The sequence below is a fragment of the Stegodyphus dumicola genome, chromosome 5, assembly GCF_044657685.1.
Source record: "Stegodyphus dumicola isolate Sdum_Otavi_A_Nest chromosome 5, ASM4465768v1".
Lineage (NCBI taxonomy): Eukaryota > Metazoa > Arthropoda > Arachnida > Araneae > Eresidae > Stegodyphus > Stegodyphus dumicola.
This window is the reverse complement of record NC_140772.1, coordinates 205,300,275-205,588,632: the sequence shown is the minus strand read 5'-3', so window position 1 is coordinate 205,588,632 and position 288,358 is coordinate 205,300,275. Positions and strand designations below refer to the sequence as shown.

The following is a 288,358-nucleotide window of genomic DNA, read 5'->3' as shown; positions in this document are numbered from 1 at the left end:
GTGACCTTTTGACTGAGCACGCTACTGACAATGGATTTTCAACGACCCTAAGCCACGTGCATCCAAGGCATTCTGAAGAACTGACTAAAAATAACAACGAATATGGACATTAAACGTATGCTACGACGTACCCCTTCAATTATTTCTAGAAGTATTGATATATATTGCTTGTGTTTTCTCAAAGCCGTGCATATCATCGCAAGGAGCTTCAGCAAATCATCAATGTGATCTGTTCCGTTCCGCTGACTTCGCCAGTCGTGCAATAATTCTTCGATCATTCAACTTTTGTGACAAGTGTGATACAATAGTGATTTTCGCTAAATGTGCTACATCAGTAATTTTTCTGCAACGTGCTACGGCAAAATTCTTCCCTCAGTGTTCGAAAGTAGTGAATTTTTTTCCCATGTGCTACAGGAGTGATTTCCTTTTTTCCTTCGAAAGTGCCTTAGCAGTGTGAAGTGGTGATTTTGTGTGTGCGCAATACAAAACGAACGCATCATTTTTTTCTAAAATAGGGGTTTCTTTTCAAATGCATTTCGGTAAAATATTATTTGTGTGTGTAATTGCTGACCCTGTCTTATTTGTGTGTGTATCGTTACGTAAATTTTTCTGCATGGTTAAAATATTTATTGTTATCATGGCAAAATATCAATAGTGTATTCTCATGCTACAATATTTGTGCTGTTAAGCGTTTATTAATTAAAGTGAAAATTATGTATCAGTATGCCCGACGATATTCCACCAGAGCCACAAATCACACGCATTGCGGTGAAGCCACCGCCTTTCTGGAAAAATAATCCTTCATTGTGGTTCGCTCAGATCGAAGCACAATTTTCTATCGCTCGCATTAGTGAGGATTCTACAAAATTCAACCATGTAGTTGCAGCAACTGAGTCTGATATTCTGAATTCAGTGCATGACTTAATTCTCAAACCACCTGATTGTGATAAATACTCCAAACTGAAACAGCGGCTCATTGAAATCTATTCAGAAAGTGAATCTTCAAAAATACGTACTTTACTACAAGGACTTGAACTTGGAGATCAGCGACCTTCATACGTGCTGTCACGAATGCGTGATCTGGCAGGAAGCCATTTTAGTGACGACTTGTTGAAGTCACTGTGGCTTTCGCGTCTCCCTAATAACATACAAATAATTCTTGCTGCTTCCAATGAAGATCTAACCCGTTTAGCAGCAATGGCTGACAAAATTAATGAACTTGTTACTCCAGCTTATGTCAGTGCTGCTAATGCTGCACCTTCCAGTTCATCCCTCGAACAACAAGTGGCTGAATTGACCAAAAAAGTATCTGAACTCTCTACAAGTCTTCATGCTTCACGGAGATACAATCGATCAAATCAGGGCCCACGTAATAAATTTCGTGCCCGAAGCAGGAGTCAATCTCGTCGCAATACTCGAACGCAGTACAAAGAACCCACAAGTGGCATATGTTTTTATAATACGAATTTTGGCTCTCAAGCTTGCAAGTGTGCCCCTCCGTGCACTTTTGTACAAGCGGGAAACTAAATGGGCGGTCTTCTGCTGGCCAACAGAATGTCCGCCACATCGACAGAATAGTACTGGCTGATCGTTCAACTCAGTTATGTTTTCTAGTAGCTGGAGCTGACATATCAGTGCTCCCAAGAACTAAAACAAATGCTCACCAACTTAATAAACTTGTACTGTATGCAGCCAATGGTACCCAAATTGCAACCTACGGAACCAAACTATTGACACTTGATTTAAACTTGCGCCGGACTTTCAACTGGCCTTTTATTATTGCGGATGTAACTCAAGAAATTATTGGTGTCGACTTCTTGACACATTTCCACCTTCTAGTGGATGTCAAGAATAATTGCTTAATTGATGCTACAACTCAGCTGACATCACAGGGCCAAGCTTCTCACATATCGAACGTACCTACCAACATAAGTGTTGTATCGGGCAGCACACGGTTTCATCGGTTATTAGCAGAATTCCCTGACATTTTAAACCCATCCAAATCAGGTCAGCATACTCATCAGCCAGAAGTGTATCATCACATTGAAACACATGGCCCACCTGTATTTTCCAAGCCTCGTCGTCTTTCTCCAGAGATGCTAAAAGCTGCTCGCAAAGAATTTGAATTCATGCTAGCACAAGGAACTATTCGCCCATCTAAAAGTCCATGGGCCAGTCCACTTCACATGGTTAAAAAGTCTAATGATGACTGGCGGCCTTGTGGAGATTATTGTCGACTTAATGCCGTCACAGTCCCTGACAGATATCCAGTCCCACATATCCAAGACTGTACCCATCTTTTTCATGGAACAAACATATTTTCTACCCTCGATCTTGCCAGAGCATATCATCAGATCCCAGTGCATGCTGAAGATGTGCCCAAGACCTCGGTGACTACACCGTTTGGTCTCTTTGAGTACTTATATATGCCATTTGGCCTTCGCAATGCTGGCCAAACATTTCAGCGTTTCATACACCAAGTACTGTATGGCCTCGATTTCTGCATCCCATATTTTGATGATATCCTGGTTGCATCTACAGATACGGAAGAACATTTTCAACATCTGCGTCAGATTTTCACTCGCCTTAAAGATCATGGATTAAAACTAAATCCATCCAAATGTGTACTTGGTCAACCCTCAGTTTCCTTTCTTGGATGTCTTATCACCCAGAATGGAGTCAAACCTTTACCGGAAAGAGTCAAAGCAATTAACAACCTACCTCAGCCCAAAACCATCTCTGAACTGAAGCGTTTTCTAGCAATGTTAAATTTCTACCGACGCTTTCCGCCAAATGCCGCAAAAACACAAGCCTGCCTACATGAGTTTCTGAAGAATAGCAAAAAAAAAAAAACGATCAACGAGCTGTCCCTTGGACTGAATCTGCATCTGCAGCATTCGTGCAATGCAAATACGATCTGGCAAATGCAGCCACACTTTCTTATCACTCACCTAGTGATCAGCTCTCTATAATGGTAGATGCATCTTACACGACCATAGGAGCAGTGCTTCAAGCCCATACCACTGAAGGACTTTCCCCAATGGCATTCTTCTCCAGAAAACTTGCTACTGCAGAAAGGAAATACAGCACATATGACAGGGAGCTACTTGCTGTGTACTGTGCTGTTAAATACTTCCGGCACAACTTGGAAGGACACGACTTCATCATTTTCACCGATCATCGACCATTAACCTTCGCTTTTAGAAAAAACTCTGACTCATGTTCTCCTCGTCACCTTCGACATGTGGATTTCATCGCCCAGTTTAGTACAGATATCACAAATGTCTCTGGTACTGATAATTGTGTCGCTGATGCCTTGTCTCGGGTAAACAATATCAACCTCACTACCCCAGATTTCTCTGAAATTGCAAAAGCTCAATTGGATGATGAGGAACTCAAGAACTTAATCTCAAATCCACAAACCTCCCTTCAGTTACAACCGCTGCACATTGATCTAACGCTTAAAATTTACTGTGACATAGAGAACAATAGAATACGTCCCTATATTCCTGTCAATTTTAGACGTGAAGTGTTTAATGCCTTGCACAACTTGGCACATCCTGGAATCCGTGCCACCAAAAGGCTCATCGAAGACAGATTTGTCTGGCCAGCGATGAATCAAGACATCACAGAATGGACTCGTTCATGTATTAGATGGCAACGGTGTAAAGTATCCCGTCACACTCACAGTCCCATTCAACAATTTAACCTTCCAGCAAGACGCTTTGATCATGTGCACTTAGACTTGGTTGGCTCATTGCCTCCTTCAAATGGTTACACTTACCTCCTCACTTGTATTGAACGGTACACAAGATGGCCTGAAGCCATTCCTATTGAAAATATATCCGCTGAAACTGTAGCTCGAGCATTCATCTCCTAGTGGCTTTCAAGATTTGGCATGCCTACCACCATCACTACTGACCAAGGCCGACAATTTCAATGTCACTTGTTCGCATCCCTCACCTCTCTTCTTGGCATTCGCCATATTCGCACAACACCATACCATCCATCTGGAAATGGGATGGTGGAACGCTTTCACCGATCTCTCAAACAACGTCTGAAGTGCCACAGTAGCACACACTGGACAGAAGCCTTACCCCTAGTCTTGCTTGGGCTTCGCACAGCATTCAAAGAAGACATTGGTAGCACTTGTGCTGAACTGTTATATGGTGCAACCCTCCGTCTGCCAGGTGAATTCTTTCACCCTGAATCTACTCCAGTTATCGGCCCTCCAACATTCCTTCAACGTTTACGTGAGACCATGAGCAATATCTCGCCAACCCCAGCATCTTCGCTTAACCAGCCAAGCTATTTTGTACATCCTGCGCTTGAGACATCTTCGCACGTATTCGTGCGCAACGATGCAATTAAGCCAACTTTAACACTTTCATATGATGGTCCATTCAAAGTTGTCAAACGAACACCGAAACATTTCACCATAATCTGCATTGGCAAACAATCAGTGATTGGAATCGATCGTCTCAAACCAGCATTTCTAATGCAAGATCCAACAACTTCCTCATCAACATCACTCCCGGAAGAAAGCTTACATCCCATTAAAGAGCAACCTAAAACTACCAGATCTGGAAGAAAGGTTAAATTTAACCCAAAGTACTTATAACGTACCGATGGTACTTGGGGGGAGTACTGTGGCGTTCCGACAGATACTTCAACTTCTACTCATGAGATGGCGCCACGTGTAAAATCCAGTTCTTAATCGGAGCAGCAAAGCGACATCTTTACACACTGAGACTTCTCGCAAAACAACTGTACGCGACGGTAGCATGAACTGTGTTCCGAGCTCTGCGTTGATCTCTGCAATGTAATTTAAATTGTAATTTAGTACTTAATATATTCTTTTGTTATAGGAGATTGTCTACTCTTATTTTCTTTAATTATATCATGCATTAAGCACACACGACCACCAAAAGTGGTGACCTTTTGACTGAGCACGCTACTGACAATGGATTTTCAACGACCCTAAGCCACGTGCATCCAAGGCATTCTGAAGAACTGACTAAAAATAACAACGAATATGGACATTAAACGTATGCTACGACGTACCCCTTCAATTATTTCTAGAAGTATTATATATATTGCTTGTGTTTTCTCAAAGCCGTGCATATCATCGCAAGGAGCTTCAGCAAATCATCAATGTGATCTGTTCCGTTCCGCTGACTTCGCCAGTCGTGCAATAATTCTTCGATCATTCAACTTTTGTGACAAGTGTGATACAATAGTGATTTTCGCTAAATGTGCTACATCAGTAATTTTTCTGCAACGTGCTACGGCAAAATTCTTCCCTCAGTGTTCGAAAGTAGTGAATTTTTTTTCCCATGTGCTACAGGAGTGATTTCCTTTTTTCCTTCGAAAGTGCCTTAGCAGTGTGAAGTGGTGATTTTGTGTGTGCGCAATACAAAACGAACGCATCATTTTTTTCTAAAATAGGGGTTTCTTTTCAAATGCATTTCGGTAAAATATTATTTGTGTGTGTAATTGCTGACCCTGTCTTATTTGTGTGTGTATCGTTACGTAAATTTTTCTGCATGGTTAAAATATTTATTGTTATCATGGCAAAATATCAATAGTGTATCCTCATGCTACAATATTTGTGCTGTTAAGCGTTTATTAATTAAAGTGAAAATTATGTATCAGTATGCCCGACGATATTCCACCAGAGCCACAAATCACACGCATTGCGGTGAAGCCACCGCCTTTCTGGAAAAATAATCCTTCATTGTGGTTCGCTCAGATCGAAGCACAATTTTCTATCGCTCGCATTAGTGAGGATTCTACAAAATTCAACCATGTAGTTGCAGCAACTGAGTCTGATATTCTGAATTCAGTGCATGACTTAATTCTCAAACCACCTGATTGTGATAAATACTCCAAACTGAAACAGCGGCTCATTGAAATCTATTCAGAAAGTGAATCTTCAAAAATACGTACTTTACTACAAGGACTTGAACTTGGAGATCAGCGACCTTCATACGTGCTGTCACGAATGCGTGATCTGGCAGGAAGCCATTTTAGTGACGACTTGTTGAAGTCACTGTGGCTTTCGCGTCTCCCTAATAACATACAAATAATTCTTGCTGCTTCCAATGAAGATCTAACCCGTTTAGCAGCAATGGCTGACAAAATTAATGAACTTGTTACTCCAGCTTATGTCAGTGCTGCTAATGCTGCACCTTCCAGTTCATCCCTCGAACAACAAGTGGCTGAATTGACCAAAAAAGTATCTGAACTCTCTACAAGTCTTCATGCTTCACGGAGATACAATCGATCAAATCAGGGCCCACGTAATAAATTTCGTGCCCGAAGCAGGAGTCAATCTCGTCGCAATACTCGAACGCAGTACAAAGAACCCACAAGTGGCATATGTTTTTATAATACGAATTTTGGCTCTCAAGCTTGCAAGTGTGCCCCTCCGTGCACTTTTGTACAAGCGGGAAACTAAATGGGCGGTCTTCTGCTGGCCAACAGAATGTCCGCCACATCGACAGAATAGTACTGGCTGATCGTTCAACTCAGTTATGTTTTCTAGTAGCTGGAGCTGACATATCAGTGCTCCCAAGAACTGAAACAAATGCTCACCAACTTAATAAACTTGTACTGTATGCAGCCAATGGTACCCAAATTGCAACCTACGGAACCAAACTATTGACACTTGATTTAAACTTGCGCCGGACTTTCAACTGGCCTTTTATTATTGCGGATGTAACTCAAGAAATTATTGGTGTCGACTTCTTGACACATTTCCACCTTCTAGTGGATGTCAAGAATAATTGCTTAATTGATGCTACAACTCAGCTGACATCACAGGGCCAAGCTTCTCACATATCGAACGTACCTACCAACATAAGTGTTGTATCGGGCAGCACACGGTTTCATCGGTTATTAGCAGAATTCCCTGACATTTTAAACCCATCCAAATCAGGTCAGCATACTCATCAGCCAGAAGTGTATCATCACATTGAAACACATGGCCCACCTGTATTTTCCAAGCCTCGTCGTCTTTCTCCAGAGATGCTAAAAGCTGCTCGCAAAGAATTTGAATTCATGCTAGCACAAGGAACTATTCGCCCATCTAAAAGTCCATGGGCCAGTCCACTTCACATGGTTAAAAAGTCTAATGGTGACTGGCGGCCTTGTGGAGACTATCGTCGACTTAATGCCGTCACAGTCCCTGACAGATATCCAGTCCCACATATCCAAGACTGTACCCATCTTTTTCATGGAAGAAACATATTTTCTACCCTCGATCTTGCCAGAGCATATCATCAGATCCCAGTGCATGCTGAAGATGTGCCCAAGACCTCGGTGACTACACCGTTTGGTCTCTTTGAGTACTTATATATGCCATTTGGCCTTCGCAATGCTGGCCAAACATTTCAGCGTTTCATACACCAAGTACTGTATGGCCTCGATTTCTGCATCCCATATTTTGATGATATCCTGGTTGCATCTACAGATACGGAAGAACATTTTCAACATCTGCGTCAGATTTTCATTCGCCTTAAAGATCATGGATTAAAACTAAATCCATCCAAATGTGTACTTGGTCAACCCTCAGTTTCCTTTCTTGGATGTCTTATCACCCAGAATGGAGTCAAACCTTTACCGGAAAGAGTCAAAGCAATTAACGACCTACCTCAGCCCAAAACCATCTCTGAACTGAAGCGTTTTCTAGCAATGTTAAATTTCTACCGACGCTTTCTGCCAAATGCCGCAAAAACACAAGCCTGCCTACATGAGTTTCTGAAGAATAGCAAAAAAAACGATCAACGAGCTGTCTCTTGGACTGAATCTGCATCTGCAGCATTCGTGCAATGCAAATACGATCTGGCAAATGCAGCCACACTTTCTTATCACTCACCTAGTGATCAGCTCTCTATAATGGTAGATGCATCTTACACGGCCATAGGAGCAGTGCTTCAAGCCCATACCACTAAAGGACTTTCCCCAATGGCATTCTTCTCCAGAAAACTTGCTACTGCAGAAAGGAAATACAGCACATATGACAGGGAGCTACTTGCTGTGTACTGTGCTGTTAAATACTTCCGGCACAACTTGGAAGGACACGACTTCATCATTTTCACCGATCATCGACCATTAACCTTCGCTTTTAGAAAAAACTCTGACTCATGTTCTCCTCGTCACCTTCGACATCTGGATTTCATCGCCCAGTTTAGTACAGATATCACATATGTCTCTGGTACTGATAATTGTGTCGCTGATGCCTTGTCTCGGGTAAACAATATCAACCTCACTACCCCAGATTTCTCTGAAATTGCAAAAGCTCAATTGGATGATGAGGAACTCAAGAACTTAATCTCAAATCCACAAACCTCCCTTCAGTTACAACCGCTGCACATTGATCCAACGCTTAAAATTTACTGTGACATAGAGAATAATAGAATACGTCCCTATATTCCTGTCAATTTTAGACGTGAAGTGTTTAATGCCTTGCACAACTTGGCACATCCTGGAATCCGTGCCACCAAAAAGCTCATCGAAGACAGATTTGTCTGGCCAGCGATGAATCAAGACATCACAGAATGGACTCGTTCATGTATTAGATGTCAACGGTGTAAAGTATCCCGTCACACTCACAGTCCCATTCAACAATTTAACCTTCCAGCAAGACGCTTTGATCATGTGCACTTAGACTTGGTTGGCTCATTGCCTCCTTCAAATGGTAACACTTACCTCCTAACTTGTATTGATCGGTACACAAGATGGCCTGAAGCCATTCCTATTGAAAATATATCCGCTGAAACTGTAGCTCGAGCATTCATCTCCCAGTGGCTTTCAAGATTTGGCATGCCTACCACCATCACTACTGACCAAGGCCGACAATTTCAATGTCACTTGTTCGCATCCCTCACCTCTCTTCTTGGCATTCGCCATATTCGCACAACACCATACCATCCATCTGGAAATGGGATGGTGGAACGCTTTCACCGATCTCTCAAACAACGTCTGAAGTGCCACAGTAGCACACACTGGACAGAAGCCTTACCCCTAGTCTTGCTTGGGCTTCGCACAGCATTCAAAGAAGACATTGGTAGCACTTGTGCTGAACTGTTATATGGTGCAACCCTCCGTCTGCCAGGTGAATTCTTTCACCCTGAATCTACTCCAGTTATCGACCCTCCAACATTCCTTCAACGTTTACGTGAGACCATGAGCAATATCTCGCCAACCCCAGCATCTTCGCTTAACCAGCCAAGCTATTTTGTACATCCTGCGCTTGAGACATCTTCGCACGTATTCGTGCGCAACGATGCAATTAAGCCAACTTTAACACCTTCATATGATGGTCCATTCAAAGTTGTCAAACGAACACCGAAACATTTCACCATAATCTGCATTGGCAAACAATCAGTGATTGGAATCGATCGTCTCAAACCAGCATTTCTAATGCAAGATCCAACAACTTCCTCATCAACATCACTCCCGGAAGAAAGCTTACATCCCATTAAAGAGCAACCTAAAACTACCAGATCTGGAAGAAAGGTTAAATTTAACCCAAAGTACTTATAACGTACCGATGGTACTTGGGGGGGGAGTACTGTGGCGTTCGGACAGATACTTCAACTTCTACTCATGAGATGGCGCCACGTGTAAAATCCAGTTCTTAATCGGAGCAGCAATACGACATCTTTACACACTGAGACTTCTCGCAAAACAACTGTACGCGACGGTAGCATGAACTGTGTTCCGAGCTCTGCGTTGATCTCTGCAATGTAATTTAAATTGTAATTTAGTACTTAATATATTCTTTTGTTATAGGAGATTGTCTACTCTTATTTTCTTTAATTATATCATGCATTAAGCACACACGACCACCAAAAGTGGTGACCTTTTGACTGAGCACGCTACTGACAATGGATTTTCAACGACCCTAAGCCACGTGCATCCAAGGCATTCTGAAGAACTGACTAAAAATAACAACGAATATGGACATTAAACGTATGCTACGACGTACCCCTTCAATTATTTCTAGAAGTATTGATATATATTGCTTGTGTTTTCTCAAAGCCGTGCATATCATCGCAAGGAGCTTCAGCAAATCATCAATGTGATCTGTTCCGTTCCGCTGACTTCGCCAGTCGTGCAATAATTCTTCGATCATTCAACTTTTGTGACAAGTGTGATACAATAGTGATTTTCGCTAAATGTGCTACATCAGTAATTTTTCTGCAACGTGCTACGGCAAAATTCTTCCCTCAGTGTTCGAAAGTAGTGAATTTTTTTCCCATGTGCTACAGGAGTGATTTCCTTTTTTCCTTCGAAAGTGCCTTAGCAGTGTGAAGTGGTGATTTTGTGTGTGCGCAATACAAAACGAACGCATCATTTTTTTCAAAAATAGGGGTTTCTTTTCAAATGCATTTCGGTAAAATATTATTTGTGTGTGTAATTGCTGACCCTGTCTTATTTGTGTGTGTATCGTTACGTAAATTTTTCTGCATGGTTAAAATATTTATTGTTATCATGGCAAAATATCAATAGTGTATCCTCATGCTACAATATTTGTGCTGTTAAGCGTTTATTAATTAAAGTGAAAATTATGTATCAGTATGCCCGACGATATTCCACCAGAGCCACAAATCACACGCATTGCGGTGAAGCCACCGCCTTTCTGGAAAAATAATCCTTCATTGTGGTTCGCTCAGATCGAAGCACAATTTTCTATCGCTCGCATTAGTGAGGATTCTACAAAATTCAACCATGTAGTTGCAGCAACTGAGTCTGATATTCTGAATTCAGTGCATGACTTAATTCTCAAACCACCTGATTGTGATAAATACTCCAAACTGAAACAGCGGCTCATTGAAATCTATTCAGAAATTGAATCTTCAAAAATACGTACTTTACTACAAGGACTTGAACTTGGAGATCAGCGACCTTCATACGTGCTGTCGCGAATGCGTGATCTGGCAGGAAGCCATTTTAGTGACGACTTGTTGAAGTCACTGTGGCTTTCGCGTCTCCCTAATAACATACAAATAATTCTTGCTGCTTCCAATGAAGATCTAACCCGTTTAGCAGCAATGGCTGACAAAATTAATGAACTTGTTACTCCAGCTTATGTCAGTGCTGCTAATGCTGCACCTTCCAGTTCATCCCTCGAACAACAAGTGGCTGAATTGACCAAAAAAGTATCTGAACTCTCTACAAGTCTTCATGCTTCACGGAGATACAATCGATCAAATCAGGGCCCACGTAATAAATTTCGTGCCCGAAGCAGGAGTCAATCTCGTCGCACTACTCGAACGCAGTACAAAGAACCCACAAGTGGCATATGTTTTTATAATACGAATTTTGGCTCTCAAGCTCGCAAGTGTGCCCCTCCGTGCACTTTTGTACAAGCGGGAAACTAAATGGGCGGTCTTCTGCTGGCCAACAGAATGTCCGCCACATCGACAGAATAGTACTGGCTGATCGTTCAACTCAGTTATGTTTTCTAGTAGCTGGAGCTGACATATCAGTGCTCCCAAGAACTAAAACAAATGCTCACCAACTTAATAAACTTGTACTGTATGCAGCCAATGGTACCCAAATTGCAACCTACGGAACCAAACTATTGACACTTGATTTAAACTTGCGCCGGACTTTCAACTGGCCTTTTATTATTGCGGATGTAACTCAAGAAATTATTGGTGTCGACTTCTTGACACATTTCCACCTTCTAGTGGATGTCAAGAATAATTGCTTAATTGATGCTACAACTCAGCTGACATCACAGGGCCAAGCTTCTCACATATCGAACGTACCTACCAACATAAGTGTTGTATCGGGCAGCACACGGTTTCATCGGTTATTAGCAGAATTCCCTGACATTTTAAACCCATCCAAATCAGGTCAGCATACTCATCAGCCAGAAGTGTATCATCACATTGAAACACATGGCCCATGTATTTTCCAAGCCTCGTCGTCTTTCTCCAGAGATGCTAAAAGCTGCTCGCAAAGAATTTGAATTCATGCTAGCACAAGGAACTATTCGCCCATCTAAAAGTCCATGGGCCAGTCCACTTCACATGGTTAAAAAGTCTAATGGTGACTGGCGGCCTTGTGGAGATTATCGTCGACTTAATGCCGTCACAGTCCCTGACAGATATCCAGTCCCACATATCCAAGACTGTACCCATCTTTTTCATGGAACAAACATATTTTCTACCCTCGATCTTGCCAGAGCATATCATCAGATCCCAGTGCATGCTGAAGATGTGCCCAAGACCTCGGTGACTACACCGTTTGGTCTCTTTGAGTACTTATATATGCCATTTGGCCTTCGCAATGCTGGCCAAACATTTCAGCGTTTCATACACCAAGTACTGTATGGCCTCGATTTCTGCATCCCATATTTTGATGATATCCTGGTTGCATCTACAGATACGGAAGAACATTTTCAACATCTGCGTCAGATTTTCACTCGCCTTAAAGATCATGGATTAAAACTAAATCCATCCAAATGTGTACTTGGTCAACCCTCAGTTTCTTTCTTGGATGTCTTATCACCCAGAATGGAGTCAAACCTTTACCGGAAAGAGTCAAAGCAATTAACGACCTACCTCAGCCCAAAACCATCTCTGAACTGAAGCGTTTTCTAGCAATGTTAAATTTCTACCGACGCTTTCTGCCAAATGCCGCAAAAACACAAGCCTGCCTACATGAGTTTCTGAAGAATAGCAAAAAAAAAAACGATCAACGAGCTGTCCCTTGGACTGAATCTGCATCTGCAGCATTCGTGCAATGCAAATACGATCTGGCAAATGCAGCCACACTTTCTTATCACTCACCTAGTGATCAGCTCTCTATAATGGTAGATGCATCTTACACGGCCATAGGAGCAGTGCTTCAAGCCCATACCACTGAAGGACTTTCCCCAATGGCATTCTTCTCCAGAAAACTTGCTACTGCAGAAAGGAAATACAGCACATATGACAGGGAGCTACTTGCTGTGTACTGTGCTGTTAAATACTTCCGGCACAACTTGGAAGGACACGACTTCATCATTTTCACCGATCATCGACCATTAACCTTCGCTTTTAGAAAAAACTCTGACTCATGTTCTCCTCGTCAGCTTCGACATCTGGATTTCATCGCCCAGTTTAGTACAGATATCACATATGTCTCTGGTACTGATAATTGTGTCGCTGATGCCTTGTCTCGGGTAAACAATATCAACCTCACTACCCCAGATTTCTCTGAAATTGCAAAAGCTCAATTGGATGATGAGGAACTCAAGAACTTAATCTCAAATCCACAAACCTCCCTTCAGTTACAACCGCTGCACATTGATCCAACGCTTAAAATTTACTGTGACATAGAGAACAATAGAATACGTCCCTATATTCCTGTCAATTTTAGACGTGAAGTGTTTAATGCCTTGCACAACTTGGCACATCCTGGAATCCGTGCCACCAAAAAGCTCATCGAAGACAGATTTGTCTGGCCAGCGATGAATCAAGACATCACAGAATGGACTCGTTCATGTATTAGATGTCAACGGTGTAAAGTATCCCGTCACACTCACAGTCCCATTCAACAATTTAACCTTCCAGCAAGACGCTTTGATCATGTGCACTTAGACTTGGTTGGCTCATTGCCTCCTTCAAATGGTTACACTTACCTCCTCACTTGTATTGATCGGTACACAAGATGGCCTGAAGCCATTCCTATTGAAAATATATCCGCTGAAACTGTAGCTCGAGCATTCATCTCCCAGTGGCTTTCAAGATTTGGCATGCCTACCACCATCACTACTGACCAAGGCCGACAATTTCAATGTCACTTGTTCGCATCCCTCACCTCTCTTCTTGGCATTCGCCATATTCGCACAACACCATACCATCCATCTGGAAATGGGATGGTGGAACGCTTTCACCGATCTCTCAAACAACGTCTGAAGTGCCACACTAGCACACACTGGACAGAAGCCTTACCCCTAGTCTTGCTTGGGCTTCGCACAGCATTCAAAGAAGACATTGGTAGCACTTGTGCTGAACTGTTATATGGTGCAACCCTCCGTCTGCCAGGTGAATTCTTTCACCCAGAATCTACTCCAGTTATCGACCCTCCAACATTCCTTCAACGTTTACGTGAGACCATGAGCAATATCTCGCCAACCCCAGCATCTTCGCTTAACCAGCCAAGCTATTTTGTACATCCTGCGCTTGAGACATCTTCGCACGTATTCGTGCGCAACGATGCAATTAAGCCAACTTTAACACCTTCATATGATGGTCCATTCAAAGTTGTCAAACGAAGACCGAAACATTTCACCATAATCTGCATTGGCAAACAATCAGTGATTGGAATCGATCGTCTCAAACCAGCATTTCTAATGCAAGATCCAACAACTTCCTCATCAACATCACTCCCGGAAGAAAGCTTACATCCCATTAAAGAGCAACCTAAAACTACCAGATCTGGAAGAAAGGTTAAATTTAACCCAAAGTACTTATAACGTACCGATGGTACTTGGGGGGAGTACTGTGGCGTTCCGACAGATACTTCAACTTCTACTCATGAGATGGCGCCACGTGTAAAATCCAGTTCTTAATCGGAGCAGCAAAGCGACATCTTTACACACTGAGACTTCTCGCAAAACAACTGTACGCGACGGTAGCATGAACTGTGTTCCGAGCTCTGCGTTGATCTCTGCAATGTAATTTAAATTGTAATTTAGTACTTAATATATTCTTTTGTTATAGGAGATTGTCTACTCTTATTTTCTTTAATTATATCATGCATTAAGCACACACGACCACCAAAAGTGGTGACCTTTTGACTGAGCACGCTACTGACAATGGATTTTCAACGACCCTAAGCCACGTGCATCCAAGGCATTCTGAAGAACTGACTAAAAATAACAACGAATATGGACATTAAACGTATGCTACGACGTACCCCTTCAATTATTTCTAGAAGTATTGATATATATTGCTTGTGTTTTCTCAAAGCCGTGCATATCATCGCAAGGAGCTTCAGCAAATCATCAATGTGATCTGTTCCGTTCCGCTGACTTCGCCAGTCGTGCAATAATTCTTCGATCATTCAACTTTTGTGACAAGTGTGATACAATAGTGATTTTCGCTAAATGTGCTACATCAGTAATTTTTCTGCAACGTGCTACGGCAAAATTCTTCCCTCAGTGTTCGAAAGTAGTGAATTTTTTTCCCATGTGCTACAGGAGTGATTTCCTTTTTTCCTTCGAAAGTGCCTTAGCAGTGTGAAGTGGTGATTTTGTGTGTGCGCAATACAAAACGAACGCATCATTTTTTTCTAAAATAGGGGTTTCTTTTCAAATGCATTTCGGTAAAATATTATTTGTGTGTGTAATTGCTGACCCTGTCTTATTTGTGTGTGTATCGTTACGTAAATTTTTCTGCATGGTTAAAATATTTATTGTTATCATGGCAAAATATCAATAGTGTATCCTCATGCTACAATATTTGTGCTGTTAAGCGTTTATTAATTAAAGTGAAAATTATGTATCAGTATGCCCGACGATATTCCACCAGAGCCACAAATCACACGCATTGCGGTGAAGCCACCGCCTTTCTGGAAAAATAATCCTTCATTGTGGTTCGCTCAGATCGAAGCACAATTTTCTATCGCTCGCATTAGTGAGGATTCTACAAAATTCAACCATGTAGTTGCAGCAACTGAGTCTGATATTCTGAATTCAGTGCATGACTTAATTCTCAAACCACCTGATTGCGATAAATACTCCAAACTGAAACAGCGGCTCATTGAAATCTATTCAGAAATTGAATCTTCAAAAATACGTACTTTACTACAAGGACTTGAACTTGGAGATCAGCGACCTTCATACGTGCTGTCGCGAATGCGTGATCTGGCAGGAAGCCATTTTAGTGACGACTTGTTGAAGTCACTGTGGCTTTCGCGTCTCCCTAATAACATACAAATAATTCTTGCTGCTTCCAATGAAGATCTAACCCGTTTAGCAGCAATGGCTGACAAAATTAATGAACTTGTTACTCCAGCTTATGTCAGTGCTGCTAATGCTGCACCTTCCAGTTCATCCCTCGAACAACAAGTGGCTGAATTGACCAAAAAAGTATCTGAACTCTCTACAAGTCTTCATGCTTCACGGAGATACAATCGATCAAATCAGGGCCCACGTAATAAATTTCGTGCCCGAAGCAGGAGTCAATCTCGTCGCACTACTCGAACGCAGTACAAAGAACCCACAAGTGGCATATGTTTTTATAATACGAATTTTGGCTCTCAAGCTCGCAGGTGTGCCCCTCCGTGCACTTTTGTACAAGCGGGAAACTAAATGGGCGGTCTTCTGCTGGCCAACAGAATGTCCGCCACATCGACAGAATAGTACTGGCTGATCGTTCAACTCAGTTATGTTTTCTAGTAGCTGGAGCTGACATATCAGTGCTCCCAAGAACTAAAACAAATGCTCACCAACTTAATAAACTTGTACTGTATGCAGCCAATGGTACCCAAATTGCAACCTACGGAACCAAACTATTGACACTTGATTTAAACTTGCGCCGGACTTTCAACTGGCCTTTTATTATTGCGGATGTAACTCAAGAAATTATTGGTGTCGACTTCTTGACACATTTCCACCTTCTAGTGGATGTCAAGAATAATTGCTTAATTGATGCTACAACTCAGCTGACATCACAGGGCCAAGCTTCTCACATATCGAACGTACCTACCAACATAAGTGTTGTATCGGGCAGCACACGGTTTCATCGGTTATTAGCAGAATTCCCTGACATTTTAAACCCATCCAAATCAGGTCAGCATACTCATCAGCCAGAAGTGTATCATCACATTGAAACACATGGCCCATGTATTTTCCAAGCCTCGTCGTCTTTCTCCAGAGATGCTAAAAGCTGCTCGCAAAGAATTTGAATTCATGCTAGCACAAGGAACTATTCGCCCATCTAAAAGTCCATGGGCCAGTCCACTTCACATGGTTAAAAAGTCTAATGGTGACTATCGGCCTTGTGGAGATTATCGTCGACTTAATGCCGTCACAGTCCCTGACAGATATCCAGTCCCACATATCCAAGACTGTACCCATCTTTTTCATGGAACAAACATATTTTCTACCCTCGATCTTGCCAGAGCATATCATCAGATCCCAGTGCATGCTGAAGATGTGCCTAAGACCTCGGTGACTACACCGTTTGGTCTCTTTGAGTACTTATATATGCCATTTGGCCTTCGCAATGCTGGCCAAACATTTCAGCGTTTCATACACCAAGTACTGTATAGCCTCGATTTCTGCATCCCATATTTTGATGATATCCTGGTTGCATCTACAGATACGGAAGAACATTTTCAACATCTGCGTCAGATTTTCACTCGCCTTAAAGATCATGGATTAAAACTAAATCCATCCAAATGTGTACTTGGTCAACCCTCAGTTTCCTTTCTTGGATGTCTTATCACCCAGAATGGAGTCAAACCTTTACCGGAAAGAGTCAAAGCAATTAACGACCTACCTCAGCCCAAAACCATCTCTGAACTGAAGCGTTTTCTAGCAATGTTAAATTTCTACCGACGCTTTCTGCCAAATGCCGCAAAAACACAAGCCTGCCTACATGAGTTTCTGAAGAATAGCAAAAAAAAAAAAAAACGATCAACGAGCTGTCCCTTGGACTGAATCTGCATCTGCAGCATTCGTGCAATGCAAATACGATCTGGCAAATGCAGCCACACTTTCTTATCACTCACCTAGTGATCAGCTCTCTATAATGGTAGATGCATCTTACACGGCCATAGGAGCAGTGCTTCAAGCCCATACCACTAAAGGACTTTCCCCAATGGCATTCTTCTCCAGAAAACTTGCTACTGCAGAAAGGAAATACAGCACATATGACAGGGAGCTACTTGCTGTGTACTGTGCTGTTAAATACTTCCGGCACAACTTGGAAGGACACGACTTCATCATTTTCACCGATCATCGACCATTAACCTTCGCTTTTAGAAAAAACTCTGACTCATGTTCTCCTCGTCAGCTTCGACATCTGGATTTCATCGCCCAGTTTAGTACAGATATCACATATGTCTCTGGTACTGATAATTGTGTCGCTGATGCCTTGTCTCGGGTAAACAATATCAACCTCACTACCCCAGATTTCTCTGAAATTGCAAAAGCTCAATTGGATGATGAGGAACTCAAGAACTTAATCTCAAATCCACAAACCTCCCTTCAGTTACAACCGCTGCACATTGATCCAACGCTTAAAATTTACTGTGACATAGAGAACAATAGAATACGTCCCTATATTCCTGTCAATTTTAGACGTGAAGTGTTTAATGCCTTGCACAACTTGGCACATCCTGGAATCCGTGCCACCAAAAAGCTCATCGAAGACAGATTTGTCTGGCCAGCGATGAATCAAGACATCACAGAATGGACTCGTTCATGTATTAGATGTCAACGGTGTAAAGTATCCCGTCACACTCACAGTCCCATTCAACAATTTAACCTTCCAGCAAGACGCTTTGATCATGTGCACTTAGACTTGGTTGGCTCATTGCCTCCTTCAAATGGTTACACTTACCTCCTCACTTGTATTGATCGGTACACAAGATGGCCTGAAGCCATTCCTATTGAAAATATATCCGCTGAAACTGTAGCTCGAGCATTCATCTCCCAGTGGCTTTCAAGATTTGGCATGCCTACCACCATCACTACTGACCAAGGCCGACAATTTCAATGTCACTTGTTCGCATCCCTCACCTCTCTTCTTGGCATTCGCCATATTCGCACAACACCATACCATCCATCTGGAAATGGGATGGTGGAACGCTTTCACCGATCTCTCAAACAACGTCTGAAGTGCCACAGTAGCACACACTGGACAGAAGCCTTACCCCTAGTCTTGCTTGGGCTTCGCACAGCATTCAAAGAAGACATTGGTAGCACTTGTGCTGAACTGTTATATGGTGCAACCCTCCGTCTGCCAGGTGAATTCTTTCACCCTGAATCTACTCCAGTTATCGACCCTCCAACATTCCTTCAACGTTTACGTGAGACCATGAGCAATATCTCGCCAACCCCAGCATCTTCGCTTAACCAGCCAAGCTATTTTGTACATCCTGCGCTTGAGACATCTTCGCACGTATTCGTGCGCAACGATGCAATTAAGCCAACTTTTACACCTTCATATGATGGTCCATTCAAAGTTGTCAAACGAACACCGAAACATTTCACCATAATCTGCATTGGCAAACAATCAGTGATTGGAATCGATCGTCTCAAACCAGCATTTCTAATGCAAGATCCAACAACTTCCTCATCAACATCACTCCCGGAAGAAAGCTTACATCCCATTAAAGAGCAACCTAAAACTACCAGATCTGGAAGAAAGGTTAAATTTAACCCAAAGTACTTATAACGTACCGATGGTACTTGGGGGGGGAGTACTGTGGCGTTCCGACAGATACTTCAACTTCTACTCATGAGATGGCGCCACGTGTAAAATCCAGTTCTTAATCGGAGCAGCAAAGCGACATCTTTACACACTCAGACTTCTCGCAAAACAACTGTACGCGACGGTAGCATGAACTGTGTTCCGAGCTCTGCGTTGATCTCTGCAATGTAATTTAAATTGTAATTTAGTACTTAATATATTCTTTTGTTATAGGAGATTGTCTACTCTTATTTTCTTTAATTATATCATGCATTAAGCACACACGACCACCAAAAGTGGTGACCTTTTGACTGAGCACGCTACTGACAATGGATTTTCAACGACCCTAAGCCACGTGCATCCAAGGCATTCTGAAGAACTGACTAAAAATAACAACGAATATGGACATTAAACGTATGCTACGACGTACCCCTTCAATTATTTCTAGAAGTATTGATATATATTGCTTGTGTTTTTTCAAAGCCGTGCATATCATCGCAAGGAGCTTCAGCAAATCATCAATGTGATCTGTTCCGTTCCGCTGACTTCGCCAGTCGTGCAATAATTCTTCGATCATTCAACTTTTGTGACAAGTGTGATACAATAGTGATTTTCGCTAAATGTGCTACATCAGTAATTTTTCTGCAACGTGCTACGGCAAAATTCTTCCCTCAGTGTTCGAAAGTAGTGAATTTTTTTCCCATGTGCTACAGGAGTGATTTCCTTTTTTCCTTCGAAAGTGCCTTAGCAGTGAGAAGTGGTGATTTTGTGTGTGCGCAATACAAAATGAACGCATCATTTTTTTCTAAAATAGGGGTTTCTTTTCAAATGCATTTCGGTAAAATATTATTTGTGTGTGTAATTGCTGACCCTGTCTTATTTGTGTGTGTATCGTTACGTAAATTTTTCTGCATGGTTAAAATATTTATTGTTATCATGGCAAAATATCAATAGTGTATCCTCATGCTACAATATTTGTGCTGTTAAGCGTTTATTAATTAAAGTGAAAATTATGTATCAGTATGCCCGACGATATTCCACCAGAGCCACAAATCACACGCATTGCGGTGAAGCCACCGCCTTTCTGGAAAAATAATCCTTCATTGTGGTTCGCTCAGATCGAAGCACAATTTTCTATCGCTCGCATTAGTGAGGATTCTACAAAATTCAACCATGTAGTTGCAGCAACTGAGTCTGATATTCTGAATTCAGTGCATGACTTAATTCTCAAACCACCTGATTGTGATAAATACTCCAAACTGAAACAGCGGCTCATTGAAATCTATTCAGAAAGTGAATCTTCAAAAATACGTACTTTACTACAAGGACTTCAACTTGGAGATCAGCGACCTTCATACGTGCTGTCACGAATGCGTGATCTGGCAGGAAGCCATTTTAGTGACGACTTGTTGAAGTCACTGTGGCTTTCGCGTCTCCCTAATAACATACAAATAATTCTTGCTGCTTCCAATGAAGATCTAACCCGTTTAGCAGCAATGGCTGACAAAATTAATGAACTTGTTACTCCAGCTTATGTCAGTGCTGCTAATGCTGCACCATCCAGTTCATCCCCCGAACAACAAGTGGCTGACTTGACCAAAAAAGTATCTGAACTCTCTACAAGTCTTCATGCTTCACGGAGATACAATCGATCAAATCAGGGCCCACGTAATAAATTTCGTGCCCGAAGCAGGAGTCAATCTCGTCGCACTACTCGAACGCAGTACAAAGAACCCACAAGTGGCATATGTTTTTATAATACGAATTTTGGCTCTCAAGCTTACAAGTGTGCCCCTCCGTGCACTTTTGTACAAGCGGGAAACTAAATGGGCGGTCTTCTGCTGGCCAACAGAATGTCCGCCACATCGACAGAATAGTACTGGCTGATCGTTCAACTCAGTTATGTTTTCTAGTAGCTGGAGCTGACATATCAGTGCTCCCAAGAACTAAAACAAATGCTCACCAACTTAATAAACTTGTACTGTATGCAGCCAATGGTACCCAAATTGCAACCTACGGAACCAAACTATTGACACTTGATTTAAACTTGCGCCGGACTTTCAACTGGCCTTTTATTATTGCGGATGTAACTCAAGAAATTATTGGTGTCGACTTCTTGACACATTTCCACCTTCTAGTGGATGTCAAGAATAATTGCTTAATTGATGCTACAACTCAGCTGACATCACAGGGCCAAGCTTCTCACATATCGAACGTACCTACCAACATAAGTGTTGTATCGGGCAGCACACGGTTTCATCGGTTATTAGCAGAATTCCCTGACATTTTAAACCCATCCAAATCAGGTCAGCATACTCATCAGCCAGAAGTGTATCATCACATTGAAACACATGGCCCACCTGTATTTTCCAAGCCTCGTCGTCTTTCTCCAGAGATGCTAAAAGCTGCTCGCAAAGAATTTGAATTCATGCTAGCACAAGGAACTATTCGCCCATCTAAAAGTCCATGGGCCAGTCCACTTCACATGGTTAAAAAGTCTAATGGTGACTGGCGGCCTTGTGGAGATTATCGTCGACTTAATGCCGTCACAGTCCCTGACAGATATCCAGTCCCACATATCCAAGACTGTACCCATCTTTTTCATGGAACAAACATATTTTCTACCCTCGATCTTGCCAGAGCATATCATCAGATCCCAGTGCATGCTGAAGATGTGCCCAAGACCTCAGTGACTACACCGTTTGGTCTCTTTGAGTACTTATATATGCCATTTGGCCTTCGCAATGCTGGCCAAACATTTCAGCGTTTCATACACCAATTACTGTATGGCCTCGATTTCTGCATCCCATATTTTGATGATATCCTGGTTGCATCTACAGATACGGAAGAACATTTTCAACATCTGCGTCAGATTTTCATTCGCCTTAAAGATCATGGATTAAAACTAAATCCATCCAAATGTGTACTTGGTCAACCCTCAGTTTCCTTTCTTGGATGTCTTATCACCCAGAATGGAGTCAAACCTTTACCGGAAAGAGTCAAAGCAATTAACGACCTACCTCAGCCCAAAACCATCTCTGAACTGAAGCGTTTTCTAGCAATGTTAAATTTCTACCGACGCTTTCTGCCAAATGCCGCAAAAACACAAGCCTGCCTACATGAGTTTCTGAAGAATAGCAAAAAAAAACGATCAACGAGCTGTCCCTTGGACTGAATCTGCATCTGCAGCATTCGTGCAATGCAAATACGATCTGGCAAATGCAGCCACACTTTCTTATCACTCACCTAGTGATCAGCTCTCTATAATGGTAGATGCATCTTACACGGCCATAGGAGCAGTGCTTCAAGCCCATACCACTAAAGGACTTTCCCCAATGGCATTCTTCTCCAGAAAACTTGCTACTGCAGAAAGGAAATACAGCACATATGACAGGGAGCTACTTGCTGTGTACTGTGCTGTTAAATACTTCCGGCACAACTTGGAAGGACACGACTTCATCATTTTCACCGATCATCGACCATTAACCTTCGCTTTTAGAAAAAACTCTGACTCATGTTCTCCTCGTCAGCTTCGACATCTGGATTTCATCGCCCAGTTTAGTACAGATATCACATATGTCTCTGGTACTGATAATTGTGTCGCTGATGCCTTGTCTCGGGTAAACAATATCAACCTCACTACCCCAGATTTCTCTGAAATTGCAAAAGCTCAATTGGATGATGAGGAACTCAAGAACTTAATCTCAAATCCACAAACCTCCCTTCAGTTACAACCGCTGCACATTGATCCAACGCTTAAAATTTACTGTGACATAGAGAATAATAGAATACGTCCCTATATTCCTGTCAATTTTAGACGTGAAGTGTTTAATGCCTTGCACAACTTGGCACATCCTGGAATCCGTGCCACCAAAAAGCTCATCGAAGACAGATTTGTCTGGCTAGCGATGAATCAAGACATCACAGAATGGACTCGTTCATGTATTAGATGTCAACGGTGTAAAGTATCCCGTCACACTCACAGTCCCATTCAACAATTTAACCTTCCAGCAAGACGCTTTGATCATGTGCACTTAGACTTGGTCTGCTCATTGCCTCCTTCAAATGGTTACACTTACCTCCTAACTTGTATTGATCGGTACACAAGATGGCCTGAAGCCATTCCTATTGAAAATATATCCGCTGAAACTGTAGCTCGAGCATTCATCTCCCAGTGGCTTTCAAGATTTGGCATGCCTACCACGATCACTACTGACCAAGGCCGACAATTTCAATGTCACTTGTTCGCATCCCTCACCTCTCTTCTTGGCATTCGCCATATTCGCACAACACCATACCATCCATCTGGAAATGGGATGGTGGAAGGCTTTCACCGATCTCTCAAACAACGTCTGAAGGGCCACAGTAGCACACACTGGACAGAAGCCTTACCCCTAGTCTTGCTTGGGCTTCGCACAGCATTCAAAGAAGACATTGGTAGCACTTGTGCTGAACTGTTATATGGTGCAACCCTCCGTCTGCCAGGTGAATTCTTTCACCCTGAATCTACTCCAGTTATCGGCCCTCCAACATTCCTTCAACGTTTACGTGAGACCATGAGCAATATCTCGCCAACCCCAGCATCTTCGCTTAACCAGCCAAGCTATTTTGTACATCCTGCGCTTGAGACATCTTCGCACGTATTCGTGCGCAACGATGCAATTAAGCCAACTTTAACACCTTCATATGATGGTCCATTCAAAGTTGTCAAACGAACACCGAAACATTTCACCATAATCTGCATTGGCAAACAATCAGTGATTGGAATCGATCGTCTCAAACCAGCATTTCTAATGCAAGATCCAACAACTTCCTCATCAACATCACTCCCGGAAGAAAGCTTACATCCCATTAAAGAGCAACCTAAAACTACCAGATCTGGAAGAAAGGTTAAATTTAACCCAAAGTACTTATAACGTACCGATGGTACTTGGGGGGGGGAGTACTGTGGCGTTCCGACAGATACTTCAACTTCTACTCATGAGATGGCGCCACGTGTAAAATCCAGTTCTTAATCGGAGCAGCAAAGCGACATCTTTACACACTCAGACTTCTCGCAAAACAACTGTACGCGACGGTAGCATGAACTGTGTTCCGAGCTCTGCGTTGATCTCTGCAATGTAATTTAAATTGTAATTTAGTACTTAATATATTCTTTTGTTATAGGAGATTGTCTACTCTTATTTTCTTTAATTATATCATGCATTAAGCACACACGACCACCAAAAGTGGTGACCTTTTGACTGAGCACGCTACTGACAATGGATTTTCAACGACCCTAAGCCACGTGCATCCAAGGCATTCTGAAGAACTGACTAAAAATAACAACGAATATGGACATTAAACGTATGCTACGACGTACCCCTTCAATTATTTCTAGAAGTATTGATATATATTGCTTGTGTTTTTTCAAAGCCGTGCATATCATCGCAAGGAGCTTCAGCAAATCATCAATGTGATCTGTTCCGTTCCGCTGACTTCGCCAGTCGTGCAATAATTCTTCGATCATTCAACTTTTGTGACAAGTGTGATACAATAGTGATTTTCGCTAAATGTGCTACATCAGTAATTTTTCTGCAACGTGCTACGGCAAAATTCTTCCCTCAGTGTTCGAAAGTAGTGAATTTTTTTCCCATGTGCTACAGGAGTGATTTCCTTTTTTCCTTCGAAAGTGCCTTAGCAGTGTGAAGTGGTGATTTTGTGTGTGCGCAATACAAAATGAACGCATCATTTTTTTCTAAAATAGGGGTTTCTTTTCAAATGCATTTCGGTAAAATATTATTTGTGTGTGTAATTGCTGACCCTGTCTTATTTGTGTGTGTATCGTTACGTAAATTTTTCTGCATGGTTAAAATATTTATTGTTATCATGGCAAAATATCAATAGTGTATCCTCATGCTACAATATTTGTGCTGTTAAGCGTTTATTAATTAAAGTGAAAATTATGTATCAGTATGCCCGACGATATTCCACCAGAGCCACAAATCACACGCATTGCGGTGAAGCCACCGCCTTTCTGGAAAAATAATCCTTCATTGTGGTTCGCTCAGATCGAAGCACAATTTTCTATCGCTCGCATTAGTGAGGATTCTACAAAATTCAACCATGTAGTTGCAGCAACTGAGTCTGATATTCTGAATTCAGTGCATGACTTAATTCTCAAACCACCTGATTGTGATAAATACTCCAAACTGAAACAGCGGCACATTGAAATCTATTCAGAAAGTGAATCTTCAAAAATACGTACTTTACTACAAGGACTTGAACTTGGAGATCAGCGACCTTCATACGTGCTGTCGCGAATGCGTGATCTGGCAGGAAGCCATTTTAGTGACGACTTGTTGAATTCACTGTGGCTTTCGCGTCTCCCTAATAACATACAAATAATTCTTGCTGCTTCCAATGAAGATCTAACCCGTTTAGCAGCAATGGCTGACAAAATTAATGAACTTGTTACTCCAGCTTATGTCAGTGCTGCTAATGCTGCACCTTCCAGTTCATCCCTCGAACAACAAGTGGCTGAATTGACCAAAAAAGTATCTGAACTCTCTACAAGTCTTCATGCTTCACGGAGATACAATCGATCAAATCAGGGCCCACGTAATAAATTTCGTGCCCGAAGCAGGAGTCAATCTCGTCGCACTACTCGAACGCAGTACAAAGAACCCACAAGTGGCATATGTTTTTATAATACGAATTTTGGCTCTCAAGCTCGCAAGTGTGCCCCTCCGTGCACTTTTGTACAAGCGGGAAACTAAATGGGCGGTCTTCTGCTGGCCAACAGAATGTCCGCCACATCGACAGAATAGTACTGGCTGATCGTTCAACTCAGTTATGTTTTCTAGTAGCTGGAGCTGACATATCAGTGCTCCCAAGAACTGAAACAAATGCTCACCAACTTAATAAACTTGTACTGTATGCAGCCAATGGTACCCAAATTGCAACCTACGGAACCAAACTATTGACACTTGATTTAAACTTGCGCCGGACTTTCAACTGGCCTTTTATTATTGCGGATGTAACTCAAGAAATTATTGGTGTCGACTTCTTGACACATTTCCACCTTCTAGTGGATGTCAAGAATAATTGCTTAATTGATGCTACAACTCAGCTGACATCACAGGGCCAAGCTTCTCACATATCGAACGTACCTACCAACATAAGTGTTGTATCGGGCAGCACACGGTTTCATCGGTTATTAGCAGAATTCCCTGACATTTTAAACCCATCCAAATCAGGTCAGCATACTCATCAGCCAGAAGTGTATCATCACATTGAAACACATGGCCCACCTGTATTTTCCAAGCCTCGTCGTCTTTCTCCAGAGATGCTAAAAGCTGCTCGCAAAGAATTTGAATTCATGCTAGCACAAGGAACTATTCGCCCATCTAAAAGTCCATGGGCCAGTCCACTTCACATGGTTAAAAAGTCTAATGGTGACTGGCGGCCTTGTGGAGATTATCGTCGACTTAATGCCGTCACAGTCCCTGACAGATATCCAGTCCCACATATCCAAGACTGTACCCATCTTTTTCATGGAACAAACATATTTTCTACCCTCGATCTTGCCAGAGCATATCATCAGATCCCAGTGCATGCTGAAGATGTGCCCAAGACCTCAGTGACTACACCGTTTGGTCTCTTTGAGTACTTATATATGCCATTTGGCCTTCGCAATGCTGGCCAAACATTTCAGCGTTTCATACACCAAGTACTGTATGGCCTCGATTTCTGCATCCCATATTTTGATGATATCCTGGTTGCATCTACAGATACGGAAGAACATTTTCAACATCTGCGTCAGATTTTCACTCGCCTTAAAGATCATGGATTAAAACTAAATCCATCCAAATGTGTACTTGGTCAACCCTCAGTTTCCTTTCTTGGATGTCTTATCACCCAGAATGGAGTCAAACCTTTACCGGAAAGAGTCAAAGCAATTAACGACCTACCTCAGCCCAAAACCATCTCTGAACTGAAGCGTTTTCTAGCAATGTTAAATTTCTACCGACGCTTTCTGCCAAATGCCGCAAAAACACAAGCCTGCCTACATGAGTTTCTGAAGAATAGCAAAAAAAAAAACGATCAACGAGCTGTCCCTTGGACTGAATCTGCATCTGCAGCATTCGTGCAATGCAAATACGATCTGGCAAATGCAGCCACACTTTCTTATCACTCACCTAGTGATCAGCTCTCTATAATGGTAGATGCATCTTACACGGCCATAGGAGCAGTGCTTCAAGCCCATACCACTAAAGGACTTTCCCCAATGGCATTCTTCTCCAGAAAACTTGCTACTGCAGAAAGGAAATACAGCACATATGACAGGGAGCTACTTGCTGTGTACTGTGCTGTTAAATACTTCCGGCACAACTTGGAAGGACACGACTTCATCATTTTCACCGATCATCGACCATTAACCTTCGCTTTTAGAAAAAACTCTGACTCATGTTCTCCTCGTCAGCTTCGACATCTGGATTTCATCGCCCAGTTTAGTACAGATATCACATATGTCTCTGGTACTGATAATTGTGTCGCTGATGCCTTGTCTCGGGTAAACAATATCAACCTCACTACCCCAGATTTCTCTGAAATTGCAAAAGCTCAATTGGATGATGAGGAACTCAAGAACTTAATCTCAAATCCACAAACCTCCCTTCAGTTACAACCGCTGCACATTGATCCAACGCTTAAAATTTACTGTGACATAGAGAACAATAGAATACGTCCCTATATTCCTGTCAATTTTAGACGTGAAGTGTTTAATGCCTTGCACAACTTGGCACATCCTGGAATCCGTGCCACCAAAAAGCTCATCGAAGACAGATTTGTCTGGCCAGCGATGAATCAAGACATCACAGAATGGACTCGTTCATGTATTAGATGTCAACGGTGTAAAGTATCCCGTCACACTCACAGTCCCATTCAACAATTTAACCTTCCAGCAAGACGCTTTGATCATGTGCACTTAGACTTGGTTGGCTCATTGCCTCCTTCAAATGGTTACACTTACCTCCTCACTTGTATTGATCGGTACACAAGATGGCCTGAAGCCATTCCTATTGAAAATATATCCGCTGAAACTGTAGCTCGAGCATTCATCTCCCAGTGGCTTTCAAGATTTGGCATGCCTACCACCATCACTACTGACCAAGGCCGACAATTTCAATGTCACTTGTTCGCATCCCTCACCTCTCTTCTTGGCATTCGCCATATTCGCACAACACCATACCATCCATCTGGAAATGGGATGGTGGAACGCTTTCACCGATCTCTCAAACAACGTCTGAAGTGCCACAGTAGCACACACTGGACAGAAGCCTTACCCCTAGTCTTGCTTGGGCTTCGCACAGCATTCAAAGAAGACATTGGTAGCACTTGTGCTGAACTGTTATATGGTGCAACCCTCCGTCTGCCAGGTGAATTCTTTCACCCAGAATCTACTCCAGTTATCGACCCTCCAACATTCCTTCAACGTTTACGTGAGACCATGAGCAATATCTCGCCAACCCCAGCATCTTCGCTTAACCAGCCAAGCTATTTTGTACATCCTGCGCTTGAGACATCTTCGCACGTATTCGTGCGCAACGATGCAATTAAGCCAACTTTAACACCTTCATATGATGGTCCATTCAAAGTTGTCAAACGAACACCGAAACATTTCACCATAATCTGCATTGGCAAACAATCAGTGATTGGAATCGATCGTCTCAAACCAGCATTTCTAATGCAAGATCCAACAACTTCCTCATCAACATCACTCCCGGAAGAAAGCTTACATCCCATTAAAGAGCAACCTAAAACTACCAGATCTGGAAAAAAGTTTAAATTTAACCCAAAGTACTTATAACGTACCGATGGTACTTGGGGGGGGGAGTACTGTGGCGTTCCGACAGATACTTCAACTTCTACTCATGAGATGGCGCCACGTGTAAAATCCAGTTCTTAATCGGAGCAGCAAAGCGACATCTTTACACACTCAGACTTCTCGCAAAACAACTGTACGCGACGGTAGCATGAACTGTGTTCCGAGCTCTGCGTTGATCTGTGCAATGTAATTTAAATTGTAATTTAGTACTTAATATATTCTTTTGTTATAGGAGATTGTCTACTCTTATTTTCTTTAATTATATCATGCATTAAGCACACACGACCACCAAAAGTGGTGACCTTTTGACTGAGCACGCTACTGACAATGGATATTCAACGACCCTAAGCCACGTGCATCCAAGGCATTCTGAAGAACTGACTAAAAATAACAACGAATATGGACATTAAACGTATGCTACGACGTACCCCTTCAATTATTTCTAGAAGTATTGATATATATTGCTTGTGTTTTTTCAAAGCCGTGCATATCATCGCAAGGAGCTTCAGCAAATCATCAGTGTGATCTGTTCCGTTCCGATGACTTCGCCAGTCGTGCAATAATTCTTCGATCATTCAACTTTTGTGACAAGTGTGATACAATAGTGATTTTCGCTAAATGTGCTACATCAGTAATTTTTCTGCAACGTGCTACGGCAAAATTCTTCCCTCAGTGTTCGAAAGTAGTGAATTTTTTTCCCATGTGCTACAGGAGTGATTTCCTTTTTTCCTTCGAAAGTGCCTTAGCAGTGAGAAGTGGTGATTTTGTGTGTGCGCAATACAAAATGAACGCATCATTTTTTTCTAAAATAGGGGTTTCTTTTCAAATGCATTTCGGTAAAATATTATTTGTGTGTGTAATTGCTGACCCTGTCTTATTTGTGTGTGTATCGTTACGTAAATTTTTCTGCATGGTTAAAATATTTATTGTTATCATGGCAAAATATCAATAGTGTATCCTCATGCTACAATATTTGTGCTGTTAAGCGTTTATTAATTAAAGTGAAAATTATGTATCAGTATGCCCGACGATATTCCACCAGAGCCACAAATCACACGCATTGCGGTGAAGCCACCGCCTTTCTGGAAAAATAATCCTTCATTGTGGTTCGCTCAGATCGAAGCACAATTTTCTATCGCTCGCATTAGTGAGGATTCTACAAAATTCAACCATGTAGTTGCAGCAACTGAGTCTGATATTCTGAATTCAGTGCATGACTTAATTCTCAAACCACCTGATTGTGATAAATACTCCAAACTGAAACAGCGGCTCATTGAAATCTATTCAGAAAGTGAATCTTCAAAAATACGTACTTTACTACAAGGACTTCAACTTGGAGATCAGCGACCTTCATACGTGCTGTCACGAATGCGTGATCTGGCAGGAAGCCATTTTAGTGACGACTTGTTGAAGTCACTGTGGCTTTCGCGTCTCCCTAATAACATACAAATAATTCTTGCTGCTTCCAATGAAGATCTAACCCGTTTAGCAGCAATGGCTGACAAAATTAATGAACTTGTTACTCCAGCTTATGTCAGTGCTGCTAATGCTGCACCATCCAGTTCATCCCCCGAACAACAAGTGGCTGACTTGACCAAAAAAGTATCTGAACTCTCTACAAGTCTTCATGCTTCACGGAGATACAATCGATCAAATCAGGGCCCACGTAATAAATTTCGTGCCCGAAGCAGGAGTCAATCTCGTCGCAATACTCGAACGCAGTACAAAGAACCCACAAGTGGCATATGTTTTTATAATACGAATTTTGGCTCTCAAGCTTACAAGTGTGCCCCTCCGTGCACTTTTGTACAAGCGGGAAACTAAATGGGCGGTCTTCTGCTGGCCAACAGAATGTCCGCCACATCGACAGAATAGTACTGGCTGATCGTTCAACTCAGTTATGTTTTCTAGTAGCTGGAGCTGACATATCAGTGCTCCCAAGAACTAAAACAAATGCTCACCAACTTAATAAACTTGTACTGTATGCAGCCAATGGTACCCAAATTGCAACCTACGGAACCAAACTATTGACACTTGATTTAAACTTGCGCCGGACTTTCAACTGGCCTTTTATTATTGCGGATGTAACTCAAGAAATTATTGGTGTCGACTTCTTGACACATTTCCACCTTCTAGTGGATGTCAAGAATAATTGCTTAATTGATGCTACAACTCAGCTGACATCACAGGGCCAAGCTTCTCACATATCGAACGTACCTACCAACATAAGTGTTGTATCGGGCAGCACACGGTTTCATCGGTTATTAGCAGAATTCCCTGACATTTTAAACCCATCCAAATCAGGTCAGCATACTCATCAGCCAGAAGTGTATCATCACATTGAAACACATGGCCCACCTGTATTTTCCAAGCCTCGTCGTCTTTCTCCAGAGATGCTAAAAGCTGCTCGCAAAGAATTTGAATTCATGCTAGCACAAGGAACTATTCGCCCATCTAAAAGTCCATGGGCCAGTCCACTTCACATGGTTAAAAAGTCTAATGGTGACTGGCGGCCTTGTGGAGATTATCGTCGACTTAATGCCGTCACAGTCCCTGACAGATATCCAGTCCCACATATCCAAGACTGTACCCATCTTTTTCATGGAACAAACATATTTTCTACCCTCGATCTTGCCAGAGCATATCATCAGATCCCAGTGCATGCTGAAGATGTGCCCAAGACCTCAGTGACTACACCGTTTGGTCTCTTTGAGTACTTATATATGCCATTTGGCCTTCGCAATGCTGGCCAAACATTTCAGCGTTTCATACACCAAGTACTGTATGGCCTCGATTTCTGCATCCCATATTTTGATGATATCCTGGTTGCATCTACAGATACGGAAGAACATTTTCAACATCTGCGTCAGATTTTCATTCGCCTTAAAGATCATGGATTAAAACTAAATCCATCCAAATGTGTACTTGGTCAACCCTCAGTTTCCTTTCTTGGATGTCTTATCACCCAGAATGGAGTCAAACCTTTACCGGAAAGAGTCAAAGCAATTAACGACCTACCTCAGCCCAAAACCATCTCTGAACTGAAGCGTTTTCTAGCAATGTTAAATTTCTACCGACGCTTTCTGCCAAATGCCGCAAAAACACAAGCCTGCCTACATGAGTTTCTGAAGAATAGCAAAAAAAAACGATCAACGAGCTGTCCCTTGGACTGAATCTGCATCTGCAGCATTCGTGCAATGCAAATACGATCTGGCAAATGCAGCCACACTTTCTTATCACTCACCTAGTGATCAGCTCTCTATAATGGTAGATGCATCTTACACGGCCATAGGAGCAGTGCTTCAAGCCCATACCACTAAAGGACTTTCCCCAATGGCATTCTTCTCCAGAAAACTTGCTACTGCAGAAAGGAAATACAGCACATATGACAGGGAGCTACTTGCTGTGTACTGTGCTGTTAAATACTTCCGGCACAACTTGGAAGGACACGACTTCATCATTTTCACCGATCATCGACCATTAACCTTCGCTTTTAGAAAAAACTCTGACTCATGTTCTCCTCGTCAGCTTCGACATCTGGATTTCATCGCCCAGTTTAGTACAGATATCACATATGTCTCTGGTACTGATAATTGTGTCGCTGATGCCTTGTCTCGGGTAAACAATATCAACCTCACTACCCCAGATTTCTCTGAAATTGCAAAAGCTCAATTGGATGATGAGGAACTCAAGAACTTAATCTCAAATCCACAAACCTCCCTTCAGTTACAACCGCTGCACATTGATCCAACGCTTAAAATTTACTGTGACATAGAGAATAATAGAATACGTCCCTATATTCCTGTCAATTTTAGACGTGAAGTGTTTAATGCCTTGCACAACTTGGCACATCCTGGAATCCGTGCCACCAAAAAGCTCATCGAAGACAGATTTGTCTGGCTAGCGATGAATCAAGACATCACAGAATGGACTCGTTCATGTATTAGATGTCAACGGTGTAAAGTATCCCGTCACACTCACAGTCCCATTCAACAATTTAACCTTCCAGCAAGACGCTTTGATCATGTGCACTTAGACTTGGTCTGCTCATTGCCTCCTTCAAATGGTTACACTTACCTCCTAACTTGTATTGATCGGTACACAAGATGGCCTGAAGCCATTCCTATTGAAAATATATCCGCTGAAACTGTAGCTCGAGCATTCATCTCCCAGTGGCTTTCAAGATTTGGCATGCCTACCACGATCACTACTGACCAAGGCCGACAATTTCAATGTCACTTGTTCGCATCCCTCACCTCTCTTCTTGGCATTCGCCATATTCGCACAACACCATACCATCCATCTGGAAATGGGATGGTGGAAGGCTTTCACCGATCTCTCAAACAACGTCTGAAGGGCCACAGTAGCACACACTGGACAGAAGCCTTACCCCTAGTCTTGCTTGGGCTTCGCACAGCATTCAAAGAAGACATTGGTAGCACTTGTGCTGAACTGTTATATGGTGCAACCCTCCGTCTGCCAGGTGAATTCTTTCACCCTGAATCTACTCCAGTTATCGGCCCTCCAACATTCCTTCAACGTTTACGTGAGACCATGAGCAATATCTCGCCAACCCCAGCATCTTCGCTTAACCAGCCAAGCTATTTTGTACATCCTGCGCTTGAGACATCTTCGCACGTATTCGTGCGCAACGATGCAATTAAGCCAACTTCATATGATGGTCCATTCAAAGTTGTCAAACGAACACCGAAACATTTCACCATAATCTGCATTGGCAAACAATCAGTGATTGGAATCGATCGTCTCAAACCAGCATTTCTAATGCAAGATCCAACAACTTCCTCATCAACATCACTCCCGGAAGAAAGCTTACATCCCATTAAAGAGCAACCTAAAACTACCAGATCTGGAAGAAAGGTTAAATTTAACCCAAAGTACTTATAACGTACCGATGGTACTTGGGGGGGGGAGTACTGTGGCGTTCCGACAGATACTTCAACTTCTACTCATGAGATGGCGCCACGTGTAAAATCCAGTTCTTAATCGGAGCAGCAAAGCGACATCTTTACACACTGAGACTTCTCGCAAAACAACTGTACGCGACGGTAGCATGAACTGTGTTCCGAGCTCTGCGTTGATCTCTGCAATGTAATTTAAATTGTAATTTAGTACTTAATATATTCTTTTGTTATAGGAGATTGTCTACTCTTATTTTCTTTAATTATATCATGCATTAAGCACACACGACCACCAAAAGTGGTGACCTTTTGACTGAGCACGCTACTGACAATGGATTTTCAACGACCCTAAGCCACGTGCATCCAAGGCATTCTGAAGAACTGACTAAAAATAACAACGAATATGGACATTAAACGTATGCTACGACGTACCCCTTCAATTATTTCTAGAAGTATTGATATATATTGCTTGTGTTTTCTCAAAGCCGTGCATATCATCGCAAGGAGCTTCAGCAAATCATCAATGTGATCTGTTCCGTTCCGCTGACTTCGCCAGTCGTGCAATAATTCTTCGATCATTCAACTTTTGTGACAAGTGTGATACAATAGTGATTTTCGCTAAATGTGCTACATCAGTAATTTTTCTGCAACGTGCTACGGCAAAATTCTTCCCTCAGTGTTCGAAAGTAGTGAATTTTTTTCCCATGTGCTACAGGAGTGATTTCCTTTTTTCCTTCGAAAGTGCCTTAGCAGTGTGAAGTGGTGATTTTGTGTGTGCGCAATACAAAACGAACGCATCATTTTTTTCTAAAATAGGGGTTTCTTTTCAAATGCATTTCGGTAAAATATTATTTGTGTGTGTAATTGCTGACCCTGTCTTATTTGTGTGTGTATCGTTACGTAAATATTTCTGCATGGTTAAAATATTTATTGTTATCATGGCAAAATATCAATAGTGTATCCTCATGCTACAATATTTGTGCTGTTAAGCGTTTATTAATTAAAGTGAAAATTATGCATCAGTATGCCCGACGATATTCCACCAGAGCCACAAATCACACGCATTGCGGTGAAGCCACCGCCTTTCTGGAAAAATAATCCTTCATTGTGGTTCGCTCAGATCGAAGCACAATTTTCTATCGCTCGCATTAGTGAGGATTCTACAAAATTCAACCATGTAGTTGCAGCAACTGAGTCTGATATTCTGAATTCAGTGCATGACTTAATTCTCAAACCACCTGATTGTGATAAATACTCCAAACTGAAACAGCGGCTCATTGAAATCTATTCAGAAAGTGAATCTTCAAAAATACGTACTTTACTACAAGGACTTGGACTTGGAGATCAGCGACCTTCATACGTGCTGTCACGAATGCGTGATCTGGCAGGAAGCCATTTTAGTGACGACTTGTTGAAGTCACTGTGGCTTTCGCGTCTCCCTAATAACATACAAATAATTCTTGCTGCTTCCAATGAAGATCTAACCCGTTTAGCAGCAATGGCTGACAAAATTAATGAACTTGTTACTCCAGCTTATGTCAGTGCTGCTAATGCTGCACCTTCCAGTTCATCCCTCGAACAACAAGTGGCTGACTTGACCAAAAAAGTATCTGAACTCTCTACAAGTCTTCATGCTTCACGGAGATACAATCGATCAAATCAGGGCCCACGTAATAAATTTCATGCCCGAAGCAGGAGTCAATCTCGTCGCAATACTCGAACGCAGTACAAAGAACCCACAAGTGGCATATGTTTTTATAATACGAATTTTGGCTCTCAAGCTCGCAAGTGTGCCCCTCCGTGCACTTTTGTACAAGCGGGAAACTAAATGGGCGGTCTTCTGCTGGCCAACAGAATGTCCGCCACATCGACAGAATAGTACTGGCTGATCGTTCAACTCAGTTATGTTTTCTAGTAGCTGGAGCTGACATATCAGTGCTCCCAAGAACTAAAACAAATGCTCACCAACTTAATAAACTTGTACTGTATGCAGCCAATGGTACCCAAATTGCAACCTACGGAACCAAACTATTGACACTTGATTTAAACTTGCGCCCCACTTTCAACTGGCCTTTTATTATTGCGGATGTAACTCAAGAAATTATTGGTGTCGACTTCTTGACACATTTCCACCTTCTAGTGGATGTCAAGAATAATTGCTTAATTGATGCTACAACTCAGCTGACATCACAGGGCCAAGCTTCTCACATATCGAACGTACCTACCAACATAAGTGTTGTATCGGGCAGCACACGGTTTCATCGGTTATTAGCAGAATTCCCTGACATTTTAAACCCATCCAAATCAGGTCAGCATACTCATCAGCCAGAAGTGTATCATCACATTGAAACACATGGCCCACCTGTATTTTCCAAGCCTCGTCGTCTTTCTCTAGAGATGCTAAAAGCTGCTCGCAAAGAATTTGAATTCATGCTAGCACAAGGAACTATTCGCCCATCTAAAAGTCCATGGGCCAGTCCACTTCACATGGTTAAAAAGTCTAATGATGACTGGCGGCCTTGTGGAGATTATCGTCGACTTAATGCCGTCACAGTCCCTGACAGATATCCAGTCCCACATATCCAAGACTGTACCCATCTTTTTCATGGAACAAACATATTTTCTACCCTCGATCTTGCCAGAGCATATCATCAGATCCCAGTGCATGCTGAAGATGTGCCCAAGACCTCGGTGACTACACCGTTTGGTCTCTTTGAGTACTTATATATGCCATTTAGCCTTCGCAATGCTGGCCAAACATTTCAGCGTTTCATACACCAAGTACTGTATGGCCTCGATTTCTGCATCCCATATTTTGATGATATCCTGGTTGCATCTACAGATACGGAAGAACATTTTCAACATCTGCGTCAGATTTTCACTCGCCTTAAAGATCATGGATTAAAACTAAACCCATCCAAATGTGTACTTGGTCAACCCTCAGTTTCCTTTCTTGGATGTCTTATCACCCAGAATGGAGTCAAACCTTTACCGGAAAGAGTCAAAGCAATTAACGACCTACCTCAGCCCAAAACCATCTCTGAACTGAAGCGTTTTCTAGCAATGTTAAATTTCTACCGACGCTTTCTGCCAAATGCCGCAAAAACACAAGCCTGCCTACATGAGTTTCTGAAGAATAGCAAAAAAAAAAACGATCAACGAGCTGTCCCTTGGCCTGAATCTGCATCTGCAGCATTCGTGCAATGCAAATACGATCTGGCAAATGCAGCCACACTTTCTTATCACTCACCTAGTGATCAGCTCTCTATAATGGTAGATGCATCTTACACGGCCATAGGAGCAGTGCTTCAAGCCCATACCACTGAAGGACTTTCCCCAATGGCATTCTTCTCCAGAAAACTTGCTACTGCAGAAAGGAAATACAGCACATATGACAGGGAGCTACTTGCTGTGTACTGTGCTGTTAAATACTTCCGGCACAACTTGGAAGGACACGACTTCATCATTTTCACCGATCATCGACCATTAACCTTCGCTTTTAGAAAAAACTCTGACTCATGTTCTCCTCGTCAGCTTCGACATCTGGATTTCATCGCCCAGTTTAGTACAGATATCACATATGTCTCTGGTACTGATAATTGTGTCGCTGATGCCTTGTCTAGGGTAAACAATATCAACCTCACTACCCCAGATTTCTCTGAAATTGCAAAAGCTCAATTGGATGATGAGGAACTCAAGAACTTAATCTCAAATCCACAAACATCCCTTCAGTTACAACCGCTGCACATTGATCCAACGCTTAAAATTTACTGTGACATAGAGAACAATAGAATACGTCCCTATATTCCTGTCAATTTTAGACGTGAAGTGTTTAATGCCTTGCACAACTTGGCACATCCTGGAATCCGTGCCACCAAAGAGCTCATCGAAGACAGATTTGTCTGGCCAGCGATGAATCAAGACATCACAGAATGGACTCGTTCATGTATTAGATGTCAACGGTGTAAAGTATCCCGTCACACTCACAGTCCCATTCAACAATTTATCCTTCCAGCAAGACGCTTCGATCATGTGCACTTAGACTTGGTTGGCTCATTGCCTCCTTCAAATGGTTACACTTACCTCCTCACTTGTATTGATCGGTACCCAAGATGGCCTGAAGCCATTCCTATTGAAAATATATCCGCTGAAACTGTAGCTCGAGCATTCATCTCCCAGTGGCTTTCAAGATTTGGCATGCCTACCACCATCACTACTGACCAAGGCCGACAATTTCAATGTCACTTGTTCGCATCCCTCACCTCTCTTCTTGGCATTCGCCATATTCGCACAACACCATACCATCCATCTGGAAATGGGATGGTGGAACGCTTTCACCGATCTCTCAAACAACGTCTGAAGTGCCACAGTAGCACACACTGGACAGAAGCCTTACCCTTAGTCTTGCTTGGTCTTCGCACAGCATTCAAAGAAGACATTGGTAGCACTTGTGCTGAACTGTTATATGGTGCAACCCTCCGTCTGCCAGGTGAATTCTTTCACCCAGAATCTACTCCAGTTATCGACCCTCCAACATTCCTTCAACGTTTACGTGAGACCATGAGCAATATCTCGCCAACCCCAGCATCTTCGCTTAACCAGCCAAGCTATTTTGTACATCCTGCGCTTGAGACATCTTCGCACGTATTCGTGCGCAACGATGCAATTAAGCCAACTTTAACACCTTCATATGATGGTCCATTCAAAGTTGTCAAACGAACACCGAAACATTTCACCATAATCTGCATTGGCAAACAATCAGTGATTGGAATCGATCGTCTCAAACCAGCATTTCTAATGCAAGATCCAACAACTTCCTCATCAACATCACTCCCGGAAGAAAGCTTACATCCCATTAAAGAGCAACCTAAAACTACCAGATCTGGAAGAAAGGTTAAATTTAACCCAAAGTACTTATAACGTACCGATGGTACTTGGGGGGGGAGTACTGTGGCGTTCCGACAGATACTTCAACTTCTACTCATGAGATGGCGCCACGTGTAAAATCCAGTTCTTAATCGGAGCAGCAAAGCGACATCTTTACTCACTCAGACTTCTCGCAAAACAACTGTACGCGACGGTAGCATGAACTGTGTTCCGAGCTCTGCGTTGATCTCTGCAATGTAATTTAAATTGTAATTTAGTACTTAATATATTCTTTTGTTATAGGAGATTGTCTACTCTTATTTTCTTTAATTATATCATGCATTAAGCACACACGACCACCAAAAGTGGTGACCTTTTGACTGAGCACGCTACTGACAATGGATTTTCAACGACCCTAAGCCACGTGCATCCAAGGCATTCTGAAGAACTGACTAAAAATAACAACGAATATGGACATTAAACGTATGCTACGACGTACCCCTTCAATTATTTCTAGAAGTATTGATATATATTGCTTGTGTTTTCTCAAAGCCGTGCATATCATCGCAAGGAGCTTCAGCAAATCATCAATGTGATCTGTTCCGTTCCGCTGACTTCGCCAGTCGTGCAATAATTCTTCGATCATTCAACTTTTGTGACAAGTGTGATACAATAGTGATTTTCGCTAAATGTGCTACATCAGTAATTTTTCTGCAACGTGCTACGGCAAAATTCTTCCCTCAGTGTTCGAAAGTAGTGAATTTTTTTCCCATGTGCTACAGGAGTGATTTCCTTTTTTCCTTCGAAAGTGCCTTAGCAGTGTGAAGTGGTGATTTTGTGTGTGCGCAATACAAAACGAACGCATCATTTTTTTCTAAAATAGGGGTTTCTTTTCAAATGCATTTCGGTAAAATATTATTTGTGTGTGTAATTGCTGACCCTGTCTTATTTGTGTGTGTATCGTTACATAAATTTTTCTGCATGGTTAAAATATTTATTGTTATCATGGCAAAATATCAATAGTGTATCCTCATGCTACAATAATTGTGCTGTTAAGCGTTTATTAATTAAAGTGAAAATTATGTATCAGTATGCCCGACGATATTCCACCAGAGCCACAAATCACACGCATTGCGGTGAAGCCACCGCCTTTCTGGAAAAATAATCCTTCATTGTGGTTCGCTCAGATCGAAGCACAATTTTCTATCGCTCGCATTAGTGAGGATTCTACAAAATTCAACCATGTAGTTGCAGCAACTGAGTCTGATATTCTGAATTCAGTGCATGACTTAATTCTCAAACCACCTGATTGTGATAAATACTCCAAACTGAAACAGCGGCTCATTGAAATCTATTCAGAAAGTGAATCTTCAAAAATACGTACTTTACTACAAGGACTTGAACTTGGAGATCAGCGACCTTCATACGTGCTGTCACGAATGCGTGATCTGGCAGGAAGCCATTTTAGTGACGACTTGTTGAAGTCACTGTGGCTTTCGCGTCTCCCTAATAACATACAAATAATTCTTGCTGCTTCCAATGAAGATCTAACCCGTTTAGCAGCAATGGCTGACAAAATTAATGAACTTGTTACTCCAGCTTATGTCAGTGCTGCTAATGCTGCACCTTCCAGTTCATCCCTCGAACAACAAGTAGCTGACTTGACCAAAAAAGTATCTGAACTCTCTACAAGTCTTCATGCTTCACGGAGATACAATCGATCAAATCAGGGCCCACGTAATAAATTTCGTGCCCGAAGCAGGAGTCAATCTCGTCGCAATACTCGAACGCAGTACAAAGAACCCACAAGTGGCATATGTTTTTATAATACGAATTTTGGCTCTCAAGCTCGCAAGTGTGCCCCTCCGTGCACTTTTGTACAAGCGGGAAACTAAATGGGCGGTCTTCTGCTGGCCAACAGAATGTCCGCCACATCGACAGAATAGTACTGGCTGATCGTTCAACTCAGTTATGTTTTCTAGTAGCTGGAGCTGACATATCAGTGCTCCCAAGAACTAAAACAAATGCTCACCAACTTAATAAACTTGTACTGTATGCAGCCAATGGTACCCAAATTGCAACCTACGGAACCAAACTATTGACACTTGATTTAAACTTGCGCCGGACTTTCAACTGGCCTTTCATTATTGCGGATGTAACTCAAGAAATTATTGGTGTCGACTTCTTGACACATTTCCACCTTCTAGTGGATGTCAAGAATAATTGCTTAATTGATGCTACAACTCAGCTGACATCACAGGGCCAAGCTTCTCACATATCGAACGTACCTACCAACATAAGTGTTGTATCGGGCAGCACACGGTTTCATCGGTTATTAGCAGAATTCCCTGACATTTTAAACCCATCCAAATCAGGTCAGCATACTCATCAGCCAGAAGTGTATCATCACATTGAAACACATGGCCCACCTGTATTTTCCAAGCCTCGTCGTCTTTCTCCAGAGATGCTAAAAGCTGCTCGCAAAGAATTTGAATTCATGCTAGCACAAGGAACTATTCGCCCATCTAAAAGTCCATGGGCCAGTCCACTTCACATGGTTAAAAAGTCTAATGATGACTGGCGGCCTTGTGGAGATTATCGTCGACTTAATGCCGTCACAGTCCCTGACAGATATCCAGTCCCACATATCCAAGACTGTACCCATCTTTTTCATGGAACAAACATATTTTCTACCCTCGATCTTGCCAGAGCATATCATCAGATCCCAGTGCATGCTGAAGATGTGCCCAAGACCTTGGTGACTACACCGTTTGGTCTCTTTGAGTACTTATATATGCCATTTGGCCTTCGCAATGCTGGCCAAACATTTCAGCGTTTCATACACCAAGTACTGTATGGCCTCGATTTCTGCATCCCATATTTTGATGATATCCTGGTTGCATCTACAGATACGGAAGAACATTTTCAACATCTGCGTCAGATTTTCACTCGCCTTAAAGATCATGGATTAAAACTAAATCCATCCAAATGTGTACTTGGTCAACCCTCAGTTTCCTTTCTTGGATGTCTTATCACCCAGAATGGAGTCAAACCTTTACCGGAAAGAGTCAAAGCAATTAACGACCTACCTCAGCCCAAAACCATCTCTGAACTGAAGCGTTTTCTAGCAATGTTAAATTTCTACCGACGCTTTCTGCCAAATGCCGCAAAAACACAAGCCTGCCTACATGAGTTTCTGAAGAATAGCAAAAAAAAAACGATCAACGAGCTGTCCCTTGGACTGAATCTGCATCTGCAGCATTCGTGCAATGCAAATACGATCTGGCAAATGCAGCCACACTTTCTTATCACTCACCTAGTGATCAGCTCTCTATAATGGTAGATGCATCTTACACGGCCATAGGAGCAGTGCTTCAAGCCCATACCACTGAAGGACTTTCCCCAATGGCATTCTTCTCCAGAAAACTTGCTACTGCAGAAAGGAAATACAGCACATATGACAGGGAGCTACTTGCTGTGTACTGTGCTGTTAAATACTTCCGGCACAACTTGGAAGGACACGACTTCATCATTTTCACCGATCATCGACCATTAACCTTCGCTTTTAGAAAAAACTCTGACTCATGTTCTCCTCGTCAGCTTCGACATCTGGATTTCATCGCCCAGTTTAGTACAGATATCACATATGTCTCTGGTACTGATAATTGTGTCGCTGATGCCTTGTCTCGGGTAAACAATATCAACCTCACTACCCCAGATTTCTCTGAAATTGCAAAAGCTCAATTGGATGATGAGGAACTCAAGAACTTAATCTCAAATCCACAAACCTCCCTTCAGTTACAACCGCTGCACATTGATCCAACGCTTAAAATCTACTGTGACATAGAGAACAATAGAATACGTCCCTATATTCCTGTCAATTTTAGACGTGAAGTGTTTAATGCCTTGCACAACTTGGCACATCCTGGAATCCGTGCCACCAAAAAGCTCATCGAAGACAGATTTGTCTGGCCAGCGATGAATCAAGACATCACAGAATGGACTCGTTCATGTATTAGATGTCAACGGTGTAAAGTATCCCGTCACACTCACAGTCCCATTCAAAAATTTAACCTTTCAGCAAGACGCTTTGATCATGTGCACTTAGACTTGGTTGGCTCATTGCCTCCTTCAAATGGTTACACTTACCTCCTAACTTGTATTGATCGGTACACAAGATGGCCTGAAGCCATTCCTATTGAAAATATATCCGCTGAAACTGTAGCTCGAGCATTCATCTCCCAGTGGCTTTCAAGATTTGGCATGCCTACCACCATCACTACTGACCAAGGCCGACAATTTCAATGTCACTTGTTCGCATCCCTCACCTCTCTTCTTGGCATTCGCCATATTCGCACAACACCATACCATCCATCTGGAAATGGGATGGTGGAACGCTTTCACCGATCTCTCAAACAACGTCTGAAGTGCCACAGTAGCACACACTGGACAGAAGCCTTACCCCTAGTCTTGCTTGGGCTTCGCACAGCATTCAAAGAAGACATTGGTAGCACTTGTGCTGAACTGTTATATGGTGCAACCCTCCGTCTGCCAGGTGAATTCTTTCACCCTGAATCTACTCCAGTTATCGGCCCTCCAACATTCCTTCAACGTTTACGTGAGACCATGAGCAATATCTCGCCAACCCCAGCATCTTCGCTTAAACAGCCAAGCTATTTTGTACATCCTGCGCTTGAGACATCTTCGCACGTATTCGTGCGCAACGATGCAATTAAGCCAACTTTAACACCTTCATATGATGGTCCATTCAAAGTTGTCAAACGAACACCGAAACATTTCACCATAATCTGCATTGGCAAACAATCAGTGATTGGAATCGATCGTCTCAAACCAGCATTTCTAATGCAAGATCCAACAACTTCCTCATCAACATCACTCCCGGAAGAAAGCTTACATCCCATTAAAGAGCAACCTAAAACTACCAGATCTGGAAGAAAGGTTAAATTTAACCCAAAGTACTTATAACGTACCGATGGTACTTGGGGGGGGGAGTACTGTGGCGTTCCGACAGATACTTCAACTTCTACTCATGAGATGGCGCCACGTGTAAAATCCAGTTCTTAATCGGAGCAGCAAAGCGACATCTTTACACACTCAGACTTCTCGCAAAACAACTGTACGCGACGGTAGCATGAACTGTGTTCCGAGCTCTGCGTTGATCTCTGCAGTGTAATTTAAATTGTAATTTAGTACTTAATATATTCTTTTGTTATAGGAGATTGTCTACTCTTATTTTCTTTAATTATATCATGCATTAAGCACACACGACCACCAAAAGTGGTGACCTTTTGACTGAGCACGCTACTGACAATGGATTTTCAACGACCCTAAGCCACGTGCATCCAAGGCATTCTGAAGAACTGACTAAAAATAACAACGAATATGGACATTAAACGTATGCTACGACGTACCCCTTCAATTATTTCTAGAAGTATTGATATATATTGCTTGTGTTTTTTCAAAGCCGTGCATATCATCGCAAGGAGCTTCAGCAAATCATCAATGTGATCTGTTCCGTTCCGCTGACTTCGCCAGTCGTGCAATAATTCTTCGATCATTCAACTTTTGTGACAAGTGTGATACAATAGTGATTTTCGCTAAATGTGCTACATCAGTAATTTTTCTGCAACGTGCTACGGCAAAATTCTTCCCTCAGTGTTCGAAAGTAGTGAATTTTTTTCCCATGTGCTACAGGAGTGATTTTCTTTTTTCCTTCGAAAGTGCCTTAGCAGTGTGAAGTGGTGATTTTGTGTGTGCGCAATACAAAATGAACGCATCATTTTTTTCTAAAATAGGGGTTTCTTTTCAAATGCATTTCGGTAAAATATTATTTGTGTGTGTAATTGCTGACCCTGTCTTATTTGTGTGTGTATCGTTACGTAAATTTTTCTGCATGGTTAAAATATTTATTGTTATCATGGCAAAATATCAATAGTGTATCCTCATGCTACAATATTTGTGCTGTTAAGCGTTTATTAATTAAAGTGAAAATTATGTATCAGTATGCCCGACGATATTCCACCAGAGCCACAAATCACACGCATTGCGGTGAAGCCACCGCCTTTCTGGAAAAATAATCCTTCATTGTGGTTCGCTCAGATCGAAGCACAATTTTCTATCGCTCGCATTAGTGAGGATTCTACAAAATTCAACCATGTAGTTGCAGCAACTGAGTCTGATATTCTGAATTCAGTGCATGACTTAATTCTCAAACCACCTGATTGCGATAAATACTCCAAACTGAAACAGCGGCTCATTGAAATCTATTCAGAAAGTGAATCTTCAAAAATACGTACTTTACTACAAGGACTTGAACTTGGAGATCAGCGACCTTCATACGTGCTGTCACGAATGCGTGATCTGGCAGGAAGCTATTTTAGTGACGACTTGTTGAAGTCACTGTGGCTTTAGCGTCTCCCTAATAACATACAAATAATTCTTGCTGCTTCCAATGAAGATCTAACCCGTTTAGCAGCAATGGCTGACAAAATTAATGAACTTGTTACTCCAGCTTATGTCAGTGCTGCTAATGCTGCACCTTCCAGTTCATCCCTCGAACAACAAGTGGCTGACTTGACCAAAAAAGTATCTGAACTCTCTACAAGTCTTCATGCTTCACGGAGATACAATCGATCAAATCAGGACCCACGTAATAAATTTCGTGCCCGAAGCAGGAGTCAATCTCGTCGCAATACTCGAACGCAGTACAAAGAACCCACAAGTGGCATATGTTTTTATAATACGAATTTTGGCTCTCAAGCTCGCAAGTGTGCCCCTCCGTGCACTTTTGTACAAGCGGGAAACTAAATGGGCGGTCTTCTGCTGGCCAACAGAATGTCCGCCACATCGACAGAATAGTACTGGCTGATCGTTCAACTCAGTTATGTTTTCTAGTAGCTGGAGCTGACATATCAGTGCTCCCAAGAACTGAAACAAATGCTCACCAACTTAATAAACTTGTACTGTATGCAGCCAATGGTACCCAAATTGCAACCTACGGAACCAAACTATTGACACTTGATTTAAACTTGCGCCGGACTTTCAACTGGCCTTTTATTATTGCGGATGTAACTCAAGAAATTATTGGTGTCGACTTCTTGACACATTTCCACCTTCTAGTGGATGTCAAGAATAATTGCTTAATTGATGCTACAACTCAGCTGACATCACAGGGCCAAGCTTCTCACATATCGAACGTACCTACCAACATAAGTGTTGTATCGGGCAGCACACGGTTTCATCGGTTATTAGCAGAATTCCCTGACATTTTAAACCCATCCAAATCAGGTCAGCATACTCATCAGCCAGAAGTGTATCATCACATTGAAACACATGGCCCACCTGTATTTTCCAAGCCTCGTCGTCTTTCTCCAGAGATGCTAAAAGCTGCTCGCAAAGAATTTGAATTCATGCTAGCACAAGGAACTATTCGCCCATCTAAAAGTCCATGGGCCAGTCCACTTCACATGGTTAAAAAGTCTAATGGTGACTGGCGGCCTTGTGGAGATTATCGTCGACTTAATGCCGTCACAGTCCCTGACAGATATCCAGTCCCACATATCCAAGACTGTACCCATCTTTTTCATGGAACAAACATATTTTCTACCCTCGATCTTGCCAGAGCATATCATCAGATCCCAGTGCATGCTGAAGATGTGCCCAAGACCTCAGTGACTACACCGTTTGGTCTCTTTGAGTACTTATATATGCCATTTGGCCTTCGCAATGCTGGCCAAACATTTCAGCGTTTCATACACCAAGTACTGTATGGCCTCGATTTCTGCATCCCATATTTTGATGATATCCTGGTTGCATCTACAGATACGGAAGAACATTTTCAACATCTGCGTCAGATTTTCACTCGCCTTAAAGATCATGGATTAAAACTAAATCCATCCAAATGTGTACTTGGTCAACCCTCAGTTTCCTTTCTTGGATGTCTTATCACCCAGAATGGAGTCAAACCTTTACCGGAAAGAGTCAAAGCAATTAACGACCTACCTCAGCCCAAAACCATCTCTGAACTGAAGCGTTTTCTAGCAATGTTAAATTTCTACCGACGCTTTCTGCCAAATGCCGCAAAAACACAAGCCTGCCTACATGAGTTTCTGAAGAATAGCAAAAAAAAAAAACGATCAACGAGCTGTCCCTTGGACTGAATCTGCATCTGCAGCATTCGTGCAATGCAAATACGATCTGGCAAATGCAGCCACACTTTCTTATCACTCACCTAGTGATCAGCTCTCTATAATGGTAGATGCATCTTACACGGCCATAGGAGCAGTGCTTCAAGCCCATACCACTAAAGGACTTTCCCCAATGGCATTCTTCTCCAGAAAACTTGCTACTGCAGAAAGGAAATACAGCACATATGACAGGGAGCTACTTGCTGTGTACTGTGCTGTTAAATACTTCCGGCACAACTTGGAAGGACACGACTTCATCATTTTCACCGATCATCGACCATTAACCTTCGCTTTTAGAAAAAACTCTGACTCATGTTCTCCTCGTCAGCTTCGACATCTGGATTTCATCGCCCAGTTTAGTACAGATATCACATATGTCTCTGGTACTGATAATTGTGTCGCTGATGCCTTGTCTCGGGTAAACAATATCAACCTCACTACCCCAGATTTCTCTGAAATTGCAAAAGCTCAATTGGATGATGAGGAACTCAAGAACTTAATCTCAAATCCACAAACCTCCCTTCAGTTACAACCGCTGCACATTGATCCAACGCTTAAAATTTACTGTGACATAGAGAACAATAGAATACGTCCCTATATTCCTGTCAATTTTAGACGTGAAGTGTTTAATGCCTTGCACAACTTGGCACATCCTGGAATCCGTGCCACCAAAAAGCTCATCGAAGACAGATTTGTCTCGCCAGCGATGAATCAAGACATCACAGAATGGACTCGTTCATGTATTAGATGTCAACAGTGTAAAGTATCCCGTCACACTCACAGTCCCATTCAACAATTTAACCTTCCAGCAAGACGCTTCGATCATCTGCACTTAGACTTGGTTGGCTCATTGCCTCCTTCAAATGGTTACACTTACCTCCTCACTTGTATTGATCGGTACCCAAGATGGCCTGAAGCCATTCCTATTGAAAATATATCCGCTGAAACTGTAGCTCGAGCATTCATCTCCCAGTGGCTTTCAAGATTTGGCATGCCTACCACCATCACTACTGACCAAGGCCGACAATTTCAATGTCACTTGTTCGCATCCCTCACCTCTCTTCTTGGCATTCGCCATATTCGCACAACACCATACCATCCATCTGGAAATGGGATGGTGGAACGCTTTCACCGATCTTTCAAACAACGTCTGAAGTGCCACAGTAGCACACACTGGACAGAAGCCTTACCCCTAGTCTTGCTTGGGCTTCGCACAGCATTCAAAGAAGACATTGGTAGCACTTGTGCTGAACTGTTATATGGTGCAACCCTCCGTCTGCCAGGTGAATTCTTTCACCCAGAATCTACTCCAGTTATCAACCCTCCAACATTCCTTCAACGTTTACGTGAGACCATGAGCAATATCTCGCCAACCCCAGCATCTTCGCTTAACCAGCCAAGCTATTTTGTACATCCTGCGCTTGAGACATCTTCGCACGTATTCGTGCGCAACGATGCAATTAAGCCAACTTTAACACCTTCATATGATGGTCCATTCAAAGTTGTCAAACGAACACCGAAACATTTCACCATAATCTGCATTGGCAAACAATCAGTGATTGGAATCGATCGTCTCAAACCAGCATTTCTAATGCAAGATCCAACAACTTCCTCATCAACATCACTCCCGGAAGAAAGCTTACATCCCATTAAAGAGCAACCTAAAACTACCAGATCTGGAAGAAAGGTTAAATTTAACCCAAAGTACTTATAACGTACCGATGGTACTTGGGGGGGAATACTGTGGCGTTCCGGCAGATACTTCAACTTCTATTCATGATATGGCGCCACGTGTAAAATCCAGTTCTTAATCGGACAGCAAAGCGACATCTTTACTCACTCAGACTTCTCGCAAAACAACTGCGCGACGGTAGCATGAACTGTGTTCCGAGCTCTGCGTTGATATCTGCAATGTAATTTAAATTGTAATTTAGTACTTAATATATTCTTTTGTTATAGGAGATTGTCTACTCTTATTTTCTTTAATTATATCATGCATTAAGGACACACTGTAAGGATCTTAAGTTTTACTAACGTTTATTTTATTTTAAATCTTTACTATCACTTCTTATTTTCTACTTCCGGCCAGAATTATAAGCGTGAAGGAGTTTATGCAAAGTTGTCTGGCGAACGCCAAGTATTTAAGTGTGGCCTTTTTGCCAAGCAGAAGAGAGGAAGCCGTGAGTTCGAAGCAGGCCGCTTACCTTAGAAGTTACGCAGTTGCTACTTTGCCTTCCAGGCCAGAGGTTTTAATCCTCTTGATAAATTAAACGTATTGTAGTGTTCACAGTCTCTGTGCTACATACGCTTTCTGTTATTATAAGGCCAATCTTATTCTAAAGTTAAATTAGAGTTTAGTTTTATTTTGATATCTTTTAAGTTAGACCCCGAGTGGAGGGTCATTGTATTCCGAAGTACGGAAATCATTGTATATAAAGAAAAAATAAAGGGTTTTGTATACCCTTCGTCTGTATCCTGTCTACTTACTACAATTAGTGAACATAGCTTTAGTAAGCTCTCTGTTCTAGTCAGGTCATTGTATGTTTCCGAAGAAGGTTAGAAGAAACATTGAACCTGAAAATGGCGCCCGACGAAGAATAACCATGGCCGAGTTTCAAGAAGAACCTGTGCTGCCTGCAGAAACAGCTCAGAATCCAGAAATGCCAGCTGCCGCCCTGGAAGGATTTGGGTATATTGTCCAGACCATGCGCGCTTCGATGAAACCAGAAGCAACGTTTAATGGAAACTCACAGGTAACCAGTTTTTTGGGAAAATTGGATGACCACTTCATGCTCTACCCCGTGCACGAGTTTCAAAAAGTTACCTTAGCTACCAGCGCTTTGAGGGGCCAAGCGCTTAACTGGTTCAAATGTATCGGCAGAAGTGTCTTGGGTCAAGCAGGAAGTCCCACCTATACCTACGAAAATTTCAAGACTGCCCTACTAAAAGCCTTCCCTGTTGTAAGGGATCGTGCGAAATTAGAAACAGAACTTTTCAGTATATATCAACAAAGAATGGAAAACATCTCGAGTTTTATTTTAAGAAAAATTCACGTTTTCAAGCTCTTGTATGGAAACCGTCCGGATCCTGAAATAATTCAAGTGATTTTGCTGAGGTTACTACCCCAAGTGCAAGACTTTATTGAATTGAGAAATCCGACTACACTGGAAAAATTATTTGAGCTAGCAATCCAGTTTGAAAGTAGAAGAACGGCGGACGTCGAAAGAAGACGCCAATATCAACAGCGAAACCAATTTGGTACGCCAAGACTACAGCAAACTCAAGCACATGGCTACGGAGAAAAAGCGAATCAGTGGGCAAGGAAACCCGAGCATTCAAAAACAGCCGGCGAACGTCGACAGTTCAATAGCAACCCAGGAAAAAAGTCTCAAGCCCAGTGGAGAAAGAAGGAAAGCACCGAAAGGAAAAATAATTTAAACTAAAACGGATTTCTGCTGACGAGAGGGTGCGGAAATCCGAAGGCCACGAAAACCCCTCTTCCTACAAGTTAAATACAGTAATGGTGAAAAATTTAACTCTTCCGAAGATTGAAGTCTTGGTAAATAATATCCCGGCCACCGCACTCCTGGATACCGGCGCGCAGTGTTCCTGTGTGGCAGAAGTCTTTTTTAGAAAGTATTTTCGCAAATACCGCATATATAATGCGGATAATACAACAGTATTAGCGCCGCAAGGAGAACAATGTAAGTGCGTAGGTAAAGTACCTTTGTACATCCGTATCAAGGACGAACAAGTAAAAGTGATGTTTTTTATAGTAAAGAATTTGCAAGCACACTTAATACTAGGAATAGACTTTCTTTCAGACGCACAAGCTACACTGGATTTTAATGAAGCGTCTCTTAAGCTGACGATGAAACCAGTGCGTGTAGAAAAGGTTGAACCGCCAAGGTTAAATCTCGACCACCTGCCTAATGACGAGCAAGATAGAATCCGACAAGTGGTAAGTGAATTTGCTTCCTTATTTAGTGATATTCCAGGATTTACCCAGGTTACTAACCATAGTATTGACACCGGAGATGCATTGCCGGTTCGTCAAAAACCATACCGGTATGATAAGAATAAGGAAAAAATTATAGAATGGCATATTACCGATATGCTACGTAAAAAGATCGTAACGCCTATCTCAAGTAGTTATGCTAGTCCGGTGGTTTTATGTAAGAAAAATAATGATTATCCTTTGGAGCATCCAAAAAGGTGGAGATTCGCTATTGATTACCGTAAATTAAATTCCATAACGAAATATCCGGTATATCCGTTACCGATTATAGAAGAAATTTTAAGGAACATAAAATCAACCAAATTTATGACAACTTTAGACTTAACGAATGGTTATTTTCAAATAGGGATCCGGCCTGAGGACGTGCCTAAGACTGCTTTTATAACCAAGTCTGGCACTTATGCATTTTTGCGAATGCCGTTTGGCCTTTCAGGCGCCCCAGCAACATTTCAGCGATGCATGGACATTGTGTTAAGACCTGTTCTCGGAAAGTCCACATTTATCTATTTAGACGATATCATTATTACTAGTGATAATCTAGACCAACATGTACAGGATTTAAGACAGGTGTTTTCTTTATTAAATGAGGCCGGTCTGAAAGTTAATGTCGAAAAATGCAAATTTGCAGCCCCTGAATTAAAATATTTAGGTTACAAAATATCGCAAAAAGGGATCGAGACAGATGAATCAAAAATAATCGCTGTACAAAAGTATCCGACTCCAAACACGGCAAAGAAGCTCTCTTCTTTTCTAGGACTTTGTTCATATTATAGGTCCTTTATAAAAGATTTTGCGGCTATCGCTGAGCCATTGTTAAAATTAAAAAGGAAACAGGCAAGATTCTCGTGGACGGCCGAAGCCAATAGTGCTTTCGAAAAATTAAAACAAGCATTAACGCAAGCCCCTGTGTTGAAATTTCCTGAAAAGGATGAAAATTTAGAAATTTCAGCGGATGCTTCGGATTATGCGGTAGGAGCGGTACTTTCGCAAAATCAGCAGCCAGTGGCATTTTTTAGCCGAACTTTAAATCAAACACAAAGAAACTATTCCGCGACCGAGAGAGAGGCACTTGCAGTTCTGTTAGCAGTGCAAAAGTTCCGAGTCTATTTTGGAAAGGCGCCGATAACAGTATATTCTGATCATGCGGCGGTAACTAGATTGTACTCTGGAAAAAATTTATCCCCAAGGTTAATAAGATGGGCACTCAAGCTGCAAGAATATAATCTGGTAATCAAGCATACCCCCGGAAAGGAAAATATCGTAGCAGATGCCCTGTCACGAATTAAATTAGACGAACAGGGTAATACCGTAAAAGTTGCAATGCTGACAGCGTGTACAATAAATTCCCGAGAAACTGTAATAACCGAACTGGGTAAGGATCCTGAGTTTGGAAGTATTTATGAGTATTTGAAGGATCCTGAAAATTTTAGCCACCAAGATATTGTGGCGATAAGAAATAGGGCGGCCCATTACGAACTAATAGATGGTCTATTATTTTATACAAAAACTACGAATTCCAACAACGAATTTCGACCTGTTATCCCAGCTAGTATTAGATTAAATATCCTGCAAGAGCTCCATGACAGCCCTTTAGCTTCTCATGCTGGTATTCGAAAAACTACTCAACGCGTACGCGAGGCAGTCTACTTTCCTGAACTGCAAAAGTTAACAAGGGCGTATGTCCAGTCCTGCCCAACATGTCAAGCCGTTAATTATATTAATTTCCGCCCGGCCGGGTTTCTAAATAGTATTAAATCCGAATTTCCAAATGAAATAATCGGCATCGATTTATTGGGCCCTTTCCCAAAAAGTCAGTTAAACAAAAGTCGCTATCTCCTTGTTATAGTTGATCATTTTAGTAAATGGACCGAAATTGTTCCCTTAAAACGAGCCTCCGCGAAATTAGTTACCGATTCTATTTTAAATAAATATATTTTAAAATACGGGGCGCCCCTAAAAGTTATATCGGATAATGGTCCTCAATTTGTAAGTAATATATTTGAAGACATGTGCCAAAAACTGGGCATACGTCATTTAAAAATGGTCCCGTATCGGCCGCAATCAAATATAGCGGAACGGGTCAACAGAAATATAGTGAAAATTATCCGTAGTTATGTTAAAAATTTTCATAAAAGCTGGGATAACTATGTCAATGAATTTGCTTTCGCCCTTAGGACCGCAAAACATGATACAACGGGCAAAACTCCTGCTGAGTTATTTCTAGGCAGAAAGGTTATAACACCGTTAGATAAACTATTTTATGTGCAACAAAGAGCCCCAGAATTTAAAATGGGTGATATAGAAAAACTAATAAAAGAAGCAAAAAAGAATACGGAAGTAGCACAAAGAAAACAAAAATTGTATTATGACTTGAAACGACGGGGAGTAACTTATAAAGTAGGGGATGAAGTACTAAAAATTAAGCATTCACTTTCTTCAGCACCAGAAGATAAAACTGCCAAATTTTTTCCACGCTTTGAAGGACCATATGTCATAGAAATAATAACTCACGCTGTTGTAGTGTTAAAGGCAAGAAATGGTGAAACCTGTTCCGCAAACATTGACCAGATAAAACCATTCTATGACCGTAATAAAATGCAAATCTTTTCAGATCTTTTGCAGGATCCGGTACGGCAGACACCGCAGGTACAAGTTCCAGAGGTGGGAAAACGACAAGTACAAGGGCAAGCCAATGAGAGACAGAAGCAAGTGAAAAGAAAATTGCCCCGCGGAAAAATTGAAGGTACAAAGAAAAAGAAGCCGTTCCACCGTCCAAAAAACAGAGTTCACGAACACCCCCAGAATGAAGAAGGGAGAAGGACGACGTATGTGGAAAAGACCGGGAGAAAGGACGGCAACTATAACCCGGCTGTGAAACGGAAGATTGATTCATCCGACAGAACTCTCCGCAGCAAAAGTCGCCGAACTGCGGAAGGGCCATCAGCGGCAGAGGAAAAAGTACAAGAAAAATTTGAACGGCCAACAACGAGGTCCAAGCAGGATCACGACAGAAGTTTCCCGGTTCCACCAAGACCAGCTGCCTTCAAACGGCCAAGACCACAAGCAGAGGACAGAAGGAAGATGTTCAAGGGTGGCCGTAGTGGTGAAAAACGGAAGCTTCCAGAGGAAAGCACTGAAGGGCGAGCCCGTACAAGAAGGAGGATCAACCAAGCTACGGTCTGCAGCACCTTTAAAGACTGGGCCCAGAAAAGGATGTCTGAATATTACAAAGATAAGTAAAATTTTATGTTACTTTACAAACTTAAGTTAATCTTTCATTCTTACTGCAAGTGGCAGATTTCAAGAAGTTTTACCTCATGCGAGGTCTACCTTTATCGCCAAAAGGGCGAGAAATGAGTTGTGACCGATTTTCTTATTATGTTTTTCAATTACTCGCGCGTAAAACTAAAGTTGATGTATAATAGCGTTGTATAAAGACTTAAATATTGTAAAAAGTTATTGTATAAATTTTATTTAAAACATTCTAACAAGAAAGAAGTTTTAGTCTGAAAGACTTTTTGAAATGTAGTATTATTTCAATGTAGAAAGAATTGGCACTTGCTTTGAAAAGAATAGAAGTTAACAATGTACTACTAATGTATGTTTTCAAATGTGTAAAATTAACGGCATCTTGATATGTTCTTGTATACATGTGAACTGTTATTTTGAATGTTCAGAAATAACGTGATATGGTAAAAGTGAAAGTAATGTTAAAAAATTTGTTATTCGTGTGACAGTAAAGATTAAATCATGGTGAATATGTGTTAAAGGTTGAATGATGTAGTTAGGCTCTCTGACGCTACACTTTAGAGTTAGCCACTTTCAGAATAGTACCTCAGGGTCTAGAGTTGAAATTAGGGTGTGTTAAGAGGTCTCGTATGTTGAATTTTAACACATTAGTGTTTTGATTGTAGGAGGAAGTGTTGAACACATAGACAGAAACACATTCGTGTTTGGTGTTTTTACAACACATGTCAGAGAGCACGGGGAGAGATAATTAAAATAGTCATGAATGAAATAAGAATGTTAAGAAAAGTATATTCTATATGTTATTTGCAATGTCATTCTGTAACATTTCATTAAACTAGTTTTCCTTCCAGATCTCTGGAAGGAACCAGAATTGAATAAAGCTCCTGTTTTGATGCAGTACAGATGAAAAAGAAAAAAGATTGTTGTATATTCCGGGAGCTGCTATTGTAACAAATTTCTTTCTTTTAAAATTTTCTAGTTTCTAGCTAAGTTATGATTGTAAAAGTTTGGCCTCGCGTTAGTTTCTAGAGCTAAAAGTTTTCAACAAGGTCGTTTTAGACCTCAGTTTCAAACTAATTAACTCTGGCGGGAAGTATGTAAGGATCTTAAGTTTTACTAACGTTTATTTTATTTTAAATCTTTACTATCACTTCTTATTTTCTACTTCCGGCCAGAATTATAAGCGTGAAGGAGTTTATGCAAAGTTGTCTGGCGAACGCCAAGTATTTAAGTGTGGCCTTTTTGCCAAGCAGAAGAGAGGAAGCCGTGAGTTCGAAGCAGGCCGCTTACCTTAGAAGTTACGCAGTTGCTACTTTGCCTTCCGGGCCAGAGGTTTTAATCCTCTTGATAAATTAAACGTATTGTAGTGTTCACAGTCTCTGTGCTACATACGCTTTCTGTTATTATAAGGCCAATCTTATTCTAAAGTTAAATTAGAGTTTAGTTTTATTTTGATATCTTTTAAGTTAGACCCCGAGTGGAGGGTCATTGTATTCCGAAGTACGGAAGTCATTGTATATAAAGAAAAAATAAAGGGTTTTGTATACCCTTCGTCTGTATCCTGTCTACTTACTACAATTAGTGAACATAGCTTTAGTAAGCTCTCTGTTCTAGTCAGGTCATTGTATGTTTCCGAAGAAGGTTAGAAGAAACATTGAACCTGATAACACGACCACCAAATACAATGTATTAACAATCATACCAACCATGTAATATTTGTTTTTTGTAAATAGTTTTTTTTTGTTATTTGCTCCAGGGAGAAAAAATCGCTAATTTTTTTTAATAATATCAAATATACAGCATCTTTTTTTGCTATTTACCTTTTGTTTAATAAATAGCTTTACAAATAAGTCAAATTTGTTTTGCTTATAACTCTTCCTTTGCCTGATTTTCCATTATCCTTAATTTATGGACATGAGTGTAAATGCTGAACTCATCAGTGCATTCAAAGCAAGAATAGCTAAATCATTTTCAGTAAAATTTGTCTTACTAACAATGAATCTAACCCACTTCATGGACTATAATATTACAGATGTTCTCAATAGAAACGGCCCGATGCAGTATTACTGCACTTTAGGTAACATTTTTATTAAGAATTTATCTTATCCGAATTACAAACTTCATTTGTTTTTGGACCACAGCTACGAAAGTAACGAAGTTTTGAGTGTAATGGTGAAAAGAATATAAAAATGCAGTGAATGAAAAACGCGATACGATATATAAAGTGAGAATGAAAGACAATCAACAAATAAAATAGAAATCAGATCAGATATCAGAAAATAGAAATTAAACAATTAAAATAGAAATCAGATGTGCGAAATTTGTACTAAACATCATAAAAAGCAAAAAATATAATATTAAATATTCTAGAATAAATAAATGCTAAGTGGGAAATAAGTATATGCGGTAGATACAAGACAGCAAATAAAAGCAGAAATCAGTTATGCACAAAAAATACAGAAACGTGACACAAAACAAAAAATGAAACACTGAAAATTCTAGATGAAATAAATATGTAGATACGAGAACCTTTTTATGCAGTTCAGTGAAAATAAACTTCCAGAGTAACTTACAAACGTAGTGAAGGTGGTGACCTAGAAAATTGCAGGACAAAGTAAACATTGCGTGCAAGCTAGGGAGTCATGATACAGAAAAGATACAAAATTTTCACAAACCTTGTGATTAAATAGATACAACATTCGGATAAATTAGAAGATTAAATAATAATTCTAGAATAAATATTTGAAACAGGTACAGAAACAATTTGTTGAATAAATATTTGAACACAATAGGAGAAAAAACAATTGAACCAAAATTTTACAATACGTTACATGAAAATATAAAAATGGTGCAAAACTATGCAGAATTGGGATGAGAAATCAGGTTACAAGGGGTAAAATAAATGATGTGAAATGTGCAATGAGGGAAAAGAGCAAAGTGTGAGGCCCAAATTTCTCATCCTCTGATATGTAGACTGGCGTTGTAGCCGTCGAGCTGTCATTTTTGAAGATAGCAGGAGAAAAAAAAATCCGAACTAGTGTAAGTTACTTAAGGCAAAGTGGTAATTAAATTAGCCATTCTTAAAAAGATGACAGGCGTAAGGATGCGCACTAATTCTGCTTCATGGATTTCATACCAAAAACCTACTTCGCAAGTGTCATATAAGCATTCTGCACCGCGCCACGCACATAAGAAAATGTCGCTCCTCATGACTTTATTGTGGTTTCCGATAACATCATTTCCTCTACACATAGGAACGCCTTGACTTTGCTTGGGCTCGACGGTACGGCCTTGGAGCACTTCCATACCGTTTGTTTACATTTTGATAGCAGTATCGAAAGGATTATTACTTGCGTTGTATTTTTGTTGCTACGAGATTACACTTCTTACAACATTGTCGTGTGTTTAATTTAATATAAAAAATATAGTGGGATTTTTTTTCTAGAGAGAGAAAGTATTTCTTCTTGTGCTAACTCCGTAAATGTGTATTAAGTGCAGAGATTTTTAATAAATGTTTTCTTAATTAAAAACCCTTCATATTAAAGGTGTTGTGAGTATTAATCCATTATTTCATGTTCATTAGATATCCGTTCTCTGCACATGCAATCTTCAAAAGCATGAGACAAGCCAGTTTTCGGAAATAGCAAAAACGACATTGGAAATTACAGTAAATTTACTGAAAAAGGAAAATTTATTTTTGAAATCCGACTAATATGGATTTGGAATACAGAAATTGAGATAAGCATTTTAAATTGAATAATATTACTTTAGGAATATTTCTCATTTAACATCACCTATTGTGTAACATCTTTTGTACCTTTGCATAAAAATAGTGTTTGTCAGAGAACAAAATTTCTTTTCTTATACTCTTGTATTAAATTCAGCGACAATATTGAATGCACTTTTTTCTTTCATTTAAGGCAACAGATATATCAGAATGACACGGAAATAACATAACATTTGCAAAGGAAATATATTCTGCAATCTTAAAGAAACAGAATGAAACAAAATTGCAATAATATAATATACTTGACGTGCGTTGCATAAAATCTAAAGTATTATTAATGCACTATAAAGAACGAACTTCTTTAAACAATTTTATTAACGAGAAAACAGAATTAGAACAAATATCAAGTGATCTTCTTAAAACGAAACTCCAATGAATGGATTAACAGTCTCTTTGTGATGTCATTTTACGAAAATTAAAAGTATAGAAATTAAAGATAAGAGGTAACATAGAGAACGATACATACGGTATTAGCACACAGTGCCTTTACAGTTGGATCAAGATTGTCGTGTTTTGGTTTTTGCACTAAATTCATGAATTCATATATTTATATAATCAGCTTAAAAGATTGCTTAAGCAACAGATTAAGATTAGAATCTTTGAAAGATTTTATAATTTTATTATTCCATGAAACAGTAAACTTTTTTGTTTCAAAGTAAGCAAACGATAATTTTCACTTCCATGTCACTTTTGCGGTCATTCAACGAAAACAAAACAGCCTAAATATCATTAAGCTAAGAGAAAATGATGTCATCTTAAAGTATGTCTAGTCACAAGTATGGATTTTTCTCTAAGCGCGTGGCGCGGTATTGAATGCTTATATGCACCACGTATTAGGGTATCAGTGTAAATATCGATTCCATATTTCGAAAAGAGGGAAATTTCCTCTTTCCAGACGACATCTGGTCTTTGGAAAATGACTTGAGAGAATCATTTCTTCATTTTATCAGGCACAAGAGCTAGAATTCTGCAACCTCTGTCTTTTCAGCATCGTCCTAAGGAATGATGGTAGCGAAGCAGGTTGTCATGAGGGATACTGATAGGGAACTATCAGGTGCTTTTTTTTATTACTCCTCGTTAGAGCGCTCCATAATTCCACAGAAGTACATCGGCGGCGGACAGTCAAAAATCTTTTACCACGAACAAATTTCTATTCGCTCTCTTCAATGTTACGGAGTTCTTTGGCTTCTTCATCGGTGAGGTTCCGTTTTTTTTTTTTTTTTGCGTTTTCACAAATTCATTTTTTCGCGTCACTATTTCAGTGTCAGAAAATTATATTTCTGGTAATTCAGCATGTATTGAATCCGCGACTTTATTAGAATTCATTATTAATTCCAGAAAATGCGGTCATCATATAAATAAAAGTCTTTGGAGAGAGCGACATCTGCTAAAAAACAGGTTAACTAAAATGCTTCGTTAGGTTTACGTCTATTTAAAACAAAATGTGACGGTCATAAATATTGTTGTCATGTCAACTGAAGCATGCTTGAATTTGAAGTTTTGTTTTGATTAACAAAATAGTGTGTTTGAATCTGATTAGTTTATGTTTATATTTTAAACTAAACTAATGGATGAATCAGATAGGACTACTTGTAGGAATGTAACCGTGTTTCTTAACAGCGTTTTTTGCGTGATCTGTATTTAAGGAAATAAATGACCTGTTTCAGACAGTGAGTGACTTGACAGATTTATTGCAGATATAGTTTATTTTGTATTTCCTTGCAAGATATATGTATTAAATTGCAAATCACATATTCATCTGCGAATGGTAAGTAATCTTTTCGGTTAGTATGTATTTGCTTTTCAAATTTCCTGTTAATTTCAAAATATATCTCCAAGCAAAGAAAAATTTAAAATTTTCATATTATTTAAATTATTGCGCATAATTTTACTCGATAGAAATTCAGTAGTTACATGTGATATATAGTAACATATATGATTAAAAACAATGATTTGCACTTCTTCACAGTTTGACCAATGGCTAACATTTTTTTAACAGTAACTCCGATAACATCCGGTTTTAATACTTCTTAAATCATATCACTTTCCCACTGTAAAATTTATACGAAATGTCTAACTCAATTGCATTTCATATGGCGAGAAACCGTTTATTTTGGCCACTGTAGACGTATAGTTTTTTTTTATATAATCAGTAAAGTGCTCGAATGGCAAAGTACATCTTTTTGATTCAGAAAGTAATTTCCTAACCAATGAATATCAAGCATATGGCACAGAATATTCCGCAAAGAAATTATTTAAGGTAAGTTACAGTGGCTCACATTTGTTCTTGATGTTTTTCAACTTGCTTTGCAAATATCAGCCATTAAATATTACATAAATGACCTTTTCAGGTGTACTATTGATCATCCTTTTTAAAATCTACTTATTTTGAATAAATGTTTTTGATGGAAAAAAAAAATAGTTTATTCAAGAAGTTCTGAAACTGAACTTGTTTCTCACTTTAAACACACAATTTATATATAATTAAAACATGAAATCACGGGACTTTCAATACTTCATTGGATATCCTTTAGCTAAAATTGCACTTTTTATTTGCTGTGACATGGATTTAACTAAATGTTTTATGTAAGAATGTTCTATTATGTTCCATTCCTCCATAATAATTGCTTTTAGTGGAACATTTGAAGAAATGTCATATTTTCTTATTCTTTTATCTAACTCACTGTTTGAAAGAATTTAAGTCTAAAGAATATAGAATAATTTAAGTAACTTTAGGGTAGTTGTATGGGGTTATTCATAATTCTCTCCAGAGTTTTAGAAGTCTGGAGGTACACAAGTGGAAGAATGGCTGGTACACAAATGAGGAGGAGGTTGCACAGAATACATTAACTTGAATCATGACAGTGTTCCATTACTGCATGAGGATTTTCTATGTCCCAAATGCATAAGTTATCATACTTTACCTTGTGGGGCAAATTAAAAAACCAAGACGAATCCAGGAGAAAAGAACATTGCACTAAGTACAGAAGCAGTCGAATTTACAGCCCTTACAGGTGTTCTAATGTATGGACCCTCAGTCACACGGCATACATCAGTATGATAGTTCAGTTTCTGCCAGACTCTATTAATATTGACAGCACATGTGAACCTTTTATGCAGTTTTGGTAAATCACATGGCAAAGGTGATAAGAAAACAAGGTCTTTTATATACCCTCTCAAGGAAAAGTCACACAGAGTTAAATTAGATGAGCATGGGGCCATGGCAGAAGAGATACATCATCTTTGGAATCTTACCCAATTCAACACAAATGGTACTTGCACACATTTTCTATGTCCCAAATGCATAAGTTGTGGCGATTTACCTTGCAGGATAAGTAAAAGGTGGACTCGTAAATAAAAATAATTTTTTACAGCAGTGAATCATCAGCTTCGATACTCAAAAGTTCAAATTTAACTATTTAAAAGAATATCCTCCTTATATATATATATATATATATGTCATATTAAAAGCAAAGGAAATGACGGAACACTGTAGATGCGTGATTAGACCCATATTGAGGAAGAATTTTGATTGCGTAGTATTTAAAGAACTTGGCAGTCGAGGCAGTTTTAATTCCATTTTTATTTCCAATTGATATTTGTGGCCACAATCACTTGGCACTCTAGTCGTGCCTTTCCACAGAAGATTTACATTTTTGATATTGTTGAGATAGAAAGCAAGCCAGCGAAATTACATCTTAGCAGAGTAGAGGGCAAAAGCTGAAGTGCGTAGTTATGAAAGATGGAAGCACGCGAAGAGAAAAGTTTTGGTTTACAATTCTGTGATTGGTTGTCAAGAGGCATCTGGTATTAACGGTTACGTAAGATCGCATGATTAATCTGAATGACGCAATGCAGATAAGTTATTACGATTTTAGAATAGAGAGGAAGAATTAATGTTTTATAGTTTAATCTATAATTTTGATTCATACATTTATCTTACATATATATATATATATATATATATATATATGCATAGTTTTGCAACAGAATTAACCCAAATATTTCTTTTGATTAAGTAATAGAAATGTCTTTGAAAATATGCAATTAAAACTCCTCTCAGTTAGCATAATATCAAAAAATGTTAAATTTATGAGTAATATTTGTTATGTATGTGCATTATTTTTTAAGCATAAGTAACCTGAAGTTCTATCTTTCTGTTGCAGGTGTGTATGTATGTATATGTGTGTGTATGTATATATATGTGCAAGATAAAAAAATGTGTAAAAGGTAATTTAAATTAGCAATAACCTCTTAATGCTTAAATTAAATTTATTTCCACTCTTTGGTCTAAAAAGAGTTATCTCTTTCTACACTGCCTTATCTCGAGACAAATCTATGGCATATGACTCTTACATAATACTGAGGATATGAATGGAACTAAAATTCAAACAGCAAATAGTAATTTTACAGCAATATTAATTATTCAATCAAAATGCATTAAGAAACAAAACTAACTCAATCTGAATTCCTGAACACGACACATTTGCTTAGTACACATCTGCCTAACCAGACTGTTGCCTTCTGCTCTCTTCTTACTGCAGATATAAAAAATATAAATATTTTGGGTTGATCTTTGGATTATGGTAACTTGGCGATTTTTTGGCGAAAATTTGGCGACCAACTCTGCTACAGCAACTTTCTATTTTTTTTTTCGCCGCCATTTTGTCTTCACGAAGTAAAGACATGTTTCTTTTCTTTTTATTTACTCAACACTTTTTCCAACAATCTACTAGCCAAATTACACTGATGCTAGAAATTTTATGTAACAAAACTGCTTAATCATGACAAATATTAACTGCAAAATTGGGAAAAAGTGCAGAATCGCAAGCTCCTTGTGCATTTTTCAGAATAGCACATACACATAAACCATTTACACGTCGACTCATTTTTACTTAAAAAAGCATCCCAGAATAGCACAAAAATGGCATTGCACACACTCTTAACTTCATCCATCTACACTGCTAATTTCTCATAAATTACAAAAATTTGCACGAAAATGCAGGAAAATTTTCTTAATCTTTAAACTCGATAAAAAGCACATATATGAAATAACCTGATCGTGAAAAAGTACATACCCTTTCCAAGGATGAACATTTCCACGTATAAAATAAATAAAATATCCAAAAACTTTTACCTCTAAATTATCTATTATACTATAAACGTCAGCAACAAATTTATATGCAAACATTAAAAATAGTTACAAATACTTAGTGTCAAATATTTAAATTATTTCCATACACGTTTACTTCAATTGAAACGTATACCAAATTCCTACAAACATAAAATTCACAAAATAACTATCATTTAATTAAAATATCACTAAACCATGTACACGTCGACTTATTTTTACTTAAAAAAACATCCCTAGAATTGCACAAAAATGGCATTGCGCACACTCTTCACTATATCCATGTACACACCCTTTTTCTCATAAATTAGAAAAATTTCACGAAAATGCATGAAAATACTCAACGTATACTACTCAAACGTATTCCAAAATACTACAAATATATAACTCACAAAATCATGATCATTAAATTAAAATATAATTAAATTAAAAACACTACTTAAAATATAAATAAGCACATACATTAAATTAATAAAAATTAGATTACAATCCTAATTACTTTAAACTAAATCATTGCTAATAACAATTTTCCAATAATACCACATTAATTTATTTACTCCTTACATTTAGAACAATGCATAAAAATAATATCCTCAAATGATTAAAAATACCTACCTAATCTTCTTCACAATCTTCATTACGTGGCTGCAGTACTACTGATAATTTCTAAATCCTAAATCCAGTAGTCAACTGGAAGTCTATTCACCAAGTAATAAGAAATTAATAAAATTTCACCTATACTCAAACTACTTTCAGCAAACCACGTACCCTTTCTTACACTCCTTTTCACAAAATGTCCATTTTCACCATATTTCTTGCACCGCCATTTAAACTTAACTGTAATATCCTTCCTTTCACACAATCTCAACTTATTATTTATATCAGATAAAGGCATTAAAAATTTAGAATTCACTTTACATAGCGCCATGCAATCCGAAAATTAATCAACACTATTTCACACAACACACAATGAAGCTTTTCCAAATTAACCCCCTTTTCCGATTAAAGAACTGTAATTCGTCCATTAATGTCACGTTTCACACAACACAGAATAAAGCTAAATACGAAATTTCCAGATTTCCCCCCTTTTCCAATTAAACAACTGTAATTCGTCCATTAATGTCACATGACATATCTCATGATCTCTCATTTCCCTCACACAAAATAATGCGTAATCAGAACTGAGTGCTTCTCACATTATTACCAAAGTCCTAGGTAGTACTTAGGTAGTCCTAGGTAGTCCTTTATCGCCTCCAAAATGTTGCCAAACTACCAGTTACCATATTCCAAAGATCAGCCACATTTTGAAATAGAAACAAGTAGTGTGCCAAATTGTTTGTGGTCACACTATGTTTACCGAAGTGAAAAGGAAGATCTAATCTGTCTTGGCTGCCAGTTTCCTATTCATTATGGATCAACATTCTCCATTCTGTGCTATTTATATTTTTGCACTATCAATATTGTGAAATCTTTTTTTATGACATATATTATAGGGGTTAATCTTTGGAATATGGTAACAGGTAGTTCGGCGACATTTTGTTAAGGCGATAAAGTTACTAACTAGGACAGTGTACATGGATAAAGTGAAGAGTAAATGCCATTTTTTGTGCAATTCTGGGATTTTTTTTTTAAGTGAAAATAGATCGACGTGTACATGGACACCGTGTATGTGGAATTCTTAAAAACGCGGCAAGCAGTTTGCGATTCTGCACTTTCTCCCAATCTCGCACCTAATCTTCGTCATGATTAAGCATTTTTGTTCCATAAAAATTCTAGTATAAGCGTAATTCGGTTAGTAGATTGTTAGAAAAAATGTTGAGGGGGGGGAAAAAAAAACAACAAAACATGCCTTTACTTCGTGAAAACAAAATGGCGTTTAAAACAAAACTAGCAGGTTGCTGTAGCAGGGTTGGTCGCCAAATTTTCGCCAAAAAATCGCCAAGTTACCATAATCCAAAGATTAACCATTATAGGGTTTCCCTTAGTTCAGTTAACCTGTAATTCAAATTTTTGTTATCTTTCCTGAACTCCTCAACTCCCCCTCGCATTTCCTGACCAGGATGTAAATTTGAAGTTAAAGGAAGTGAGTATCTAAACAGGTGAATCCTGAAGTTCATTCAGAGCGTGTTTCACTGGCCAGTGCACATTTCGTTTCTGATCTTGCTATTACCCGGAGTTACTGTTATGCCTTTTGGCCATTTGAATAATTATCACACCTGGTAGGTTTTTGAGTCAGCCTAGTTAGCCATAACCTAAAAGTGCTAATCCAACACTGTTCGTTTTAGACTTGAATTGATTTGTATAATAATGCTTAAGTTCTACTGCAAGTTGTCAGTGTTATTGTAAAGCACAAAGTGTGTGTCCTTTTGTTCATAGTTGAAAATAAAAAAGGGTTATTTTCACCCTTCTTCTCTGCTGGTATTATTTCACACATGTGCAAGAAGTTGCCGGGTTCATTAATAGGACCTAGATTAATTTATGTGGCCGAAGAGAGTTAGATCCTGTAGCATGTTGGAAGTATTTCTGTCCAATGTTATATTAGCAGTCGAGCAGTGAAGTTCGGGATAGGTGCATGGACATTTTCATGGATTTCCTAATGTTTAACATGTATATAAGCCAGTTTTCCATGAAAAGTCTTCAACAAAGGCATCCCTTCCCTTTTGCAGTTAATCCTCGAGTGCTTTGCCATAATCAAACAAGCCCAAACCTGTGCTACTTTATTAAAGCATTAAGCATACTGGTAATTGCAAAGAAAACTATCAGGATCATAAGTGGCTGTAATCAAAAATATTATTTCTGAAAAAAATTTTTGGGGCATTTACATACTATCTTATCGACCTTGAACATCGGCTACCATCAAACCATGAAAGTTGGTGGAGAACACATTCATTCCGACTTGATATGCATTTCAAATAACATTATTTTATTTAACAATGAACTCTTTGAGAAAAATCTGACATTAAATTTATCATGCCTATCACAATTAGCAAATAAAATCATACCTAAACATTATACATAACAGGCAATATTGATCCAACATAGTATGTAACTTAAAATTTTTTAACACATTTTAGTTTGACTTAATCTTATAAAGACCACACTTTCAAAGAAGCATTATTGTAATGAACACTGGAGCCAAACAATTCTTCAAAAGTGTATGACATTTAATTTATCATGACAGTCATGCAGAATAAATATGTAACATACTTGCTCTTTTAACAAGCTTTATTTTCTTAAGAAGGAAAGGATAGTGGAGATGTATAGAATGAGTGTTTGCAATCGCTCGGTGCTGATGTATCTCATTTTCCATACATTGATCAAAATGCACATGTACACTAAAGTTGGCTAAATAAATTCAAATGCAGGTATTCAAACAAGAATATTTCACAAATTCAAGAAAGATTGGAATGCTATGGTGCTAATTGAAAATAATAGAAAAGCATGTAAAGGACCAAGAAAAGATGCATGAAAGAATTTCTAAGGAAAATTTGCTTTATTCTACACAGGAATTTTAATCTTCATTTTAGTTATTCACTTTCAAGTAAAAACTTAAAATAATTTCTATGTACCTAAAGGTTTTGTGCGCAATAGTTCTTAATGTAGATTATTAGAACAGTCCCAGATATATAAGAGAAGAAAGCAATATTCTTAGAAAAATTTTCCCAAGCCAAACAGCAATAGTGAAATATAAAATGGAAGAAGAAAGTCTGATTTCCAACAATATGTAAGTATCTGAATATGCAAAACATGAAGAAGAATAGAATATTTTTCCTGCAAATGTTCCGAATGCGACACTAAAGATGTAAAGTCTGTACTTTACATCTTAGCCGAACTATGCATGAAAAATAGTTAAATGTTTCATGTTATTTTTGTCTATAACACATTATTTATTCTAAAATTTTCTGTTTTGGTGACTGTATTCTATACTTAAACACAAGTTGATAAATCAGAGTGATTTTGTTTTCTGAAGCTCCGAGTTCAGAAATATTACAACTGAAAAGCAAAAAGGTTTTCAAACGCTACGGTATATACTGTAACCAAGCAAAGGTGATAAATTATTTTTTCTCTGTTTTTATGAATTCGCAAGTAAGTAGCAAAATTATGATAAACTATGAACTTTTTAAAAATTTATTACAATTATTGTTTTCGCATTGCGTAAACTTTTTAGGGAACATTTCGTGTTAATATATCATATTTCATAAGAAATATATTTATATATATTTTTTTAATTTTAGCATATTTTTAATTTGCAATATTGGAAGAAGAGAAAAACTTTATTTTTAAAAAAAATTTCCAATTTTGACTCAAACATTACTTTTCTATTATCTTTGAAGTAACTGATTGAAAATATAGTTACTTTGTATTGCTTTAACAGCCACTAATCTAACTCTTAATTTTTATTACATATCATGCAAGTACCTTTTTTTTGTTGTATATTTTGCTCCTGATGAAGGGAGACCCGTTTTGCCCCCGAAATCGATTGGGATTTTACAAAATCTACGCCGAATACAAAATTGTCGATTTGCCTGTTTTATGACTGAACTAGTTAAATCTATACTCGACAGATGGCACCACATTACAGCGACTTTTCATGATGTCTTGCTTTGCTCCACCCTGTTTGGTTTGTGACCCCTCCTTCTACAGCTTCCTCCTATTTCTCAAAGTTAAGAAATGGCATGCCAGGAAACTTTTACCGTCATGCGCCTTTTAGGCTTCATTCTCATTGAGCCGGCAAAATTACATTTTTGTGTAATAGTTCCGGCGATATGTTTATAAGTGGAGTTGAAGTCATATTTTACTCTAGCTAGAGAATTTGACTAATACTTTTATTAGTAAACAGAAACTCTATTGCATTTTCAGTGAAATTTGACCGAATTTAGTGTTCTATTACTAATCTGAGTTTGTATTCAAAACAAATACACTCCAGCATTATAGGCAAAATGGATATATTTCCAAATTTCGGTCATTTCGAATTATATCATTTTCAGTGAAATTGGTACTTTTTCTTTATCTGCTTGCAAATCTGGCAATCGTATCTCATTATGTTTTGGCAGCCATTTTTATTCTCAAAGCTGTGTTTTTAACTCTCGTGTTCTTTGGTCTTTCCATGAGACTCTTTGAATTACCGTGCACTGAAAAACATTCGTCAGAATATTTCCTGCAATCTGGAGTTTTGACAAGTAATCGAAAATGCTCAAATCTTCATGATATGATTCTTGATATTGCGGCAATCAATTTCCACGTGAAATAAACACTTAATTGACACGAGCTACGCCACTTCTATCCTTTTTATAGTTAAATTTATTTTTCTCATTGTCTTATTATTAATTATTATATCAGATTATTTGTTCTTGCGATATTGCGGGCAGATAAAGGAACAGTATCGTGAAATTTGATTCTTTGCCAAATAGTGAAAAGTGTACTAGTTTTTGTTTTCGAATGCATTTTTACTTCCTTGTACGAAGTAAAAAGGAAGTATTGTAATCGGGAAAAGTTTCAGGCAGCATATTTCAACGAAAATATCCCATTTTGACCTCTTTCAAATGCAATTTAACGATGTATTTCCGTGACATATGTACGTAAGGACAGAATAAAACACTCTTTTCATCCAAAAAAATTATAAAACTGCTTTAAAATGAATTCTGAAGAGAATTTTTCCTGGCGTCTGTACGAACGTATGTACGTACGTATCTCGCATAACTCAAAAACGAGTAGCCTCAGAATGTTGAAATTTTGTATATAGGACTGGCTATAACATGTAGATGTGCACCTCGTATTTTGGTTGCAATCGACAGCGCCAAACGTATTTAAATATATTTATATATATATCCACTCTGTTATTCGGCTCAGTGATCTCAGTTTCTTTACTCTTATATGTTTGTAAATTGTACATTTTTTGCTTTAAAAATGATTGAATTATGTTGTTCTTATCTTCCGGTTAAGGGTTTTATGCCTTTAGTAAATCTGTATGCGATATTTTTAGATTTATCAAGAATTTTAAAATTGCTTAAGTGCCGCTAAGCCTAATAATGTTTTTGATGGCGGTCATTGCTCTTATTTACATTTGAAAAAGCAGGATAACGGATTTGTTGCCAATCTAGAGAAACTTAACTTCGCAACAACAAAGATAACGCCTTCATTTATTATTTAAATCATGCTTAATCCTTTCTGGAATTTTTTCGAGGAAATAAGCGTTTAAGATTTACTTCGTAATTTTTAATACAGATATTTTGAGTTTTTATGTATTTCTGCCTTGTCGCGATGTGAAAACTGAATTAATTGAATGAGAAATACTCAATCGTCTGTGAAAACTGTTTCTTTTTTGTTTTGCTTGCTTAATTTCTTTTATACATCGTTCTAGCTTTATTATAGTATGTGAATAGAACATGTGGCAACGATTAGATAATTCTATTCTTTAAATGATATAAATTTTGTGCATTATGAGTTATAATATGAACGAAATATATAAGTTAACTGTTATATAATTATTGGATTATATAACAGTTAACTTAGTTTCCATTATATAATTATAAGTTAACTGTTATATAATTACTAATACTGTTAAGTGAATCTAGCGCCAGAGTGTCGCTATGGTAAGCAAATACTAGAATGAATTTTAAAGAATGCATTTATTCTATTGTGGTTTATACGCTGTCGGCGAAGTAGATTTAATTCAATCCAATAAGTTTAAATGAAATGCAAGAAAAAATGCGTATAATTTAATATTCCGTACAAGGAAGTCATGTGGTGTACACATCAGATTTTATAAATTATATTCATTATAACTGGGAAGGGAAGGGACATTATTTTAGTATGCTACTGTGTTAGATAAAATTTTTTGACACTTACGTATTCATGTGTAGGTAACAGAAATTTTAAAAATTTTTCATAATAGACTTTGAATATTTCCTCCAGGTTATCACAATCACTGTCTTATATTACCATGGACTTAAAAAAAAAACTTTTTATACTAATTTCATAAGATGCATCTAAGGAAATATCAGTATCACATCGTCATGCGAAACATCGACTTTTAGAATGCTTTAATTTAAATTACTAGGAGAATAAAAATCATTGTTTTGTAAAATGTCTCTGTTTGACTTAAAAATTACTGCTTTATCACATTCGAAACGAAAATTACCTACCGTATTTTCCGGCGTATAACGCGCATCTACAATTTCAAGCTACATTTGTTAATTTTTAGATATATTCTCCGTATAACGTGCACCCAATTTTTCACGAAGGAACTTACACGATACACGTGCAGTGCTCTTATTTTTTGTGGTCACTTATTCGAACATTGTCCTTCGAGCTAAGGTATACCAGATTGACAAGCAATAAGGAAAAAATATGTGTGTAGACTAAATGCTTGAGGGAATAAATATTCCTGCAAAGAGGGTGGATTGTATTCAATGCAGCTTTCCAAAAAGAATGCTATTGTAGAGTTTCCAGAAAAGGGGGGGGTTATAATTTGGAATAAGAATGCACTTCCAACCTGAATGAATTCGTGGAATTAGGAGTTAGATGCTTTCTTTTTCTTTAGTAATTTGGATCCATGGTAATGAAGTGAAAATCGAATGCTTTAATAAATCGCATTTGCTTTAGTTGAAACACAGTTGATCTAGCGTTCCTTTTAGTAGCAAATATAGCTCCCGCGAAAAGAAAGTCGTGCTGGTTTCAAATGCAAAGCCACTCATTTTGTCAAAGAAAATGGAAACTGTACTGCAACAAGAATGTTTCGTGTTGGTGAAAGCTTCATATGCGAGTGGAAAAAATGAAATCACAATAATTAAATATGCTTTCCATAAAGGATTAACGAAATGGCTTTTCCTAGAAGAAAGTGTTGCAAACTGGGTGCTAGAAAATCGTCAGGATGGATTAACTTTAACAAGAAACAGTATAAGTTTATTTGCCTTAAAGCTGGCCAAAAAGAACGCGAATGAAAGTGAAAACTTTAAAGCAACTTTGAGTTGGTGTAGTAGAGTTATGGTACGGGATAATTTAGTTCTATGAGAAAAAACAAAAGTTCGAAAAAACAAAAGTCTTCCGAAAGATTTGGATAATAAATTGATTAGTTTCCAGAAGTATATTATTGACTTACGAAGGAAAAAAAAAAAGTGTTTACTGTCGCATGTTGGAAATAAGGATAAAACTCCAGTAAAGTTTGATATGATAGGAAATAAAACAATTGATGTGAAGGGAACAAAAACGGTTTACATAAAAGCAAATAGTCACGAAAGATTCTCACTTCACCGTAGTGCTTTCCTGCTTAGCAGGTGGTTCAAAATTAAGACCCATAGTTATTTTAAAAAGAAAGACGATGACAAAATGTAATTTCCAAATAGTGTTTTCATTTATGTTCACGAGATGGATGGACGAAAAGACGGCGTTAAATTATGGGTAAGAAATGTTTGGCAAAAGCGCGCAGTAATAAGAAAAGGACTGGAATGCGAGTAGCTATAATTAGGAGTTAGCTGTAGATATATAAGTGTGTATACGAGTGATGATATATTTTGTATATATAATAAAAGTATTATGTAGTTCAAAAGAGTGTATCTTGTGAAATATACTGGTTATCATAAATTAAGAAAAAATCACGATTACTGAAAAAGTTACATGTAGAATTTTATGAAACTTACCCACAATATATGACACATAGTAAGGTATCAAATAACATAAAAAGAAATTACCAGACAATTATGGTAGTATAGCACATGTATAAAATAAACAAATCGAAGCTGTCAGTTTGCTATAGTAAAAGTACCTTCAACATGGAATATAATCACCTCTAGAAGTAATACAGCACATTCAGTGATGTGTGATGCTTTCAATTATGCGGTCTATCAGTTCCATAGGAAGCAGTTGCAAGCGCGGCAAGGGTCTAAGGGGGGATTGAGAGCAGCTAGATGTCTCTCTAAAGCATCCCAAACGTGCTCGATAGGATTCTTCAAGTCCGGGGATCGAGCTTGACCACTCCATGCTCATAATTGTTTCCTGTAATCATATACGATCCGAGCCCTGTGTGGTCTTGCATTGTCGTCCTGTAACAGGAAAACATCACCTATTGCCCCGGCATATGGTGCACATAAGCATCAAGGATGCCACCTCTATAAACATGAGCATTCACGGTTCCCCTTGGAAATACATAGAGGTTTGTGCGTCCACCCAACGAGATGCCACCCCAAATACAGACACTGCCTTTTCCGTATGCATCTCTTTCACGGATGTTTGACGGATAATAACGGGTTCCAGGTTCTCTCCATATCAAATAACGCCTACTATCGCGTTCTAGACTAAACCTGGACTCATCCGTAAAGAGAATAGCCCTCCATTGCTCAGGCGTCCAGTGGACATGTTGTCGTGTCCACTGCAAACGCTCCTTCCTATGGCGTGACTTGAGCAGCACGCAAATGGTTGTTCGCCTCGCATACAGACCACCTTTGTGAAGGCTTCTACGCACAGTTGACGTTGACATTAACCTTTCGGTGGCTGCAGCAAGGGAGGATCTAAGAAGAGTCAGAGTAGCGGTTCTATTCCTGAGTGCACATAATGTCAAATGTCGGTCATCGGCGCTCGTTGTAGCAGTTGGCCGTCCTTGGCTGAACCTCCTAGGTGCCGAATCTTTGATTTGAAATTGCCTCCAAAGTCTATGAACCACAGAAGGACTCGCATTTAGCCATCTGGCCACTTCTGTTTGACTTTGTCCTGGCTCTGGTCTCCCAATGGCTTTCTGTCGTAGTTCTGCAGGCAAATTATGCCTGGAGATCATTGTTACGAATTGGCTATCTCGGATTTCTGATGTCACTATCACAGTGAAATATGTGGGCTTGCTCTCAAACATGGACTTTTATGCTCCTCGCATATGACGTATTCCGAGTGCAGCGCCACTAATTTGCATATTGGAGTTTTACTCAGCTACTCTTACTTGGCAACATATTCAAATTTTACACGGTTTGGCTTATTTTTGAGGGAGTTATCTCTATTTTTGTGAATTTTCCTTAATTTATGATAACCAGTGTAATTCAAAAATTATTTAAAAGTGCAGTATATCTAACAATCTAAATGGAACGAAAGATGATTATCTATTTACGGATCAGAGTAACAGTGATTGTGAAGATGAAACAGAATTCGATGATATGCCTAAAGATATAACAGAAGACGAATATGGATGAACTTTTCATGTTGAATGAAATGAAAATTTTTATGTTCATAAGGTATGTCATTTTTTTTTTTTTTTTAAATAACAACATTTAGGTACATATAAACAGGGCTTAATCTGCTGGAGTGTGTGAAAGACTGTTAGAAAGGAAGGAAACAGTAAATAAATAAAATAACTAAAAATTAAAATGAAAAGAAATGTTATATAAATAGAGATTAATAATCAAAATCGCAATAACAACCTTGTATTTAGCGTACATATATTAAAACACTCAATCGATTTCGAGGGCAGCTAAAGGTCCCTCCTCATCGGGAGAACGAAATTACTAGAAAGAGGAAAAAAGAAGAAAAATAAAGCATTGGCAAAGGAGTCTCAGAAACACGTGGTCGTTAAATTCTATTCTAGAGATTAATAAATTTATAAATATATTATTTCATAAATAGAGATTTATTAAATTGTTAAATTAATTATAAAGAATTAAATAAAAAATAAATGATCGAATCTCGTCTTATTTTAGGCTCCGACTAGAATTGCAATTACACTCAGAAGCTAAGAAGTACCTCAGCCGATCTCCATGTGAATTTAAGCCCTAATTTTACAAATTTCACACATTCTTTTTTTTTTAGCACACCAGTGAAAAATGATAAAACGATTAAAGCGTCACAAAGGAAAATAGTGAGAATTCTAGAAACAGTATCAGGATATGGAAGGAAATTTTAGTGGGAAAATGTAACTTTGAAAATAAAAACAAAAGGTTTTCTGATCGCTATGCCCTGGCGATGTAATTCTAGCCGTGAAGGAGAAATTTTCTCTGAATCCGTTCCGATAACAACGTGAGAATTAACCTAAGATTCCTCTATATAAGAGTAGTGGTTTCTCGCATTTGGTTACATCGTTCAAATAGTGTACAGGAGCTCTGCTGTAGGAAGTCACTAGCACGGCATGTGCACGACTAGGTTGATGCTTTTTAGCCTTTTCAAGGACGCAAAATTAACGCGCTCTCTCAAATCCATTGCATTTCTTGGAAAATAAGTCTTTGGTATATGGCTGGGGGCTTTTCTTTCCTTAAAAGTCTCAACCTTGTCCAAGGTTTGTGTCTGAGAGAAAGACAGGCCTGTATTCAGAAGTTAAAACCAGTTTTTAAGACAAGTAAAATTCGTTCACTGAAATTGGGGTTAACTTACATAAACGACGTGCCGAAGCCCTTTTATTCAGGGCTCTGGTTATAATTATGAATTATCTCAACTGAGAAGTGTCAAAGTCGAGCTCCGGTGGGCTCCGGCGCAATTTAAGCTCTACATACATATATAAGTCTAATTTTTATTTTTTAATGCTCATTCCTTATTTTTAAATATATCATTTTTATATCTGGCGTATATCGTGCACCCGTGTATTTCAATCTGAAAGTGTACGTTATACGCCGGAATATATGGTATGTATATAACCACTCTACTGCATTGAGGACCAGGGTTATGTTTTAATTTATTTCATTACATAAGCGAATATTTGAAAAAAGTAAAGTTTTCCTTTATATATGTAATTTTGAAGTTGGAAGTGTAACACAGACAACTTTATTGGATTTTTAGTAATAATCTGGCTCTTCTTTTGTAGGATTTATTAATAATCTTTACTGGATAATCTTAAAGGTTAAATTGTTTCATTGCTAATTTGGTAGGTTTTAACTACATTCTACTGAAAAGAACATATTTATAATTTGAAATGTATTTTACTGTATTTTGATTAATTTTCAAACCATTTGTCTAGCTATGAAATTGGATATTTAGTTCAGTGCTAAAATATTTATTAATTTTTGCTTTTCCAGTGCACTTCATATGTGACATATACTCAGTATAGAAAATTACAGTATTTAGTCTTGATTCGACTTCGAGAATTATCTGCCCTTTTGTCAAGTAGAAGGTTTCGAGAAGCCTTTAGTTAGCTGAAAGTTAATGTGCTTAGAGTGAAATTGGAAAAAAAAAAAAAAGTTTTTTTAGAATTATATATGATTTTGTGTATAATTTAGGAAAAAATATTCTCTGTAAGAACAAACCTTTCGAGAATTTTTTTTTCACGTGCAAAATTAGTGACATGTTCAAAAACATTAAGGAGACTAAAGCTGCTTTCAGACGACGGTATAAAGGGCTTATAAATGGTTTAAAACGAACTGGGCGTTGCCAGGCAACCAGTATGTGCTACGTCACAAAATCTGGTTTACGGCTCTTGGCATAAAGTTCGAAATTTTCATCTTTATTCCGACTTATATAAGCGCCGACCAATCACAGTGAACGCACGAAACCTGAATGGGAAAACAGAGCGGGAAAGCTGTAAACGCATCCACGCATGCGTAAATTTTTCTTCTCTAATTGGGTGCGGCTTAGACCCTGTGTCGCAGGTATGAACGGAATCCCCGCATTTGATTCCTTATGCCACTGTGACATTTACGTCGCCGTCTGAACGCAACCTAAAGAGCCCTATTTTTGTCATTTTAAGTTCTCTGTCCTTAAAGACCTTTTTTTTCCCCTAAGTATTAAGATTGAGAGAGAAAAGTTTTTTGGTAGTGATTGGTTTCAAAAATGTTAACGGCTTAATTTTTCGTATTTGAAAATTTTAATTTTACAAATTATTAATGATTAGATTACAATTTTTTAATACATTTATTTTAAAATAACTAGTTCTCAATAAAACATTAAATCCTCTTCATAAAATATTTAGTATTATGTAACAAATATATAAAAATTTCAAGTCATTACGTGTGATAGATAATGTAGAAAAGGAAGACAAAATCTTAAAAAACAAATTTTGAGGACAATAGGTTTAAAATTTATGTCAGCACTTTTATGCAAAATTATGATCCTGTTTTGCAAGACTGGTAATTTAGTTTCTATATCACATAATTTTTGAGTGTCCTTTTTGCAAATTTAATTCTTCTGTGTGTCTGTTCGGAGAGTTTACGCTATGTGTAATTTATACGTTCCTTTTTGAGTTTCTACATAATTTTCATATTATGGGCGTCTAAATTAATTCTAACTGTGATCAAAGTATTCATTTTTTTGTAGCAAAGCAGGAAATAGCATTATAATTATAAAGTCTTGAAGGACACAAAAGCAGTTTTCGGCACCCGAGTGCAGATAACGTTATTCATAAACTCAGCTTTTCTTAGGAATACGCTTTTAAAATAATTTAGTTTAACCAGATATCTGAAAAAAAAGTTAAACTATTTCCATAATAAGGCAAGCAGTATGTGTATTTATTATATTCATAAATTTCTACTTTAGAGAATTTATTCCTCCTTGGTGATTTGTAGGAATGTCTCATCAAGGAAGAACAAAAGCTGATAAAGGTTCAGCTTAATAAAAGTGAAAGATTCACCTTGGTAAAAATGAAAGATTCTATCCTTGGCGAAACGTCTCTTTGACGAAACAGATTAGAAACTTTGAATCAAATTAGAAATCATGTGGCCACTCACCGGAAAAGTTCACCTTTCCCATGACCAGTATCGTTGTAACAGCAGTATGGACCTCTAGTCAAACTACTGTGCTGGGGCCGTTAATTCAACAGCCACTCCAAAAAAAAAAAAAAAAAAAAAAAAAAAAAAAAACTGTAAATAGAATAGCATGGGTCTTCTATGGTTGTTGAACCTCTGGACAAGTGCTCAGTGGGCCCATGCGCGACTGCAGCATAATGTTGTGAGCGGTTGTGAACATTGTGCTGGAAAAGGAACAAAAGGCCACCCGAATTGTTTAGGGATGGGCATAAAAAGTTTATTTCAAGCCTACCTAACAAGTACCAATCGAATATTTTACATTATCTTTGATAAAGTTTGTGCACAAGTCCAGCAGTAGATAATAATAGTAGTAATAATAATAATAATAATTAAAAAAAACAACTCAGATCTTTACAGTTTGAAACAGCCCGGTGTAGACTGCGTTTTTTCGGACTGAAAGAGGTTTCTTCATCGATGACCTAAGTTATCCGATCTGAAAAGAAGTACTGCTCTACAAGGAATAGCAAATCTTGAAGACACTGTGGATGACGGCTATTGAGAAGCAAGGGGCTACATAAATTAATTCCAAGGCAGAAACTACCTAAAGTAAAATAAAAACCTACGAGGGGCAAAAGGAATTTAGAGCGCATTATTTTCTGAATGTCCTTTGAATTTGTCTTTTGTGCTGTCCCGATGACCATTACCTGCTGTGAAAGTAATATGGATATTGTAATAATTCGAAAAAGCATAATTTTTTGCCATTTTATGTGTTACTTTTAAAATTAGCGCATGGTGAGACATTTGAAAGGGCTTGTATTACAATTTAAGAAATTAAATTACCAATTGATAAAAAAACATGCCGTTGCAAAATTTCTGTTTCAAGATGCAATATTTTATAAATAAAACTTTGTTTGATATAAGCAAATTGCATTTAAGAAGACAAAAAGCCTCATTTGCGAGCTGAGTCCAGACAGCCGCAGTTTAGCCATGCCTGATGTAAAATAAAAAGGTTTAAGGTTACATTTTAACATCTCAGAAAAGAGATTACCATACAAATTCTTAAAAGTGCTCCTGCTTTTCTATATTTGAAACTGTCGTATATCAATCGAGTCGCGTTATGACAGGGATTATTGTATTTATAAGAGTAATTTAAAACATTTCGCTTTAAAATTAGGAAAAAAATTGTATTATTAAATTCTGAGAAAAAACATGTATTCTTTCACAATGCAAATTTAACCAGGGCTGTGGAGTCGGTCGTGAAAATGACCGACTCCGACTCCTGGAATTTTAATGACTCCAACTCTGACTCCGACTCCCTCATATATATGTACACATGGGTTACATATATATATATATATTATATAAGTTAAACATGGGTTACAGCTTATATTTTTAATATAAAAGAAGTAATAGATGCTACAGGAAAAAAATTTATGGCATAGCAAATTATTTGTATTAATTAGCATTTATTATGAAATGGAAAAAATGGCATTTGTTATTTCTAAGAAAATGTATAGCTTTGACAAGACCTTCTTTGTTGCAAAACCATAGATCTGAATTGATAAACTTCAGAGCTGAGAAGAGTCTTTTCACACTAAACTTGAGTAGGAGGAAGAGCTCTTACTGTTAAGGCTACTTATTCTATATTTTCAGGATACATTTTTATAAGTTCTAAAAGAGGTGTCTTGCAAGCGCTATCATATTTCTCTATTTCTTCAAAGGCCGTGTAGAAATCTTGTTTGTATTTTTTAATTTTTATATCTATTCTTGTTTTTTTATTATTATTCGCTTTGCCTTAACCTTTTCAAAATTATCCAAATATGTTTCTCAAAATCTAATTCATCAATGGAAAAGGATGATAGAGACTCAATTGCAGTGTCTGCAGTTTGACTGTCCTGATTCGAATTCTCCAATTGTTCTGAGAATAATTTCATTCTTAACGAAAGTTCATAGATGGCTTTCTTTGCCTTTTTAATTTGTTCGTCATCCAAGAAAATTCCGTGTTTCGGGTTTCCATATATTGAACCCAGCAAACTAGTTTCTCTTTTCTTCATTGAAGAAATGATTCCTTCTGCAATAAACCCTCCTTTTCAGAAAGAACAAACATCACATTCTTCCATTCTCGCCTCCTGTCAATTCTTGAGACTGCAGCTTTTTATGTGGCTATATACGGTGTAGAAAGAAGAGTTTTTCAATTCTGTAAGATCATTCCGCAGTCTTCCTGTTAGTGAAACAGTAGGGTATCTACATCTCCTTAAAAAGTTCTTAATTCTAAAAACCTCTTTATCATTGAATATGTACTTTGTTATTGCATCTAGGAGTTCTTGTTGCTTACCTAAATGTACTAGTGAGATTTGTAACTAAAATGAAGTAACTTAAATGAATCAGTTTAATCACTAATGGCAAATATCACATCCTGCTCCCTTATATTTATTTATTAATAGGTGAATAAAATAGAAAAAAACTATTTATTAATGTATATAGTCCATAAATAAAAATAATAACTCAGCTTGTCATTAATTTTTTTTTCAATTCATTTTAATTTCATTTCAAATTCAAACTGTCCAAAAACTGGAGTCAGAGTTGACCTGTTTTTAGCGACTCCAGCTCACTCCTTTTACCCCAAAATCTGCCCGACTCCACAACCCTGCTTTCCAATTATTGTAAATTTTTTAATTGTGCCCGACTCCGACTTCGACTCCACAGCCCTGAATTTAACTATGAAAATTTTTAAAGTTTGTGTATATTTTTTTAAAATTTCGTACTGCTAACTCTCATACAAGAAATATCAATGTCAGAAACGTTGCAAGATCATTTAATTGCAGGAACTCAAAAACCCTTCATATTCAGGTGCTCATTATATTCGACTTAAATTCATGGGCTGTTAACTGAATTTTATTCTTTGTTTTCTTGTCAGAAAACATACTTTTAATCTTTAAAAAAAAAAAAAAAAAAATCTTATTTCAATTTATTTTACCCCATCTATTTTATTGGACACAAAAAAGTAGAAAAGTTTATAATTTTCCTAAATTTCTCGTACGTGAGAAACTCTATTTATTTTTGGTATCCAAATATAAAGCATAAAGCTACATAAATTCTGTAGCGAAATGTTTTCGTGATAGTAAATAATTAATCATGTATATGTTATAAAAACATTTTTTTAAGTAATACAAGTTGAATTTCAGCTCATTTGGTCACATTGCATTTTGCGTGATCAATGTGATATTTATCACATTTAAACTCGACAGAGATAAGGGATCTCAGTATGCTTTGTTTTTAATTCCGTCTTACTGTGCATAACTTTATCACGTGTAGTTGTGATTAAAGACAGCTGGGTTTTTCCCTATGGTTCATCGTTCGTTAAATCAGTAAGAAAATTCTGAAGATTTCGTTCTTAATTTAGACAGTTAACTAATTAAATACCGTTATCGAGCTTATCAATTCAGATACCCTGATATGCAAGTTTAAAGCTGATTTCTTTAAGTCTGATGTATTTTCTAAACACAGATAGAATGTCGCCTTGGAGACAAAGAGTGAGTACATATTTTATTAAAATTATTATTATCTTTTACCATTATTTTCATAAATGTGTGCAATAGCATGTATTGCTTTCAAAAATCAATTGTTTATGGAACTAAAAAATGCTGTAAAACATGAATAAGAAATTCTCTGTTAAACACGTTCTCCCATCTAGGAAGTCTATTGGTAAGTTTTGAAATCCAAAATATGTGCGTAAATTTGCTGTCACTTCTTAAGTTTAATGTGTTAAGAATTCTGTGTACCAGGCGTACTCAGAATAAATAGAAAATTTTATTTATTTATTTAAATTTATTATTATAATTTTATTTATTTCGATATCTACTCACGTGACCAGAGGAAGCAAGAAGATTTCAGGTGGTTTTCATTTGATATAAATGATTTTGCTGGTTTTGTTAGCTAATTAGCTGAAAAAAATCAGTCAATACCTTCGAGTTAATGCGAATTACTATCTGCACTACCTGCTGACTATTGAATCATTTACTCTAGAAAATAACTAGTACTGTGGTAAGTTACATGCATTTATGTTAAAAAAACTTTTCTACAGTACAGTAAGACCCCGCTTAACGCTGTTTCGTTTAGCGCTGCTTCCGTTTAGCGCTCTTTTATTAACCCGGGGATTCCACGAAATCGCTCGCAGCATACGGGGATTCCCCGAAATATTATGCAGCGATAAGTTTCAAATACATATCCGAAAGAGTGTACTTGTATTTCTTGTTTGGTGCGGTATTGTACAGACATATTTTTATTATTGGAAACATTTGTTGACATTATTGTAAGTAGGTATTAATTTACATATTTAATACTGTATTAGTGTCAAATATTTTGATCTTTAGTTTTTTACTATGGGTGATAATGAAAAAGAAAAGAAAGCAACCAGAAAAAGCATTTCACTCAAAACTAAAATGGAATTGATTAGAAGATTAGATTCTGGTGAACGTCAAACTCTAATTAGTGCTTCATTGAATTTGCCAACTTCAACAATAAGGACCATCATGAAGAATAAAGAAAAAATACTGTCATCGGCAACTGCAACTACGTCAAGCTCTGCAACTAGAATTACCCGTTCTAGAAATAATATCATAGAGGAAATGGAAAAACGACTGTCTATATGGATTGACGACGAAATTGACCGCAATATGCCATTAAGCCAATCTATCATAATGGAAAAAGCTAGAAGAATTTTTAATTACATTCAGGCTGAGACAATTGACAAAAGTGAAACTTTCGTTGCTAGTCGAGGATGGTTTAATAGATAATAATAATAGAAATAATAATGTGGTATTAATTTGGGCTTTAAGAAATAAATGTTTGGTTTTATTTTTATTAAAAAAACATACTTTTTAAATTTAATACCTAACCAATTTCCTAGCCATCTTCCCCTAACCCCAGTATTTACATGTAAAGATAGCCTCGTTTAGCGCTGTTTCGCATTACGCTCTACTTTGATGGAACGTATCCCCCGCGTTAAGCGGGGTCTTACTGTACCTTAAATTTACCCAAACCGAAATCTAGACGTACTTTGTGAATTTTTTATAAGTCATTATAAAAATGTCCATTTTTTGATAATGATGATTGTTTTAAATTATATTAAGTATCCCACAGCTTTTAAAAAGCTAATGAAAATTTTTTTGATAATAGTCTGGTCCTTGATACCCTTTTTTACGGGTATTCTGTTATTTTGTGTAAACAAAAAGTAATACATTGTACGAAGCAGCTGCATTTTGAGAATGAAAGAGGAGATTTCTGCTTGATCAAAATATTGGGCAAAAATAATATTGCATCTGGGATTCCCAAAACCTGTTTTCTGAAATTTTATTTTAAATAAATACAGTCAAAAGTCGTTAATCCGGACTCGTCGGGACTTCGGCGATTCCGGATTATCGATTTTTCCGGATTATAGATCATCAGTTTAAATCTCGTAAGATGGCATGCAGAAATTCTAAAATTAAAAATATGAAACTGTAATTTATGAAATAAAGAACAATTATGATCTAAAGAGTATTAAATTTACAAAAAAAAAAAAAAAAAAGCTTAATATTTATTTGTGTACTTTATTAAACATTTCTTTCAATGTAAGTTGTTTAAGTTGCTTCGTTTTATGTGATAATACTTTCTCTTTAATTCTATAAAAAGACATAATTTCTTGTTCAGTTACAAAGTTCCGCTGTTCAAGACCCGTAATTGCTGTGCCGAGAATGCCGACTAACTTGTCAATCGAAATTTTTTCGTTTTCACTAACCTCTCTGTTACCTTCTTCATGTCTTTATCCATTTTTTTGCAGCAATTCCACTTTTTGTTTGATGGACATCGAAACGTACTTTCGTTTGGTAGATCCTTTGGGAGCTCCAGCATCGGAAATTCTATTTGACACAATCGAAAGTTCAAGTTTACTTTTATAAAATTGCTTTTACAGTCTGAAAAAAGTAATAAGCCAGATCCAGTTCGAAGATTAAGGAACAGCGCAATCATCAACATTAACTGAAATAAATAATTAGATAATTTTAGCTCATACCGTCCATTATACATTAAATGCGCACGCGAAAACGTATTCTGCACTTGCGCACACACATGTGCGCAGTCGTGAAGGTCTTACGCGCACGCGTAAACACCTATGCGCATGTGTCAACGCGGCGCATGCGCAGAAAGTTTTTAGTTTTGAGGTCCGGATTATAGATCATTCCGGATTATGGGTGTCCGAATTAACGACTTTTGACTGTACTTCTAATTTGTAGAATCAATTATTTAAAAAAAAATCATTCAATTTTTCGCCCTCTTTGTAGGTAATTTGTAAACTGATGTTAAAAAAATTTAAAGAGGATCATTTCTGAACTGGGAACTTAACAATTATTTATATGATTTAATTTTTTTTTAATTTCTTGTTTTGTTTTAATTTGCTTTAAAGAACTCGAAGAGCTATCATTCGTTTAGTTGGTGATAAAAATCCTGTTGTTACGAAAGTCCAGCTGTGGTAGGATAGCTTCCCCGCAAAATGCGCTTAGGGTTGCCAGAAAGTGTCAAAGAAAGGCAGGGTTGCCTTATTTGACGAGAAACCACCCATTTGGCGACAAAATTGACGATATGTCATAGATGGATGGAGAACCTTCTAGAACGAATTCTTATCGGTTTGGACCAGAATGTTCTCGAAGACAGCCAAAAGCTATATAAACCCTGCCTGCACGCGGAATAGCAGACAGTCAGTCAGTGAGTCCGTGTCTCGCAGTCTATCGAGTTGATCGCGAGTTAGTGCCTCGTCGAGTTTTATTTTGCGTGTGTTGAGCTCCGAGAACGACCGACCAAAGTCGGGAGCTGTACGTTAGTGCTTATTGTCGAGTGCATCGCGAGTTGTAGTATGGACAGTCTCGAGATACGTAGAATTCAGAGTTCCGAGAACGACTGAACCGAGTCGGGAGTTGTACTGTGGTGCTTTGTCTTGAAGCTAGCTGTTTCAACCGTTATACCCTAAAGGCTGTGATTGCTGATTGTTTTGGCAGTAGTCCCCGAGTAATAAACTTATTCTGCAGTCAATATTCATCTTTTTATGATCTTACCATTATAACTTTAAGAGGGTTGAATTTCAATTTATAAAGCTTAAACCACTGAAAAGCAGTATCAAGCAAATCTCAAGTCAAAGGACAAGAATAATCGGAACTTTTGCAAAAATGTTCAATCTTTTGCATTGAACAATTAAAAGCAAACATAGAAAATGTTAAACATAGAAAATGCCGTGATTCGCAAAACAAATATTTATTACTGAGATATTGCAGAGTAATACGCAGTGTTACATGCAAGCAGAATAAAGTACGTACAAACACTAGCTACAAGCACAGATAAGTAAGTACAAGTAGAATAATACTAAGCAAGCAGAATAATACTAAGCAGCGATAAGCGGTTACAGAGGTCATATATATGACTTCATAACAGATCATGGTTTAACAAATCATAAACAAGACACAATAAATAACCAATCAAAAGTAACATGCAGAATGGGATTTAGTTTCAGAATAACTCGGACCTGGCTGAAAGCTAATGAATTTTTCGGACTTGACAGAAAGCTATACTTCCTTTTAACCAGTAAGAATGCGATTACAAATATCTCAACACTCCCCCTTAATCGCACATTATACAAAACATAAAAGAATTACACAATTTTAAACAGCTCAAAGATAACAGTTCATAGAATTTTGTTTTGGACAAAGCCTTAGTTAACATATCTGCAATTTGTAAACCTGATTGCACATATTCAATTCTAATATTATTTTCCTTAAGTCTTACGAGTGAACTTTAATTTTATATCTATATGTTTCAATCTACCTGAAAAGTTTTCATTAACAATACTTTTGATACATGACTGGTTATCCTCAAAAATATAAACATTTTTAACACTAGAAATTTCATTTACTACATTTTTTATCCATAAAACATCTTGAATACCTTTACATAAAGCAATTATTTCAGCTTCTGTTGATGAAAGTGCAATACACTTTTGCTTGTTACAGCACCACATAATAGGACAGTTTGAAAACATTATAAAGTAACCAGTAATTGATTTCCTATCTTGAGTATCTCCCCCCCCCCAATCTGCATCTACATACAAACACAAGTTTGCCCTTTCCAAATCACCCTTTTTGTATATCAATTTTAAATTTAAGGTGTTTTTCAAGTACCTAAGAATTCTTTTTAGAGCACACCAGGCAACATCAGTAGGATGCTCCTGCAGTTGGCTCAAGCAATTTTCTGCAAAAATAATATCTGGCCTTGTGATATATGCTAAGTAAAGTAAAGATCCAATTAATTCTTTGTATGGGCCATGAAATGCATTTCCTTTCTGAAAATCAGGTGCTGTAGATTTTGATTCAATGGGAGTTTGGGCTGTTTTACAATCAGACATTTTAAATTTATCAAGTAATTTTTCAATATATGGTTTCTGATCTAAATACAAACAACCAGGCTCAAATTTCAGTCTAATACCCAAAAATTCCGAGACACTTTCAGATTTTGACATTTTAAATTCATTTGATAACAATGATATTATAATATTTGTTTCTTTTACATCTGAACCTGCAATTAAGTCATCTACATAGAGAGCCATAATTACTTTCTTACAATTTAAATTTCTGATAAAAATACATGGTTCAGAGTCCAATTGCTTAAAATCTAATTTAATAACAAAATTAAGAAATTTCTGATACCATTGTCGAGGAGGTGGGCATTTTGACAATTTCGCCATTAATTTTCTTGGTGAACTGCTTAACAGCTTTAACTGGGATTCCTTTTTCAGTTAACTCTTCAAATATGTCTTCTGTTTTAGTGTGTGCTGGGAGTTTTTTAATCACAGCGCGTATGGATTTTTCAGTTGGCAGAGGAAATATGTGATACGGAATAGTTTTATCATCTAAGAATTTAGTGATTAATCTGTAATCATCTGAACTTTTAACTTTGATGTGTATATCAGTGCCTTTAAAGTTGCATTCCATTTGGGAAGTTAGTTTTTTAATTTCATCGCGGAGTTTTTTTTTCCAATCGTTTACGTCCGAAATGATTATAGGAGGTATTCTATTAGCAGTTTTTCTGGGTTTAACGAATCCTTCGCTATCATGAGAGTTCTGAGAACTGATGACTTGAACATCCATATCATCTTCGTTAGGGAGAGCAGAATATTTATTTTTAACAGATGTGGTTGAATGATTGCTATCTTCGCTAAGATTGCGTTTGTGGGTTTTTTTGGGATAGATCCATTCCTCTTCCTGTTTATCAGCAGTAGCCTTCTGAATATTATCGGGAGGTATTATTATGCTTTGCATATTTTGAGAATCAGTTGGTTTACTAGTACTAGGCTTACTAACAGAAGATTCATTATCAATGGGAAAATTTTCATTAAGTTCGTCAACATTTTTGAACATTTTCATGCCTAAGTTAAGGACTTCAGTGAGTTTACAAATTTCATCAAGAATATCAGGAGCAACAGTAACCTTTCCATTTAGAATTTGATTACGATGCGTATTTAAGTTAATCCATAACTTATACTTATCCTCCGGAGTGCCATTATCAATAATATCATGAATTAAATCCCTATTCCTAAGAAAATCTAAGTCCATAAAAAAAACCTAAACTTTACGAGATCCTTAACGTAACTCGAAGCAAGGCATTGTTCATCAAAAGAAAACAATCGCTAGAACAAAGCTTGAAAATGCTTACCAAGAATCCGGATGCGTGAAAGACAACCAGCTCGAAGCAAATTCAAACCAAAAAAGCGAACAGGTATAACTTCATGTCTTGTCTTGTGTTTTGAATGGTTAGGAGGCAATTAGCAGCCTCTGCTGCTTTAACCACCGCTTTTGAAAAAAATGCCCTTAGGCGTTGGTATATATAATTGAAAAAATGGGCGTGTAACGCCGCGCCTACTAGGCGAAGCTGAAGGAAATACAAAGGTATGTAGAGTGAAAAAGCATCTGGGAGCTGTTCGAGCTGTGACAAAAGATATAACTAGCTGAAAAGTATGCTTAATAAAGCATTTGAAAAAATAAACATTAAGTAATTTAAATTAAGTATGCTTTTGAAACAGGTTCAGAATGAAATGGATCGTAATTATACTGGTGGGAGTGGCTCAAATGAGGAATAAGTCAACAGTAACATATTTCTGGTGAATTTCAAGAGTTCTCGTACGAGAAATGTTAAAGTCATATAAATTAACAGTATTCACAAACAGTTCACACTGTACAAAGTTCTGTAATAAACACACTTTTTAAGAAACACTTGTAATTTTAAAAGACACAATATTTCAGCATAAGTCACAGTTTAGAAGGCGGGATGGTGAAACACACATAATTAATTCAGTTTGTGTGTCCCTAACAAATTCTTTTAAGTCTTTTTATAGGAACACTAATAAAATATAAAATTCTTGAAAATAATGATATAAAGTAATAATCCACTGAGCTTTTTTAAGTCCTAAATAAGTTGAAAAAAAAAAAAAGAACACAAAAGTCTCTAGTGGGGAAATATTTACAGTATGTACAGCTGTGTACAAGTTTCACCACCTTGGATTATGAAAAATGCTCCTAGGACGCTTAGCAGCATTTTCAAGTGTTGGATCATAATTGATTAGTTCCTTAATATGATCATATTGAGACTGTTCAATTTTACTATAAAAGTTGTGGCAGGTTAAAATAATTTGGTCAGCAATTGGTCTGATTTTTAATTCTTTGTGTATTTGCAAATTTCTAACGAACCAAGGAGAATTAACTATTTCTCTTAGAATCTTGTTTTGAAAGACTTGTAACTTGTGTCTGTACGTTTTGAACACTGTAGCCCATATGGGAATTGCATAAAGTAGTGTCGGTCTAATCAGCATCATGTAAACTCTTTTCTTTAATTGAATGTTTAATTTTGAGTCTCTTTTGATGAGGGGGTACAGAGCCATTTTTGCGGCTGTAGCTTTCCGTAAGGCATATGCAGTCTGTTCCTTGAAGAGTTGTGAATCGAAAATGACACCCAGGTATTTAGTACTATTGACGACGGGGAGTGGCTGATCTTCTATCTTTATATTTACGTTTACTGGAGTAAATTTTCTATACCTTCTAAAGAGCATAATTTGACATTTAGTCGGATTGACTTTAAGTTTCCAAGATTTGAGGTAATGTGCGATGATGTTAACTGCTTCTTCTAATTTGTCTACTGCAAATTGTGGTTTTAAAGATTTTGTAAAAATAGCGGTGTCATCTGCATATTTCACAAGTTTTGAATTTAGTGGGATTGGCATATCATTAGTAAAGATATTAAAGAGAATTGGCCCCAAAACACTTCCCTGGGCGACGCCGCTTTTGATTCTTTTTCTTGAGGATAAAGTATTATTGATTTTGACATGAAAATTGCGATTTTTTAGATAACTTTGCATTAGTTTGATAAAATTTATAGGCAGATGAGCAAGGTGTAGCTTAAAGAGGAGGCCCTCATGCCACACCTTGTCAAATGCCTTTTCTAAATCTAGGAAACAGAGTATTCTTTTTGGAAAAGGAATTGGCAATAAATTCAGTAACATTGATAAGTTGATGTACTGTGCTATGCTGTGGGCGAAAACCAAACTGTTCATTTTGAATTATCCCTCTATCTTCCAAGTGTCTGGTCAGCCGTTTCTGTAGAACTCGCTCAAAAACTTTGCTAAGACTTGGAAGCAGGCTAATTGGGCGATAAGAGTTAACATTTTTTGGATCTTTGCCAGGTTTAACAAAAGTAATGATATGTGCCATTTTCCACTGCTGCGGAAAATAGTTAAGCCTTATGCAGGCATTAATTATGTTGGTAATTAGGACAATATATCCCTTGGTATCCTTGAGCACTTTATTTGTTATCCCGTCGTAGCCGGGGGCCTTCCTATTTTTCAGATTTTTTATAATGTTTTGAATTTCAATGGGCGAGGTGTAACCAATATGCTGTCCATCTGTTCTATCAGGAAGGTGAATAATGAAATTAAAAACTTCCTCTTCTGTATCATCTTGTGAGTTATTTGTCGTGAAGGTTTTTTCAAGATGTGTTGCAAGAACTTCTGCCATATCTTTTTCAGAATATGCGATTCCAGTATCGGTGTGCAACGGTCCAATGTTGTCGCTATGAGTTTTTCTGAGCGCTTTCCCAATACGCCACACTGTATCAGGGTTGAAGTCCATTGAGTCTAATAAATTATTCCAACTATCAGATCTGTATTCACTTAGAAGATTTTTAATATTCCTATTTTTTTCTGTTAAGAATTCTTTTGATATTAGGATCAGCAGTACGGCGCCAAATTTTAGCGGTGCGATTTTTGTCCTTAATTTTGTCAATAATGTTATCCGAAAGTTTTTCTTTTTTATGTTCTTCATATTTAGTAGAGTTGTCAAGAGCACTTTTTATACAATTATTGACCTTAGTGATTTGATACTCAATGTCAGTAATATCGGCTAAAGCAGGATGCGCTGGTAGTTTTTCCAGAGAATGAATGAATTTATCCCAGTTTGTGATTTTTCTAAGTGGAATATTTTTTTCAAAGCCGTAATAAGTAAATCTGACAGGCAGATGATCGGAAGTTAGCTGGTGTGAAACTTGTAGGAAGGGAATTTGTGCAATATTTTTTGTGATAACAATATCAAGAACTTCAGCACTGCCAGTGGGGATGTATCTGGTGGGATCCGTTGGTCCAAAGATACTTAAATCATTTGTAAGGGCATAATTATGAAGGAAGTTCCCGTTTGCATTTGCACGTTGAGAGTTCCAGGAGTGATGCTTCGCGTTTAAGTCTCCGGCTGGTATTGTGGGAAGCATAATGCCGCTAAAGATGCTCATGTCACTGTTGCTGATATTATGTCCCGGGGGATTATAAGCAGAAATAATCACAATAGGTTCATTAGTGCGAGAGTGAGCTATGATGGCAGTAGTTTCAATATTACTAGAACTTGGGAGATTAAAGTAGTTGGCCTGCAAGTGTCTTCTGATGAGAATCAGGGTGCCACCGCCCCTGTTATTTTCTCTGTCTTTTCTAAAGGTTCTATAACCTTGGATGTTAAATTTATCACTAGCTCGAAGATGTGTTTCGTTAATTAAGAAAATATCAATGTCATGGCAATTAAGAAAGTTTATGATCTCAGTATTCTTGTCGCGAACTCCGTTGGCATTAAAGAAGGCGAAATTTAAACTGCTGGAGGCAGTAAGTTGGATGCTTGCATAGTTATTTACAATATTAACATTCATAATTTAAATTTGCTAAAAGTTCAAAGGCTTCCCACCCTATTTGGAGCTTTTCCATTATTGACTTGGCTTTAAAAAAGCGTTCAAATAGCGCTTTGCCTTGAGTAAATAGATTTTTGATCCATTTCAGGAAATCCGGGGCGGAGCCTAATTGTTCTCTTTCGTGAGCTTCATTCTGGTTGGCTGATGAGGGACTGGCTTCATTAACATTTTCGTTAGTGTTTCTCCTACTCGGTAATGGGGGGAAGTTCTCTAAGTTGTTTTCTGGAGGATTTGTTCTTGTCTTTCTCCAGGCATCTCTTTGATTTTCTTTTTCAGCAATCTTACGTTTAATATTGTCAGGGTGCATTTCGCAACTCCTGTAGGAACTGACGTGGGGTCTCCCACAAAGGCAACACTTTCCTGGAAGATTTCTATCTTTTGTACAGCTAGTGGTGATATGATTTAATCCGCACTTTAAGCATCTTGGTTTATGTTTGCAGTGGGAGCGACTATGTCCATATCTCTGACAGTTATGGCACTGTTTGTGTCCTGGGGTTGGTTGGAAAGAGGTAATTTTGACCGCAAGGTCCAAGATATGTGTTACCTGAAATATCTTTTTTCCTTCAACAGTCCGTGGGACTTCTACAAGGAAAGTTGGCAATTTGACAATTTCATTGTCAATCTTTTTGGTTATCTGTCTAACCGTTTTAACTGGAATTTTTAATTGTTGGAGTTCTTCTAATATTTCTTCAGGTTTAGTATGCACTGAAAGCTTCTTGTACGTTGCAGGTATCATATAATTCCCTCAAAGAATTAATGTCATTAGAACTTCGGACAGGCCGTAAATTTAAAAGTTTATGCATGTAAGAATTAATAAGGAGATCTTTTCGACCATACCTCTCTTTGAGAATTTTAAAAGCTTCGTCGTAGTTTTCTGGAGATAAAGAAAAGCCTTCTATTGTTTTTAAAGCTGCACCGCCTAACAGGCTAAGCAAGTAATTAAACTTATCTACTTTAGATAGCTTTTCGTTTTGATTTATTGCCGTGTCAAAAGAATTGTAAAATGTCTGCCACATTTCAGCATTCCCATAAAATTTATCAATCATAATCTTCGACAATTTAACATTATAATCAGAACTTTTATCGACACCAGAAATAGATAAATTGTTACTATCATTAGAAGAACCATTACAAACTAGCGAATTATTGCTATTTCTTTTTTCTTTCAATAATTTTGTGCCTCTAAAGCTCCATTTCGCAATTTTTTCTTCGTATTCCAAGGCACTTTCGATTTCGGTTTCAATGTCATTAACATAAGTCAAAGTTTTAATTTTTTCGTCTAACGCTTTCAAAGAAATAGCTTTTACTTTTAAAATTTACAGTGATTCTTCAAGGTCTTCAAGGTTACCTGCTGCAATTAATGATTCAATAGCATTTGTTACCTTAGTAATGGCTGAACGAATAACTTTCCGTTCTTTCTTGGACTTCGTTAGCTCTTCAGCCATTTTTGTAACCTTGAATTCCACTTTACCACAAAATAAATTGAACAAATTTCTTACCTTTCTGAAGACTCACGCATTTATCCGTGAACTTTGCAGAATGACATATCCTCCTGTTCTGACACCACTGTCATATCCTTCTTTTTCTTGGGCGTGTAGATTCTGGATATGTATTTACTTCCTACCGTAGACGTATTGTATTGTGTGCGTTGCATAAAACAGCCATTTTAACGGCACAAAATTTTATTAACACACAAATAAAAATAATAAGTACAAACGATTAACACACAAGTATAACTTCATATTTTGCATCCAAGCTGACATACAACACGTTTCCTTCGTTACTTCGCTACTACCTACTAACTACTCTTCTCTAGTAAGTCTCATGAGAGAGAGGCGTTGCAGGTCGTTCGGCTAAACTGCGCATGCGTGGTCATCACGTCATGACACCTCCCCTCGAAAAGATTTGATTGCGTCTTTCAATGACCTGTCAAATCCACATATATAAACATTTCTTGAAACAAAATAAAATAACATTCATGAAATTTTCGAACTTAATTAACCAATTCTTACCATTTTAAACTAAAATTACTTCAAGATAAATTCAGTAATCCTATTCATTTAAAAGGATGTAACATTCAATTAACTTTTCAAACTTAAATCCTTCATATAATCATAATCATATAGGCAGTTATCATTTATTATTTATATTTGTACAGCTAGTGGTGATATGATTTAATCCGCACTTTAAGCATCTTGGTTTATGTTTGCAGTGGGAGCGACTATGTCCATATCTCTGACAGTTATGGCACTGTTTGTGTCCTGGGGTTGGTTGGAAAGAGGTAATTTTGACCGCAAGGTCCAAGATATGTGTTACCTGAAATATCTTTTTTCCTTCAACAGTCCGTGGGACTTCTACAAGGAAAGTTGGCAATTTGACAATTTCATTGTCAATCTTTTTGGTTATCTGTCTAACCGTTTTAACTGGAATTTTTAATTGTTGGAGTTCTTCTAATATTTCTTCAGGTTTAGTATGCACTGAAAGCTTCTTTATTACTACTCTAATGGGCTTATCCCTTGGTAGGGGAAAAGTGTGATAAGGTATTTCCTTATTATCCAAAAATTTTGTGACTGAGCGATAGTCATCGTCAGATTTGACTTTTATGTGGATGTCTCCACCTTTTTGTACGCACTCCATAGCTGTGGTAAATTTTTTAATTTCATCTCTAAGGGGCTTCCAAGACGTAACATCAGATATTATAATCGGCGGTACACAGTTTGCAGTTTTTCTAGGGGCTATGAATTCGCCTTCTTCTGATTGGTCCATATCCTGAGGGTTTGTGTTGGGCGTTTGATTGACTTCCATGCCGTCATCTATTCTAAGGGTAGAATATCTATTTTTTATTGCTGTAACAGATGAGTTACTGCTATCACTTAAAGTACGCTTGTGCGTTCTTTTGGGTTTAATCCAAGTTTCGCCCTGCTTAAGATAGTTATTGTCTTGCACATTGACATTATTCATGTTTTGTTGGGTCAGAATCTGACCAATTCCTACAATCTCATCAATTTCCTTTGAAGATTTAACATTTTTTAATTGCCGTTTACTGAAGAGTTTGGCTACCATAACCTGAAACAATTTTTCAACTTCTGGATCAACTATTTTTTGACCACTATCAATAAGATTTATTTGGATTTGCAAATAGGTAGATATAGCATCTAATTCCTCTTCTGAACCACTTTCAATAAGATTTTCAATAACATTTTTATCATTAATTAAGTTTAAAGTCTGAATGTACTCTAAGTTGGGATTCATTGCAACAGTCCAAAAAACCTACCGTCCCTAACAGAAAGGCAAGTCCATGATGAAAACACTTGAAAAAATCAAAAACCAAACTCGAAAACTACTTACGCGCACGATCGATCAGGAACACTTCACCAAGCGACCAGCTCGCAGTAACTCCAAAGCTCGAATCCAAAGCTCCAAAGCTCGAATGAGTACGCAAAAAGTCCTTGACCAGGTAGAAGACATTCCTAAGTACATTAGCACGTTTCAATAAATTTATGATTCCTGGCGATCAATTCGTTGTCAAAAGCCCCTTTTATATGCAAAACCATGAAAATCGTGACGTAGTTTTTCCTTTTACTGTGTCATTAGAGATTCTTTGTATAAGCGAAGAAGCGTATCTTTCAGCTGAACGCTGAAGCGTAAAGGCATATTGATTCTCATCCAAAATATTTCTGCTTCTTAAGTGCCAGTTTAGTTTAGTTTAAACGTGGCAGAAGGCTGATACATCTGATATTTACAATGGTAGATCGTTCAACGCCAGTATTTTTAAGAACAGTCACGATTCTACCTTTCTTCCACATCACTAGGAAGTGTTTCTTATCTAGACAGGTATTAAATAATTTATATGAGATAAATGCACAAACATCATGAAGATTCCGAACAATTTCATTTGTGATTTTGTCCGGTCCAAGAGTTTTACCTAATTTTAAACCCTTAACAACATTATCATTTTTCAACTATGGAAAATGGAAAGTCATCATCTGCATCATAAGAAGTCATCTCAGAACGGAAAGTTATATGAATTCCGTCATCGTGCTTTTTATGTATTTTGAATAAAAAATTGTTTTGATAATATTTACAACATTTGTATTTTTTAGGAATGAAGGTCATTTGAGTAGCCTTATGATGACTTTTTTTAAATACATTGCTTAAAGAGCATTTGTCATTCTATAGAATGCCTAGGTAAAGTGTATAATATTTCGAACTTTGCCTAAAAACGCCAGACATTATATAAAATGCCTAGCTATTCTATAGAATGCTGGCGTTTCATGCTTTGCCAGTAACAAAATAAATGATAAATAAATCTGGGTATGCGTTTTGTGTATGACCTTGGGTACGTTGTTCTTTTTTCCAGAATCATCGCGAAACAGATCTGCGCTAAGTTTATATTTGCTTAGATAGCAGTTACAGATTTCTTTTAGTTTAAAGCGTGTAAACCGTGGATGTGAAACTATGAAATGCAGAAATGGCATTTGGGTTACGTAGACGTGGTTTAAAGTTGATTTTGCGAGTGGGCGGAAAAGCTAGCGGTAGTAATTAAAAGGCAAGAAAATGGACTTGAAGTCTGTTAGAATGCAGAATAAAAAAAAAAAAAAAAAAAAAAAAAGAAAACTGAAGATAGGCTTTTTTGTGTAAAAAATATTTATGCTGAATTAAATAAATAACTTACTTAAATTTACATTAATAAATAATGTCATATCCTTCTTTTTCTTGGGCGTGTAGATTCTGGATATGTATTTACTTCCTACCGTAGACGTATCGTATTGTGTGCGTTGCATAAAACGGCCATTTTAACGGCACAAAATTTTATTAACACACAAATAAAAATAATAAGTACAAACGATTAACACACAAGTATAACTTCATATTTTGCATCCAAGCTGACATACAACACGTTTCCTTCGTTACTTCGCTACTACCTACTAACTACTCTTCTCTAGTAAGTCTCATGAGAGAGAGGCGTTGCAGGTCGTTCGGCTAAACTGCGCATGCGTGGTCATCACGTCATGACAAATAATTTTATGCTTAATTTAATAAATTAGAAGCAATAAAAAAAGGGGTGGGTAAATTTTGATCATGGTGCGAAGTGTATGCGTTGATACCTTTTAAGGGCCTCTACAAGGTAATATACTAAGTATGTTATTTATGTACAAGCTGCTCACAGTGTCTCCGAAAAGTGAATGCCATCTTTAAAACACACAACCTAGATTTGCCTGGTTGTATTATACAAGCATCATTAAATCCTACTTAACAGGTAAGCACTTTGCTGTTCGCGATTTTAATGTATGCTCCACCCATCCTGCTGTTTTAGCCGATGTTCAACAAGGGTCCCACCTATTCAGGCCCACAACAAGGGTCCCACCTATTCAGGCCCACAACAAGGGGCCCACTCTATTTAACATTTATGTAAACGACATACCACGCGGATGAAACAACGTTTTTAGCATAAAATACATTCTTAGGCCAGTTATATAACAATTACAAAACTACATACAAGCACTTAAAGCGTGGCTAATTAAAAGGAAATTTCAAAAAAAACGTGGACAATTGAATTGCTATATTATTCACCAAAAGAGAACTGCTTACAAAGCACTACAAAATTACAAAACTACATACAAGCACTTGAAGCCTGGCTAATTAAAAAGAAAATGCAAATTTTAAATGTGGGCAACTGAGTTGCTATATTATTCACCAAAAGAACAACGTTACACCTGAACCTCAAGCCTCCTAGGATAAGCAAGTCTGTTATCTGGGGCTGTTCCTCGCTAATACTCTCACATGGACCCCAAACATTACATCTAAGCACGTAAAGCTAACCTCTTTGTTCCTAATTGCTGGAAACAACGTTCTTTCTATAGGCAACAAATTACTCACTTAAAAAACCACCCTGCGTCCCATGCCGTATTATGCGTTTTCTGCCTGGGCATATTCGTGTCCTGTCAACAGAACGCAACTACAGACCGTGTAAGGTGTTCTGAGTTTAATTTTTAATACTCCATGATGCATGCATTATAAAAAAAAATCCACGATGAGTTGAATATGGTTCAACGCATGGACTAACTTATTAAGTTTGGTTTTATTAGATTAAGGCAAAGCACTCGAGGGCTATCTGCCTAAAGGCCCGGCCCGTTTCCACTGCTGCGTATGCGTTGCGGTGCGTATGCGTTTCTCCAATCAGCGAGCGAATTCACTTTGATTGACATCTGCAATCCGGTCGGTGTGCGGTGACGAATGACATACGGATGGAGTTCAACAATGTTCAACTTCTATCGGTATGTCTGCGGATGCGTTGGGGTCACGTGGTAAAAAAGGAGCAATCAGGTGCAGTCACTAAAAATTAATGGCGGCAGAAGTAGCGATGAACGCTCGCTAATAGGGAAAGAATGTTTTGCTAAAAAATACTTATTTCTGAATTAACATTATAGCGAGAAACCTGCGTGATGAAAAAGACAGCAATCAGCTGAATTTAGTTAAAAAAAGATAAGAAAAACAAGATAACTGCAACTACAGTACTTGTTCGTTCAAGAAATTCAGTTCAAGAAAATTAGCGGCAAAAATTATAATTCCAAGTCCATGAAATAGCAAAATTTGTTCTGATAATCAGATTTTAGTTCTGCATACTCATTTAGCTTTAATGAAAATGAATGTCTGACTATATCAAACTGCTATAGCAAATTAAATATGATTAAAAGATAGCACACTGAAATAGGACCAAAAAACTTAAGTTTTAAGAATTGATTTAGTTGATGATGTATATAAGCCAAAATATGCATACGACTCATGTGCAATCCTTGCTTAGCGGTAAAGCTGATGGTAAGGATGTTTATTTTTTTGGAGTCGTGAGTTCGAATCCCATACGCTTTTTGCACCTTTCTTACCTTTTTATTCCAATTTGATCTATATTCGTGTTTTATAATTTATTTCTATTATTATATGCATTAAATATATTGTTTTATTTATGCTCTTATTTATTTAAATTTTTCCCGCAAAAAAGTTTGAAAATTATATAATACTAATTTAAAGTAGATCCTGTACATATATATTTGAATTTAACAAACATTCTCTATTCGTAAAAAGCAAATTTAAAGTGAATTAAATTTAAATGAAATTTAATGCAAACAAAGAAATGATTAATTATTGCTGCGAACTAATCTACAATGTCATTTAAATTCTGAGAGCATATGTAAATCAAGTGCAAGTATCAAAATCCATGAATAAATATATAATTCCAAAAATTTATTAATCCTAAAAAATTTATAAAAATGCATAAGTGAATAATGGGATAGATTATTAATCCCCAAAAAATTATAAAAATGCATAAGTGAATAATAAGATAGCTTATTAATCCTAAAAAAATTATAAAAATGCGTAAATGAATAATAGGATAGATTTAATCCTAAAAAAATTATAAAAATGCATAAGTGAATAATAGGATAAATAAATTTTTGAAATTATATATTTATTTATGGATTTTGATACTTGCAATTGATTTACATATGCTTCAGAATTTAAATGATATTGTATATTAGTTTGCAGCAATAATTAATCATTTATTTGTTTGCGTTAAATTTCATTTAAATTTAATTAACTTTAAATTTGCTTTTTACGAATAGAAAATGTTTGTTAAATTCAAATTTCATTCCTTGCAGCAATGGCGCAAGAGAATTATTTAAATTTAATTTATTTTGAAACCCTGCAGATATATATATATATATATTCGTTTCACTTTTATGTGAATGTATATACATGTGCTCAGACTTTGGGATGTTTACGACTCTAAACTTTCATTCCAATTAACATGAGACAGTATTAATGCCCTAAACATTTTTTTTAACAAAAAATTACTATAATAATTGCTTTTAAATTCAGTCCTTTCCAGCAGAAGCGCAGGAATTAATTAATTAAATATTTCCATTTTCTTTTACCTAATGTGTGTATATATAAAGAGAAAAATCTTGTTTTTATAACTTCTTTTATAAAAAGAGATATGAATTAAAAATGTTTAAATTATATGTTAATTAAAAATGTTAAATATTTTATGGATTATGCATAAAATATAACTGCCCATAGTGCATTTTAAAACAAACGAGATTTCTATATCCAGCTATGACCCTGAAGTCAGCGGTATACAAGTATAGCAAATTTTGTGTAAGTATTGTGAACCTTTCTTTACAGTTGCTCTGTACTTTTAAAGTACCAACTATTTTTTAATTCCTTTAACTTTTTTATTTTATTTATTTATTTATTTACTTTTTCACTAACAGTACATTTTAGTTTTAATAATATATATATTATTTCATAATATTTAAGGCTTCTAGAAACGCAAATTTTTTTTTTAAAATTTACTTCAGCTTCTGTGGAATTAGTGATGTTCATAATATGCATTATAACCTTATTTATCTAAAAATTGCTAGCGTACTTTACTTTCGCAGTTCATAAGCAGAAATAAAAATTTCCAATTAACATGGAATTTAGTAAACAAAACTTTTCTGCGTTTTACGTCAGGATCCATATCAAATCCAAAACAAACAATATTCGCTTAAGCGGAAAAAATTCAGATGTTCAGCGTCGTAACTCGCGAACTGCTTGTTTGGCGCCAAAATATTACAGTGACACCTAGCGGCGGAAAATGAAAATATTTTACGGATACGCAGCAGTGGAAACGCTTGTACGGATGCCGTAGGCGTGTCTTCAATTGACGCAACGCTTTCGTACGCAGTAGTGGAAACGATCCTTGAACTCAAACTGAGTTTCTTTTAAATTCTTGTATCTGATATGCAATAACGTTTTTGTAACTTTGGACATTCTCGTCCAAAATTCATTTAATAGTTCATTTGATACTCCTAATTCATCGCGGCAAGCTACCCAATCACGCACCCATTTTTTTTTTCCCCTCCCAAGAGCAGAAATTAACTCGTTTGAAACTGCTTCGCAGACTTCAAGCACTGCAGCCCAAGAACATCTATGTATGTTCAATGCATATTCTTTCCTGCAGCTGCGACGTCGGTATCCATTTCGTAAACAAACGGAGGCGAGTTGTCAGTCCACTCTGATTGGTGTAAACAATCTATCAGAGTACAGGTCCGTTCACTCGGTTCGAAACGCCCGGACGAGCGGCTCGCTATGTGCTACTTTGACAGATGTAGACTGGCCTTAAGGCAGTGATCGGCAAACTTATTAGCCAAAGAGCCAAATATGAACATTTATAACAATTTAAAAAAAATTGGGAGCCAACTCTGCTTGTTTAGTAAACTTTTATTACACTAAATAAAACTAAATTTAATACTTAATACATATTTATTAATGCGAACAATGTGCTTGTATCTCCTTGGAAAGTTTGAGTAAGTTAGGTTTGTATGTTGTTGTTTTTAATTTTAGGCATGATTCCAAGTTCTCATCAGTAAGACGACTTCTCAGTTTACTCTTGATAATGTTCATGCTTGAAAAAGATTGTTCGCATATATATGTAGAACCGAAAAGGGAAAGAACAGCAAACGCGAGCTTTTTCAGCTGATCGTTTAGAGTCAGGAATACTATTCCAAGCGTTGAAAATGATCATGTTTTCCTTCTCCAGGTCATTCAAAGCAGACCACTTGTGTTGTAAAGTAAGATCACATTTTTTCTTCTCCAATATTTCCAATTCAACACAAAGACGTTCGAATTTAGAGCTCCTTGTTTTTTTAAATCCAGCAATTGTATTTCAAATCTACCAATGTCAATTTCAAAAGGAGAAAATTTCAACTCGGTTATCGTAGCATTAAGAGAATTTTTGACAAATGCTAAAGTTGCTCTGTTGTTTTTAAATTCCCGAAACCTGCTGAGAAATGCTTCCCTCATATTTAAAATTATTGTTTTAAAATGGTGTTTATCAATAGAGGAATTATTTTCTTGGCGATGCTTCAGCAGGCTCGGAAAGTGAAACAATGTTTCTCTTTCAAAATCCTGTGCAAAAATGGATAATTTGCTTTCGAATGTTATTACTTCTTCTAACAACGAAAAAATTAAGTTTCCTTTTCCTTGTAGTTTACGATTAAGCTTATTTAGATCAGACGTAACGTCTACCATGAAATAAAAGTTTTGGATCCACTCATCGTTTGTTAGTTCTGGGTAGTGAACGCCCTTCTCAAGGAGAAATGGTTTAATTTCCGGAAAAAGGGACGCGAAACGTTTTAAAACGTTCCCTCTTGATAACCAACGTACCTTGTTATGAAGCAGATCAGCGTACTCACTCCCCATTTCAAATAAAAATTCTTTGAATTGGCGATGATTAAGAGCTTTAGCTAAAATGGAGTTGATAATGGTAATCACTAATTCTATAACTTTACAAATTTCTTCCGGAAATGTTTGCGCACAAAGCGCTCTTGGTGAATGATACAATGGTAAACAAGTATCTCGTGATTAATTTTTTCTTTCAAAATAGCAACAACCCCTTTTCTTACGCTGGTCATACTTTTAGCCCCATCTGTTGAAATCGACACAATTTTATCGAGGGGAATATGATGTTTATCCATACACTCAATTACAGCATTGGCGATATCTTCTCCACGCGTCTGATCTTTGAGTGGCAATAATCCTAAAAGTTCTTCTTTAGGGCCTGAATGAGACATAAATCTTACAAAAAGTGAAACTGTATCATTTATGTCACAAGACTCGTCAACTGCTATTGATAAAGCCGAAACCAATTTCAGATCTTCGATATGCTGGGTGGTTATATTCGAACACATTTTAATTGTTCTATCTTTAATGGTTTTGGCAGACAATGGTAACTCTTCATTTCTTTACAGAATATCTGCTTTGTTCTTAAAATCCCGAAATAGCTCTTCGGATGCATTTATAAAACAAATTTTATGTATTCGCCGTCTAAGTACGGTTTTCCTCTCTTAGCAATCTCTTGGCTACAAACAAAACTTGCCGTATTAATATTGCTGAAAGATTGCATCCAGTTATTAAACACAGAAGTTGACGACTCTTGACTCTTCTGAAGTTCCTCAACTGCTTTCTTCCTTGCATCACCGGTAGGATATTTAGTGCTAAATGACGCGTGCTTTCTTGTAAAGTGTCTCTCAAAATTTGACTTTTGTTATGCGCGAATTTTTTCTTACAAATAAGAGATGTCGGAAGTCCATACAAGTTTTGAATAAACACAAAATTCTGGGTCCATTCAACTTTAAATTCGCGATTTTCATCTTCTGTTTTTCTTTGCTTTTTTTCGTAGCTATGTTAATTGGGGTGCCTATAAAATATTCCAAATATATTTTTTTCTAAAGCCACCAGTACAAAATTATCATCATTATTAAATTGATGAAAATAAAAATAAAAAAAAACTTTTAAAAATACAATTTTATTAATATATGTAACTGCACTAAAAGAAAAAAATAATTTTTCCATCATCAGAATAACAAAACTTTTCATATGACCAAATCGATTACAAATTTTGTACCGGAACCACAAACATACGTAGCAGGTGTAATAAAATCGTATAAAAATACCTGTAAGATGTGCAGCTAGATTAAAAAATACAACAACGTTTTAATAAGACAGGAAAACGGCAGACACGGTAGATAAGACAAAACTGTTCACACTGCAACTGCTGCTCTCTGATGCCAATTCGTACCTTCACTACTTTATAAAAAGCATGCACGCGCATGCCGGTAGCTTGTACGTGGTTTATGTATACGTTTACGAAAACTAATAACATTAAATTCGATGTTCGTTACGTATTTTTACAACAATATAAAATTTTAATTACCTATCTATCTTTTTACTCAAACGAAAAATTATACATGTTCTCGATTTATAGAAGAATTTTAATTTATCAAAATAAGATGTAATTTTTTTTCTTACCAAGTTTTTTTTTTTTTTTAAATGAAAATATTATTGCGCCTTCCATGGATATTTGTACCAGAGTCGCACTTAAGGAGCCAAAGGGCCACATGCGGCTCTGGAGCCGCACTTTGTCGAGCACTGGCCTAAGGGAAGGGATGCCTTCGTGAGAGGACTTTCTAAGTGAAACTGGCTCGTATACACGTTACACATGGGGAAAACCACGAAAACGCCCATGCAGCCAGCCCGTTCGCGGATTTCAAACCTCGGATCGAACTACCAGTGTTCAGCGACGTTTACCGCTCGGCCGCTGGTGGGCCCCGCTATCAGGTTTGATACTGCTGTTACAGCCTATCCATTTTGCTTAGTCGTACTCCTGTTTTCCACCTTTTAGATGCCCATAACTTAAGAGATTTCAGTGTTAGCTTGTCAGTAAAGGCAGTATTTCATCGAGTTGAAAACGAACCAGAAATTTTTGTATTTTTATTCCAAATATTCAATCTCTTCCTTTTTCGACAGCACAGCGAAGTCTTGTTAAGATTAGTTCTGCTCATGCTACTTGAGATAGATGCGTCATATTAAGAACGCTTCCTTCTTTCGTATCGTGTGTCATGCTTATGAAAATATGGAATCTAGAATGAGCTGGAAAATGGTGCAGTTTTAAAAGAACTGATAAAGAGTAAGATCACTTCTTAACAGCTGAGAAGGTACAATCATTTGCTGTGTTTACGAAGGAACCAAGAAAACTTCTTTAAAACCAGTTCTATTCTTCTATTTCTTTGAAAGGTCTAAGGATGTTGATATCTTGCAGCTATGTCCGCTTATATGTGGGATTTAAGTTGGCTAGCATTTCTTGGATACCTTTTCTTTTAAGGTATGCCTTTATGTGGATAAGCATTACGGGCTGAAAGCTCTAAAAACTTTGTGCAGTGCTTTTCATAGCCAAATTAATGCATGTATGTTTGTGCATGCTAGGGGAGCGGAACATATGCCCAAAATTCTCTCCCTCTCTCTATATATCATTACTCTATGTATTTAGCATATACTCTATATATCATTTTTTAAACTTTATCAGTTAATTGTTATTAAACAACACAATTAAAAAATTTACAATAATTGGAAAGTGTGTTTGAGATTATGGCAAAGCCTCGAGGGCTATCTGCCTAAGGGAAGGAATGCCTTCGTGGAGGACTTAATAAGGGAATTTGGCTCGTATACACGTACGCATGGGGAAAACCACGAAAACTCCCATGCAGCCAGGCCTTTCGCGGGACTCGAACCTCAGACCGAACTACCAGTGTTCAGCGACTTTACCGCTCGGCCGCTGGTGGGCCCACTAACTGGAAAGCAGGGCTGTGGAGTTAGAGTCATGGAGTCAGAATCGGTGTTGGTTGGTGTATTTAATTATGGCAAAGCACACGAGGGCTATCTGCCTAAGGGGAGGGATGCCTTTCGTGGAGGACTTTCTAAGGGAAACTGGCTCGTATACACGTTACACATGGGGAAAACCACGAAAACGCCCATGCAGCCAGCCCGTTCGCGGGATTCGAACCTCGGAGTCAGAATCGGAGCCGGGCAGATTTTGGGGTAAAAGGAGTTGGAGCTGGAGTCGCTAAAAACAGGTCAATTCCGAGTTTGTTGGACAGTTTGAATTTGAAATGAAATTAAAATGAATTGAAAAAAAAATTAATGACAAGCTGAGTTATTATTTTTATTTATGAACTATATACATTAATAAATAGTTATTTTCTCTTTTATTGACGTATTAATAAATAAATATAAGGGAGGAGGATGGATGTGATATTTTTCATTAGTGATTAAACTGATTCATTTAGTTACAAATTGATTAAACTGATTCATTTAGTTACAAATCTCACTGGTAAATTTAGGTAAGCAGCAATAGCAACAAGAACTTCCAAAATTGATGCCATTCTTAAGAAGCGAGCAGGAAAAGGAGCAATTATCGATCTAGCAACGTGATAAGGAAGTACATATTTGATGATAAAGATGTTTTTTAGAATTAAGAACTTTTTAAGGAGATATAGATAACCCTACTGTTTCACTAACATTAAGTCTGTGGAATGAGCTTACAGAATTGGAAACTCTTCTTTCTACACCGTATATAGCCACAAAAAAGCTGCAGTCTCAAGAATTGACAGGAGGCGAAAATGGAAGAATGTGATGTTTGTTCTTTCTGAAATGGATGTTTTATTGCAGCAGGGATCATTTCTTCAATGAAGAAAAGAGAAAATAGTTTGCTAGACAATAAGACCTTGCTGCATTCGATATATGTAGATACGAAACACCGAATTTTCTTGAATGACGAACAAATTAAAAAGGCAAAGAAAGCCATCTATGAACTTTCATTAAGAATGAAATTATTCTCAGAACAATTAGAAAATTCGAATCAAGACAGTCAAACTGCAGACATTGCAATTGAGTCTGTATCGTCCTCTTCCAAAGATGAATTAGATTTTGAGAAATATTTTTGGATAATATTGAAAAGGCTAAAGGCAAAGCGAATGAAAATAAAGAACCAAGAGCCCTTAGATATAAAAATGAAAAAATACAAACAAAATTTCTACACGGCTTTTGAAGAAATAGAGAAACATGATTGCGCTTGCAAGACACCTCTTTTAGAACTTATAAAAATCTATCCTGAAAAGGAAGAAGTTAAAAAGTCCTAACAGTAACAGCTCTTTCCCCTATTCGAGTTAGTGTGGAAGGTTCTCAGCTCTGAAGTTTTATCAATTCAGATCTATGGCTTTCCAACAAAGAATGTCTTGCCGAAGCTATACTGTGTGTTAGAAATGACTAATGCTAGTTTTTCCATTTCATAATAAATGCTAATTAATATAAATAATTTGCTATGCCATCAATTTTTTTTCTGTAGCATCTATTACCTCTTTTATATTAAAAAAATAAGCTGTAACCCATGTGTATATGTTTACATATATTTATATGAGGGAGTGAGTCGAGTCGAAGTCTTTAAAATTCCAGGAGTCGGAGTCGGTCATTTTCCCTACTGACTTCACAGCCCTGCTGGAAAGTGTGATTTTTGGATTCCAAATTTCTAAAAGAAACCTTTTAAAGAACTGGAAAAGTCTCAGGACAGGTTTACAAATCGCCATTTTTAGAAATATGAAATGTCAGAATTTTCATATTGCCAAAACCAAATCTTTTTAAAGAAAAATCCTTATTGGGTTAAGAAACAACTTAATTAGAAGAACTGTTTCTGCGGAGAACCTGTATGTAAATTTATATTTAGTATATATATATATATATTTAAATTTACCATATATTTCTTAACCAAAACTCTAGTTTGAAATCTTACCTTAATATGATTCATTTTTTAATGGTGATTCGTAGAACGCATTTTTTTTAAACATCCTATATAGTTTATTAACTTCTAATGTGTCTGTTGTTCTGTAAATATTTACATTAGAAAAATGCAGGTAAAGTTTTGCCGCTTGTTTCCTTTATCACATATGCAAGAGGTTTTATGCTGTTATAAAATCACGAGTAAAATAATAAATTTGGCATTCGACATAACGACCGTTTCATAACAACAACAGAAGCAAAAAGTATCTAGTCTATTAAATTCATTTTGAATTTGGTGATCATTCGTTAAAACGCCGAATTTCATAAGGATACGAGTGGTTGTTACAACGAGTGTAGACTCAGCTGTTCCGATTCTAAAATACATAACTTTTTAGTCATTTGATTGAAAGAACAGGCAGTATTGTGTTTGAGAATACATGATTACACTCTTATCAGCTTTTAATGCTTAAAAGAAGTGTCGAATGGTTCAACAAAAACTTGCTAAAAGGAAAAATTATCATGCCTTTTCATCCCTGACAAGTAATATCTTTCAGTGTACTGGTACAACAACAAAACAAACTTCTATAAAAGTAGCGGAATAATTTTTGGTGTCTGTTTATAAAGCAGACATTTGAAATAAATTCTCCCGAATCGGTTGCACAATTCATCACCATTCCATTGTTAAAATTTTTTTGACAAAGAAACGCTTTTAATTCTATGGCATTTTATTCCTCTGTGAAGTACAATACTATCTTTGCTGACAGAAGTGAAATTCTGTAGCTGAGAGCTCGGTGAAAAGCAATTCATTTTTTATCAGGTATGTGGTTGCTTTTTTTTTTGAGTTAATTTTCGCTTATTACACGAATTCTAAGCTTTTTATTTTATTAAAAGGGCAGGTTTTGTTTTGTTTAATTGATTATGGCAAAGCATTCGAGGGTTATCTGCCTAAGGGAAGGGATGCGTTCTTGGAGGACTTTCTAAGCAATTTTGGAAGGCTTGTATCCACGTTATACGTCGGAAAAAACACAAAACCGCTCATGACGGTTACCCGCTCGCCTAGAATCATGAACCCAAGTCGAACTACCACTATTTAACGGCTTCAACGTTTGGCCGCTGGTCGGCTCGTTGCTAGGACAGTTGCCGAACTTTAAAAATACTTTAACTGTATTAACAGAAATGAGGTTCATTTTAGCTACTGCTTATTGAGTTTCCAACATTTCAGAAACGTATGCCAGAGCCATAAAATAATATACTAGAAATATGTTAGAGAAGTGTCAAATAAACGATTCATATTTGAGTTACACGATCACGATAGGGAAGGGTGAAATAACTTTTATATCCTGGGTTACATGGGCAGGTAAAAAATTCGTTTACACTATACGTTGTTACACTATAAAAGAACAGTGACTGCCTAATGGCAATTGACAACATGCATACCTTATGTATTTGAAAATTGAGAATTCGATGACTGGAAACTAGTTTTCCGGTATTCATACTTCATTACGACAATGCCAGAGCTCACTCGGCAGAAAGAAAAAACATTCAGTTTCTAAGGAATTTAGGGATTTAATTTCTTGCACATCCTCTTAATGCATTTAGCTCAAGGTAACATTCAGAAAGCCAAGAAATATTCAGGGACAGAGTTTGACTCAGCTAAAAATTGTGTGGTGGCCTGTATGAGATTTGTGGACTGTATCCCAAAAAGGAGAAGGTTGAGCAGTACTTATGGCTCCTTTCAGACGAAGGTATAAATTTCATAACTGGTTTAAACCGAGCTTCGTTTCTAGGTAAACAGATCTTACTATGTCACAAAAACTGGTTTAGGAGCTTTGGCATGAATCATCCCATCTGTTGAACGGTGTAACTCCTGGGTACCTGGGCAACGCGGCCCTACCCCTAATCGAATTATAAAAGTTTCCTAATTGATACTTCACATTAACTGGGCAATAAAGTTATAATAAGTATTAAAGCATAGTAATAATGATTTAAATATTAAATGTTTTGCTCTTTTTTAAAGTTTTTGATATCTTTAAACTGTTTATCTGTGTCGTTCGAGCTAGGTGCAAGATGCAAGACCCTGAAATAAAAGGGGTTAACACATTGGCAAGTACTAAACGTTTTAGTGCTGCTAGTAAAGAATTAAGATGCAATAGAAGCAAGTTGACACATGGAGAAAATTCAAAATAAAATGCAAGAATATATATAAATATACAATAAGCAATAACTATAGATTCAATGCAGAAGATCCAGTAAAAACCAGATTACATGTTATAAATATTCAGGATGGCCATAGGTCTGTTTAAATTGGACAGGTCTGTTAAATAAATAATCATAATCATAGATTTTGACGCTGCATTGTTGTTTTTAGCCTGGCTTTGATGCAATTTCTTGGTAAGGTTGTAGTCGTGCGTTCTAAGTAATGCGACGTTAAGTTCTTCGTGGATGCGGCTATTGCGCAAGTACCAAGGAGAATTTGTAATTTGGCGGAGAACACAGTTCTGCGCCGTTTGTAATCTTTTCTATTTGATTTACAGGCATAAGCCCAGACTGGGCATGCAATACAAAGTAATGGGCATAGAACGGACTTACAAATGAGTAACTTGTTATCTAAGGATAAAACAGTGTTTCGAGCAATTAGGGAGAAGATTTGAGCTTTACGCACTCGAAACTTCTGTATAATAGATGTGATGTGTGGGGTCCATGGCTTTGGCATGAAGTTCAAAGATTCCAACTTTATGCCGACTCGCCGTCGTCCAATATAAGCGTTGACCAATTAGAGCGAACGCGCGAAACCCGACCGGGAAAACAGAAAGGGAAAGCTGTAGACACATCCACGCATGCGCAAATTTAGCTTCTCCAATTGGCTACGCCTTAGACCCTGTCACGCAGGTGTGAACGGAACTCCTGCATTTTATGCCTTATGACTATTCCTGTATGACATTAATACCACCATCTGAACGGAGACTTTCAGATTGCTTGAAATAGTGAAAAGCTGTACTAGCACGCGGTAGAGTATTTTGCGAAAATGTAATAGGTAATAATTTGTTATTTATCTATTTTAATACTGATTCTTAAAACTTTCAGATGAGCTTCGTAATTACTTCTTCAAACAGTATGGTTATTAAAGTGTGAAGTACAGTGGCTATTGGTTAAAAATGTGTTTCAGAAAATGAAACAGCAAATTGATCGGCTGATTAAATACACTGGTGAAATAAATTAAGATAATTTGCATATTTTATCGAATTGGACGAAAAGAACTGAACTGAAGGAAAAACCACTGCTTCTAGATAAAAATGCAAATCTTGTACAGCAAATACGTAAGCGTACACGTGTGTGTAGGCGGAGCCAGCAGAAAAACAGGCTTTATAAGCGCGTGGAGGGTAAGACGAATTGCGTTCGCGAGCACACCTCGGCGAATTTCTTGGTGTTGTCTTGCAGCAATCGGTGGAACAGTAAAGATGAATAACCGCCGACGTTTAGATGATGAAATTAAGTGGCGAATTGTGGGGAGACTAGAAGCAGGTCAGTCGCAAGTCCAGATATGCAGAGAATTTTAATTTAACGCCCAATGCCGTGTGTAACCTATGGAAACAGTTCCAGGATACTGGATCCATCGAGAGAAAGCCTGGGCCAGGTCGTCCAAGAGCCACGACGGCCAGAGACGATATCTATTTGTTCATTTTAGCGAGGTGTAACAGCTTCTCAGCTCTCTGGGACCTGTATGCAGCCACAGGAACCCATGTAACAATTGTGACTGTTTCCAAAAGACTGAATGAAAGAGGGTTGTTTGCCAGAAGACCGGCTGTTTGCGTCCCGCTCACGTCTACGGACAGGAGAGTCCAATTAGCATGGTGCAGGCAGCATAGTGATTGGAGTACGGAACAACGGGCGACCTTTCTGTTTACCGAGAGTCCCGTTTTATACTAAACACCGATTCTCGCCTTACTTTCATATGAAGAGAGCCAGGGACCCTCTACCTACCCTCCAATGTCCGCGAAATCAACAGTTATAGCGGTGGCGGTGTAATGGTCTAGGCAGGCATCATGTTGTGGCCACACACCTCTCCACATCTTTGACAGAGGCTCTGGGACTGGTGTGAGGTATAGGGGTGAGGTCTTGGAGCTCTGTGTTCGCCTTTTCCGGGGTGCAGTGGGCCTCGAGTTCATCTTACAGGACGATAACGCGAGGACTCATAGAGCTCTTCTGGTCGACGAATTTCGCGAGAGTGAGGATATTCGCCGGATGGATTGGCCTCAACCCTATAGATCTCCAAACCTCAACCCTATAGAGCATGAGCATGTTTGGGACGCTCTGGGCAGGGCAATTGCAACTCGCAACCCCCCTCCGAGAACCATCCAGGAACTGAAAATAGCGTTGCCGAATGAGTGGGACCAATCGCCACAGGCACTGATAAACTGCCATATTTCCAGTATGATATCACGCTGCGAGGCCTGTATGGCTATAAGAGTGGACCATACCCCCTATTAACCCATTTCTTTTGTGTGCTCTGCAACCGCTGTTTCAGACCTTCAAACTCCCATGAGTGTTACACACGAACATATGTGTCTATTATAACTGTTGAGTGTTTATTTTGTTTGTATTACTCGTATATCAACCTGTAGGGTTTATATTTATTTTAACTAACATTTATTTTAAGTTTAAACTATCTTTCCTGTCAATCCTTACTTTCCCCTGGAACTGCCAATGCCAGAATATGTAAATTTGAGTAGAACGCGCAAGCATTCAAATTATCAGCGGAAGTAGTATGATTTAAATAGAAGGAAACAAGTTCGGTGAGAGAGAGTTATTCTTACTTAGCGAGCGCGGAGGTAGTTATAGAGATTTGAAAAACCCCGCGTTGCGGCCTATGTGCTTGGCGGGAAGTAGTTGCAATTGTTCCAGTGAGCTTCAAGTCTGCTGAATTAGCAGCCGTATTGTAAAACGCGGTGAGTTAGTTATTTGAGAGAGCCTCGTAGTTAGAATATTGTCTTTAATTTCTTTTCAGGTTTTTATTTTTATTTTGACTGCCGAGTTGGCACCGTTTGTAAGCGTCAAGAGAACGCAATTGTAAATTAGTACGTTGAATAAAAAGGGACTTAAACCCTTTATAAGACTCTGTGGTTTATACAAGCTTTCACAGTCACCTGTTGGTTGCGTGCTAGTTAGAGGCGCGCAACGTTATATTGGCGCCCGAACACTTATCGAACTGAAATGGCCGAAAACTGGATGGAAGCCGCTGGACAACACCAAGAAATGACAACGCAGTTAGAAGGATTTGGATACCTGGTCCAGACTTTGAGAGCATCAATCAAGCCAAACGTCTATTTCGACGGAAAAAATTCGGTGTCCGTATTTTTAGAAGGTATAGAAAACCACTTTCAGCTCTATCCTGTGCCCGAAAGACAAAAAGTTGCTATCGCCACATCAGCACTAAGAGGACAGGCCGCGCTATGGTGGAAAAATATAGGCAAATTTCTTCTAGGTGAATTTGGGAGCCCGACGTATACTTTTGAAAATTTCAAAAAATCGTTAGTAAAGGCCTTCCCCATAGTGAAAGATCGCGCACGGCTGGAAGCCGAGCTATATAGTTTCTATCAACGGGATACAGCACAATTGACGGACTTTATTTTACGAAAAATCAAGCTAACGGGTATGTTGTATGGGAAAAAACCCGATGCGGAGATTATTGAAATAATATTACCAAGATTGTTACCCGCTGTCCAAGACTACTTTGAAATTAGAAACCCAACCACATTTCAGGAACTTTTCGAATTGGCGGTGAAGTTTCAAAATCGCAGAATCGCGGAAAGAGCGAGAGGGGAAACATATTCTCAAAGTACCAGAAGGAAGGAGGAAACAAGAAATGGAAATCGCTCATATGGGGGAAAGAACTATCAAGCTAACGCATCGAAACTTGAAGGGCAAGGCCCAAAAAGAAAATTTGAAAATAAGCATCCGCGTACCCAGAAGACACAGATTGAAAGGAAAGCTTTAAACGACTAGAGGGGCCTGTGAAAGGGAGGGTCCAGACCCCGGAAGTTTTAGAAAAACCCTCAAATAGACATCTAAATACAGTCATCGTAAAAAACTCACAGCTACCAATTATACAAGTCCTGGTTGGCGATGTACCAGTAGAAGCCCTCATCGATACAGGGGCAGAAGGCAATTTCATGAGTGAAAAGTTCTTCAAAAAGAATTTTTATAGGATACGACTCTTTAAAACCAGAAATACGGAAATTATAGCGGCGCAAGGAAAAACATGTCACTGCATCGGGAAAGTAGCATTAAACGTACAGGTAAAAGAGGAAAATCTCAAAGTATTAATTTTTGTGGTGAAACACCTCCAACACTCTCTTATTTTAGGTATGGACTTTTTAAGGGCCGCGAGGGCCAAATTAAATTTTCAAGATAGTTCCGTGGTGCTGGAGATGGACCAGAGGGTGGTGGAACCGGTGGAGACACCTGAATTGGACCTTAGCCATTTGAATGACCAGGAAAGTAAAGCAATACAGCAAGTGGTGAGTAATTTTTCTCATTTGTTTTCAGAAAAGCCGGGAAACTGTCAGATTGTAACTCACAAGATTCAATTAAATGCCGAAAAACCTTGTAGGACTAAACCTTACCGCTATGACAAACAAAAAGACGTAATCATCGAAGAACATATTCAGGAGATGTTAAAAAATAAAATAATAACGCCCATAAATAGTGAATACGCGAGTCCAGTCGTACTATGTAGGAAAAAGAACGAGTTTCCTCCTTCGGATAAAAGGGCTTGGAGGTTTGCTATCGATTATAGAAAACTAAATAGCATAACTAAATTCCCAGTTTACCCTTTGCCGGTTATAGACGAGATCATTAGACAGATCAAATCGACGAGATATATGTCTACTTTGGACTTAACGTCTGGCTACTATCAAATAGCTATGAGACCCGAAGATATACATAAAACCGCGTTTATAACAAAATCGGGCACTTATGCATTTTTACGCATGCCTTTTGGGTTGTGTGGGGCCCCGTCAACATTCCAGAGAGCTATGGACATTGTTCTAAAGCCTGTCCTAGGAAAATCAACTTTAATTTATCTAGATGATATAATTATAACGAGTAGTACGTTGGAACAACACATTAGTGATCTCGAACAAGTTTTTAAATTATTAAAAGAGGCCGGTCTTACAATTAACGCCTCAAAATGCAAGTTCGCAACTAAAGAACTTAAATATCTCGGTTATAAAATTTCGCAAAAGGGTATAGAAACGCAAGATTCAAAAATAAAAGCTATTAAGAATTTCCCACCGCCCAACACCGCCAAGAAACTTTCGTCTTTCCTTGGACTATGTTCTTACTATCGATCTTTCTTAAAAGATTTCGCTAATATTGTTGAACCACTCTTAGTAATCAAAAGAAAAAAGAGTAAATTTACGTGGACAGCGGAAGCTAACACGGCTTTTGAAAGATTAAAAGAAGCGCTTATTAATGCCCCTGTTTTAAAATTCCCTGAGGGGGACGAAAACCTGGAAATTGCGGCAGATGCATCAGACTATGCGGTGGGTGCGGTTCTTATGCAAAATAACCATCCGCTGGCATTTTTTAGTAAAACATTGAATCAAACACAAAGGAATTATACAGCTACAGAAAGAGAAACATTAGCCGTATTAATGGCTGTACACAAATTTCGAGTTTATTTCGGCAAATCGCCAGTAATTGTCTTTTCGGATCATGCGGCTGTTGGTAGATTTTACTCGGGAAAAAACCTAACGCCCAGGTTAATAAGATGGGCTTTAAAACTCCAAGAATATAATATCACAATAAAATATAAACCGGGTAAGGAAAACAATGTAGCTGACGCACTTTCTCGTATAAAACTGGACGAGGAAGGTAATGAACTTAAATGCGCTGTGTTGACTTCAAAAATTTTAGATTCTAGAGATACGGTTATTACTGAACTGAAAGCTGATCCTGAATTTGGAAATATCTATGCTTATTTGAAAGACCCCGAAGGCTTTGAGCATACAGATATCGATGCGATAAGAAATAGAGCAAAAAACTATGAAATAATAGATAATTTATTATTCTATACGAAAACAACGAACGAAAATCTTGAGTATAAGCCAGTCATCCCAGCCTCGCTTCGATTAAGCATTTTGAGGAAGTGGCACGAAAAAAAAAAAACAGCGGGCCACCTCGGGGTCAGAAAGACTTTAAAAAGGGTACGCGAAGCGGTATATTTCCCGCAATTATACAAAATAGTAACGGCGTATGTCAGGTCCTGCAATCAATGTCAGTTAATAAATGATATTAATTTACAGCCCGGCCGGGTACTTAAATAGCATTCGCGCTACATTTCCGAATGAAATTTTAGGCATAGATCTCCTTGGTCCCTTCCCCCAGAGCGAGTTAAATAAAAATCGTTTTCTTTTAGTAATAGTAGATCATTTTTCAAAATGGATAGAAATTGTTCCACTTAAACGCGCGTCAGCCAAAACAGTCGCAGATGCATTCTTACACAGATACATTTTAAAATACGGTGCACCGATAAAAGTCATTAGCGATAACGGAAAACAATTCATTAGTCAAATATTTGAAAACATATGCAATGGACTTGATATACGCCATATCAAAATGGTTCCGTATAGACCACAGGCTAACATAGCAGAAAGAGTTAATAAAAACATTGTAAAAATAATTCGCAGTTACGTTAGCACACATCACAAGCGCTGGGATGGCTACATAAATGAATTAGCTTATGCTTTAAGAACGGCGCATCATGATACTACGGGAAAAACTCCAGCAGAATTATTTTTAGGCAGAAAGTTAATTACGCCTTTAGATAAATTATTCTTTGTGCAACAAAGAGAGCAGGAATTCAAACAAAAGGACGTGCAAAAACTAATTGATCAGGCGCTTAAAGCCCCGGACAATTTTATGGCAAAGCTAGCTCCAAAGTTTGAAGGCCCCTATGTAATTCAGGAAATCAAAGGAGTAGTTTTATATCTTAAAAACGAGAGAGGGGAAATCTGTAAAGCAAGTCCCGACCAGGTGAAAAAATACTATAATCCCAATGATTTTGAAATCCTTAAAAGTTTCTTGCAGGACTCAAGTCTAAACGAAATAGAAGGGCCAGAGACTGCAACAACTATTCCACCACCCAAGAAACGGAGAACTGAAGAGAGACCTAGCACTTCTACAACCCGGACGTCGGTATCAAAAAGAAAAAATGATTATCAAACTCCGGCGTTTAAGAAAAACAAAAGTACAGATGAACCGGGTAAAGAAACCGTGGTAAAAAGAAAAACACCACCTACAAAGGATGGCAGGAGGAATTACACATCAAGAAGAACGCGCACACGGCCACAGAGTCAGGTGCCAGCAAGGCCGCCGTTCCGGAAACTGAAACGCCAACAGGAAGCACAGAAGTACGAGGAACAGAAGAAATTCAAGGACTCCAGACCGGAGGACGTCAAGACCAGCCGTCCCAGGCAGAAACGCAAAAGCCAACAACCAGACGATTACTCCGTCAAGAGGCCAGCATGTAGAGGACGCAAAAGAAAGATCAACGGGGACGACAATTGGAGATCAACAAGGAGAAGATTGACATCCATGACACCTCTAACTTGGGATCAATTTTGTCAAAAACAGATGACGGAGTTTCAAGCATCGAAAACTCAAAGATAAGTTAAAACCTTCTATAAATATTTTTCTCTTTTGTTCCGAAATGTTATGCATAAGTACGAAGTTCTATGTTTTGACGAAAGTTAATATGTCTCGGTTGAGACTTAGTTTTGTTTTACTTTGTTTAGCTAAGGCAAAAGTATTATTTTCTTTAAGTGTAAAAGCTAAAAACAAGCATTTTCTGTTGGTCGAAAGACTAATTCTGTTATGTTAAAGCCAAAATTTGGCCGGAGATAAAAATAACTTCGTATTCTTGTATGTACTAATAAGAATTTTAGTTTCAGTGCCGCCAGCTTGGCGAAGGATGAGTAAAGTAAAAATTTATTTTCGCTTATTCATTTTATGGTAAATTGTAAAAAGCATATGTATTAAACTTTTGTAAATGTATGTAAATACTTGCATGTTATGTAAAAGTAGAATTTAGTCTAGAAGCATAAAATTGTAGATGCTAAAAGTGAATGCTTAAAAGCAATGAAGTCAAAATTTAAGTATTAAACTGTAAAGTCATGCTTTAGAGCGAAAGCCTGCATGTTTAAAAGATGAATGAGGGGGAAGTTAGAATGAATGTGTTTTGTAGGGTTCTCCACCTACATTTGAATTTTTAAGAATATTAAAGTAGCTCATTGAGTTGTAGAATGTCGAGTAAGGTGTGTCTATTTGGTTGTTGAATTCTAACAAATCATGGTGGTTAGGGGAAGTGTTGTAAGACTAAAACACGAATATTCCCGTTTGACACCACACACGGTGGAGAGCCAGGGTAAAGTTAAATTAATGCTTGAAAAATTGAATGAATGTGAAGTAAGCAATAACTAAGAAAAACGAAACGTTAAAAACAAAAATTTATTGTGTCAAGAAAGTGTAAATTATAATGTATGTAGAAAGATACTGATACTTATTCCTTCCAGATGCTGGAAGGAAAGACCAAGATTGATTGATGAAGTCCAGGAAAAGTTGCTGTAAGAAGAAACCTTTGTAAAGAGTAACAGAATTTTAATTGTTACATAAGATTATTTTTGTGTAAACGAGGCTTTCGCCAGTTAGTTCAGAATTAGATAAACTTACAACAGGTCGTTTGTAGGACCTGCTTCCAAGTTTTCCAAATTCTGGCAGCGGCAAATGTAGGGTTTATATTTATTTTAACTAACATTTATTTTAAGTTTAAACTATCTTTCCTGTCAATCCTTACTTTCCCCTGGAACTGCCAATGCCAGAATATGTAAATTTGAGTAGAACGCGCAAGCATTCAAATTATCAGCGGAAGTAGTATGATTTAAATAGAAGGAAACAAGTTCGGTGAGAGAGAGTTATTCTTACTTAGCGAGCGCGGAGGTAGTTATAGAGATTTGAAAAACCCCGCGTTGCGGCCTATGTGCTTGGCGGGAAGTAGTTGCAATTGTTCCAGTGAGCTTCAAGTCTGCTGAATTAGCAGCCGTATTGTAAAACGCGGTGAGTTAGTTATTTGAGAGAGCCTCGTAGTTAGAATATTGTCTTTAATTTCTTTTCAGGTTTTTATTTTTATTTTGACTGCCGAGTTGGCACCGTTTGTAAGCGTCAAGAGAACGCAATTGTAAATTAGTACGTTGAATAAAAAGGGACTTAAACCCTTTATAAGACTCTGTGGTTTATACAAGCTTTCACAGTCACCTCTTGGTTGCGTGCTAGTTAGAGGCGCGCAACGTTATAAACCTATGTTCACACCAAATTTTAATAAAATCTGTCCAGTAGTTCTGGAGATCGTAGATCAAATATGAAAATTCTGTTACTTTCTTTCACCTTTTGTATAATTACTGTCTAATCCCTGTTTCCCTATTTAATTCCTCTTTCCTCGCGTTCGTGTTAAATTTCTCTCTTTTTTTTTTTCCCTCCCCGCCTAATACAGAGTAGGATGAACCATTTCGTTTCCTAATATAAAAAAATACAGTCGTAAAGTAATTGTTTAATGGTTTTTGAAAATTATTTGGAACATTCATTTTGCTTTTCGAAATAAGGTGTCAAAATTTACAGATGAGCTTTAATGTTTGACGTCACTAATATCGGTTCTTTCCCTAGGCTAAAAATATGCTATGAAGGTTTTAAAGTAAGATTAATTAGAAGTCATTTTATTTAACTTGAAGAATTATATCATCTATTTCATGTTGTTAACAGTATTTCTTATATTGGGCACGTGTATAAGTGCCTTAATTAATCATTTAATTATGGGAAAGCAAGAGCGCCTTAGGAGAGGTAACTTCATGGAGGATTTTCGAAGAGAAACTAGATTTATTGTAGCTTTAATTACTGTGAACATGGTGGAAAACTGTAAAAATCCCAAGTAATTAACTTATTTGCCATAAATGAAATCCCAAACGAAACTGGCAGTGTAAGGAATAAAATTTTTAGCTATGCGTCTAAAATATTTAATTTTAACTCCTATCAGAATTTTCAATGTTACAGAAATTTATTCGATTTTTCTTATTAACGTTTGATTTGAGATTTTGTATGTAAGAAATGACGTAGCTTAAATGCTGTACCATTATCTAGTATCACGTGATTTCTCGCTATCATGAAGTCTTTTATGGATTTCAGTAATTCAATTATGACAAATGTTACGGAAAAAGAGGCATAGGTAATAGTTTCCGTTTCTGTATTTTCCTATAGCCTGTTACATTTATGTGTGTGTGTGATATTTTATGACCTTTCCTTGTGGAGAGAGCAGTAAATCGTCCAACTGTGCTATTTTCACACTCGCAGCTCTAAACGATTGCTACTTTCAACCGGTTTACACTGACTGCTGAACAAGCTCCATCTCTTTTATTTTTCTGTGTTTGCGATAGCGACATATTCTATTATCTCCAGCTTCTTTCTTTTCAAATTTGAACTTCATCATAATTGTTTCGAGTAATGGTATTTGCCTTTTCGCAGACGATTCTTTGCCTTGCTTGTTTGACATCGTTATTTTGGTACTTTTATTCCATCTTCTGTCAGTGGTTATTAAAACCAAATAACGTAAGGGGTTATATTGTCTCAGCTGATTGGTGTCGAGTGCGTTTACAGGGATCTCAGAAGGCTTGTGTCACAGTACTTTCTGGCATGAAATCGGAGGATTGTATTGTAACCGATGGTTGTTCGCTTCGTTTTAAGTATCATATGATTTTAATTTCTCGGTAAGTGAAATTTCTTTTCCTTTCCAGATGACCCTCATGTAGCACAGTTGTTAGGCTCGTAAAAAGTTCCGTCGCTGTGCGAATTCGTATTACAAGATATAAGGGTATTTCTCCTGCCTTCTAAGCATGTCTTCGTGGTGTAGTGGTCAGCAAACTCGGCGAGAGGTCCGTGGTTCAAGTGCCGGCGAGGGCATTGCTCATTTTTCATCTCTTCTGCTTTAAAAAAATACCTAATATTTCTACAGTGCCGCCCGAACTAAAAAAGGTGGTGGATGATGATTCTCCACCACCAAGATTTGGCGATTGGGTCCCCTAATCCCCAGTCGCCCTTTAAAAGGGGGAGTATATAAGGTATTTCTCCAGCCTTCTTAGCATGCCTTCGTGGTGTAGTGGTCAGCACCTTGCGCATATGCGAGAGGTCCGTGGTTCGAGTCCCTGCGAGGGTATTGCTAATTTTTCATCTCTCCTGCTTTCAAAATGTACCTAATGTCTCTACAAAGAAAGGTAATACGAAAAAACAGGATCAGTTACCATATCGTTATGAAACAATATCATTTTCCTCTTAAAACTAAGCGATTAAAAAAATAGCAATAGTTATTCAAAGGTGTTATGTCATGTATATATAATATTAAATAATGCATATTTATTTTATTTTGCACCATTGCTAAGATAGCCAGAATGTTTTCTTTGTGGCAGGAAATTCTCGTATTTGGAGCATTTTCCAATAGCATCTTTAGTGCTGTGATTTGAGTAAAAAATATATATTTTTTGGTTTGTTTGTTTTTTTCTTAAAGACTTTGTAAAGACATTAGTATTATTTTTGATACCGGAGACGTGAAAAAATGAGCAACGCCCTCGCCGGGTCTCAGATCTCTCGAATAGGCGTCGACTGTGCTGACCACTACACCACGAAGGCATGCTAAGAAGGCGGGAGAAATACTTTATAAGTTCATAAAATTTCATATTGTTTGTGCATTTCTAAAGTTCTGTCCTAGTTTTTTCACTTATTGAAATAAAGTACTTGTAATTAGAAAATAGAATTTCAATTATTGGCCCAAATTTATGATTTCCTCTTTGCTTTTGATGGCAAAATTTTGAATTTGGTGGGCGTCAAAAAATTCTTAGGCATTTTATATTTTTCGCATAATAAAATTATTTACATGAACATGCATGTTTTCGAACTGTGTTGTTAGGAAAACCGTGTTACGTGTGCTCTGCCAGTGTGTACAAGAGAAAGAATTTTAAATGGCAACTCATATTGCAGCATTTTAGAGTACCTAGTATTCTGTCTGAGCTTCACAGTATCTCTGCTGGAGATACTGTGAAGAAGATACTGTGATACTATCTGGTCATTTTGGCACTTCAAATTTTTCATTTTGGCAATATCTGGTCAAAGACACTTCATAAAAGTTGTAAACGTTTTTACTTCCTTGTACGAAGTAAAAAGGAAGTATTGTAATCGCGAAAAGTTTCAGCCATCATATTTCAACGAAAATATCCATTTTCACCGCTTTCGAATGCAATTTAACGATGTTTTATTTTTATTATTTTTTTTTTTCCGTGACATCTGTACGTAAGGACAGAATAAAGGACTCTTCTCCCCCCCAAAAAATTATGAAACTGATTTAAAATGAATTCTGAAGAGAATTTTTCGTGATGTTCTGTGTGTACATACGTATACCTGTCTCGCATAACTCAAAAACGAATAACCTCAGAACGTTGAAATTTTGTATATAGGACTGCTATAACATGCAGACGTGCACCTCGTATTTTGGTTGCAGTCGGCCGTTACCGATCTCAGTTACTTTATTCTTATATATTTGAAAATTGTGCATTTTTTGGTTTAACAATGAATGAATTATGTTGTTCTTATCTTCCGGTTAAGATTTTTATGCCTTTAGTTAATCTACATGCAATAATTGTGGAATTATCAGCAATTTAAAAGTTTTTTAAGTGCGGCTAAGCCTAATTTCTGATTTGTATGCCGTCCATGTTTGTATTTTGTGTTAATTCTTCACATATTGAGACTTATAATTCTAAGAACGTAATTGAATGCAATTAATTGAATTTATGTATTTTCATTAAAAAAACTGGTACTTTTCCGTTTCGCCGGCGCAAATCTCGCCAAGCAGACTTTGTTGGCGACAACATACAATATACACATAAAAAATTTTAACAAATGTTAGTTCTAAGAATTTTTTATTTTGAAGGCATAAACATTTTAATATGGTTCAAAATTTTGTAAAAAGCCAATAAATAAAGACAATAAATTTGTAAAAAGACATTAATTTAAGAATTTACTATGCTATCATGGTTCAACATCCTGATTCGCCGGTTCGTATCACGTGACCCCAAGTGATCTCATCTGACGTAAACTACGCTACAAAAATATAATTCTCTCAGTAATTATCTACATTAGTTTTAAGTTATATCTTAATTTGGAATACAAGTTTAAATGCAAGAATTATTTCGATTCGTATGAATAGCTTACTCAGAAATTAAGTAAAACCGCAGTGTTTTACTTCGCTAGTGCATTCTCATTATAATGGATGAATTTAAGCCTTGATTTGTTGCCTTTTCTATATTTTCGCCTTCGAGTGAGCGGTGTGATCGCATCCTAATATACTTAATTACCGCGATGAGCTTAGAGCATAATATTTAATTATATTTGTAAATATTCTATGCAATTGTATGCCAGTATTGAAAGAAACAATCAATCTGGTAAGAAATGGCTGCGACTTGTTTTGAAAATGAAGCGTAAAAATTGAGGCGAAGATATTCCGTTTGGCATCAGTTGTACCATTATTGGCGACTTTAATCGTTTGCGCCGGTAAAACGGAAAAGTACCAAAAACCTTACCAGAATAGTGGATTTGTTGCCAATCTAGAGAAACTAAGCTTTCTCAAAACAAAGTAAAAGTCTTCTTTTATTATTGCGAATTAAATTATGCTTAATTCATTATGCAATTAACATTTAAGTTATTAGCTTATTTTTATATATAGAAACTGTAATTGTAAAAATTGTTTTTTTAATTGTTTTAACTGTATTTGGTGTTTTATATTTTTCTATAGTTGTAAAATTTTAATGAAAATATTTTGAATTTTATGTATTTTTGCCTTGCAGCGAAGTGAGAATTCAATTAATTAGTAGCACATGCGCATTAGCTAAGCGGCGCTGAATCGTCTGCGAAAAAAATTTTTTTATTTGTTTAATTTCTTTTATATATCGTTTTATATATTATTATATTATAGTATTTGAATATAACTTATGATAATTCTTCAGATGATATAATTTTTGTGCATTTTGAGTTTTAAAATGAATGCTAATGCTGTTAAGTGAACGTAGCGCCAAAGTGTCGCTATGGTAAATAAACATAGTAACTTTAAAAGAGTGCATTTATTCTAGTGCATTTATTCTTTAAAAGAGTGCATTTATTCTAGTGCATTTATTCTTTAAAAGAGTGCATTTATTCTAGTGTGGTCTAAGCGCTATCGACGTAGTAGATTTAATTCAAAATTCGTTAACTGTTAATTCAGTATGTTTAAATGAAATGTAGGAAAATTGCTTATAATGTAATATTCCATACAAGGAAGTCGTGGTGTACACATCAGATTTTTTTATTCTAAGAGAAGGCCGAAGCAGACGTGGAAAAATGGTGCATATCTTCTTATGCGAGTATAGTTTGAAAAGGTCAGAAAACTGATGCATTAGGTAGATTACAACATTATAGAAGGAGTGTTGTTTGAAAGCATTGCTTTCGACATTCTCGGATCATTATCTCCAACAATTAAAGGCATAAACGAAATCCTAATTTGCTCGGGCTACTTTGGTAAGTGGCTGGAAGCGTTTGCTGTTCCTTAACAAGAAGCTTCCTTTTCCATTCTCATTCCGATTAAGGAAAAAAAAAGAAAACTTACATCTGCTATGTTTAATAGAGTTGATATGAAAAAGACCCAGACTGCTCTTTTATATCAACAGTCGGGCGGCATGGTAGAAAGATTTAACTGCACATAGGACTCTCTGTCTGCTAATATCCCGAAATCAAAACTGGGATAAAAACTGTATCTATTCCCAACTAGTGTATGGGAAATCTGTTCATGACTGCACGACATTTCTGCCATTATAAAAGATTTTTGGCCATGATTTCATCAGCCATGTGACATGCCTTTCTAATGACAGTCGGACACATTTTCTTCATTTTAGCATTACGTAGAATATTTGCAGGCGCGTTTAGAAGACTTTCGTCGGTTCGTCAGAAGAAAGATCGGCACAATGATTGAGATGCGATATGATGCATAAAAACTTCTTCGGTGTATGAACCCCTAACGGCCTATGCAAATTGATCAGCGTGTAGGAAAACCATAAATGGCGTTGGAACGACACACATATGACGAAAATCACTGTCGTAAAACATTTTCAAAGAGCATTGTAAAGGATCAATGACAACACAAGGTAGGAGAGGGGGAGAAAAACTTTTATTATTGGAATAACAAGTTTCAACGAGGCCACATACCTGTCACTACACATACCTGTGAGACACTATTTCTTGTAAATGAACACAGCTTCCTCTCCTTTTGACTACACTCATGGACACAACCGTAATTTTTAGGATATTTTCTACTTCTTATCCGTTTCTTTCTATAGGCCCTCCCTTTTTTCTCTCCTCTTCTGTTATTTTTGTGGCCATTTATTTAAAATTTTATTTTGTCCCATCTTTTCTTCCTGGCCTTTCGAACTCGTTAAAAATGTACGAAGTTCTTTTTTACTCTTCTCTGAAATATGAAAATGTTCCTCTTTCTATATACTTTTTCTTCGCACCTAAGCTTGACTTTTCGCCCATCAGTGCAGAAAGACTTGGCGGATGCAAAACAAGACATCTGTCTACTTTATCTCATCATGATTTCAAGAGCATACCTTCAAATAATATATGAAATTTCATTTCGATTGGTTTAGCGGGTAGGTCACTGGAAGTTCATATATCAGGGAAGTTTTGTTATGACCGCCCTGTATTTGCTTTCAGTCACATGTGCAGTATTTATGGATATATGTATATTGTTACGAATTTTGTAGACATGTAATTAATATTAGTGAAATTGTATGTAAATTGTACTATCGCTTGTACAATGTAAGTATGAGACGTCTCAGAAAACGAAATATCACCGGAAAAATAGGGGTACGGGGTTAAATGTACTTAGCATTGAAGTAAATGACATCAACGAGATAGCGCGAAGCTGGCGATTGTTTTGGTGACTAATTTTTTTTTTTCGTGAGATTTAGCAAAAAATTGATAAGCTTGGTGACATTTTGTTCGCATCTCTTGTATCTGTAACTTTAACTGTATCCAGCCTTACATATCTGTGACTGTTTGTGCCATCCAGCAAGCGAGAAATCGAAGCTGCTGTCAATTCCTCTGCATAACTGGGCAAAAGCTATATATATATATAACCGGAGAGATCATCAGTTTTTCGGCTTAGCTCGGAAGTTCAAAGTATTGAGAGATCACCGTCGGTTTTGAGTCGCTTTGCATTACCTTGCATTCGACATTCTTATTAGTTAAAGTGTTAACTACTGATTATGCTCTGTCATTCTGAGAAGAGCTGTACAAATATCTTTTGCGTGGAAAGTTCTAGAACTGTGAAGTGTTTTCGGGAAATAAATTTCATCAAGCTTTCATCGGTTCTGTGTGCATTCAGTCCTTCCACGTAGCGTAACAACATGAATTTTACAGTACAAAATATTCTCTTCTTTCGGAAATATATATAACATCAGAAAAATTAGTTTGCTAAATAGTTATGTACTAACTAAACTATAAAAACGAATATCTGGCGAAGCAGCGCTCTTTTCCACTTACTAATATTTCAGAATCTTGCCAAATTCTTCTCAGCAGAGTTGCTTTTCGTAATCCAAAAATTCCATAATTTTTTTAATTACCTGTAACAACTAATATTATTAACTGAAGTATTTTTTTTGGGGGGGGGGAGATGCGTAGAATGAAATATTTTTTTAATGAGTCTAAAACTCGAGGTTGAGAAAACTTGCTTTTTAAAGGAACTTTACAAAATTTTCCCGAACTCTTTTAAGACTGCATTATATTCGATATCGATATCGTAGTGTATATTTATATTCGATATCGTAGTGTATAATACGTAAATAAAACTGCACCTTATAAAAAAAGACTGAACGTATAAGTAGTTTGTAGTGTACTGAATATTTGCAGTTATACTGAATGTTTGTAGTACTTTATATTGTTAAACAGAATAATTTCTAGTTCGAGTGACATTTATAGAAATCCTTAACGCATTTAGTTGTCAATTTTTCATATGCACTCGAAGCGCTTTGTTTTGAGCCTGCGCCATGTGGCGTATGGCGACTTAAAAATCAACAGCGGCGAGTGCATTTCGATGATGAGATGTTAAACAGAATCTATGAATTTTTAACTTTCAATTCCTACTATACTTTGATGCTTAGTAAAGCCCAATTTCAGTGTACATGTTTATGTTAAATATGCTTTGTATGACTACATCCTTTCTGTTTAAATTTTTTTTGAATTATTTCGTTATTTTTCTTTTTTCCCTCCCTATTGAGCAACCCAAAAAACAGGAGACCGTGACTGGCTGTGTATGAATAAGAGATTGGTGTGTCAGGTTTATGGAGATTCTTGTCTGCTTTACACTGTTGAATTTTCTACTCTGTGATTATTACTTCTCAGCGAGCGGTTTTGGTGATCAGCGGTATGCCTTGTATGTTATAAATAAAGAATTTCGCCTTGTTTCTATGTAATCTCCTTGGGATTTTTGACTTTAACTTGCCTGTATTTTCTCGCTTATCAAAGCTACTGTCTTTTGGGTAAAGTTTCAAGTCTTCCTGTTCATGTGGCCTAGTTGATTAACAAGATATCTAAGAACCTATTGCGCGCAGCAGTATAGTGCTTGTAGGCCATCAGAAACATTTGGAAAAACTGCCTTAAACTTATACTTCGCTGTGTACTTTGCCACAATAAAAGTCACATTTTTCTTCATTCATTGGATAAAACAAACACTGAGCAATATTTTCGCTTTTTTCCTTTGTTTGTAAAAGTGAAAATCCTCTTCGAATTTCTTACACAAACTGAAAAATATGATAATGACATACTTGTTGTGAAAGCGAAGTGACGTAAAAATTACTTGTCCTGTGTCGTCCATAGACGTACTATCATTAGGGAAATAACAAAGTGATTAAAAGAAATCCAGATATTGTGTGCACCTATATTCAAAATGATATTTATATTTCAAAGAAAAGAGCACCTTTCATCAAGCTGATCAGATGCTTTAGTAAACCTGAATATGTATGTAAGAATTTTTCTAAAGTACGAAGTCATGTGAAACAAGCTTCGCCATTTGGATGTCGCAGTTTTCGATTCAGGCATATAAAGCGTTCGTTATTTGGAAGTTGATAAAATTATGTGTCTAGTCATGGAAATTGGGACATAATTTCATCAGCTTCAGTCGAAATTAGATACAATTCAGGAAGTACTTTAAAGATGCATCAAGGGCATCACAATAAAAAACATTTGCAACGACAGATTGTTCTCCTATCAAAGAAAGCATCCGAAACATTCTTCGGCTTTCATTAGCAAAATCAGTGGTGTCTTCTCATGTAATATCATTAATTATCCTAATTTCAGTAGAGTGAAAATGCTTGAAACATTTAAAAAATTGCATTGTGTGTATAAAATATGTGTCATTTATATAATAATATTCTTGACAAGATAGGAATCATAAAATAAACAAGCTTAAATATAGGCAAAATTAGATATCAGGTAATAAATATAGAATTTAATAAATGAAATGCCATCGTTTGACACTTATTGCACGCAGCTTTAATGCAATAATGATTGAAGTTTTTATATATTTTGAGATCTGTTTGAGTTTTATATACCATATGAGTATATGCAGATGACAGAATGACGCCGAGAGTATTTTGTGACTTGTATAGTAAAATTTCAAAGGACATTACTATTTTACTCATCGCGTCTGACGAGGAAAAGTGAATTACTGTAGAAAATAACTTTATGTTAGTCCATTTTCACCACTTTTACTCTAATTATATCTGTTATTAACTATTATATCTGGTACGTGAAATAAATTAATTTAAGGGTAATTTCGCAGTCTATTTTTAATTCTTTCTCCTGTTTTTCGATTAATATTCGGCAGGCTTTCCCGTAAACAGGCTGGATACAGCCCTGAATTAAATGCTGATTATACGTGCATGCGAGAATATTCCGCGCATTTTTTATTAGTAAAGTCTGTACTCATTACTGTGCCATTTGATTACCTGAATTTCTATTGTAAGGCAGAAATGTGGATCTAAACCTACTTTCTTTTCGCCATCAACGGAACAGCTGGCCCACTGAAATAGGTACTCTTCAGCCTGTTGGACCCGTCGATGGAATTAATAATAATAGTAATAATAGAAAGAGCTTAGTACTATGCCCTCCGGGAATTGATTACATTTAGAGCTAGAGGTTAGTGCTGTGTCCTCCGAGAACTGACCAGCTAAACAAGGAACATGGAAAGAAGGTGCATTGTGGTGTGGATCTAAAACTGTCTCGCATTAATTACTTAATGTGGACATTAATTAGTTAATGTGTAATTAATTATTAATGTGGATCTAAACTGTCTCACATTAGCAGGCCTTCTCGTAAACAGGCTGGATACAGCTCTGAATGTACGTGCATGCGAGAATATTCTGCACATTTTTTATTCTGTACTCATTGCAGACCATTTGATTATCCAAATTTTTATTGCAGGGCACCGCTATTCTCGAAATGTGAACCTAAACTGTCTCACGTAAGCTCTAATTGAAAGTAAATGCAAGATGTTTGAATTTAATTTAATGCGCCTGTTCCTCAAAATCACATTAATTTTCAGGAATAGATCTCACAAACTGTAGCGTAACAAGCAGTGTAAAAATAGCTGCTAACAGAAGCTGTGGTTTAGTTTATGACAGAGCCAGCTTCTGAAACAGCGCAGCATGTGGAATACAGTCAAAAGTCTTTAATCCGGACTCGTCGGGACTTCGGCGATTCCGGATTATCAGTTTTTTCGGATTATAGATCATCAATTTAAATCTGATAAGATGGCATGCAGAAATTATAAAATTAAAAATATGAAACCGTAATTTATGAAATAAAGAGCAATTATGATCTAAAGGGTATCAAAATTTACAACAACAACAAAAAAAGCTTAATATTTATTTGTTTACATTATTAAACATTTCTTTCAACGCGCGCATGCGTAAAGCATACATTACGCATAGTCGAAATTAGAAAATTGCAACCAGAAAACTATTTGATGTGTATTCGTGATATTATAATGACTAGGAATTTGATTTAAATCATATCAAAGACGGAGTACATCGAGATGAAATACTACATTTAGGAAGGAATTATAAGCCGAATAAAATAAAAACATCCGCGCTGAAGATAAGGATAGTGCTGACAGATCAACTTCCAGTTCATTGCTCGCCGCGACGTCCCCCCCCCCGCAGAGCAGCGTCAAATTGATAAACAGATTTCGGAATAGTTAGAGAAACAAAGGATATGCCTTTAGCCATTTTTTGCAGCAATTCCACTTTTTGTTTGATGGACATCGAAACGGCTTTGGCTTTGTAGATCCTTTGGCAGCTCCAGAATCGGAAATTCTTTTTGACATAATCGAAAGTTCAAGCTTACTTTTATAAAATTGCTCTAAATATTATACATTAAGCACGCATGCGTAAACGTATTATGCGCATGCGTAAAGGTATTATGCGTTTATGCATGCGCAGAATGTTTTTAGCTTTGAGGTCCGGATTATAGATCATTCCGGATTACGGGCGTCCGGATTTCAAATACAGTCAAAAAATACAGTCAAGACTTTTGACTGTATTTGAAATTTATAGTAGCGCTCGAAGGTAGCCAAATGTTATGACAACCCTTCTTGCTTACTCAGACTGCCGATAGAATTTGAATGCCATAACATATTATTTTGGCCCATAAAACTGTTTATGTGAATGTTCATTCTCAAGTATAGTTTAAGGATTGTATATTTTATACATAACTTTTCATATAATAAAGAATAAAAAAATTATGAAGACTCCATTTTTGAACCCCGAGATTACTGACTCATCATCATACAGTACTCTAGATTATTCACTAGAACGTCTGAAATCCTACAGACAAGGATCACGGCTGAATTGTCATTGAAAGCTATTTGTCTTTAAACTGATGTTGAGGAAATCTTAATTGAGCTTAATTAGCGTCGATATCTACGCTCCTAAGTGATATTTGCACTTAATAGGGTGGCTGTGAGGTTAGCTTCTCACATTCTTCTTGTTTAAATTTGGTGGTCCACCAACGGGCGATCGGTAAAATAGGATCGGGCGATCGGAACACTGGTAGTTCGATCTGGAGTTCGAATCCCGGCGAACAGGGTTTTCGCCACGTGCAACCTGTATACGAGTTAATTTTCCGATAGAAAGTCCTCCACGAAATCACCCCTCCTCTTAGGCAGATAGCCCTCGAGTGTTTTGCCACAATTAAATGACCCAACCAAACTTACAATTTCGTCCAAACCAGTGGCTCTTGATTTGCCCTTCAGAGATAATTTCTGAAAGTTTTTTATAGTAGACTATGTTATTGCAATATTTTTTTTTGTTTTAGTGAAATGTTAACATTATATTTAAATTAACATTTTTTTAAACAGGAGTACATTTTAATTGTGTAGCATTGAACAAGATTTATTTTAGAATTTCCATACTCCAGAACTGTTTCTTGAAGTCCAGCAAGACAATAAAAATCTGTCCTATATTTCTAAATCTTGTTTGCTGTTTACTCAAAAAGCACTATGTGGTTAAATACATAGAAATATTATTAGAGACTACACATTAAAGATTATCCAAAAAATACATAATAAAGTATTATAAATTACTATGAAAATGCAGTGAATAAATAACTGTGCATAAAAACTAATGTACAACAAAATATAAAAAAGAAGAATTAATAAATAAGCACAAATATCTATGTAATAATGTTGCAGTAATGTAGTGATATTTTAAAGAAATCCTAAGTTTTATAGAATTTCCTATTTTCTTTCAAATATTTCCTAAATTCCTTGTTTTTTTCTTTTTTCCTATTGTTTCTTCTAATGTGAATTTAGTGTTTAGAAAATAAAAGAATAAGAGTTTGGAAAAAAAAAAAAAAAAGAATAGAAATTATTTAATGGCATTTCAATACAGTAGAAATTTGTAAAACCATGTATCACCATCACTGTTTACAATTCCATGTTGCATGGATTGGTGTACATTAGTAAAGATTACATTCATATACATCACCATTTCAATTCTATGACAAATGCATAAAATAATTAGTTCTGTAGCAGTTTACTCAAATTAGAATTATTTGGAAGAAGGGCATTTCTTTCGTAAATTTTATGCAGCATGATACGGAATGCATCAAACATTTGTTCTGTAAGAATTTTAAAGTTTCATTTCTATTTATTAAGTTTGTTTGCAAAAACTAAAATATGTGTAAAATAACACTTTTTGTATATGAATGATGCATATTTTCCATGATAAAAAAAAATTTTTTTTTTTTTTTTTTTTCAGTGACCATGGCTAAACGGAGGCAAGACATTATTGCATCATTCATCTGTTTGTATATTTGTTGTTCCATTATTTATTACATTTCTACACTAATAATTTTGTGGCCACTACAAAACAACAGTCACCTACTTACTGGGCCAAATGAAGCAATGGAGTTTTCTTTTCATCATCGGAGACTTCTCAGTAGCCACACATTACATAAATCAAGCAAGTAGTTATAGTTTCTGTTTTGAATTTAACTCTATCAGTCAGAGATCTCTTTTCAGTTTATTGCATGGTTGATAATAATTCATTGTATCTCTATTCTGTTTATATGTAATTATGCATAAAAAATTATCCTCCCATATTATATGCAGGTTAATTCTAAAATATCCCTCTGTACCCTGTTTAGCAAAAATGTAAAAGCAGGTAGAGGAAATCAAAATGGACCAACTTCGTAATGGAATGTATGTGTGGGTATAATGCCTATAAATGCTGGTATATCTAAGTACTGTCATGTAAGGAAGATACGAACAATAGGTTAGTGAGAATGGCAGTTAAGTCAAAAGAAACAGATATTTCAATCTGTTAAGTTTTTACGAATTAAGTGCTTTAAAGTGCACCCAGCAGTAGTAATACAAGATTTACAGTGCTGATACATGGATTGGCATACATTAGTAAAGACCTCATTCATATATATTTTGAGCAGCAAATGAGTCTGGGCCATTAGATTTTCATTGGACACAACGAGACTTTCGTAAATCATGCTGTCTTTGTGCCTTCCAGAAGATGTCCGAGTGTGTAAAAATCTGGTAACCAAGAAACAAGTTTGCACAATCCAGTCTATTTGGACTTAAGCTTTCTGCTGAGTTTTAATCTCACCAAAATTAATGTTAATTAACCCTGTTAAATTTCTTACCAAAAATTACAAAATTTATTATCCAGGCATAATTTGAGTTATAGAATCAAAATATGGAAAATGGTTATTTCAGAAGTAGCCCAATTTTGTGTCAAAATACCTATGTTAGAACAGTGCTATATATAAATCTAATATATATTCTAAGTCGCGCTTTTGAGACATGAAAAATGCAAGTTAAATTTCAACAATTGGTCCGGAACTGTCCCCCTTTTCTTTTTTTCTTTTTTTGTGAAGGGTGTACATACATGTAAAATCTGGTGACCAAGAAACTGATTTTGGCCATCCAACCCATTTGGAGTTTATCTAGCATCAATTAATTTTTTTTGAGTTAGCTGTCACTCCATTTTGCCAACAACTTCTAGATCAGGAACATCCAACCTTTTAGCTTCCTTGGCTGAAGATGATATATTTTGGGCCATACAAATTATTTTAAACACCAGTGGCAGCTTGTAACCTTTAAAAAAAAAAAAAAAAAAAAAAAAAAGAGAAATAGTCAGTCACACAATTACGCAGGTGAAAATTTTTTTGTTTGCTCATGTTTGATTGCTGAAAGATATTTTTAATTTCATTTCTAAGAGAAAATTATGTGGGTTTGACTGCATTAATTCAAATTTGTTCAGCTTGTACTCTATATAAGAGAGTGAATATATAGATAATTTCATATTCTATATTTAACTACATTTAAAACATTTAAGTAATTCAAACTTTATTAATTTATGATTTTTCATAGTGTAATGACAGAAACATGGAATTATTTTGATAATATATTTGGATTTTTGTACATCGCCATTATAAATACCCATTATAAATTTGATTTATTAATGATAACAAGAAATAAAATTAATTGGATATTTGGTCTTGAATTTGAGAAACTAATGCGCCAGCATTTAGTTCGTTTGTGTGGTTGCAATTCTCAAGGAGTTCTCAAGGTGTTCATATGATATTCTGGTTTTAATTGTACTCTTGGTGTGCTTCCCTCTTGAAAAGAGTGGTTTATAAATGTACGTGATGACAAATAATGATGACTTGAATAGTGCGTACAGTGAGATATATTTATTTTGGGATATATTTATTTAAGTATGATATATTTATTTAAGTATGATTTATAAATGTCCAACAGAGATGTGATGAAATTTTTCCTTAAGTTGAATGTCAGATTGCAACAGGCAGCATATCTGTATTGACAGTTTTATATAAACTTTCCTTTATCATTTTCTTTTCCATTACAAAAATTAATCATAAAATTTAATGCTACTAAGAAAACACATATCTGCAGTATCTTATGCAATATATATGCAAATTTAATGAAGATATTTTCAATTTCTTGCACACATTGTATTACATTTATACTTGTATTTTTATGATTAACTGTTTTAATTAGTTTACAAAACAAAAATTATGAAGTTGTTGAGTTCCTCACTTTGTAATTGTAAGTTACTGTTGGACGTGAAGAATCTTAAAAACTGATAAGCGAATAATCGCTTGAGTTTGTGTGACAGGAAACGAGATAGATGGGTAAACTAACCCTTTATTATTCCAACTAAAGTTTAACAAAACTGCTTCTTGGAGTGTACAATAAAGCTGACACTTGGGCTTGAACTTGGGCATGCAGCCAAGAATACCTGGTGTCTCTCTCACTAAGACCGAAGAACTTCGTGGTTAAATACCGCTCTTCCTCATTATGTATTCAGACGTGATTCTAAAACTATGTTCTGGCCGGAAGTGGTAAGTTGAAGTTAAGAATCGACAGGAAAGGGAATTTAACTCAAAATTTAACTGTTAACATAATCCTTACAAAGTATTTTCTCACTCTTTACCACATGCCTTCGGGGTGTAAGTGGATGGAGGTACTGTATTTTTATCTTGGCAAGGGCAGTACACATTTTTCATGTCTCCTGCTTCATTTCATGCAAGCTAGAAGGGAAAAAACTTTGCAATTATGTAAGAAATTAACAGAAATAAAAGTATGATGAAATAAAAACTCGCACACACACAAATGGTTGTAACTGTCCATCCCTTCATAGGAAAGGCGACAGTGGCCCACCTATTAGGTGCCTCCATAATAAAGAGACCACCACATCCGGTCTTGTATAGATTAATGAACTGGCTTACATTGTAATTGTTCACAATCTGCCCTTGGGGGAAAAAAATGTCCATGAATTATTGGCACATGCATTGTCCAGATTTTATCTCTTGTAATCGCTGAATGCTCATAATAAAATGTTCATATGACTGATTTCATTGCTTACCAAGACAGTGCCTAAGGCACATGTCTTTGGACTTAATATATTTAGAATCACTGGCTGGACTTAAACAGGCTGTTAAGTATCCTTTCCAAAGGGGCGAGTAATGGTAGACAGGCGGTCTCATGCTTTGGGGATTAATTATCATGTGCTGAGAAGTGAAAATTGTGGTTGTTAAACATGTCTGAACATGCACATGTTGCCTTATCAGTGAAAAGACATATGAAGGGAAGTCAGATTTCCTGCAGCCTGCTGTAGTTATCAATGGGTAAAATTAACACATTTAATATAATTATCTAGTTTCAAAGCCTGTAGTCTCTACTAATGATATCGATGCATTTATTTCTTGTTTAATGTCCTCCAAATAATTGGTTGTCTCCCGCCTAGTGCACATTCAATAGCTCTGATGCTTGGACAGGATTATCCTCAAATGTACATATTACAGCTTTTTTGTTTTTTTAATGAAGGAATTCTGTGATATCTTGTGTCCACATCATACAGTATGGAGTACATTTCATCCTCTCACAACTTCTGGTAAATATGCAGGAATATTTAATGATTTGAGAATCATTCTCTGCGTATATTTTAAACAGCTGCTCTGTTTTCATCTAGATAAAATGTAGATAAATTTTAGATAAGATAGATAAATTTTCTTATAAATATGCTGTCATGTTCTCATTGTATAATGGCTGCACCTCGTAATATATACTGTATTTGCCAGCGCATAAGACATACTTTTTTCTTTTGAAAATAGGTTTGAAAAACGGGGTGCATCTTATACATCGATACTCATTCTTTTCAGAATTATGTGGTCTTTTGTTTCTTTGTGGAGTGTGAATATTACAGTTACGTGGAGTTTAGTGAAAGCGCATACGCTGTCTTCGTCGATCATAGTTGGGTTCATTTAACTTTCCATTTTCTGTGAACGACTTTTAAATGTGTGAAATTTCTACTGTTCAGTTTTCTTAAATATGTTGGAAAGTTATGGCTCAAAAAGAAGTCGGCATTTCTATAACTTAGCTATGTGTGATTGCCCTGAACTGAGAAAATTACAAGAACTTAGCGGAATCAGGAAGAGGTAGTAATGCACTGAATAGTACAGAGGACAGTTTCTTGTATGAGGACTCAGATGCTGGTTTAGAAGGGTTTCAGGTGACTCTTCATTCAGCTCTGGAGAGGAGTGTCTGGGTTTTGATAAAGAAGATTAAAAGGTGTTCTTTTCCAGATAGATTGGGTATTTGCAGAAAGTATTACTTTGTTTTTAAACTACTGTAGATTCAGTATAATGATCAATAAAGTTTTATCTTTAAAAATGTGTATTAAAAAGGGGGGTGCATCTTATGCGCCGGCAAATGTGGTATTTTTTTTACAATTAATAAAACCCATGTACAGTTTTGAAGAAATAAAAATGGTATCTTTCATTAGTAGAACCATTTATTACATGTAGCTAAGGCATTTATTTTTGCGTTATTGTAGCATAAATTCCATGGCTAAGAATTTACACCAATAACTTCATGGGCCAAAGATTAAATCCTAACTCTCCAAAAGTGTACCAAATATAAAGTATAAATCAAAAGATAAGAGAAACGTGTCAAACATAAAATTAGATGAAGCAACAACCTTTTGTTTGGTGTAGATTTTAGTTAACGTTTGATCAGTTTCGAGGGTGAACAGGTACAGGTCCCTCATCATCAGTAGCAAAGAAATCTGCAACAAAGGGAAAGGCATGGTTGTATTTATACCCCCCGAAAAAGAATAAAGTGAACAAGAACATAGCACCATCGAAAGGAGTAACACAGAGGAGAAGGTTCTAGGAAAGTTTCTAGAAAATCTAATTCTTCAATTGGTGAATTAGATTTTCTTGAAGTTTTGCATTCACAAAAATTTATCTTGTTTAGTTAATGACATTAATTGCAGTCTGGTTGTTCTTAACACTTTTAAAATCCAATTAACATAATTTTTCAAATTTTTTTTTTTTTTTTTACTATTTCTGTTAATTGGTGGTGCTACATTCTTGTTCGCTTTACACCTTTTGGGTATAAGTACAACTGTGGCTTTCTCTTCAATACAAATTTCTTTGCTCCTAATGAAGAGGTACCTATAGCTATTTTGACCTCAAAATCGATAGTCTTGACTAAAATCTACACTAAACATAAGGTTGTTACTTTGCCTAATTTTATACCATGTCTTCTTCGGTATTTGAACCCAAAGTATAAATAATTATTAGGTAACTAAATGACCACTTATTTTTAAAATTGATATTAGCATTTTTAAACTCCTCAAATTCTTCGAAAATAATAAATATTGTTAGTTGAGCGGCGACGTAGAACTAGCACTTTTGCTGGATCCCTGAGTTTGTCACCTGGGGTGGTCCTTAGGTTTGCCAGCCAGATAACAAACAAATTACAGAAAGTGTCAAAATGACATGTAAGGAAATAAATTACAGCTTTATATGTATTTTTGATGAAAAATTTTGGTTTCAACATTTTAAAATTTCGCTATTATTATTATTTTGTTCACAAAACCATCAATGACATTATAGAGTCTGTTTGCTCTTGCTGTTATTTAGTAGGGAAAGATGTCTTAAATGCAAAATATACATTTGTAGTTTTTAAATACTTCTTAAAGGATCTTTACTCAGAAAATGCTTCTCACAGTTAGTACCATTTACAACAATTGAGAGAAAAGTTGACACTAGTATTATAATATTTGGAACTTTGTTCTGGTCTTGTATCTTAGAATAAACTATAAAAAGTTGAAATGACTAGCACTTCATGTTATTGTTTTGATTTTTTAGCAATAACAGAAATAAAATTCTAAAATAATTTTTTTCTTAACAAGGAACTCTCCTTATTAATGTCACCATGATCATAATTTAATTGATATCTGTAATTTGCAATCAACAACTGTGTGGTGACCTGGTGTGAAAGAAAAGTTTCAGTGTAGCCTATACATGACGTAAAAGACAACTAAATTAGGTACCCGGTGTCAAGGGAGTACAGCCGGGTACTCTGCCCCTGGGGATTGTATCAAGGTTCTTCTGGTTGGGAGGTTTGGTCTGAGGCTGACAATCTTAACCTGTAAAAAATTACATGTTAGGAAATCTCAGGAAGAATAAAACGGTGGACTTTATCAGCACAACACGGAATGAAAAAGGACATAGGCTTGGATTATTGAATGTACACATGCTCTTCAACAGTGGAGTATTGAAAAATCTAAGGTGTTGGTGTATTTAATTATGGCAAAGCATACGAGGGCTATCTGCCTAAGGGGAGGGATGCCTTTCGTGGAGGACTTTCTAAGGGAAACTGGCTCGTATACACGTTACACATGGGGAAAACCACGAAAACGCCCATGGAGCCAGCCCGTTCGCGGGATTCGAACCTCGGACCGAACTACCAGTGTTCAGCGACTTTACCGCTCGGCCGCTGGTGGGCTGAAAAATCTAAGATATAAAGTTAATAGATATAAATGCAGTCTATATTGAAGCTGCCAAGATAAACAACATCACTTTGGAACAGAACAGCGTTTTTGGTAAATAAAAGAATAAAAGGTTATAGATTTTTGAATCTATTAACAAAAGAATTTGTAAAATATGAGTAAAGGCCGTACTACAAAATGTGAGCATCAAGCATCATATGTGTAGACACACCTGCTGAGGACAAAGAGGAACCAGACATAAAGATGTTTTATGACAAGCTGGAAGAAATGCCCACTTGATGATATAAGATTGGTGAGAGAGATCTTAATGTAATAATAGGTAGAGACTGTTATGCACAGAATTGTATTGAAAGGTGTAGCCTATACAATAAGTTCAGTGACAGTAGAAATAACTTGACTTTGTGAATGGAGTGGTAATGGCTGCAGAAGTTTTGCACATAGAGATAGGTAAGGGATGTTCAAATGAATGTCGTTACAATCAAACCAGTTGAACTTTGAATATGCAGCTTTGGCATAACGTAGTGAGACGTCTAATGATGTAAACGCAGTATCTTACATTATTGTGCGCTAGCTCCTGCACATGATGCTAGAATGAAGCAGGCAATTGTATGTTCCATCCAATTGATGTGGTAGTGCATGTGATGATATCTTTGCTTTCACATTGCAAAATTCGCCAATTGAGGAGCAGCAAGATGTTATCAGATTTCCAACTGTGAAAAGAGTTAAACCGGCTAATATTCATTGCTGGATGGTGGCCGTATACAGAGCAGACTGTGTGTCTGCTAAGTCAGTGAGAAAGTACAGTGCCAAAAAAAGAGAGGGCAGGAGTGGATTCCAAAAGGTTAGATCTACTTCTGACCAAATACACAGTATTAGGCAAATATTCAAAAAGAAAAAAGAATATGGTGTAGATACATACCACCTTTTCATTGATCTTAAGACTGCTTATGTTAGCATTAACAGGGGGATACTGTTTTAAGCAATGCTGGAGTTTGGAGTGCCTGAAAAAATTGGTGAATCTGATCTTAGGAGAATAAATCATAGAGTAAAATTGGGAACTGATTTCTTTTTTTTTTTTTTTTTTTTTTTTTTTTTGTATACTGAAAAAGGACTAAAGCACTGCGATTCTCATTCCTGTTAAAAAAAAGATGAAGTTACAATTAAACATTTCACAGAATAAAAAAGAAGCTATAAAAGAAATTGCTGTTGGTATCATGTGTGATTTCTTTGATTACTAATCCAGAAGACATGGTGATACTTTGAATACATTATCTAGAGTAAAAATTATTTTTCTCAATTTAATTCTGTATGGCTATTTAGAATCTAATCATTCTGTCTGTTTCAACAATCTGTCTGTTAACCTCTAGAAAAATAGAGTTTAATGGAAAAAATGTCACCCCTAAAATGTGTGGACCGAGGCAGATCCCCCTCCCCCTCTTTGCTCCTTTCAAGCTACGCCACTATACATGAGGTCCACATTTCAAGTAGTTCAAGGTGTTTCAATACATTTTATTGAATGTATATGGATTTTTTTCTTTATATCGTAGTGGCTTTCTCCTGTAATGCTTTTTTAAATTTAAAAAGAATAATTTGGCATCAGTGCTATTTTTGGATGAATGACAAATAATGGGTAATATTTTCATGTTACATTTTTAGGAGAATGACCTTTTTCTTTGTTCCAGAAATATAACAACATTCACTGGGCCTGGACTGCAAGCATAGGGAATAATTCAAAGTTTTAATATTTTTTAAAAAGGTTTAAAGATTTGAATTTGAAGTAAGATGATTTTGCATTATGCTTTTTTTTTTCTAAATAATTTTTCCTTTTTAATTTTAGATGTAAGCAGACATTCAAAAAATTCAAATTGTACGCCTCCTGATATTGAACAGTTTCCACGTCCAATGATGGATTATACAACACGGCGTAATGGAGGACTAATTCTTCATATTTTTGTGTCCTTATATATGTTCTTGGGTCTTGCTATTCTTTGTGATGAATATTTTGTGCCTTCTCTTGAGAAAATGTGCAAATGTAAGTATTTAGAATTTGATTGAATTTAAAATTTCAGAATTATAATGATTTCTATCAAAAATTTGGAAAATTAAAGCTTTTGAATTTTAAGAGTACATTAAAAAAATATATAAAAGTGGAAGCAGTATCAGGTTCAATGTTCCTTCTAACCTTCTTCGGGAACATGCAAGGACCTGACTCGGAACAGAGAGCTTACTAAAGCTATGTTCAAAACTGTGGGAAGTAAACAGGATACACAAGAATGGTATACAAAACCCTTTATTTTTCTCTATTTACAATGACTTCCGTACTTCGGAATACACCGACCCGCTACTTGGGGTCAAAACGTAAAAGTATAAAAATAAAACTAAACTCTAATTTAACTTTAGAATAATAAACGTGGAAGATTGGCCTTATATTAACAGGAGGCGTATGTAGTACAGAGAACTGTGAACACTACAGTACGTTTAAAATTTTCAAGAGGATTAAAACCTCTGGCCTGGAAGGCAACCAGCAACTGCGTAACTTCTAAGGTAAGCGGCCTGCTTCGACTCACTGCTTCCTCTCTCTCGCTTGGCAAAAAGCCACAACTTAAATACTTGGCATTTGCCAGACAAACTTTGCATAAAAACCTTAACGCTTATAATTCTGGCCGGAAGTAGAAAATAAGAAGTGATAGTAAAGATTTAAAATAAAATAAACGTTAGTAAAACTTAAGATCCTTACAGCAGTATATATCTGTTAATATATGTCTTATATTATATGCTGCTCGAAATTAAATTGGATTAGAGAGCTGTCTGCTTAAGCCACAATCTAATTTTAATTGAGATGGAATCCAAAGGTCTTGTATTCTTTCAATCTGTATCTAAATGTGTTTTTGTATTAATGGACTTCAAGTATCCTCTTTCATAAAATCACTTCCGTCGCGAGCCTTCATACCTTATCCAAGATTGAAACCTTAACTTATTGATGTGGTAGCCTCCAGCTACTAATGATCTTTTATACATGTTACAGAATCCATGGTGTATTATATTGTGGCAAGTAGAAAATAGGATATATGTGATGATATGTGTAAAATAGTTATGAATGATATGTGTAAGATAATGATGAAACAGCAATGGAACTTATGTTCAGGACAAATCAGATTGCATTTGTTTTATAATAATGTACTTGTGAGTACTGACAGATGACACTGTAAGAAAGCCATCATTAGAGGGCACATACTTGAGAGGTACCACACTAGTAGAGTGCGAATGAATGTAATGACAACGTGATGATTTTTTCAGCATACAGCTGGATGCAAATATGTAAATAATTAGTTCATTAATAAACTTAGTTTAATAAAAATGTCAGTCATTCTAGTAAGTAAAGTTATGTCACTAGCTAACATATTTTAAGAAGCGGGTTATTTCCTACATTTACAAAACATGAGTGTTGAAGAAGGGTAAGTTTCGATTTGAAATTTGTATGCTCTCTCGAAATGTAGAATTTTTATTTTGAATTATTCATCATAATACTAGAAGAGTATAGAATCATATTGTTAGTTATTATCATGGACGAGAGTACTAAGAAAGCTTTAGATAAAGTAAAAACCAAATGCAAAACAGTAGAAAGATTAACAACACAAGTAATTTACAACTACTGAAACTACTTTGAATTACCGTAACAATATAATGTAAGTATAAATTCACCAGAAAAATGTAAAATGAATTTACAAGAAAAAGCAAAACATGTATTTAAGTTGGATATAGATATTGAGGATTTAATTCCTGAAGTGTTTGAATTTTGAAATGGAAGTCAAGAATAATCAGGAATATAGAGAATGCGTTATCTGCATGAAAACAAAAGTCAAGAATGGTCTTCAGAATTCAGATAGGAATAAGTCAGATTTGTCTGTAGAGAGTTATTCTTTACTTATTTCAAATAATGAGGGATAGAAATCCAAAATAAATATACCAAGTTGACCGTTCTAACTTGGTTAAGTGCTCTCTTAGTATAGGATCATATTTTAATAGACGTTCAGTCAGCTGTAGAAAATTTCCTTTGTTTTCCACAAATATATGTTTTTTGAGGCCGTAGAATGGAAGCTTCATTCTACGGATATAGAAGAGTTCAATTAGCCAAAAGTAATGTGACGTCTGGGAAGATATCTTCCTTTTTTTTTTTTTTTTTTTTTTTTTTTGTTTGTTTTTGTTTCAGGAGAAGTATGTGTAATTGGATCAGTTGTTCTATTGGCAATTAGACTTGTTCTTAATGTTTTGCATTGTTCAAAATAATCTACATGTTGCTCTGAGGCTTTATGGTTGTGAACTTTCAGACTAAGTTTCATCCAAGCTTGAAAACTAGCTATAAATTTAGATGTATGCCCAAACTTTCATCTATGCCAAAGAGCCTACAACAAAAACAGTACAGGTGTTGGTTTTTAATTGGGTATGCCAAAGAGCCTAAGACAAAAATAGTACATGTTTTGGTTTTTAACTAGATATGCCAACTAGGTTCTCAGAATTTCGTCGCCATTTGGCTGACTGATATAGAACCAATCAGACTAACTGTCGGTTAGCAATCTGTATCTTATCCCAGTGTTTCTTAACTGAAACAAAAGGCCTTAAAATCAGAAAAAGCAACAGCCTCGTGTTTGGTGTAGATTTTATTCAAGACTCAAAGTCGTGAGTCGACTAAAATCTGTCCCAAAACACAAGACTGCTTTGCCTAATTTTATGTTTTACTTTGTCATATTTCTCTTCTCTCTTGAAATGGACGATCTTTGTTTTGAAACACTTCACTTCTGCTTTTAATTAATTCAACTCTTAGATTATTTGGAATAGAGAAAGGCCAATCAGAGATATCAGAAAATAAAATATTACTATTAGTCTCTTCTTCATTTGCTTCTTCTCCTCTTCCTCCTTCTTTCTTGTTGTCTGCTGGGTTGTCTTCTAATTTATTTTTTTATGCATTATGATTTTCTCCAAAGTTATCATTTTCTGTGCACTTTTCAGGTCTTTTCATGAATGCCCCCTCTGATTTATTCTTTGCTTTCATGACTTCTATCAGGTATTTTGTCAACTCCAACTTCATTCTCAGGTTAAGAAGATAATGTTATTATGTCTTCTTCCTCACTTAATGTTGATGTCACAAGTTTAACAAATTTCATCTTCAAACTGGGCAGCAACTGGACTTCTTAAAAACTTTTGGCTTTTTTTTTTTTTTTTTGGACGCTGTCACTTCATGGTCATCTATCCAAAATATAAAAAAAGGTCCAGGTTCCTTCAAGAAGAGTTCATTTTCACATGGACACTATATTATTGTGACGTTTGGGTTAAAAATACCTTCTTGTTGCACAGATCTACTTAGAGCAAATGATGTTTCTGGGGGGTGGAAGTGAGATGATGAGCCACTAGGACTGGTTGTTTGTTTACTTGAACACCACTACACTTCAAAAGAAATGAGACATTAGCCTTCCCCCAAGCACCACACAATAATGCCAGATCATCACATCATTCATCTGCAATTAGCGATTGTAAAGGGCCATGTTATTTCATGTAGTTAAAAGACGCAGTAATACAATAACAGCAATTTTTTTTGGTCCCTCCCTCAGAGCTGGTATCTGGTGCAGGCTGCACTCATCGCACCTAGGAATAGCAAGGTTATCCACTATGATAAGTTTTGCTATATTGTGCACTATCTTAGATAAAATGTAATTTTGAACTGAATAGCTTACTCTATTCAAAAACAAATTTTAAAGTGTGTACGAAGATTGAAAATCCCACTAAAGGCAAAATATTATCTGTTATATTCTTCTTAAATGTGGGACACTGTTACTTGCAGATACTCATAATCAAGTTTCCAAAATTTTTAGTTCATTCTGCATGTATGTTTCAGTGCTTAGGAAAAGGTGGGAAAATACACACATGCTGTGATAATGAATAGCAGAGTAGGATGCAATGTCATGTGAAAGATATTGTGGAGATAGATGTTATGTGTGTTACTTGAGTTTTCCTTCATAATTTCATTGTTTTTTAATGTGATTCCCATATAGATGGGCAAAACTACTCTTTTATGGGATGAGATCAGAACAGTTAAATCAATGAAATGAATCAGTTCTTTTTTATAACTCACCGATCACTAACAATAATCTTGATGAAGAATGATGGGAAGGAAGATGAGTGACTGAAGAGTGATTTGCAAGGATGGAGCAAGAACAGAAAGAATCGAACAAGCTGTGGAATTGGGACCAGTTAATGAGGTAAGAGTGAATAGAGGGAAGGTGGGAACTCTACCAGGTTTGGGATTGGAAAAATTGATTCAATCAAATACTAATTCCTTGAACTGATTTCTTTCAGTTGTAGTTTTGAGATTATCTGAAACCCTCTTTATATATAGAATTAGCAATAAAATTCTGGAATAAAAGTTTTATAAAAATAGTTGGGACATGATAAAAAATTGAACTCACTTTTAACATAGGAGGGGGAAAAAACTCTTTTCTCCTCTAAAATGGAAATCAAACCTTCCTGGCACGCTGTCAACAAGAGTTCTGTTCTTTTTTTTTTATCAATCAAGCATAAGCTCACTCAGTAAAGTGAACCAGTTCATGAATGAATCGCAGATATCTATTCCTGCCATACTTTCAGTAAAAACTCCATAAACTGTATAAAAGCTAAAACTCAATTTTCTGGAATCAGAATAAATCAGTAAAATGAATCGGTTCTTCGAATCAGTTCTGGAATTGATCATCCACCTCTAGTTTCCCAGTAATATAAGGGACATTTCTGTAATAAATTTTCAAAACTTTAATGAATATCGAAAGCTGTACTCTTGCTGGGTTCTTTAAGTGTTTTTGAAGAAGAGAAGGAAAAAATAAGTTGATTTTCCTCTCAGCTTTCTCACTTAATGCTATCACGAAGGCAATGAATTACTATATCGTAGAATTATCAATCATAAAACAGCTATCCACTTTGATCAACATCTTTTTGAACTGAATTGTAATTTTACCTCAAGGAAAAATGATAAACTCAAAAGTGTAATTAAGGATTTGAGGGGGGGAGACATTGAACAGCTCAAAACACCTGATGTGAAATAATCTGACAAAACTCTTTGTATATTACTACTCAAATTCAAAACTTAATCAAGTTATTTTGCTGGAAGCAAATTGAGTATCCTTTGTACAAGCTTGGCACTAGACTTTCATCTTTCTTTCATTTGGATATATTCCTCACTAGACTGTGATTCAGTGAGGTAGTATAAAGAGTAAAATGTGATATTTATGATTGAACAGATGACAAATTTCTGTGAGAAAGGAGTTAAAAAAATTGGATGACAGGATAAATAATAACAGTTCAATGTTCCAATTATGGCAAAGGGTTATGTAGAAAAATAATTTAAAAGGTGTCAAATGGTAAATTTTTTTAACATCTCATAATTCATTTTTATTTTGTAGCTAAATAGAAAATGCTTTTTGAGTACGCTATATAAATTTTATGTGTCTGATTTGATTTTGTTTTGTTTATTAATGTATGTAATTTAGTTTATTTACATATAGATAGTTATTTTATTACATATAATTTAATTGATTTAGTGCTTAAAATACAGTCAGATGTTGCTGGTGCAACATTTATGGCTGCAGGAAGTTCAGCTCCTGAATTAGCTACAGCAGTCATTGCAGTATTTATTGCAAAGGTAAAAATTATTTTCCTTTTTCTTTTTTGTAGACTGAAAACTGTAGATTGCTGTAAAATTGATTAGCAGATTAATCTAAGTATAGATGTAAAAAGGTTGTAAAATAAATTAAGAGTAACTAACTAATCCAAAGTACTTTGACCTTTAATAATTGCTTTTATGTATTTGTAAATACATGCATGCAAATTAGAATAATTAAATGGAATTAAAGATGATTTAAAAAAAAACATGATATTAGGCATTTTAAAACTTGCAAGCATGTTAAAGAACAGTAAACAAATTGAGTAAAATTTACTATCAGCATTTAACAGACAGACAATCTACTTAAAATGTAAGACAATTATAAAAATGAGAAATTTAATAACAACAAAATTTTCATGACTTGTAGTAGGAGAAAGGAAATGGAATGCAAATAAAAATTAAAAGAAAAGAAGAATCATTTAGCTAAAACTTTTGTTTCAGTGTATCTGAGGTTAGTGAGGTAACTGAAAACCAAAAAGGGAGATTTGATTTCAAAAGTAACTGAATGATCAATAGAATTAGTTATGCTGTAATTAAAGCATGGTAAATTGTAGTAATTATCACAAAGTTATTCTAATCCCAACTCCTTCAAATCCTGTTTTTATGAACAACAAAACACATCTGTAAACAAAGCAATGAATTAAAAATGGTAGAGCAAATTTGAAACTCGTTCTCAAATATAAAAAGTAAATCAAAGAGTAAATAAATAAATAAAAAAACTTGAAAGAAGAAGTAAATAAAAATATATGATAAATTAATAATGAAGTAAAACAAATGTCTTAATATACCTTTAGCATTGATTAAATGAAAAAGCCTACACTAAATTCTTTTTACATATGAATTACTGAAGTTGTGATAGTGTAAGAACAACCTCTTATTTTGTGCTTTTTTGTCATTTATCATGCTAGCTAAATGTAAGAAATAGAGCTGTTTAAATCATTTACTCATTATTTATAATGAAAAAATTATTTAAAAGCTTTGAATTTTTTCAGTGTACAATTTGAAGTTTACATTTTTTTTCCCTTAATGTATTGGGCTTCATAAGACCTTTTCCCATTAATTTAATTCATCATATCATGTGAAAACTAATAAGCCTTTGTTCTTTGCCATGATGAATCAAGCAATTTGAATGAAGGCACGATTACTTCATATGGTCAGCTCTGTTGTTTTAGACAGCTCATGTGAACTCTGTAACAAATGATTGAGCAAATAAACTTGTAAATTCATAAGGAACTAAAATAAGAATGATTCTGTAATGATAGCTGAAGTACTTATTAAGAGATCTCTGCAAAAACATTAAACTAGAGTAGTTTTAAGGTTCTCTTGATTGGCTTGTATCTGAGAAATTCAAAGCTAATTTGTTTAGTTCTTTTCCTTCAAAGTTTACTTTTTTCTTTTTTTTAATATACTTTTGAAATACTGTATTTTGTCTTGTTACCCTAATTTTTAACAACAAGTTCTAAAAATTGTAGAAAGATTTGTATTGATTTTTCCCCTTCTTCACTGTGTACAGAGAATGAGTTTTGGTAAATTTTAACATGGATTCATACATGTAGTGACTTGTTCTGTCTTACAAAGGTAAACAGGTAAACCCTTGCAAACTGCCTGTGAACGTCATGCCAGATATTTCCCTTTTAATTGCTGAACTTTGCACTAGTTACTTATACAGGAACTGAAGCAAACACAAACTAAAATTCAGTCGATGATTTTGCTGAATCTGCACACATCGTGTTAAAGGTTTCGTTGAATCTGCACAGGTCATAAGTGGCAAAGTCTGTGCAAACAGTGCTGCAGCACCACGTGGCAGAATTTAAGGGCTACAACTGTTTCAGAATCAAGAGAAACACTGAGCCATAACATATAAGGATGGCAAAAATTTTATTTTTTAGAAGAGGAGTTGGACAGCAATATTTAGAGGTACAAATTGTGAGAATTTAGATGTAAATTTTAGAAATTCTTAGATTTAGAAATTTTGAAAATTTAGATGTTTTAGAGGCTTTTAGACAGCAGAATTTAGGACTCGTAAAAACTGCACCAGGTGGTTAAACCCCTAACATCAGCTTTATCTGCACATTCACCTTCTCTAATTATTTATGGATGAATTTATGCTTAAGGAGTACCAGAGACAATAATAAGAGGATTCAAGTTATGGGAAGTAGAAATGAAGATATTTTATTAGATATTATAATGTTAATATTACTATGTATTCTAACTGGAATGTGGATTTCTTTTTAAGAAATAATATTGTGATAGTTACCTGTAGTTTATACATGACTACTTTTCAGTTATTATGTTCCTACCATAACTGCATCCTATTATTTTTTTCTATTGATACTATTCCTGTTACCATTATTGCTACTATTAATACTATTACTGTGGTTACTACTATTGCTACTATTAATACTATTACCGCTGTTACTACTGTTGCTACTATTGCTGTTACTACTATTGCTAACTTCATCCTACTGATTTTCTAAAAGTCATAATTTTTTTTATTTACATTGACACTGCCCTCTCGATTTTCAGACAATAAAATTTGTGAAAAAAGGGAGGAAATATGGTATATATTTTAAATGCACATGGTGTAATTTATTTTCTCCTTTCATGTTTATTAGCAATTAAGTTCTAATATGTTAGACAAGAGGGAAAACAATCTAGTTATTTCATTTGTTGCAGAGAAGAGGGAAAAAAATCTATTTGTACTGAATCCATGTTTACCATTATTTTATTTTAATTTGTTTTTGCTGTATATTAATTTAAATTTTAGCATGATAAAGCATTGAAAATACATCTGAAATTAATGCATAATATTCTTGTATTAATAATTTTCTTTTGTTGACAAATGTCCTATCATAGGATGACATTGGCATCGGCACCGTTGTTGGTTCAGCTGTTTATAACATTGCCTTTGTGATAGGTATATGTGGCCTTTTTGCTGGACGTGTAAGTTAAATTTATTATAGCTAATGATATTTGTTATTACAATAAAAAATAACACTAGACTTGCCTCATAGAAAGCCATGATTTTCGGTTATTAATTTATTTCTTTTGTCTTATGTACTTGCTGAAATATTTACTCAATAACTTTGGTTTTATATATGCATTTATTGAAAATATACAGCAAAATTTAAATTGCTGACTTTTGTTTCTGAAAACTCATATTAATGCTATATTGTAAGCTTTTAAGTTCAGTAATACAAAAGGATCAGATAAAAATATAAGAACTGATCAGGCTAGAATAAAATGATGAATATTGTTATATTAAAAAGAGATATAACAATCTGAGTTATATGATAATTCGGGGAAAATTTCATTCTGTAAAATTTGATATAGCATTTTGGTGTGTTTTAAAAGCCTATATGGTGTCTCTTCTGTCCAATAATTTATACATATATATTTTCATGCTCTTGAAATACAAAATTTGTAATATCCTCAACTTAGTATTCAGTGTATATTTATGATATATAGGATTTATAAAAAACAGAGCTTATCTTTGTGGAAAAAGTAGAGTAAAAACTTATTATAATTTGAAAACTGTTGTAACACATTATTGTTCAGTTAAGGATACATTATATAAACAATTAAATAAACTGTTAAATAAATTATTGCTAATTCGATGAAAAAAAGGGCTGACATTTCAAAAAAGGTATTAACCTTTTTTGATATAATCACCAACAATAATGAAAATCTGAATTGTCTTTGGAAGTCCAGTTTTCCATAATTTTTACTTTAAGTGTTATGATGTACTATAAGGGATATACTGCAACGCCTGTGAAAGAATAATGTAAGTGAAACATGGCAGCCCACTGTGGGAAAAATTGCTATTTGAGAAAGGTTTCCTTGAATTTGATATGACATATATGGACTATCTTCCAAATTGGAGGGATGCCTTCATGAACAACTTTCTAGAGGAATCTGGTTCATATATGCATTCTTTGAGAAAGGTTATAAAGGTGTTAGCTTTACAGGATTTCATATAAAAATAATTATTTAGTTTTTCCAATACAGTTTTCACATAGACTTACTTTCACAGGGACTTTTACTGAGATCAAATGCTATCCTAAACAATCGATTTAATTCTTTAGATTCAAACTGAATTAACAGTTACATTTTATTTTTTCTAAGGAGGAGACATTCAAATCCTGCAAATCATGGAAAAGTTTGAATTTCTAAGACTCAAATATTAGCACTAATTATACATTTAGCAATTCTAAAAAACTGCCAAGCATTTTTTAAACTCAAAATTTTGGAAAGTTTAGTATGAAAGTTAGTTATTGATTCACTAGAAAGTGAATGTGATTATTCAGTTTTGATAGTTTCTGAATCACTAATTTTATCCTTTGATGGCACAGAGTTTCACATTGGGTCAGTACACTGCTTTATCTTACAAATTCTTGAATTGTCTTGTTAATTTTGGACATAGATTACTTATTGCAAATAGCTCTTGGATATTCCTAAGAACTCTTGAAATGCTGCAATACTAATGTAATTCCATTGGTTTACCAGTTAAACTATTCAGCTATAATTGAATTTTGAACTAGCTATTACTCACGCATCTTTATCAAGCTATACTGAAAAATGAACTTTAAGATTCAAAAGTTTAATTACGTATTTCATTTACTAAATTTCATTTGCATCTTTTTAATAAACATAAGCACATTTTTAAAAAGTGTATTCTCTTAGAGGTGTTTCATTAAATGTAGATCTTAAACATTATTTTATTTAAAAACTTTTAATAGTAAGTCAAAGATTATTTTCCCTTCTTATTATTTTTATTTGGAGGATTTGAAAAATATTTTTTAAAAAGCTGGAAATTTTTTAAGAATTTAAATTTGAAGAAATTTACTATTTGACCTATTTTTAGTTTTTCCATTGCAAATTAAAAATTATGCATATTTGTTATATTGTTCTGCAAGATTTGAGATACATCACCATAATGTTAATGTATGTAGATACATTTAAAAAGTACTGCAAAAGGCAGCTGCACTGCAAACTAAGAAATGCAACTGGAATGAAATTCTTTCCTGCCCCATATCAACTTTGTAATGAAAACACTGATTTGGACAGTAAAAACGAAGTTTCATGAACTAACTTACTTAACTTTTAGATGGTTAATATAAATATTGTTGATTGCTCAGCTTAATTTGTAGAAGGTTTAATATAAAATGTTGCACATGCCAGTGTTGTAAGTTGGATGCTGATATTACTAATAATATTTTGGTATCCACTTCTATTCAAAGTGTATTAAAGAATTATCAACTAATGGTTATAGAAATGTTAAAACATTTATAGAATAATTAGTTGTTAGTTAGTTCTAAGTGTAGATTAAAAGAAGGATGTCAGGTATAATTAAATATCACAAATGTTATATGCTAGATTGAGATATGAAAAATTCTGCTGTTCGTACATATTCTGTGCTTCCATCTTTTTTACCTCTTCTGTAGTTTTCATAATTTATGCCATATATTTCAATATAAGCTTGCTTGATGCTCAACCATTTGAATTTCAGATTTGAAAGGAGGACCATAAATTTTTCAGTATATTTTATCAGCTATGTTTTGATGTACTACATAAGAAATTGTATGTTAATTCCTGGTAATCCTAAATGGCTGGACAAATTGCGTACATATTGCAACTAAAAGCTTGAGACAAAAGCAAGCATTAGTTGAAGTCTCTAGAGTACTGTATTTTGAAGAGATAAATACTTTAAATATATTCTATAGGTGTGTGGGGTACTATGACTGTATAAAAATCAAACATCACATTTCAACACTCAAAGTTTAAATAGCAAAATTCCAGTAAATTTTAGGTACTTTCTGATTACCATGTATCCTCCCAAAAAGTCAAAAAATTGATGCTGACTAATTTTTCACCAAACTAAAAGATAAAAGTCAATAGCCATTTGGAAAACCACTTAAAAATGTAACATTTAAAATTACATAAATCAGTAACCAGTTAACAAAATTAAAAATTCAAGAGACTGTAATAAAACACTTGCATTTTTTTGGGGGGACGTGCTTTATTTCCCATGTACCCTGCAATCTGTTTTAGCTTTGAAACACATCAGAGAATTGCAGAAACATGGAACTGTGCACCTTGTCAGTTCTCCTCATGTCCACCGTGGTCTGTTTCCACTTAAACATGTGCACACAGCTGTCTGTTTTAGCTTAAGAAACATTAGGGAATTGCACAAATTGAAAATTGTGCATAAATTTTGATCCATAAAATTCTATAGTTTATGAAGTACAGCTTCATGAAATGTGAATTTTAGCATTCTCTATTGTAAAGTAAATGCCATATTTCTGAAGAAATGTAATGCTTACATTTTCAACAGCTGTCAGATTCCATAGTCCCATTATGTTTCCTTACAAGAAATATATATATATAGGAGGGTTGGAACTTTAATAGTGGCAACTATTTATTTACAAGGAATACAAAAGTGATTCATGTCACCATGTTTTACAGTCCTTCAATATAGTCACCAGCATTGTGTACAACCTGTTTCCAACAATGTGGAAGTCGCAGAATACCTGTAGCAGTGCCTGTTTTGTTGATAGTTTGAATGGACCGGTCTACTGCCGCAAGAATCTCAGGAACAGTTTGGAAGCGAGTGCCACGAAGTGGTTCCTTCATCTTAGGAATTAAGTCATAGTCACAAGGGCTTATATCTGGGGAGTATGGTGGATGATAAAGCACTTCCCAGCCCCATCACTTAAACAAATCAATCACAGCTTGCGCTGCATGCGGCCGAGCATTGTCATGCAAAATGAGAGGAGCGTTCTGCAGAAAGTGTCACCGTTTTTTTCTCAAAGCTGGTCGGAGATTGTGCTCCAAAAATGAGCAGTAATGGTCTGCTGTGGGGGAACGGTATGCGTTAGGATGACACCATCACAGTCGTACACGAGAATCACCATAACTTTCACATTGCTGGGGTTCTGACGAAATTTCGAACGTTGTGGTGACCCATGATGACGCCATTCGTTTGATTGGCGTTTCAGTTCTGGCTGGTATGATCGGGCCCAAGTCTCATCCAGCGTAATGATACGGCGTAAAAAAGCATTTCCTTCGTGCTCATAGCACTCCAGGTGGGTTCGGGCAGCATCGTATCGTAGCCATTTCTGCATTTCCATCAATTGATGTGGAACACATCGTGAAGCAGTTTTTCTCATGGACATGCGTTCCTTCAGAATCTGCAGCACAGTTGTATGCGCTAATCCTGTTTGTCCGGCCAGCTGACGAATCATTTGGCGGCGATCACTGTCCATTAGTGCGGCAACAGCTTGCACGTCTGCATCGCTGACACTTGGACGACCTGGCCGCAGCATGTCTTCCACGTTTTGGCATCCTTCATTGAATGCTTTCACCCATCTTGCTTATGTGGGTAGATCTTGAAGCCCTTGATGACACTGTTGTGCTGTACGACCTCTGGCATATTCAATTTTTATCCAACATCGTTGTTCTTGTTTTGAAAACATCCTGACAACACTTACTTTAGAACATGAGCTAATACAAGGATTCATTCTACGCATCACTCCGCATGCACGTGACATAGGCAGGACGAGTCGTTTTGCTGAGAGGTAAGGTAGGTATGTAGTTCACGTGTGGTATATGCGATATTCTTTGGTTTTGTTGCGCAGCGTTTTTTCACCTGTGTTGCCACTATTAAAGTTCCAACCCTTGTATAAATGTATACTCAGTGCTTTAAAAATAAAGGCTAATGACTGTTGAATTTGAAAGTGAAAATGTGGTCCTCATTGGAAATCAGCATTTATCTCCTGTTCAAGTGTGCATACTTGAGTTGCTACATAAATACAGTTTGGCAATGTCACGGGTCGCCTATTTTAGTGACATAGTGCATTCACTCATGAATACTTTTTAGAGACATTAGATGTTTTTTTTTATAAGCAGGGGACTTGAAATATGAGCAACGCCCTCGTCGGGAATCGAACCATGGACCTCTGGAATATGTGCCCAGTGTGCAGACCACTACATTAAGAAGGCAGGAGAAATACCTTATACACTCCCCCTTTTAGAGGGTGACTGGAGTTTTTAGAGGACCCAATTGCCAAATCCTGGGTGCAGAGAATCATCATCCACCAACCTTTTTGTTTGGCTGTCACTGTAGAGACATTAGGTTTTTTTTGGAAGCAGGAGTCATGAAAAATGAGCAACGCCTTTGCCAGGAATCAAACCACAGATCTCTGGAATACAGGCCCAGTGTGCTGATCGCTACTCTAAGAAGGCAGGAGAAATACCTTATAACTTCTCAGGAGGGGGGTGGATATTCTGAATGTATCAAATTTTACAGTGCATTGCATAAAACCAAATAGTAATCAGGTAATAAATTGGGGTACAGTTACCCACTTTCGTGACGGACCAAAGTTGAACTGAAGGCCAAACAGACCAAAACTGTCAACAGAAGAAAGAAATGTGATGCTGAAGGTAAGAAGAATTGTCTGTCAGTATGCAAAGAAATATGTCAAACAACTGCTACATTGCCAGCATCAGTATGCAATGTTTTGAGAAAAGCTTTATTAAAAAAAAGAATTTGTGCCTAATGGTTTCCTTCCTGCTTGACACGACCTTATTGAAATATAGATTTGACGATAGCAATGAAAGATTTCTTTCTCGTGTAATTTTACACAGCATGATTTAGTGACTCTGGGCTTGAGTTTAAATTGCAATTAATCAGTTAGGAAACCTCTTCATGATATAAAAAATGTTGACTGTGAGATGAAGTGAATGATGATCTTTGCCTAGAATTCGCAATAAGTCAGTGTGAAAGATAGAGCCCCAGGTGAATAAAAAGTAATTGCTATATATTATTACAAATCATAACAAATATTTTGCAGAAAAAAAGACACAAAAACCACCTGACTTGCTTAGGAATAGACATGAAAAGGTTGTAATCAAACCAAATGAGAAGTTTTACCTCATTCATCAATAAGTCTATACATGATTCCACCAGAGCTGTAATCTCTCTAATTTTGAAACAATCCCCATCTGGACTGCATTTTTCCTCCCTGAAAAGAGATTTCTTGAATGTCTGCCTAAACCATTCAACGAGAATCTGCCTATAATAAAACAAAACCTGAGAGGAAAAAAATAATGCGTAACATTTTAAATGACCCTTATGTTAGTCTTTTGTGCTGTTCTAATCACCATTACCCACTTTAAGAAATAACATAATGCTTACATAATGCAGTTTGCAGAAACTAAATTGTTTAATATTTTGTTTGCAACTCTGATGATTAGTGCATAATGAGCAGTTTGAAAATGAATTTACTTAACACACAAAGCAATTTAAAAAATTATACAGTCAAAAGTCGTTAATCCGGACTCGTCGGGACTTCGGCGATTCCGGATTATCGATTTTTCCGGATTATAGATTATCAGTTTAAATCAGGAAGATGGCATGCAAAAATTACAAAATTAAAAATATGAAACCGTAATTTATGAAATAAAGAACAATTATGATCTAAAGGGTATCAAAATTTACAAAAAGAAAAAGCTCAATATTTATTTGTTTACTTTATTAAACATTTCCTTCAATGTAAGTTGCTTCGTTTCATGTGATAATACTTTCTCTTTAATTCTATTAAACAGACATAATTTCTTGTTTAGTTACAAAGTTCCGCTGTTCAAGTCCTATAATTGCTGTGTTGAGAATACCGACTAATTTGTCAATCGAAATGTTTTCGTTTTCAATAACCTCTGGGTCACTTTCTTCATTATCGGAAGCGAATTATAATGACGAGGAACTTGATTTAAATCATATCAAAGACAGAATGAAATACTACACTTAGTATGGAATTATAAACCAAATAAAATAAAAACATCTGCCCTGAAGATAAGGATAGTGCTGACAAATCAACTTCCAATCCGCCGCGTGAAATTGATAAACAGATTTCGGATCTCAAAACATACTTTCGCTTTGTAGATACAAATTACATATTAGTAAATATATATCGGAAATTCTATTTGACATAATCTTTCTAATCTATCATAATCTAATAATGACGTTTCTGCCCCCCCCCTCTGCCGCAGAGCAGCGTGAAATTGATAAACAGATTTCGGATTTCAAAACATACTTTCGCTTTGTAGTAAATATATATCGGAAATTCTATTTGACATAATCGAAAGTTCAAGCTTACTTTTATAAAATTGCTCTAACAGTCTGCAAAAAATAATAAGCCGGATCCAATTCGAAGATTAAGGAACAACGCAATCGGCAACATTAACTGAATTAGATAACTTTAGCTTAGCGTGTAACTCCGTTACAATTTAAACGCGCATGCGCACAAACATATTCGCAGCCGTAAGGGTCTTACGCGCTCTCGTAAACGCTGTGCGCATGCGTGAACGCGACGCATGCGCAGAAAGTTTGTAGCTTTGAGGTCCGGATTATAGATCATTCCGGATTATGGGTGTCCGAATTAACGACTTTTGACTGTATTACTAATTGATAAAGAAGCATGTCATTGCATAATTTCCGTTTTAGAATCTAGCCATACTACTGTTCGTTGCAATTAAGTCACATTTAAGGGGTCAAAGAGCTGTGTATCATATGACTCAATGAACTGCGGTTTGACCATGCTTGGTGTATAACTTAATAGGGTCATAGCATTCAGTTTTATCTGAACAGTGAAAAGTGTAATGATGAACTTTTTTCTAATTTGGAACAAAAGAGAGTATTTGTTAAAAGAAAAAATTTAAAAATAAACTAATTAAAAATATTTCTGCCATCACTGAAAGTGCGTTATATTATCACGTGTAAAAGTGTATCATGTAAGAGACAGCTTTTAGGTCATCAGTATAGAAATTGTTACTTTATAGTAGTGTATCATTGTTAAAGGGATAATGAAAATTCAAAAATAAACATTTTCACTGTATGCATTAATTAATATATATGTATCCTGAAGAAAGAAAATATGAAATTTTTAAATAATTGAAGTCACTTTTTCGAAAGGCCATTAATATGATATATTATTAAATACTAGGGGTCCTGCGACCAAGCTGACCACTTGTTCAGGGCATATGCTTATGCACCCCGGTGCCCACGGTCAAGAAAGCAGATTTTTGGGCACTGCAGGCCTTGGTCCATTAGGGCTGTTACACCACTGAGTTTAATTTTGTTAGTATTGTATTCATGTACACAAGTTTTTTAAAAATTGAAGCTTATTTTTTTCATCCTGTTAATTTTCTTGCATGTATATTAGCAAGATAATGTAACTGGGCATGCTAGCATTTTTTTTTTGGGGGGGGGGATCATTATCTGCAGAGAAAACCTGGAAAAGGATAATGAGTTTTTGAGAAAGGTGGCTACAAGTTTTAATTTTTTAAATCTTATTCCTAGATTTATATTTCTATTTACATATTTATTGAAAATATTGTGTAGAATGTTATGGCAGTATATTCATTATGGTGGGTGGAAGCATTTTGTAGAAATAAAATCTTTTTGTATGGTTTCCTTATGTGGGTAGATCCAAAAAACTGTCTCACACTTAAAAAAATGCTTGCAATAAATTCCTATTGCAGTGGCAGTACTAAGTGATTAAATTAAAAAATTGTGTTAATGGAATCATTTGCATTTTTTCTTGACTGCTTACTGAATGACATGATATGCGAGTTTGCTCTAAATTGTTTGAAATTGAATATCGTTCTGTGATTAAATTTGGCTAAAAATGTCTTAATTCCAAAGAAATAAACAATGCTTGGGTCATGTGTATGATGATTTTTTCTTCCCTACCTATTTTCTACAGTGAAAGCATGACTAAACAAGTTTGCTTGGGACAAAAATGTGTAGGAGATATTTATCATGAAGGTCAACCATTGGAAGCATTGACATCAGAAAATAATGCTTGTCTCCAGAAAAATGTGTTAAGTGATATAAGATTAAAAATAAATGAAGTAGTAAGGATCAAATCTATGTAGAATAAGTAATCTCTGCATTATACAGCAACATCTTCACGTGAACAAAAGTCTCTGCAAGATATATATCCCATTTTCTTTCAGTGGCATAGTAAATGCAACATGTTACTTGCTGTGAGCAGTTATTGCAGTGCAAATCAAGGAAAACTTTTATGACCATTCTTAACTGAAAATGAAAGATTGACCATACTGTGATTTTGTATTGAATAGGAATCAGTGTAGTGGAGAAAAACTGACTGAAGCTCCACGTAGCATGTGATGAAAAGAATAATGGCCACCATTTTTGAGACTGTCAAGAAATCCTGTTCATACACTTTAGAGGAAAAAAATACTATCATTAAATGGGAATATTACACAAGCAATTCTGCATAAATTGTGCAATGAAATTAAAAAGAAGCATGGAATGTGGAGTAGTGAAATTCATTTTCTCGATTATGATGCTCCTGTGCATTAGCTGTCATTGGTAGAGAAGCAGCGAAGATATGTGGCTACAAGAGGCTTTTGTTCCCCTTTCCTTATAACCCAGGTTTACTTTAAGTGGTTATTTGTTCTCCAGCTTGAAATCTGGCCTTCATTGAAAGAGGTTTAATGATGTTGATGGGATAAAAAGAACATTTATGGAGCATTTTGAAGAAAAACTTTAAGATTACTTATCCAAGAGGATAGAGTGCTGAACTAAAGAAGTACTAGGGTAATTATACTGGAAAATAAAATATTAAAATTTTTATAAAAAAAAGTATGTCAGCCCAGAAACTTTTAGATTTATTTATGTGTATGTTTTAATGTTCCATACAGATTATTTAAAAAATTGAATTTTATTTTACAAAATCCTCTCACTTTAAGTTACAAATACAAACTCACTTTAAGTTCATACTCACTTACAGAATCCTCTCACTTAAGAAATTTTTGTAAAATTTTGCACCTTATTCTGCGTGGGAGTACTTATTCATGACTCTTTAAAACATAATCCTTTTGTCAAATTTTTCAAACTTTCTATATACTTATATCAAAACTTTTTGCAATGTATTAATGTTGAAATTCATCATTACTAAATAGTATGTAATTTCTATTAATCTACCTGCACATGTACTAAAAATATGTGTAATTACAGGCTATTTACCTAAATTGGTGGCCCATGTTTAGAGATTGTGTATTCTACTTAATCAGCATATTAGCTCTACTTTTTGCCTTACGAGATGAAAGTGTAACATGGTAAGTTATTAATATAGTTACATTTTATTCATTTTATCTGGTGTATTATTTAATATTTTAGCAATATGTGTTAGATTGGTGTATTGTTTCCAAAAACTGGCCTAAAGAAATAGATTTCTTCCATTTAAGTGGAAGAACCTATTTTTTTTAACTAATTCATATTTATATCATTATATTTTATTCACATGAAATATTCTACTACTCGTTTAAGTATTTTTATACTCTATATGATGAACTATGATCATGCTAATTTAAATATTTTAATTTTCTGTAAAATTTAACTAGCCTGATTAGTATGCTTCCAGTAGCTTTTTTTTGGCTAATATTTATGTTATGGTCAAAATGAAATATTTCGGTTAGTATTAATAGTAACAGGTTATTATTAATAAATACCACATCTTTTGGTTAATATGATAAATAATGCGAAATAATCGCACTGATCGGGAAATATGAATAAATACCAATCAAATTTGGTTAGTGCAATTATAAATAATAAGCTGATACCTTAAACTGTAATGTAATTCTAATGTCAAGTTATATGAAGTGCATAAAGTTAAATACATAGCAGTTTTATTAGTAATGGAATTTTGTGAGTGTAAAATAATGTTTTATATTAATGATTATGCTTATTTATAAGATACACTAATTATTTATTACATCAAACAAATTACATGACACACAAACACCTTAACAAAAAGTTGCATACAAATTACATTGAAAATACAGTATTGTTGCATTTCTAACAAACAGCAAATTGCAAAAATTTTGCATTACAAATACAATATTCTTATATTTTTAACAAATTATTTAATTGGGCAGAAAGAATGTCTGTGGTATTTGAAGTTACAAAGGGTTTCTGACTATTTACATTACCAGTGATTTGAGTTACAATTGCTTGTACAACTGCAGTATATAAGTCCTTGACCATTTAAATTAGAATTCTAATAAGCACATTCTTTTAGTCTTATTTCAATATTTGGATTGAAATAAACATTTCCATACTGACATTAAAATCCTTTCTTGTGTAGAGTTGGTTTAAAAAGCCATGTTTTGTATCTAGTTTATATCAGTTTTCATTTTCCTTAGAAATTATTACTGCTATTAAAATCTTTGTGTCAGCCTTATTCCTGTCTACATCTGGCATTCTTATCTGAACAGTTTTCTATACATTAGTGGTTGGAAGTTTTAAATTCAAAAGCTAGAACATTTTTCCCACTTGTTTATTATTTTGTGCCTGTCTTCCTGAATATTTTCTAGTGCCTGTCTTCTTGAATATTTTCTAAGATTTTATTGACTGCTAAAGAAGATTCTTCTGTGTTTTCTTCACAGTCTTCCATTTCAACATCAATGAAACCTTTTACTTTTCTCTTTTCATTATCTTTCTTATCTACTTCAGAATTATGTTGTTCCCCATCTGTTCATCCAACACTCATATTTTTCTTTGTATTGGATTTACAACAGTTATTACCTCCAAGTCTTCACTTGAGTCACACAGTTCCACTTCCATATTTCATTATTCATTGCACCAGTATACTCATCCTTGGTTGAGATTACTATCTTAAGTTTGACATCCTCATTACTCTCTTAATACAGCAAGATTTTCTTCATCTGCAATTTCTGACAAAGTACTGATTGGCAGTAGGCTCTTAAATGTACTTTAGCTTTTCAGCCAAATGCAGCTTCATATGGATTGCAGTCTATTCCAGAATGATGTGCTCTATTTTTCATGAACTGAATGAATTTTATTCCTTCTGTCCATTTTGTCGTATTGCTTGTTTCAAACCAAGTGGATAACATCTTTTCAATGTCTTAGTTTGTTCTTTCAACTGAACCTTTTGATTGATAATATTATGGCTTTCCATAAACAATTTTGAGTTCATTTCACATTCCACAAACTTCTTCAATAATTTTATTAGCAAGTTTTCAGTCAGTGTCACTTTGCAAGATGCACAGTGCTCCAAGTTTTGTGAAAACACCCAGAAGGTTGTAAATAACCCCCTTTGATTATTTTCTTTTTAATGCTTTTAATAAACAAATTTTGTTAAATGGCTTTGATAAACTATTATAAAGTCTCTGCTTGTGAATACATGTCAGTGATATCAACTTGACACCGTGAACTTAATTCACTACTTTTATTGGTTCAACAAGAAAACCTTTTCTTGGAATGTTTTATTTCTTTTGAAAAGGTTAAAAAAAATTTAAATTATGTAATTATAATTTTGACTGTAATGTTCTTATACTTTATCTTAAATTCTTCCATCATTCTATTTCACCCACCTTGGCTGATTGCTAAATGACTCTCATGAATTCTTTGAAAATTTTCCTCTATAAAAGCATAATAAATAATCAGGTCTCTTTTTCATTTTCAACTGTAATGATGAGCTTTTGAACATGACTAATTTTTATAATATCATTTCTTGATAATATTCTGGTGATTTGCCAGCCAGAAGTCTTCCCCTTTGCTTTCCTTAGCTTTTACGGAAAAAGTAAATTGTATTCTTCTCTTTTAAATAATTGATGATCTCTCTCTCTTTTTTTATTTGAATATGTCTAAATGATTGTCAAAACATGACTTTTTGATTTCTAAATCATCACTGATTGTGCTAACAAATACAGTAAAATTTGTGAAAATTCAAAAATGTTTGCTTGCATTGAAAAAACAAACAAGCAAACAAAACAAAATAATCAATTTATTTTATGTAGCTGTTGACAACAGACAAAAACAAGCTCATACTCCTGCAATATCTATCATATATTTCAACATTCTGATTCATTGAGGCTCGGATGTGGAAAAAACATATTCATGTAGAATGGCAAGTCTCGACAAAATGAAGTAGCTAATTGTTCATTAATTAAGTTGGAAATATTAATTACTCATTAAAAATACTAAATAAGTAAATTGAAAAAAAAATCATTTTTAAAATCTTAAATGGTAGTGATCGTTTTTAAATACACCAGTATGTTTGAGAGGGAAATATTCAGTGAAATATCACATCTTTAAATGAATCAGAATTCTACCGTACTTTCCACATGATTTTTGCAGGTACATTGTATTTTATTGCAGAAATAATAAAACATTTTAAAGCAAGTTAAGTTATTGCTAGCAAATTTATCCCATTTGTTAGGTCCACATGTGCATCATTATTCTTCTTCTTCTTTTTATTTCTTTTGCCCCCCCCCCAAATCATCTACTGTCCTGAAGAAATGTCTAGACATGACAAATTCAACAAAATGAGTTTATGCAAATGTTGTAAAAGCAAATTTGCAGTTTTTAGTTTAAATTTAAAGTATTATCTCAAAAGTTATGTAAAATTGATTAAAAATTGACTTTAGTCAGTTGACTTTTAAATTTTTTAAATATATTAATTGTGACATTTTTTCTTGAAAACTAAATTCGTGTTTTAAGTATGTGATTTTCTATATTTTCAGGGTGGAATCTGTCCTTTTCTTACTTTTGTATATAGTGTATATATTGTTTATGTTTGTTAATCAACGAGTAGAAGCATGGATCACAAGTCTGAAATGTTTATCTCGCTTTGGATGCAAAGTTTCTGAGCCTGTTAATGGAGTAATGTATCATCCTCTTCCAGATATGACCCAGGGGTTTCTTGAAAATGGTTTTTGTGACAAACATTTTAGCTCTAGTAATTCAGGTACAATAAATTATTTCACTAATTAGAATTGATCATTTAGGTAATTCATATCAATCTTAGATTATGGCACTTGAATATAAATTTTCTGGGTATTTCCTAGTTAAGGTGACTGTATAGTTTCGTAAATTGTCAAACTTAATTGGCCAATCAGTAATGAAAAAAATTATATAGTGTCCTCTTTAACAAGGAAGTACCTTTTTGTGATACTATATAATTTGTCATGTTGATTAATCAAAGTTTGTCATGTAAGATAAAGTATAAATGTGATAATGAGCATATTTTATTGCAATATATTTTAGTTATCAACCAATTAAATGCATATTCCTGATTATAATATGCATAGTACATAAAATTGTAGTAAATGTCATTTAATGTGATCACATTTGTCCACAACTTGATAACATTCATTGAATGATAATATTAAGCAGTGAGAAAAGTATTCTTCAAAGTGTGAATAAAATTTAATTAATTTAATGTAAACATAACTAGAAACATAGAAATGGTTGCCATTGCCTACGGTGTTTCCAGATACTGTCTTTGTATTACATATTTATTTAATGTCACCTGTATCAGTAGCTACTAGTTACTAAATCAGTTTTTCAATTTAAAATTACTAAAAAAATATTTAATATCAACAATATCAGAAGAAACTAATTTACCAATGATATTGATAGAAATTCACAACAGTTACTTCAGACATGCAGTAATGTTTTAAAAGATCTGATTAAGATTTTGTTAGCAGCTAAAGATAGAACTGAAAGATGATAAATGACACATTTAATTTAGTATGAAATATTTTGTAATTTTTTTAATGATTGCTGAAAGTGTTATGTTTTTTGATGGTTTATTTTTATGCATGGAATTAATTTCATTTTAATAATAATAATTTTGTTTGATAGTTTTTTTTAAATTAACCATCAATTTAAAAAAATTCTATTAATGCTTTAAATTAATCTTGGGATTTTCATTTTAATTTGTAAATTATTAAATTTTAAGGAGCTACTGATATAAAATCATGCTTTGTACCCATGTTGTGGCCTTGCCAACACTCTTACCAAGAAATGAAGTCATAATAAACTTTTTAATAGCTGAGATTTTTTTTCTTTAGTTTTTTTTTAAATACCTGCTAACAAGTAGGGTGAAAACAATATAAATAATGTTATATCTTTCTTTTGTTGTTTCAAAATATTTGAAACTTTCTAATATATTTATTTCATCTTTGTTAAGTGATTTATATGTTTACTATATCATATCCCCAAATATCCTTCCACATATAAACACACACAAACACACTCATATCTATGTAAGATATGAAACTATGTTCGAATCCCATTGACTCAAAGATGTGATATTTTGGAATGGTATGATGAGAGAATAAAGAAGTCATCAATTAATTTAGCAGTCGTGAGTGGAATGGTATAATGGCATTACGATGCATAATGATGCAGTTGCAATCAACTGTAGCCATCACGAAGTATAATTATTATTTTTTACTTCTGAACTGGAGCATTTCTTTTGAAATATATTTTTTTATTAGTACAACACTATGTCATACCAATAAAATACCCCTAAGGCTGCGTTCAGACTGCGACGTAAAGGGCATAGAGGCATAGTCATAAGGGCATAAAATACGGGAGTTCCGTTCACACCTGCGAGACGGGGGTTTAAGCTGTGGCCAATAAGAGAAGCTAAATTTGTGCATGCGGGGATGTATCTAAAATTTTCTTGCGCTGTTTTCCAGCTCGACTGATTTCCCGTGCTCGCTCTGCTTGTTTTTGTTATTTTGTGTCGTGGCTTTTTCAGCTCACCACAAAGTTTTATTGGTTCAACAGAATGCTCTTTTATCTACCCTTCTTATAAGCCAAGAGACAATGGAAGAAGGTAAAAAAAGAAAAAAGAACGAAATGGTTCAGAGATATTTTTTCGAAAAACCAATACTTGGTTGGCACATATTTCTGTGCAAAGCAGTATGGAATATTTCTGCATTGTACTGTAGTACTCTCTATACTATAAACATGCACATGCATATTTATATATATGAAACCTTCTTCAATGTTTAATATTAATGATAATGTTAATTATCATTAGCTATTTCAATCATGCTAAGATTTTATATGTAATTTCTCTTAGGAGAAATACGATATTCTAAATATGCCTAATTAAAAAAAAATCTTGAGGATAAGGGACAGATAGCCTGTATATAATATTTTTCGATTTTGTAGGTGTGAATGCAGTTAAGCGGAAAACAGTACTTACCATACATTAATTTTTTCGTTAAATTTTCAATCAAAATAAACATGTTTCTGTGCTTAGCAGTCCTTATTCACTGTCACTGTCAATCACTACAGTAGTTGGCTGCACTACCAGTATCAATTATCACTAGTACTAGTATCCCACAACTGGTCACCATGACTAGCAACCACAAGTAGTACAATACTATAACACTTTCACCCAACAATGTATTTTATGCTCAATCATTAAATACATTTTGCTGAGTTGCCAGCTGTTTGTATACATCTATTTCTAATAATTTGCATGTATAAGCCACACACCTGAATTTCATATGCTTTTTCTGAAAAAAAAGGGGGGGGGTACACTCGAGAGACTAGAGTATATAGTAAACATTAACTTTCAGAAATTTTTGTTGATAATTCTGCAAACTGGTATGTTTACATCATATGAATAATTCAAATTAAACTCTGCTATGCTGTGAGATGTCATAGATGTAAGTTTCATCCACATCTGTTGTCAGAAGTAATTACTTTTAATGATTTTTCATTTGCTGACAGATTATGACAATTCTTCACTCACTGGCAGACATGCATATTAAAGAACCCAAAAGAGTTTAATTTCAACACAAAATTATAAACATCCATACCTTATCCAGGAATTTTTACCAGAGAAATATCATGAATTTAATGATCAAAATTCCATTCAAATGATATTAATAAAGAGTGGATAATAATAACAACTACTATTCATTAAATTATAATCCATGTTATGAATTATGTATGTGTGTTATTCAGTTTCATTGTAAATTCCTTTCATGAAGAACGTAATTAAAAAACAGAGATCAACAGGAGACAAAACTATCTAGACTGTTGTTTTAAGGATATTCCACTACATTTTTTCCTTCTTGGAATTCATAAGAGCATTTTCTCAAAAAATTAATTTTTTATTACTTATACAAAGCTTACACCATTGAATTGACTATTGTGACTATTCTTAAATAAGTGAAAATAATTTTTTTATTTTGTTTAAAGTAATATTTTTACTGAAAAAAAAAGGGGGGGAAGCAGATTCTTGATAATGATTTGATGTTTTAGTAAAATTAATTCATGAAGTTTGTTTGGAAAGAAAATCAGAATTTGAAGCAAATAGCAATACAATACTTCTAGCTTTTTCAATAAATTTGTTCTTAAATACAAAAATAATTAAACAGGAAGAAAATGATAGTAATAATTCATACAAAAATAATAAACAGAAAGAAAATAATAATAATTTACACAGAAAAAATAAAATTTTTGCAAGCATGCATTTTTTAAAGAATTTTCATATTAAAATGAAAAATAATGGATGGGATCAATCGTCTACAGGATCATACACAGTGCGTGTGATCCTGAGCTTAACTTTCGCTTTACGAGTTTCATCCATTTTTTTCAATTTATTGTGAAAACTCATTAAAAATGCATGTCATCATCATAGATTTCTTGTGAGATCAACTCATTATTTCATTCGGATACGATGTGATCCATATTTAAAAAAATGTCGCCTTCGATGTGACAGTGAAATCGTCTAAAGAAAGCCGCTTCGCTCTGATTGTTCGACGCTTATCCCAAACTCTGCATAAAGTTGAAAACTTGGAACCTTGTGCCACAAGCCTTAAACCAGATTATGTGACATAGCATAGACTGGTTGTTTTGGCAACACAGTTCGGCTCTAACCACTTATGCCCTTTATGCCCCCATCTGAACACAGCCTAAGGGTGTTAAACATGCTGCACAGTTTTACATGTGCAATTACATTAATGTATTTAAAATTGATTGCTTTGAAAATTAAATGCAGACACATAAATTTTTGTGTAAAAATATTTTATACATATTTGGTGTAGCCTTTTGTTTTCATTATTATGTTGTTACTTTATTATTTGCATTTTGATAGTTGTTAAAATGTGAAATATGTTTAAAATTCTATGGTTATGTGACATTAAAAAGGGGGGGGGACAAATCTATTTGTCAAAATGTTTTCAGTTGGTGTTCATAAATGTGAGTTATTTTTCTCCTTTTTTCTTTCTCTTATATAATATTAATTATGTTTAATATTTATATTTTTGGGAAGAAGTCTATGTTATTTAAGACTATTTGCATTAAAACATTTTATATCAGTCTCCTGAATTTTCATATAATGAAAATATTCATTCTGTATTTCTGTATAGATAGTCACTGTTGATATAAAAATTTGAATTGATTCTCAGTACTTTTCTTTTGATGGTAACATGTTACTTCTGCTAAGAATAAATATATGGATATGAATGAAGAATGTATAAGCAACAAACTAGTGCTTTTCTAATATAATGTGTAAAATTTGTCTAAACAACTAACAGAAAGTACTAGATAAAGTTATTTTACTTGTTCTTTAATAACTTCAGGGTTTATTTGGTATTCATACATAACAGTAATTAACAGTTTTTTATGGCAATAAGTAAAACCTTGTTAACCAATGAAGCATATATTTCTGTTCAGTTTTTAAACTGTCGACAAATTTGATTTTCTCTTCCCTTAGACTAAATTTTAAAATAATTTAAAAATATAGATAATTCTCTTTTACATGTAGGCATTCAAGAAAGATGATTTTTAGTATTTATTTTATTAAATATTGGTCTTAGAGGGATACTACTAATTGCAGAGTCTAGAAGTATTTTAGAATATTTTAGGAAAATGTTTTTAAAACGGTTTGTAGGAAGTATAGAATCTAATTTTTAATACTGTGCCATAAAGAACTTAAGTAAAACATCGTTAATTATGCTTTAGTAAGTACAAAATATTTGTATACAAAATTCATAGAGATATCTGAAGAAGAATTTGCTGTTTTTGATCACTTTGTAGTGCCAAATGCCAACAAATTCAAGATATTTCAATTAAATTCAAGGAACGATTCCAATTCTTAAGTTGCGTATGATTAATGATTCTATAATGGCTTAGACAACACTAATTATGAAATTTTTAGATGGCTCTTCAGAAGTTTAAATTATGTATATGTTTGTTAATTTTGTATATAAATATATGAAATGTTTTGCATTTAGTTTAACAAAGCAATGAATATTTTACTAATTAGAGTTTTTGCTCTTCAGAAGCCGTATAAAATATTTTAATTTATATTTGCAGAACTCTCAATTCAAAAAGTTCTCTGCTTTATTTTGAGAAACACTGTAAGACATTAATTATAAATAATGCAAAGGGCTAATATGTGATCAGTGTTTAAGAAAATAATGTAAACAGCTATCTTTTTTGCATATTTTGTATAGATTTTATTTTAAGTAATTTTCCTAAGCTATTGTAAATCAATATTTTTTTTATCTATTGCTAATAATAAAAACTGAAGTTTCTCTCTCAATGCATTGAAATTATAGAAATTGTCATATTTTTAAAGTTTGTTAGCATAATTTAAAGCAATCAGACTTTTCACAAGCCATTCTGCAGCAAAACAGTTTTGATGGGGAAAAAAAAAAAACTTTGAGGCATGTTTTTATTATTCAAACGATTAAGAAACTGCATTTTGTTATTTGCATTCTCAGGAATACTGTACACTTTTAGAAATGGCTGTATATGTGAGGTAATCATTATGAGAGTTTTCAGTATAATCAGGATTTATGCTGTGTGGCCATATTTTCCCCCAGTAAGCAGAGTTTCGTTATTAATGACTACAAATTGGAAATAAATGCATGCTTTGGAAATTGGGGGGGGGGGATCTATCTACTTTCCCTTAGTTTCAGCTTTATAGTTGCATAGTTCTTTAATCTTGCAGCGTATATTTTTTTTAACGCAGTATATCATCAAATAATTTGTTATACATTATCTCTTTGTTAAAATACTTTCTTATGAGAGTTAAGCTTTCCCCCATGTTTTTTCATTTTTATTACACATTCAAAAAATGATTTGTGTAAGTCTACATATGATTCATTTTCATCTTCCAGTTTTTTAAGGAAAAAATATTACTAGATTAAAAAATTCTATCACTCACCATTATTCCTGTGAACCATGCAAATTCTCTAGAAAAAGGTGTCGTAAAATGCTTAATTTGATTATTGGACATATTTTTAATCCCATAAAAGCATCCTTGTGTTGGATAGATTGGCACTATACAAAATCAGAGATTTTACAGGATACATTCTGATGCAAGACATGGCACTGAAATTCCTGACTTCTGGTCGCTTAAACATTCTGTAAACTGTTAGTAATTTTGAGTTCGGTTTCTTGTATTCAAGTAAGGTTGTAACAGTTGCTCACTTAATTCTGAGTTCTAAAGGTATTCTTATCATAACTATTTTATGATCTAAACCAGTTGTAGAATTTTAATGACTAATAAATAAATTGTCTATACATTTTTTACTTTTTATTTTTTCACAGAGGCATTCCTTAAAATTTTTTTCCCAAATTTCATGTTTTTATCAGGAATGATTATTATTAATTCTTTATACTCTAATTTCATTTCAGAACTGCAAAGCTTTGAATCATCCCTGCCTGTTACTGAGGAAGAAGAAAGTAATATATTCTCACCTCCCGCAGGAACCTGCCGTAAAATTCTGTGGGTTTTATCACTTCCACTGCTCCTGTTTTGTTATTTCACGGTTCCTGATTGTCGTAAAAGCAAATGGGAAAGGTGGTTTTTTGTAACATTCCTATCTTCATGCATTTGGATAGGTATCTTGTCATATGTGCTTGTTTGGATGATAACTATTATTGGTAAGTTAGGGTAGAGGTCAGTTTCATTTTAAAAAACAGTACATAGATGCCTGCAGATTATTTATTTTTCTTCTTTAAGTATGTAATGAAACTGCATCTGAAAAAGTGAAATTGTGATAGAGAGCTAATAACAGACAGTAATTTGAATGCCTTTCATTTTATTGAAATTGGAGAAAAGAAAAAGGTGTAGTTATGAAGACTTCATTTGTAATCTCTAAGTTTTTAACCTTTTGAGGTTGGTGATTTGAAGCCTGTAAGATCCTTAAAAAAGGGGAGGGGGTCATACCTTATGCTTTCCCCCTTTTAAGAAATTCCTTGCTGTTTATAGCAATGGCCCTTTTAGGTAATTTGATTCATTCTGAAAGAGGTGCTTTCATTTACAAAACAAAGAGAAATTTAAGTATTATTTTCTAATCTGTTTAGATAGTTTTCCTTATGGAGAAAAAATTTAAAAGTGCAGTTGATTCCAAATCAGACTACTCATTGATTTGCAGAAGGGAATGAATATATGTAGAAAGTGTAATTCCATTTCTAAATAATTATAGCACATACCATTCTTAAAAAAAGTGACTGAGAGTTTTAAGTAATGATTTTAATTTATATTACTAAATTAAGTGCCTTTATAAAGTGATAACAAAAATCAATTCTGTTATGTTTTAAAGTCATGTTATAAAATCCCCCCGCATTTGTTACTTTATAGATATTTTTAGTTTGTTTGGTTTTTCAGGTCTCCATCTTATTTTTGTAATGTATCTGAAATTTTTTCATAGATTTCATGAACTCATTTTCTTAAATTGACAGCCCCTGCTTCATAAACAAAGAAATATCATACAAATGCAATAAATAGAAACATTATTTACTGTCATATTTCCTTGTAATGTTTAATTTTTTGTGCTTATATTTTTATGGAAATTATCCAAATTCTTTAAAATTTTCTGTGAGGAAGGAATAGTTAAAAAATTTAAAAAAATATTGCTACATGAATGATTAAAAACTTGTACTGTTTGGAAATGTTAAAATTTAAATTGCAGAAAAGTTAAAACTTTTAAGTCTAGATAAATGTTAAAAATTTGCATGAAAACGTAATGCTTAAGATTGAAAACTGACAAGAATTTAAAATATGCAGTGTTCAAATATGACTTGTACATTGTTCATATATTTTGTATTGCAAATTTTTTGAAGTAAAACGTTTTCAAATCGGAAGGGGAAATTTGTGCAGTGTTTATAGTTTTCAAAAGAATGGGAAGAATTTCAAGGTTAGTTACAAATGAGGTTATCTTCAAATTCTGAAGCTGCGAGAATGAAAAGGGATTTATAGGGAAAACCAGAATTTTGAATGGTAAATGTCCTTTACATTGTTAAATTGTAATACGAATAATCTGAAGCTTCCAAATTGGAAGTTAATTTTTTAGAATTTTTTCCCTAGTGGGCCACAGAAACCTATCCTTTATTTTTGTATGTATTCTGGATGCATAAAATCATCTTTTCTTTAATATCAGAATTTAAATTTATCTTTATTTGAACAAACTTCACAGTGTGTTGACATTGTACACAATATCAAGTCTGATGTTCTGTTGATGTTTTGTTTAACAAAAAATGCAGTAGTAGATTTAGTAAGGAAATAGTTGATTTACACATTTTTTTTTTTTTTTTTTTTTTTTTTTTTTTTGTGAAAAAATGCACATTAATATACTGGAGATTTATCTGAATTTTTACCAAGATTATATGTACATGAAAAATAAAAACACAGGGGAAATTAATGTGAATTTCTACCTAAAGTTATAAGGTATTTCTCCCATCTTTCTAGCATGCCTTCATGGTGTAGTGGGCAGCACACTGAGCCGGTATTTCAGAGGTCCGTAGTTCGATTACTGGCGAAGGTAATTGCTAATCCTTTATCTTACCTGCTTCCAAAAAAACCTAATGTCTTTACAGTAGCGCCCAAACTAAAAGAATGTTGGATGATGATTCTCCGCTCCCAGGATTTGGCGATTGGGTCCCCTAAAAACCTCAGTTGCCCTTTAAAAGGGGGAGTATATAAGGTATTTCTCTCGTCTTCTTAGCATGCCTTCATAGTGTAGTGGTCAGCACACTTGATGCGGATTCGAGAGGCCCGTGGTTCCAGTCCAGGAGGCTGCGTTGCATATTATTCAATTGCTCTAGCTGCAAAAAAAAAAAAAAAACCTAATGTCTTTGCAAAGTTTTCATTTTTGCTCAGTAAAAAATTTTGCATGCTTAAATTTTTACAAAAAATTTACATATACGCAAAGTAAGAAACAAAAATTGGAAGATTCATGTATATGTGATAATTATAGATAAATTTTTACTAAAAATATATGTAAAATATTGAAATTTTTGTATATTATATGTAAAAGCTGCAGATAAATGGTAATAATTTGCAATCAATGCAAATTATTACAATGCAAATTAATTTTATACAATGCAAATTATAATTATAATTAATTTTTACAATGCAAATTATAAAATTAATTTGCATTGTAATAATTTGCATGATTATACCTAAATTTTAGGTATAGCTTAATGTATATAGAAAAAAAAAAAAAAAACATACATGAATATCTACTGTTTTTTTCAGACACATTTTATGATATTTTTGGGTTCAAGTTGTAAACTTTTTATATAAATGGCCATTCATAAATTGCATGCTTCTTGGCTAACTGAAAAATCGCAGAGTTTGGAAATTATACATGGCAATTTTTTATAATGTTTTCTACTAGGACTGGTATTTTATGAAGTTTATTACCAGTTAGCCTATCTGTCAACTTCTGATTTTAGTCTTAGCTTCAAAAAAACGTAGTGTACTAGCAGACATCCAGACATGAACAGCTATGCTAGAATCAGCAGGCTCATCCCCTTCATTAATCTGAGTACCAGCATTTATTTAATTTTTTGTTACTATATAAAGATTATCCAAACTGTGAAAGCCTTGAATTGCTAAAAACAAGTATTAATTTTCTTCCTTTTACTTTATTAATACAAATATAAAAGTAAATTAATTTTAATTAATTGTATTTTCAAAAATTTAAGTATACTGGTGGTAACACATGTTAATACATTTCGAAGAGACAAGAGTAAGGTGGTCTGCAGAATTTTATTACTTATTAAAATGACCCTCCCTTGATTTTTGAAAAAAAGCTGGTAAGAGGAATATAAAGATGAGTGCAAAACCTCAAAATTGATAACTAATCTACCCTCTATGATGAAAATATGGATATTTTAGAACGATACCTCCAAGCATTTTTAAGAGCTTCAGATCAGCAGAAAAAGAAATGTGTGAAGAATCAAAGCAATTAGTTTGGAAAATGTGTTAGTGTGGCATATATACATGCTTTATTTATTTTTTTTAAATTTTTTAATTGAATCCTTTTTATATATTTAAAGTTTGTTGAAACATTTATTTTATGTTAATATATTTTTAAAAATCAGGTTATACTCTGCACATAAGAGACACCATCATGGGATTGACATTCTTAGCAGCTGGTGCAAGCATTCCAGATGCAATATCTAGTCTTCTTGTTGTCCGTGATGGTATGTATTATTGTACATGATGTAATTATTTGATAAAGGCCCACCAGCGGTTGAGCAGTAAAGTCACTGAACACTAGTAGTTTGGTTCGGGGTTTGAATCTATGCGAACAGGCTGACTGCTTGAGCATTTTCATGGTTTTCCCATGTGCAGTGTGTTTATTAGCCAGTTCCCTTAGAAAGTCATCCTCTAAGGCACCCTTCTCCTTAGGCAGATAACGCTCAAGTACCTTGCATAATCAAATAAACCAAACCATATTGGATGAAAATTAAATACACAAAAGCTAAAGATACAAAAATTCATAATTTGTTTTTCCTAAGTGTTATCACAGTTTGCAAAACAAAGTCATGACTATATTATATGTATCAATATTTCCCCAGTTATATATATATCAGTGATTCTAATTTTAATCCAAGGACCTATTACCTTCTATTAAATGTTGCAAATATTGTCATATATAAAACAGCAAAATGTCAAAAACACTCAATTGCAATAGTAGATGAATTGACATTAGCTGGCTGATTTTTGTAATTTTTAGATATGTGTGTCCTATAATGTGCACCCTTTTCGTCAAGAAGAAACCTGAAAGATTCATGTGTGATGCTATTATCTTCTGAAGTCATTAGAACTTCAAAATTGAGTCATGAGAACTATATGTATGTGTGTGTGTGTGTGCGGGGAATCCTTGAGGGAGTAAATAATTCTGCTAAGAGGGTTGGTTGTATTAAGTGCAGGTTTGTACTAGAATATTATTGTGGGATTTCAAGAAAAGGGAACATAATTTGGGGTAAGAATGCATTTCCAACCTGAATGAATTCATGGAATTAGGAGTTAGGTGTTTTCTTTTTCTAGTCTTTTGAAGTGAAAATAAAAGGCTTTAGTAAATCGCATTTGGTTTAGTTGAAATATAGTTGATCTAGTGTTCCTTTTAGTAGTAAATGTGACTAACAATTGCATGCCCAAAAAAAAAAAAAAAAAAAAAATGCTTGTTTTAAATGCAAAGTCATTCAATTTGCAAATGAAAATGGAAATCGTGCTGTAGCATGGATTTGGTGTTGGGAAAACTCTGTATATGAGTGGAAGAAAAACAAAATCAATGGAATTAGTATGCGAAAGAATAAATGTGCTTTGCATAAAGGCATAATAAAATGGCCTGTCCTAAAAGAAAGTGTTGCAAGCTGGGTCCTAGAAAATCTTCAGAATACTTAAACGAAATTAAAACTTGTGGTTATATTTAAAAGAAAGATGCCATGTAATTTTCAAAATGGTGTTTTCATCTATGTTCATGAGAAAGGACGAATGGAGGAAAATGGTGTAAAATTGTGGATAAGAAATGTTTGACGAAAGCATCCTGTTGCCTTAAAGAATCTAGAAAGTCTTTTAATTTGGGACATGTTCAAATGCCATCGAATGGATAACATGAAGAAATTGATGGAAGGTCATGACACAGATATGTCAGTTATTCCAGGCAGATTAATGCCATTATTTCAGCCTTTAGATGTGTGTATCATCTAAAGGCTGATACCTTTCAATAAACCTTTCAGAGAAAAAAATGACAGTGGAATTCATGGTTTTTATTAAGTGAAAAAACATTTTAAAAAGGAGGCCAAATGCATCATGCCATTCTAGAAATAATGTGTGAGTAGGTAATAAAAGCATGGAATGAAATTAAGCTGATCATAATTCAAAAGTCATTTAAAAATGTAGTTATTTAGCAATCTAGATTGGATCGTAAGTTGATTATTTATTTATAGATCAGAGTAGCAGTGATGGTGAAGATGAAACAGAAGTCAGTAATATGCCTGAAAACATAACAGAAGATGAATATGATGAACTTTTCATGTTATCTGATAATTAAAATTTATACTTCCACAAGTTACGTCATTTCTTTGAAGTAACCAAATTTAGGTGCATGTAGAAATCTTAATTTTTTTATGCTCATCTTTTCCATATTTTTAATCTATTGTTTTTATATTTTATGTATAATGCCCACCAGTAAATTTCAGTCTTGTTTTTTTTTTTTTTTTTTTAAATTAAAAGTGTGTTTTATATGCCAGAATATACAGTAAGGTTAAAAACAAAAATTGTATATAGCTTGATGATTATGTGTATAATGGTTATATACATATTGCATAAATACTGCATGCCGTTTTGCTGCATTATCTGAAAGCAGAGTTTTCCTGTAAGATTTAAAATTTTTCATTACCCAAAACGACGTAACAAAGCCGTTACTGTTAATTAATGACATTATTTTGTATCTATGTGTGACATGTACAGACAAAATAAGGATTTCTTTTTATAACTGTTTTATACTTTATAAAATTTCTTGTAATTTCCATATGTTATATTGTAAGATTAGACCCAATTAACTATTTAATTACACATGTTTAATTTTGCTTTTCATCTTCACAATAACTAAAAGTCTTTAACTTAGTAGAAGATAGGTAGTAGATGAAACTTAACTGAAAAGATATTTTTTGTAGTGCAGCTAAAAATTAACACTTGCTAGCCAGTGTCATATGCATAGTTTCAAGAATTTGACTATTCAAAGCAGCAAACTGTAATTCAAATGTCTACCTGTCAACTTGACTCTCACAATGGAAACTTGGATCGTACAGTCTGATGAAGGCAAAATACATTCACCGTTGTGCAGGTTGGTTAGGTGGATAGCTGTTCATCTCAGGCTAAATGCATCATGCCATAACTAATATTGGATTCTTGTCTTGGCATTCTCCTAAACTATATATATATATTTTTTTTGCTGTTTAAAGTTGACCTAATCTGAATTAGTGATGGCTGATTGAAGAAGTTAGTTTATTATAACAGTCTTGTGTTCTCTGTACATGGTTAACAAAGACAATTGAATTGTTTTCTTTAAAGTGTACTTTTACAGAAATACCGTACCTAGAAATATTTTCATACAAAACTTTGACTTGGAAAAAGTAATTCATATAACCCCTAGTAATTTCATTTAAAGACTGCTGTGTAACATTCATACTTATGCATTTAAATATTTCACATTTATTTAAACTGCAGAAGCATATTTGTTGAGAGTGCAAGTATGTACCATGCATGTACAAGATTAGTCATATGCAATTTAGAATACTGGGAGTCTCTGTGTATATAACTAATTAATTAAACATGTTTGAATAATACTGAAATGTTTTCAATTTGTTGGAGATGCAGATTAAATATCTTAATAGCAGCCATTAAATTTGCATGCACTCAAGTGTCATTACATTATGACCACCTCTTTAATGTGAAGTAAGATCACCTTTCCCGGCAAAACCACGAACACCTGGTGAGGCATTGATTCAACAAGATACTGATAGGTAACCTGCAGTATTAGATGCTAGGCACTCACGAACTAGTCCTGCAATGCCCACACATTGCAACATGGTAGCGTGGCAGCATAAATTTGTTTTTCTGGATAGAACCACAAATATTTGATTGGATTTATGTCAGGTGAATTCGGAGACCAAGGCATGACATGAAATACAGCAGAATGTTTCTAGAACCAGTCATTGCCGACTCAGCCATTATGATATTGTGCATTATCTTGTTGGTAAACACCATCACCTGTTGAAAACACTGTTGCCATGAAGAGGTAGACTGGGTCTGCAAGGCTGAGATGTCAAGGATTTTTCTATAGGAGTGATGCATCCTAGTGTATTCCATGAAAGCATCACCCACACTATAATGCTGCCACCTTGTATCCAGTCAACTATGCACCCGAGTGCCTGGGTTTTCATTGTCAATCAGCGTAATCGCACTCGGCCAGAAAGTGTGATTCATTAGACAAGGCAATTTTCTCCTATCCTTTTGTGGTTTCACTGCCCATGTTTCTTGGCTCATTTCAGGTACTGTTGGCAATAACGTGCCACTAGCACAGGGATGCGATTAGGGCCCTGGCTGTGTAGGCCTATACGCACCAGTATACCCTGCACTGTGTGTTGAGACACACTGTCTGGGTTGCCACTGTTGTAGATGCTGATGATTTTGGCCTTTATAGTCCTTCAGTTGTAGTGAACAATGTGTAACAGTCTCTGCTCTTTTTTGGAATCAATGCATCATGGCCAACAAACTGCTGACCAGCAACTTGTCATTTCACCATCCATACAACACTTTCGATAAGTACTCACAATGGCTGCAAGTGAGCAGCTTACTAAGTTTCTGAAATCGGTGTTCCCATGCACTGAGCTGTAATGATTTGACCTTTCTCAAAATCTGATAAATTAGCTGCTTTTGCCATTCTGCGGCTAAACACTCTATAGAAAAACAGTACGTGAACACTTTATATACTCCAGCATCAGCCACACACATGCTTTGGTTTTGTCTTCAGACAAGCTCATTGCTGTAGGAAGGGGTGGTCATAATGTAGTGGCTCTTTGGTGTATATTATTCCTTTAAGATTTTATTAAAACTTTTATTTTTAGCATCCAAGATCATCCTAAGATGTTCCTTCAAGTTAATGTGCATGATTTAAATATTCACATGCAGTGAGATATTTATTATATTATCTGTAATTTTTATTATATTAAAGTACTTTTACTAATTAATGTTTTTTGCTACTTTTAGGATTTGGTGATATGGCAGTTTCAAATGCGGTAGGAAGCAATGTTTTTGATATTTTATTGTGTCTAGGCCTGCCATGGTTTCTACAGACTGCTGTTGCTGAACCTGGTTCTAAAATACCTGTAAGAAGTAGAGGTAAGCAAGTTTTGAGAATAATTTGTAAATTATTAGTTTTTATCAAATGCTATTATAACTCATCATTTCATTTGTGTGATAGTAACATCAAACCAAATTTGTGAATTTTAAGTTAAGAGGTAGGGTTTGTTCTTGTTGCTGGCTTAGGCTTTGAGCTCCTTATACAAATTGCCAAGCTGTATTCTGGGTTGACGGAGAACATCCTGGGGGTGGGTGGTTCCAAAAATTTCCTACCCCTGTTCTCCACCCACCAACTTCTTAACAGGATTTTTGGCTTGACAGTATGTTAAGTGCCTCCATGGCCTAGAGCTACTATGCTCTTACAAACATCCAGGCTTTCTCTCTTATTTGAACCCAGGCCTATGACTGTGACAACTAGCTCTCCTATCACTATGCTAACAGGGCAGCTTCCCAAATTATTATTATGAATAATTTTATTAATTACAAGAAGACAGTTTTTTTTTATGTAGGAAACAGCCGTTTTTCTTAATTGCAGTTATTTATTTCAGCTTTTTTGAAAGTGTGAACACGAAGTACAAAGAATAATTATAAAATAAATACAGAAAAAACATATCGCAAAGCGTGAATTTTTGTTATTTTTATTGAAAGTTATTTATTAGGTGTCAGTATTATTGTACTGTTTAGTACATAACTTCATGATACTCAGGGAGGATTGTTGAATTTCTTATAATTTCTTCTCTCAGTTTCTTATAAATAAGAAAAAGATTACTAACCTTCAAATAAATTTATCTCCTTCAAAATGTTCACCAGAGGGGTCTATGCAATTTTTCTAACATTTATTCAGGTCTTCTAGATGTTGGAAATAACCGTTCACAAAATAAACTTAACATTTGATTTAATATCCAAGATGTTTCCAAATCTCTGTCTTTGCATTTCTAGCTTAAGCTTTAGAAAAAGGATCACATCAGGTGCCAATAAGTTGGTAGAGTATGGTGGCTGATTTATCATAGAATGCTTAGCAAGCTATTGTTGTGTAGGCAATGTTGTATGGGGCCTAGTATTATTTTGTAAAAGAAACCATTGCCCAAAATCAAAATGTTCCTTCCTAACTTGCTTTATCTTGTTTTTTTATCACTAAACACTTTTGTAACTGGAATTCTATGTCTGCTACCAACAGCTGCAAGAATAAAGGCCAGGTATAGACTTTCTTAGACATGGTGTATATGCACAACATGTTTTAGAAATTAATGGAAAGAATCATTAAGCAGCATTCATTTACTGATTGAATGCATTTTATTGAACATAAGATGGTACTTGAGAAGCACGTTTTTAACTTGACTTGCAGAATGCAAAGGATGCAATCTGTATGCCCATTCTTGATTATATTTCAGACTTTTTACATCTTTATAAAGAGTACAGTTGATGAAGGAGAGGTAAGCGGCAATATATTGGCAAGATAGCTAGTGAGAATTGGAATATTACATGTCTAAGATGAAATCTCCATTCACAGTGATTTAGTTTTAGTTTAGTTTATTTTGATTGGTAATTTTAAGTTTTAATTTGAAATTATTATTAGCTGTAGCATTATGTAAGTGTATGCATTATAAGCCTTCCGTAAGAATCATATGACAGAGATTAATTTTGAAAACATAGTTTAGAGTGATTTAATATTAACAGTCATTGTTTTTAGGATGGAAAAGAGAAATAATGAAATTAAAATGGAAAATTAAAGGACTGTTGCAAATTAAAGTTGGAATTTTGATTTGTGCATTTTTTTTTTAACTTGTATAGAATACGAAGCTAGAGATAGGGAACATTAGGGGGGGGATTATTTACAAAGTTTAGAAATGGAGAATATAAGAAAAAAGCAGATGTACCATAAAATATATTTGTCTACAAACTGACTGAGATTCCTGTGTGTCACTTTTGAACACCTGCTGGCTAAGGAATCATATTATGGTCAATGACAATACATTGAGTGAAATTGAATTGAAGTTAGCCACAAACACACTTTCAGCATTTGAGTGTTTAGGGAGGTGTTAGCTTTTTTCTGTCTGACCTAAACAATAAGGGAAGCCATAAAAATATTTATTTTGAGTGGGATGTTTCTTATATTGGTTTTCTTATGCTATCACAACAGCAGGGAAAGGAAAACGAATAAAGAATTTAAGTTCAGTTAAAAAAGCAGATTTGCTCTTCTTTAACTTTCCAGTTTGAAGCAGTTATTATTTTGCTTCATCTGTTATTAATCTTATTAGAATTATATTTATAGTAAATGATATTGTCTCTGTTTTACTCTTTCCTTGAAACTGTGCATCTGTCAATTAGCCAATGGATACTGAAATTTCGTGTACACTGAAATGCAGATATAAAGTAGCTTTTTAAAAAAATCAATAAAATAGTAAGATCATCCAAGAATTCTAGGAATATTTTAATATAAAATGTCATGTGGAGGACCAGTGGAAGATCATGAGAGGATGTGTTTGCAGATATATTGAAAAAATGCTTGTCACAATATATAACCAGCTACCAAATTTCATGACGATGATAAAAGATATGAATTAGAAAAATTTCGCATATCCCAAATAAAAAATTTCTGTTTAATGTCATATGAAAAGAAATGCTAAATGAAGTTGATTTAATTGATGATTGAGTCATACAATACCTCAATTATCAATCAATTAATAAAGTGGTGAATAGCTGTAGTATGATTTTAAACCCAAAAATTATCTACATTTTGCCCTCAAAACACATTTTAATTTCACGGGACAATGATTCAGAAGAAATCTTTATGCAAAATATATCTTTCTTAAAGAAATATCAACAAAGACTATTTTTAATTTTATAATCTCTACATGTCATTTTACTAGATTTAAACATTGATGATCTAAAATCCAGAAATTTCCAAAATCTTGAACTACCAAATTCCCAACGATTCCAGATCTGAGACTTGTACACATAAATATATATGTATACAGGTGAGGGTTTGAAATGTCATAGTCCTTGTATTTTACTTATTTACACATATGTATATCATTGAAATATTGCAAGATAAATGCATAGTTTACTGTCTGAATGCAGTTGTAAAGTGAGTTTAGTACAGAATGTGATTAGTGTTTTCTTCACAACTGCTTGCAAGTGAGCCTCTGCATTTATCATAATCCTGCAACACACATCTTCTGAAATTGCATGGCACAATTGCACAATATGAGCTTTGAGTTGCAGTGCATTTGCAAGCTTCCTTGTGAAATCTTTAAAAATATCTCACAAAAAATGTTGTGAATTAATATCCAGGCTATTTAGGGGCCCTTATAATGTTCAGGAAGTGAATGTGACATTACAGTTACGTGAAATATCTCATACAGGAAATCAAGAGCAACATTTGCAGCAAGTGGCTAGGCTCCGTCTTGTACGAAACTATGTTTAAAAGGTGACCTGTTGCTGTTTTTATGTCTGTGGACACATGGTGGGCACTGTTGATTCTTCTGTGACACAGGACCAGTGGCTTCCAGTTTGTGAGATGTGAATGGTCTGCTTTCAGAGATCCCATGAACAAAAGCGCCTAAATACTCATTTTTAAAAAAAGTATTAAAACCTTTATCAGGTAATTGAATGGTATGATATTTTATGTGACATCCTGTGTATATATTTATATTTGTTATTTTTTGTCTTCTTAGTGCTTTGTAATAAATTATTAGCATTCAAAAATGGTAATTAAATCATTTCATATTCAGGTCTAACTTACTCAACACTAACTTTATTGCTGACTGTAGTATTTCTGCTTTTGGCTACTCATTTGAATCAGTGGAAACTTGATAAAAAATATGGAGCTGTTCTTCTTGCATGGTATGGTCTCTTTATGGTTGTTGCTACAATGTATGAAAGTAATCTTTTTGGAAATTTCAGCTTACCTACATGTCCAAGTGATTTTTAAGCAAGCCATGCATCGTTTGCCTTTTGAAAAGATCCAAGAGTATTTTAAGCAAATTATACTTTGCTTGTCTTTTGAAAAATTTTACTATTTACTTAGGTTATAACTGAAAACCTTTTGCCTGATATTTGAGCTCAATTATAAGCACATAAACTGTGCCTTACATAGGAGTGCTTTGTTGAAAATTGTTTGTTACCTCCCATTTTGTATATTTCTTTTTAAATAATGAAAGCTATTTACTGTGATTGCTGGACATGTGTCAGAGATTGACAAGTATTAATGTGCAATTTGTAAGATTAAATAAATAATTGCAATATCTAAGTAATTTAAATTTTATTTAATCCTTAACCACTGTAAATAATAGTCTCATAGATCACAGTTTTCCCTACTTGGTTGAAATTTTATGGTAATGAATTTATTTATCAAAGTTTGTTTTAACATAACTCACATTATTATTAAGAATGTTTAAGTAATGAACTGCCAGATTGAATTTTCTGTTAAAATAAAATTAGTTTGCATCTGAATTTATGTACTCAGCCCACATTTGGGCTGAAATGAAGTATTATTCTGATTATAGCGATTAAGGATTAAAATTATGCAAAAAAAAAAAAAAAAAAAAATCATTGAAACCATATTAAAAAAACGTGATTGTGTAAGTTTTATAATGACTGTAAAAGTATTATCTAAATATTGCTCATTGAAAAAACCCCTGTGAGGGAATATCTAAATGTTGCTGTACATGTTTCGAAAAATTGTTTAATCTTTCTTTTGTATTTTTTACATTATTAGGTTTTGAATTTATGAATTAAAAAATGGTCACTTTTAATGTATTTTGTTATTTATAATGTTTTTAAAGCATTCCATGACATATGATTTTTATAATACTTGTTTTTGAATAGTGAACTATAGTTTTTTTACATTTTAAAACAAATGCGTACAAGTTTTGATTGCTCACAAAAAGAATGTGAGAACAATTACTGTTTGGTTCGTATGCTTCCTGGAGACTTAACAGAACACTAGCATAGGAATAGGTTATTTGTGCAGTAGATTTTAGCAAAATGTTTGTTATTAAGATATATATATTAACATATTAATAATTTTTTTTTTTTTTTTTTTTTTTTTTTTGCTAAAATATTTTTCCTCCTTGCTAAGCTCTTTGACAACAACAAAATAAATCCAAAACAAATCATTTGGTCAGTCTAAAAAGGACAATGATAACAGATGAATGCAAATGAATAGATTGATGATTGTATTTGGAAACTGCAAAATCAGAAGAAGTCTGCATACTGTACTGTCAGTCGTCTTTGGGCACTAGTGGTTAGCTGTTTCAGTTTATGGATAACATGCTAATTGGATGGACACTTCATTATTCTGTGAGGAAAAATAGATGAATCCCTTAATGTGCTACAAGTCCTTTATTAAGGAAAAAATCAGGTGATTAAACTAGCAATAAGATGCTACTTTATTAAAGTTAGCACTCTTTGGCTTGATATTTTCTGGGTAAAATATAACATGTAAATATGATAAGAGTTGTTATAAAATCGATGCTAAAGTCTCATAAACTTGCTGTGATACCATTATTTAAGCCATCATGGAAAATGTCTCCTTAGACAGACAGTCCTGTTGTAGGAGATGGTTTCCAAAATAATGGGGGCTGGCACATCTGTAAGCAAGTATGATTAAGCTATGGACTTACTATCTGTGATTTTTTTTTTCTTTGCCAAAGACTGTGCAAGTAGCAAAGCACTATTTATTTTTATCAAAACAGCATAAGCAAGCAGTGCTAATGATGCTAGTTACTTATTAAGAAACAGAATGGCCTATAAGAATGAAGTATACTTCCTCGAGTTGCTTGGAAGATGTATTTATGTCTAGAGATGACATCCTATATCCATTGATGATGATTGATGTTGGCCATGTGATTATTTTGCTCTCACTTTGTCTTCTGAAGCTCCTCTAGTCATCCTTGTTAATTTGTATTGCTGAACTGTGCCTTCCATCGCCCACTAGCAGCAACATGTCAACTAAATCAGATAGCCTCTTTCAAGCCCATTATCAGTATAGCTTAGCTGTTGATATTCTGCATAATTGTATAATTGATATAGTCTTACAAGCCACTGGGTTTTACTGGAATGTACTTTCATGGCATCAGACTTCTTTTTGCATCAGAGTTTATATATCAAACTTCAACGTGCTTTCTGTAAACAATAATAGGCTGCTTTTCAATTAATGAGCTTGATGGTTTTTAAATTAGACATGGTAAAGTGTCAAAAGTAAGTTAAATAAATCTAACATTTAAACAGCATTTGTGTGAGATTGACAGAATTCATAATGTGAAATATAATTATAGGATATAATTTAATCAGAACATGTTTAACATTAATTTAAATAAACTATTGATTAAGTTTTATAATCTTATATTATTTAAACCTGTAATAATCTTATTCGTAGATCATTCAGAAGATGTAAAATATTGTTGTGTCATTCAAAATAAAGCTATTGTAAAGTTCCTAGCTACTGTGCAGTTCACACATTACCATCTAGATTTTCTTCACTTAATGAGTGTAAAATACTGTTACAACTAATGGAACTAGTGACCAAATTTGAATGTAGAACTCTGATTTTGCTTATATATGAATAATATTATATTATAATAGACTTGAGCTAAAATTTAAAATTTAAAACAATTAAAAGAGCAATAACTTAACAATTTTTTATAGTTATAAGTTTTATTCTTCCAAAGAATAAAAAAAATAACGGGCACACCGATTAAAGACATTTTTTTAGCTGTATTAATTAGTAGTTGCTATTGGTTCTGTTTGTATTGTAAAAAATATCAATGTTAAGTTTTTTTTGGTAATATTTTAACAGAATGAAAGATTTGCATTATTTGTTTGAAATGTACTATATGTGTGTAATCCAAATTTAAATCGAATTAGTTAGTAATTTAAAAAGTTTCATTAGGCATTCAAATTTAATTATTTTAATTTTATTGCTCTGAATGCTATGTTAAAAATTTGTGTACCGAGTATTACATGGTTTAATTTTAAAAAGAAAATTATAATTTAAAAAAGTCATTAATTATTAACAATGTTATTTGCAATTATTATATGTTTATTATTGTATATTATATGTTACATATTATCTGTCTTAAATATTATATGTTTCCCTAATCATGTATGTGGTTTTTCTTACTTGACGTTTATTGAAAAATATCACTTTTGATAAGATGTTTCTAAATCAAAAACTTAATGTTAAAGTTTCCATGTATAGAATCTAAAGTTAAATGACTGATCAGCTTATTTCATGTGAGTATGATTTAATGAACATCAGACTCAGCATTTATTGTTCATTTAAGACCAATAATATTTACTAATTTTTATAGATTGGGTCATAATTCTATTATCCAGGTCATACAGATTTCTAATCATAATCAATAAAGTATGTGCAAATGTAGTATGTAACATGCAGCATTGAATAATTGGTTTGCTGTACTAATTCATTGCCCATTTAATTCTCATCTACCATTAATTTGTGCAGTTTCCCATTCCAGTTTTCCCATTTCTTGTTACTACAAATGATTAGGAGTGGGTAGGGGCTGCAGTTTCATCTTAAATTTTTAATTTATAACATTTCATGTAAGAACAACTTTATAATTTTATGAAAAAGTAAGTAAGAAATTAATTTTAACTGCTTTTTTTTAAGTTAAGAATTTTTTTTAATGCATATAATTAAATTTTTGTCTGGTCGTAGAGGAATTAAAAAAGAGTAGGCTGTAATGTGTTAAAGACATAGGAAATGTTGGTAATTTGTTAGATACATAATTGTATTATCTATTAATAACTTTTAAAAACTCAAAACAGTTTTGGCTTTACTGTGGAATTCATTGAAAATTTCAGTATCTTCATTAAGATGCAAATGCCATGTAAAAATTTCTTATTTATATAACTTTCAGCTCTTTTGCTATGAATCCATGTGTTTAAATATATTTTGATGTCATTACTTTTTTGGAAGCATTTCTTTTCTTGCTATTATGGCAGCATATTTGTGTATGAGCATTATTTTTACAAAATATAATATTTTGAATTTTAATACAGATTTAAGTTATACAAGCAAATATATATTTTTGAATGATCTTTTATTTTGAAATTTGAAAAACAAGAATGAACTACTCTAGAAAGATTTTTCATGTAAATAAGAATTCATCTGTGTGTTTCTGTTATGTTTGCTAATACTGCAGTTATAACTTACATTAAAAAAACCTAACTAAAAAGGTACTAATTATTTATCTCAATTAGTTTGATATGTCTGTTATAATTTGTAAAGATGGTTTTATATTATTAATATTCACTTTGTTTAACTGATTATTTTTAGTTATAAAATTTATTTTTGTTATTTGAATTAGGATAGGATTAATTGTAAATTTTTTGTTGAAATGTAATTTATTCTTTTATAATTTTAGAAACTGTATACTTTCCTCTCTTCATCATGTATTGTTGGTGATGAATCTTTTCTGTACATATAAATATTTCTTGATTTTCTTTAAAATTTTTGCAGTTTTAATGAGATATGTTTTCCCCCTCTTTGTAATAGGCATAATTCAAAAGAAAAAGGCATAAATGTGTAAATAACGTAGCTGTGTATTTGTTTAAGTGTGAACTGTGTTGTTAATTATGTTTAATTTTGTGAAATGAATATTTTATGCACAGTTTATTTGTACTATTTTTATTTTCACATATGTAGGCTGATTGAAAAATTTTGAAATTAATTATGTTATTCAAAATTAGATTAGTCTATGGACACTGTTTCTCCCCTTTTTGTAATCTGGAGGCTTCACATTGAATAACGTTTTTCATAGTATTTTTATAAATTATTCTGAAACAAGAAATATAACTGTTTGTGATATGGTATTTCATGGCATTTTCCGCTTCCTTTCATAAGAGAATTTTTCCTGGTGTAATCTTATTCTCAATGTTGAAAATGTCCAAAAATCAGATGGCACCAAGTCTAGGCTACTAGTATTGATGGTTCCATTTCGGAAAGTGCTGCAAATACCAGAATGCAACAGGGCAACAATAATTGTCCTGGAGCAAAATTTTTGTTTCTTGAATATCTAGTCAGTTCTTTCTTGTGATTTATGCAAAGATGGTTTTCAAGATATTTACAATAGCCACTGTTTGCTCTTTGCACATTAATATGAAATGTTGACATCCAAAACTGTGTTAAATAACTTGTCAATGCATGCTTTGTTGATCACTTGCTTGCTTTATCTTTAAGTGCCTTTCATCATTGAAGTTGTGAAGCAAATTTAAATATCTCATCCCATATATGTCTAGTATAACATTTCTGCTGTTTCGTTATGGCTGTTCCCACCCAAAATTCTATCCATTTCTACTATATTGTTGTAGACATACCAAGAAAAAAATTTACTGAGTACTTCCACTTGCTATGACTAAATGCTGAAAACTGTTACTGTCCATGTGCAGGTTCTCAGACACATTGATGTGTAACTTTCATAAAACTCAACTGAAGATTGTTGTGTTTACTATTGGAAAAAAGAAATATATAGGCAGTTAGAACTCTTCAGTTAGCTCTTGTAATGTTTACATGGAGCAGTGTTACCCGATTTACTCGATACTTATCTACCCGATTTACTCGTAGGACTGTTAAAATACTTCAATTGGAATAAACAATTGGAAGGACCAGCAGTTGAGAAACACTGATGTAGGTCATAAATACATGGAATGCCACATAAATTACTAATGAGAGAAAACCTGTCCTTATTATATTGATTCTCATTAATGATAATAAAAATAGATGGCATACTTTGAAGTTATGAAATCATTGCAAAAACAGAAATAATAAATTTAATGGATGCATAATATGAAAATGATTTTAGTGTAGTTTATTAACCCCTTGAGGACCAGCGCTCCGGAAATAAAACTCAGTCACGGGACCAAACGCTCTGAAACGGAGCGTCACTACCGGCCCGCACATTTTAAGCAGTTAAGCCTAAGTTTACAAAAAAATTCGTATAAAATCAGCATTTTAATAAAAAGACTCCAAATTTATAAATTATATATATACTATACTTCTATTTAATATGTATTAAAATAAAAAATATAACGTTAATACAAATGAATGAAATATGCAAAAAACTAAAGTTATTACTATGCACATGAAAACAAATACTATACACAATAAAACAAAGCTGCAAATATCACAAACACAAAATAAAAAAAGAGGAAATTAAGAATAATAATATATTCTGAATAAAATCGAAATTTAAAAATTCTGCTGTGTGTGATATAGTTCAAAACAAGGATCCACACAGAGTCCAACATTGCATATTTTGCACTCATAATATGGCTAATATTACTCATCCCGCTAATCCGCTGAATGTACTCCCCCATATTCTCCTAATGAAAAAAACAAAGCAATAAACAAGTCACTTGAACTCACACGTGCCCTTTCAAACACCCGTGTTTCCCAGTTTGTTTATATTAACTAGAACAAATTCTTTCTTCCATTTCAGTATTTGATTAATTCATCTATTTCGAAATCTCGCTCTGTCAAACCTCAAAAGACAAACGCAATTCTACTCCAACATTTCAACTAATAAACGTTCCATAAATTTCCACAATCTGTCAAAATATAAACACAGCGAGCAATAAATCCCAGCCCTTTAAAGAGCCGTGATTCTCACTTTGATTCTCATCAATAAATATATCAAATACAGAAGCATAGAACAGAAACCAATGCCCGTTCATGAAGGTCAAATACCATATGAGTCGACCGTTGTGAAAACCGTTGCCGTTTAACGCCATCTAGTAGCATTTAAAAATTCAAATAAAACGTTCCGATTTCCGATTACGCATACGCGACGCTGGTCTCTCCATATCAATCGGAGCTCTTCGCGTGGAAGCGACGCTGGGCTGATAAGAGTGGAATCGCTGCGTCGCGTCCACGCGACCTTGGTCACGAACGGGTTAAAACAGGTGGAAAAAAATGAAATTTTCAACTGTCAAAATATCATTTTTGTGGTTCAGTTTTCAGCCGTTTTTATTGAAAATTTTGAAAGCTTTTAATTAGGACAAGTTTTATAACTTGAAGATGTTGTATGATAAGATTAAAAAAAAAGGACTAAAATAAATAATAAATTAGCATAATATTTAACAAGTCATCATTATAAGGATCACAATGATTTCCATTATGACATAAAATTGCATCTATAGTTCTTAAAATATAATTAATACTTGAGTAAAATTCAGAATCTACAAAAAGGATTAGTCATAAAAACCTCCAAAATTTTTTTTAATATAGACAAAACATACTCATATAATATAATACATGAATTCATGTAAATATTTGTTCTTTAAATATTCTATGAAAATTTTAAAATGTAGATATGTATTTTCTGGTACCTACTCATATTTATCAGATCTTCTCTGTATAAATAAATCTTATTGGGATTTTGTAATTCTGATTAAAAAATGTAGATTAAGTGTCTGTCTTTTCTGATGGAGAATATGAATTCCATTTCTCAGTCTTTCAGCAATCAGTGTCTTTGAAACTTTTCTTAATTATGCATTAATTGAGTAAAATATGCATGCTAAGTTACCACCCCTTTTTTAAAAAATAAATTAGAATTTATTACAGATCTGAAACAAAAATTTGTGATTTAGTTCGTCATTAAAATCCGATCCGATCCGAACAAGTATGGCTGGAGTAGCGCGCAAAGCGCGCTGTTTCCAGCTCATGAGGAGAGCCAGTAGGTACATGACAGTAGGAAGTCTGACGTGGTAGGAGTTAAGAGAATGAGGTGAGGCAGAAGGGGGCGAGCAAGATGCCGCAAGCCTAGGAATTAGGCCAGACAAGAAGACGCGCTGCAGACGGAGCTGTGCAAGGTAAAGCAATAATGAGTTTTTAAGATAAGATACTGTGAAAGTATACTACATGACAGAACGAGTTTGTAACAATACAAACTCTCAAAGGCATACATTTGCAAATATAGAGTTACAGTGACAAAAATGCAGTTTGGAAGATCAGAAATCATATAGAAGTTTCGATGAAATAATAAGAAAAGTATTCATAAAAGCTATATACAATATGTACAACTGTATACAGGAATGTTCTACTTTATGTAGGAAAGTTCAGATCTCTGGCTAGGTGGGCTGCCAGCGGTCGTAACTTTTTATCTTCCGGTAGTGGAATGTAGTTAAATACATGTAATTTTGTCATGTGAGGGCATGTAACTGCTGTCTGGAAAAAGCTGGAGTTTAGGCGATGAAGATGCTCTATGACAGTTTCAATTTTCAAATCTTTGTGTAAAGTCCTATTAGATACAAAATAATGCACATTTGTGAAGGTGCGCAGCAACTTGTTCTGTGTAATTTGTAAATTAGATATGTCCCTGTCTCTAACTGATGCCCACGCAGGGGAAGCATACGTGAATATTGGCCGTATAACAGAGATGTATAAGTGCCTTTTTCTTCTTAAGTCCAGTTTAGAGTGCTCGTTAATAAGTGGGTTGAGACTCTGAATGACTCCTAGTGTTTTTCCCCTGACATGAGTCAGGTGATCCTTCCAGGAAAATTTATCATTAATAATAACGCCAAGGTAATTCGCCTTGCGTACTCTAGGAACTTCTGTATTAAATAGTTTAAGCTTTTCCGTGATTTCAGTGGCAGAGTTCTTCTTTCGGATTTATCTGCGTTAATTGAAATACGCCATTTGGTACACCAAAATTCTATTTGCGGCATGATTTGTTGAAGTTTCCTGACAGCTTGATTAGGACACATAGATTTTACAGCAAGTGCCGTATCATCTGCATAACAGCCAATGAAGTAATTGTAGTTAAAGCCTGTTTTAGGGAAGTCAGTCACAAAAAAAAGATATAAGATCGGACCTAAAATTGACCCTTGCGGGACGCCGGCGTGAATTCTTTTGACTTTAGATATGTCATTTCCAATAGAAACATGAAAACTTCTGCCTTTCAGGAATGAATAGATGAGAAACGTTAAAGTTTTGGTGAAGCCAAGGGAACGGAGCTTGAAAATTAGACCCTCGTGCCAGACGCGGTCAAAAGCTTTGATCACGTCTAGCATGAGTAAAGCCACATTTTGTCTGTTATGTAATGCACTGCCGATGAACTCAGAAAGTCTGACCAATTGTTTCGTGGTGAAAAGCGTTTTTCGGAAACCAAACTGTTCTTCTGGTAGTTTCTCTAAGTATGGATGGATTCTATGATAAATGATGCGTTCAAAAATTTTCCCCAAAACGGGAAGCAAACTGATAGGTCTAAATCCTTCTTTCCGAGTGGTAACTTTGCCGGCTTTAGGTAAGACAATCATTTTGGCTCTTTTCCCGGCAAGCGGAAAGTATCTGATAGTTAAGCAAGCATTTAAAATACTGGCATATCTTGCAATACAATTTTCGGTAAGTTCTTGATCGCTAGGTTGGTTATTGCATCACAGCCCGGAGCCTTCCTGTTTTTTAGTTTTCGTATGATTTCTTGGATTTCATGTGGAGAGGTGAGTTCCAGATTGTCTTCTAAGTCCTCCTGTGAGGTAAACCAGTCATTAATGCAGTATCTTACATCATAAGCGAAGTCAATGTCACAAGGACTCTCGTTCGGTTTAAACTGATTTTCAAAATGTTCTGCAAAGGCGTTTACTTTTTCTTTGTTAGTGAGAGCCACGCAATTATTGAAGTGAAGTGGTTTGTTCGCTACAGCCTTTCCTTTTAGATTTCTGACAAATGACCAGAAAGCATTGTCTGGTTCATTAAAATTCACGATTTTCTCGTCCCAAAGGTCATTTCTTAGCTGAAGAATTGATTGCTTGATGTCACGATTCAGTCTATTAATTTCCGTTTTAGTACTCGGGTTCCATGTTCGATTCCAGGCTTTCCTTAATCTATTTCTTTCTCTGATTTTATCTTTGATGTGTGGGGGGGGGAGTCTGCCAGATGTCTGTTTAATGGGAATGCTCTTGGTGGCAGTATTGACTGCATTAATGATACTATTAGTAAACAGGTGCACAGCTAAGTCTATGTCCTGCTTAGTTCTTAAAGCTGTGTTCAGGAAGGTACTATTACTTAAGATTAGATTATACTACTTCCAGTCTGTGAACTTTTTCTCCTGCGTCATTTTGTCTTTTAGGATTCCAAGTGTGGCCATTACAGGTTAACAATCCGAGCTTAGATTATTAACAACTTCAAGATATACTGGAATCGAAGCGGAGGTAAGTAGTAGATCAAGAATGTCCCCTCTGTTCGGGTCGTGTGCAAGATAAGTGTATTCCTCAGGCGCAAAGAAATAAACAGGTTCGTTGTTTATAAATTCAAAGAGTTGTTCTCCATTTGGGTTTGTTTTACGACAGTTCTATTCCTCATGTTTCGCATTAAAATCACCTGCTAATATAACAGGAAGATTTGTGAATAATATGTCCTTTAATAATTCAGCTTCTAAAGAGTATCTGGGTGGGTTATAGAAGGCTGTGAAATATGTGTTTCCATAACCTGGAAGAAACACGGAGACAGTGACATATTCTTGCCCATTATTTCTGTACTGCTTAATCATGCATGATTGGAGAGAGTTCTTTACGTATATCGCTACCCCACCACCACGGTGACTAAGTCTATCTGTGCGATAGCAGCTGAAATTCATTATGTTTTTCATTATTAATACCAGGATTTGCATGTGTCTCTGTTACCATAGCAATGTCAACATCATTGTTTTGAATAAAGTCGGTGAGTTCCAATAATTTTCCATGAATGCTACAAGCATTCCATATCATCACATTTAAAGGCGCTTTTAAAATCCTATTTTTCCTCATTGTTAGAAAATTTGGAGGGAATGTTTTCTTGACTTATTTGCGATAACTGTTTGACCTGTTGAGTAAGTTGGAAGCCTGCGCTTTTGATGACGGTCACCAATTCCGCCAGATCAGCGAAGACTTTTTTAGCCTCGGTGAGTTGTTCTTGATAGATTCCAGCTGAGAGAGCCTTAGCATAAGATTTATTTTCTACAACTCTGTTGCTGAAAACTTTCTCCTTGACTATTTTTGGTTTAGGGAACCTTTTGCATCCGCGAAAACTTGAGGTGTGTTCTTTTCCGCAGTTTACGCAACGTAATGGTACATCTGGTTTTCCTTTATCAGGACAATATCTAGAGAAATGATCCTTAGCACATCGGACACATTTTGGAGGATACTTGCAGCCTTCCTGAATATGATTAAAACCTTGACATCGAAAGCACTGCAAGGGCCCCTGACGTCCTTTATACTCTTGGATTTTAATTTTCATATCACAAAGAAATTGCTCATGATAAATCTTCTTTGAGTCTTCCGACTTAGGCAATGTGATAATGAAGAGAGGTAGTTTTGTGACAATACCCTCCCTTCGGCTGTTTAACATCCTCTACTTTGTAGTGTAATTCTACCAGGTCTCTTTTAATATCCTCAATTGGAGTTCTATAAGTTAGTCCTCTCACTACAACTTTTAAGTTGCGCTCTTCTGGCAGTTTAAATGAGTGATGTTCAACTCCTAGATCATTTAAGATTTTTACCATACCCCTGTAAAGTCATTAAAATTTTTTCATTTATTAATTTATTATTACTATTTTTGTTTATCTCCTAGTGGCAATTATTAAATTGTTAAATTGCCTCCCAAAATTAAAATGAAATTGCCATTTTTCAAAGTTACAGTCTAAAATGATTCATTAATTTGAAATATATATTTGTTTCTGCTGAGGAAAGGAGCAAATTGCATTTAACACATTTCCCATTACTATTTTCATATTTATTGTCATGTATTAATGAGGAAAGCTTCAAATCCTGCTATTATAGGCTGATGCAGCTACTGGAGATATTCTTTGTAGCTCTCAAAATTGATTATACACCTGACATGCATCATCAAAGCTAAAAATGTTCATTCTTAATGTTATCATTAGCAATAAACATTTTAGATGTAAAATTTTGTACAATCCTTTATATAAGTTTTATTAAATTTTTTGTCTAGCTAATTTTTTCAGTTGTATTTTTCATTTTATATTTCTTAAAGTTTTTAAATAAATTCATTTTCATCTTATAATTGCAGCTTTAATTTGAGGATAAAAAATTTACATTAATAATAGGAAAAAAATGTGAAAATTTATTTCAGATTAGCTCAGCTATTTTGAAACTATGTATTGATGAACTATGTAGCTATAACGAAACTATGTAGCTATAATCTATGAACAACCATGTTTTGGATGAATTGTTATTTTAATATTGCATATATTTTTTATTATTAGTATCCATTTTCTTATGAAATCATGAGTCTCTTTAGTCTTTCATGTAGTAGATATTCCTGTACTAATTTAGTTCAGCTTGAATTAAAAAAGTATCTTGAATTGTTTTTAAGTATTGATTTTTTTAGTCCCGTATTTTTTATAGTTTATATAAGTAATACAGTTTAATATTACAATATATAGGGTGTTTCAAAACTGTCTATAGTCGTGCTTTCTGTGGTGAAAATTGACCATTTTTGTGTGTGTCTTTAAGGTGTGCCTTAAAGTTTGTTTTTTTAATTTTGAAACCTTGCATATATATAAGTCTGGTACAATGCAATGCCAAAAAAAAAAAAGGGGGGGAGGAGGGAAAGAAATATTACTAGTGGCAGTATTTACAGAATGTTGAAGTAAAAATTGTAAAATGCTATCCATGATATGCCAAGATCAATTCAGAATTTGCTTTTAGCAACTGTGAAATGGTTTAGCCGTATTCTATTTTAATATTATTAATCAAACTGTAATTTCAAAGTACTTTGTTTCACCGAGTGGTAATTCTGACTAGGAGAAAAGTTATAATTTGTACAATCTTTCTTAAATAATAATCTCTTTTTCTAACAGCATTATTAAATATGAAAGTAGCTTTGGCATCAGTGTTTCAAAGTATTTTACATTTAAAAAAAGGAGAGACTGCAATTTTTGTATTTTTGATTATAATACTTTCCCTTCCAAATAAAAGTTACATGCAGATATTGAAGAGGGAATAATGGGCTTGTGAAATGAACTGGGTGAGAAATTTCAGTTTGCAAAGTAACTTAAAGATTGGAACACTAGTGAAAGAGGATCTGATGACAGGAGTCCAGTTTCACAGATGTATTACAGCTTGATGAAACCACAAGCAACATTACATCTTTCATATATGAACTTCAGGGGGAAGGGATTTAATTTGTGGTAAAATTCATAGCACTGCCCAAGAAAGGTGCTGTTCTGTACTTGTGGGCAAAGTTAAGAGAATTTGCATATTATGTCTATTTTTTCGAAACCTACTGAACCAGAGATTCTGCATTATGCTGTTGAAGAGTTATGCAAATATTCAGAGTCCAGTATGTAACATATGTGTGTCTGCAGATCTGTGATTGTGTGTGGGGGGGGGGAGGTATAGGTGCATGAGTGGTTTTCGTTGATTTGTGTGCCATTATTCACGAATGTATGGATGATGGGATGAGATAAGGAACTTTATGTAGATAGGATGCCAGCCAGTCACAAGCACAGGTGGCTGCATAGCTCAATTTTAACGCCCAGTGTAATCTACAATTTGTGGAAACAGTTTCAAGGCACTGAATCCAAATCGACAAGACCAGGATAAGGTCGGCCAAGACCAATAATGACAAATGGAGGTCGTTATTTCACATTTTCAGCTCTCATGTGAGCTGAATGCTGCCACTGAAATCTGAGTTTATAGTCTACAGTTGCCCGAAGGCTTCATGAGATAGGGCTGTATGCCAGAAAATCTGTTGTCTCCATTCCGGTCACTGCAGTGCATTAGAGAGCATGATTCAGACAGCATGCACCTTGGAACAGACTTATCTTGCCTTTTACAAATGAGTCAAGATTTAACATGGAAACTCATCTGGAGAGTACTGGTCTCATCTGTACCTGCATGCGAGTGATGATATATTTTGTATATATAGTAAAAGTAGCACGTAGTTTAAAAGAGTGTATCTTGTGAAATAATTACCCACTAAAGGATACACGATAGCTGGCGACGAGGATGTGCGATTAAAAAAAAATGTGCCTAATACACTCTCAATAAGGATTTAAGGGATTCCCCGAAGACCGCTCAAGGTAAAGCTTTTATAATCATTTTTCCTTCGGAAGACTTATCATGGAGCAGCTTGTAACTGAGTTAATAGCGCAGAATAGAGCTGTAATGGAGAGACTTACTTCAGTTATTACTCCACAGATGGACAATTCGAAACTTTCGGTTCAGTTTGAAAAATATAATGAACACGAAGAACAGTTTGATTCGTTTCTAGACAGATTCCAAAGTTATTTAGATATACAAAATGTTTCACTGGATAAGCGTGGGGAAGTATTGATTTCTAGTTTGTCCGGAAAACTATATAATTTCTTAAAAAACTTGCTGGCTCCTGATAAACCTTCCGATAAAGATTATGATGTGTTAAAAACAACATTAAGAAATCATTTAAATCCTAAGCCACTTATAATTCCTAACAGGCATGTATTTTTAAATCGAAAGCAGCACGAGGGGAAACAATTTAGTGTGTATATAGCAGAGTAAAGGTCACTTGCCATACCGTGTGCTTACGATCAGAATATGTTAAATACGATGTTGCGAGATGTATTTGTTGGTGGGCCTAGAGATAGGGCTATCATGGATAGAATTTTTTAGCAGGATAATATCAATTTAGATGACACTTTAAAAGTAGCTTTGGCAATGGAAAAAGCTTTAAAAGTGCAAATGAAATAATTGGGAAACAACTATAAATTAAGGAATATAGTGCCAGGAATAAATGTAAATCTCAGTCGCTCTGAAACAAAAGTTTGAAAAACAAAACTTCTCAGCTAAGAGTGCTAAAGACAAATTGTGTTCGAGATGTACGGGTTATGACCATGATAGAAATTCTTGTAAATTTAAGATAAGTATCTGCAGATTTTGTAAGAAAATCGGGCACATTGAAAGGGCATGCTACAACGCTAAAAACGTTGAAAAAATGAAAGCGAAACAAAAAAAAGTTAGATGTGGGAAATGAAAACACAGTTCCTATAAACACCATACATTCCAGTGAGGTGAGAAATAGGTAACCGCCCATAATGGTCCAAGTGAACATAGAAGGAAAACGGGTAGCTATGGAACTGGATACAGGGGGTGCGGTGTCGGTAATGAGTTTAAAAAATTTCCGGCAAATTTCGAAAAAGAAAATTAGAAATACAAGTCTGGTATTTAAAACATATAATGGAGAAAAACTGATACCTTTAAGATTTACTACAGTTAAGGTAGAATATAAAGGTCAAAATAAAACCTTAAATCTTTACAAAGTTAAGGAAAACCTTGATACAAAATTTGGTAGAGAAAGGCTTTCAGAAATAAATTTAGATTGGTCCTTAATAAAGTCAATTTCTGTCTTTCAAAAGAGTAGTTTAAATAAATAATTGGAACAATATAAAGAGATTTTTGACGGAAAATTAGGAGAGAGAAAAAATTATGAGGTTCAACTTGAATTGAAACCAAATGTTTCACCAAAATGTTGTAGAGCTAGGGGGTGTACCATTTGCGTTAAACAACCGGACAGATGAAGAAATTGATCGCTTGGAAAAAGAGGGTATAATCGAAAAGGTTGAAACGTCGGAATTGGCAACTCCGGTAGTACTAGTAATTAAGCCTGACGGCTCTAGACGACTGTGTGCCGACTACTACTCGGTGACAGTAAACCCAAATATTGTTACGAGCGGGGAAAAGTATTTTTCAAAAATTGTTTTTAAACATGCTTATTTACAAATGAAAATACACCCTGAGACTCAAAAATTGCTAATAATAAACACACCGAAGGGATTATATAAGTGCAAGAGATTAATGTTCGGGCTTAATGTAGCGCCGGCAATCTGGCAACGTTACGTAGACGGACTATTCCACGGAATGGAAGGTTCGATGATGCGCAGATAACAGGGGCGGATGATGAAGCACATTTAAATACTTTAAAAAATTTCTTCGAAAAATGTAAAACTCATGGACTGAAATTAAATTTAGAGAAAAGTAAATTTTTTCAGGATGAAATACAATTTTTAGGCCATAAAATCGATGCTAATGGTTTACATAAAACAGATGAAAAAATATCAGCGATTGTAAAAGCCCCAAGATCCAGAAATGTCCAGGAAATTAAAAGTTTTTTGGGATTGGTTAATTTTTATGGAAAATTTCGTCCTAAATTAGCGACAATCGCAAATCCCTTATATCAGTTAACTAAGAAAAACACAAAATGAGTTTGGACGAAGGATTGTCAGGAGGCTTTTCTAAACATTAGAAAAGAATTGTGTTCACAAAAAGTTTTGATGCATTATGATCGAAAATTGCCCTTAACATTGGCAACTGATGCATCACCAGTAGGGTTAGGTGCGGTACTTTCTCACAGACTTCCTGATGGAACAGAGGCCAATTGCATATACTTCAAGAACACTGACTGAAACAGAGAAGAAATATTCTCAAACCGATAAAGAAGCTTTATCAATCATTTGGGGAATAAAATTTTCTTTTCTGTACTTAAAAGGCAGGAAATCTACATTAATTACAGATCATAAACCTCTTGTTGCAATTTTCGGCTCAAAGAAAGGCATGCCAGTTTTGGCAGCAACAAGACTCCTACATTACTGTTTGGCTTTACAGTCATTCCAATTCGATATTATTTACCGTAAAGCAAACCAGCATGGTAATGCTGACTTTCTGTCACGATTGTCGACGAACTCAGAGCAACTGTCTGTTCAGGGTGATGTAACTATTTTTCAATTACAGCAGATTGAAACTTCCTGTCACGGCCAGAGATTTGGCTACTGAACTCGGTCCTCTGCTACGAATACTTCATAGCGGCGGTGCATTGAAATGAAGGGAGATAGACTATAGTCTCCAATATGGCTGTATAATTTATGGTCAACGCGTTTGTATTCCAAAACGATACCGTGAGAATATTTTGAAAGAGTTGCACCACGGACATTTAGGGACTGTAAAGATGAAAGCAATTGCTAGATCTTACGTGTTTTGGAATTGTATAGACAAAGAAAAATACTGCTAAAAACTGTTCTGAATGGGCAAAACATAAAATACATAGATCCTAAGGTAAAAGTTCATCATTGGGAGTACATGAGCGTTTCAATGGAAAGTATTCATATCTATTATGCAGGACTTATTTTTGAGCATATGTTTTTGATAATCGTCGATGCCCACTTAAAATGGTTAGAAGCCTATCCAACGAAATCAAGCTCGACTTTCAAAACAATAGAATGTTTATGTGACATTTTTGAATGATTCGGAATACCAATATTGTTAGTGAGTGATAATGGGCCACAATTCACTTCACATGAGTTTAAGATGTTTCTACAGAGTAACGGAATCAAACACAACACTACAGCACCATTTAAATCATCTAGTAATGGGCAAGCTGAATAGTATGTGTTTACAGTAAGACAATCTTTAAGAACAAGGCAAAATTTCCCTCTTCAGCATTAGCTAATGCTGAAGAGGGAAATTCGAACAAGAATAGATTTATTGAGACCAGATCTCAAAAGGAGGGTGGAAGACAGAGTTCGAAAAGGAACCTACGAGTTTGCAGACCGAGGATTTAGAGATAGAGTGGCAGTAAGAAATTATCGTTAAGTTGATAGACGATGGAGATTTGGAACCGTCCAATCCAAGGATGGGTAGCTTCATTCAAGGCCAACTTATACTCAAGGCCTGCCAGTGTGAAAATATTCTTTTGTGTTTTCGGTTGCCTGAGTGATATTCCTACTGATCGCAAGATGGCGCTGCAATTCTGCTACACTTTGCGATGTTTACAAAGATCGGAAAAGTACCGAAAACGAATTCTGTCTTGTTATATGTAAAGTTTAAAAACGATTAATCCATAGTAGTCAGAAATTGTTGATTTCTTATTAGTAAAAATATTTTAATTAGAAGGAAAGCATGGAATTTTAAGCTATCTCACCTTTTTTTTTCACACATAAACACCAGCTATTTGATCTCGATTTTAATTCCTGCTTTGATCTAGACATGCGCTATTCTGAATTGTACGCATTACAACTACTTATTCTAATTTAAAGGTAATTCAGAGTATACACCTTATTTTTTAATTATGTATATAGTAAGAAGTTAACAGATAGCTTCAGATCATGTACTATTTCAGTGAAAAATTTTCAAAATATTTCTATCGGCTGTACTGGGCCAAAAAATAATTTAGTATCCCCTATCAAAGATGTAATTAACATATTAATACACCGTGATCTAAAATTTGTATATCTGTTTCCACGACATTGGAGTAAAAATATTACTTAAAGAGATTAAAGTAAGAATATTACTTAAAGAGATTAAATTTTACATACTGAAGAATTTTTTTTAATTATTAAATACCTGTTTTTAGGAAATCTTAAACAATAAAAGTTTAAATAATGCAGATTTTGATCTCTGTGCAGTATTTGCATTGCAGATATTCAAAGACATTATAAAATTATTAGTAAAAAAATTTGTGCGTTATCTTTATTTGTTAAACATCATGTTCTTCGTACTTAAACCATAAAATTCAATTCAACAGGAATATCGCAAAATAGTTTTAAAATGAGCATATCTTTAGAATTTCCGATACAAAAACTCACGCGCCGGAGATAAAAATGTTTTTTTCTGCATAACGTTGCCATTGCTCGCTTTGAAATCCATGAGTTTGTTAATCAAAAATTCGTCAAAGTTTTAAAAAATAGGAAATCGATCATAAAACAAATTTCAAATTTCAAATTTGGTCTTCCACATGCTCATATTCGTTGGAGGATTACGTTATTCAAAATTCGATGACTCTATGTACCGTTGTTTTATCACAATACGAGAAATATACATACATTTATGCAGATTTTTCATTATTTAATTTCTTCAAATATAATGCAGGACTCTAACATTTTGTGGCAACAGTTTGAAAAGTGAACCGACATTTATGAGTCCGACGCAAAATGCCAAAATGAAACTAATAGTCCTTCGGGATTCAAATCCCTTTGGACTAAAAAAAAAAAAAGGGGGGGGGTGGTGGTGGTCTTACTGTGGCATAGATTTTGAATGAAACTCAAACCCAAAGTTGCTTTATTGACTAATTTTAATATTACACAGGTGTGTTTCTCTTCACTTTCATTTGTATTCTAAATTTCATTGATGTTAACATTAAGAAACTAGTAACTGAATTTGCACTGCATCAATTTACATATTCAGTGTTAGAGAAACTTCAGTTTTTCAAATGAAAATAATGACATTTTTGATAAAGCTATTGATCAAATCAATCTGTTTGTTATAAATAAAAGAGACACAGGCATTATAAAATATATTTTAACAGCACACAAAAAAATAATCTAATAATCATAATCACAATATATACTTAAGAAATCTCTCATAATCTCATAATAATCATAATATATCTCTCATAATCACAATATATACTTAAGAAAAGTTCAGTTCTGTATATCAAGGATAAAATTTGAAAACTTGCAATGGCTGAATATAAATAATATATCCATCACACATGCCCACAATGCTAAGTAGAATGAGGTATATACACAATTTTAGATATATATGCATTTAAAGTCAGGCAAAAAAAACAAGCTTATTAAATGCATCACTTAAATATACAGCAGGTAGACATTTTTACACACATACAACATTTATCAGAATGACATGTGTACAAAATTTTATTTACAAAATTTATTTATTTACACGCTGGCAGCGTGAGGTACTGATATAGTTCATTATCAAGAATAATGTATACATGAAATAAAATTACTGAATTTCACAAAACAATATTATCACTATTAAGCACACATACACATGAGTGCCATGTTGATACATTACCTACATGACATAAATCCATGTGTAGCATTCCCATTCCAGATTAATTAGAAGATGATTAATAGTATAATAATAAGATAATAATAAGTTCCACACAAAGTTTTGAAAATAACAGCATTAGATGCAGAAAGATTTCAGAATTAAATAAGCAGAATGAGGAATTTCAGAACTGAGTTCGATGAGGTATATACACAATTTTAAACCTATATGCATATAAAGTTAGGCAAAAAACAAGCTTATTAAGTATAGCCCTTAAATATAGCAGCTAGACATTTTTTACACATATACAACATTAATCAGAATGACATGTGTACAAAATTTTATGGCTGGCAGCATGAGATACTGATAGTTCATTATCAAGAATAATGTATACATGAAATAAAATGACAGGTATATACAAAATTTTAAACCTATATGCATATAAATTTAGGCAAAAAAAAAAAAAAAAAACAAGCTTATTAAGTATAGTTCTTACATATACAGCAGCTAGACATTTTTACACACATACAACATTAATCAGAATGACATGTGTACAAAATTTTATGGCTGGTAGCGTGAGATACTGATATAGTTCATTATCAAGAAAAATGTATACATGAAATAAAATTACTGAATTTCACAAAACAATATTATCACTATTAAGCACACATATACATGAGTGCCATCTTGATACATTACCTACATGTAACTAGCTGACATAAATCCATGTGTATTATTCCCATTCCAGATTAATCAGAAGAAAGTTACAAACAAAGTTTTGAAAATAACAGCATTAGATTCACAAAGATTTCAGAATTAAATAAGCAGAATGAGGAATTTCAGAACTGAGTTCAATGATGTATATACACAATTTTAAACCTATATGCATATAAAGTTACGCAAAAAACCCAAGCTCGTTAAGTATAGCCATTAAATATACAGCAGCTAGCCATAAAATACACTTTTTGTTAATAACGAACCACGTTACAAATAGTGAGCGTATAGCAAAATTGTAGCAAAATGCGATCGCCACCTAGTGATGAATTTTGCGAAAGCCCCTGAAAACTGGGAACCGGAATTTCGTTCAGTCTGGCAGGCCTTGAGTATAAGTTGGCCTTGCTTCATTACACCATAAATGTAGATGGTCAGCTACGGCGACAACATGTCGATCAGATGCGTGATGGAGGAACCGTAACAGATGAGGGGTTCATACGTCCACCTCCAGCTCTCGTGATTTCCAAATAGCCTCATAAGAGTGGAGTTCCAGAAGCATCCAAAGATAATAGCCACCAGGCAGATAAGTCTGTGTCGTCCTCCGAGCCCAAGGTTGTACGAGATGTTTCATCCACCGAACCTGTTCCTGATACAACCAGGTTACCAAAAAAACCAGCAGTGCCACAACCTTTGCGTCGGTTCAGTAGAATTCGACGTCCCCCAGATAGACTGCAGTTATGATAAAGGGGGAGGGATGTCGTATATCGAGAACTATCGATGTGGTATATCATAATCGGACCTTAAGCTGGCACCACGCCAAGCATCGAAGCGCATATATAAGTGTGTATACGAGTGATGATATATTTTGTATATATAATAAAAGTATTATGTAGTTTAAAAGAGTGTATCTTGTGAAATATACTGGTTATCATAAATTAAGAAAAAATCACGATTACTGAAAAAGTTACATGTAGAATTTTATGAAACTTACCCACAATATATGACACATAGTAAGGTATCAAATAACATAAAAAGAAATTACCAGACAATTATGGTAGTATAGAAATTAGCACATGTATAAAATAAACAAATCGAAGCTGTCAGTTTGCTATAGTAAAAGTACCTTCAACATGGAATATAATCGCCTCTAGAAGTAATACAGCACATTCAGTGATGTGTGATGCTTTCAATTATGCGGTCTATCAGTTCCATAGGAAGCAGTTGCAAGCGCGGCAAGGGTCTAAGGGGGGATTGAGAGCAGCTAGATGTCTCTCTAAAGCATCCCAAACGTGCTCGATAGGATTCTTCAAGTCCGGGGATCGAGCTGACCACTCCATGCGCATAATTGTTTCCTGTTAAAGATAATCATATACGATCCGAGCCCTGTGTGGTCTTGCATTGTCGTCCTGTAACAGGAAAACATCACCCATTGCCCCGGCGTATGGGCGCACATAAGCATCAAGGATGTCATCTCTATAAACATGAGCATTCACGGTTCCCCTTGGTAAAACATGGAGGTCTGTGTTTCCACCCAATGAGATGCCATCCCAAACACAGACACTGCCTCTTCCGTATGCATCTCTTTCATGGATGATAACGGGTTCCAGATTCTCTTCATATCAAATAACGTCTACTATCGCGTTCTAGGCTAAACCTGGACTCATGCGTAAAGAGAATAGCCCTCCATTGCTCAGGCGTACAGTGGACATGTTGTCGTGCCCACTGCAAACGGTCCCTCCTTATGGCGTGACTTGAGCGGCACGGAAATGGTTGTTCGCCTCGCATACAGACCACCTTCGTGAAGCCTTCTACACACAGTTGATGTTGACACCAACCTTCCGGTGGCTGCAGCAAGGGAGGATCTAAGAAGAGTCGGATTAGCGGTTCTATTCCTGAGTGCACATAATGTCAAATATCGGTCATCGGCGCTCGTCGTAGCAGGTGGCCGTCCTTGGCTGAACCTCCTAGGTGCCGAATCTGTGATTTGAAATTGCCTCCAAAGTCTATGAACCACAGAAAGACTCACATTTAGCCATTTGGCCACCTCTGTTTGACTTTATCCTGCCTCTATTATTGGAGTTTTACTCAGCTACTCTTACTTGGCAACATATTCAAATTTTACACGGTTTGGCTTATTTTTGAGGGAGTTATCGCTATTTTTGTGATTTTTCCTTAATGTATGATAACCAGTGTAATTACCCACTAAAGGATACACGAAAAATCCGTCATAAGTCATTACGGTGGTGAAGGTGTAATGTCTTGGGCAGACATTATGTTGTATAGCCACACATTTTTCCATATGTCTGACTAAGGCTTCTTGACTGCTATGAGGTATAGAAAGAAGATCTATGTTCCCTATGTTCGTTTTTTTTTCAGGGGTGCATTTGGTTCTGGGTTCCTGTTAATGGGTGACAATACTCATCCACATAGACTTCAGCTGGTCGACCATTATATGGAAAGTAAGGATATTCACCGCATGGATTATCCAACCAGATCTCCTGACCGTAACCCTTATATCTGGACGCTGTAGGGAGCATATCTAGGACGCTGTAGCGAGGGCAATGTAATCTCGCCATTCCCCTCCGAGAACCACCTGGAATTAAAAACTGTCTTGCTGCAGTAGTGCGATAGATTGCCACAGAGACTGCTCAACCTCCTCCTGTCCAGTATGCCGTCATGCTGCACACCTTGCCTGGTTGTGAGAGGGTATCATACCACGTATAGACTCATTTTCAATTCCGTATCACAGCGTGGATTTTGGCCATTCCTGCGCTACTGACTACCATATCCTGCGCTTTACTGATAATCATGCGTGTATAAAATGACTTTTAATGGTAAATCTCTTTCTCTGTTATAAATGCGTATTCGTACCAAATTTCATTAAAATCCGTCCGTTCGTTTAGAAATTCGACGCATGCGTAAAATTAAGGTAATTTTTACATAAGCAAATTCTCTCAATTTTACGCACGAGTGTACGATTTACAGATATTCAAAAATCCTATGAATTCTAATTAATAATTATAGATGCAAACAATTTGAGGATGGGAATAGGAAAGGTGCACTTGTGCTAAGTATATTTAACATATATATTTTCACAAGAAAGTCGCACATATTTTCTCAAGAAAATTTATCTTTACTGTGAATCAAGTATAATATTGCTGAGAAAGTAAGATTGACAGTTAAGAACTCTGGTATTTTGTACCATACTAGATGGTTTTGCGTCTAACTGCACTGATTTACTGGTTGATTTTGAAAAGTTTCGATATGCCGCGTCGTCTGATCTGGAATTTTGACTAAAGTAAGAATTTTGACTAAAGTGCCACGAAGAGAAGCATCCGGGCCGAAGACCATATCCTGTGTAAAACTACTTGGGGTTAGAACCGTAACTTTTCTTATGCCTGACAAGTCACAACGATGTTGTGTAGAAAAGGCCTAGACCAATTCTGTAGTGTGAGCCTAAATCAGTCAAGTCGAAGCATCCATGTGAAAAACCAGTAATTAGTTGAAGAATGTGGAAAACAGCTGAGTATTTCAATCTAACCTGAAGCATCCCAGAGAGGAATGATAGCTATTTTACATATGAGAAGGAAACAGATCGTAGAAAACGGTGGCGAGGAAGCTAATCTGAGGTACAGCTCGAACTTGCGTGAGGCGAGGAGAGGTCAAGACGTGGTCAATTGTCACGGGAAATTAAGGAACCAGTAAGAGAGCATAGCGGAAAAGTACAAAATTCAGCAAGTTAGGCATTTAATAATGGGCGGAAATTCTTTCAGAACACAGATTGCTGGCCCCCCTCCAAAAAAAGTGGATGGATAATTTTAAAAGAGCAATTTAGAATTTAAAGAAAATTAAGACACTAACGGAGGGGAAAAGCATTAAGCTACTGATAAAGCTGGGAATATGAAGGGTGTAGAGTAGAATAACATATAATTTAATCAAATTTAATCTGATATACTCTAATCTTGGTTGAAGTAAAAATTGTAAAGATTTGGATGTGTAAGTATTAATCTGTGCCAAGTTATTGATTTCACTAAGCTATTTCTATAAGTATATATATCTTTATCTAATGGGTCTGTTAACACTTTTAATTTGGGCACTTTGTTTTTGAAAACTCACATCATAGCTACAATTTGATTTTTTCTGAAGATTTCATTAATTTCAGAGATATATTTTAAAGGGCCCCAAATTAGACTGTTTAGGGGTGCTGTTGGCTCAGAGTTTCTGCTAATCGATGACAATGTTTGGTTTATGTGGTGTCAGAATACTTGCAAACAGAAGATATCACTCGAATGGATAGGCCACTTTACTCACCCAACTTGAACCCGATTGAGCATGTGTGGGATGCCTTAGGGCGCAAAATTTCAGCTCTCCAAATTCCTGCCCGATCCTCCAGGAGCTGAAAAGTGCACTCTTAGAAGAGTGGCGTGCTATTCTACAAGACTTGTTCAAGACTGGTAAAATCTATGAAATCAAGATGTGCGGTATGCATATCTGTAACCATACACCATAATAAGGAGAAAAACAATTCCGCAGGAGGTAATGTAATTTTTCCATCATTTTCCAATTACCGTAAATTTGGTTTAAAATTCAATATTTTGCGAATAATCTACTGCCGAACATTGTGTTAACTAATGTTTTTGTACAAATTTCTGTTAATAATTTTTCATTAAATACCAGTTACGTTTTATTTTTGCTATTATCTTTTGATTTTGATGCCAGTGTATTTTTTAAGGGATTGTCTTTTTCGAGTATTAGCATTTCCATTATCAAAAGCGTCATTTGAAAGATTAATGGGCGCAGCGGAAACCGATTCTGGGGTATTTCCTGCTAGGTTTAGAATTAATATCTCTATATGATACGCCTAAGCTTGTGGGTTTTATTTATTTATTTATTTTAATGGATTGGGTTTATTCTTTGGAAATTTAGGACATCTGCGATTTGATACAACGTGTAACACATGGTAATCGTTGCATATGGGCTCATCTGTTTTACCTTTCTGAGGGCAATCGATCGTTTTGTGTTCAAAAGAACGCTACATACCGTGGGGGCAAGGAAACAGCTCTTGGAGGGAATGGAGGGAATGGTGCTGCCGTTGACAGTTATGACATTATGACATTTGGTTCTTTGAGATATATTTTTCAACTGTTAAAAAAATGCATGATACCTTTCAAAATCGTAAATTTATCAAATTTCCATTTCTTATGACATGAGCAAGAAAAAGGGGATATGCGACCCTTGGTTCTTCTGCGAGTAAGCTGGGTCAGTTTCTAGTACAAAATCCGCTCTCGTTAAGTGCAGAGAGAACCCCTACGCTTGTGTAAGATTTTTGACGCCAGACGACAATTTTGAAGTCTATGAGTTTTTTGTTTTTTGTTTTTGGAGGAAAGTGTGAAGTGATGAAATTAAAATTTTAGCTAAATAGAGACGAATGAAAACTCGACTGGAGTAAGCAAAGTATAAAAAGAAACTAAAATACTTTTATTCATTCTTAGCACAGGCTCAGTAAACTCCCCATCCCCCCATGAGCATAATATTTAATCGTGAACAACTTGTAAATTAATCATAAGCAATTAATTCTTACATCATAAGCAATTATAATATATATATAAAGAAATTCTGTTATCTCCCAGACTAGAGAAGGAGAAGCCTGGTGCTGCCATCTATTGGCGTGGTACCCTCAGTATGAGCGCCAGTTTATTTTATATACCAATCTTAAAATCGCATAAATAATCTTTTGCTTATCGGTTCTGACTGAAATCCAGTAAATATACAATGCGTACATTATAATTTGCAGATTTTGAATTTTTCTCCTCTTCCAATAGAATTTATGAATCTTCAAACATGATACCTTAGAACGAGATATATAAATTTCATAACTGCAAAATATTGAGTATTCGTAGCGTGGTGCTGCCATTTTGAATCAAAAGAAAACACTAGAAACTTAAGATTACAGCTTTTGGTGTAGAAAAATAAGCATTTTCAGGAGGTAAAAAAAAATTGACGGACATCGGTATATTTTATATAACGGTGCCTTTTAAAGAGTTTGTCAACATTTTAAATAAAAAGATGCCGCAGGCAACCTTTTTTTGTTTCGGGTTAGAATATCTGACGCGATATGTTATTGCCCCGTTAATTCTTTTATTTATATTGAGAAGAACTTGTTACATTACATTAAATTTAAATCTTGACGTCATACGCATACATGAAGTGTCAAAAGTTTTTGTTTTCTCGTTTGGCAACAAAAATTATTAGTTTAAAGGGGCAATTTGCCCAGAAGGATTATTAATGTCGTTTTGGCATTTTGCGTTGATTCACTATAAGCGTTGTTTCACTTTTCAGATTGTTGCCATCAAATATTCTCGCCCTGTATTATATTTAAAGGAATTAAATAATGAAGAATCTGCATAAATTTATGAATGTTTCTCGCATTGTGATAAAACAACGGTACGTAGTGCCATCGAATTTTGAATAACGTAATACTCCTACGAATATAGGCACGTGGAAGACCAAATTTGGAATTTGGAATTTGTTTTATTATCGATTTCCTATTTTGTAAAACTTTTTAACAAATTTTTGATTAAGAGACTCAAGGATTTTAAAGCGAGCCATGGCAACATTCTACAGAAAAAAACATTTTTATCTCAAGCGCGCGAGATTGTGTATTGAAAATGCTAAAGATAGGCTCATTTTACAATTATTTTGCAATATTGCTCTTGAACTGAATTTTATGGTTTAAGGGCGAAGAACATGACTTGGGCGTAATTTAAAATCTGAAACCTTTCAGATCTTTTTATTATTATTATTATTTTAAGAATTTTGTTTGGAAAGAATGAACTGATTCTGTTCATGTAGAATGTTTTTATGCATTTCCTTTTTAGGTGTACATAGAACTTACAAATTTTGTTTTGGCCACAACCCGCGACGCTAGTTTTTTTTTATAAAATTTGTTTCATGTAAAATGATTCTTATAGTTATTTATAAACAGAAAACTACATATTAGATATAAAATTAACCAAATAGTCATTCTGCCCGTTTAAAAGTGTCTAGTGTGTTGACAACTTTTCGTGAGAATGTGGATAATGAGAAGGTACTTAAATGTTTAATAAACACAATTCAGTAATAAATCATCTTATCAATGAAATTACTTAAAGGTACCGATATCAACTTAATGAAAGAAACCTATTTTAAAAACATTCTAATCACTGAATATAATTAAGTACATGTATATTATACATGTATTTGTACAAAAATACATGTATATTTATATTAAAGTATACATGCAATAATTAAAAATTAAGTTAGAAAATCGACTTTTTCATTAGTAGTACAATGGAATATATAAACCAACACTTTTGAGAGTATAGTATATTTCAGATTCCAAAATAGTGATTGCTGTTTGCAGTATTTACCGGTCACAGAAAGAAAAGTTCATCAGCTGTGCTAATGTTTTATCAGACGACAACGTTTAGAACTGTATTTTGTAACTGTTTCGCTAATTTTTGTGGAAGTTCTCAATATAAGTAAAAAACAATCTTTAAGGGTCCTTTGTTTTTTAACAGAAGACATAACTAAAATATTATACTTTTACACCATTTCGAAGATGCTGGATAATGGATCTCAGTAAAAATTTAACTTCTGAAAACAATATAACTTTACCAGTAAATTCAGTAAATTAAATGATTTTTATTTTTGGGTGGTATAGTGCAGTTCTACCTAATAATTTGTTCAAATGTGTTATAAAAAATCAAAATTACAACATGGATTTTTTTTCACCTTTGTTCTTCCTATTTGAATCATAAATTCATTTGAACCTGAATTTAAATGATGAAAATCGGTAGTGTTCTGTAAATTGTACAAAAATAAAAACCACTTTAAGACGTATTTACAAAAATTACCATTATTAGGCTTAATTGTGTAAGCAATATTTAAGCTATAAAACTGCAGAAGCTTAATGTATAAATGCATTGTAATACATACATATTACATACGTACATGTATACAGCATTGTAAGTTTACACATAATAATAAAGAAGTAAACTAACGCACGTATATCAATAAGATATTTCTATGTGTCATAAGAAAATATGCGATCTCTTACAGCAATTGGAAATTTATACACACCCAACAAAGAAGGTTTCCGCATGTGTTCCCTTCTTAAAGGGAAAGGTTTCCGCATGTGAGTGAGGGGACTTTACTTGAACGTCTCATGTTCTCATGAGTTCACATTTCTATGGAAATAGAGTATTGCAAGGTCTGCTTATTGTTAAACTAAAACTTTAGGAATTCTATTTTTTTTTTCTTAAAATTGTGGTTCAGTTTTATAAAAGGAAGTATCAGAGCTCATCTTATATAGGGCTTCGGTGCGCTCCGGCTAGAATTGTAATTTATCTTTAAAATTGAGAAGTACCGGAGCCGGGTTCCGGTGGGCTCCGAGGCAATTTAAGCACTGCTTATAAGTACTGTACAATACGCTATATAACATGTGCGTAAAAGTGTTGCCTTTTCATTTTAATTAATTAAAGCATATTTTTCTTTAAAAACAGTTTTTTCTTCCATTTTTAGCATACCGTACATAGAATTAATTAAAGTGTACGTAGACTCTTTGTTTGGAAAAAATCCAATTATCTGAATTTTTGATTATCCGGTTAAAATTGTTTCGGATAATTGGAGTTCTTAATGCCAGTTAGAAATATCTCATAGTGCACATTACTTATTGTGCGCCGGTTGTAACAGCTTTAAATAATATTAAAATCTTGTAGTTTAAATAATTTAAATAGATGAACATTAAGGTATTTGTGAATGGCAATATTTGAAACCAGACTCGAGTGCCTCGTGCGACTCTCGCACGAAGAATGTAATTTATTTTTAAATGTGAGAATATGTTTTCTCTTCTTGTTTGTATGTCGCCATTTTTTTTTTTTTTTTTAGTGTTAAATAAAAGTTATTGCTGTGTTCCATCATTGGAGTTGCTTCATTTCTCCAAAGAAGTATCACAGTCTTAATTATTTTGGAGGCACCGGCGAGATCGAATTATCGTGCTTATTTTTATTTTATTAGTTCATCACTGAACGCAATATTAGCGATACCAGATTATTACTTTCTGTTAATATTGAATTGCTTTATTTTATTAGTTCATCACTGAACGTAATATTAATGATACCAGGTTATTACTTCCTGTTGATATTGAATTGCCTTATTTTATTAGTTCATCACTGAACGTAATATTAGTGATACCAGATTATTACTTCCTGTTGATATTAAATTGCCTTTTTTTATTAGTTCATCACTCAACGTAACTTCCTGTTGATATTGAATTGCGTTATTGTATAAGTTCATCACTGAACGTAACTTCCTGTTGATATTGAATTGTCTTATTTTATTAGTTCATCACTGAACATAATATTAGTGATATCAGGTTATTACTTCCTGTTAACACTGAACTGCCTTATTTTATTAGTTTATCACTTGAATGTAAACTTAGTGATAACATTTTAATGCCGTTTCTATACTAGAGCTCAAAGGAAAAGGAAAATAGCTGAAGAGCAGATCTTGGAACCGATGAAGGAAGAAAATAAAGCATCCAGAGATGTATTTGAAGAAGTTAAATCACCAGAATTAAACGTGGCAGATGTTCACAAAAATTTGAAAAACGATAAAGAAATTAATATTGAGAATCATTTTTCAATGCAGCGTTATCATCATCTTTCGGCTTTTGATTTAATATCAAAGCCGCTACTAATAGACGAAGAAAACAATTGTCGAAAGCAAATGACAAATGAATATTATCCGAAAGGCACAGATGAACTTAGGAAAGGCTTTGCTGTGAACTGGTCCACCATGGAAGAGATCTAGGCGCCGTCAAGAAAAAAAAAAAAAAAGAAGACTAATTTGAATACTGTCCATTTTCTTCCTTTTTAAATGTGGTGTAAAAAATATTTGTTTAAAATTTAAAATTTCGGCCTGAAAATTTGGAAACTTATGAGAGAAGTTATCTTTTCTCTTTAAAGCAATTGAGCAAGCCGAGCTTATAAACTTTCGAAATTTACAGAACTTTTCCCTTCGGTAAAAGTCTCTCCGTTGGGGAAGAGGTTGTAACAGCTTTAAATAATATTAAAATCTTGTAGCTTAAATAATTTAAATAGATGAACATTAAGGTATTTGTGAATGGAAATATTTGAAACCAGACTCGAGTGCCTCGTGCGACTCTCGCACGAAGAATGTAATTTATTTTTAAATGTGAGAATATGTTTTCTCTTCTTGTTTGTATGTCGCCATTTTTTTTAGTGTTAAATAAAAGTTATTGCTGTGCTCCATCATTGGAGTTGCTTCATTTCGCCAAAGAAGTATCACACGCCCAACCGCGATGGTAGTTAGTGACTCTGACTGCCGTATCGAAAGGCCTGGGTTCGAATTCCGGAGAAGGTAAGAATGTTTGTAAATGTATAGTGTAGGGGTGGGCATTAAGTCGATCGCTATCAACCGATAGACCACCAAGACATTTTCGCATGACCACCTTTATTAAGACACAAAAAGCGCATCCTAAAATTTATGGATTTATGTAACACCGACGCCAGTTGGAGATCGTCTCTTCACAACTGCTGCGACTATGTTCACTTAATGATTCGATGAATGTGTAGACGACACATGTACCTTGATTGAAAGCGTACGATAACTGAAAATATAAATTATATACATTCTCTTTATCTCTTGAAGGAAACGAAGTTTTTTCTCCTTCAAAATAATAAAATTTTAAAAGCACGTAGTTCAGAATCTAAAAATAATTTTTGGAATCTAACGGACGGAGTATAGTAATTTTAAAAAAGTTGCATTTCATTTTTAACATCATTCTTTGGCTCTACCTACCTGTGTGAATCTGCATTTTCAACGACGAATATAATAATTAAGACAACATACCGTTCCCGTCTCACAGACGACCACTTAGAATTCAGTGTAATATTAGCAGGGAGACAGTATGCAGATTGAGTCTTCTAATAACTGTAACTACAAGAACGAAATTTAGATGAAAATAATTCATTTTTTATTGTATTTTGAATGGTTTGATTAGAAATGCATCATTTAAAATTATTATATTTGTGGCTACTATTATCATGTTTGTATCTAGCGTTTTGCTTTTAAAAGAGTAAGATTTTTCTACTCGTAGGTAGGGTTAGGTAGGTAATTACATATTCCGTATTTTTTATTGTTATAATAAATACGTAATATGTAATAATTATTGATATAATAAATATTGTAGAACTCACCACATCTACGCCACTGGGTGGACGGAAACACCTTAAAATAATTAGAAGTAGCCCGTATCTTGGAAAAGTCTGCCCACCCCTGGTATGGTGTTTGAGCGGCATGGGGGTAATCTAAATATGCGGCGAACCGGAAGTCCTCTGGAGAGGTGGCGGGAGACCCTTGGACCCACCCACCCCGGGGCTTCTGTCCATCAAAATTAGTGGCGGAACTGAGCGAAGTCGTATGTCACCTGTGTGGTGCTCAAAGCTCTTGCCAACGACAGGCGCAGTCTTGCATTCCTTTCGTGGAGCTTATTATGGTATTGCTGTTCGATAATTGAGATAAGTAACAACAACGACAACAATTTATCTCTACATATAAATAAAAAAAAGAGTCTATATGTCTTTCGTTCCTGCTGCGCGTAAGCTAATAGACCCAGGACTACGAAATTTGGTATATAGGTGCGTCTAGACAAGAGCCAGTGCATCTCGATCAATATTTTTTTAATTTATCTTTTTGATTTTATCGCATCATTTTGAATAGTTTCATTCTTTTAGAAATGTGATTTAGGGAACAGTTTTGTATACTAGACTGCTGGCTATTGAAAATCAGCAACTGTTGCCACTTGGGAAAAGGAGGGTGATAATTTTGCGTAGTTTTTAAATTTAATGTTACTCTTGAATATTGGACGTTTGTTGAGAGAAGGCAACGGCAAGTTGGTTAACTTATTTATTAGGATAATTAATATTTTTATTAAGGGGTACTGCTTATTTCATTGTAATTTTATTATATGTAAATTTTTTTTTTTTTTTTTTTTTTTTTTAGAGTCCATTTTACTTTTCAAACTGTTGCCAGATTCAAATTTTAACGAATTTTTCAGTAAGAAACTCAACGACTTAAAAGCGAGCAACACTCTACGGCGGGGAAAAAAAAGCTTTTTTATCTCCAGCGGGCGCGGAACTGTGTATCGGAAATTCTAAAGATTTCTAAAAATCTAAAGATCACAAAGAAGGTTTCCGCATTTGGGGGAGTTTGTTTAGGAACCCGTAAATTTCTCGCCATGCCATCGTATCTAGTGCATTGTTATTCGATGCTTACAGTTAATTATCCTCGCAAGAAGGAAAATTTGTGTTCTTAAATGTGCTTTAAGTGACAGCGAGTATAATAACAGTGAAATACTGAGATATTAAATATTGATTAAATAACAATTAATAAAATTAATTAAATATCTATTAATTAATTTGATAATCATTAATTATTTAATTTTACAATTATTAATGAGTTTAATAGTAATTTTATTTATCTATTTACTCTTGTTCCTCTTTCATGACGGCCTTCCGTAGGGCTCCGGCACTTCTGATTTTAGAAATTAATCCCTGCTTATAAGTGCTGAAAGTCAATGCTTGCTGAATATCTCGGTCGAAGTAAACTCTTAGACGGACACCGTGCCTGCACTTGAAATTTCTTAACCCAGCCGTTACTTGCTTTAAAGGATGAACGACGAAGCTTCTGAGCTGGGATCCGCTAATTCATAAAGAATCGAACCCGAAATTGGGTTTCTCGAAGAATATTGCTGCAAAATCCACATCTTCTAAATTTTTGTTTGTTGCTACCTTCATTGACTTTCTTGAAGAACTTCCATCTTCGTTTTCAAGGAGTGACACGAAGTTTAAAAGTGTAGGTTTGCTCCTTTTAATGTCTGAAATCGTTGATTATCCAACACTACGTTTCCGTCTTAATTTTTTTCTTAAATTCTGAAAGCGAATCGGATAATCAGCGGCTCGGATAGACGGAGTTCGGATAATTGGAATTGTACTGTAAATCAATATAGAATTGAAAAGAGATGACTGCTTATTTCCGTGAGAGATTTCATTGTTTCCGGCAAAGTTTGCGATGAAATGGCTGCTGTTCGACACTGAAGTGACAGTATTTTACTATTACTTCGCCCCTTCGTACGAGGCTTGGATTTCACCAAAGTCCAAGGCCAAAATCATTCTTCCTTGCCACTGCGAGAGCATTTTTATTCTCCAAGGCATTAAATCTACAATGTTCAACGCTAAATTTAACGCACACCGAAGTCACCTTCAAAATGCATAGACGCCCACCAAGCGGCCGAGCGGTAAAGTCGCTGAACACTGGTAGTTCGGTCCGAGGTTTGAATCCCGCGAACGGGCTGGCTTCATGGGTGCTTTCGGGGTTTTCCCCATTTGTAACGTGTATACGAGTCAGAAAGTCCTCCAGGAAGGCATCCCTCCCCTTAGGCAGATAGCCCTATCGTGTGCTTTGCCATAATTAAAGAAAACCAAACCAAAATGCGTATTTTGGTTTGATTTATTTAATTATGGCAAAGCACTCGAGGGCTATTTGCTTAAGAAGGGGGATGCCTTTGTGAAGAACTTTCTAAAGGAAACTAGCTGGTATACACGTTACATATTCAAAACGCGTAGAATTCTCACTCGAAGGAACTAAGCGTGTAAATGAATACTTTTTCTATTGCACATCAAAATTGCATTAGTTTACTAATTTTTCTTTTCAAGGAAAAGGGGTGTGAGTTCTTAAAAAATCAGTTACTTAATTTTTAAATTTTATAAAACATTGCAAATTTGAATTGATTTGACTTCTCAGAAAAGATCTTAACATTTATATAACCACTCTAACTTCCGCCAAAATTTTGAAGTTTGTAATCAGTTCTATTTTTCATGCATGCAGTAACCAATAAAGCACCAAAAATTTCTAAATCATTGTCAAAATTCACGAATTTGAAAAATTCTTCTTCCATCTTCTTTTTCCACATTACACCAATAGCTCACTAGAAAAGATTCCTGGAAAGATTACTTCGTCAACTCTCAATTCCTTGCGAATGGGCTGGCTGAATGATGCTTTGGTTTTTGGCAAGTGTATAACGTTAAATAAAAGAAAGTTTCCTGTATAAAATTCTCCAAGAAAACATTCTTACCAAAGCCTTTATGTCTCAATTAATTCTGCGTAATAGTACTTACCACTTCAGTTTGTTAACATTACGATTTGTATCCGAAAAAATTTAACAATATTAAACTAAAAGTTAAAAATCTGAAAATGGTAACAACAATAAACAAATAAGAGAATAGAAACCCTCTACACCGCAAAGTCTTGGAAAAATTTCTGTTTTAAGTAAGCCATTCGATGAGCAAAATTCCTTTCTGGAATAACATAAATGCATTTGTACTTAATTTGTTGGTCCCCAAAAGCATGAAATGAAATTTTAAATATTATGATTTTTCTTTATTAAATTATTCTTATAACAAGGATTATATACTACAACAAGAAAAATTTTCGTAATTAATAATTTAAACAAATAAATTATTACAGTTAGGGGCAGAAAGTGCAGTGAACCCTCTCTAAGATGACTATCCGCAGTTGCAGATGAATTTTTTCTCATGGGAAGGTGCAGCTTTAGAGAAACGACTCTCAATACCAATGTTTTAGATCTCAGGTGTTGGTGTATTTAATTATGGCAAAGCACACTAGGGCTATCTGCCTAAGGGGAGGGATGCCTTTCGTGGAGGACTTTCTAAGGGAAACTGGCTCGTATATACGTTACACATGGGGAAAACCACGAAAGCACCCATGCAGCCAGCCCGTTCGCGGGATTCTAACCTCGGACCGATCTACCAGTGTTCAGCGACTTTACCGCTCGGCCGCTGGTGGGCTTTAGATCTCAGAAAAACTGGTCATTTTAGAAAGAAGGTTCACTTTTCACGTTCTAGAGTGGATTATTTTTGGACTAAACGATTACACTAATTTAGTGCATTTGGTATTATATTTAAGGACCTTAATTAATTTTTTTCATACTCCTGGGCTTGTTTAGCTTTAATTAAAAAAAAGTCATATAATCAATATTTCAATTCCGTTAGGATTAAGTCATTTCATTTAAGTTTTATAATTTCACTTACGTTTTCATTTCTTTGGATAAATTTTCTATTTAAAGATAAAATTTTAATTATAATTTACTTTGTTTTTTCCTTGCTTTGGGGAGGGTCCAGAATTTTCGGGTGAACTATTATAATTAAAATAAATTGGAATAATTCATCGGCTAATTGTGGATACAGTAAAGCAAGGATTTTTTTATGGAAGAGAGATTTCAATTTTCCTCCTCCTGACGAAGTGGCATTGAAGTTGATTGAATTCCTCTTCTTTTATATTCTTTAACTTTCATTGATTTTTTGAATTGGAGTATGTATTACTTGTTTGAAGTATTTTAGTTTTAACATTTTTTAAATTCCTTTTTTACATTTATAGAATTTTATGTTATAAATTTCATAAAATTCTAAAAATTTCATAAACTTATAAGTTTCAATTTTTGGTCTTTATTAAAAATTGGTTCTAAGTCATTACTTTATGTCTTTACTGATATATATCATATTTTGGTAATCGAACCCAGGAGTGAAGAAGCTGGGCATCCAAATTATGACCAAGAAGAATAAGTATATAGCTCCATATCGTTATTCATTGCAAATGGCAGATCATTATTCTTTTAGCTTCTCCAAAATTACATTTACAATAGTAATTTAAACTAAATAGGATTAAATTTACTGCGTCATACTAATCAATCAAAGAAAGACAGACGGGAAGGGGAAGAACGCCAGCAAGGGTCTGATAGCGGCAGGAGGAGAAAAGCAGTCTGACTAAAAATAGCGCGAACTCTGCATTTATAGTAGCGGTTACATACCATGCCAGAATGTTCTCGAAAGTTCTGGTCTAGGGGGAAGATCTTGAGATTGCAGAAAGTTAATTAGAGGTTGCCTGTTCGCGTAGAGCAAAGCCATCGTATTTTTTATATTTTACATATATACATACACACATACATTACAAATTACATTTCCAGATCAGTCCACATTGATGTAATGAGTACACTACTTCACATTTGATTTGAAATTTAAGTACCTTAAGTAATTTTTTTCATACTCTGCTTGCTTTGTTTTAGTTTTAAAATAGTAAATATATATAAATATTACCAATTACTTTTCCATCTGAGTCCAAACTGATGTAATTAATGATTACACTATTTTAGTGCATTTGATTTTTAAATTTAAATACCTTAAAGGATTTTCCTCAAACTCTATTTTCTTTGTTTTAATTGCAAAATACCATATGTATTTATAATAATAATAAAATTAAATAAAATAATACAGTGAGATAAAATAAAAATGGAAAAAGCTGTATTATTATTTTAAGACTCTTTACGTTATCAAAAGAAGGTCAAGTCATCTAACAGTATCACTTTTCTCCGGCAAAAATCTGTTATGTTTCTGTACTTTTAAAATTAGCTGAGGCACTGGATTAAATTAATTTAAGTATTTTCCGTACCTCTGAAAATTAAAAACGCCTCTCATATATAATAATTTTAACCAAAAGTAAAATCCATTAATAATACTTAAATAAAATAATAAATACTCGGAAAAAAAAAAAAAAAAAAAAAAAAAAAAAAAGAAGCTAAATGTTTAAAAATGTCACTAACTGCAAACTTATTTTATACAGTGAATTGATGTAAACCGGCAAAACAGTACAAAATTTCAAATAAAATACATCTGGAATTCAATCTATTAAACTGAAATAATAAATTTTCGTCTAAACACAATAGAAAGAAATTAATTACAATGCGACTTTAGAATTTCCGATAGACAGTCTCGCCCGCTGGAGATAAAAATGTTTTATTCCCTGCAGTGTTGCCACTGGTCGCTTAGAATTCTTGAGTTTTTTTCATTAAAAATTCGTTGTACAAAGTATGAAGTTTTACAGAGTTTTACAAAGTATGAAGTAGACAATAAAAAAAAATTCAGATTTTGGTTTCCAGACGGTTCAAAATTTGATAGCTCTAAGTACCGTTGTTTTTTCATAATGCGAGAAACATACATACATTCATGCATATTCTTTATTTAATTTCTTTAACACAGGTCGATAATATCTGGTGGCAACAATTTGAAAAGTGATTCAACGCAAAATCCCGTTTTGAGACTAATAGCCTTTCTTAGCTAACCCCATTTGGGCTAAAAAATGAATTACAGGATGCTGAGAGGTAACCCCCCCCCCCGAGAGTCAGTCTGCAATAAATTTATGTAATCTGTTCTTAACACTGTTTCTTACTGTCCTAAACACTGGTCTGTTACAGTGCAATCGGTTTGTCTGTCACGGTAAATATCAGCCTGAAACAGTACTTCGGAGACAGGAACTCGCTGGGCTAATTTTACATCGTAACGTTCGAAAGCCAAGATTTTAAGTAGCCTAAGTCTGGAATTTGAATGTTCCTTTACTCATTAAGGAGCAGTCTTGAAGACAGCTTCTGTTAGTCATAATTTTTGGAGTCAAAAATTCCGTATTTTGTCACATTGTATTTATCGTAACAGGAACACAGAGTACACATAGTTGCACTTTCGTCACAGGGTATTATGCATTATACTTTAAATAATTCAATTCAACTGATCATCTTCCAAAAGACAGAGACGTGTTCCGTAAGTTATCGTTGATTTCGCACATGCTTAAGAATTATCACAGCATTACTCTTGTTTTTTTTCCAACGCTTCATTTCCTCCTCCCCCTTCTTCACAGCGCTAAACTCTAAGAACACCTGCTAGAATTTTCTCTTTTCTTCATTTTACTTTCTTATCACCTCTACTTGTCTGCCTCTCTCTTCATCCAAAAAAAAAAAAAAAAAAAAAAAAAAAAAAAAAAAAAAAAAAAACACTTCTTTTTCAGTCCAAGGGCCATTCAAACAATAAAATGGCGCCAAGCTAGAGCTACCTCTACCGCTGATCACTTTCATCGAATTTATTTACTATACTTCCTTCTTTCCCTAAATTTTAGTTCTTCTGTCTAATTTTGACAGTCAAGCGCAAAGAACCTTTTCTTTTAAAGCAGCCCTCTGAGGCTGTCTTTTTTCATTAAGGCAACAGAAGACATTCTTCCTCTTTGCAACTGAAATAGATAGGGAAAGAATGATTTTTTTATCCCGGAGAAGGCATGAATGTAAAATTGTCTGTCCCTTCACAGGACGTAACGGCCGCCGCCTATTAGGTGCCTCCACAATGAAGTGGCCACCACTCCTGGCCTTTTCTGACTTCAGGGCCTTGAGCAATGCTATTATAAGCAAGTAAACGCCATCGGGAAAAAAAAAAAAAAAAAAAAAAAAAAAAAAAAAAAACAAGAATAATTAATAATTATTTTCACAATCTAATTGTTTAACTTTTAACGGAGCCCGCATTTAAACGCTCATACACAATGTCTCATCTTTCCTGTCAAGAAACTGAACAACAGATATAATTAACCCTGAAGTCTGCGTAACGCTATACATAACAATTATCAGTTTTCTTAATAATCAATGGGCTACCCAACCGGGATAGTGGTTAGTGACGCTGACTGCCTTACCGAAGGACCCGGATTCGACTTCCGGAGAAGGTATGGATGTTTGTAAATGTATAGTGTCTGTGCGACATTGGGGGCACTCTAAATATGCAGCGAGCCGAAAGTCCTCTCTGGAGGATGGTGATAGGGGAAGAGGGGTGAGAGACACTCGGACCCGTCCCGTCGGGGTGCTCGCTATCGAAATTGAGGGGGGGGGGAACTGAGCAACATCGTACTGTAACCTGTAAGGTGCTTTTAAAGCTCTTGCCAACGATCGGCTCAGTCTTGACTCCTTACCACGATGAATTTCGTGGGCTTGCTCTGATATCAAAGACGTGATCTGTTATCACCGGGTGGAATAAGCCACAAGCACAAACAAACAAGTAATGAATGGGATCTTAATTATGCCTATCAATTGCCGATGCATATTCGGCTATCAACCTTTTGATCATCAATAGCCACGTTTAAAATTCTATTGCTGAACTACATTTATATTCATGCTCTACGACAAGCTTTAATGTTTTCTGCTGATGATTCCACGAGTAATTACGCTCAATCGATAACTAAATTGTTCTTCTTGACCATCATTTAGATTCGAAATGTTAATAATAATACTAATTACTAATAATAAAATAAAATAAAAATCTGAAAGATTTCATATTTTAAATTGCGTCCAAAGGGGCGTTCTTTTAACATTTTGTTATTTAATAATTTATTTATTAAATATCACGTTCTTCACATTTAAGCCATAAAATTCCGTTCAAGAGCAATATCGCAAACTAATTTTAAAATGAGCATACCTTTAGAATTTCCGATACACAGTCTCGAGCGCTGGAGGCAACATTTTTTTTCTTCTTTTTTTTCTGTACAACATTGCCATTGCTCGCTTTGAAATCCTTGCGTTTGTTAATCAAAAATTCGTTAAAGTTTGACAAAATATGAAATCGATAATGAAACAAATTCCAAATTTCAAATTTGGTCTTCCCATATTCGTAGGAGAATTACATCATTCAGAATTCGATGGCTCTGTGTACCCTTGTTTTATCACAATGCAAGAAATATACATACATTTATGCAGATTTAATTTCTTCAAACATAATACAGGACTCTAACATTTGGTGGCAACATCAGTTTGAAAAGTGAAGCGGACATTAATAGTGATTCAACGCAAAATCGCAAAACCAAAACAATAGTCCTTCAGCGACAAAGCCTTTTTGAACTAATAATCAAACACCATCCATATTCGTACATAGAAAAAAGAACATAGAATTTTTTTTTTCTCTCCTTGTGCGGTTTATCGGTGAAGTCGTCAAAATTCCGATCAAGCTTTATCGATTTTTTTCACGCCTTGGAGCTCTTCGCCTTGGATGTGTTAGACATATTTTTTTTATCAAGCGAAAAAAGAAACATATAACTTATCTAATAAACGTTCATATTAAAAGAACTTTTTTTTTTTACACTAAGCCATCGTCTCCCAGTCCAAAAAGCATTGCTTTAGCTCAGCCGTTATTTCATTGGCTCAAGGACCCGATGATCAAACCCAATCACAAAGGCCAGTTATGCGCAGGCGGGACTGAATGAAGGACCGCCTCCCAAGCGAGGTCGTCTCCGAAATCATCGACTGATTTCCTGACAGAAAACACGTGTTCGTCATCGGAGCGGTACCAATGTTTACACGTGGATAGTGTCTTGTAGAATAGGTGAGTTTTTATTATTTTTCCCTTCCGCTCTTTCCACTGATATATTCTTGTTGTTATAGATAATGAAGAATTGTTCGCATTCTTTTTCTCACCTTTAATTTTCAAGACAAAAGTAAAAATAATGAAAATTTAGTTCCTCATTATTTGGCTTTTTGGGACAATTTGTATTCGTGAATCACGATTTAAGTTGCACCTGTACGTCTTCGGTGACAAGTTATAAAGCATTAGAGTAAAGGAACAGCGGGTGAAAAAGTAAAAAGTAAAAAATCTAATAAAAGCCTTCAGATTTTATATTACGCCCAAAGGGGTGTGTTTTTTTTTTTTTTTTTTTCAAACGTTTTGTATGCTATCTTTATTTATTATATATCATGTTCTTCGCACTTAAACCATAAAATTCACTTCAACAGCAATATCACAAAATTGTTTAAAAAGAGCATATCTTTAGAATTTCCGATACACAGTCTCCCGTGCTGGAGATAAAATGTTTTTACTGTACAACATTGCCATTGCTCGCTTTGAAATCCTTGGGTTTGTTAATAAAAAATTCCTTAAAGTTTTAAAAACTGTGAAATAGACAATAAAACAAATTCCAAATTTGGGCTTTCAGATGTCCATATTGGAGTAGAAGACTACGTTATTCAGAATTTGATATCTCTGGGTACCGTTGTTTTTCACACTGCGAGAAACATACATACATTTATACAAATTCTTCATTATTTAATTTCTTGAAATATAATTCTGAGCTCTAATATTTGGTGGCGACAATCTGAAAAGTGAAGCACCGTTTCATAGTGGACGACGCAAAATGCCAAAACGAAATTAATAGCCCTTTAGGACAAATTTCTCCTTTGGGCTAAAAATGTAAAAGGCAAATTTCCTTTTAATATTTTATATTCTACTGTAGTTTGAGCTGCTGTAAGAATTTAAACGATATAATATTTTCTTCAGAAACATTTCAAATTTTTACTAGAATTAACTGTTTGCAATTTGCAAAGAATATACTGTCCAGCTTTTAAAATGAAAACATAAGTTTCAGTACAAAGGACAGAGTATATAATATTTGAATTTTTTTTGTATAACTATTGCTAATAGTATTTTTTTTGATATACTATTAATAACTTGGAGTATGAATTAAAGATATTCTAATACGTAGAATAGTAACAGCTTGAACGCTGGCTGACAAAATTAAACTAATGATTTTAAGTGTCATGGACAGAGCTGTAGGTAGGGTTTTCAGCGCCTGGGGACAATTGAAAATTTTACCCCCTCTCCTGTTTACCAAGAATAGAAAACGTTTCATCTTAAAAATTCACAAAATCAGTTTGGCATTCTTTGGGTGCTGCACCCGGGGACAGATGTCCACCCTTGCCCCTCTCTAGCTAGGCCTCTGCTCATGAAAAAGCAACGAAGCAATACTTGACAAGTGGCATGAATGATAAAAGCTTTAGGAGCGTAACAGGAAATGACGGCCCTAAGCCTCTTCTAACATCAAAAAAACATTTTATGTATTATAGTTAATATACTGATATCTAGCGATCGAAACAACATTTAGGTAATGTTGGTTTTCCTGCATAGAGTTTGCGCTAATTTAATTTGCAATGCATGAAATATATTCCAGGGCACCTGCCCCCTTTAATTCTAGAAAACGGAATGCAAATGTTTGTGATTTGCTAGGGTTTTATAGAGCATGCAGAAAATGGAAGATACCCCTAACTAAATTAAATGTATGCTAAAATTTTGATTATTTACAAAAATAAAATATGATATCATAATTATCATACATAATGGAGAGTAACTATCTTCTATACATACGCACATAAATAAATAAATATATTGTCGTGTGCTTGCGGGTTCGTAAGGGTTGAATGCACAAGTCCGATAAAAGGTTAATAAAACTTATCCTCAACAAAAGAAATATAACAGAATGTTGTAATTTTCCTCAGTGATATTCGTACAAGCGTTCAAAAATATCACGCTGTATAATCAGTAATTAAACTTTAAACTACTAAAAACGTTAAAATACAACGCAGTGCAAAGCGTTATCTAAAGATAAAGCTAACTCCGATTTATCTCAGTTCACACGGAACTCCAATTCGCAATAACAGTAACTAAGCAAATGAGCTGAGATGATCTCTCTCTGGCTTTTTATACATTTCAATTTCAATACAAATTGCCGAGTTATCCATTTATTCAATGTTAAATGCACATGCTCCCGTATTTTTACTTTTCCGGCGAAGCTTTTTCTTAAAATATGTCTAGCGCTGCATTGCACGTGGAAACAAAACAATTCTAATTATAATTATACTAAAATTAGCTATTTAAATTTCAATTCGTAACAATATAAATAAATAAATAAATATATATATATGATAAGAATTTATAAAGGGTGGTTGCCTTTATTTTTGTAACTAGAAGGAGCGGCAAAAACTGTATTTTTTTTTTTTTTTTTTTCCATCTAGAAAAGCTTTCATTTTAATTTGAATATACCTAGTTTCGAAATAAAATTTTCGCCTGCGGTATGTTATTAATACAGCTATTTAAGGGGGTTACGTCCTGTTGTGTAAAACGTAGAGACGGTTCCGAGGGGTTGAACTGAATGAGGAAACGCTGATCAATTTTATATCGGCCGAGGCTTCATTGTTTCAAACTTTAAAACTCAAACTATTTTTGAGACTGTAACGTACTCACTATCATTTAGCTGAAATGATCCGACGATAATAAGAACTCGTTTATAAAGCTATTCTGCATCCCGTGGTAAATCCCATCTAGGCATCTGTTTGTGATTTCTTTATTAACAAGTACCAAATAACAAGTTTTAGCAGAATATCGTTTTCAACTTATATGAAATTATAAATTTGCCTGAAGCAGAAAAATATTTGAAGACCTGGAATTTTAAAGATTTCAATTTAATTTGCTCATCTTACCAATAAGTTTGTAGAGATTTTTTTTTAAGGCAAAAGACAAGACAAATGAGCAATGCCGTCGCCGGAACTGGAACCCTGGACCTCCCGAATATGCGCCGAGTGTGCTACCGTTGTACCACGAAGGCATGCTGGAAAGAGAGAGAATATACCTTAATAAGTTCTTGCGAAAACTAGTATAGTATAACTTCGAAATGAATATAAACTAGTATAACTTACAAATAAATATTATTCAGATTATAACAGAAACGAGGTACGAGAACAAAACTTTAATTTTTATGTAACAATTGATCTCCACAGCGATTCTGAAGGCTGTACTGTTGTGTAAAAGCATACGGGAAAGAATATTGATTGCTAGTACTAGTATATTGTATGTACTGTAAAAGTAGTATATTGACTAATAGTTTATGGTAATATGGCAAAGCTCACGAGGAATACCTGCCAAAGAGAAAGGATTACTTTCGTGGAGAACTTCCCAAGGGAAATTGACTCATATTCATAGAGAAAACAATGTAAGCCAACCATGCAATAAGCCCAGCCCATTTGCCTGGGTTCAAACCCAGGACAAATTAATAGCATCTAGCTATCTTAACCACTAGGCTATTGAAAGAGTGCTTCTACGTATAAATTTAGCGCATTGTATGATGCAAAAAAGCGCCATCATGCAACAATTATTTTTAAAAATATTTTACAATACTGTAAAATTTCTAAATACAAATATAACTACGAAATCAATTCGAGCAAATATTCAAATCTGATTTTTTTTTTTTTTTTTTTTAAAGTTTAAATTCGGAGTATAAACAAGTATTGGTCTAAATCAAAGCATTGGCAGATATGTTGTTCACCACTTCTCAGTTTGTTTAATTATTTGTTTAATTTCGTTTAGAACTGAAATCTGAAACAAACACTTTCACTCCTTGTTCTTATACAAGCCGATGAAAAATAAGAGTAAAAAAAGTTAGCAATTCAAAACAAATAGCATAGTGTTCCCAGTTTATGCATAGTAATATCTATATCGTGTGCCACAAATGAGCGTTACGCAATACATTAAATGTATACACAAATAAGAGAGAAATAAAAATGTCATCAGAGGGGAGGGAATCTGACATTTTCAGATTTTAATGATCCCCTCCCCCTCCTCCCAAAAAATGGGTTAACAAACGCTTGGTAAAGTTTAACAAATACTTGTCAAAGATTTTTAACTAAACCTTTTTTTTTTTTTTTTTTTGTCTTTTTAGCTTACTAATTAGCATTTGTTTTCTTTTCGAGGGGGGGCACTTATACTACATAAAATTCAAAGCAAAATCGTAAAAGTTTAAAAGCAGCATATATATAGAATGGGTCTGGGTCATAATCCCGACAGCCGAAATCCCGACAAGCCAGAATCCCGACTGTCCAAAACCCCGACAGGGCCGAAATCCCGACAACCCAAAGTCCCGACACTGTCGAAATCCCGACAGGGTCAAAATCTCGACAAGCTAGAATCCCGACAGGGTCAGAATCCCGAGTGTCCAGAATCCCGACAGGGTCGAAATCCCGACTGTCCAAAATCCCGACAAGTTAATATCTAAATACAAACACTCAATTTAGGTTAATAAAATACAATTTTTAACTAACTATTACATATTACTAATTAAAAGTTTAAATCAAAAAATCATAAAAATTATGTCATTACTTAAAATAATTTTTAACAAATTGAAATGACCGTTAAAATTTGAAATGAAGATTTATAAAATTCTTTTCATTAAGAAAAAGAAAACATCACTTACACATGCAAACGACATATTTACAGTGACACATCACGATCGTCCACAACAGTCATAATTCTCCTTTCTCTGTCATCCTCTACCTTCCTACGTTTTGGTTGTTGTTCTCCGCGAAGAATGAATTCAACTTGGTATTCCACATGCTCCTGTTCTTTTTGAAATCCTTCTATGATGTTATAAACGCCAACATGGCCCGTCCAATTAAGGTCTCCCATCTTCTGTGTGCCAATCCTCGACAGCATTTTGAGTGCGCGGAGCATTTATAGCTGCCTTTTCTAGATCACTAATGATTCTAGGTGGCCTCAGTTCAATATTAATTTCTTCAGCGAAATCAATTAAATCTTGGAATAATCTTTTGTAATTTTCTTCAGATTTGCTAGTCATCAAAGCATATACTACTTGCAGCTGTGGAAGTATGTTAAGGGGTCATTAGGCCTTATTGGGATTTCGCCCGTGTCAGTATTTTGACCCTGTCGGGATATTGGACAATCGGGATTTCGACCCTGTCGGGATTTTGGCTTGTCGGGATTTCGACCCTGTCGGGATTTTGGCTTGTCGGGATTCCGTCTGTCGGGATTCTGGCTTGTCGGGATTTCGGCTGTCGGGATTATGTCCGGATACCATGTAGAATTCCCGATGCAGTGTTATGTGTTGACATTCATTTCGTTTTCAGTCTTTTCTCAGTTTATCATATCAATGATCAGTTTTCTTGGTACTTCCTTGTTATAGAGGCCCCCAAAATTGAATCGATAATCAATTGAAATATCTCGGCAAAATCTCCCACGTGTTCTTATACCCTTCTTCATGCATGTTGCATTTTTACTCTTGCCATGTGTTCTTATATTAATATTGTGTTTCATTTTTGTTAAGAGTTTCGAATTCGTATTATTATTTTTTAAAGTTTCTTGCTTTTTTGTGAATATGCAGCTAACAGTTTTTAATTTATAAGGTATGTCTCCCGCCTTCTTAGTATGCCTTTGTGGTGTAATGGTCAGCACACTCGGCGCGTATTCGAGAGGTTCGAGTTCCGGCGAAGGCGTTGCTCATTTTACAAGTCTCCTGCTTCAAAACAATCCTAATGACTTTACAGTGGCGCCCGAACTAAAAGGTGTTGGATGATGGTTCTCCACCACCAGGATTTGGCGATTTGGTTTCCTAATCCCCAGTCGCCCTTTAAAAGGGAAAATATATAAGGTATTTCTCCTGCCTTCTTAGCATGTTTTCGTTGTGTAGTGGTCAACACACTCGGCGCGTATTCGAGAGGTCCGAGTCTTGGCGAGGGCATTGCTCATTTTACAAGTCTCCTGCTTCAAAATAATCCTAATCACTCTACAAATTTACCAAATAAAGAGGTGGATGAAAAGAGGTGGATCATTTTTTTTTCCCCAAGAAAGTGGTTTTGTACTTAACAGCGAGTACACGAAAATGGCTACAACATGAAGCTATATGTTAACCACGAAATCATTGGAGGTTCAACATTAAAAATCATAACAAAAAAAGAGGGCCTCCGTGTTGGAAATTGGTTCAGTGGTTCAAGAATATGATTAGTCACTGCTATTAGATTTAGTATGTATTCTTGGGTAGAGGAGTTGGCATTCATCAAATGCTGTAACAAACAACTTAATATGCGTGAAATTGCTACAATTCATTGGAATAATTAAATGCGGGAAATGTGTTCCATACATCTGATGCAAAAATTCAGTGGATGAATAGACGGTCCCAATAAAATAGTTAAAAATTAATGAAAGCTTGTTTTTCCGATGTAAGAATAACTATGGCAGAGTACTTCTACACCAGTGGAATTTTGGAAGAAAATACCGGGAATATAACGAGTGCTTTGTCGTTCAGATTTCAAATAGAGATGCTAGTATATTCATGGAGAAAATTATTCAACGTGTATAAAATGGATCAACGATCTACTCAGACTGCTGGTAGGGACATAAAACGGAGCAACTCGAGGAAGCTGGCTACTGTTACTTTACTATGAACCATTATGTACAGTTTTGTAGATCCAACAAAGACTATTCACACCAAAATATGGAAAGAATGCAGGGGTTTAGCCAAGCGGAGTAATAAAAAACAATGGGCCATGGATCGACATACCTTCCAATCATATCTTTTACGTGGAGAAAGTACAGAGGAAAAAATGATGATTTGAGATATTATTGAAAGCAGTTTCGGTAATGTGGCCTCGTCATAACGATTATTAAAAGTATTCTTAGGAAACAACGTGTTAGTATTATTAGTCCAAAGGGGCTTTGTCCCTGAAGGACTATTATTTTCGTTTTGCGATTTTGCGTTGGTTCACTATAAATGTCCGTTTCACTTTTCAAACTGTTTCCACCAAACGTTAGAGTACTGCATTATATTTGAAGAAATAAAATAATGAAAAATCTGCATAAATGTATATCTATTTCTCGCATTGTGATCAAATAACGGTACCTAGAGCCATCGAATTTTGAATGACGTAATACTACTGCGAATATGAGCATGTGGAAGCCCAAATCTGAAATTTGGATTAATATCAATTTCGTATTTTATAAAACTTTAACGAATTTTTGATTAACAAACTCAAGGATTCCAAAGGAAGCAATGAAACGTTGTACATAAAAAAAAAAAAAAAAAAAAAAAAAAAAAAAGCCTCCAGCTCGCGATACTGTACGAAAATGTACAGTATCGCGAGTATTAGTATCGGAATTTAGTATCGGAAATTCTAAAGATATGCTCAATTTTAAAACTATTTTGCGATGTTGCTGTTAAACTGAATTTTTTGGTTTAAGTGCGAAGAACCTGATATTTAATAAATAAATGTAACACACAAAATGTTAAAAAAAACGCTCCTTTGGGCGTAAATTAAAATCTGAAACCTTTCAGATTTCTTTTGTTATTATTGTGCATTGTTTTCGTTTATTTTTATTTTCATGCTTCACTAGCTGGCGAAATATCTCGGTTGATTGGAGATTCAATCTTGGAGGCTACTATAATAAAGAAGTAACACTTTCTCAGTAAGATGGCTTACAACCCCACTTATCTTTTCATTATTTGTGTGTTAACTTCGTTTATTAAACATCACGTTCTTTGCAGTTACACCACATAAAATTCAATTCCATGGCAAAATTTTAAAAATCAGCAAATCTTTAGAATTTTCGATAGACAGTCTCGAGCCCTGGAAGTAAAAATATATATTCCGTAAAGTTGCCACTGCTTGCCTTCGATTAGTTGATATAATTAATAAAAAATTATTAAAGTTTTACGAAATATAAAATAAATAATAATAATAAAAGTCTGAAAGCTTTCAGATTTTATATTTCGCCCAGACGTACTTTTTTTTTAAAAATCTACACACACATACACGTTTCGAGAACATTTGGGTTGATATCCATTAGGGCTAAAAATATTTAAAAACAGCATATCTTTAGAATTTTCCATAGATAGTGTCGCGCTCCAGAGATAAATTTTTTCCCCCGTACACTGTTTCCATTGTTCGCATTGAAATCGTTGAGTTTGTTAATCAAAAATTCTTTACAGTTTTACAAAATGTGAAAACAGTAAAACAAATTCGAAATTCAAAATTCGAGCTTCCAAGTGCCCATATTCGGCTGGAGAACGACGTTATTCAAAATTTGGTGTTTTTCACAGTTTTCAATTTCAACGGCTAAGTGCCGTTGTTTTTCACAGGGCGAGAAACATACATTCATTCATGTAAATTCTTCATTATTCAATTTCTTTAATGCAATGCGGTAATATCTGGTGGCAACAATTTGAAAAGTGAAACAGACATTTACAGTTAATTGACGCAAAATTCCGTTTCGGGACAAGTAGCCCTTCTGGGCTAACGCCCGTTTGGACTTAAAAATATATAACGTCATTTTGTGGAAATGTTGATTATTTTTAATTACAAATATCGTGAATTTAACGCATTTTTATTATTTAAATCAATCCGATTCAAATGTAAGAAACGAATATTCTTAAGAACTGCATCTTGCTTTCAGATAGTTGCTTAATCCTTACCGAATGGCAGCAGACTGGAAGTCAAACGACGCGTTTATAATGATTCGATACGACGCGTTTATAATGATTCGATACAAAATCGCATTTAGAGACTAATAGCCGTTTTAGGCTTAAAAGAATTGTTGACGACATATGCAGAAAATCACCGCTATGAGAGAAGTTTTAAAACACTTATCAGATGCACAAAAACTAGGTCCTAAAAAAGAGGTTTTAAAATTAAGAGAGAGATTGAACTAAATTTTGAAGCACACCTTTTTATTCCGTCTCTCGGCGTGTTGTTCATAAAAATTGAGATGGAGCTTATCAAAACTCGTGCTGGCCTATAAAGATACCTTTGCCAACGACAGATGCTGTCTTCCTCTTGGTCATGACGAATTTGAAGCCCTGATTTAGATCCTCTGGGATCAGGAGAATAAGGAGCAGCAAAATAACAGCCGAAATGCAGTGGAATCTATCGACTATATGTTAGTCTTGGGACTATCATCTGAAGGGTAACAGAAATTCCGCCTTCCATTACGAGCAGAAGAGCAGTCGATAGCGTAGAATTAGCTTTAACTGAGTATATAGCACTATGGAAAGAAAAAAAAAAAAAAAAAAAAAAAAAAAAAAAAAAAAAAACTAAAGGCCTCCAGATTTTACATTACGCCCAAAGGGGAGGTTTTTTACGTTTTGTGTGCTGCCTTTATTCTTCCCATTTAAACCGTAAAATTCAGTTTAACAGCAATATCGCAATGAGCCGATCTTTAGAATTTCCGATACACAGTCTCACGTGCTGGAGATAAAAATGTTTTTTTTTTTTTTCGTACAGTGTTGCCATTGCTCGCTTTGAAATCGTTAAGTTTTTTAATAAAAAATTCATTGAAGTTTCGTTCGTTTAAATATAACACAGGGCGATAATATCTGGTGGCAACAGTTTAAAAAATAAAACGCCATTTAAAATTTACAACGCAAAATTCCAAAACAAAATGAATAGCCCCTTTGGGCTAAAAAAATCAAATCTCCTTATTCTGTTTATTATTACGTATGTAAATATTCAGAATGAAACAAAAACAATCTCTACCCATAAAATATATCTTTAATGTAACTAGCAAGCTTCTATGTCCTATTTTTGGATTTATATTGAGAGAGTTTTCTGCTGAAATCCAGATATCGTGGCCCATGAAATTTTACGAACTATTCGGTAAATCAGATTAGCTCAGTTACCGACGGATAATAAAAATTGATTATCTAAAGAAAAAAAGGATAATCGAATTTTTACTGTTAAACATTCGTGCGAGACAAGAATCTGAACGATTTTCTTACGATACATGAAGCAATTATTGGGTAAGAGAACTAAATATTACTGAAGAAATAATTTGAACCTGTAAATGACTGTAATGAATAAATTTACAAATAATAATAATAATGCACTCGTACGCAAAATTAAGATAATCTCCAAATTATGTCTATTTTAATGAAAACTATTGAAATAAAGGTATTAATTAAGCCGCCGAAGAATTATGCAAATATTCAGATTAGGAAACGTCTGCGGATCTGTGACTGTGAAGGGGGTTTCTGCAAGAGAGGTTTTCGGTGTTTTGTGGGCTCGTACTCCTTTACGATATTCGCCTTGTTTCTCGCTCTCCAACTTGCGCTGTAAGTCGTGAGTAACTTGCATTTTGCATGTTGTTTTCCAGCGATCATCAGGTGGTTGCTTCTAGGAGCGAGGATTGGGTAAATTTTGCTGGCAAGGGTTGGATAAATTTTATAAGCTATCGGGTAAAATGAATAGCCACGAACGTATGAATGATAGAATAAGATGGAGAGTCGGTACTTTGGAGCCAAGACAGTCACAAGCGTCAATGGCTACAGAACTCAGTGTAATGCCCACTGTCATCTGCAGTTTGTGGAAACAGTTTCAGGACACTGAATTTATATCGAGAAGGACCTAGACATGGTCGACCGAGATCCACAGCGACGAATCAGGATCGTTATTTGGATCTTTCAGAGCAATGACACATTTCTGCTTCAGCTTCACAGGCTCACGTGAACTGCATGGCTCTCGACGCTTAATGGCTCCAGGTAGTTCAAACGTTCCCCGTGGACCAAAGCTGCCCACTTTTAGTTGCCTTACATTGTTAAATAATTTGAATTCAAATAGCTCTGCGTGTGAACCAGACTTTCCAAGAAAAAAAATGTAACAGACGTTTTTCGTAGAACTGACTATTATTATTTTCTAGTTTTATGTAACAAGTTTCTGATAACTGAATATATTTCAAAGGCTTCTCGACGACCGTCTGAAAAAATCTGATGTGTACACCACATGACTTCCTTGTACGAAATATTAAATTATACGCATTTTTCTTGCATTTCATTTAAACTTATTGGATTGAATTAAATCTACTTCGCCGACAGCGCATAAACCACAACAGAATAAATGCATTCTTTAAAATTCACTCTAGTATTTGTTTACCATAGCGACACTCTGGCGCTAGATTCACTTAAAAATTACTACTGTAACTAAATTTGTATTACTATCAGTTTGCGCGCAGTGCTTCAGTACAAATTTTAAATTTTAGGAAAGTACAGTTAGTTTTTCTTTATGAAACAAATTTTTATACACTATTAAGTAAAATAAATCAAGAAAGATAATCATCTATGTATAAAGATGACACACTGAAAATTTCATATATGTATGACAAAAACAATTTGACTTATTAAAACTCGAAAATCAGCTAAAATTCTCACTTTTTGTGTTGCGCAAAAGTGATGACTCCTCTTCAGTATTATATTTCGTTCATATTATAACTCATAATGCACAAAATTTATATCATTTAAAGAATAGAATTATCTAATCATTGCCACATGTTCTATTCAAATACTATAATAAAGCTAGAATGATATATAAAAGAAATAAGCAAACAAAACAAAAAAGAAACAGTTTTTCCCAGACGATTGAGTATTTTTCATTTAAATAAATCAGTCCTCACTTCGTGAGAAGGCAAAAATACATAAAAAACTCAAAATATCTATATTAAAAATTACGAAGTAAATCTTAAACGCTTATTTCCTCGAAAAAATTCCAGAAAGGATTAAGCATGATTTAAATAATAAATGAAGGCGTTATCTTTGTTGTTGCGAAGCTAAATTTCTCTAGATTGGCAACAAATCCACTAGTCTCCTGTTTCAAATGTAAACATCAATGGCCGCCATTAAAAAAGGCTTAGCGGCAATTAAGCGACTTTAAAATTGGTGATAATTCTAAAAATATTGAACACAGATTTACTAAAGGCATAAAATCCTTAATCGGAAGATAAAAACAACATAATTCAATCATTTTTAAAGCAAAAAATGTAGAATTTACCAACATATAAGAGTAAAGAAACTGAGGTCACTGAGCCGGGTAACAGAGTGGATATATATATATATAAATATATTTATATACGTTTGGTGCGGCCGATTGCAATCAAAATACGAGGAGCACATCTACATGTTATAGCAGTCCTATATACAAAATTTCAACGTTCTGAGGCTACTCGTTTTTGAGTTATGCGAGATACGTACGTACGCACGCACGAACGTACGTACGTTCGTACTGTACGTTCGTACAGACGCCACGAAAAATTCTCTTCAGAATTAATTTTAAAGCAGTTTTAAAATTTTTTTGAAGGAAAAGAGTATTTTATTCTGTCCTTACGTACAGATATCACGCAAAAACATAGTTAAATTGCATTCGATAGCGGTCAAAATGGATATTTTCGTTGAAATATGCTGCCTGAAACTTTTCGCGATTACAACACTTCTTTTTTACTTCGTACAAGGAAGTAAAAATGAGAGGTCGGTACAAATAATGCGCTTCGGTTAAGAACGAGATCAGTTTGATATTTTTTAAAAATATAGTTTATGTTAAGTTAAAATTTACATCATGGTATTATTGAATGAGTTCCTTTTTGATGTGCACATTTAAATCACTGCGCAATTCTCTTTTTGAGATATCTTACACAGATATTCTCTAGCTCCCACATACACGATTTTACTTGCTTCTTCAGAAATTGACGTTAAACAATCGAAGGTAAATTCTCTTGAGCTGAATCAAATTTTCAGACTCCTTTTCTTCCGTGAAACATTTGCTTTCAACTAATTTTTTGAACTATTACATATACTAATATTTGTTTTTATGTTTAAGTTAGAACCTAGGTTTTTAGTAACTTGCGCGTTATCGCATGAAGCAAAAGTTTGAGCATCTAGTATCGAAAATGTAGTTTCATGAATAAATTTATTAAAAAACTTCAGTTTTGGGTTATTTATATTTATTTTAGCTTGGTGTTTCATGCTTATTTTAGAGAATGTTAAATACGTTTTAGAAAACTGGCAATAATTTTTCAATTATGATTTCTTATATAATTTAGTAATTAGCTAAATGTAGAGTTCTTTTTGCAGGTTTTGTTAACTATTTTGCCATTTTTTCATCGCAATTTCTTCATAATTATTCGGAAATGAAATTCTGTTTCTTCTTTTGTGTGCAATTGACTGATGGTAGAATCTGTCTTAAACAACTATCACTTGAGAATTATCACGCAAGAAATATTCTAAATCTCGAGTATGTATTAAAAGCAGACACTCCAAATATACCCTTTTCTAATATTTGATATAAATGCGATCAAATAGGTGAATTTTATTCCAAAACCGTATCTCTGTTTCAGAGGATATAACCTCCCCCCCTTCCTAACTGTTTGTCATCTCCCTTTTTTTAAAGTTTTAGTCATTTGACATCATTTTATGCTGGGTTATAGCAAACATCCCTAAACAACTGAAAATTATTTCTTATAGTCAAGGCCTCAAAAAATATTTAAAAACAGCATATCTTTAGAATTTCCGATACAGAGTCTCGCACGCTGGAGGTAAAAAATGTTCTTTCCTGTTCAGTGTTGACATTGCTCGCTTATGTTGCTCGTTATGCCATTGCTCATTATGTTTGCTAACTGAAAATTCGTTAAAGTTTCACAAAACATGAAATACATAATAAAATAAATTTCGTACTTCCAGGTGACACATGTTTCTGTCAGTTAAGTTATTCAAAATTAGGTGGCTCTAGGTACCCTCGTTTTTTCACAATGCGAGAAACATACGCGCATATATTCATTCATATTCTTCATTATTTAATTTCATTAAACATAATACAGGGCGATAATATTTGGCGGTAACAATTAAAAAATTGATTCGGCAGTTATAATGAAACGCCACAAAAGGCCTTTCTTGAGACTAATGACCCATTTGGGCTACTGCCTTTTGGGCTAATGAAAATAAATAAAGCAATAATAAAGAAAACTGCATAAAATGTAAATAGATAAACAAAATTATTAATTAATTAATTTAAATTTTAGATAAATACCTAGAAATTAAGGTAAATTAAGATGTCATCAAATTTAAATAAAGTAATTAAAGAAATAAATTAATAACAAATTTACGAATGATCACCAAAATAATTTGAAATAATAAAAAAAAATCGTATGCGAATAAATTAATAAAATCAAGACTTACGCAGAGCAAAGTAGATGAAGGCAGAATGTAAACTGGAGGTAATTATTTTATACAAAACTCTTTGATATCAGATTAAATTGTTTCGTTATTTCCTTTTTAATCCATTTAGAGCTTTCTTGATCCCGTAAAAGTTGCTTTTTCTAAGGCATCCCATTTTGGCACGAGAAATTTCTTTCTTAGCTGTTCAAGCTTTCCAACGTATTCTTCAGTACCGGGGAAAGTGAGATACATGCATTCAGCATTTAATATGTTATGTCAAATGTCAAATGTAATTATATTATGTCAAATGAAACGTTGCAATAAGAAAAGATTTTCCTGTTATTATTGTGACGAAATTATGCATAAAAGTACCGGCGTTTACCTTATCCCGGCTTGGTAGGTATTTAAATTTTTTATTAGCCATAAGAAGCGTTAGTCCAGAAGGGCTATTAGTCTCGAAACAGCATTTTGCTTTGGTTCATTATAAACGGCGTATAATTTTTTAATTGTTGCCACCAAGAATTATTGTCCCGTATAATATTTAAAGAAATTAAATAATGAAGAATCTGCTTGAATGTAGGTACGTTTCTCGCGTTGTGAAAAAACGACGATATCTAGAGCCATCGAATTTTGAACACCGCAATCCTCCACCCGAACATGACCAACTGAAAAGCCCGAATTTTGAATTTTGTATTTGTTTTATTATCCATTAAATATTTTGTAAAACTTTAATGAATTTTTGATTAACAAATTCAACGATTTCAAAGCGATCAATGACAACATTGTACGGAAAAAAAGTATTTTTATCTCCAACGGCCGAGACTGTGCATCGGAAATTCTAAAGATATGCTGTTTTTAAATATTTTGTGATATTGCTGTTGAATTGAATTTTATCTGGTTTAAGCGCGAAGAATGTGATATTTAATAAATAAAGGTAAGGAACAAAACATTAAGAAAGCGCCCCTTTGGGCGTAATATAAAATCCGAACGGTTTCAGATTTTTTTTTTTTTTTTTTTTTAAATTTTATTTTTACCTAATTATGTCCTTAGACGTTTTCGGGGAGCAAATTTAACGTGCATCTTGGCTGTTACATTGATTCGGGATCCTACAAAATAATCACGGGTTTGTAATCATTCCACAGATCTTTCCAAAATCTAAAGAAAAAGAAATTATGACCTGTCCCCCCCCCAAAAAAAATGAATTACATAACATGTGAAAGGTTCCAGATTTTAACGGTTGCCCAAAAGACGGTTGCACTCACTCCTGCTAACCCCTTTTTATTGTCTTTTTAGCTTTAAGCATCGTTTTCCTCGAACTTTACGCCTCATAAGTTAAATCACAAAACTTTTTAAATTCCGTATGCAGTGTTAAGTTGTAGGTATAGATTTTCATATATATTTTTTTTCCAGTCTTTTCTTAGTTCATCATACCAACATTCAATTTCCTTAATAATATGGTTAACAAAAAAAAGTTTGTGTTTTTATTATTAACTTTGTGTATATCAACTTTATTTATTAAATATCGCATTACGCCTCAGTCACTAGTGAGTTTTTGTTAGGGCCATAAAAGGCGTATTCGTCAGTATAGTGATGTATATGAGGAAATAATATACGCATTGACTCATGAATTTTTTATATAAAGTTCGTTAATTTCAAACATACTTAAAGCAGGTAAAAAAAAAGGAATTTCAAATCCAAATTGCGGGTTTCGACAAACATGTATTCAAAATTTGGTGGCTGTAGATGCCATCATTTTCGACTGTGCAGGGAACTTACATACACAAATATTCATTTTTATTTCCTCATAGGTAGTAACGGAACTATTTTAATCGCAAAAAATTTCAGATATCATATTTCAACGGAAATATCCATTTTGACGGTTCTCAGATACATTCTGACTTTTTTTTAGCCCAAAGGAGCGTTATCTCAGAAGGGCTATTAATTTCGTTTTGGCATTTTGCGTCGGTTCATTATAAAATTCTGAATCACTTTTCAAATTGTTGCCACTAAATATTAGAGCCCTGCATTATATTGAAAGAATTTAAATGATGAAGAATCTGTATGAGTATGTATGTTTCTAGCATTGTGAAAAACAACGGTACCTAGAGACATCGAATTCCGAATAACGTAGTCCTCCACTCAAATATGGGCATCTGGAAGCCCAAATTTAGAATTTTTTTCTATTATCTATTTCATATTTTGAAAAATTCTAACGAATTGCTGATTAACAAACTCAACGATTTCAAAGCGTTTCGCTTGCATTAACATCGCGTACTTCTTCCAAGCACGGGTATTTTATTCGCAGGGTTTCTTTTTTGTGATACTGCTGTTGAACTGAATTTTAAGTGATAAGAACATGATATATAATAAAAAATTATGACACATAAAACGTTAAGAAGTGCCCTTTTGGGCGTAATATAAAATCTGAAAGCTTTCAGATTTTTTTGTGACGCCTGCACGCACTGGCCTAATAAAGGGCTCTTTTTTTCCCAAACGGATTGTAAAATTGATTTTTTCGTGACGTCTGCACGTATATACGTAGATATGTATGTTACAAATGTTAATAGCTCCTTCATCTTTTACATCCGGAATTTTCGGGACTTCCCGGGGTATTAGTTTTCAAATTAGCAGGGTAAGCTCAATCGTTTAGCTTGGAACTTATTTTAGGCTTTAAACTACCATGCGAAGATTAAATTCAAATTAAAAAAAATTTTCATTTTGATATATTTAAAATTATAAATATATTTAAAAATTTTTTAATTAAGGTATTTGGTAGTGGCTTTTAGGTATTTGATTGTACTCCGAAAAGTTTTAGGTACTGCGAAAGGTACTCCTAAAGTCTTTAGGTTTGCATTTTGCGTTGAAAACTTTAAAAGGTTGTATCAGTTTTCAAATTGTTGCCACCAAATATTATCGCCCTGGTTTATATTTAAAGAAATTAATTAATGCAAAATCTGCATGAATGTATCTATGTTTCTCGCACTTTGATAAAGCAACAGTACTTAGAACCATCAAATTTTGAATTTTGGCAAAGCACTCAAGGGCTATTTAAGGGAAAAGATGGAAAACTTTCGTAGGGAAACTCGCTCGTGTACATGGGGAAAACCACAAAAACTCCCATGCAGTTAGCCCGCATGCTGGGATTCGAACCCCGGACCGAACTATCAGTGTTGAGGACATTACCGCTTTGCTACTGATAGGTTCCTAAAGAAAAGGATGCCTTCAAGCAATCTTCACTAAGGATTTCGTGAATGAAACTGGTTCGTATTCTCGTTAATCATGGTAGAAAACTCTTGCAATCACCCCCATTGGTCAGGATTTCCAATTAGTTTGGACATTACGAGTTCTTCTGTATCTTTGCAGTTAAGCTCATCAAAAATTTTAATCCATTGATAATGTAATATATATATCTTCAAATGCATTCAAAAAAGGCCAAAAATCTTTAGATTGACGTTGGCTATTAGCAATAAGAAAGTCGCGGGCTTAAGGCTATAACGACGTGGATCCATCCAGCAATCCAGTTCGCGACAGATGGGCACGTGCGGCCTATCCGGCTAATCCTGTTAATCCAATGGCACTGCGTCGCTCGGGGGAGGACCATTGTCACGTGAACTCGGAAACACGACACTGCACCTCCCCCGTTATGCGAGTAAGCCCCCAATTCGAAAGGTTCCCAAAGTTTGTCTTCCTCTCCATTTATATCAGGTGCCGCTGTGGAAGGGGATTTAAATGCAGTCACGGAAATGTCAATTTGTTCATCCCGTGGATACGGAGCTTCTGGCTGGTAAGACAAACTCGCAACGACAGATGTGTGATACACATATATTTCACAATTGGAGTGAGCATGTTACATAAGCCAATATTTATAAGAATAAGCGCTAAATGTTTTTTTGGAAAGACCAAACAGGAGTTGGGGTAATTCTCGGCAGATCACACATATGGCGATATGCATGACGCAAGATAAATATTCTAACCCTACCGAACCGAAAATAAGAAAGCTTCACGTCAAATTGAGCATGTATTTTTGAAGTTGTATTGTAGAAGAGAAAAAAGTGAAATTGCTCATAAGAATGCTTCATGCATTTAACAAGGAATCAGCCACTCAAAAGGTATAATGGTTAGGGAAGCCTACAACGAAGCCTAAATATGTGGCGAGCAGAAAGATCCTCTCGAGAGGTTGTAGTAAAGATAAGAGGGGTGGTAGACTATCGGACCCGTCCCCACGGGGGATCTCCATCAAAATGGGGACGGAAATGTGTGAAGTCGGACTGTCATCTGTGTGCTACTCGAGGCTCTTGCGCAATCTTGCTACGATGAATTTCGTAGGCTTATTCTGATGTTACCGTCAGACAAGTCAGATAAGTCACATCAACAAGGAATCGTCGCATTCCTGCGTAGATGCTTTCGTAATGTAAGCTGTCAACACGTTCAGGTAGCAGCTGAAAGATCAGTGATTTGAATCCCGGTCAGGACACTGTTGATTTTTCACGTCTCTTACTTCGGAAAAAAAAAAAAAAAATTCTGAAAGGTTTCAGATTTTATTTACTCCCAAAGGAGCTTCTTTTAGCGTTTTGTGTTTTACTTTTATTTATTAAATATCATGTTCTTCGCTCTCAAACCATAAAATTCAGTTCAACAGCAATATCACAAAATAATTTTAAAATGAGCCTATCGTTAGAATTCCCGATACACAGTCTCGTGAGCTGGAGATAAAAAGAGTTTTTTTTTTTCGTACAGTGATGCTCGCTTTGAAATCGTTTAGTTTTTTAATCAAAAATTCGTCGAAGCGTTACAAAATCTGAAATTGATAATAAAACAAATTTCAAATTCAAATTAGGACTTCCACATGCCCATATTCTATGGAAGATTACTTTATTCAAATTTAGATGGCTCTAGGTACCGTTGTTTTATCACAATGCGAGAACACATACATACATTCATGCAGATTCTTCATTATTTAATTATAATACAGGGCGATAATATTTGACGGCAAAAATTTGAAAAATGAAACAACGCTTATCGTGAATTTGGCAAAATGCCAAATCGAAATTAATAGTTTTTCTGGACCATTTGCCCCTTTGGGCTAAAAAAACATGATATCTTTTACAGTGGTGTATGTACTAAAATGCGGTGGTGGTAACTTGCCTGAAACTGATCGACGGTGTTTAGTACCTCTCCTCAGTCGCCGTTTAAGTGGAGGAGAATGTGAGGAATTGTCTCATTCAGCCGTGCCTTTTCTTCGGGTATAAGTGTTAAGCATATCCAGTTAGTTAGTGGAAGATCCGTGATTGGAATCCTGGCGAGGGTATAGTTCTCTTCAGAAAAACAAGTTAATTTCTACAAAACGAGTTGGATATGCTGAAGATATTTTACAAGAAAGACAACTAAATGTTCTACAAACCACGCTTTGAAATAAAATCAGCTTAGGTTTTCTTTCAACATGACAGCTGAAGAATAATGATTAAAGTGAACGCTACACTGCGTACGTAAAGTCCTTATCACATATGCTTCTGCTACGGGGAACTGGACGTCGAGAGGGACATTTCTCAGAACCCGCACATTTGCACGAAACCTACGTAGCTAAGTTACCATTTTCACTTACTAAACAAACTTGAACGCCAAACAATAATCGATTATCGCTTAGATTGGGATCGCATGATCCTTCAGAAGTAGAACTTTCATCTAATTGGTTGATCTCTACCCGGGACAGAGCTGCAGCCGGGACAATTTCGGAGATGTTTTAAAATATCCTGCGCACCAGGGACATCGTTTCATCCTGCGCACCCGGGTTCATCTAGGTAGTCGGGATATCGTTTCCACTGGAGCTGCTTTTCTAGGAATCCTTCCGTTTAAACCAATGCTACCAGAATCTCGTTTCTCAGAAAATTCCCGTCTAACGGAAACCATTGCAATGTCTGATAACCCCTTAAGTCAGATTTGGGAAGGGTGTTTGAAAAAAGAAAACTTTTTCTTATTGCTATCGATTTTTTGAGACATTAGATATTCATAGAATTAGCCTTATATTCCTTTACGTTTATTTTAGTGATGAAACAGGTTGATAGCCATACTATCAATGAAAATGTCAAGGTAACAAACATCCCTAATGGACTGAGTTGGCTTTATGCAGAATATCTATCACTCAACGTTAAATCCAAATCTCGATATGGCGCAATGTTTATTACTTAATATTATTAGTAAATATATTGTAATTATTTCAAAACTAGATTTTTTTTTTACCATTTCCGATTTTACAGTGTGATGGCTGCTTAAACCTACGCTGGAAAACGCGTTATTTATATTTCCGCAATCTGTGAGTAACAAATGATTAGGGTAAAGAAAAACTTCCTGTTTCATTATTTACCGATTTGCGCACATTTTTTCACAAGATGATTAATTCACTTGAATCTGATATATAAAGTAAATGATTGTCAGACATGTTTTTTGTAAGCAGAAATATAATATAGGATGTCTCTGAAACAAAAATGAGCCTAAGTTAGCCTACAGTGGGTTAAAATGTTTGAGAACCACAGTTTTAATGTATAACAAAAGTCACGATCTTATTTCCCTCGCATAAAACAGTTATATCTGCATATAAAAGTCCCATAAGCAGTTGAAAGTTGCCCAACTTGAGCGAAGATATTTTCAAAACAATTTCCGAGTAAAAATGTTTAGATTCTCAGTTAAACAGGGTTGGAATTTTTGACAATCCAATGTGTGTTTTCTGCAATTTTGGTTTCATGGATGGTAATCACTTTTACCTTGCCTACAAAATTTCACTGTTGTAACAGAGATTTCTCTGTTCAAACGAGTAGGCTCGATATCACATGCGACTCTCTTCGCTGTTATTTAAAGTATTTTCCTTAAATTTCTAAGTCCTGGATCTAACACTGAATTTTATTCATTCTTTTCTTCTTATTTAAAATAAATTAAATTTGTGAAAAATAATTCAATTTTAAATTATGCAGTTTAGTACAAATGTAGGCACTGTTAAGCAAAAAGTAAGTTTTTATTGTGCTTTTCTGAATAGTTTATTAAATGAAATAAGATAAAGGCAGCGTTACGTAATGACAACGAAATTTCCTAAAAATGTTATTAAACAAGTTGTTCAGGTCAGGAAGGATAACACTTAAAAAAAAAAAAAATGTATAATTTCTAATCTTAAAAACATTTGTAAGAAACTGTCAGACTTACTATTAAAGCAAAGAACATCGAAATCGGAAGAAAAAAGTTTTCACGTAAGCCAACAAGCATATATGATGTGATATAATTTTGCAGATTTTTTTTTTTAAATTTCACTTAATTTCACTTAACATGCCGCTGTGCTAAAAAAGTGTATAAGGTATTTCTCCCACCTTCTTAACATGCCTTCGTATTGTAGTGGTCAGCCAACTCGGCGCGTATTCGAGAGGCCTGTGGTTCGAGTCCCGGCGAAGGCGTTGCTCATTTTTTATCTCTCCTGCTTTCAAAAAAATACCTAATGTCTCTACAGTGGCGCCCGAGCTAAAAGTGTGGTGGATGATGATTCTCCACCACCAGGATTTGGTGATTGGTCCCCTAATCCCCAGTCGCTCTTTAAAAGGGGGAGTATATAAGGTATTTCTCTCGCCTTCTTAGCATGCCTTCATAGTGGTCAGAACACTCGGAGCGGATTCGAGAGGCCCGTGGTTCGAGTCCGTTAAAGTTCATATTTACTTTAAGTCGCTTGCACAATTGTGCACGCAGCAATACGAGATAATTATTTCTTCGCATAAAAATGACGCAATTTTGTTTAATAATGCAATCAGAACAGAAAATAACTTGCGAAATAGTGCCAATACCTTTATAAAGAACGTAGGTTTCAGTTTAAGAATTAATGTTCAGTTTAACGCAGGCTCGTTCATTTGGAACCCAATAAGCCAGACTGGCTTCCAGAAGACATAATATGATCTACGCTGATTTTATGAGGTAAAATCAGAATCATTAGAAATTCCAGGCGATTTTTGAGTATCCTATATTTTGAAGGCCTAGGTAGTAATCAAGCCCTATTATTAAGTGTGTCGGCACTTTTGTACTCGTACACTGTTGATATAATTTATTCCTTAGTTCACCCAGAGAATCCTTTATGAGGGCGTTAATATAACGTTGGAGAAAGAAAGTATTAAGGTTATGTTTATTACGGCAAAGGTATGAGGGCTATCTGCCTAAGGAGGGCAGGGATGCCTTCGTGGGAGACTTTCTAAGGAAAACGGGCTCTACACATTTTAAACGTGGCGAAAACCCCGAAAGCACCCACGCAGTCAGCCCGTTAATGCGATTCGAACCTCTGACCGAACTACCAGTGTTCAGCGACTTTAACGCTCGGCGGTTGGTGGGCTCTTGGAGAAAAAAACGCAAATGTGGCAAGGGAGGAATAACCAGTCCGAGATAATGGATGTCAGATTGCAATAGTTGTTACACGTGCTATACTATCAGAGTTCTTTTTAACAATATAGCTAGAGCAGAGAAAGTGGAGGAGAGAAAATGTCGATAAAAAGAAATCGAAGCTACAGACACCTTTCCAAATAGCCAATTTCTAACGCCCAGACCGCGAGTGCAGATTAGCTTTCTCGAATGTTCTAATGCGTCCCTCTTTCGTTATCCCCCTTCCTCCTTCACGGGTACGGAGCGCGCACCCTCTCTCTCTCGTCCGGTAGCTGTATCGGGGCAGTTTACCCCGCGAAATAAACCCGATTAAGCGCCGATGATTCAAGGAGCATGAAATATGCATGAGTTTAAAGGTGTAGGAATACAAATGAGGAACCACTATCGAAGGAGAGGGAGGAGACCAATAATTAGATTGGGCCACGGTGGGTGCAGGGGGTAGAAAGGTCAGCGGGTAGATAGTTGTCTGCGGAATGGATAAATGGAGCGTACCGCTTGAGTTTTTTAAAGGAATTGGCAATTGACAGCGTCGAGTTAGTTACGCTGTATTTCAGCCGAGATTGATTTGAAAGGAAGTACAGGTGCTTTGCGTTTTGTAATTAATGTGAAATAAAGCCTAAGTTTATTCGATGAAAAGTCTAATTAAAAGTGAAAGTCTCTGAAGTTCATGCATTGAAGGAGACTGAAAAATTTATTTTATTTGAGCAGTGTTGAAACAAATATATTTTTATATGAGCAATTAATTAAGTATCTATAAGTATTAATAAAGTATCTACAAGTATTAATTAAGTGCATATAAGTATTAATCAAGTATCTACAAGTATTAATTAAGTGCATATAAGTATTAATCAAGTATCTACAAGTATTAAATATCTATAAGTATTAACTGAGTATCTACTTTTCGTTTAGAACGTAACTTTTAAAAATTATAATTAAGTTTGGAAGATATGACAGAAGCAAATCACTGTCATTAGCCAAAGCCATTGTTGTAATGTAAAGAAAGATTTGTCAACGATTTTAATAAAAACACGAATTAAAGGAAGTTTGGCAAGGTTAGAAAACTCACTAATTAGCTAACAATTGAAACAAAAATCAACGGTAATTCATACTGAGTCAGATGTCAGGAAAAAAATGTTTCAAGACTTATTTCTTTAAATATAGATTATGGACACTTATTTCCAATTGCAAATTTTCTCGAATAAAGTAGAGGATTTATAGAAAATGTCTAGAGTAAATAGATAGGAAAGTTCTTTAAGTAGAAAATACAATGTTTTACTTTCTTGTACGAAGTAAAGAAAATATTGTAATCGAGAAAAATTTCAGGTATCATACTTCAACGAAAATTCCATTTCAACTGCTCTCATAATCATTTGAACGGTGTTTTTGCATGGCATCTGTACGTAAGGACAGAATAAAGGACTGATTTTGCCAAAAAAGATTGTAAAATTGGTTTAAAATGGATTAAAAACAGATTTTTTTTCCTTGACTTCTGTATGTACGTAAGCATGTATGTATCTCGCATAACTCAAGAACGAGTAGCCGTAGAACGTTGAAATTTTGTGTATGGGACTACTATAACATGTAGTTGTGCACCTCCCTTCTCCGTTGCAAACGGCGGTACTGTTCTGTTATCGGAACCGGATTCAGGAATCTATGAATGTATGCGCATACATACGTATATGTATATACACACGTGCATTCGTACTTTACATTTATACATGCATACGTTAATACATCCATACAGGCATACATACATACATTTCAGGATTCGGTCCTAATAACAGAACAGTTACCCAACCGGCTGCACCAAACGTATATAAATATATGTATATATATATATTCTCAATGTTTTATCTGGCTCTGTGAGCTTAGTTTTTTTATTCTTATACGTTGGTAAATTGCTCATTTTCTACTTAAAAAGTGGTTGAATTATGTGTTTTTTATGTTTCGGTTAAGGTTTTTATGCCTTTAGTTAATCTGTGAACAGGCAGCATTCTTAAATAAAAATTTCAAATAATTAATGCAAAAATTTCAGTTAGAGAAATTTTCACTATACTTTAAAGAGCAGGAAAGTTTATGCGAAAATTCACACACCTATATATGCAAAATTTGCACATACGATATTTTTGTAAATTTTGGATTTGAATATTATCAGTAATCTGGAAGTAGTTATCGAAGGACTTTTATTTCAAGACTCTATTCAATCAATTATCTGTTCAATGAACTATCTATTTAATCAACGATCATAAAAATAAAACGTAGTTTAATTTATATCAATTAGATACTTTATAGAAAATTAAAATAAAGATTCAGTTTATAAGAAATGCTTTTCATCTCGAAGGAACGTTAGCCCAGAAGGGCTGTTAATATCGAAACGGCATTTTGCGTCGAACCACTAAAAGCGTTGAATAACTTTTCAAATTAGTGCCACCAAATATAATCGTCCTATATTATATTTAAAGAAATTAAATAATGAAGAATCTGCCTGAGTTTATGTATGTCTATACATATTGTGAAAAACAACGTACGTAGAGCCATCAAATTTTAAATAACGTAGTCCTCCACCCGAATATGGGCACGTGGAAGGCCGAATCTTCAATTTCGGATTTTTTTTTTATTATGGATTTCATATTTTTTAAACTTTTGACGAATTTTTGTTTTAGAAGCTAAACGATTTCAAAAACACACTGCACGCATTATTTTTATCTCCAGCGCACGGGACTGTCTGTCGGAAATTCTAAAGGTATGCTGTTTTTGAATATTATTAGTCCAAAGGGGCGTTAACCCAAATGCTGTCGGAACGTCTATGTGTGTGTAAATGGGGGAAAAAATCTCCCCTTTAGGTGCAATATAAAATTTTAAAATTTTCAGAATTTAAAATTTTTTAAATTTTGTTTGTATTTAAAATCAATTTGATGCATAATGTATAATTTTGAATATCTTTATATAAAACTAGGTGTTAAGTTCTGTAAAAATATTTGTAAAACTAGCTCCATGTTATAATATACTTAATGAATTATTTGTAAACTGATAATTTAATAAATTACAACGTAGTTACATCATTCGTGCTTTGTTTCGAAAGATCATTAGCAAATTCATTTCTGTGTTGAGGGATTCTATTACCTTATCTACAGTTGCCTTTATAGGCTTAAAGACGAGTCTTCTGTAGATATTTATATGGCCTTTGCTTCAAAAGCCGATAGTTCTGCTTAAAGGTCTGTGTTGCGACTGTTCAGTCTAAGCTTCCAGGTAAATTTGATCGAGTTATCATAAATAGAACAGAAAACACTCTCAGTATTACTGCATATTTTCGAGTAATTTGTATAGAGCGCTTTCGGAACTGTAGTTATATAATTGGAGTCCATGTCGATTACTGCATCGATGTTTAATAGCGTCGAACGGTGTTCGAATATTTTATATTATATTCTGTACCTCAGAAGGTCGGCTTTGTTTTGGCCTTGAAATATTGCCTACAAATACCCCTCTTAACTCTATACTAGAACTACTAGAACTATTGGTGGTATTTCCGCTTGAACTTGAAAGACTGCCTTTGGGCTTGTGCGATAGGCCCTGCAGATAGGCGGTAAGAATGGACATTAAATTGAGTTAAGCTTTTGATATTGGTTGAGTTTTTCACCGCATGCAGTGACATCATATAAGATGGCTCATTCTATAACTGTAAGGTGCCTAAGAAGATAAAGCTGGCATTCCCCTTATCTATCTAAGAGATGTTCGCTGCTTTGTGTTTAGCAATAACTAGGATCGTTGCTTAATGTGCATGATGTGTGAGCCACGAGAGTTTATTGGCAATAAGCAGGCCTAAATATTTTATTTGCTGCACACATTTAATGCTTTTCCCATTAAGCTATTACGTTTGAAAGGATCTTTTTTGACAGTTGCGTTTGAAAGGATATTTAAGGCTTGAGTCGTTTTTTGAGGAGCTATTTACTGAATTATTTGCTCAATTTACAAACTTATAGACACTTGCTTGTGCTTTTGTTTGCTGATTGCTGATCCCGAGACCGTCAGCAGGAAATCATCAGCATAAATTATCAGATGAATGTTGTCATTGTATTCAGACATAACGAATGCCGTATTGGTGACAATTTTTCACAGTGTAGGTCCAAGACATGAGCCATGGCGTTAGTGCGGTTTTTAAGGCGCAGTGGAACTGCGCACTTTGTGCGGCGGGTATACCTGTGCGACCAATGGGGAAATTCTGATGTTTAACTACCTCATCTACTACCTGATCAGATTTCATTTACTGTAACGGTATAGGTTAAATTTAGAGAAAAAGAACTTTATTTTACACAGTCATACTGGCAAGTACAAGCCCTACAAGAACAATTAAAATATTTTAGCATAAACGGAGAACATTCACAGTTTCCCGATTCACAGCCTTTCAAGATTATCTTACCGAATCTTTCAACATAGGAGAAAAGAAAGATAACATTTATTAAAGCACGAGATGTAAAAAGAAAAGCACCTGTTCGTAAACGGTCGGCCCACGTTCGTGTTACTTAAACTAAGTTAGCTATAGCGTACTTTAGAACAGGTCAAGGCGCAGTTATCTTCAAGTACTTATATCAAGGCTCTATGTATCTCCATTGCAGAAATTTGTTAAACTCGTTCCAGCGAAGTTCTTGATAGGTGCAAAGAGCGGCACTAACTTGCAAGCAATTAGGTGCAAGAGAAGCACTGAAGCATTTGCATACGGTTAATTCTTGATAGTCATTAGGAGAGAGTCTCCTTGTTCTTCCTCGATGCGTTTGTACTTTCCTCATTTCTCTGCCTCTCAGAGCGGAACGTAACTCTATGCTCTCTGGTAATTATTGCTCGTCTGGATAGGTACTATCCCCCCTCTTGTAAAAACAATTTAGAATCACCCTGTATTTGAACGCTATCTTTTCCCAATATTCATACATCGGATTTCGAAGTAAAATTTGCGCTGCCTTGGGGTCGCATTTCTCAACAAGATACATTTTCAATACTCAAATACTTGAACGAAAGATATAATTTTACATTGCTGTAATCAGTATTACTTCTTTAAAAATAAGACTGAAATATAATTTGCTGTTGTCTTTCGTTTTACCAAAGGTATTATTTTAGAATTCTAAATCTTTATAGACCTGTTCTTTTTTACATACCAGATACATGCATGAGTAAATTCAATTCGGATTTTTCACATATTTGAAACTTTTAGGATACCAGTACATGAGAATTTCCCAGAATTAAGTCAAAACCTGAAAATATTAAACTTCAATTTTTCCTGTTGTTACAACGCTAAAGCAAAATTAAAAATTCTCATTACTCAAAAGGAAATTAATCAAATAAAGTCACAAATAACAAAATTACCTCCCAAATTTTTTATTCCAATTATTTATTTTTTTTCGCATCTCACAAATTTTTTATTGCAAAACGTAATCGGCAATTTTGTAATTTCAAACCATCATTACAATTTACAAAACACTAAACACAAGGTAGTCACTTCAGCTTCAGGCTTTACTCACTGTATTTGGAAATGCAAGAGGATGGGATTGAGGTGACTCATGTTGCACTTCGCTGGGAAAAATTCGAAACGCAGGTCATAACGGGAAGCATATGCGAGTCTAAATATTGTATATTGGGGTGGGAGGGATGACCAATTGGCTTCGCGTGTTATGACTGCCCATAAGAGAGGTAACTTACAACTGCCTAATTCCCCCCTGACTTAGACGGTCACGATTCTCGAGATACCTATTAAACAAGGTATATGTTGCAACTTATGATTCAGTTCAAGGTGCATTCGTCATCCAAGACTTAGTTTTCTCGGGTAGCAGTTTGTGGGAGGGGGCTTTTAACAGTTTTACATCCATTCTTGTTGTAATATGCAGTTTATAACTGTCAACCAAGACATTTCTATGCATTTATCAATGTGCAAGTTTATCCTAAATGGCAGAAAAGGATAGGAGCAGAGAGATTTACTCCATTCTTATATATAAGTTAAATCTTAGCTGGTTCTTTTTTTATTTATTTATTTTTTTTTTTTGTCCAAAGAGGCTTTGTCCCTGAAGGACTATTGTTTTCGTTTTGCGATTTTGCATTGAATCACTATAAATCTCCGTTTCACTTTTCAAACTGTTGCCACCCAATGTTAGAGTCTTGCATTATATTTGAAGAAAATAATAATGAAAAATCTGCATAAATGTATGTATATTTCTCGCATTGTGATAAAACAATGTACATAGATCCATCGAATTTTGAATGACGTAATCCTACTGCGAATATGGACATGTGGAAGACCAAATTTGAAATTTGGAATTTGTTTTATGATCGATTTCATATTTTGTAAAACTTTAACGAATTTTTTATTAACAAACTCAAGGATTTCAAAGCGAGCATTGGCAACACTCTACGGGGGGCGGGAGGAAACCCTTTTTATTTCCAGTGCGCGGGACTGTGTTTCGGAAATTCTAAAGATAGGCTCATTTTAAAATTATTTTGCGACATTGCTATTGAACTGAATTTTGTGGTTTAAGTGCAAAGAACATGATATTTAATAAATAAAAGTAACACGCATAACGTTAAAAAACGTACCTTTGGGCGTAATGTAAAACCTGAATGTTTTAATTTTTTTTTTTTTTTTTTCCCTAAGTTAGAAACTGATTTGCAATTTTAATGAATCAATGTTAATGAAGGCTAATATGTGTTCTTTTGAACGGTGTCCAGTTTGCGTAAAGGTGCAAGAACCTTTTCGACGGGTCAGTGTTATGAAAGCGTCCAGAGTGAATCATAAAATAGCAAGTGGTACATTGGTTGGTAATGGACTATGGCGGAATAAAAAAAACGTATCTGCCTGAAGTACACCTAAAGCAAAACATATATGTGACACATGAATTCTTAAGAAATCTTAACAGTTTCTACTGAATCACGATATCCCCCCCAAAAAACTTTATGTTATTAAATAATATGTAGTATTAGTTTACCAGTTATTTATAATTTAAACCTTTACTGTTATAACTTCTGTTCTTCTTCTTTTACGCTTCCTTAGAAAAAATAGAAACCGGTTAAAGAGTATTTAATTCGAGCGTTTAGCACTGCAAGACAGAGCATGTTTCTGCCTCTCGAGGCCACGTTACTAGGTTTCGGCAGTTCTGCTAAGACTGTAATTCTTCGGCTTCGCTGCCGACATTTAATTGCTACACCGGTCAGAAGTTCTGAGCCAACATAGAGTTAAAATCAATTGTATAGGCCTTAATTTAGTTTAGCTATTGAATTTGACTGTTACTTGAAAGTTACTTTGCTACAAGTGGTGGTTGTTTTGTTAAGCACGAGATGTGTGTTTATATTCAAGTTACGATTTTAATAAAAAGATTGTTTTAACCTTCCCAAGTCTCTGTCATTAAACCAAAGAATGTGAAACAGTATAAATGAGAAATCTAAAACGAGAAATGTATGTATGTTTCCTGCGAGGAAATGTATGCATGTTCCTCGCATTGTGGATAAATGGCTTCACTTAGATCCACTGAATTCGGAACACACAGGTCCTCCATCTGAACATGTGCTCCTCAAAGCTCGATAAACTTGATTTTTGGATTTCGTTTTTTTATTTATCCTATACTTTGCACGAATTGAATGGAATTTTTATTAATAAAGTCAGCGTTTTAAAAACAATGTATTTACGTCAGCGTTTTAAAAACAATGTTTTAAAAACAATTTAAGCAAAAAGCTCAGCGACTTAAGTGCAATGTGTTGCCACGCGGCGAAACGTGAGATATTTGTCTTTCAAATTTAATCGAAAAACCAATGATTTGAGAAAAATGAATTGCCACTATTTGAAATAAAACATTCTCATCTTCCACGAGTTAATGTGTTGCCATTCGGCAAAGAGTAGGATATTTAATTTAAAAAAATTAATCTGCCTATTACTGATTAACAAACTAAGCGTTATAAAAGCAATAAAAATTACTCTTTAGGTGGTTTCGTAAAAGTTATTATATATGTGGGTGTCTTTCTACTTTACTTTAAGAATGACACCAATGTTAAGATTTAGTATTTTAATGAAAAAAAAAAAAAAAAGAAACATAGAAGAATGAAAAGAAGTAAGATACAAATTTAGCTCCATAGCATAGGGTGGCATCACAATAGTGGTAATCCTCACAATAAATGGGTTTGAAAGTCTCTTAACTACCACGTAACAGTTTTTAGGATCCGTTAGCCACGTTGCCGTCGTAGCATCTCTCACGCGCAGAAGTGGAGAAGTCAACTTATCACACAGCTTCGAGAATCATCTAGCTTGCTGTAGCTGTTGCCAGATTTAGGAAGGAGGAAGGTTGAGTTGTAGGAGCGAATTACCACACGGCCATTCTGCCTTGCCGAGCGTCCTCGCCTGGGGGTTGATCTGAAAAGAAAGAAAAAAAAACAAAAAGCAGAGAAAATGAAAACAAAAATCAATGTCTAGGTAGCGGATGTTAGCTTTGTGCACCACCGGTTCATCTTATCAGTACAGGTTGATATCATAATGGTGTCATCATGGCGTATCTTTCGTACTTCGTAATAATCAGAGGGATGAACTGTCTCATAAGGACCGAAGAATTTGGGACGAAGTTGAAGTCCAAGTTTCAGTTCAAGTCGAAGATTCAGTCCAAGTGGAAGTTTCAGTTCAGGCTGGATTGGCATTTGGTGTCCAACTTCGTATTTGCAGGCAAGTTTGCGACGTTTCTTATACTGTCGTATATGTGCTTGCTGTAAACGGAGGAGGTTCCGTTGAGTTTCAATGCATAATGCAGCTTTTTCTTCATCATGCTGTGTCAGCAATTTCATTATCTTTGAAGTTCGTTTAAATTTTCTTCGTTTATACTTCCAGGCTCTCTTTTTGCGTTTCTTTGGGCTTGAAGCAGATAAAATGTTTGAAACAGTAATTTTTCGTCCAAGTATTTCAGCATTCTTTTTTGCCTCAAAAGCTTCAACTGGAATGTCAGAGACAAGTAGTTTCCTTGGATTATTTTTTTGTTCTTTGGGAATTTCTGCACTTTTAGCAGGTGTTTTCTCGTTTGCTTGATTAGCACATGCTTGTTCAAACTGATTCAGTAGATTTTTCACAGTTTCTTCAGTGGTGGTGTGGTGTATTTAATTATGGCAAAGCACACGAGGGCTATCTGCCTAAAGGGAGGGATGCCTTTCGTGGAGGACTTTCTAAGGGAAACTGGCTCGTATACACGTTACACATGGGGAAAACCACGAAAACGCCCATGCAGCCAGCCCGTTCGCGGGATTCGAACCTCAGACCGAACTACCAGTGTTCAGCGTCTTTACCGCTCGGCCGCTGGTGGGCTCCAGTTTCTTCAGTATTCTGCACGTTTGGATCATTATCAACATCATCATCATCATTAGCTTCATGACTGTCATCATCATCAACGTTGTCACCAGCATCATCTTCATTGACATGAGCTTCATCAACAACAGCAACGTCATCTTATTCAACATCATTAAAATCATCTTCATTAGCTTCATGAGTGCCATCATCATCATCAGCACCATTAGCGTTATGATTGTCGTCATCATCAATATCATGATCTTGATCCATGTCGTCGTCTGCGTCATCACCATCTTCATCAACATCATCGTCATGAGCTCCGTGATTGGTATCAGCATCATCTTTGTGATCGTGATCGTCCAAATCCAAATTGTCATCATCTAAATCCAAACTGTCATCATCTAAATCCAATTCTAAATCGTCATGTGCAGCAGCATCATTTTCCTTACGTGTTTTCTTCAACTGATTTTCACTTTTTGTTATTTTCTGAAAATCTTCCATAGCAGTGTTAACTTCGTGTGGTTGGTGAGGAGTAATGATATGTTGAACTTCGAGAATTTCCGATTTGGAGATGTGTGAAAGATCAGGTGGAAATGTGTGATCATGAGTAACATTAGCAACATTAACAAAAATTTGATCATTATTATTATTGCATAAATGAATACCATCTTTATCAAATGTAAATTGAGTTTGTTTCAAAATGCCTATTCCAATAATGGCATCAAGAGGAATCATATAGTTTTTTACTACATGGATTTTAGCAGGTAAAATAGTGTTTTCAATTTGAATGTAGTCCTGAAAGAATCCAATACTTTGAACTGTGTCTCGGCCAAGTCCTGAGAATGTAATTCTGGAAGGATATAATGGTGGAGAACCAATTTTGCGGTATGTTTTCTCCGTAATAAGTGTTGCTTGGGATCCAGTGTCATAGAGAGCAGTTAACTGAGTTCCTTTAAGTTGAATATCAACATGCATAGGATTTTTTAGAAAAATTTTGAGCAGAAAGTGCATTTACAGTACTATCAGATGTAGAACAATTAGCAGATTCCGTAGTAGAACTACCAGAACGTTTGGGACAGTTAGAATGAATGTGACCATAATTTTGGCAGCCATAACAGAATTTGCCGTTAGATTTATTTGGACAAGTATTTCTTTTGTGGCCTTTCAAACCACAGGAATAACATACTGGTTGAGTGTCTGATGTGCGTTTAGCATCAATTTTAACATTGGGAAAGGAATTTGTAAATTTCTTTGGAGTATTCTGCTTCATATTTTTTGAATTGTTAAAGAGTTTTTCATAAATCTTCAGTTTTTTTTTAAATTCAGGAATGGATTTACAACCATATAAAATTATTTTATTGTTTGATGAATCAGGAATACCACTAATAACATAATCAATCAAAGAAGAATCATCCATAGAACCTTTGTGTGAGAGGTCTCTCATAGCTAAAAAATATTCTTGTAAAGTTTCAGATGTCTTCATGTGACGAGATTCCATTATTTTATGTAATTGAAGGCTATTAATTTTTTCCGAAAATTCATCTAATAAATGGTGTTTTAATTGTTCCCAATTAGTAATTCCACGAATTGATCTAATTAATGTTAAAGCTGGACCTGTAAGACATTTTTTAACAAAAATTACTTGGTGTACAGGATTCGTGATTTCATAGAGATTAAAAATATCTTCTGTGTCAGAAATAAAATTTTCAACGCTGTAATTATCCCGAGAGGAAAAGGGTTTGATCAAATCAACAATGTCCTTTAAGCCAAAACATTGAAACGGAACAGTCTGTGTTTGCGGGTGAGTCGATATCAATAAATTTGCAGGCGCACTTTCAAGAGAAATTTTTGCCTCATTTGTTTACATAAAGAGTCATCTGGAGTGTAATTAATGGCTGTTTGGGCGACGCTATGCGTCGAGGGTGAACTTTGCACCAAAGCGTCTTCTTCAAGGTCGCTGTAGTCAGCGGAATCTGATTTTAATAATGAGACATCAGCTAGAATTACCACATATATATTTATTCTTTTTATAATAACTATATTAGGCGGCTGGCCTAAAATGGTTCTAGAAAAGTATAGTGACAATGAAAACAGGAATACGTCTGCACAACTTAACCACCAAGAAACTATTTAGAAACTACCAAGTTCGGCCACCAAGAAATTGAAGCTAGGGCGAAATACCAGTGTTAAGTAAGTGACTTTAACAGACTGGCCATGCGTAAGTTTTATATAAGAAGGGAAAATTATTTCTACAATAAAATTAGTTATTTGAAATTGACTATTCAAATTTATATACATATTTGGAATATAATTTTATACATTATAATTTTTATAGAATATAAATTTTATATAGATAATATTATATATAAATTCTATATGTAATGTTATATATATATAAATTACTTCTCTAATTATATAATACATATTGTTACGGATTTTGAATTTAGTTGGCTACTTTCAATAGAATTGTAATTAAAATTGTTTTATTTCCCCCGTGCAACGCAGCGCGTGACGAATATTAAGAGAAAGCTACGCCGGAAAATTAAAAATACAAGAGCACGTGAATTTAACATTTAATAAACAAATATCTCTTTTAATTTATATTTAATTCAAATAAGTGTAATTGACTAGTGTGTTAGCCGTAACAGTAATTCTACCCTTTTTTGTTTTCCAGAAATTGCTAGAACTATCTCTCGTGACCGATTTAAAAAGCTATAAAAGCCGGTGAGAAACATCTCAGCTCGGTAGTTGTTTAGATAACTGTTACTTGTTGATTGCAGCGAATTCGAGATGAGATCGGATTTTCCTCGCTTTGGATTGCGTTCTATTTAATGTTTTAGTAATTTAGAATGTAGCTCATGAGTATTTTGCGTGATTCTGCGATATTGTACGAATTTCTTTGAGAAAAAATCCAGGTGGTACGAATAAATTTTATTTACTTTTTATCAGACTTGTGCATTCAATCTATTACGAACCCGTACGCTCGCAACAATATAATTAAAGAAGTAAATTCTTCTTTTGTACAATAACTTCATTAATCTTAATTATAGTATATTATTTCCAGTATGTATTGCTCGCTAACGGTCTATATAAGATAATATGTAAGATATAAGTTTACATAGGAGATTGCAGCATCAGTAGATATTAGTGTAATTAAAGAAAACAATACAGTAGTTTATATAGGAATAAAACTGAACGTTTTTTTTAATGGCCGAGCGCTTTATTTAATAGCCATTAGCCTTCCGACACTACAAGGGTCGGAAGTGTTGGCCATTTCACTATGGAAGCCCTTAACAAATGGCTATTGTTGCCTGCTATGAAGGAACAGACAGTTATAACCATGCCTTTTACGGGATTTGAACCCACTATGACAGATTCGAATCGCTATGACCAGTCAGGGTCATTAAAAACTATACCGGCTGGGTGGCTTTCGTAAAACTGAATGTTAGGCGCAACATTTAAAAAGTAGCTAAAAATTAGTTAATGATCATGGTAGTGTTAAAAATAATCATTATAATTGTTAGAATCGCAGTGCATTTAAATGAATTACATACAGCAAAAATCTAATTTTAAAAGCTAGCAGTGCAGAGGAATTGTTTGATTATTTGAAAGATATCAGTGCTTAAAAAGTTAATGGCTAGAGTTGTAGAGTTCCTCACTTTGTAAATGCTCAGTTGAACGTGAAGAATCTTAAGAACTAATAAGCGAATAATCGCTTGAGTTCGTGTGACAAGAAACAACAAGATGGAAGGGTAAATAACCCTTTATTATTCAAATAAGATTTAACAGAACTCCGTCTTGGAGTGTACAATAAAAGCCGACACTGGGACTTGAACTTAAGAGGCTAAGAAGTAAACTAAAACTAATGTAAACTAAAGAGATATAACCGAAGCTATCAAGATTCTAACCAAGTTGGCCCCTTAACGCTGATTGACTGCGAAGCTATCAAGGGCCTAAAGTACAGCGAAGCGTAATAATAGAGTATTTACGAGAGAGTAGGCTAAAAAGGCGGAAGCGTGCAAACAGAATACCTGGTAACTCTCTCCCTAAGACCGAAGAACTTCGCGGTTAAATACCGCTCTTCCTCATTATGTATTCAGACGTGATTCTAAAACTATGTTCTGGCCGGAAATAGTAAATTGAAGTTAAGAATCGACAGGAAAGGAACTTTAACTTAAAATTTAACTGTTAATAAAATTAGCATAATCCTTACAGAGCGATGATCCTCAAACTTATCTGACTGTCATCACTTCTAAGGAATCATGATCTTTTTATCCGTACTTCTATTTGTTAATCGATAAAACTCTTTATGGACTTTCGATGAAAGATGTTTTGAGCTTGTAAAAACATATAAAATAACACACATTTTAGATCTAAAGTAACTTATATGCAATATAGCTCATTACAGGCATAGTGATTAAAGCCGCGTCCTCCAAGGACAGGAATAATCAGCCTGGTTCCTGCCGCCCACTAGTGGGTGATTTAAGCTTTAATAGTGGGCGGTAGAGACTTTAGTCTATCCGATGACGAAAGTTTTCTCCTGCGGGCAGCTCTTTCCTGTTCTGTATATTTATAAGGCTTTTCCACTTCTCTTAGGTGTTGTTCTGTGAGTATAGCGCGCATAATGGGATTATCACCTCTTAACAAAGCGTGAGGATGAGAAAAATGGTATCGATGAAAGAAACTAACCTCCCCTTTTCCTACCACTGAAGGTTTCGTAGCCAAAACTGTTTCACTGTCATCGATGTCTCAGTTGATACGCGGGATATAAATTTTCTGTCTCTGATAAATATAAAAAAAGTATAATAAACTAGCTTTACCCGCGGCTTCGCTCGCGTTGATGCCCTTAAATAAGTTTCAACTTCCCGTGAATTTTTAAAATACACTCCGCGTAAGATTTCAGTAATTACTGCCTTTTTTCAATACCTATAGGCACCGAATATTTCGTATTTACGCCTGTCCAAAGGATTATTTTAAAAAATAAAGAACATTCGAGCGCCTTAAAATGATAAAACAATAATCGTTATCGCACACAGTAAAATGTAAAAAATATATAATGTAAATGCAATTTCTCAAGCAACAATAACAGAAATTTATAAAACGAATGTATAGATAAAAAAATACGAAACAAAACATTAAATATATCACAGAATTCGAAATGTTGATAATTGTTTCAAATAAGTTACTTAAAAATCAAGTTATTAATTTTTAAATGATTTTCCGCGCGTAAATCCGTGAACTTTGACTTTTCGCCAACCCAACGGTCGACTGGATACCAGCTTCCCCCCTCTGTCGCTTTCAATTCGCAGCCTGTCAACAAAGAGTTAACAATAGCAAGCGGAGTATTGTTTCATCCGCGATTAAGCTCGAAATAATTAAGCGACAAAATCAGTTACACCACCAATGTTCCTCTCATTCAGAGTGCTACACAAGTTTCTAAATTTCGAGAAATTTGGATAACTAGATCAAAAGTAATTAAATTTTTATTACCAATTTATTGGACCCACACGGGAAGACCTAAGAAAAAATCCCTAATGTCGCTATTGAGTCTCATTTAAATTAGCGTTTTCAGAGTTTTTAATTAATATTTCAGCTGATTAAAGTCGTACGAAGATGAGAAAGGTATCGATGGATTCCGACGAATTTTCGAAATCAGGGATTATGTGTCTCGAAATTCAGCAAACCGCCGTTCCATAGATATTTGTGAAAAAATTCATTGGCGCGTAGCCAAATCCCTTTAATAGGGAAAAAACCAACAAAATAAGTGAAAAATGTAGGGGAAACGTAGTTTTTAATTAATATCTCGGCTAATTAAAGTCCTAAGAAGACATTTTATAGCCTATAACCTTTTCTAATATATCAAAAATATTTCTTGAAAATTTCATGATGATCGGTTAAGTAATTAAGGCGAGAAAGTGTAACAAACACACAAACTCACATTCGCATTTATAATATTAGTAAGGATGCACACATTTAGCTTAATTTTGTGGTTCTACATAGCTTTCTTCATATCGAGATTAGTTTTGAATTTTTATAGCAAACTTGTCTAGTTGTTCCATTCACGGGATTGACTACTTGGTCCCTATTGAGACTGTCAGGCGAGTTATTGCTCGTCTATGAAAACGGTGTCCGCCGAAAATGTAGCGGCAAAAACATCGCGGACAAAAACGTCGCAGAGAAAACAAGGTAAGGAGAAAACGTCTTGGTACAAAACATCATGGGAGAAAACATCGCAAAGAGAAAACACCACAGTTCTAAAACATCGTGGTACAAAATATCGTGGTCGAAAATAAAGCTTCGCAGTTTAAAAACATCGTCAACAAAAATATCGTTGTAAAATATAAAGTACCTACAAATTATCGCATGACGATAACATTGCAGACATACGTTTTCAGGTTTTGAAGGTTGTAAACTTATGTTCGTATATAGATCACAGAGAGCAAGAAGGAAAGAGGGATTCTTTTACTTCTGTATTTCATATATTTGAGCGAACTAATAAATTTTTGCTGAAAAAATAAGAAGGAAACTTAAGCATTTAAAAATTGAGAATGAGTAAAAAATTAATGCAACTTAAAAAGCTTACTAGAATTTTAAATTTATATAGTTAATTAAAAAGGTCATTAGTAACTTAAGCTTTTTTGTTACAAAGATTAGCTGATGATTTTTCATGAAAAATACAGCCTAAAAATGCTTAGAAAAAGGAATATAAATAACTGCTTGATGTTTCCTTTGTAAAAATTACTTAGTTAATGATCAAATTATTTTCTTTAACATTTGTTTATTTTATATTGTTTTAATGAAAATTACATTTTGTTTTGTTTCCGTTTGTTCTGAAAGTATCATTAACATTTTCATGTATAGCGTGCAATCAATTTTTGGAAGCCGATTTGTTAGTTATGACTTAAGTCAGTTACATAATATTTCACTATGCGATTTGAAAAACGCGTTTATGAGATCTTATCATCATGCGATGATTTGTAGGTACTTTATTTTTTACCACGATATTTTAGAACTGCGTTTTCCCCTTGCGTTGTTTTCTCAGCGACGTTTTCGGCTGTAACCTATGAAAACCACTACAGACTTAGTAGATAATATAGTAGATTTCAGATAATGTATGGTATAGTTTAATTAATAAGATAATGGTTTAATAACCAAAACCTTATAAAATTAGCATGCAAAAAGTGGTAGAAAAGTAGTAGTATCTTTCTAAAAACATCGACTATCGGAATATTTTTATGTAGTAAACTGCCAGTGTTACAATTACTGAAAAAGTTGTTTGTGTGTAAGAAAAGATAACCTGCAGGAAAAACAAATTCGCATTTAAAATCTGGTTTTTCCTCCACGCCCATTATATCTGTTAAATTTAAGTCACTGTATTTTATAGTTTTTTCCAGCTATGTAATATACGGGATACAAAAATTAACATTATTACGCTCCTTATATTTATCGCTTTTCCTAGTTCCTTCTTAGAGAAGTTCCTGATATCTCTCTTATTTCCTATTCATTTTTCGTTCAATTTTTCTCATTTCACACAACATATTTCATATTCATTCTCATACTTCTTAGGAAATTTCTTTCTTATTCTCTCATATTTCTTTATTTTATCGTAAACATTAGAGGTATATTTCTCATTTAATTAATTCAGTTCTTATTTCGCGGCGAAGCAAAAATACATAAAACTTCTTGATTTAAAATTGTAAAATACAGAAAAATGTAAAACACCAAATACAATTAAAATAGTTTAAAAAGAACAAATTTTACAATTAAAATTAGAGCTTAGTTAAAAATTGAAAGCAAGCAATTTGGCCAGCGGGAAGAAGGCAGATTTTTCGGTGCACAAAACTGAAAGTTTACTTTTGGTCCCATTCGATAAAAAGACACTGAAGGTGCAGAAACTTTCTTAATTCCCTATTCTACTGAGTTTCAGACGTAAATAAATGACGGTTTGTTTTTTAACCCTAACAAACCGTCATTTATGCCAAAATATTTAAATTTAGTAGTGTGCGTGAAGGAATGCAAATTCTACCCTGTGGAGAAAGAGTTTAAATACCGAATTTTAGAAGGAAAGTTAGAGAGAGAGAATTAGGCAATTGCCGTCACTTAAAGTATTAAATTGTTGGTAATTCTACAACCATTGCGTGCAGATTAACTAAAGGTATCAAAACGCTAATCGGAAGGTAAAAGCCACATAATTGAATGACATTTAAGGCAAAAAATGCACAGTCTACTGACATATAAGAATAAAAAAACTAAGCTCATCGAACCAGGTAACAGAGTGGAAATATATATATATAGACATATATACCTCTACTCTGTTACCTGGGTCTACGATTGGTGCAACCAATTTCAACGAAAACGGGGTGCACAACTATATGTTATAGCAGTCCCATATATAAAATTTCAACGTTCTGTAGCTACTCGTTCCTGAGTTATGCGAGATACATAGTACATACGTACGTACAGAGGTGAAGAAAAAAAATCTCTTTTGAATCCATTTTAAATCCTTTTAGGCAAAAACAATCCTTTATTCTGTACGTACGTACAGATGTCACGCAAAAACATCGTTTATGGTTTCGAGAGCGTTCGAAATGAGTATATTCGTTGAAATATAATAACCAAATTTTTTTGTGATTACAATACTTCCTTTACTTCGTACAGGGAATTAAAAAATGAAACTTTTAACTTCAAGCAAAATCAAATTATCTTTAGAATATGTTGTGATTACCATCACAGGTAACTTAATTCTCTGCTAATTTTGATTGCATTGTTTGAAATGTTTCCCGTTATAGTAGACTTACATTAAAAAATGTTTTCAACATTAAACCCATTAACTATCGTATATTATACTCACTAAGTAAGTTTTTCTGAACCTTCAGAATATTATACTCATTAAGGCCGTGATACAGCTCATGGTCACTTGGTGATGTTAATCTTGCCACTAAAAGGAAAAAAGCGGAACACGTGAAACATTTGCTCTTAGTATATTATAGTCATTAAATACAGTATATTAACTATTAATGGAATTTCTTTTAACCTTCACTATATTATACTCATTAAGTGCAGTATATTATACTCATTATGCATAAGTGAGTCTTGAATTTTCAGTTTAGTTCAGTATATTATACACATTAAGTATGTTAGTTTCTTTTAGCCTTATAAGTATATTATGCTTATTAAGTTGTAGGGATTTATGTTTATTTTAAATAACCAATTTCATTTAATTTCATATCCTTTCTTATGAGCCTTTATTTCCCTAATTGTCAATGCCAAAATATTTAAATTTAGTAGTGTGCGTGAAGGAATGCAAATTCTACCCTGTGGAGAAAGAGTTTAAATACCGAATTTTAGAAGGAAAGTTAGAGAGAGAGAATTAGGCTATTGCCGTCACCTCTGTTGCGTAAGCTTCCACTCCCGGTGTTATTGCTGGTTTACTTGGCATAACAGTATTTAATTGCTGCCACTAGTTTTCGAGGCGGGTTTAAGGCAAGAATATATGAGTCCTCTAGCTTAAATTAAACTACTTGTGAACGTCTTGAATTTTCAGTTTAGTTCTGTGATTTCAGTTACCGCCCAAGGAAGGCGTAGTGTGTTAGCGCCGAGTTGACGCATTGTAAATTCTAAAGAGTTTAATAAAGGGTACTTTTAACAATTCTCCTGTGTAGCTCCTACACGAATTTACTACACGTACAGTTGTTACTGAGAATATAAGCAAGTCGACCCTACAAAGTAAATGAGTTTCTTATAACCTTCAGTAAATTATAATCATTAAGTACAGTAAATTGTACTCATTAAGTAAGTGAGTTTCTTATAACCTTCAGTATATTATACTCGTTAAGTACGGTATATTATACTTATGAAGTAAGGTGAGTTTCTTATAACCTTCAGTATATTATACTCATTAAGTACAGTATATTATAGTCATTAAGTAAAGGAGTTACGTTAACTTTTCAGTATATTATACTCATTAAGTAAAGCAGTTACTTTTAACCTTCAGTGTATTATACTGTACAGTATATTATACTCATTAAGTAAAGCAGTTACTTTTAACCTTCAGTGTATTATACTGTACAGTATATTATACTCATTAAGTAAATGAGTTACTTTTAATTTTCAGTGTATTATACACATTAAGTAAAGGAGTTACTTTTAACCTTTAGTGTATTATACTCATTAAGTAAAGGAGTTACTTTTAACCTTCAGTGTATTATACTCATTAAGTAAAGGAGTTACTTTTAACCTTCAGTGTATTATACTCATTAAGTAAAGGAGTTACTTTTAACCTTCAGTGTATTATAGTCATTAAGATCGTGCTCCAGCTCATAATATGTAAATCTTAAACGGATGCAGTGAATCAAGAAAGCAAAGTATGTCCAACATTTTCCCTTAGCATTCACAATTCAAGGACGTTTTAATAATAGCACTGCATGCATAATTTTGCGAACATCCCTCTGAAACAGGATGAAATTTGTGATGCTTCGTGGCCTATGTTCTAATCCAACCCATTTCTTAATTACTCGAAATCATTTCATGTTGACATGCCCTGCAATATTTACACCCAAACCGAACAAACCCATATCCCCATAAGAAATATATTGTTACGGGGGATATTATACATATATATATATATATTCTTACGGCTAAATATAAGTGCAAATCACGAAGAAAAGTTAAGAACAAGAAAGTTTGAAAGGAATACAGTGCTATGTAGATTGGTGAATTTTTTTACATTCATAATTTTATATCTATAGAGTCTGTGGCCTTCGATTTATAGAGTTGCCAAAAATTGCGTAAGTTTCTGCTGCTTCATTCTATAATTAGAATTCTATAGCTTTTAAATACCATGCGAGTTGCTCTATTTATCTTCAGATAACTTTGAATGTTTTTTATAATATTTTTATTCTTAATATCACAGCAGTTAACGAAAATTGTTCTGTGCAGTCCTAAGTCTTAAAGACTTACTTGGAAGACTAGCACATTCCACATTTATTCAATTAAGGTCGCCTTCCCTAAAGAAAGCGAGGCATTTAACTCGATTACCCCCATAACTCGATCATTCTGCCAGACTCGCTTCCGGCATCCACGAAGCGGCAAGCTGTTGATATCCGGCCGCAACCGGACCCATAGGGAGGTCGGAGAAGGAAAACGGCAAACTTATTAACTGCTCACCGAACCACGATATGGAGATCGCGTGGGCTCGGTCACGAGGGGCTCGTGCCCCTGAGACTGTTGTCAAACAAGGCCCTTCACTTAATTCCTTTTGCAAACTGCGAGAAAATGGATCGAATTTAGATATGCTATAATGTTTATTTCGGCTAAAGCTGTCTGTCATCTCTTCGTTCTGAAAAAAGCCATAATTTTACCAGCATTTAAATAAAACTCGCATTAACAAACACATTTTAGTGTGAAGACTCTTCATGAGGTTTATTTAAGTATTAAATGCGTTGTGTTTAATAGCTTCTGAAATCGTTTGTTTGATGAGAGCGCTCATGAAACCATTTTTTTGGAAGATAAGATCTGACGGTAGACGATTGTAATGTTTTCAACTTTCGCATGTAAAGGTGAGTTTCTGTTACATTAACTTATTACAGTTAATAGTAGGAAAACTTATTCCATTTAGTAACTTTTATTAAGATTTTTATGTGTATTATTTTTCTGCTGAGAGATATTTTTCCGGAATACTCTTACAGTCTCTTAAAATAAATGTGTTCTTTATTTAACCAAAATAACTGTTCAGTTGCCTTATTTCGCCACAGTCGTGTTTATAAGTTGATTCTTCTACTTCTTGTGAATTTCTTATCCTTCCCGATTTTTTTTTTTTTTTTTTTTTTGTTTTTGTTTCAGTATTTAAAAGGCTATCGAAGTTCTATCTCCTGAATGGGGGTGGGCGCTTGTTTTAGATATTCTGTAAGATTTAGGGTATTCTTTATATATGTTATTTCACTTTTGCTTTGCAATTATACATGTCTTGGAGAAAATCAGGAAATGGGTATATTCTGACTGGATATTAGACAAGTCCGATTACTGATGAAATTTTCTTTACTTATCATATTTTCCACCAGAAACCTTCACACATTCTTATTGCTTTTTTTAGTCTTATATAAACTCCACACATTCTTTTTTTTATTTTGTTCAGTCTTTTGTGTTTGTTATTTTTGTTTTTTTCTTACAGTTATTTCTTATAGTTTGTGTTTTCTTATATTTTTTATTAGTTTTCGCACACTCTTATAGTTTATTATTACTCACACATTCTTATAGTTATATATATCTATTTATTTTTAACTAATAGTTAGCTTTAAGATCATTTACTTTTCTGTGACTCTCTTTTCACCCAGAAATTCATGCCAGAGTTTCTCATGCCAGAATGTAAGTGAGATAACGAGAGTTTATTCAGACGCAGGTTACGCAAGTTAATTTTAGAGCGTGTTTTGCCTTCTTGAGGACACGTTATAGCGTGACTATTAGCGTTTTGATTCTGTTCAATCTGTTGACTATTAGCGTTTTGATTCTGCTCAATTATCATGTGAGTTGTTAGGCTAATCTATTACATTTGAATTAGTTCAACATTGCGTATTTAAGTTAAGCCAGAAGTGCTGGCTTGTGTAAACGAAAGTTGGATCATTGTTTATTTCTTTGTGTTCAAATAAAAGGGTCTTATACATTCTTCTTATGACTTTGTGTTCCTATGTTTACAAGACCAGAAGATAATTCTTTAAAGTTTGTAGTTTATGCTCCCAAAGAATACAAGAATTTATAAGTTAAATCCCTTTACTCTGTACTGAGAAAATTTTCGATGTCAAAAATTCATGCATATGCCGAATGGTAAACGTATACATAATATACATACCCAAATCTATCTGCCAGGAATGGAGTTTATCCAAATCTACAGTTGTTACCACGTGAAAAAGTCGACACTTGATTATTTTTACTCATGGAAAAAAAATTGGATACGACCAAAAAGTTTAAAAGTACCAAGCATTCGAAGAAGCTGTAGTCAGCCACTATTTGAACAAATGCTAATTAGAAATACGTGTTTTAAAAGGAAATGTGTAATTGGAGTTACGAGCCTAAACAATGACTTATTGTGAATTATTTACCGTGCAAAATTATTAACGGGTGTTAAAACTGAAAGACGACGAAAAAGAAATTTAGCAATTGCACGTAATAATACCTGCAATTAATATTTAGTAAGATTTTTTAAATTAGAGTTATTAGTCACTTATTTTGGGAGCCGTGACAATACTAATCAGCCTTTTTGTGATTAGTTAATCAAATTTGTGTCATTTTGACAGTCGATTTCTTTTTTAGCAGATTGGATATAGCGAACCAAACTTTGGGTTACAGCGTTAACAGGTCGTTACAGCGATGTTAGACGGTATGATTTTAAAAATGAAATTCTTTATAAACATGTAAATATCAGCCCTTTCTATATCTTTTAAAATTTGATTTAAACGCTGAAGGCTTTTTTAATAGTAACAACGGGTGATTTTTTTGCTTTTCTTAATAGTGACAGTGGATGAGTTTATAAAAGAAATAAATCACTAGTATTTCTTCCCAAAGACATATACTTCGGAGAAGTTCGCTTAATAGAATTTAAAACCTGTTTCTGCTAGGTTTGGATTTATATTATTACATAGTTATAAAATATTAGTTCATAAAAGAAATAAATCATTAGTATTTCTTCCCAAAGACATATACTTCGGAGAAGTTCGCTTAATAGAATTTAAAACCTGTTTCTGCTAGGTTTGGATTTATATTATTACATACCGTCATTCGTATATATAAAAACTCAACATATATATGTAGTATTTCTTGAAAAAAATGATGGATTTCAAGCTTTTAGTTTATGTAACATACGTTTCATTTTTCAAATTGTTGCCATCAAATATTATCGCCCTGTATTGTATTTAAAGAAATTAAGTAATGAAGAATCTGCATGAATGTATGCATGTTCCTTGCATTGTGAACAAATAATGGTATCTAAAGCCATCAAATTCTGAATATCGTAGTCCTCCATCCGAATGTGGGCACCTTGAAGCCCGAATTTTGACTTTGCTTTGTGCTCTGTTGTTATTATATTAAATAACAGAAGGTCATACAAATGAAAACAACTTTTTTATCTGCTTTAACAGTTGCTTACCACTTCCAAATCTTGTCTTTAGAATCTTATTGTTTTTTCCAAATGGTAGAACTGCCATTTCAGTATCTTGACTGCAAAGAGAAAAAAGTTCATTTCTTTCCTACGAATCGTTCTTCCTACAACTGAAAAGATTTCGAAGCTCTCCACCAATACTTTAATTCGCAAGTCCAAGTTCAAATCTTTTAGCAGTAAATAGCAAACGATTTCCCTCTTTACAGTCTTCTTTTTCCTCCCATCTGAAACATTCAAAGAGAAAATCGGCCAGATTTCCCGGGAGGATCATCCGGCTACGATTCAAAACAGCAAGCGAAACGCCACTTTTTTTAAACTCCCTGCCTGCCAGAATCCACCAGGGAGTACCTACCGATTACGTGTCCCTTTCCCTGTCCTCATCGCTCACCCAAATAAACGGCGTTCTGAATCGGAGGATTCGCGGGACGTTTGTAGGGCCTTCAGTCATTCGTTCCAAAGTGAATCCCAAGCTGAATTGTTGGTTTTACGGCTCAAGTCACTTGCAAAAATGATACTCGGTTAAATCGCCTTCCTTCTAAATTTACGATCTTGAGCTCTAGTCCGAAACAAATTATTGCCTTAAATGTAACTAGCTATAGATTTTAGAAATATCCGTATTCATAGTTAGAAATTCTAAAAAGCCACAAATCTGTACTCATGCATCAAGTAAATTAACAAAGAAAAAATGCTTCAGGTAAATTGGCGAAGATTTCACACCTGATTAGATATAACCATGGTTTTACAAATAATATATCATAATGCTGTTGCATTCGAATATGAGAAAGAGATATAATTTAGACCAATTCATTGCTGTTACCGCTATTGAAATATTTAAATCGTCAACAAACAGAAATAGAATGGTTTTCAATTATGGAAGGATTTTCTTCTGTTGAATATTTTATAACTAATAAATGGGATGGTAGTTCTTATTAAGTAATTCAAGTAAACAGTGAAGGTACTGTAATGAAGTTTTAAAGAACTCTCGCCATTTTTGAACGAACAACAAAATTTATTAGTCAAAACTTACAGAATAATAGAAAAACATTTTTAAGCGTGCGCATCATCTGCGGCTATTCTTTGCGGATAGTCGTCTGCGGTAATTTACATTTCTTAGTGGAATTATGTTGGTAGCGTAGCAACGCAAGTACGTTACAGTACACATCCGTCAAGTAATATATTCTGTAAAAATGTTTTGCAGAAAAACTTTTAGTTAGTAGAAATTCTTGAAAGAAATTTTATAAGACACTAAATAAAGTAATCAGTAAAATTTGTATCTGAAGACTTTTGCAGAATTTTTCATTAGCTGTTACCTTGCCATCATAAAAGAATCCAACAAGAATTTACTCTGATTCACTAATCTAGCAACTAATCCTACAAACAATCCTACAAGCTCAGTTAAGTGTCAATCCTAATCTTCTAATCTCTGTGTTAATAAATAACTACTTGCGCTAATTTTATTTTTAATCCCATCGTATTTGAACAATGTTTAAAAACATAAGTTGTGAGAAAAAACAAAAGCAGAAAGAAAGAAATAGAAAACAAATGGTTAAGCAGTAATTAGACAAAACCGATCCTTCTTTAATAGAAGTTTGCGCTAAAATGAATATAATAGTAATATATATCCAGATGTTGTATTTGGTTTTGTAAGCAATAGCTAAGGGTTAGCTATTTTCTTAGTATAGGTCCTATCACAGCATAAGACGGAGTACCCGATGAAGGCTCTATTTCAATTTCTGTACTCGTTTTGCATCCCTTTCTTTTGAATCATGCTGTTGAATCAATACAGCAGTTCTATGCAAAACTATGAGAAACCACTGATTAAACTGGGATTAACCGGATGAATAAACTGAACTCAAACTAACCGTATTCAAATTGACCTTAACTAGATGAAAAAAAAAACTGAGCTTTTCTCAGTTTTTTCATCTAGTTAAGATCAATTTATTCACATGAAAATTTAAGCTCAGTTTATTTACTTGTGTAGTCTAAGAACTACTCAAGTGAAGTTTAGTTTCTATCAAGGTTATCCTGTTATTTCATCTTCCCTCCACTTTCGTCTTTAATCTTTCTGTGGGCTACTATTGAGTCTGCTACTAAACCGCTTTGATTTTATAAAATCTTACAAGCTGTATTGTTATTATTTTTGTTTCATCTGCATTTTTTGTTTCCTTCATTTAGACTTTCAAACTCTAGAATACTAGAGGCTGTAGATTCCATGTCTTTTTGGAAGCATTCACAGTACACCCTACGTAGAAGACTGCGTAGATAATTCTATGTCTTTGAAGAACAGAAACTACAGAAGAAGGATTAAATATCCTCTTTACTCGAACTAACGTAACAGGATGCACACACTCGGTGCTCACAATTCACCACCACTTGCGGATAAACTAATCCGAAAAGAAAATAAAAATGTAAATTCACAATAAATTAGGATGGCTAAACGACTGTCTCCTTAGTTATCTAAACCGCTAAATCGGCTGCACGCAGTAAAGCTGATTCTAGAATATCAATATAATCTGAGAGATGTTTAACACCAACTAGAGAGCTATTTAAAAAAATGCAGCATAAATTCGAACTAACTTCGCTACTAATCCTCATGAACTCATCGGGCAACGTTGGTGGCTCTTGAGTCACCAACCGCGAAGAATTTTGACCTCTGTTTGGCATTGTGCTCTGAGGCCTTTGGCTGGAAATAGAAAAATAAGTGCTTTTGTGTGCAACTTAGATTAGTATCTAAGTTAAACAAACATGAAAATGTTGTGTTCTATATGGGAAATGCAAAAAAAGAAAAAAAATATATATATGCGAGAAAGCTGTAAAAGTCGAGCTGTTGAGTTTCGTTCGCTAACGGCAGAATTGGGAGAACGAACTCTTGAAACCACAACTTAAACCCTGCTTTCTAAACACACTTAGATTTTGCATACTACGTCACTAAAATTTACATTTCGGCAGGAAACTGAAATCAATAGGGAAACGAAAGTCGAACTAAAAATAATTGGTTAGAATAAAATAAGGTCTTTACAAAGTAACTTCAAAGGCTCGAGATATATAGTACCTCAGTGACGGAAAGCCATTCTTATTTACGATAGCAGTTAACTATACATAAGTATTAATCTCAATTCATCGCAAACTTAGCAGTGAGATTCGCTGTCACTGTGAGTTTCTTCCAAAAAGTCAAATATATTCCACTTTTTCCTGCAAGAGAAGCCAGAGAAATTTACATATGACGATGCGCGGTTAAATCGCAGAGATAATTCAACATATATAATCTCGAGTTCAGTACATTGTTCACTCTCATGATTGACTACTGGTAAATTTACTCATAGAATACAATTTGCTTAAGTATTTGCAATTTGTATTTTTCCCGCCTTCTTGGCATGCCTTGTGGTGTGGTGGTCCGCACGCTGGGCTAGTATTCCAGAGGTCCGCGGTTCGATTCCCGGCGAAGGCGTTGCTCATTTTTCATCTCTCATGCTTCCAAGAAATCCTAATATCTCTACAAAGATATTGTACAAAATCATTTTAATTATAATGAGAGCTTTTGATGTTTCTCATTTACTAGCTTAGCAACTTATAGCTTGTTTTATAGAAAACAAATTCGAATTGACAAAAATCTGTGCAAGACATTTAAAAGTATCCCCTGAAAATATTTTTTTGACAGTTTACTGTTTATATGTCTAGAAAGTTTCTGGGGAAAAACAAAGTTGGATACGATTGTGAGTCAATTCCGTTTTCCCCTACCGTTTCTGTTAGCATGGATTTCGATTAAGTCCAGTTTTACTACAATTCCTGACGTATGGTGAGCAATTAGGTAATGTATTTGTTTATAAATATTATATAAAATAATATAAAAAACCTATTAGTTAATTTCAACTTAATCTATGCGATTAAATTTCTGACAAAAATCTTTGGAAAACAGGTTAAACAAACCAGCAGTTGGCACACTATTAAAAAAATCTGACTGTCGGGATGAAAAATTATTCCAGATGGCAATATTTATGCTACTAAAGTTAACTTCAACTAGAAATAAATCAATGAAAATTCCATTCAAATTTTAATTCAAAACTGAAAACGCCTTTGTATAAAATTTATTGTGATTTAATTATTATTACTATTCCTAAAGCTGAGTGGGTGATTCGCAATGAACGAAAGCCCGTGCAGTGATGGAGTTGAAAGATTTGTGACAGAATTCTCATACCATCAAGTATTCTTCAATTTCTGATTTTACACCGTTTAATTAATCCACTAATATTTTTCATGCTTTCCCCATGCGTAACGTAAATGCGATCCTGTTTTTCTTTAAAACTCCTATGCCAATGCATCATTCCACTTGGACAGATAACCTTTGTATGTTTTGCGATATTAACTTAAATACCCCCCCCCCCGGAAAAAAAGAGAGAGAGAGAGTTATAGAAGTAACTGAATTTATATTATTTTTTAAATTATATTTCATAATGATTTAGTTACAAGTCTTAAATATTAATAAATTTAACAAAACTTTTTCCCCATTTGTTTCTTCTCTAAATCTGCATAAAATCTAGTCAGATGTGGCGCACGACCTGCTACCAATTCCATATTTTAAACAGCAACGACGTTTAAGTAAAGTATCATATCCGGTTGATTGTTCGTAATAAAACTTAATTTACTGTTCCAGTGAATAGGAAAGTGTGTACTACAAAACAAGATTATATGGGTATAATTGGCTACACGTAGAAACTGGTTTTTCTAAATTTATATCAACATAATCAAAATCTAACGTTTTATTTCTTTTCATTAAAAATTTCATTTTATTGAGCATTTGAATAACATATAATATAAATGGTTTTTAATTAAAAGAAAACTGAAAGTTTGTAAGACATTTCAAATAAATACTTTGAAACGACTACCAAATTTTAATTTCTTCTTGAAAATTATCAACAAATCTAATTTTTTTAGCTGCACCTGGAAATAACAGGAATTTAAAATAAAGCATATAGTATATTAAGCATATAGACAAACAGGAAAGAGGTTATGTCCGAAAAGAAGCTAGAGAAATTTTTTTTAAGGTTTATGTTTCTTAGTAGTATATAACTGAGTAAATATTTTTAGATTCCATGAAGAACACTTGTCAACTTGTAGGTATTAGGTTATTTGGAAACAGGAGATGTGAAAAATGAGCAATGCTCTCGCCGGAAATCGAACCATGGACCTCTCGAATACGCGCCCAGCTAGCTGACCACTAAACTAGGAAGGCATGCTAAGAAGGCGGGAGAAATACCTTATATACTCCCCCCTTTTAAAGGACGACTGGGATTTAGGGGACCCAGTCACCAAATCCTGGCGATCCAAATCATCATCCAACACCCTTTTAATTCGGCGCCACTGTAGAGACATTAGGTAATTTGGAAAGAGGAAAGATGAAAAATGAGCAACCGCCTTCGCCCGGAGTCGAACCGTGGACCTCTGCAATACGTGCGCAGCGTGCTGATCATTACACCACGAAGACATGCTAAGAAGGCGGGAGAAATACCTTATATACTCACCTTTTTTAAAGAGTGACTGGGCATTAGGGGACCCAGTCACCAAACCCTAGTAGTAGAGAATCATCATCCACAATCTTTTTTAGTTTGGTCGCCACTGTAGTGCTATGAGGTTATTTCGAAGCAGGAGACATGAAAAATGTTCAGTGCCCTCGCCGGGACTTGAACCATGGACCTCTCGATATGTGTTGAGCGTGCTGACCACTACACCCTGAAGGCACGCTAAGAAGGTGGGAGAAATATATTATAAGCTAATAAAAGTTAGTTTCACTAAAAGTTTTCTTGTGGCGTACAGATAAATACGTTCATTTTATATATTATCAAGTTTATTTGAAATGTTATCGAGTAGAAATTAAGCATATGTTTTGAAAGCATAAGTGTTATGTTTAAGGACCTTCTCATATTTTAATTTTGTGTTATAACACAGATATTGAAATGAGTAAAAGCTCCCAATATTGCTTCTTTAACCCAATCACTAATTTTTTTTTCGAATATTACAGTATCTGCTATTATGCTGTCCTCCATATATATATAACAAATATTCCCTATTTGCATAATGCTAAAATAATTTCAAAATTTAGTAAAGAAATTTTAATTGCAAAAATAAAAAAATAAAAATAAAATTAATTATTGCTGCGAACAAATTTACAATATCATTTGAATTCTAAGAGCATATGCTAATTAAATGCACACGTATTTAAAACCATGAAAAAAGTATAATATTCCAAAAAATTAATCTCAAAATTGTTTTAAAAGAATTTCTAAGGCCAAATTCAATCGCATAAGTGAATAATTGAGCAGGCAGGAGACAGACGTATCAACGGAAAGTTCCCTCCAAACCTAACTCTTCAATTACTCAATTCGTGTTTCGTCATCCATATAGTTAAAAGTAAAAGTAAAATTCAAAAACAAAAGTAAAACCGACCCACTAGCTACCGAGCGGTAAAGTCGCTGAACACTGGTAGTTCGATCCGAGGTTCGAATACCGCATGGGTGTTTTCGTTGTTTTCCCCATGTGTAACGTGTGTACGAGCCAGTTTCCCTTAGAAAGTCCTCCACGAAATCATCCCTTCCGTTAGGCAGATAGCCCTAGTGTGCTTTGCCATAATTAAATACACCACACCACACCAAATATAAGACCTAATGTTGTGAATTACTAAAAATGAAATTTAAACTAGTAGGAATTTTGAGAAATTTAGCAAGTAAAATGACTAGGAATTAAAATATTAATTAAATGTCAATTAAAAGTAGAACACCAAAGTAATTTAGAAACTCTTGCCTATTGAAAACTTCCCCTGTACGAATTATGCATGGAAACCTAAAATAAACTATATACAATCTATCAAAATGTAATAATAATAATAATAAAAGGCTAGTAAAATGCAAGTTTTAATTTAACTTACCTAGAACTACATATTTGATTTCCTGAGTGTGGACTAGCATTTGCTAAACTAGGTGAAGTTATATATATATACATACATATAACGCACTGGTTTACATTCATATGTGGGGCTCACATAAAATAAATACGCCACGTGTAGATGTAAACCAGTATGAGCAATAGCAGTTGCACATGATCTGCTTTGATATTAATCAGATTGGTCTGAGGAGAGGACGCCTGCTTATTCATTCTGCATTATTGCCATATCTAGCATCAACGTCATAACGAATCCCCTAATATCGTACTAAATGTTACTATCAGGTGATGACATAATAATAAGGCTACACCTCTCCTTCCCTTTTACTGTCTCCTTCATGAAGGCAATAGCTGCAGCTTTATCAGATAAACCTACAATTTGGCGATGACTAAGAAAAATTGGCGATAGAAATGGGAATAATAGGATCATTCTTCCCTGGGGTGTACAATCGACAGTATCTCTTACAACGGCACTATTCCCAAAGGGCAAATAAAAATGACTATTCCGGGTATTTTTTTTCACCCAAACTCCCAAGGGTTCATGTAGTTTTAAATTTAATTCTACTTGAAGTTTTACTTAAGTGGTTGTTCCGTAGTTTTAAAAACCTAAAAATTATTTTAATTCACTTTTGAACACTATAACAACGCTAATTTCTTATTATGTTCTCTTTATTATAATATTCAATGTAATGTTCACATGTTAGTTTTTCTACATTATCCTGCATTGTCAGGTTAAAAATATAATCCATGGAAGTGCATGCATATCTTTTACATATGCAAAATAGCATTGAGAAATTCTTTCATATTTGCCATACAATTAAAGGAGCAGATCATTGTTTAAGGATTACAAGTTTTCGAAAATATCTTGTACACATAATTCTGAGGAAAGCTGAAATAAAAAGACTTTGCTTGCCATATCAGAATTACTATTGTGTCTCGATGGTGAGGATTATCCTACTATATAATTGTAGGTAATATTAAAAACAAAGCAAAGCTTTAGAGAGTACGATTAAAACTATGAAATAACTGATAGTACGTTTTATCGTGTTGTGTTCTGCATCATTACTGCAATGAACGCATTTGTTCAATAAAATAATAACAGCGTAACTAAAGAACTTAAAGAGCTAAAGCCTCATCCGTGTATTTATTGAATTTTCGATGGATATATGTAAATCATCACTACATTTTAAATTAAAAGATAGATTGGATTTTATAAGTAATAAAACAATTCTTTTATAGTGTCACTTGCATTGCTATCGTTTATTTGAACATGCACATTATCGTTAAACTCGATATTCGCATCCGAAGTTATCCGATAAATAGCATATAAATCTTTAAATTTTAAAAGAAAGAAATATTTATAAATATGCATGATTAAAGACAGAATGATTTCCAAAAAAAAAAAAAAAATGACGTTTTATGTGCAAATTCATCGGAAACTAAAGAAAATAATAATGATTTACTACAAGAAATACTCATGTAGATTAATGATCTACTGCTTGATAATATAGCCTGTAACGAAATTATAAATATACGACTAATATTTCAATTTTTCCTAAGTACAAGGTGGTCATAAAAAAAACTTCGCGATGTATGAACCCTATCGGTATCCGCTCAACCAATAGAAACGAAACTTGAGATGTTGTTATCTGTTTCGGTTACAGCAAAAATATTTCGAAATTTTCGAATGGCAGCACTTACGTTTTCCTGCGCAAACTGATCAACGCATTTAGAAACCATAAATGGTGTTGGAACAATAGGCGTATAACGAAAATTATTAGCGTAAAACATTTGCAAAAAGAAAGAAAGGACCAACGACAACACAAGGAGAGGAGATCAAAATCTTTCATTGGAATTAGAAATTTTCAACATGTGCAACGTTTCAAGAAGTTATCTTCCGTAAATTTGCAGTTTCGTGGCGATCCCCTGAACGCATTCCGATGGATTTCTGGTTCGGGTTTATCTCAGATTTAATGTGTACACATCAAATCCACGAGATTTGTCAGAATTTACACATGCCATAAAACGGGAAGTTATATAGATTCCTCTTGAGATGTTATGTTCGTCATTGTTGTCAACAGTCTCCCACATGGAATGCGTTATCGTCTGCGAAGGTGGGCACGTTGAAAACTCGCGATTCCAATAAGAGGTTCCTCCCCAATCTCCTCTTTTTTTAAGCTAAGAACATCTTAAGAAACTTTACTCTCTTCCTCAATGTTACTTTTTAATGGGATTTTCAAAACGAATCTTTCTCAAAAACAGAACTGAGCTGGAGGGGGCTCACCCGAGCACTTTGTTAAATTTGTCACTAATATGCAAGCTCCTTTGTTTACTTGTTTATTCTTTTTGTTTATTATTTATTCGTTCCAAGAAAATTGTCCATGTTGTGCGTGAATTGTGTTTGACTTTAGGTAGCCTTTCTGTTCTTGAGGATTGTGATTTCGTCTGAGTTAATTTAAATTCGGTCATAACGCCTTGTACATAGTCTAAAGTTTAAATAAATGCTAGAAAATGCTTAAAGTTCCAATAAATTTATTGTTGAATATCAGATTCTTTAATATCAAGACAATGGAAGTAAATTCCGCTGTTTAGTCTTCCATTAACAGATAGAAGATACAGAAGAATCTTCTTTGACTATACAACATATATGAGATTTAATGACAATCTCCTTAAATAGGAAACCTTTAATAGAAATTTTTCATCAACTTTTGGTAAAAATATTCTGAAGATGCAATGAATAATATGAAAAAAGAAAAAAAAAAGTATATTATTGCAGCATAAAAAATCTAATATATTATGTCATATTTTTGTCTGGAAAAAATATCATATATATTCTGTCATAAATGTGCTGCATAGTTCAATGTACCCGTTATTTTATTTATTTCTGCAATATTTCGTAATTTTAAAATTTTACTTTTAGTTCAAAGGGCATTAGCCCAGATTGGCTATTAATTTCGTTTTGGCATTTTGTGGCGCTTCTCTATAAACGACGTTTCACTTTACAAATTGTTGCCGCCAAATATTAGAGCCCAGCATTATATTTAAAGAAATTAAATAATGAATAATATGTATGAATGCATGTATGTTTCTCGCATTGTGATAAAACAACAGTACCTAGACCCATCAAATTTTGAATAAGTAGTCCTTCACCCGAACATGGGCATCTGGAAACCCGAATCTTGAATTTCGAATTTGTTTTTTCATCTATTATTTTTTATTTTGTAAAACTTTAATTAACAAATTAAAATCTTTAATTAAAATATTAACTCGACGATTTCAAAGCGAGAAACAGCAACATTGTACGGAGAAAAAAACCTTTTTTTGTCTCCAGAGCGCGAGGCTGTGTATCGTAAATTATAAAGATATGCTCTTTTAAATACTTTGTGATATTGCTGTAGAACTGAATTTTATGGTTTAAGTGCGCAGAATATGATCTATACATATATAAAGAAGGATGTCTGTCTGTGTGTTTGTACGCAATTAACTCAGTCTCTTGCAATCGTCACCATACTTTCTACTAGTCTTTTCTGAGTACTGAAAAAGGTCGACGTCAACTAAAGGAAAAAAAAAAAAAAAAAAGGTAAAATGAGAAATATTAATTAAAAACTCTGAAAACGCTAATTTTCCCCCTCATTTTCCGAGTTGCAACAGTCTCGCCAGCTGGAGATAAAAATCTGTTTTATTTCGAGAAGTGTTGCCACTAATCGCTTTCAAATCGTAGAATTTGTTAATAAAAAATTTCGAAGTTTTACAATGAAATAAAAATAGCATTTCCAAACACTAAATGTATTATTCCGAATTCCAAAAATTCATGGGAAGCCATTTCGAAATTTTCCAAAAATTCGTGGGAAACCATTTTCGAAGTATAAAGATTTCGAAATTTTCGAATGGCAGCACTCACTTTTTTCCTGGAACGATACGCTTATAACGAGCGCTGTTCCCCCATCTTCGCACGACTTTAATAAGCCGAGATGTTAATTAAAATCTCTGAAAACATTTATTTTCGCACTCATTTTTCGAAGTGGCAACAGTCTCGTACGTTGGAGATATAAATGTGCTTTATTTCGAAAACTGTTGCTACTGCTCGATTTCAAATCATAGAGTCTGTTAATAAACATTTTGCAAGTTTGACGAAATCTATATATATATAAAGAAAAATGTGTGTTTTTTTATTTGTTCTCGTTATTGATTTCTGTTCAATTAAGATAATTTTTTTGCGACATTTAATCGACTAAAATTAGATATAGGTGAAATATTGGAAGGAACTTGAGCTTTTACGCCCATTAGATTAGAAAGACAGAAATCATTAAAAACTGCGTGCCATTTGTTGCTGATATAATGAGCGAGATTTAGTTACTTTTCTACGGAAATTTTTTATGTGGGTTCCATATCGCATCAGACTGAAAAATGTACGACTATGAATCGTATTTTTTGTATCGTTATTAGAGAAGCATTACAGTTGTAGCGTTCTCTCTGTTGTTAGATACATTCCTCCCAATCTAACTTAACTGGCATTGGGTACTTCCACTAGTATTTAATAAATAAAGGTAACACATAAAACGTTATGAAAACGCCCATTTGGATGTAATATAAACCCATTTTATATTTTATTTTTATTCCAAAGGAGATTTGTCCCTGAAGGACTATTGTTTTCGTTTTGCGATTTTGCGTTGAATCACTATAAATGTCCGTTTCACTTTTCAAACTGTTGCCACCAAAATGTTAGAGTCCTGCATTATATTTGAAGAAATTAAATAATGAAAAATCTGAATAAATGGATGTATATTTCTCGCATTGTGATACCAGCGCGCGGAACTGTGTATCGGAAATTCTAAAGATAAGCTCATTTTAAAGCAATTTTGCGATATTGCTGTTGAACTGAATTTCATGGCTTAAGTGCGAAGAATGTGATATTTAATAAATAAATGTAACACACAAAATGTTAAAAAACTCCCCTTTGGACGTAATTTAAAATCTGAAACTTTTCAGATTTTCTTTTTAAAATTTTTAATTTTTTATGGTTTATATTTTTTAATATTTCTTTCACTTGTTTATAAGTTTATTTATTTATTTGAAATTTCTATTTTTGTAAAGGATGAAACATTTAATTACAATCGATATTTTGTTTGTATGAGATAAATTGTTAACCATTTGTTAAAACTTTTGGTAGCTCACCTCTGCTTATAAGTCTAAATCTCATCATCACATAAACTTGATGAATCATCCTACTGCTCAGCTGAAAGCACCGAAGAAAACATACTTGCGCTCAAATATAGATTTAAGGCTGCGTTCTTACAGTCTATTTGAAGACATTTGAAGAATCGCACAATTCACACTTACGCACATATTCCGAAGGCGCTTCAAGTGCAGAGTGTACCCCAAAAACTTCTCATTAGGTGCATTTATAGAAGAAACTCCATTTGGTGCATACAAGTATGAAACCACACCAATGTAGCCCTGTAGAACCATTTAAAATAGGTGTACCAAAACAAAAATTCAGTAGCGAACCGCCTGAGTTCACACATTCATCAGAAACCACATGCTTGTCCTCACTATCCGGGCTAATTCGTTCAGTTCGTCACATGAAGCTCCACAACAAACTGCACGTCATTATAAATTTTTGTGTAAGTACCTATTTAGTACATATATCATCAAAACACTTTGTTTAAAACTTTAATGTGTAAACCACACATAAGGGATTTTAATTTAAGTATTTTTGTTACATGCATAAACGACAGCTCGGTTCAAACATAAATAAACAGTTGAGTAATAATCAACTATACCTAAAGAGTTCAAAACAAAATATGATGAAACATTTGTCATTGTGAAAAGAAATGATCCACTTAGTAGTCCAGTGAAAAATAAATGGTTTTGGTTTTGCGAAAACATAAACTACTAAATGCTTTGATACTACTAAATAATTGATAATGATTAATCTTTCAATAACTCTCAATGTGTATTAATTATGAATTAATTGATGTTTGAATGATTTTGGTAATATTTGTTTGTTTAGCTTGTTTTACTTTAAGCAACTCGATTATTTATTTAAAACTGACATATTAAAATTTCATTTCATGAGTTACAGTATATAGATTCACAGGTAACATGATTTACATTTTCAACTAAATGACAAAACAAATTAATAACATTGCGGGGTCGTAGCCACCCGATTAAAATGACACAGGATTTTCAAAAACAGTCTTTGAGTTACTACTTAAAACATTTAGGCCTAGAAACAATATAAAAGGAATCAGTTATATCCAAATAGTTTTATCAAATTCACTGATACCGGTATTCACCGGTTACACATATTATAAAATTCAGTGCCGCCCAACGGTATAGTGGTTAGCGTCGCTGACAGCCGTGCTGAAAGGCCCGGATTCAAGTCCTGACCTCTAAATATGCGGAGGTCCGAAAGTTTTTTCGTGTGGTTTGGTGGAAGGGGCGAGGAATGGGAGACCCTCGGACCCGTTCCCCCCCTCCCGAAGTGCTCTCCGTCAAAATTGGGGGGCGGAACTGAGCTAACTCGCAGTGTCACCTGTAAGGTGCTCAGGGCTGCTGCCAATGACAGGCACACCTCGCGCTCCTTGCCACAAGAAATTGCGTGGGCTTGGGCTGATGATCCTGTTAGACAAGTGAGCATAAGTAACAACAGCAACATAAAATCCAGTATTTGATAGACCAATACTTTTCTTAAAGAAACAACTCCACAGTTTTCCATGGTTCGCTGACAGCACAATAAAAGGGAAAATTAATTCTGGCTAACACCGGGCAAGATTCAATGTTTATATTACAAGTAAATAAAATTTGGTGCTAAATATTTTTCTATTCTTTCACGACGTCATGCGAAAGCTCCCCGACTCTTCTTTGGCGAGGAAGCCATCACTTTACATTCAAACAAACCCAAAGGGCTTGCCGTTCTCCAGTTGAAAATAATGAAAGCCCTGTAGAACCATTCCAAATGGATGTATCAACTTTGCTTGAACTCTCTTTTGTCCTCTTTTTCCATATTCCGTCCTTGGAAATTTCAAAAGCGACGAAAAAATGAGCCGTCCTACATGTACGCCTACATGCTTTTCGGAATAATCAAAATTCCACTAGCTAGCCTTGCTTCCAGCCCCCATTTACCATGGTCACAAACTGCAATCTCCAAACGTCGCCCCCTTTTCTTCGATGGTTTATAGAATGAACCATTGTGCCTCCCTTCGAACACGCCATCGAACCACTGTGCCAAGCAACATGAAAGATGATAAGAACATTTCAGAAAAATTCTAGAAGACAGACACGGTCTTTTTTGGAGTATTTTTACACTTCCTTATTAAAAGGCCTAATTCTTTACAGTGACAAGAAATTTTCACCAAGTTACAGGCAGTCGAAAATACCAGACTGAGCCAGAAATTAAAGATTCGGGACTTTATAGGAAAGAAGAGGAAAAATTAAGCTAAAAAAAATCAACTTCGGAAAATAGTTAAGTTTGAATACTATTAAGTCTAACTTAAAAATCTAATTATAAAATTAGCAAACATTAAGTGTATTAACCTTTTTTACCAAACCATTCAAACACCACCTAATTCAAGATATTAAAACAAATGAAACTTAAATTAAGAATTCACTTTTCGTAACAGAAATTAAATATAAGCTAATACGGAATTAAGATGTCTAATTAGCTGAACGATTTTCATAATTCATAAAATGTTGGAAGAGGAAGAATTTATGCTTTACAAACACAAAGTATATCATATGCCCCTCAGAGAGTATAGTGATTAGGGAAGCTTACTCTGATACCGAAGTGTCAAGGTTCGAATCCTGGAGAAGGCACAGTTGTAACTGTGCGTCCTCCCTCCATAGGTGGCAACGGTGGCCGCCTATTAGATGCCTCCACAACAAAAAGGCCTTCTGGACTTAGGAGTGGCCGCCATTGTCGAATAGGCAATGGCGGTCATCCCGCCATAAGATTAAAAAAAATTTGTAAACTATTCGATTCCTATTCCGCTGTAGAAAATTGATTTAATTTGTCTAACGAAAGTGTCATTTTGCTTCATAATAATAAAATTAATCAATCATCATTAATTGCAAATCTAAAATTTCTTTTCAGGTTAATAAACAAGTTGAAGACCAAGAACTCTAAAGAAAGAAATTGGATGTTGCCATCAGTGATCCTGGTGACCTTTTTTATTACAGCTTTCCCAGCTATTTTCTTGCAGAACAACACTAGCCATTTTTATGCTAATGCTCAATTGCTAAATTGTATTCAGGCCACGAAATGATGTATGCTTCGATAAAAGTGCAATGATTTCAACGAACTGCGTTAGGTCTTTTTGTCACATGCATCACAAATGTGTCAAATCTTTCGTAATAAATAACCATAAAGAGTAATCACCACTCTTATTTTCCACTGAAAGAATAAACTACCGCTGGATTTATCTGTTTAAACTTTGGCAAAGGTATTGTATGAAAGAAAATTTCAATAGTGAATACTAAAATAGTGGTTATTGGAATATGAGAAAAACTTCCATTTTGCTTAATCCTAAACTCCTAGGAGGTATGAATGATTCTCCACGAGAAAATAACGAGTCCTAATCCTCCCTCAGTTATGTACGTCTACCCTTCAGATGGCGGCGGGGGAGATGCTTCTCCAGATAGTGCCGGACCTTGTTGCAACGGTCGTTCGGGTTCCAATCAGGACCGAGCCACCTCTCTGGTAACACCGCCAGCTTCACGACGAGTTGCCAGTGGTACTGCACACCATCCCCAGCAAGGCTGTGGAGCACTGGAAGGTCATGAAGGAGCCCTAGTGGCACCTAGTGGGGCCCAGAGAAGACGTAGCAACGGAGGAGAATCTATGAGCCATTTGACAAGAGAGGAGAGGCGAAGGCGGAGAAGAGCGACCCAAAAATATCGCTTGGCCCATGCCACACGAGAGAGGATTAGGGTGGAAGCATTCAACGTCGCTTTTGCAGAGCTGAGGAAATTATTACCAACTCTACCACCCGATAAAAAGTTGTCTAAGATAGAGATTTTGAGACTGGCCATTTGTTACATAGCGTACCTCAATGATGTATTAGATGTATGATAAAAGGTTTGTTTGGGCAATTTAGAAATCATAGCTAAGAAATCACTGGCTTAAATTAAGAATCAAAGAAGCTGTTCTCAGTGTTAGTTAATTTTTTAAAGCAATGCAAAATAAGTTTAGGCAGGCACATTTATGCAAATGTTGATACAATATATGAAACCGATTTTCAATGAACCATCTATGACATTCTCTCACTTTTCTTTCCCTCATAAAATAAATCTTTACAATTCCAAACTATCAGGACATAATATAGCGTCTACGGTTCTTAAAACTATTATTGTAGTAAATTAATGAATTGCTAATCATTGTCTTGAGATGAAATAAGCTTTGGTCTATCTTAAGATACAAATCTCATAAAATAATAGAAAATAAATTGATGCTACTTTTAATTCCTGTTTTGGAAAATGCATTTGTTGTTAAGATGTGTTATCTTTGCTTTCTGTCATTCTTTCATCTGAAATGCCAATGTAGATCAATTTGTTGAAACTGGTAACTTCCCTGCTTGTATTATTCCCTTGCAGGTAAAGCTCTTGCATAAGATAAGGAGAGAGAGAACTTATTAAGTGTACATGGCAATAAAATGCGGGTCTTTGAAGTAAATATAGTGAGGATATGCAAGAAAGTAGCTGTTCTTTTGAAAGTGTTAAAATATCGGTTAAAAATTATGCATCTTGGTAGATTAGAAAGTTTAGAAGAAATTATTAGAGCAAGTACTGTAGTTCAGAAACCACGAAATACTTTCAAAAATCAAAAAGCTTCTTTGGAGACCTAAGAAAAATCTGTCACGACAAATATATAAACATAGTTTCCTTTAAAAAACTTAGAAATTATGTTCAAATAAACTTAGAACACGGTACCTTAAAGATTCTAGTTCTTAGCTTAAAGCAAGTGTATAGAAATGCAGTTATTCAAAATAAGAAACTTGTCAACTTGTCTTTACTATAAACTCAGGAAAGACTGTTGAAGGCCAGAAGCTCAGCAACTTTCTTGGTATCTTACGTAGTCCATCCTTGATGTCTTAAATGAAAGTATTCCTCTGAAATTGTATAATCTAGCGTCCCAATGTTATGATCAACATCGTTTAAGAGCTAATGTGGTCCCACATCCTGATGTTGCTCAACTGTAGATTAAATTTCTGTTTCAGTGATAAAACATGAAAAAATATTAATTTAATGTGAAAAATGAATGCAAAAATTTGTAGAAAAAATATGTTGTGTATAAGGATGCTTTAGAACAACTTTTCTTTAAATCTGTATGTTCTTAATGTAATTAATGTAAGATTGGTTTACTTAACTTTCAAGCTGGTAAGGTACGGATTCCCAGGATATGACGATCAAGTTTAAATTAACGTTTATTTATATATTTCAGGAATATCTAATGATTATTTTATTTACCAGAGGGATATCAGTTGTATCTTGGTATCCTTCTCATTACATTGAAAACAATGAAAGCATTTCATAGTGAAATATAATATTAATAATCATATCCATAAATAAATGTTAATATGCTTTCAAAGTGTGTACAAAGAATATAGTTTTATCTCTTGGTCTATGGGATCCCATCATACCAGTTACGCACAAGGTTTTCATCCTAATTTAAATTCGAAGCAAAAATGAGTAATTTATTATAAATATTTGCTTGATTTTCGGCTCATTTCTTACTGCTAATACTTTTGAATTGTTAACTATTTTGTTGTTAAGTAATTTCAGCTCAAGCATATATAGAATGTATTTGTCAAATGCTATGTAAGCCAAAAGTGCAATCTATGTTTATAAATATATTTTTAATTATTGTATATTTTTATTTATTTATATATTAAAAGCCATGTTCTAGTCTTAATAGCTTTAATTTAATGTGAAATATTTTGTTTTTAAGTTGCATTTTTTATGAAATACATATCAAAAGTGTACAAAGTATATGCTGTTGGAATTAGCAGCTTATGTACAATTGAATAGTATGAAATGAAAGCAATAAAATAATAACAACGAATTGCGATTAATTCATTTATACCCCTTATGACAACCAATGATAATGTCATGGTTACCCTTATGACAACCTCATTTATACCTCTTACCTTACCAATAATGAAAATATCAATTACAAATATAAGGCAAGAGCTTCCAAGCCATGTTTTAATTACAGAATTTTTCTCTGTATTAATTGATAAAAATAATTGATTATAGTGGTTATAAACTCTTTCAGATATATTAATTTTTTATTAATGTTATCAGGATCAAAGTGAGTTTCGCTTCTGATGTGATAAATGTACTTCTTGATGCAATTAATTTAAGCTTAATAACTTGTTGTTTTAGCCGTCAACTAACAAAATTAAACAAAAAATTTATTAAATTATTATAGTTGAAAATTTTCCAGGACTACTTTCGGTGGTTTAACTACCGAATCCCCTTCCTCAGCTGCCACAGTGCAAATGAACGAGATAAGATATAGTGATAAGATAAAATAAGAATGGCTGGACAGGAATCAAGCTACTGGCGCCATCTATTGATGAAACAAGAAAACTAAAACAAAATTTCCTTAAAGCCTGAAGGTAAAGATAGATTGGAATTAGGATTTTTAACAAGAACAGAAAGGTTTTTTTTTTTAAGTGAAATGCCTCTGTAAATCTAATTCACGAATAGAAGATTTATTTTTTGATTTTCGGATCACCAGTTCTTGACAACAGAGGACTTCTGTGTTTCCTTTTTCCTAACGTATGCCTCATGTTCTTTAACGCGAAACTTTAAGGCTCTCTTAGCTCGAACAATGTAAATTAAATTCATATCCGGAATGGAGTCCTTAAGTATGGAACCGAGAATTTTATTGATGGGAGAATAAACGACCCGAAAGTTAAATTTCTGTAAAATACGTGCAATTTTGTAGCTAATTATCCAGACATCCTTATTTTACCTTATCTTATCTCATTTATTAGCACTTTGGCAGCTGAGGCAGAGGATTCGGTAGTTAAACCATGGAAACTAGCCCTGGAAAATTTGCGAATATAACGCTAATTTTTGTTGCTTCTAAAATAATCGTTGTTTGGCTTGTTATTTTAACCTGAATAACTTGTTTTAACTTTCGTATTAACTTAACAGCACTATTTATATAATCGTTTAGAAGCTGAGAACATAGTGCATCAAATGGTAAACACAGGATCGATAATTGATTGAATTATTGTTGACTTAAATTATTTTTATGGTGACGGTCAATTCCTTTAATTTTAATTCCAAAACAAAGCTCATTCGCAGTTGCATTTCGTAGGATCAGAACTCAATAATTTGAATTATATATCTTTTGTTTGCTTAAAGGCGAGTATTTAATCTTCAAGTCAGAGTGCAATTGACAGTTTCGTTAATTTTACCAGTTCTTGATAATTCATGCCTGTTCCGACTTAAACTGAAAATACTGCCTTGGAAACATCCATTGTTTATTGCGAAATCCAAAATTTGCAAATCTTAACTTTAAGATATATCGATATACTAACTCGTATTTGTAAGGAATAAGAAATAAGAAAGGAAAATAGAACTATTGCGACACGGATTTATAATTGGGATTTATAACGGATACTGATGCCTCAAAATTCTTTCACAGAAGAAGCAATAATAGATTGGTAACGTAACTCCAGCTCTGACCTTATAACTAGAATTATTTATTCTGTTTCTTTCACTAAGCATGAAATACAAAATATAAATAGTTCGAGATAGAATTGCTTAAAAATGCTTGTTTTCTCACTTTTGAAAAAGTGACTATGAAATAAATGGGCTTTCGAATGAAGGAAAATTCTTTTGTATTTTAGAAAGAGAAATGCTTGAAACATTTTAAATATTCAGAATAATTTTTAAAGCGCATGACAAATAATCGCAAAATTTGTAAAGTCGACTTAAAAACCAATATAAGGTTAAACCATGTAGCAAATATACGAACATCTCCATCTATCTCTGCTTATATAATGGATTTCAATCAGATGTCAAATATTTGAAAATATATAACCAGGAAAGCATGCTAACTTACGCACAGTTAAATTTAGCTTTCAAACCTTTATCCAATTGTTGTAAGTATGTTTTTGTGGTGCACGCTCAGCGCGTATTTGAGAGATCCGAGGTTCGTGTCTCGATGAGAAAATTGCTCATTTTCACCTCTTTTGCTTCAAAAATACCTTTTGTTTCTATAGTGGCGCCCGAACTAAAACGGTGGTGCATGATGATTCTCCATCACCAGGATTTGGAGACTGGATTCCCTTATCTCCAGTCGCTCTTTAAAAGTGGAAGTATATAAGGTATTTCTCCCGCCGTCTTATCATTCCTTCGGGGTGTAATGGTCAGCGCACTCGGCGCGTATTCGAGAGGTCCGCGGTTCGAGTCCCGGTGAGGGCATTGCTCATTTTTCATCTCTTCTGCTTCAAAAATACCTAACGTTTCTACAGATTGTAATATGTTGAAAATTGATTTTAGTTGTTCACTGTTAATAAAAGGAAGCACTCTCCGATGATTGAACTAATTTGTGGTGGAAGGGAAAAATCTCAAAAGTTCAAATCTTCGAACGAAGGGGTGGAGACGAAATAAACAGAACTCGACTTTATTTTTTAATGTAGTATTTAAAAAAAAATCTGATGTGCACGTCACATGAATTAATAGGAAGTCTTATTAAATTATATACAATTTTTTCTGTAGCTCATTTAAACTTATTTCCTTATATTAGTTCTGTAGCTCATTTAAACTTATTATTATTCTATCTTAATTAACCGATTTCTAAAAGCAAGTTGAAAATGACATTAAAAATTGCAAAATTTGAAATTACCACGTTGTTATTACCACGTGGACGTTCGCGTAAAACATTAAATATACAGTAATAATAAAATAAAAAAATACATTAATTTATTCAAGATGTTGCAGGCACTTATACTCCCGGAACTACTGCCCCTCACCAACTATTTGAAATCGCCGTAAAAGCGTTTCGTTGAAAACTTGAGAGACCGAAGACCTTAAACCATTTCAATAAAATTTCCAAATCGAATGCTGGCAGAAACGAAAAAGCTCCTATCGTTCCACAAGAATAAAACGACTGGGAATGGAGAGGGGGTTGAGTAATCACCCGACTCCCTTCCCTACGACTTCGTCGTCGTCCTCGATGACCGTCCCTTAGGGAGCTTTTCCCTTCTCCGGTTTTTTCCCACCGGAGAAGACGAATGACCGCGGGAAAAAGCTGTACAGAGGGGCAAAATAAACACTACTGGATGA

The 288,358-nt window shown here is 35.1% G+C and overlaps 2 protein-coding genes across 4 annotated transcripts; both read left to right on the top strand.

Annotated features, from left to right (window-relative positions):
- Window positions 1-59,753: 59,753 nt before the first annotated feature.
- Window positions 59,754-192,588, top strand: LOC118188350 (putative sodium/potassium/calcium exchanger CG1090). Of its 2 annotated transcripts, none has more exons than XM_085817582.1 (11): window positions 59,754-60,109; window positions 129,999-130,202; window positions 138,415-138,609; window positions 144,161-144,261; window positions 147,139-147,225; window positions 157,325-157,425; window positions 160,855-161,078; window positions 167,792-168,040; window positions 171,488-171,589; window positions 176,166-176,297; window positions 179,993-192,588. In XM_085817582.1, the coding sequence occupies exons 2-11, from the start codon at window positions 130,004-130,006 to the stop codon at window positions 180,190-180,192; spliced, it is 1,590 nt and encodes a 529-aa protein (XP_085673708.1). In that variant the 5' UTR covers window positions 59,754-60,109; window positions 129,999-130,003; the 3' UTR covers window positions 180,193-192,588. The 2 variants fall into 2 exon arrangements, with proteins under 2 accessions (XP_085673708.1, XP_035214656.1); XM_035358765.2 differs by lacking the exon at window positions 59,754-60,109 and adding an exon at window positions 118,264-118,373.
- A 28,424-nt stretch (window positions 192,589-221,012) lies between these two features.
- LOC118202259 (helix-loop-helix protein 1-like) lies at window positions 221,013-285,113 on the top strand. 2 transcript variants are annotated; one of them, XM_085817580.1, is made up of 2 exons: window positions 221,013-221,077; window positions 282,147-285,113. In XM_085817580.1, the coding sequence occupies exon 2, from the start codon at window positions 282,600-282,602 to the stop codon at window positions 283,122-283,124; it is 525 nt and encodes a 174-aa protein (XP_085673706.1). In that variant the 5' UTR covers window positions 221,013-221,077; window positions 282,147-282,599; the 3' UTR covers window positions 283,125-285,113. The 2 variants fall into 2 exon arrangements, with proteins under 2 accessions (XP_085673706.1, XP_085673707.1); XM_085817581.1 differs by lacking the exon at window positions 221,013-221,077 and adding an exon at window positions 264,104-264,527.
- Window positions 285,114-288,358: the final 3,245 nt, after the last annotated feature.

Excerpts from the sequence above, each read along its gene's own strand:
- LOC118188350 (XM_085817582.1), top strand. The coding sequence starts at position 130,004 with ATGGCTAAACGGAGGCAAGACATTATTGCATCATTCATCTGTTTGTAT. Across the intron at positions 144,262-147,138 it reads TTGCAGTATTTATTGCAAAG|GATGACATTGGCATCGGCAC; the intron begins GTAAAAATTATT and ends GTCCTATCATAG. Across the intron at positions 176,298-179,992 it reads AATACCTGTAAGAAGTAGAG|GTCTAACTTACTCAACACTA; the intron begins GTAAGCAAGTTT and ends TTTCATATTCAG.
- LOC118202259 (XM_085817580.1), top strand. The coding sequence starts at position 282,600 with ATGATTCTCCACGAGAAAATAACGAGTCCTAATCCTCCCTCAGTTATG.